We start from the raw sequence: 288,358 nt of genomic DNA, 5'->3' as shown, positions 1-288,358 counted from the left end.
TCAGGGGAGGGGGAGGGAGAACATCAGGATAAATAGCTAATGCATGCAGGACTTACTATCTAGGTGATAGGTGCAGCAAAACACCATGGCACAAGTCCTGCACATGTATCCAGGAACTTAAAATGAAATAAAAAATAGAAAAGAACAAAGATCTAAAGTCAATCATGTAAGCATCCACTTCAGGAAACTAGAAAAAGAAGAGAAATTAAATCCAAAGTAAGCAGAATAAAAAAAAATCACAAAATTAGAGCAGAAATCAATGAAACTGAAAACAGAAAAGTAATGAAAAATTGAACAAAATTGAAAGCTAGTTCTTTGAAAAGATCAGTGAAATATGTAAGCCCATATCATGTAAGAAAACAAAGAGAGAAACACAAATTAATATCAGAAATGGAAGACGGGAAATCACTACAGATCCCATAGATAGTAAAAGGCTAATAAAATAATACTATAAACAACTCTAAGTACATAAATTGGATAACTGGGTAAAATAAGTCAATTATTTAAAGATACAAACTTCCAGAACTCACACAAGAAGATAGACAATTTCACTAAGACTACATCTATTAGAGTTAGTGAATGAATAATGAATAATGTTCCAAAGCAGAAAGTAGCAAACTCAGATGGGCTTACTGGTAAATTCCACCAAACGTTTAAAGAAAAAAATTATACCAATTCACTACAATATCTTTCAGAAGACAGAAGCAGAGGAAATACTCCCTAAGTCATTTTATGAAGCCAGCATTATCCTAATATGAAAACCAGATAAAGACACAAAAGAAAGAAAAACTACAGACCAATCTTTCTCATAAACATGCCAAAATACTCAAAATATTAGCAAATCAAATTCCACAATGTATAAAAAGGATTATTATGCAACATGAGTAACAGACATTTATTCTAGGTTTGCAAGGCTAGTTCAACATTCAAAAATCAATTAATGTAATCTATCACATCAACAATAAATAAAATTTACATGATCATATTAATAGGTATAGAAAAAGCACTTGACAAAATATAACACACATTATGACAAAAACTCTGTCAAACTATGAATAAAGGAAAATTTCCCTTACTCTCTAGAGAACTTTTACCAAATAACCTGGAGTTAGCATTATACTTAATGGTGAGAAACCAAAAGCTTTCCCTCCAAGATCAGGAACAAGGCAAGGACATCCCGTCTCATAAGTGCTTTTCAACATTATATTGGAAGTCCTAGCTAATGCAATAAGATAAGAAAATGAAATAAATATATACAGATTTGGAAGGAGGAACTAAAACTCTGTTTGTTCATAGACAACATGATTGTCTATGTAGAAAGTCTAAAAGAATCATCATCAACAACAACAGAACACTCCTGGAAAAAAACATTATAAGGTTTTCAGATATAAGACTAATAGGTTAATATGCAAAATTCAATTGCTTTCCTATATATCACCAAAGAACATTTGAAATTAGAAACAAAATGCCATTTATATTAGCACCCAAATAAACATTTAGGTATAAATCTAACAAAATATATACAAAATCTATATGCGAAAAGCTATAAAGTCTAATGAAATAAATTTAAAAAGGACTAAATAAATGGGTGACACTTCTCTCAGACTTAGAATATTTTGTGTTCATGGACAGGACTCAATATTATCAAGATGTCATCTTTTCCCAAATTTATCTATAACTACAGATTTAATGTAATCCCATCATTTTTGTTATAATGCCGAACTGATTCTAAAGTTTACATGTGGTTGAAAAAGATAAGCCAACACAACTTTAACAGAAAAGAAGAAAGTTGAGGATTCTTACCACTTGACTTTATTTTAAGACTTACCTTAAACTATAGTAATCAAGACAGTGTGCTATTGGCAAAAGAATAGACAAATAGATCAATGAAACAGAACAGAGAGCCAAGAAATAGACAAAGATTATATAAATATATTCTACTCATCATGGACAAAGAGGCAAAGGCAATACAATGAAGCAAAAATAGTATTATCAGCAAAATGTGTTGGAAGAACTGGATATCTACATGCAAATAATAATAATAATCTAGACATGGACCTTACAACCTTTCCCAAAATTAAGTAAAAATGGATCATAGATCTAAATATAAAACTCATAACTGTAAAACCTCTAGAAGATAACATAGGAGAAAACCTAGATGTCCTTGGATATTGTGATAGCTTTTTAGATACAACATCAAAGGCATAATTCATTACAAAATTAATTGATAAGCTGGAGTTCATTAAAATGTAAAACTTTTGTACCCCTAATGGCAATGTCAAAAGAAAAAAAAGACAAGTCACAGACTGGAAGAAAATATTTGCGAAAACAAATTCTAATAAAGAAATTGTAACCAAAATATGCAAAGAACACTTAAAATTCAACTATAAGAAAACAAACAACACAATTTAAAAGATGAGCCAAAGACCTAGCAAGAAACTCACCAAAGATGATATACAAATTGTAAACATGCATATGAAAAGATGTTCCATATCATTTGTCATTAGAGAAATGCAAATCAAAACAATAATGAGATACAACTGCACAGCTATTAGAATGGCCAAAATCCTCAACATTGACAACACTAAATGCTGGTAGGGTGTGCAACAACAGAAAGTCATTTATTGTGGAAATGCAAAATGCTATAGCTACTTTGGAAGACAGTCTGGTAGTTTCTTACAAAACTTATATACTCTTACCATATCATACAGCAATCACACTCCTTGGTATTTACTTAAAGGGGTTGAAAATGTGTCCAAAGAAAAACCTGCACACAAATCTTCATAGCAGCTTTAGCTGCCAAAATTTGAAAGCAACTAAGAGTTCTTCTGTAGATAAAAGAATCCAGAGAATGAAATACCATTCAGCCCTAAAAAGAAATGAGCTATCAGGACATCAAAAGACATAGAACATTAAACAGATATTACTAAGTGAAAGAAGTCCATCTGAAAAGGCCACATACTGTATAATTCCAACTATATGACATCCTTGAAAAGGTAAAACCATAAAGTCACTGAAAAGCTCAGTGATGCTTATGGGGTGAGGGAACAGCAGAGCACAGAGGATTTCTAGGGCAGTGAAACTGTTTATGATACTGTAATGGTAGATATATGTCATTATACATTTGCCCAAACCCGTAGAATATATAACATTAAGACTAGAACCTAATGTCTACTATGGACTTTGGGTAATAATGATGTCACTGTAGGTTCATCCATTGTAACAAATATACCACTCTGGTTCAAAATTGTGAAGTGGAGGAAGGCTGTGCTTGTGTGAGGCAAGGGGCTATATGGAAAATCTCTTTGCCTTTTGCTCAATTTTTCTGTAAATTTCTTTGAAAAATAAGACTATTTAACAAGGGGGAAATATGGTAAGCAATATTATAAGAGTGTTTACAATGATAAGATAATGTTTACCTTCAATTCTAGAAAGTTATGTACAAACTGCCAAGGAAACATCTTGGTGTGACTAATTCTACTTCACCAAGAAGATACTTTGTGAGGCAAGTCTCCATAGCTGAGTGGAATCTGCCACCCATTGAGGAGGACAGAAGACATTAAAAGGCCCCAAAACTGATTATTGAAATACCATTCCATGCTTAAGAGATCTGAAAAAAAATCACAGTGGCTGTGCCGGATTGTTAAGAGTTTTCAGGGAAAACTGACCCATTAGGCCCAGAATCACAGTGCCAAGGGCCCACGATACTTTTAGGGACCCACAAAATGCCTGATTTTTCTTTAACATTTGAAGAAAAGAAAGAGCTCTTAGGTCTATCAAAAATTTTTAATATATAATAACAATTTTATTTATAACAATGTAGTAGGATATTTTTAAACTATTTCTCTAGTCTTCATTTCATTTATTCTATTTCTAATCCATCACTGCCTAAAAACAGTGAGATAGTGAAGGATTTAAAGTGATATAAATATGTGAGCAATTTTCCTGATTTAAACTAACTTGTATCTAATTTATTAATCAGTAAACACCAACATGCTAACTGTGCCTAAGAGTTAAGATAAAAATCTAAATCAGTTGACATAAATATTTCACTTTACTTAACATGCAGAAAGCTGATAAAAGCCCAAGTTTATGTAACTTTCTTCTCTAATGAAAGCAAAGATTATACGTTTTTCTGTCGATCACACATGCCCTTAAGTTGTGGTTTGAAAATATTTACAGATTCAAAATCTAAGTGTGAAGTAAAGAATTTGCCATGTTGTTACAGGTTTCTGGGCTACCTTATGTATCTCAGTGTTCATTGTTTCTAAATAACTTTCCACACTTCCGTCAGACATAGAATCTATAGTAGAATCTCTACTTATCCTTATCTTTCAATAGCAAAACCAACATACTACCTCAGAAACTTTCTCTCTCTCTCTCTCCTCTGAGCATTAGGGCTGCAGAGCTTCACTGCTTTTGGCTAAGATATTGTCTCTAAAGAAAATGAAAATACTACTCTAAGGGGAAAATACTTAGCCTCAAATTTTGTACTCCTTACAGTGAGGAAAGAATGTAGAGAGATTGAAGGCATTGGCTGGGGTGGTGGCTCATGCCTGTTAATACCACCAGGCAGGCAGATCACCTGAGGTCAGGAGTTTGAGAGCAGCCTGCCCAACATGGTGAAACACCATCTCTATTAAAAATACAAAAATTAGTCGAGTTTGGTGGCACACGTTTGTAATCCCTGTTACTTAAAAGGCTGAGGCAGGAGGATTGCTTGAACCCAGGAGGCAGAGGTTGCATTGAGCTGAGATTGCACCACTGCATTCCAGCCTGGGTGACAGAGTGAGACTCCATCTTAAACAAATAAAGGAGAGAGAGAGATTGAAAGCATCAGATAATGGACATATTTAATGTAAAAAAAGCTGAAAAATATAAAAGCAGAGTAACAGGCTTTAATCTTGTTCAAAGTTTCTTTCATTGACCCTATGACAATGTTAAACAATGTCTTAATCCATTCAGACTGCTGAAAAAAAAAATACGATACATGGAGTAGCTTATAAACAAAGAAATGTATTTCTTTTATTTCTGGAGAGCGGGAAATTCAAGATCAAACTGCTGGCAGATTTGGTGGCTGGCGAGGACATGTTTCCTGGTTCATAGATAAAGCCTTCTTACTGTATCCTCCTCACACAGTGAGAGTGACAAACATGCTCCCTCAGGCTTATTTTAAAACAGCCTCAGGCTTCTTTTGTTAGCCCTCATGATCTTCTCACCTCCCAAAGGCGCCATTTCTTAATACTATCAAACTGGGGATTAGGTTTCAACAGGCAAATTTTGGGTGGACTTAAAAATTCACACCATAGCATTTATAAACATGTATATACATATGTACATACATGTATGCCATGAACATATGTATATAAATATGCATATATTACATGCATTTTATCATGCATTATGTATATATACAACAGAACCAAGTCTAATCACACAAACAATTGCTGTCTGGAATGTGACTGCGCTTCCAATGCTCTGCCATATTATTAAGTAGAAAGCAGTAAGTAACACAAAAGAAAAGATCTTGGAGCCAGCAGAGGTTTGCGTTCCGCCCAGACCCCTCCTGATTCTCCACTTTGCATGGTGGTTGTTCTTTTTACTGTTCTTTTTACCACTCATGAACACTCCTATCTAAAGCAAGTACAGATTGTGTCCAAGACTTGCATTAACCTCAACATCTCCCAATTTTTTTGTGTCCTTTCCTATCTTGATAACAATTCAAAATCTCATTTGTCTCTGAAAAATCTGTTGGGAAAATCATGCCTGTATCTCAGAGTCTCATTTCTAAAACTGGACCATCAGCATTAAACCTTCCATTGCAGTGGAGGAGAGGGAGAGGAGATTTGATTTCTGGGGAAAGCCTCATGTAGACTAGCAGAAAAGAGACACTATTGAGGCTTTACACTTTCCCACATCAGAGACATCCTTCATATTCCCTAAACAACTGTGTGCATTATTAAGCATTGATCCTATGCAATGATCACTGCACTTTATCTATCTTCATTCATAGGATTTGAAGTCATTTATGCAAGCCTTAATATCTTTAATGAATAAGTAATGAATTCACATTTATCTAGGGTTGAAATTGAGTTTCTGCAATCTTTTACCATTTGACAATCATTTATTCTCTGGTGGCTCACTTTTAAAATTTTCTTGGCCCACTCAGCCTCCAGATAGAAAAAAGAAGTCTGAAAAAAGGATGACTTTTCTGCTCTCCTGACAGTGTAAGTGTATGAGAACATTAGAGGAGCAAGCAAAATGACATCATTCCCATTTTCTTATCTAGAACGTCTCAAATGTGGCTGATCATTTGAATCATTCTATTGCTATTGCTATTAGGGCTGACCCCCAGAATCCCCAAAACAGATACCACCAAAGCTAATGAATTATAACCTCTAGGGGATGAGCCCGGACTTCCTGCATTTTGTTTTGTTTTGATTTTTAACAAGTATTTCCGGTGATTATTTAATCAGGCAAAACTTGGAAACTGATCTAGTCCAAAGGAGGGAAGACTATTTAAACTTCTCACATGTCATAGACCATTTTGAATGTATTGTATACATGTTTTTAACTAATCCAGAGCTAACAAATTCAGTTCTAATTGCATTTCTAACTTTTTAGGGAGTTAGCTATATCTAGGACTATTGATGAAATTCAAGTACCTGAACCCCATGAGCAAACACATGGGGAAAAAGTGAGCTCTTCTCTTGATGCCCAAGTTTAGACAGTGCCAGAAAGCAGTGATGGACTCCATATATCATGTTCTGTAAAGAGCTCCTTCAGAGAACAAGAGATCACCCTGCACCAAAATTGGACGGAAGACTCATAAGGAATGTGGCATTTGTTGTGCTCCTAGACTCATTGCTTAATCTATAGTACTTTGGGGAAATTAAAGAATTTTCGTGAAAGGCAAATATTTAAAAATAGCCTGCCTTTGAAAAAGCTGGAGCTGCCTTTGTGAGACACTGAACTGTGCTGATTTAATGTAGCCAGAAGCGCTTTATGAGGAGAGAAGCAATCCTGGATGGACACCAGGATCGCCATACGTTTTTTACTAGGAATTTCTTGGAGCTGTCACCATTATCAGCACAGGATATTCCAAGAAACTACTACCAATAGAAGTGAGATAAAATGCTGAGAGGAGCCCCCTGGGATGCTGGGCAACCGCCAACTGCCAAGGGGTGGTATCTAGAAGCTTCCAATGTGTTGCAACTCTGAGCCATTGGTGGTAACCTCTGTAGAATGGAGCAGCCATTGGAAGGTGTACAAAAAAATCAGACCATAAGCGTATTCACTTTGTCATATTATCTAGTCTCACCCATATCATCCCAAGTAATTCTTTTTTTGTTTTGTTTTTTGAGACGAAGTCTCTCTCTGTCATCCAGGCTGGAGTGCAGTGGCACAGCCTCAGCTCACTGCAGCCTCTGTCTCCCAGGTTAAAGAGAATCTTCTGCCTCAGCCTCCCGAGCAGCTGGGACTACAGGCACGCACCACCACACCAAGCTAATTTTTGTATTTTTAGTAGAGACAGGGTTTCACCATCTTGGCCAGGCTGGTCTGGAACTCCTGACCTCAGGTAATCCGCCTGCCTCATTCTCCCAAAGTGCATTATAGATGTGAGCCACCATGCCCAGCCCCAAGTAGTTCTTGATATCCTGGAGAAAATTAGATTCAAGATAAACCTTACATACTACATACATTCAACCATACATCCATTTTCATTCATTGAATATGTATAGATCCCTTAGTAGATATTGCTAGATCATTTTCTGGGTGCTGGAAAGAGTGGCATGAAGTAAGTGGATGGCTGCCTTTATTTATTTATTTTTTTAACCAAAGTTGGGCTTCTTCCAGACAAGTGTAGCAGGGTGGAGGGTGATTGTAAGTATGGACTATGTACCCTGAGTGGACAAGGAAAAAAGGTATGAACCGTGGGTGTAAAACATGACTAGAAAAAAAAAAAAAACAGTTTTAGGAGCAATAACTCGAAGGCCTTGTGGAACTAGATAGAGATGAATGGGGGAAGGTGGTGGTCAGTGAGTGAGATCCTTGAAATCAAGGTCTGGAAGTTATGAATTATTGTGATGACCACGGATATGACCACAGTTGAGGCAGGTGGAATGTAGAATGAAGAATTTACAGAAACTAAGGAAGTCAAGGAATAAAAACACCAAGTCCTGGATATATTGTTCATGTGGGTACTACATAGGCTTTAATTAAGCAACTTGAGTAGGTCTGAAGTTACTGGAACTCTTGTTTACAGTCCTGAACTAGGTCTCAAATACCTGAATTCCTAATAATGGATATGGAAACAAGCACACATCTAGAAACCATAAGCAACAATCTAGAAAGTGTTATAAGGTTAGTAAATATACCTGTTAGAAATGTACAAATCCCTGCCTATTTCAATGTCTTTCACCTATCTAAAGAAGCACCTGCAATTCTGACCATTGAGTTTCTTCTTCAGATAAAGACATTGTCTCCCACAGCCTTGCTTTTTAGATTGGTGCAAAAGTAACTGTGGTTTTCCCATTACCTTTAGTAGCAAAACCCCAATTACTTTTGCACCAACCTATGCAAAGTAAATATATCTAGCATAAGAAGCAAATGGTAGGATAACAACATTTACAGAACAGCAACCCATGGCAGTTTAAGTGATTAACTGGTTGTCACCACCTAGTCTGGAGCAAAACTCTAGAAAATGAGGCAACTGGAAAACAATGAGGAGAAGGCAAGGAAGGCTATCTAGGAATGACAGCTTAGCCAGGGAGTCCTCATTTCCCTAATACAGAATAGCAGAAAGCTCTGGGAAACAGCAAAGTGTAATTGGGAGTACATGGCTCAGGTGTAAAATGGAGATAATATTTCTTTTGGGGTATGAAGTTTAAATAAAATAGCACACGTTAAATATCTGGTACTCATTAGATGGTCCATATATATCAGCCTTCTTCCTCACCTGCTCTTCTTAAATAGAATATATATTTGTATTTCAAGATGATTTTACCTACAGCAATACACACACAAATATTACTCTGAAACCTACAGACAAAAGAAATCATATCTTCCTATTTCTGTGCACCTTTTCTTGAATCATTTATTTGACTGGGTATTTAGAGTTAAATTAATCAGTCTTTTGGCTTCCTTATGAAAGCTATCCTGTCTTCAAATAAGATGTTTTTCAACAGCATATTGAATGAAAGAAGCCTTACCTGAATGAGAAAATAGTGCAGGATTCCGTTTATACAAAATTCTAAAACAGGCTAAACTTATTTTTGATGAAAAAATATCAGAACAGAGGCCACTTTTGGAATAGGAGTGGAGGATGTGTGGAAAAGAGCACAAGAGAACTATCCAGATGATGGTAATGTGACAGCAACGTTCTATAGCTTGACAGGGGTTAGCGTTGCAAAACTCAGTCAATACACATTTCAGATTTGTCCATTTCATATATAAATCAAAAGAAAAACCATAAACAAATATTGACCTGTAATTAGTCATATACATACTAAAGTATTTGGGAGAAAACTGATGTAGGTAAATTACTTTTTTGTGCTTTCAAAAAACAAGATAAACTGATGAATGTGTAGAAGGATGTATAAGTATGTAATAAAACACTTAAAATAAAAATCCATTGTTAAAATCTAGGTGGTGGCTATACAGGTTTCTACTGGAAAATTCTTTCAATTTTCAATGTTTAACTGAAACATTTTCATAATAAAATACTAGAAAAAATGAGATATTTTCTCCCTCATCTTTTCCCGGTTCATATTCCAATTCTTGATGAAAATGTTGACATTCTTTATAGTTCTTACCAATGAACATTTAAAAAATGGCTACATCCAAGGGTGAAACAAATGCGTTTTCATCAATAGAGAAACATATGTTCAGCCCTTAGGTAGTGCCTGTGGAAAACATTTAATATTGCGGGGCTTCTTGTCATTTCTCAATAGTTGTCAGATTGTCAACTCCACATCCCAGGTTCTCAGCAAACTGTAATTTCCAGAGCTCTCTGGCAGAGGGCATATAGATCTATCCAGCTGACCTCACATAAATATTGTAGAAATCTGTCTTCCATGAAAAGGGAGAAAAAACTAAAAGGATCTGAAATTGCCAATATTTTAGTTGCTCAGGTGTTCAGGTTTCATGGCTCCCTCAAATGCAATACATTTTTACAAATATAGAAACTCTTTCTCCCTGACCTAGCTTATGGACTAAGGAGCCTTGGGTTTCAAATATTCAAAATATTTTAGGTGATAATCTCAGTTCCCAAAAGATATTTTTAATAGAGCCACTCTAACTTTTAAAGATCAAAGAGGAAGGAAATGACATGTGACACCATTATAGAATGTATCATTCCTTCCTCCTTGAAACAATATTCACACTACCTTTCTTATTTCTCATCCTTATTTCTCCTTGTCTCTTATTTCTGGGGTGCTCCTAGTCTCAGTTTAGGGGCCTCTTCCTTTTCCTATTTGCATTCACACTTAAGCTGATCATAGTTACCTAGTTTCGTAACATTTTAAATATCATCTATGTGCTCATGATCAATATATATCATTTAATCCCAAACTTCTTCTCTGATTTCCAGTCATGTATGCTCAACTGTCTACTCAGTATGTCCAATTGCATGTCTATTAGGCACTGCCAACTTAATATGTTGAAAACTAAGCTCTTGAGCTTCCCCCAAGATCTGATTCTCCTAAAGTTTCCTCCTTATTTACATAACAGCAATTCCAACCTTGCATGTGCTCTGACAACAGCTTTTGGAGTCATCTTTAGCTCCTTTCGCTCTTGCACAGACCACATCTAAACTGTCAACCCATCCTCACAACTTTGCCCTCTAAATATACATAGTGTCCAACCTTTTCTCACACCCTCCATTGCTCCTTGGTCTGGGCCACCATGATCATGATTTTCCAGGTGAACCACTACAGACTCCTAGACTAATCTCCCTGCTTCTGCCCTTACCCCCCTTCCATCTATTTATTCACAATCTAACAACCAGAATGCCCTTGTTAAATATGAATGGAAATAGCTCACTCCTCTGCCCAAAATAATCTAGTAGGTTCCCTTTTCATGCAAAATAAAATCCAAAATCATCAAAAGCATCTACAAGTTTCCACACAATTTGGTCCCCCATCTCCACCTAATCTCCTATGACCCTTCCCCTCTCACTCAGCTCCAGCTATACAGGACTTGCTACTGAGATTCCTCATCTGTGCCTTCACTGCACACAAGCTATTTCTTCTTGGAACACCCCTCATTCACAAAGCTTGTTCTCTCACGTTCATCAGACTTCTGTTCAAATGTCAGTGTAGCAGTTAGGTCTTCCCTGACTATTCTGCTTAAAACTACGTGCAGCTACCCCTTCCCACAAAACTCCCTACCTTCTCTCTTTGCTTTATTTTTCTCTGTAACACTCATCACCATCTAACATATTAGGTATGCATGTACATAAGTATGTATGTATGTTTTGCCTTCATAGCCATATTAAAGTACATGGTCAATGAGGTCAGGAATTTTTGTCTGTTTTATTAATTTCTGATCCCTAGACCTTAGAAAAGTACACAACATATATTTTTAAATACATGAATGGAGAACTTAACTTCGCAAATATATCATTTAAATTAATCAAGAATAATTAAGAAATGAAGAATAACATAGAAGGCCACAATATCTCTATTTCAGCCTGCTCAGATCTATTACAACAACCTCATTGGGTCCCACCCTACCCTGAATGAGTCAGGAAAAAGGATACTCACATTAATTCTTTAATGTATATCTTTCTTTATCTTCTTTTTATATCATTGACAGCAGCTTATCTTATTTATCTACCCAAGGAAAGATCTAGCATCTATTTCCCTTGATTCTAATCTCAAGTGGTCATATGCGTCTCTGAATTCTCCAGGTAATGTATTTGATTTTGTCACTGTCTTAAACTGACTTAACCCATTTTGATGGTCAGAACCTTCGGTAAATATTATTAGCCTTCAGTGGCTGTACTTCACAGCAATATGCCTCACTCTCATATCATTGCTGTAAGATGGTGTTTGACAATGAAAGCAAGTCTTGTGCAAAATAATCACACTAAATTAGTAACAGCACTAATCTAAAGCCCTTTATTAGCAAATAGCCACAGTGCTGCAGGCTATTTGCAGTTCAGAAAAGGTCTTCTTCATTGTTCTCTGATGTAACTAACACCTTCTATGAAAGCTGGTTCAAAACGCGCACCACCAAGTTCTTTAGGCAAGCTGAGCAAGCCGTTTAATTAAGTGGGAAAGGAAATAGGGTCATTCCAGAAGCGGAAACGTACAGCACCACACACCACACCAAATGTACATCATGCCACCTGTCTTTAATGTTTAAAGAAAGTTGTGGCGTGATCTTTTAGGAGTTAAACAACAAATCAACTGCTCTCAGATGAATACTGTGCAAAACAAGTTCTTGACCTCAAGGACTGAACTAACAGAACAGAGTAAGGACTGTTGAACTTGGTGGGTTTTGCACAGTATTCATTTGAGGGCGGTAGATCTGTTGTTTAACTCCTAAAAGATCATGCCACCTGTCTTTAAACATAATTCTATAAATCAACAAAATAGGCTACATTTTTAATACAGATTATGGTTAATTTTTCCATATATTTACACATCATATTACTTACCTAGAATATTTTAAATGAGTCAGCACAACACAACACTCAGAACAGATGTATTTCAGAATTTAATCAAGCTTGATAAAATGTCACAATTTAAATTATTTCTTCTAAATTTTTAACTCTCACAACTTGATTTATACCAAAGGCACCCAAAAGTGTACTTGTCACCATAAAGTGAATTTTGATAAAGGATGAAGATTAAGGTAAAAGCATGGACATAGAGACATTTTAGAATTGAAGAAAATCTAAAGACAATCCTCTTCAGACCATTTTAATTATAGCTGAGGAAATAGACCAAAGATGTTAAGAAATTTGTCTTAACTCACAAAATGACTCAAAGAAGAATAAGATCCACAATCCAGTGCAGTGATTCTAAGTCTCCAATTAACTTTCTCTAAAATCTTATTAGAACTTGATGTGTTTTCAGAGGTACTGGGAAAACCCCTCAGTCAGTCACTCCAAAAATAAATCTATTCATTCTGCTTCTCATTAATTTATTTTTGAACAGTCACACATCCATTCCACCTTTGAAGACTTGCAAAATGCCTGCCTCTGTGTTATACAGTTGATCAAGCATATTAAAATAAAGAAGGATCCCACTCATTACTAAAGAAGAGACAATAAGTACTCCCTGAAAAGTGAACGTTCCATATCACTTACTCAGTGCTAAGATTTTCTTTCCTTTATTTTCCACACTTATGGACACTTAGGGGCCAAGAAATGGAGGAAAACCAACCATTCCATTAGTGTGCAAACGCCAGCCTAACCACGGTGTAAATTTACCTTCAGATACTTGGATGTGCAGGGACTGCAAATAAGCTGCAGACTAAATTTGGCCTCAGAAATCTCTTTGCCAGACCAGCACAGTATCAAAAAATGTAAAAAGTGAAAGCACCCATTTTCTATTGACTTGTACTGGTTATTTCAGTTATTTGTCTTATCAACAGGCCGTTGCAGGCATTTGAGTATGTGGCTTCTGTGTGCCACATAGTAATGATAAATATGTACCTAGAATGATGGATTAGAATCTAAACCCCTCCAAGGGCTATTGTTGTTACCTTGAGCAAGTTCTTAACCTCTCGCTGGCCTGGTTTCCTCACTGATAATATGGGGAGGATGACAATAGTACCTAACTCACTGTATTGCTGAGGATACATGAGATAAAGCACTTAGAGTGTTCTTGACTACGCTAATATCTCTTGGGCTTTTACTTTGTGCCCAGCATGGTATGAAGCAATTTATATGCATTGTCTCATTTATGAGGTATATATTATTATCTCCATTATGCACATAAGGAAACTGAGTCTTAAAATTCATATTACAGTAGTTTCCCCCTTATCTGAGGGGAATATGCACCAAGATCCCCAGTGGATGCATGAAACAACAGATACGACTAAACCCTATATATGTCTTTTCCTATACATACATATCTATGTTAAAGTTTATAAATTAGGCACAGCAAGAGGTTATTAACAATAAATAATATAATGGAACAATTATAACAATGTACTACAATAAAAGTTACACGACTGTGTTCTGTTTCTCTCTTACTCTCTATGTCTCTCTCTCTTAAAATATCTTATTGTACTACCCCCATGCTGCTTCTTTGGATGATATGAGGTGATGTATTGCCTATGTGACGAGAGGAAGTGAAGTGAATGACAGGTATTGTGACATAGTATTAGGCTACTATTGACCTTCTGTATTCCTGAATCAGTGTAACCATCCTTTGCTTGCAGTAAATGGCTTGGCGTCACTTGTTTCAGGGGATCCTTTGCTAAAGTTTCCATAAAGGCTCGATGCTTTCTGGTGCAACACATTGCCATCAATTGAGATTTTTGTCTGTTCATGTCTTCTACCCACAAATAGAATCCCTTTTTCATCTTAACTACTTATTGCTTACTTTGGCCACAAGTTTTGCAGTTTGAGGTGTGACAGCAAAACTAGCACAAATTTCTTTTCGTTCTTCACAATATTATTGATAGACGATTTGTTCTTATTATAGATCTTAGCAACTTCAGCATATAACTTTTTCTCTTTATTGAGAACTCACCTTTGTACTTAGAGGAACACTTTACGGCTTCTCCTTGGCATATCCGATTTGCCAGCATCACCACTCTTGCACTTTGGAACCATTATGAAGTAAAATGAGAGTTACTTTAACACAAGCACCGTGATACTCTACAAAATCTGATAACCCAGAAGACTACCAAGTGACTGACAGGAGGCGTGCAACTATGGTGTGGATATACTGGAGGAAGGAATGATTTGCGTCCTGGGTAAGACAGAGCAAGATAGTATGAGATTTCATCATAATACTCAGAATGGAATGTAATTTAAAACTTAGAAAATGTTTCTTTATAGAATTTTCTAGTTAATATTTTAGGACCATGCTGATTGCAGGTAACTGAAACCATGGAAAGCTAAACCTCAGATAAAAGGATGACTACACTATTTTACCAAAGATTCTATAATTAATAAATAGTGGAATAAGGATTTGAGTGAAAGCAATCTGACATCACAGCCCAATTCTTAGCACTGTGTGCTGAACACTCAGTTAATTTCACTTAGCAACACACTTCCATGCCACTATATCCCTTCTATATTTACAAAACATTTGGATTTGATTTTGTAATATGTCTCTCTGATATGCAATAGCTGCATTCTTATATGAGTCAAATGGCAAATCTATTATTTTTCTCTCACCCTTTGCTCCATTTACAACAGCTGATGACCAATAACCATTCATTTCACTCTCAAAAGTCATCTTTTTTTTTTTTTTTTTCTGCACGATTTCTCTCTTCAAGAACTACTTGCGGCTGGGCACGGTGGCTCACAACTGTAATTCCAGCACTTTGGGAGGCCAAAGCATGAGGAACACCTGAGGTCAGGAGTTCCAGACCAGCCTGGCCAACATGGTGAAAACTCGTCTCTACCAAAAATATAAAAATTAGCTGGGCGTGGTGCCATGTGCCTGTAATCCCAGCTACTCGAAAGGCTGAGGCAGGAGAATTGCTTCAACCTGGGAGGCGGAGGAATGCAGTGAACTGAGATAGTGCCACTGCACTCCAGCCTGGGCAACAGAGCAAGACTCTGTCTCAAAAAAAAAAAAAAAACTACTTGGATAATGGGAAAATATGTGCATTTTGTTGCATTCAGGTGTAAGGAACACATGAAGGCACACTATTTTCATTAATTTTCATTATGGTCTTCAGATTTATAAAGGTTTGGTCCACAGAACATATCAACTAGCTCTTTTGCAAGTCACCTAAATAAAGATACAAGGAACTAATCATACTGGATCATACAGAATTTGAGCCCAATAGCAGAACAAAAATCTTGCTAAGAAAAAATTTTATTAGGCAAAAGTCTGAAATTTTATTCAATAGCAGCAACACTGAGGGTGTGCAGGAAATTTTGAAATAAGATGAATATTACAACCTGAACAAGCTCTAAAATTTATCAATTCGTACTTCATAATGCTTTATGAAGTTTTTTCTAGCTCATAGATTCTATTATCTAATTATTAAAGGAATTTAAAGTTATCTTTGTCATCTTCAAATTTTTAAAAGAATCTTATATTAAATAAATAAAATGTTTACCAAGGTTTATAGCTGTGTAATAATTATCTATTTGAAAGGACAAAAATTTTATATTTTATTCATAAACTTGATCATTTATAAATCTGAGCTTCTCACATTGTAGTTCTTTCTAAGACTGGAGAAGAGTGTTTTCCATCTAATTTATAATTGTGGAACCTGCCTCATAATGTATCTTTTGCTTTCCAATGGCAACTTCAGAGTTTTCTTGGTAGAATCCATCTGTAAGGCTTATTTCATCATCTTCTCTGCTTGTAGATTATGGACTGGCATGTCATAAACCCAACTTGAAGTAGAAATTCTTACTGTATTGTAAAATAGCTTTTCATGTGATTTTTGTTTTTTCCAGCACCTGGGTTCCTAGGCATTTTCTGGGAACCAAAAAGATGGCATAGAGATCTCTCTTCCACATATAAAATACTTTGGACTTGGTTACTCACAGACATGAAAGATAACCCAAAGACAAAACAAAGGAAGGTGTACAGCAGATGTTCCATGCTTTCGAAGTTAGGAAATGTCTAATCCTTCAGACTAGGAAAATGAGAGCAAAACGATAGAATCACAGAGCAAAACAACAAAGACACCTCGAGGGATTATCTGGGGGGTTGCCTTTCAGGTAACCAAAACAGTTCCCTTGAAACCTTAACCGTCCTGCTTAAGGTTATACGGGCAGTACAGCCAAGGAAAATTTGACCCTGCATCCCAGGCTATTAACACAGAATTCTTTTCACTCTCTACACTGTGCCCAGTTGACAGATTTAACATAGCTTTAGCACATGGGCTTTTCAAAGTGATATAAATTAATCTCTTGTAGTCGTACCTATGTGAGTAACATCATCATATCCTTGACTCAGGCACTTTTTCTGTCTTTAATTGGCAATAAGTTCCAACTGTTTATTGACGCTTATAAGAAAAGTCATCCAATTGCTGCTTCACAAAATAGCATATACTTAAAGTATATTTTGTTAATAAAACATTTGTGAAGTTGCCAACATTTTAAAAATAATTTTAGAGCATTTGGGAGACAAAACACCACGATTCATGTGGAAAGGCTTTCAAAGCCCATGAAGTTCCTTAAATAGCTATGAGACCTCCTACTGTTTATGTTTTATTTGTGATCTTGTAGACAGATTTGTTGCTTCACTTCAGCCTTGTTGTTATTTGTGTTCACAACAATGTACAGGCTATATAAACTTAAATCTACCTCCCCAGCAAAATATGTATTGGAGGTACGTACTTATAAAATTTTTCAATGTATAATTTTCGTCAAGGGTTTTTATTATTGTTATTATCATTGTTTGGGGGGACTTTGTAACTAGTAACAGATTACACATAAAATCGCAAAGAAACCAAGAATTTAAAAAATGAGAGAGATTTTTATATTTTCTAAAATGAAGTATTTTACTGTTAGACAAAGTACCTTGGGCCAGGTTTGTACATTTTTTGCTTTGTTCTTTTATGTGTATTATTTATTTTTTAGATGTAACCTAAGTTGCTTCTTTATTTTTAAAATCTGTAGGCTATAAAAGATTTCCATTTAGGTTTACTTTTTTGTTGAGCATGTAAAATTTATGCCATCTACTTTAATTTTCTATATAGAAGCATATTCATGAAAGAATTTCCTGTATATTATTTGTTGCTTTAAATATTTCTCCTATTTATCTTAGCTTTTGATATATTGTTAATATTTGACTCAAAATATTTGGTATTCTGCTTTGACCTTGCTCTTTATGAGTTCAAATATGTGATTATTCTATTTTTATAAGTATGTTTTACACTATCCAGAATAAAATGCAATTATAATGATAAAAGTATTGAACTTTCACTTCAATTTGATAGTCAAAATCTCTCTTGTGACATCTGAACACATTTGAACAAATAAAGGTTAAAAATACCGGCCTATACCCAACAGTAACCTCCCATACTTTATAGGAAAATGAAGCATTCGAGCCTTGGAGTCAAGAAACCTGTGCTCCAGTCATTGTCGGGGTTTTATATTATTATAACATTTTTTCTGAAAATCTCAAAACCACTTGTGATTTCCATTTTTTAATCTATTAGATGTTGATGATAATACCTCTGCTATCCCCTTACCGAATTTGTATATGTAATTATTAAGTACCTCTTATATTCCTAATATTTACCTGATGCTGCCTTTTTTTTTTTTTTTTTTTTTTGAGATGGAGTCTCGCTTTGTCGCCCAGGCTGGAGTGCAGTGGTGCGATCTCGGCTCACTGCAAGCTCCGCCTGCCTGGTTCACGCCATTCTCCTGCCTCAGCCTCCCAAGTAGCTGGGACTACAGGCGCCCGCCACCATGCCCGGCTAATTTTTTGTATTTTTACTAGAGAAGGGGTTTCACCGTGTTAGCCAGGATTGTCTCTATCTCCTGACCTCGTGATCCGCCCACCTTTTAATCTTCATCTGAATGTATATTAATCACAAGCAGGTTTTCTTATCTCTAGATCATAGAGGAAGAAACAAAGGTTCAGAGAAGTTAAATAGTCTTATTTTTAAGTGGCAGAATTGGAGTTTACCTCAACTGCCTAATGACAGGCCCTCATCTAGTGTATAAGTTGGAGGAAGAGAAAACACAAGTGGTTTTCAGTTTTATTTCTTTTTTTAAATTTAATCTATATGTTATCAAAAAATAAAGTCTCCTGAATATTTATAAGAATTTTCCAAAAGTATTCCTCATACACTGAAATACATTGGCCCATATTTTAACATCAGTATGCATTTCTTATACAGTTTGATGCTCCTGCATTTCAAAGCACAAGATTATGATCTTTTGATTTTAAAAGATGAAATTCTGCCATGCATTCTGTTGATTATTTCCTTTGCCATGCATAAACTTTCTAGTATGATGTAGTCCTGCTTATTTTGGTTGTGTTGTCTGTGCTTTTGTTGTCATATCTATGACATTATTGCCAAGACCAATGTCACAGCGTGTTTCTCTGGCTTTTCTTGTAGAGGTTTTACATTTAAGTCTTCAATCCATTTTGAGTTAGTTTTTGTGTATGGTGTAAGATAAGAATCAAATTTCATTCTTCTGCGTGTGGATATCCAGTTTTCCTAACACCATTTGTTGAAGAGACTATTCTTTCTCCATTGCGTATTCTTGGCATCCTTGTTGAAGATCAGTTCACCATATAAATGTGGGTTTATTTCTGCACTCTTTATCCTGTTCCATTGGTCCATACGTCCATCTCTATGCTAGTATCACAATGTTTTGATTACTATAGATTTCTATTATAGTTTGAAATCAGGAAGTGTAATTCCTTCAGGTTTGTCCTTGCTTCTCAAGCTTGATTTAGCTATTTGCAAAATAATCAAGAGATTGAAAAAGCAACCTACAGAATGGGAGAAAATATTTGAAAACTATGTATCTGATAAGGGGTTAATCTTTGAAATATATAAGAAATTCCCATAATATCAATAATAAAGTTAATAACTCAATTAAAAATGGGCTAAAGACATATATAGACATTTTTCTAAAGACATACTAATGGCCAGGAGACAAATGAAAAACACTGTTAGTCATCATGGAAATGCAAATTGAAAACACAATGAGATATTACTTCACACATGTCAGAATGGCTGTTATCAAAAAAAGAGAAAAAAAGTGTTGACAAGAATGTACAAAAATTAGAATCCTTGGACACCGTTGGTGGGAATACAAAATAGTGCAGCCCCTGTGGAAAATAATATGGATGTTTCTCAAAAAAATTAAAAATAGAGCTACCATATGATCCGGCAATCTTACTTATTTGCATCTATCTAAAAGTATTAAAACCAAGATCTTAATTGATCTTGCAGCAGTATTTATTGCAGCAGTATTTATTGCAGCAGTATTTACCATAGCCAAGATGTATAAAAAACCATACATGGATAAATTGGTAAAGAAAATGTTGTATATAAACATAAGGAAATACTATTTAGTCTTACAAAAAGAGTTCTGAAATAATAACAGCATGATGAACCTTGAGGACATGCTAAACGAAATAAGCTTGCCACAGAAGGACAAACTGCATGATTCCTCTTACGGGAATTATCATATATAGTCAAATTCATAGAATCAAAGTGTGGAATGGTAGTTGCCAAGGGCTAGAGGGGGAAATGAGGACTTATTAATTAATGGGCACAAAGTTTTAGTTAAGCAAGATAAATAAGCTCTAGAGATCTGCTGTAGATCATTGTACCTATTGTTAACAATAGTGTATCATGAACTTAACTTCTTGGAGAGTAGATCTTATGTTAAATGTTCTTACCACAATGAAATAAAATTTTAAAAGAAAGAGAAAATACAATGTAATCTCTCTCTACCCCAAAAGAAAATAATTCTACGCAACAATCAAATGGGCAGAGCAAAACACAGGTCTTCCCAAAGAAGAACTTCTCCTCAATATCTATTCATTATTTACTAAACATCTACTTAATACCTATGATTTGCAATGCATTCTGGAGCTACATAAAATATGGTCATAAAATATAAAATTTGGAAATTGAAATGTTCTTTAGGGATCATTTAGCACAACTGTTTCATTCAACAAATGAAAAACTTATTTTATTTTTGAGATGGAGTTTCGCTCTTGTTGCCCAGGCTGGAGTGCAGTGGTGCATCTCGGCTCAAAGCAATCTCTGCCTCCCGGGTTCAAGTGATTCTCCTGTCTCAGCCTCCTGAGTAGCTGGGATTACAGGCACCCGCCACTATGCCCAACTAACTTTTTGGTATTTTTCGTAGAGACGGGGTTTCACCATGTTGGCCAGGCTGGTCTCGAACTTCTGACCTCAAGTGATTCACCCGCCTCGGCCTCCCAAAGTGCTGGGATTGCAGGCATGAGCCACCACACCTGGCCAAAAAACTTATTTGAAAAAACAGGCATTCAAAATTACCTATGCTCTAAGTCTCTTACATCTAAATCAATAGTGCTGCCACAGCAGTTTTCAAAACATTTGTTGCTTAATACTTCTTTATAACATATAATGCCAGCAGGCCATCACACCACACATTCAATTTAGAGATAAAAAATCCTATCCCAGCCAGATGATTTTTCATGCATGAATGTGACAGAGAGGTATTTTCAGACACTCAAGAATAGAATGAACATTTTTATTCTTTTTTTTTTTTTTTTTTGAGACAGAGTCTTCCTCTGTCGCCCAGGCTCAAGTGCAGTGGCGTGATCTCGGCTCACTGCAAGCTCCACCTCCCAGGTTCACGCCATTCTCCTGCCTCAGCCTCCCGAGTAGCTGGGACTACAGGTGCCCGCCACCATGCCCGGCTAATTTTTTGTAATTTTAGTAGAGGCTAATTTTTTGTATTTTTAGTAGCGATGGTGTTTCACCATGTTAGCCAGGATGATCTCGATCTCCTGACCTCGTGATCCACCCGCCTTGGCCTCCCAAAGTGCTGGGACTACAGGCGTGAGCCACTGCACCCGGCCTGAACATTTTTCTTGAAACATAACTTGCTTGATGCAAGTACGTTATAATACTAGTAAATCTAAGAATATGCAAATGACCACTCTACTTTTATATTTTTTAAAAGACTAATGGTAATCAAATAATAAAAGCAGAAATAAAAATTTAAAAGTAGAGTGGTTTTATATATAAATCACTTGTGATTTGTATCTTTAAAAGACTAATAGTAATAAAATAATAAAGGCAGAAATAAATAAAAATTTCAATCATGGGTGCTTTCAATTCCCCGTGCTTCACAAGGAGACATGCTGTTTATTGAAACACACTAATTACACATTGCTGAGCTGATCTCATACACTAGCCCTGTGCATCAGGAATTCACCCCATGGGCTATGCATCCGGATGGAAACTACCTTAAATGTTCACCAAGCCTAGTGTCATGTTCTTATCAAACGTCACAAAACACATGACATAATGTCCACAAATCATGAGGTGTCCTCTTATTGCCAAAGATACATAGGAAATAAAATTAATTTTTGGTCAAATAGAAAAGCTTCTTTCACAGACTTATTGCTGCAATATCAAACTTCTGTGAAAAAGATAAACTATTATCTGGGAAAAGTTTTCATGTTATTTGAAAGTTAAATTAAAATCTTTAAAAATGGAAGATAAACTATCACAATTTACTTTTGTTTTCCCTTTGAGTTTGTTTTTGTATCTTAAGCATTTAAAGACGGCATCCAACAAATTAGAACTCACTTTGAAAAACACACTTTCATTCCTTTATTTTTAGCATTTTACTTACTGCCCATCAAGTTCTGCTTCCACTATGCTTTATATTTACATATATATGCCTCTATTTGAGCATGGCAATTTCATTCCTTGAAATGCAGAACTCCATGTATTAGATAGCTTCCTTTTTAAAGAAATGAGACATTCTGGAATAATTAAATTACTTCTTAAAACTTAAAAAAATTGTTACTGACAATGCTCAGATCGGACCAAATTCTCTTGCTTACATATTAATATTCTACCTGTTCATGGACTGATCTAAAATTTCCACTCAATTTTAAATCTTCTTTTTTGCAGAAAATTTTATTTGGATCATTATCTTTGTCTTATCTTTGTTATCAAGGATTCTGACTGTCTTGGGGAATTGGAAAGTTTAAGTATAATTTTCAGGAAAAAAAATCATATCTCTCACACAAATACAAAATGATCACATGTAAAAAAATTTATTTGACTCATCATTGATGGAGAGCAGTAAGATGTTATGACTGGTTCAAAGTGTGTTTTAGAAGCTTGAGTATTTATGGAGTGATGAGATTCCTGGGTTAGATACAAAATTAGCACATACCCCACAAAGCCATAAATGTTTGGGCTGACTTTCTAGACAATCCTTCACTCCCACGTGACATTTAATTACATGCCACTCACCCTTTTGTTTAGGTTCATCTTTGACATAATTTTTCTGCCAGAGGTAATTTAAAAACTATGCAACTATCATCAAAATTCAAGAACAGATTTTTTTTCATATGGTCAAAAATATGTAGTTTTCTCACTGAAATCAATGCTATGCATATGTAGCTCAGAGTCCCCATCCTTTTCAGCAATTCCTCTCAGAATCTATACAAATATGAAGAGCAAATGGAAAAAAGGTAGTTATTAGATTTCACAGGAATGTTATTGAAATTAACTTTGAAATACATGCAACTGATAAATCACATATTCCCTTTCAAATATTAAGAAGAACAGACAAGTAGTGAAAGGGTTTGTGTCTGTGAAGAGGGAGGAATAGTTCCTTCAGGAAGTCCACAGGAAGAGTAGCAGTCAGAACTAAATATGAATACTTCAGACGGGGATTAAGTTTCCTTAAAGGCCATGAGATAGTTGAAGCCTATATATAATCATTTGTACTTCTCTGATAAAACTCAATTCCAAGAAAACTTAGACATAATTGCTCCCACATTTGAAATTTGCGTAATGAATTGCTGATTGAAATTCCATGACTTTCAAAAGTCTGATTTTTTCCCATGTCAGTTTCTTTGAAGATGTATTGATGTTGAGAAAATGATTCAACGCTTTGAATGCAATTCAACATAGTATATGCAATTTTCAGTTCATTGAAGCAGAATTGAGCTCAAATATGTGGATTGGTATTTATATCTATAGGGAGGGGAATGTCTTTCCTTCTCTTTTAGGTTCTGATGTACAAAGCATTTTGATGACTTAGATACATTTCTTTTAATCAACTTTGAAGACAAATCAGAAATATTTGCTAAAATTATTGGAAACTTTTTTTTAACCTACTTCTGAAAAAGAACTTGACTCTTGAATGGACATTCCCATAGTAGTAAAGAATAGCAGTATTACTTGGCGAAAATGTGGAAACTAGATTTTCATACAACCACTCCTAATCATTTTAAATATATACAAAAATATGTATCTGGAAATATAAGAAAGAGTTGTATTACTAGGAACAGCAGTCTAGAAGAAAACTCTATTTTTTTTTGTAATCTTACAAAAACATTCTAATGAGTAGTTGGACAGGGGAGACATGAATAATATACCATAAAACCTCATTGAAAATCCCAGCCCCATGGCTGCCCTTGCCACATGGAGGGTGGTTATTCCCCAGAACTCTAATTATCTCACAGCCACATCCCACCTCTGAAACTCTCCAAAGCCCTCATCTACACCAGCTGCTTTCCCGTTTGTTACTTCTCCAAGCTTCCTGGATCTTGATTTCACTCTCTTACCAGTTCTCACCACCTTGGTTACTGCCCTCTGTTACATAATGAGGGTAGAACCAGGAGAAAGGGGGAATTTCAAGTGGGGAATGTCAGGATACTCCTCAGAGAGAGGAGAAGGGGTAAGGTTGTTTTATTATTTTTATTGTCGTATATTATAATATATTTTTCTCCCTGTTACCCATGGAACCATTTCAGGTTGGGTGGTTTTGTGGATTTTTTTGTTTTTTTTCTTCATGGTCATCAAGATGGAGGAAACAGAACATTGTAACCAATTTATTTTCTGATTCATGTTTTAGTGATCATGAATTATCTTTCATTCCTGCCATGCTGCAGATTATTCCATGGCCATCTTCTTTACTCACAGTTTCTTGTGCCTAGAAAATCTTTTCACTTTTTCTTTTCACCTTGCTAACTCAAACTCCTTAAAGTCTCTACAAAGTCACTTCCCAAAGGCTGCTCTGTTCCCAACCCGTGCTGAGCGCCCATCTGGATGTTCCCATTGCACCCCACATGCTCTCTGATTATAACAGTGGCTGCATTATATTACCATGACCCGTCGAGGCATATTAGAGGGAAGCTTCTGAGTTTGTTTTTGTGTGTTGTATTCCCAGTGCTCCCTGCAGAGTGGGCTGGGGTGCATAGTAGGGGCTCAATGCAATTACGTTGATCAGAATTGAACTGAACTGAAATGAAAAGGAATAAAAGAATAGAAGGTAGAAAATGGTCTGGTCATCCAGGACTGAAGACAGAACAGGAACAGTCTCCCACATGAGCACTGAGACTCGGGTGGGGAACACTATAGACTGTTTCTGTGGCTTGCTTTGGCCAATAAAAAAAGGCAGAGTGACAATATGTTATTGGGGCGTTGATCGCAGTGGCCTTGTTTGCTTTCTTCTGTTCTATTTTGCTTCTGTTACTGCCATGAGTAGACCATGCCTTGGTGTATAGAGAGAAAAAGCAAACAGTTTCCCCTCCTATATGTTCAACATTCACTGCAGAATACTTCTGTGGCCATATGTGTGGGGATTTTTCTCCACATCAAATAATTTTGAGATACCAACTGGGTGTCCCAGTTTGATTCAATTCCAACACTAATCTGAGTTGTGCAGACACCCACAGGTTAAAGGCTCAATCTCATATGACTGCCCCTCTGCCACAATTTCAACTACAAATCACAAGAAGTAGGTTCCCTGCTTACCCACAACTCTGCCTCACTTGTATAACAAATCAGAGGTTTCGTGACCCCATTCTTGGGTTCAGTTAATTTGTTAGAGCAGCTCACAGAACTCACTTGTTTTTTTTGTTTTTGTTTTTGTTTTTACCAGTTTTTTATCTTAGTAAAGGACATGATAAAGGATACAATTTGCTATGGTTCGAATATTTGACACATCCATATCTCATGTTAAAATTTGATTCCTGGCCAGGCGCAGTGGCTCATCTCTCTGATCCCAGTGCTTTGGGAGGCAAAGGTGGACGGGTCACTTGAGGCCAGGAGTTTGAGACCAGCCTGGGAAACATGCAAAACCCCGTTTCTACAAAAAAACTATAAAACAGCAAGGTATGGTAGCATGCACCTGTAGTTCCAGCTAATTGGGGGGCTGAGGCAGGAAGATCACTTGAGCCCAGGAGGTCAGGGCTACAATGAGCTGTGTTTACACCAGTGCACTCCAGCCTGGGTGACAGTGTGAGACTCTGTCTCTGAGAAGAATAATAAAAAATAAATAAATTAGCTGGGCATGGGGGTGTGCTTCTGTAGTCCTAGCTGCTCTGGAGGCTGAAGTGGGAGGATTGTTTGAGCCTAGCAGTTTGAGGTTACAGTGAGCTGTCATCCCACCACTGAACTCCAGCCTGAGAGACAAAGCAAGATGCTCTCTGTAAAAATAAATTTAAGGGAAAAAAAATCCTAATGTTAGAAATGGTGCCTAATAGGTAGGAAGAATCAATATGGTGAAAATGGTCATACTGCCCAAGGTAATTTATAGATTCAATGCCTTCCCCATCAAGCTACCGATGACTTTCTTCACAGAATTGGAAAAAACTACTTTAAAGTTCATATGGAACCAAAAAAGAGCCCGCACCGCCAAGTCGATCCTAAGCAAAAAGAACAAAGCTGGGGGCATCACACTACCTGACTTCAAACTATACTACAAGGCTACAGTAACCAAAACAGCATGGTACTGGTACCAAAACAGAGATATAGACCAATGGAACAGAACAGAGCCCTCAGAAATAATGCCACATATCTACAACTATCTGATTTTTGACAAACCTGACAAAAGCAAGAAATGGGGAAAGGTTTCCCTATTTAATAAATGGTGCTGGGAAAACTGGCTAGCCATATGTAGAAAGCTGAAACTGGATCCCTTCCTTACACCTTATACAAAAATTAATTCAAGGTGGATTAAAGACTTAAATGTTAGACCTAAAACCATAAAATCCCTAGAAGAAAACCTAGGCAATACCATTCAGGACATAGGCATAGGCAAGGACTTCATGTTTAAAACACCAAAAGCAATGGCAACAAAAGCCAAAATTGACAAATGGGATCTAATTAAAGAGCTTCTGCACAGCAAAAGAAACTACCATCAGAGTGAACAGGCAACCTACAGAATGGGAGAAAATTTTTGCAACCTACTCATCTGACAAAGGGCTAATATCCAGAATCTACAATGAACTCGAACAAATTTACAAGAAAAAAACAAACAACCCCATCAAAAAGTGGGTGAAAGATATGAACAGACACTTCTCAAAAGAAGACATTTATGCAGCCAAAAGACACATGAAAAAATGCTCATCATCACTGGCCATCAGAGAAATGCAAATCAAAACCACAATGAGATACCATCTCACACCAGTTAGAATGGCCATCATTAAAACTCAGGAAACAACAGGTGCTGGACAGGATGTGGAGAAATAGGAACACTTTTACACTGTTGGTAGGACTGTAAACTAGTTCAACCATTGTGGAAATCAGTTTGGTGATTCCTCAGGGATCTAGAACTAGAAATACCATTTGACCCAGCAATCCCATTACTGGGTATATACCCAAAGGAATATAAATCATGCTGCTATAAAGACACATGCACACATATGTTTATTGCGGCACTATTCACAATAGCAAAGACTTGGAACCAACCCAAATGTCCAACAATGATAGACTGGATTAAGAAAATGTGGCACATATACACCATGGAATACTATGCAGCCATAAAAAGGATGAGTTCATGTCCTTTGTAGGGACATGGATGAAGCTGGAAACCATCATTCTCAGCAAACTGTCACAAGGACCAAAAACCAAACACCACATGTTCTCACTCATAGGTGGGAATTGAACAATAAGAACACATGGACACAGGAAGGGGAAGGAACATCACACACCAGGGACTGTTTTGGGGTAGGGGGAGGGGGGAGGGATAGAATTAGAAGATATACCTAATGCTAAATGACAAGTTGCTGGGTGCAGCACACTAACATGGCACATGTATACATATGTAACAAACCTACACGTTGTGCACATGTACCCTAAAACTTAAAGTATAATAATAATAAAATGAAAGAAAAGATCTATCTAAGGTTCTATTGATTAAAAAAAAAAAAAAAAAAGAAAGAAATGGTGCCCAATAGGGTGTGTGAATGATGGTGGGGGGCCAGATCCCTCATGAACAGATTAATGCCCTCCCTTGGTGGGATAGGGAGGCAGTGAATGAGTTCTTGCTCTATAAGTTTCCCCAAAAGCTGGTTGTTAATAAGACTTTGGCACCACCCTCCCCTCTCTTTTGCTTTCTCTCTCTTCTGCCATGTGACCTCTGCACATGCTGGCTCCGCTTCGCCTTTCACCATGAGTGGAAGCTTCTTGAGGCCCTCATCAGAAGCAAATATTGGGGCTGTGTTTTTTGTACAGCCTACAGAACTGTAAACCAAATAAATCTCTTTTCTTTGTACATTATCCAGCTCATGTATTCCTTTACAGTACCATAAACGTTCTAAGACATGGATGAACATTCGGATAAAGAGATATGTTAGGGTGAGGTCTGGAAGGGTCCTGAGTGCAGGAGCTTCTGTCTCCATGGAATTGGGGTGCATCACCCTCCCAGCATAGGAGTGTATTTGCCACATGGATGTGCTCTGAACCTTGTACCTTTGAGATTTTTATGGCATTTCATCACATAGATATGATTGATTATTAACTCAGTTGCCAGTCCTCTCCTGTCTCTAGAGAATGGGGGCTGGGGCTGAAAGTTCTAAGCCTCCAGTCTTGGCTTGGTCTTTCTGGCAACCAGCTCCCATCCAGGAGCCCACCAGGAGTCACCTCATTAGAACATAAGATACTCGCATCACCCAGGAAATACCAAGGGATTTAGTGGTTCTGTGTCAGGAATTGGGATCAAAGACCAAATATTAGAAGAAAAGATTCTCCTTCCATCTCTATAGCCCAGGAAATTACAAGGGCTTTAGAAGCTCTGTGCCAGGATCTGGGGAAAGAGACCAATATAAAAAATACTTCTTATTTCACACCTATCCAGTTCCCCAGGCTAAGGAGGATGAGACACATGAGACAGATTTACCGGACCCAGTGCCAACCAACCCACCGTCCTGCAGAGGAAAGCAGGAGTGTTCCATGGCCATGGTCCAAAACAAAGCACACAACCAGGTCCAGCCTACACACACTCAACCCCAGCCAACCCACAGATTCATGAGCAATAAGAAAAGCCTGTGGTTTTAAGCTGCTGAGATTTGGGGCCATTTTTTACACAGAAAAAAAAGGATGCAGATATCAACAAGCAAGTTATTAAGGGGGAATGATAAACGGTCAACAGGTTTTTTTTTAAACATAAAAATATATTCCACTTTGTTAGTTACAAAAACTGTGAAAATCAATGCAATTTAAACAGGCTATACTTACTCTGAGCACATGGAGACAGACGAACCCCAGCTCTGCCACCTGCTAGTTTCAAGATCTTGAACATGTTACCTGCCAACACTGAGCCTCAATTTCCTTATCTGTAAAATGAGAAAATAAGAGCATTTACCTGAAAGGTCATTGCAAATAATACACAGAATACATGTAAAAAGCTTAAAACAATGCTTATCAAGCATTATCCAGGAAATACATATGAATCATTATTTATAAACATGTAAGATGACAAAGGTAGTTAATGCCATTGTTGGCTAAGAGTATGCTGAGTGGTTTTTTTTAAAAATAGCCTTTCAAAAAATAATAACAATGAGAATACCACATACCTGTAATTAAAAGTTATGACCAAAGTTTTTTTTAAAAGTACATACATTCTGAACATTATACAAAGTAAAAACCAAAAGAAATAAGATGGAGAAGAGAACAGGGACCATATAGGTGTGAGAACAGGGACTAAGTGTCAACTTGATTGGATTGAAGGATGCAAAGTATTGTTCCTGGGTGTGTCTGTGAGGGTGTTGCCAAAGGAGATTAACATTGGAGTCAGTGGGCTGGGAAAGGCAAACCCACCCTTAATCTGGGTGGGCACCATCTAATCAGCTGCCAGCATGGCTAGAATTTAAAGCAGGCAGAAAAACTGTGAAAAGACCAGACTGGCCTAGCCTCCCAGCCTACATCTATCTCCCGTGCTGGATGCTTTCTGCCCTCAAACATCGAACTCCAAGTTCTTCAATTTTGGGACTCGAACTGGCTCTCCTCGCTTCTCGTCTTGCAGACAGCCTATTGTGGGACCTTGTGATTGTGTAAGTTAACCCTATATATATATAGGGTTTCATCACATAGGTATGATTATTAACTCCGTTGCCAGTCCTCTCCTGTCTGTATATGTATCCTGTTAGTTCTGTCCCTCTAGAGAACCTTGACTAATACAATGGGCTTTAGGTTTAGTCCTGACTTCCTCTCTCAGTTCCACAGCTCCATTACTTGCAAACTACATGATGTTAAACAGCATATTAGATATCACTCCAGTTTTTTCAACTTTTAAATAGGGAAAATAGCACACATCTTATATAGTTGCCATAAAGAGTAAATGTGATGCTGCCTATAAAGCAATTGGCTCATTTCCTCACACATGCTGGGTGTAAAATAAATGATTGCCTCCTCCCTGATACTCTGAGTGTAGGAGACCATTTTCCTTTTGGTCTTTTATTTCTTCTATGGTTGCATATATTGTACTAAAGTAATGGTTCCATTTAGGCAAATAATTTCCCAATTAAGATTTTTAAAAACCACATCTGTGATTTGTCATTGTATAGAGAAAAGCCTCGTTGTCATACCAAATGTTTTCCTTTTCCAGCCATGTGTACATTATTATGTGGCCATCTTTACTGTGAAACTAAGGTGGTTATTATTGACCACAGTTATACATATACATCTTCTACAAGATGCTAAAATAACAAAAGCAAAAATAGTATTGTTTTCTGAGGGACTTATTTTCCATAAAAATATGGATTGGGTTTTCTGTCTGCATCTTGTCATCTGCAATTGCCTTTATTGCTGCCCAGAGTGCCCTCAGCAGTCCCCATGGTGCCATACCATTTCCTCGCTGGCCCACACAAGGGAACTTTATTTCTGAATCATTCATTGAGGAGTTAACTAAATAAAAACCAATGTGCTTGTGACACTTCGAAGTAAATGTTTATTCTGTTATATGCCAGCTGTCCAAGCAGATATTTGACTCAAATTGATTTCAATGACAATGTTAGGTTTGGATTTATGTTAATTTTACTGGAATTTACTTATGTAATTCAATATTTATTAGCATGCAAAGTAAGTAGAGTGAACAAATTGTTTCTCTTTCTTACGGAACTTTGTCTCCTTCAAAAATAAAACATGTTCTCACTTATTTTTCTGTAAATATTTTAATTTAAATTTTTATTGGCAAGAATATTTTCCAAGCATTTTTTTGGTTAATGCATTAATAAACATACTTCTGACAGATGGAGCTTTTCTTGGAATTGATGTTATTTTTGCCTAAAAATAAGATCAAGTCTTCTCTATTTTCAAAACAACACTGTTATTGTTGCTGATTCAGGCTAAAATCCCTTGACTTTTATCCCCAGATTTCTTACATGAGTGGCCTCCAACCCCTGCTTTGGCCTTGGGTCTGATCTTAAGGCTGCAGATGTTTTACCTTTAATTGAGTTAGCTGTTTTGTGGCCCCAGAAGAATTTGAGCATTAAGAAAACAAAAACTTTTAATTGTTTTACAAATAAAACTCTACAACAATAATATATTTCAAGTAGAGATAAGTGTATGGCTCTACTGTCTACTATAGAAAATCCCTGCCCTGAGTTAGTACTTCACACCATACTTTGTACAAATGTAACACAGAAGGGCTTCTGCAAGGCTCTCACAGCAGCAGTGAGTACCAAATCAATGACGATAAATGTACTGTTTTCTTACAGCATTCTATTTTTCATTATGAAGTATTCTAAGCATACAGAAAATATAGACAAAATAAGCACCCAAGTGCTTACAATCAAGATTTATTAAATCAACATTTTTTATACTTTTTTCCTCTTTTGTAAGGAAATAGTGCATGTCAGATATACATGAAGCCTAGTAATGTGTAAAGACAAAAATATACAAATTTAGTATTCCCATTCTCTTGTTGCTGGAGATTTTAATAACTTCAGATTTGTTATACTAACAATTCTTTACACATGTTTCCATGTATATCGTATGTGAGAATTTCTCTGGGTTATATTCCTAGGAAAGAAAGTGTTCCCATACATTACCAGATTTCACTCCACTTCCTTACCCTTCTAGAGGTGATCTGGTTCCTAAATTTGGCTAGTATCTTTGCTTTCCTGTTTTGTGTGTATATAAACATAAACATACATATTTAAGCCTTAAATAAGGTTTAAAACCTAGTATAAATTGTTTGATTTTATAGGTATTCTCTCGCAACTTGATGGATTTTTTTTCTTTTCTTAGCATTAGATATGTTTTTTAAAATTTTTCCACATAGCTCATATTAAACACTATAAGAGTTTGTAGCATGAATACACAAATTTAGTATTCCCATTCTCTTGTTGCTGGAGATTTTAGTAACTTCAGATTTCTGTCATATTAAAAATTCTGTATCCATGTTTCCATGTGTACAGTATGTGAGAATTTCTCTGGGTTATAGTCCTAGAAAAAAAGGTGTTACCATAAATTATGCACAACTACAGGTTCCAACTACTAGAGAATTATTTAAAGCAGTTGTGTAAATCTCCCTGCTCCCAGCAGTGTTTGATTTCTTCTTCAATCACGTGTATGATTGTCAGATTTCTTCTAAGTTTTTCACTTTTACACTTATGATCTGGTAGTTAATTGTATTTGTAATGATCACTTCTCTGATTTGTAATGATGTTTGGCATTTTATAATTAACTGAGTTGGATTTCTTTTCTTTTTTTTTTTTTTGAGACAGAGTTTCACTCTTGTTGCCCAGGCTGGAGTGCAATGGCCCGATCTCAGCTCACCACCACCACTGCCTCCCGGGTCAAGTGATTCTATTGCCTCAGCCTCCTGAGTAGCTGGGATTACAGGCATGTGCCACCACGCCCAGCTAATTTTGTATTTTTAGTAGAGACAGGGTTTCTCCATATTGGTCAGGCTGGCCTCGAACTCCTGACCTCAGGTGATGTGCCTCCCTCGGCCTCCCAAAGTGCTGGGATTACAGGCGTGAACCCCTGCACCCAGCCCTGGATTTCTTTTCAATTCCTTATTATACCTTTATCTACTTTTCTGTAAGATTTTTAAAATTTGATTTCAGGAATTCTTGATATGTTCTGCATGCTGATTTTAGTCTAAGTCCTGACTTTTTTTTTTTTTCCTTTTACCTTTGGGGAAGCTACCACTATTGGGAATGTCAACAGAAATAGTACATTTTGTCCTATTTCCCCTGTTCCTCTTTACTTTTTCTGCTATGTGCTTTTTAAAGAGAAGTGGGCAGATATAGGACAGAAGATGATTAGAATTAAGTCATTGATATGTATTTGCTACCTTTCCTTCCTTTTGACTCATGAAAATTAAGAATACTTCCAAGGCCCATGTACCAGCCTTTTGGCTGAAGGTAATGATTAAAAATTACTGAGATATAAGCCTGGCAGAGAAAGCAAATACTTTATGGTCTCACTTATATGTGGGGAATCTAAAAGTCAAACTTAAAGAAGTAGAAAGTAGAATGGTGATTATCAGAGGCTGGAAGAAAGGGAGGCAGGGAATAGGAAGATGTTGATCAAAGGGTACAAAGTTTAGTTAGACAAGACAAATAAGTTTCAGAGATCTGTTACACAGCATGGTGACTACAGTTAATATTAATGTATTATATATTTCAGAATTGTCAAACAGGTAGATTTTAAATGATTTCATGACAAAAAACGATAAGCATGAAGTGATGGATAAGTTAAGTAAGCTGATATAATTATTCCACAATGTATACATATATTGAAACATCTCATTGTATCCCTTAAATATATACACTTATTTTTCACATAAAATAAGGTAAGTTATCCTAGTTAAAAGAAAGTGACTAAGAATCTTCCAGAAGCACAAATTCTATTTCCCCCACTACTTCACAGAATCAGGAAATAATATTGCAAGGAAGGACCTCTGAGTTCATTTAGACTGAACATTCCATTTTATAAGTGACCTCCAAAGTTTTAGACTTGAGTTTGTTTCAATAAGACAGATTTTTTATCTGCCTCCATCCTTTACTCTTCACCACTTTTCTATGTTTTCTTTTGTAATGCTTACAGCTGTAATTATCTAATATTTACTAATTTTTTAAATATTTGTTAAATTACATATTGAGCTACTGTCTGCCTCCCATGACGTCAAGTAAGCTTCAGGAGGACAAGGACACTGTCTCCCTTTGTGCCGAATTCCCCATCACCAAGAATATTAGAAAGTGCTCATTACATAATTATATAATGTCCTGAGTGCCTACTGTGTGACAGCTACTACGTTAGAATTTGAGAATAAATAAATTCATAAGAAAAAGTTCCCACCTGTATTAATCCATTTTCATGCTACTGATAAAGACATGCCTGAGACTGGGTAATTTATAAAGGAAAAGAGGTTTAATGGACTTACAGTTCCATGTGGCTGGGGAGTCCTCACAATCATGGCAGAAGACAAAAGGCACATCTTACATGGTGGCAGACAAGAGAATGAGAGCCAAGCAAAAGGGGTTTCCCCTTATAAATCCATCAGATCTTGTGAGACTTATACACTACCACAAGAACTGTATGGGGGAAACCACCCCCATCATTCAATTATCTTCCACCAGTTCTCTCCCACAACAGATGGGAATTATGGGAGCTACAATTCAAGATGAGATTTGGGTGGGGACACAGCCAAACCATATCATTCCACTACTGGCCCCTCCCAAATATCCTCACATTTGAAATATGTCCTCACATTTCAAAACCTATCATGCCATCCCAACAGTCCCCCAAAGTCTTAACTCATTTCGGCATTAACTCAAAAGTCCACATTCCAAAGTCTCATTTGAGACAAGGCAGGTCCCTTCTGTCAATAAACCTGTAAAACAAAAGCAAGTTAGTTACTTCCTAGATACGATGGGGTTACAGGTATTAGATACATACACCCATTCCAAATAGGAGAAATTGGCCAAAACAAAGGAGGTAAAGGCCCCATGCAAGTCCAGTGGGGCAGTTAAAGCTTTTCTAAGCACACAGTACAAGCTGTCGCTGGATCTACCATTCTGGGGTCTGGAGGACAGTGGACCTCTTCTCCCAGCTCCACTAGGCAATGCCCCAGTAGGGACTCTGTGTGAGAGTTCTAACCCAACACCCAACCATTTCCCTTCCACACTGCCCTAGCAGAGGTTCTCTATGTGATAGAGAACCTGCCCCCCTCCCACCTGCAGCAAACCTCTGCCTAGACATCCAGGCATTTCCATACATCCTCTGAAATCTAGGCAGAGGTTCTCAAACCTCAGTTCTTGATTTCTGTGTACTGATAGGCTCAACACCATGTGGGAGCTGCCAAGGCCTGGGGCTTGTACCTTCTGAAGTCATGGCCCAAGCCGTACCTTGGCCACATTTTACCCATGGCTAGAGCAGCTGGGACATAGGGCACCAAGTCTTTAGGCTGCACAGAGCAGGGAGGCCCTGGGCCCAGCCCACAAAACCACTTTTTCCTCCTAGGCCTCTGGGCCTGTGATGGGAGGGGCTGCCTCAAAGGTCTCTGACATGCCCTGGAGACATTTTCCCCATTGTCTTGGCAATTAACATTTGGCTCCTTGTTACTTATGCAAATTTCTGTAGCCAGCTTGAATTTCTCCTCAGAAAATGGGGTTTTCTTTTCTATCACATCGTCAGGCTATGAATTTTCTGAACTTTTATGCTCTGTTTCCCTTTTAAAACGGAAGGCTTTTAACAGCACCCACATCACATCTTGAGTGCTTTGCTGCTCAGTAATTTCTTCTGCCAAATACCTGAAATTATCTCCTTCAAGTTCAAAGTTTCACAAATCTCTAGGGCAGGGGCAAAATGCCAACAGTCTCTTTGCTAAAACATAGCAAGAGTCACCTTTACTCCAGTTCCAAACAAGTTTCTCATCTCCATCAGAGAACACCTCAGCCAGGATTTCATTGTCCGTATCGTTATCAATATTTTGGTTAAAGCCGTTCAACAAGTCTCTGGGAAGTTCCAAGCTTTCTCACATTTTTCTGTCTTTTTCTGAGACCTCCGAATTGTTCCAACTTCTGCCTATTACCCAGTTCCAGTTTTTGGGTTTCTTTACAGTAGCACCTCACTACCCAGTACCAATTTACTGTATTAGTCTGTTTTCACACTGCCAATAAAGACATACCTGAGACTGGGCAATTTATAAAGAAAAGTTTAATTGACTCAAAATTCCATGTGGCTGGGGAGGCCTCACAATCATGGTGGAAGACAAAAGGCATGTCTTATATGGTGGCGGACAAGAGAATGAGAGCCAAGGGAAAGTGGTTTCCCCTTATAAAACCATCAAATCTCGTGAGACTTATTCACTATTGTGAGAACAGTATGGGGGAAACTGCCCCCCATGATTCAATTATCTCTCACCAGGTCCCTCCCACAACACGTGGGAATTATGGGAGCCACAATTCAAGATGAGATTTGGGTGGGGACACAACCAAACTAGATCACCAACTTAGAAACTGTTAGTAACTTGTCAAATTTCACACAGTTAACTAGTTTAGGGACAGTAGTTGTGTTTTCCTACCTCCAGGTCAGGTGCACATATCCAAATTTAAGAGAACTGCCAGAATAGAGAAGCAAAGCCAAGGATTTATAAACAGCTGGGATCTAAGGCAGTAGGTGATAGTTTGTAAGTTTATTTAGAAAATAAATTGAGACATTCTAGATCAAAATTTATGGATTGGATTAGTCAAGATAATGTAGGAGGAGATTTACATGTAGCTCATGGAGCTTAAGCTCTGAAGCCCCTCACCTACATGTTTACCTACCAAAGCCCCCAGGGGAAAGCCCAAATGATGAATTTACATGGTCATTTGTTAATCTGCCAAAGTCATCAGTTTATACCAATGCCTCTTCCCAAATTTCATCTCTGTCACACATTTCGTCATGTTGAGTAAATTGGTAATAGCCACAGGAATTTTTGGAATCTACTATGAGATTATTGAGTTCTGGATTTTTTATTTTGGAATATATGCAATATTTTCATATGGTTTGCAGCCACTTTTGTTTCTGGTTAGATGATTGCTAGTTGCTTCAGGATAATAGGAAAAACTTCCAAGAACACAGCTACCTGTGCTACCTGTGTAGACTCTGCTGGCATCATGACCTGATGTGCGGCACCCACAATGGAACTTGTCACATGCCCTACAATCAGAATGTCCTGGAGTCTCATCATTTCAACTTATTTAAAATTGGTCCTTGAACAAGAGAGCCTGAAATGCCTTGAAATCTTCCTGCTTATATCTGAAAAAACATGGTAGATATTTTCCTAAATGTAATATCAATTCTAAAAATTTATGTGTCAATACCAGTGTGAAACTAAAACTTTTTCATGCTATCAAAAATAAAGTGTTTTTAAAAAATCAATTATTCTACAAAAAAAAATCTTAAGGACCTTTCCATTCTCTCTATAGAAAATGATACCAGAACAGCATTGTCATATGAAGTCACAAATACCTCTAAGCCTAAAAAATATAGAAAAAAATGCTTTGAGTGTTTAAGAGATATAAATAGAAATAATATATAATGCTGATTTTCTGGTTTTATGATGTTTGTTACACTCAGGGTTTTTTTCTTAGTATCTTGATATATGGAAGTCTAATAGTTAGACAGAGGCAGAGGTAAGGAAAATAATGACTCTGAGTGGCTGTTTTATAAAAATTTTTCAACTACTGTCCCTAAAACACAAAGGATATTATGAAACTTTCTCCACATTCTGACTTCACCATGTTACCTGCTCTGGCATATACTGTCAATGCTCTATTTATATCTGCATGCATCCACAAGGAAAGAGAACTCCTGAACAGCACTGTGGACCACTCAGACCTAAGGGATGCCTGTGACACACTCCATCCAACCCACAATTTTTGTAAGTGGGCATGGGACATTCTCTAGGAAAAAACACATACTAGGCCATAACACAAGTCTCAAGACATGTGTTAAAATCTTACAAAGGGGGTGTGGAGCAAGATGGCTAAATAGAAGCCCAAACTACTGTTTGTCCCCCTGCACATCCCACCACAGGGACACCACATTTTAACAACTAACTCTACACCAAAAGTACCATCCCAAGAACCAAAAACCAGGTAAGCAATCACAGTACATGGTTTTAAATTCCTATCACTTAAAGAGACATTGAGGAGGGTAGGATGCTTCCCTGTCACAATGGAAAGCAGAACCTTGCTATACTCAGCTGACGTTCACCCACAGAGGGATCATTTGGACCAATTCTAGCCAGAGGGACTCTTTTGTCTAGGCCACAAGGACTGCAATTCTTAGTGAAGTCCTAGTGTGAGTTGGGTACAGAGCCAGTAGACTGTTGAGGAGTAGGGACACGACCTACTAAGAAACCAGTCAGGGTGGCTAAGGGTGTGCTTATGCATCCCCTCACCTACTCACTGGCAGCAGCTACATAGCTTGGGAGAAATCTGTGTGCTTGGGAGAGGAAGACCGCAGTGACTGGTGTACATTGCGTTGTACTCTGATAGGATGCCGTTTCGCAGTGGATACCTGGCAGGATTCATCACCTGCTGACTTAAGTGTCCCTGGGACATGAATAACCCAACAGTGATACCGAGGGAATATGCTGTGGACCTTGGACTCTGAGACATGCTAGCTTCAGGTGCTACCCAGTACATTCACAGCTGTGGTGGCTACAACGAAAGTCTCCTTCTGTTGTAGAAAAGCAGGGGGAAAAGTGAAAGAGATTCTATCTTGTACCTTAGGTACCATCTTGGCCATAGTGGGTAGAGCACCAAGCAGGCACTGAGGGGTGGGGATGGGGGGCATTCTTGAGTCCAGACCTGAGCTCTTGGTCAGCTCTTCTAGACCCACCCCGGGCCAGAGAAGAGACCACTGCCCTGCAGGGTAAGCCAGTCACAAAAAGACTAATAGAATATAATTCCACTTATAAGAAGTATCCAGAGTAGTCAAATTCATAGAGAAAGGAGGTAGAATGGTTGTTGCCATGAGCTGGGAATAGGTAGAAATGGGCAGTTGTTGTTTAATGGGTATGGAGGTTAAATTTTACAAGATGAAAAAGTACTGGAGATTGGTTACACAGTAGCATGAATGTACTTGACACTATTAACTGTACACATAAAAATGGTCAAGATGCTGACATAAAAATGGGCAGATCACGAGGTGAGGAGATCGAGACCATCCTGGCTAACACCGTAAAACCCCGTCTCTACTAAAAATACAAAAAAAGTTAGCCGAGTGTGGTGGCGGGCGCTTGTAGTCCCAGCTACTCGGGAGGCTGAGGCAGGAGAATGGCGTAAACCCGGGAGGCGGAGCTTGCAGTGAGCTGAGATCGCGCCACTGCACTCCAGCCTGGGCAACGAGCAAGACTCCGTCTCAAAAAAAAAAAAAAAAAAAAAAAAAAAAAAAAAAAAAGGTCAAGATGGTAAATGTTATGTGTATTTTACCACAATTCAAAACAACATGTATTGAAGTTAAATAATATGTTAATAATAAAAGAGAAATGTGTTAGGCCCACATGCAGGGAAGTCATAAGATGTCAGATTCCTTAGAGCACTTCTCAACCATTATGAATATGATCCAGTTGATCACAGGGACAAACAGTTCAGCCAATCATTTATGAAGTAGATAAGGAACCCAAAGGGTTGTGTCTAGCCTTGTCATAGGTAAACAAAGGAGGTATCTTGAGTCTATCTAAGTCCTATGGGAGTGTGATTTCTTGCACTAAGTGGGTTCCTGAACAACAGGAATTGTTAAATAAATAACAGCTTCCTATCCTTTGTGTGGACCAAATCAGAGGCATGTTCACGCTGTCCCCCAGCAACCTCCAGGAGCGTGAATCCCTGGTTTCTTCTGTGTAAGTTGCTCACTAATGCAGCCTAGATGGGCTTCCTTCCCATAGCTTCCCGTCACGCTCCCCCACTTCCTTCCTGGTGCTCCCTTGAATACCTCCCAAATAAATGAGTTGCACATCAATCTTTGTCTCAGAGTCGGCTTCTGAGGGGACCTAACCTAAGACATCTTTAGTACCACATTTCCTATTTTCTCTTTTGTCAAGCTTGACTTTTCCTTTGTAACAATCACACCGCATTCAGTTTAGAGAGATAAAACTGTGGGAGTGAAGAAACCCCAAACTGGATTTGAGGCCACAAATTCAAAACTTTTAGCAAGTCAGTTTGAATGTGTACATGTCATTGTCATATTAAAAAAAAAAAAGCAAATCTAAATTTAAGTAAGGAGAGATTTTATCTTACAGGATGACTGAGAGAGGGAAGGGACTATTGCAATAGTGGGAGGGAAACTATTGCAATGAGGAGGGCACCTCAACCATGTGATCTGCATGTGTCTCAAAGGTTAGGCAGAAAAGAGCTTTTCTTTTATAAGGAGAAGGAACCAAAGCTAAAAATAACCAGTGAGAGGAAGTAGAATACACCAGATGAAAAGTGGATCAAGCTGACAGTAGAACAGAGAATGTTTTACCCCAGAGTCAGCCTCCTCCTTATATGGGCCCTGCAGGAGGGGCTGCCCATGCCCACTCGGGGAAAGCTCAGGAACCTGGGGGGAAGAAAGAAGATTTGCCAAAAATTAATTAGCAAACTTTTGCTCCAGTGGATCAGAAGAACAAAACAGTTCAGCCAATCATGTATAAAGTAAATAAGGAATCTAGAGGGTTTGTGTCTAGCCTTGTCATAGGTAAACAAGGAAGGCATCTTGAGTCTTATCTAAATCACATGGGGAGTGGTGGTTTCTTGCATGAAGTAGGTTCTTGAACACAAAAGGCTAAGATTTCTTAACCTTCAGTTTTCCATGATCACAGGGCTCAAGTAAAGTTCAACATTGTCTTCATTTAATCTGCTCTCGGCTTTAGTTTATTTGCTTGCAAAAAAAAAAAAAAAAAAAAAAAAAAAAAGCAGCTAACTGGCAGTTTCCAAACTTTTTTTTTTCTGGAAGGAAAACTCCTTTTAAAAGAAAGCTTACAGGAAATTGAGTATGCAAAACAGTTACAATTGGAAACCTGTTCTGCTGGAAGAAGCTTACTGGCTGGCTAGCACTATGCTTCCTGGCCCCCAGTGTCAGGCTTCTGAGCCCAAGCTAAGCCATCATATCCCCTGTGACCTGCACGTATACATCCAGATGGCCTGAAGCAACTGAAGAACCACAGAAGAAGTGAAAATAGCCAATTCCTGCCTTAACTGATGACATTCCACCACTGTGATTTGTTCCTGTCCCACCCTAATTGATCAATTGACCTTGTGATATTCCTTCTCCTGGACAATGAGTCTCAGGAGCTCCCCACAGAGTACCTTGTGACCCCTGCCCCTGCCCGCAAGAGAACAACCCCCTTTAACTCTAATTTTCTATTACCTACCCAAATCCTATAAAACTGCCCCACCCTTATCTCCCTTTGCTGACTCCTTTTTCAGACTCAGTCCACCTGCACCCAGGTGATTAAAAAGCTTTATGGCTCACACAAAGCCTGTTTTGTGGTCTCTTCACACGGACGCGCATTAACACTCAGCACCCACATCCTTGTAAGGACCCGAGCTCCTACAGCATATCTAGCAACTGATGAGGCAGACTTAAAGTTCCTTTCAGCTTCCCTGAACTTTAGAAAGGCTTCTTCCTGATTCTAGGCCTTGATTTCCCTTTCCTTAGAGCATTTACCTTAGAAAACTTGGAATTGCAAGTTCTTTCTCTGCCTCTTTAAAATATTCTCAAAGTCTCTTGGCAGTTTTGCAATCTGGAAATATCTTTCTCAAGGACCTGGGAGTTATCCCTATCTCCCAGTCTCTGTGGCGGGATAAGACTCTAAATTTGTTGTCAATAAGCACCAACTAGCAAGTTCAGTTAGCCTAATCTTTTTGATCAACCAACCCCCTATTGTCCTCAAGTACTTTTCCAAAAGTTCCCTTCACATCTTAAAACCCTTCTTGCCTTTTGTTTCGGCAGAGTTAAGGTCAGTCTCCCTCCCCTACTGCAATAGACTTGAATAAAGTCTTCCTTGCCTGCTTAACTCTGTCCAGGGCAATTTTTCTTTGATACAACTTCTAGGCTAAATTATTTGCATGTTCCCTTGTTACTCCAACATTCTACAAAACTTAAGAAATCAGTGATGAGGTATAAGCTTTTAATTCAAACAAACTTGGAAATAAAGACTCTAAATTAGTCTTGCTCATTATTCAAAAAACAAAAACAAAAGATGACTAGAATTGAATGAAGAGGTGTTAACATAACCAGATATTCTCCTCCCTTGTTTTACTTCTGAAATTCCTAGAATCTTGTCAATTTATTGTGGTTTCTCTCACAATTTCTGCTTGTGAAGTCTCTTGGTTCTGTTTGTGTCTTGCTACCCTAAATTGAAACAGGAAGGCTGAGGTGGTCACTGTTATGTTCTGTCCCCATGTTTAAGGTAAAGGTTAGAAAATTCTTCTTGAAAATTGCTTTTAAAATGGGAGCATTCACTAAGCAGTTACTCTTTTCATTTATCCTCAGAAAAGTATGTTCACTAGGATATTAGCACCAAAAAAAAAAAAAAAATTCCTCTTTTAACAGCATAGTGTGGCAAATCTGGTCTCTGAAACCAAAAGTGAATGAAAAAATGAATAAATAAATAAAAAAAAAGAAATAAACAGATCCAATCAACTAGCAGCTGCAGAAAAAGGCCCACTGAATTTCCAGAAGAAAAAAAAAAAAAGCCTTTTAAAGTCTATTTAAAATAATGCTCTTTCTTTATTATTCATTCCTTTTTGCCCAGTGCGTCCCCAGTCCCCTTCGCCACCTTTCAGCAGATTTGCATATAAATGGCATTCTTTTTATTTCTTCTGAGTTCATCAGCCCCTTGTTGCTTATTCCCCACCTGAAGTCTAATCCTTGCTTTGCAACTTCACAATTGGTTGCTGTGGAAATGATTATGTTGTCACAAACAGAGGATTAGAACTTCAGGTGGAGAATAAACAGCAGGAGCAGATGAACTCTTAATAATAAGGATGCTGGTATCATGCAAATGCACCTAAACAGAAGAAAGAGAATTGTCACGGGAGGGGAAGGGGAGAAAAACGAGAAAAGTCAAAACATGATTGCTACACAGGTCTGAAGTGGAAAATTACTAGAATTTAAAAGTGAAAAACCATTCTGCCATGAAAGTACTACTCAGGGGTTAAAACAAAAACACTCTATGCATTAGTAGGATGAGAGGAAAGTTTTTTGGATTCAAGGACTTGAAATATAAATGGAAGAGGTAGCAAGAAAAAAAAAAAGAAATCGAGACTAATACACAGGAATGTTAGCAATCTTGATCCCCACAATAATTTACAATAGCAAAGAAAATGGCATAAGCTTCAAATTTGTCACTGTCACTTAAAAATATTATCTGGAAAGGTCACTGCCAAGGTCAAGGAGCAACTCATCACAAAATAATTGCAGTGCATTTATACAGCTTTAGAGTTGCACTTCTACTAGTGAAAATATAGAAAGTGAGAGTTTATTAACGAGATCAACCAACCAGAGAAACTTGAGGGGAAAGCACTGTGGAGCTTGATTGGCTGGTGAATGGGATAAGGTCAACCAAAGGAGTCCGCTTAAGAATTGTCAACCTATACTTGCCCTCAATCTCTACAGGAGGTCACAGCAAAGTTCTTGAAGAGACTGAAGGCAGCATATAGCATTTGGAGTTTGCTTTTCTTTTCTCTATTACTTTCCTAAACAGTGATGCCTTCTCTTATTTTCCGCTAAGTTTATAAAGAGGATAAATACCTGCATTGTATAATTGCTTTTGTACCTTTATGTGGGAGTCCTTCTGAGGGAATGGTGCTATTTGCACTTTATTCCTCAGTGGGTACAATCATCCCTCCTGTGCACATTTCCCCATAACTGTTTGCCTGGAATATTCATCTCTTTCTATAAAGCCAGTGTAAAATGACTCTTGTTTTCTCCCATTTAAATAAAACTATAACACTGTCATCCATTCAAAGATAAATTGTCAATACTTACTAGAATGTTCAAAAGCATCAGTGAAGCTCTATCTAAAGCTACAAAATGCTATTTGAAGCCATCTGAAGATATTGGCAATCAGAGATCCAAGGAATAGAAAATTACTGTAATTATTAGCCCTTGTGCTTGAAAACATCAATTTTTTTTCTTATCTAAAATTGTGTGATCTCTTTAGTTTTGAGATTTGTAGGATGCATTAAAGAGAAGGTTCTTTGTTCATAATCAGATAATAGTATTTTTTTAAAGAGTGGGAGAGGGGATGAGAGAATGAGGAAATATACCTTTGCTCTTTGCAATGCCACTGGTGTACTTTGTGCCTTCCAAGCGGGCACCTTAGCAAAACTGGGAGCTGGACAGCGAGAAAGCTGTGTGCCTTGACCTTTGATTCTGGCACCAGAAGCTAATGTTTTCAGGCTTGGGCTTCTGGCACCTTCTCCAGGGTCAGGTCTGAGCGTGGGGGAGAGGAAGCTGTCAGTCACACTGCTACATGCTGGGCTGGAACAAGAGAAGGACGGAGAGCTGAGGGTACAAAGGACCCTACCTAATATCCACTCCTGCCCCTGGAATGGTGATCTGCTTCAGAAGATGCCTTGCCTTCATAGAGGTGTTTCCATGTGGTTTCCCAACAATCCGAATATGTTATTGCCCTTTTCAACCAGATAACCTTTCCCAAGAACCCTGAGAGTAGTTATGCCCTGGGCAAATAGACAAAAGCAGTTGGAAAGCAGGCTCGGCCTTTCCATTTCTCAAAAAAAATTAAAGGGTTTTTAAAGAGAAGACAAGGACCTTGGCAATGAGCTAAAGGTAAAGTGAGGAAGAAGGACCTGGGTTTGGTTCCATCACTGTGGTGTGTTTCTCAGGAAAGGGAGAAGTCTTTCCTGAAGTTGTATGAAATCAGGGGCAAAAAAGCAATGGAGCTGCCCGACACAGAAGATGAAGAGCTACTCAAGGCAGCATAGATGACAGAAAACTGACAGTTTCCATCCATGTGAAAAAGCAAGTTAAACTCATTTGCAAGGGTCAGTCTGCTCCTTTTCAAACCCATTTAGGAACTGTACCAAGGACTCAAGTTACTCAGCTGGCTGGTTAGCATTTTTAGCAGGGAATGTCAGTCAAATCAGCAGTGGGGCTTTTTGTCTTCATGCTTTTCTCTTTGTGTCCTTTCTGCCAAAAATGAGCTTGAAACCTAGGGCTCTGTCAATAAGAAACTTCAAAAGCATCAGTTTAAAGTGTAGCTCCAAAATTAGTTTCTTCTTTAGATGTTTAGAATACAAAACACTTCACTGGGGAAGCTGAACAATCAACAATAGGTACTGATGCCCTTCATTCCTTCAACAAACACTGTGAGAGAGCTGACCGGCAGCTGGGCACTGTGCCGGGTGCTGGCGGAATAGAAGCGAAGAAAACAGAAAGCCTTCCTTTGTGGATCTTCATTTGTTCAGAACGCAGATGACAACAAGCACACACATATGTAGTCAGTAAATGTTGAGCCATAGGAAAGCCTCATGCATTAACTGGGGACTAGCAATTGGCATCATTCAAGTCCCAGGTCCTCCTAAAGACTAGAGCACACCCAACTAGAATGCAGATCTGGAAATATCACCCACTGTCCTGAGCCCCATGGTCCTGATTGCTACAATCCAGCAGCATAGCCTATGGGTAAGAGCTCAGACCTCAGATCCAGACTCCAGAATTCAAAGGCTGATTTTGCTACTTAGTATCTCTGTGATGTTGAACAAGATGTTTAGATCCCTAGGCCTCTTTTTTCATCTGTGAAATAGGTACAATAAACTCTCCTTCTCCCATACAAAATTGAAGGAGTTATGATAAGAACTTCACTCAGCACATGGTAGCTTCTACATATGTTCATTATTGTGACAATGGACCACTAAGTTCAAGGTGCAAATCCAGTGTCCCAAGGGATCAAGATACAATTCTTCTATTTCTTATGCTTTCTACCACCTCACCCTTCCACCCCACTTCTCCATAATCAACCCACTTCTTCAGGCCATTATTTGTCTCAAGAACTACCTCACTTCTCTTTTTCTTAGCTCTATGTAGTTTAACACTTGGTGCTTTTCTGCAAGATAAAGAAAAATTTTTTAACTAAATTAATTTGACTTTACAATTCCACTGAAGCTCTGAAATAGTTTAGGATGCTTGCGTGATTAATGGGAACTGCTGTAGACTTCAATCCCATAAAGTCCTATGCACTCCAGAAAATGAAAGTGATCGCATATCACCCTGTGTTCCTGAAGGTCTCTCCAAATGAATTATAATCCAAGGACAGGTGTGATTGCATTCTTTGGGAACAGAAGGTGGGAGGAAACCTTCCAGAGAAAAATAAAGCATATCTCAAGTGGTTTCATACTGTTTTGCTTCATTGAATGCTTGTCAGTGACGGTTAACTGTGTCTTCCTGTCACTTGTCACCCATATTATGATGAAGCTGTCCCCCAGATGTAATCATATGCCACCACTTGTGTTAAAGGAGATGAACATTTCTGGTGGTAGAGCACCCTATCCTGCACCCACAGATAAGCAGCTAGGAGCTCGGCAACTTTTCCTGCAGAGCCCCAGGTGACTCTTGAGCTGAGACGTCCACCACCATCTGCACCATTCATACATTTCTGCAGATTAATCTGCTCATATTAGGCATGTATTTGTCAGTCCCTGTTTCCCTCTTCAGACCAAAAAGAAAGATTGTTTTTGGGACATGCCCTTTATTCTCCTGATTCAAAAAATTGATGATGCCCCATCATTTCTACGATGTAATTGTCCCTCCTTAAAACAAGGCGGGATGTTATTGTGCTGCAGGATAGTGTTGAAGGCACCAGTGTGTGTTTAAAATATGTGTTTGTTTGGTTGAGTAATCTCCTTACACATTCACACCAGGATAGATTTCATTCGTAATCATCTCTTTACAAAGAACTTAAGAAACAAGGACAAGAGATACCCAGAAAAAAAAAATCCACTTGGGAAAAAAAAATTTACAACACTATTTCTTTTGTTCTTTATAATTGAAGGCATTAACATGAAAACTGGATCTTTCTTTCTCTGTTCATCTGCTCCAACTTTGTTCTGTACATGGACTAACTATTGTCTATTTGCCACTTTGCCTTCCCAACTGAAATCTGCATGGAGTGGCTCTTTGTCTTTGCATTTTGCAATGCTCCTTTCAGCATGATGACCCAAAGGGCACCAGCCCTTAAGGATTCTGCAAATTTCAGGGACATGCCAAGTAGTCAGAAGAAGCTCAATGAGCAGGCTCGCTCACCCTGAGTTACCACAAAATTCTGCAAGTCTCCCAGCAAAATCCACACTGGGAATAAATTTTCTTAGCTATTGCTCCATGTTGACAGGGCAGGTACCAGCTCACTTCTGAAATGCAAAGGAGTTGGCTTCAGTGACATCAGTCACTGCATGACCCTGGGGTGCCATTCACATAGACTAGCGTGTATACCACAGTCTGTGGGAGCTCTGCCAGCCCAGTCTCTCCTTTTCCACTCTGAGCTCCATAAAATGTGTCACATAGCCCACACTCCTGGCTGCTGTCTCTCCTTCCCTTTTGATGACATTTGTTTTTGAGAAAGGATCTGATATTAGCAATTTTACTACAGTGAAAATGTAAACTGATGTTAAATTATTCAGAGACATTTTTAAAGCCCTCTAATCATAGACTATGAGCTGTCATTTGCTCAATAAACATTATTGCATTCCTCTTAAGTGTCAGGTACTATGCCCTATTCTAGAATTAGGAAAACTATATTTGTAGAGTGCTTTGCAATTTACCAAAACCTTTTCATGGTTGAGTTCAGAACTCTGAGTTGCAACCTAATAGAAATGAAGTCCTTGCTTTTTTTCTTTCATAATTTGAGCCCAATGATTCCTCTATATTTCACAAGAGACTTTAAAATCACAATGTTGCCTCAACCAGATTTCCAGTGCAAGTAAACTTTAAATGGACAAAAATAAATATTCCAACTTAACAGTAATTCTTTGAACTAAAAACCATAATCAAATCAACAGTCCTCTAATAAGTGAAGGGAGTGAGAAAGAAATTGGTGTTATCCAGCAGAATAAAAAGTGCTGAATTTTATGTGAAAGGTCCTTTGCAAATGGCAATCTTACATAAAATCTTATATTAAATGTGGTCCTTCAAGAAAAAAATTTTATCTACTATTTTCCAAGCACTGAGATTAGTATGAAGAATGACAACATAAGAAAGTCATTATCCTAGGCCAGGCACAGTGGCTCATGCCTGTAATCCTAGCACTTTGAAAGACTAAGGCTGTGGCAGAGACACAACAAAAAGAAAGATAATTTTAGACCAATATCCCTGATGAACATCTACACAAAAATCCTCAATAAAATACTGGCAAACCGAATCCAGCAGCACATCAAAAAGCTTATCCACCATGATCAAATGGGCTTCATCCCTGGGATGCAAGGCTGGTTCAACATAGGCAAATCAATAAATGTAATCCAGCATATAAACAGAATCAACGACAAAAACCATATTATTATCTCAATAGATGCAGAAAAGGCCTTTGACAAAATTCAACAACACTTTATGTTAAAAACTCTCAATAAATTAGGTATTGATGAGACGTATCTCGAAATGATAACAGCTATCTATGACAAACCCACAGCCAATATCATACTGAATGGGCAAAAACTGGAAGCATTCCCTTTGAAAACTGGCACAAGACAGGGATGCCCTCTCTCACCACTCCTATTCACCATAGTGTTGGAAGTTCTGGCCAGGGCAATCAGGCAGGAGAAGGAAATAAATGGTATTCAATTAGGAAAAGAAGTCGAATTGTCCCTGTTTGCAGATGACAGAATTGTATATCGAGAAAACCCCATCGTCTCAGCCCAAAATCTCCTTAAGCTGATAGGCAACTTCAGCAAAGTCTCAGGATACAAAATCAACGTGCAAAAATCACAAGCATTCTTATACACCAATAACAGACAAACAGAGAGCCAAATCATGAGTGAACTCCCATTCACAATTGCTTCAAAGAGAGTAAAATACCTAGGAATCCAACTTACAAGGGATGTGAAGGACCTCTTCAAGGAGAACTACAAACCACTGCTCAATGAAATAAAAGAGGATACAAACAAATGGAAGAACATTCCATGCTCATGGGTAGCAAGAATCAATATCATGAAAATGGCCATACTGCCTAAGGTAATTTATAGATTCAATGCCATCCCCATCAAGCTACCAATGACTTTCTTCACAGAATTGGAAAAAACCACTTTAAAGTTCATGTGGAACCAAAAAGGAGCCCGCATTGCCAAGTCAATCCTAAGGCAAAAGAACAAAGCTGGAGGCATCACACTACCTGACTTCAAACTATACTACAAGGCTACAGTAACCAAAACAGCATAGTACTGGTACCAAAACAGAGATATAGATCAATGGAACAGAACAGAGCCCTCAGAAATAATGCCACATATCTACAAGTATCTTATCTTTGACAAACCTGACAAAAACAAGAAATGGGGAAACGATTCCCTATTTAATAAATGGTGCTGGGAAAACTGGCTAGCCATATGTAGAAAGCTGAAACTGGATCCCTTCCTTACACCTTATACAAAAATTAATTCAAGATGAATTAAAGACTTAAATGTTGGACCTAAAACCATAAAAACCCTAGAAGGAAACCTAGGCAATACCATTCAGGACATAGGCATGGGCAAGGACTTCATGTTTAAAACACCAAAAGCAATGGCAACAAAAGCCAAAGTAGACAAATGGGATGTAATTAAACTAAAGAGCTTCTGCACAGCAAAAGAAACTACCATCAGAGTGAACAGGCAACCTACAAAGTAGGAGAAAATTTTTGCAACCTACTCATCTGACAAAGGGCTAATATCCAGAATCTACAATTAACTCAAACAAATTTACAAGAAAAAAACAAACAACCCCATCAAAAAGTGGGCGAAGGATATGAACAGACACTTCTCAAAAGAAGACATATATGCGGCCAAAAGACACATGAAAAAATGCTCATCATCACTGGCCATCAGAGAAATGCAAATCAAAACCACAATGAGATACCATCTCACACCAGTTAGAATGGCAATCATTAAAAAGTCAGGAAACAACAGGTGCTGGAGAGGATGTGGAGAAACAGGAACACTTTTACACTGTTGGTGGTACTGTAAACTAATTCAACCATTGTGGATGTCAGTGTGGCGATTCCTCAGGGACCTTGAACTAGAAATACCATTTGACCCAGCAATCCCATTACTGGGTATATACCCAAAGGATTGTAAATCATGCTGCTATAAAGACACATGCACACATGTTTATTGCGGCACTATTCACAATAGCAAAGACTTGGAACCAACCCAAATGTCCAACAATGATAGACTGGATTAAGAAAATGTGGCACATATACACCATGGAACACTATGCAGCCATAAAAAATGATGAGTTCATGTCCTTTGTAGGGACATGGATGACGCTGGAAACCATCATTGTCAGCAAACTATCTCAAGGACAAAAAACCAAACACCACATATTCTCATTCACAGGTGGGAATTGAACAATGAGAACACATGGACACAGGAAGGGGAACATCACACACTGGGGCCTGTTGTGGGGTAGGGGGAGGGGGGAGGGATAGCATTAGGAGATATACCTAATATTAAATGACGAGTTAATGGGTGCAGCACACCAACATGACACATGTATACATATGTAACTAACCTGCACATTGTGCACATGTACCCTAGAACTTAAAGTATAATTAAAAAAAAAAAAAGAAGACTAAGGCTAGAGGATCACTTGAGTCCAGAAGTTCAAGACCAGCCTGGGCAACGTAGTGAGACCCGTTTCTGCAAAAAACACCAAAATTAGCTGGGCATGGTGGTGCATGCCTGTAGTCCCAGCTACTCGGGAGGCTGAGATGGGAGGATCGCTTAAGCCCAGGAGTTCAAGGTAGCAGTGAGTTGTGTCGTTCCACTGCACTCCAGCCTGGGAGACAGAGCAAGACCTTGTGAAAGAAAAGCAAAGCAAAGCAAGGAGAGGAGAGGAAAGGGAAAAGTAAATCAAATAATAAAGAAAAGAAGAGAGAGAGAGAGAGAGAAATAAATTATCCTAGGTTTTGAGAGAAATGGCATGTGTTTTTTATTTGGTTTTGCAATAACACACAATGTTAAGCCCCAAAATATCACCAGATAGCCTTAATTTAGGAGTGAGGAGGAACACCATTGACAGGGTCTTAGGGGTGTCTTACAAGGGAAAAGTCCAATTGGGATTGTTATGGGGCTTTGAAATCTGTGCTCGGGTCATTTCAAGGCAGGTCTTTCAAAGCAAGGAACTGTTTGGGTGGGCAAAATTTGTGATATAATAATTTAAGATAAGTGGATGCAACAAGAACAAGGAAGCCAGTGTTGACAAGTAAACTGTTAGATAAGCAAGCTGTTTGCCCAGGTGAAGAGTACTGTCTCCAATAAATTGATCTGTAGGAATTTCCCAAAGTGAATAATGAAGATATTTGCTGGTGTATTCTTATCTTTCCTAGGCAAAAGTTCCCTAAAGAAGAAGTCATATTGATCAAGGTGTTTTACAATTTCATCTACTTTATGTTGACACAGGTGTTCTCAGTTCATAGGTGTCTTTTGCTTTCCAAGATAAAGCTGTTAAAGTAGCAGGCATTCTTTTTTGTAACATATTTACTAATACCTTCGAAAGTCATTATCTTCTCTTTGTGAAACTCACTGTGGTCTGTAATTTAGGGAATGCGAAGGTGAATAATAAAAAGGCCCTAGCAATGAGAAGCTTAGAGAATAAATATCAATTAGATAAAATGTTCATAAAAATGTAGTACCACAAAAGGAAAGAAATGAATTCCTAAGGGCGGAAGTTTCTGAAGAGAGAAGATATTATTGAGAGATCGGGAGATAGTTTTGTAAAAGAGTTAATGACTTTTGAAAGCTGTAAGATTGGATCATGTAGAGATGAAGAGATGGGCATCTCCAATGAATGAATGAGACTGAACAAAGAAATGGACATTTGTGAAAAGTGCAAAAAATTTGCTTAGTGCAAAAAATGAGTAGAAAATAAAGTCATAGACAGATATGGGAATTATAATGGAGGAATTAGAAAGCTAGGTAAATTTTAAAATACTTTTTTTTAGCAATTACAAAACAAATGATAGTTTAATACATGATTTTATACAGGCCTATGTTCCAGAAAGGTTAATCTGGGAGCTGTATGAAAGATGAAACTGTCTTCAGTTTCTGGAAATATTGCATATTAATCTGCAAACTTTTCTACTGCAAAATACCTAACCATGTTGAATAAAATATAACAAACTTTCTCTCAAGTACCCAGCTTGCAGAAAAGTAAGGGAAATCTACAGAGGCCAAAAATTGATGAAGCTGAATCAGCACCTACTACCAAGGACGTCTGATCCACCACAGCTGTACAGGGGCCCAGATGAAGCATTGCAATCCCTGAAAGATAACAAGTTAGATCTAAGACACCTTCTACACACATCTATGCAGAGAATGCTTGGAAATCTGTGGGCTAATCTTCCAGCGCAAGGGCAGAGCAGTAAAGAAAATCTAACAGCAAAGGAAGAAAATGACAAACAGAACTGAGAACTGATAAAGCATAACTGTACCTACATAAAACCTTGTCATTTAATTGAACTGGAATTGCATGTCTTAAGATCTTCACTTATATTTGTAAAATTTATATTTTAAACTAGATTTTTATATATACACAGATATATATATGATCATTAAATTAGCATTTTTACCTGTTTGTATGTGTAAGTTTTAATTACAAAAAGTAAACATATTAAAAGTAGAGGGAATAATACGATAAACTCTCATAGAGCAGTCAACAAATTTTAACAATAATCAACAAGTGGTAAATCTTGCTTCTAAAATCACACTCACTGTCTCCTAACCCAGATTATTTTGAGGCAAATCTCAGATACCTTTTAATTTTATTCCACAAACGATTCAGTGTGTATCTCTAAAGGGCAAAGACTTTAAAAATGTCCACATTGTCATTATAACACACACAAATAATGATTTTTTGATATTATCAAATATCCAATCAATGTTCAAAATTCAACTTTTTTTTTCTTTTTTTTTTTTTTTTTTTTTTGCTTAGAGTTTGATTGACACAGAATGCATTTGGTTGAGATGCCTCTTAAATTTTAAATCTATGGTTTCTGCTACTCTTTTTTCTCTCTTTCCTTGAATTTTGCCTGCTGAGAAAAGTGGACGTTTTTCCTCTCAAGTTTCTCATTTTAAATTTTGCTGATCACATTGCTGTCATGTCATTTCAGGTGTGCTTGTTTGCTTTAGAAGGAATATTCCATAAGTAGTATTGTTTACTTCCTTGAATCACATCTAGAGGTACATACATAACCAAACACATGGCTGTCTTTTGTTAAGATTAATCAGTTGGTTTAGGAATTGTCAGCTTGATTTATGTACTAAGAAAATCCCCATTGGCTTTTTACTTTGTTAATCATTGCTTGGTCTCATTTTTCCATTAATATTCTAATAGCCAGCCTATCTTTAAAAAAATAACTTTTCCAGAAAAATTTTTTATTATTCTGAGATACAGTACATACAGGAAGATTGAATTATTGCTTGTTTTTTTCCCTTTATTTACAAGTTTTCAGAATAAGGAGTTGGTTTTCTAGGACCTTCCAAAGATTACCAAAGAGATTTTTTGAAGTATCATGTGTCTCATTTGAGTATATGATTACAACAGTTTTTATTGTGTTTCAATCCATTCTCATTGGAGTCCTTCTGATTTTGTCTTTGACAACATTCTTATTTGTTGGTACAGTAAAATATGCTAGGCTCATCTGGTACATTTCATGTCTAAGATCTGAAGTCAGTCGCTTTTCTAGGGAGTCGAGAGACCACATTCTGGATAGTAGCAATGACTGGCTCCTGGACCTGTCATTGTTTTTTGGCTTGTTCAGTGGGCAGAGTTCGCAAATACAAACATTTTTAAAACAGAAAATATAAGTTCATACTGATATTTTCAATTCAAATTTACAATTCCAGCGGTTTTACACCACTTCTTCCTTTTGCGTTGCATTTTTTCTGATGCTAAAACTCCTAGTTACTAATAAATGTTTGGAATTGTATATAAACAAGTACACACAAATATACAGAAAGGTGAATAAAGGAGAAAGTCCATAGACTGAAAAACCATTGAGAATACTGTTCCTTAAATGTTTCCCAGAGAATTGTATGGCCCATGCCTCAGTTTGACAAGGATAAACATTTCCTGTTTTTCTTTTACTATATTAAGATTTTTGAAATAAATTGTTTATTTTGGTCAAAAAATTCAAGATGTTATTTAATAAATAATTATTTTAAATGTAACACAGTATATGTTTTAATTATGTGTACTAACCTAAGCAATGAATTTGCTTACCTGGGGAAGTTTTCCTGTCTCTGTTGGTGACGGATCCTTGTCTCCAGACTTTTTTTTTATTATGCATACTTTCAGCAGAAAGTTTAAAGTATGCCTTTAATATATTTACTTAATTTATACTATACTATTTAAGCATAGGATTTAAAGATGAAATTAAAATGAACAATATTTCAAACATGTATTTATTACGTTTTTGATGGTACAATAAACTCTTCTGCTTTCAGTGTGCATACACACACACATAATTAATCCTGTAATTTAGACTCAGTTTTTGTATGTTTTACTAATTATGACAGCTACATGCTATCTTTAGCTAATACCTTAAGGCACAATATACACTTAGGGCAAATTTCGTCTTCACTGAAAATAGAAACATAGCCATATTTCAAATAGTCTTCTCGTTAATTTAGATGTTTGAGGTCTATTCCTTGTCAGATCTGGTTAAATTATCATTATGTCCTGTTGCAACGTGAGTGACAAAAAACTTATACTAGAAATAGAAGTATCAGTTCTGCCATTTCTTTTGTTTCCTTGTGCTTATTTATATTGCCTTCTAATTTTACTAGAATGTGTTAACATTTTATTTTTTTATTTTTTTTAAAGCTTGATAAATAATCTGTAAATTCATTTATGTGTTTCCCTAACCTGAAACATAACACACTACGTGGCTAACACGGGAGCAAGCAGTGGTGCTGCTGTCCATCCCCCGGGTTTGAGGAGCTCCACACTTCCTATTCATTGTCTGGGAACATAGGAGCAGGGCAGAGGGCCGGTGTCAAGACCTACATTAGATATTAATAAAGCTGATATTCTTTTTTCTATTTTGTTTCTGAAAACAGGATAAGTATAAAGGGAAAACAAAATCTAAAATGTTCTTTCTCCGTGTGGATCATCTCCCTGGGTTGTGTGTATCCCTAGATTCTGTAGGAAAACAACGCATGAGTCATTTTCATGGCCAAGCCTCATAAAGCACCTTGTCTGCACATTACAAATACCTCCATTCCCTGCCAATATCTTGATAGGACTTCCTAATGGGACATGCTTTGCCCACCCCACTCTCCCGCCTCACCTTCTGCTGAAGCTCACACTTGAAAATCACTGAATGGGAGGCTGGTGGCAAACATCCAGGAGGCAAATAAAAAAATGAAAGCATTGAAAAGAGGGTAGAATAAGAGGAATGTATATGGCAGCCTAATGGACTTAGCCTGGCAACTGATCCCATATGTGGAATAAAGGGTGAAAATGTTGAAGTTTCACAACCAGGTGCCTAGAAAATTGGGGTGGGATGGTAACCTAGACAGAAATAGAGGAAATTAAGTAGGAGTGATTTAGGAGTGGAAAATCAATTCATTTTTTGGCACCAAGCCTTATATCTGGAGGTTCACCTGAGTATTTGTTTGGGGAAGTGAAACTGGAATTTGGTGGGTGGCTAGGCCTGCAGATAAATATTTTAGGATTGGTTGACAGATTTGCAATAATGGAGGCACATGATAACCAAAATAAATGATGTAGACATTGAAGAAAATAATGAAAACAAAGAAAAATAAGTCCTATAGGGAATTATATTTAAAGGTTGAAAGAAGGATGATAATACACAGAGTTATTATTATTCTTTTAATCAGGAAGATAGAATGTCATCAAGGCAAAACAAGGAGAGTTCCCATGACAGGGTACTCATTAATGTGCAATGTAGAAGGGAAGTTGCAAAAGGGTGAGAACTAATGATCCATTATATTTGGTAAGTTTAATATTATTGCTTTGTTTATTTTTCTTCTTTGAGAGAAAAAGAAATTCCCAGATAGCTGTATGAGTTTCAAGGTAATAAGCAGGAACGGAAAGAGCAGATGCAGATTTCTCTTTAAAGCAGTTTGGTGGTGATAGGAAGAAAGGAAAGGCAGACAGGTTTGATTTTCACTTGATAACAGATGCAACAGGATGAGGCTTCAGTCAGATTTTAGACTTAAGAAAGACCTTGCAGTATACATAAATTAAAGACACAAAAAATGTAGAAAGTATTATTGATAGAGCACTGATATCCTCTACATACGTGTCAAATCTGCATTCATATTTTCACATGAGATTCCGTCTGAGAAGGAAAAATACTGCTAATACTCAGAGTTTTAACACACCCTAAGGGCTTTACAATGACAACAGCTATATGTTTACATTCGACTTCATCTTTAAGTGCTAGAAATAGTAGACAAGCTGAGAAAGTGGTTTCTTCAAGTTCCAGGGAAAGCAAGCAGGTCTTTAGTTCCTTGTCACTTATCTACTCCTCCTCTCTCTGGTAATCAGCAGCATGCATCAAGGCAAGCATGTAGCCACCCTCTGGGGCCTTGAGACCTAGGTTAGGCACGGGATGCCCTGCAGGCCTGGACTGATCCACCAGGAGAACTTCAGTGCATCATGGGTCCTGCTATTGCTCAATCTCTTCCCTGGAAATGTGCGGATTCACAGGATGGCAAACATCTTTCCCTGGAACAGAGCCTTGAGGATGGTAAGCATCTTTCCCTGGAACAGAGCCTTGAGTGGCATGGTTTATTCCTCACAAAATCGGTGCTTGAATGACTGCTGGTGTATTGTGTACCCTGCAGCTTATTTACATGGAATTGCTATAAGGCTTTTAAAATGATTAAAGAAAATAGACATTCCAGGTATTTGTTAACAAAATTTACTATCTTTTCTTGTTTTTACTTTCCAGTGTTTAAAAACTACACATTTATATCAGCCCAGAAAAAGCACATTAAAAAAAAAAATCTTAAATGCAAGTCCTAACAAAAGAGGCCCCAAAGATAGAGGCTTGGAAATTTGAATAGCAAAAGAGAGACACTAATTAAACCATTGGCATTATGGACCCAAAATAAGAATCAAATCTTAATCATAAAAGTTATTCCTGTACAGAAAATATTAATGGAATGTGGGCTGAAGAAAATGATGCAAAGAATTATGAATAGGAGTTGATATTTTTATATGAGATATAGAGAAACAAGCAAATACAGGTATTTAGAAAATGGAATATATAACAACCTGGTGATAAGACGACTTAATTGGGAATAAATTAAATCTAGATGTAATAAACCATACACAGGCATATTTTAAAAAGGATAATAATTTTGTGTGCTAGGAGTCTGCCTTTTCTCCCTAACTATAGTAATTTTCACTGTTTTCCCAGAGCTCCATACTCAGGCAGCATGCATCTGCAACAGGCCTTTCCAGGGTGCAAGCATCAAACCTTGCAAAAATAAAAATCCTGCAAGTACATGTTCTATTGATTGTAAGAGCTGGAAAGCCAGTCCACTTTAAATAAAAGGGTACTTTATTAAGGAATTTCGCATGATATGCTGAGAAGGTCTTCTTAGAAACTCACAGAGCATTATCAGTTCCCTCTTACTCCCTTCTTTCTCACTCTCTGTTGTTCTCTTCCTCTCTCGCTTTCTCTCTGCTTTTGATTCTGTTCCCCTCCATATGTTGAACTCATTCAGTTCCCACTAAGAAGCATCTCTTTTCCTCCTTGTTGGAGGCAAGGTAAGAGACACAGACGTAGCCCACTCTATGTGTATATAAACCTGTCCTGTAGAAGCCAGATAAACTGTGATCATCCTGATGTATCATGACCACCCGTGGACCAATCAATCACTGAGATCAGGTGGATGGCATCTATATTGACCGGAAGATTAAAAAATAAAGATGTCCACTGAATATATTTTAATTTTTCTGATACTTTAAGCTCCTATTAGTTAGCAATTTTGGAAGAAGTAGCTCACTCATCACTTCTGAGTAGTGGCATTTGCTATTGTGTTTTGGTAGCCTGGTAAGGTTGAGAGTGCTGGTATATTTTAAGGAATTATCTACTGTACAAGTAGTAGAAATTTGCCTTCTTGTCCTCTTGCAGCTATGGTGCAGTATGATGACCACCATCCCAGTCTGCCAAGGAATGAGTAACTTCCTGAAATTTAGGACTTTCAGCCCTAAAACCAGTACAGTCCTGGACACACTAAGATGGTTGGTCACCCTAGGAGAATGGAGATCTGGCGGCTACCACTCACATATACTCGTAGAACATTGATTGCAAGGTAACTTACTGGCTGAAGCAGGTGATGCATTGCTTCGGTGGGGCTGATGTCAAAAACCTTCAGCTTCCCAAGACAACACTGATCAGGCCTCCAGGAGCGTTTCTCCTGCCCAGTGTCACAGGCATGAGACATGAGTCATCTTCTCTGGAGTGGTTCTTCAGTGTAATTTGGAAAATGTTCTGGCTACCTAGTTATAAAGCTTAAATCTACAGCCACCCCAGGTAGTGCATGAATTATAAAATGTCCTTACATTTATTTCCTTCCTAATAATGAAATGAGTTATGATTTTTGCAACAAAGAATCATGACTGATACACTGTGAAAGTTGGAAAATCAGTTTATCTGACTCTCAATTTCATCATCTGCAAGATGAGAATAATAATGCCCTCCCCAGCTACCTTGGAAAGTTGCTATGAATCTCAAAAGGGATGATATATGTGAAAATACAATACCTGTACAATTCTGTAAATATGTTAGATAATTATTAAATAATCCACTAGACATGATGGAAAGGTCTTTAGCCTGAAAAATAAACTTTCTAACTTTTCGCAAAATTGATCTTGAAAATAGTCTCAGGTTGCCTAGGTAACACATTTTATCCTGATAAATAGGTTTTGGTATTTTTTTATAAACTTATCCCCAAATAACATATACTGAGGGAACAAAAGGGAAAAGTATGTTGCCTTTTACCAAAGCATCTGAAATAATCCCTATCTATGATTTAAAAAAAAGCAATGTGTGTCATCATTTTATTATGAGATGATGATGTAAGGACTGCCAATTATCATGGTATTAAAAAATTAACTAGTTTTTTATCTGTTGCTTATATAAGATAATGTTGTGAAATAGCAAAATCAAAACAAGAATTTCATTGCCGTGCAGAAATCCATTTTAATTAATATCAGTACGACTTATACCGGCAAGCCCTTTTATAAAGCCAGACCCTTAAGAAATGTTTATGGCCATATCTGTGATTCAGACTCTATTGACCACTCTATCTGCCTTCTCCCTTCCATTTTTATGGGTAATCCTGTGATTCAAGTCTGGAAGCTCTGTCCCAAAGGGTTTTTTAATGGAAGGACAATATATGTAGTGACTACCAATAGAATGGTTTGCCCCATGCACCCCCTCTTTTGGTAGAAACTAGCCTTGTTTCCATCTACATATTTATTTGAAGAAGACTCCTTATTAACTAGGTGTGACCAAAGTGTTCATCTCGTATCATAGCATACTCTCTTGCTTAGAGTTCATTGGTCTGGAGATGAATACTACATCTAGGTTATGTGATTATCATTCTTTCTACACAAGATTTTCTCTTCCCTAATACCAGAACAGTTTTAGTGACATAGAGTTTTTTTTTTTTAAAAAAAAAGATTTTTTGAAAGATGTTATCTGTTAAATTTCTCTAATGGATGACAAAGTTAGATGTGAAAATTTTGGTGTTGCTGGTAGCTATGATTACTGACTATTTAAGAAAGTTGGTCTTCAATGCAAAAAAAAAAGGCTCTGACATGTAGAAAGCAGTAAAAGCAACCTGGTAGTGCCCCAGGCATTGGTCCTTAATGTTCCAGAAGTCCCTAACGCTCCACTCACACCTGGTTCTTCCTACGGATTGGCTGCAGCATAAGGCCACTGGCAATCAAGTCTTCCTTAACCCAGTTGTCTTTAGAGTCAGAGAGCCTGAGATTCCAGCATTGTGCTTGTTCCTCCTGACCATCTGACCATTCAGTCTCCAAGACCTAGTCTCCTCATCTGTACAACTGAGTCAATATGTTGTCATTAGATTATTGCTAGGACTAAAAATGTGATGTGACTAAAATATCTAGTGTAGTGCTGTTCCCTAACAGGTACTTAACAAATGTTTGTTTTCTTTTCATCAGAATTATTTCAACTGCTTCTTAACTTGGCTTCTTACCATTGGCATTTCCTCTCTCCCTTCTACCTTTCACACCTCAACCAGATCAGTCCTCTTAAACCAGCTCTGAGCATGCCATTCACTGGATGAAATATACATAGCACTCCTCTGTATTCCAAATAAAATAAAAAAGATGGCACAATTTTCCTTTCCAGCCTGCTCACCAGCTACCCCCAACATCATACGCTGTGTTCCAACTAAAACCAATGACTGGATAATAAACATATATCATTCTTCATGCCATAATTTGCACTTCATTTCCCTAAAATCTTATCCCCCTGTCAAAATTTGCCATTTTCTCAAAGAAAGTCTAAAGACCAGCAAACATGCAAAGATCACTGGGCAGTCCACCAAGTAGGGGTCAACTCTCCTCTGCAGTCTCACAGACCTTAGTTTATTTTTCTTTTTATCTATAGTTATGTGTGCATGTGGCTTCATTCTCTAACTAGTGTGTGAGCACCATCCAATTAAACTTTAGGCCGTATAATGTATTGATCAATATTAGTAGCTTTGGAATCAGATGCTCCAAGGTATAAGTCATGATTTTGCTAATTTCTACCTAAGTCACCTTGGAAAAAATTTCAATTATTCTGAGACTCTCTTTTCTTAAGTTTACAATGGGGTAATTATTTTTATTTCATAAACTTCATATGAGAGGTACATTCGATAAAATGTTAGTGTAATTGCTGAAGGTAAACTGTTTCACGTTAAAAAGAATAACTTTATTTTTGGCAGGGGATGGTGGCTCATGCCTGTAATCCCAGCATATTGGGAGGCCGAGATGGGAGAATTACTTGAGCCCAGGAGCTCGAGGCCAGCCTGGGCAACATGGGGAGATCCTGTTTCTGTAAAAAAATAACAACAAAAAAATTAGCCAGGTATGGTGGCATGTGCCTGTAGTCCCAGCTACTCAGGAGGCTGAGGTGGGAGGATCATTTGAACCCAGGTCAAGGCTGCCGTGAACCATGTTCATACCACTGCACTCCAGCCTGGGCAACAGAGCTAAGACGCTGTCTCAAAAAAAAAAAAAAAAGAATAGATTTTTAAAAAGGTGCTTTAATCAAATAATTAGGTCATATCCATCTTACTAGAGCATGGCAGCTTTTGGAAGGTTTTTCATAATGGCCAGCTACAGACAGAGCCAGATGCTGGAAGAACATTTGCATAGCTAGCATTTGTTCATTCATTCCTTTACTCCTGCATTCTTTAAACAGCCACTTGTTTGTGGAAACCAGCGGCCAGCCAGGCATAATGTTAGAAGTTAATCAAAACTGCACTTTAAAAAATAGAAAATTTTCTGCCAGAAATGAGGAGTGCAACTCAGAAACTGGTTATTCCTCAGTGTGGACTGTCTCCCTGGGTTTAGAAAGAATGAGTAGAGAGAGAAAGGAAATGTGGTAAAAGTTATCAACAGGTATAATAGAATTGCTTTGTATATATTATCTTCATTTATTGCTACAACAGGTCTGAAGGTTAGTATAAATATCTTTATTTTACAAATGATGAAATTGGGGATTGGAATTTCAATAACCTGTGCAATGTTACTGAGTTAACCAGTAAGCTGAGATTTGATGATGAAACTCTTGGCTCTAAGGAAGGGCTCCTTCCTCTCTTCTGTGTGGGTTTTCAATGTGTGTCACAGTTTCACAAAAAAGATCCCAGGAATTTAAAAATGTCACCTCATTTTATATAATGAGAAAAATAAGTTCCAATAAAACCAATAGAGTTGCCCGACATCTCTAGCTAGCCATTAAAATTCCATAATGATGCTGCCATTCTGTGTAGAATAATTGCGTGGGCATATGATATCTGAAGAATAGTTTTGATCTTTAGATTGGGTTATACTCTCTCTAATTAATAAGCTGATTGTTGACCTCATTGTTTATATGTGCACATAAGCCATTGTCAGCAGTCTTCATGCACGAAGGAAGAAGCAAAGGAGCTTCCTCTTGTATAAAACCCATGAGCCTCTCAGCCTCAGTCTGCACTAAAGACATCACACCTGCAAGCCTTTCTGAAAGGCAAGGGCAGGATCTGTCTGCACCTGACAAAGCTTTAAGTGGCCTGACCTTTATAAAGTGGAGCTTAACTTTCTCTTTCAACCTTTCCCTAAGAGGCCTTTTCTCTGGACTGGGAAGAATTATTCATTTGAAGGCTTAAGACTCCTATGGCCTCAACAGTAGTTAGGTTTTGAAATGTTTAAATATGAGCAAGAGGGACAGAGTGCTACTGGAATAGTCAGTCATTTGATGTTTGAAAAGGATACTGGAAGTTGTTTCTGGTCATGCTCCCCAGCTGCTAGTGTAACACTAGGCCAGCTCATCAGAGTACCTCTCCACTTAACTGGGCAATGACAGGGAGCCACTTTATCCGTAGGGATCAAGTCGTGCTGTGTTCCTCCCTTCCGCCCCGAATGGAGAATTGCAACCCAGAAACTGGTTCTCCTGCAATGCAGACCATTTGGCTGGGTCTAAAGGGATGATTAGATAGCAAATATCCTATAATTTTGCAGTTACTGGCAAATTTCTTATTTGGAGAGTGTGATCAGAGTTAAGGACACCTAGCAAAGCAGCTGACACAGTTTCCCAAACTAGAATACTCATGAACAGATACTTCAACCAAAGACAGTGAACTCTACTGAAGCCTACCCACGCGTTTATTTCCTTTCAAAAAGGAAATTTAGCCACTCAGTTGCAAAAGGTTTTCTTAGGTATCTCGTTTTGACTTGTTAGATACTTGCAGTGGTTTTTCAAGAAAAAAAGTAATGGTCTCAGAGATGAACAGCTGCTCAGAGCTCTGAAATAGCCATTTTCTTAGTTTCTACCCATAAAGGTTTAAAACAAAAATTAGACATAAGGCACCCTATTAGAATTGAATGAAAGCTAACTGTCTGACTAGTGAGTAATTGGTAGAAACGGGTTGGGGCAGCAACCATAAACCTTATTGCAAGATTTTGATTGTTTCCACTGTTTTTAAAATGCAATTTAAAACAATATATTGAGAAGGAGTGATTTTGCATATGCCCATGAACTGTAGAGCAATATTATACATCAAGGTACTAATTCACTTAACCAGCAAATGTTTTGCAGTATCCTACATAGCATGGCATCACGAGCATGGATTCTGGAGCCAAGCCCCCTATGATGGGTTCTTGGTCCTGCCACTGTAACCCTGGACATGTTGCTTTGCATTGTTGCCACTTGGCCTCCTTACCTGTTATATGGGAAAGGAACAGGACCATAATCACGTGGGCTATAATAAAGATTAACTCGGTGTCCTAAGTCTCCTAGAGCTGCTGCAAAAAGGTGCCACAGACCGGGTGGCTTAGAAAAACACAAATGTATTCTCTCACAGTTATGAGGGTAGAAATCAGAAATCAAGTGGTTGGCAAGGCCATGCTCCCTCCAAGCCCTCCGGGGGAGGATCATACCCTGCCTCTTCCAGCTTCAGTGGTCCCAGGCATTCCTTGGCTTAGGAACGCATCACTCCAGTCTCTGCCTCCATCTTCCCTTGGTGTTTGCCCCTGTGTCTGTGTCTTCTCTTGGTCATTCACTCTGAGTCTCTGTCTTATAAAGACACTAATCATTTTGAATTAAGGGCATACCTTATTCCAATATGACCCCGTCTTAAGTGATTACATTCACAACAACCATGTTTTCAAATAAGATTGCATCCTGAAGTTCAGGGGTTAAAACTCTAACAGATCTAATAGATCTTTTTAGGGGATATAATTCAACCCCTGTTTGTTAATATATGTACCTAATTACTAGCATGGTAAGCAGTCAATGACTGCTAGATACAACTGCTATGGTTATGCCTTGGACCCTTAGTTTAGGCAGTGCAAGTGTAGAAAGAGATGGTATGCAACTCTCAACCTAAGAAGTTTACATCACAGGACACATAATTAGGCTTTGTCTGCTAATTTCACAAAGGAGAGGGAAAAATCTATAAAATGAAGAAAAAGAGTAAATTATCATCTCTTAGCTCTTATCATTATCAGGCATTACAAAAACATACACTTGTATTTTTGGATACTAATTAGAAGTGTTCTGAATTCCTTTCTCTTTGATTTCAGCCCCAGGGCTCCTTGGACTGCTTTTGATCTGGGGCAGATCCTTTCTATATATGAGCCTGGTCCTCATTTCTGGGGCCCTCTTCAATTCCTTCCAATGTTCTATGCACTAGTATAACTTGTAGTGTGCATATATATATATGTGTGTGTGTTGTATATTTCCAAGCTTTCTACGACTTGTTAATGCTTTTGCCTGATCTTGTTTTCCTTACTATTTCTGTTCAAAACTTCCTTAAACTGCATTTAAGCAATTATAACCTACCCATATTTTCAATCTCGGTAAAAGTATTCCGGTACTAATGTTTGTTTCTTGATGACTTCTATGAAAACAAATACCCTTTGAAAATAATTGTTTTTCTCTATTTACATAAATCCTAGCAGAGCAATTATAAGGCTGTTTTCAGTAAAAAAAGAAAAAATAGGTATAAAACTGGAAACCTCTAGTGTGATTTTTTCCTGCATTCTTATAAGACAGATGCTATCTAAAGAACTGTGATTTCTACTTATGTGAATAAAATAATGCATTTTCTTTGAGATATATGCTTGCATTTTATATCTCTTAGCTCAAAGGATACAACATTTCTATTTGAAAATCCTTAAAATGAAAACATAAATTGAGGAATCCAGCAAGATTGTTCTAAAGGCAAAATCAAAATGATGTGACTAAATTATTGCAGAAATAGAAAGTTTCTATGATTCTCTATGTGGCAATTTAAAATTTACGTTACTTGGTTTTTCATCCAGGCACTTGCTTCTACCTTTTCCCTCCTTTTTATTTCCTTTTAAAAATATGCTAGAAAAAAGCAATATGTTTGGAATGTCATTCCTTTTCTAAGAACTTATCAAGTGTTATTTTGTATTATTTAAACAACTCTGGAAATTCACCTTCTCCAAAAAAGTGTCCTTAATTGAGTTAAATTTAATTGGTATTATTAACTACTTGCTATATTCCCGGAGCAAGCTGGGACACTGAAGATACAAAGAAGTGTAATATATGTCATAGTCTGTCCAGGCTGAAAGGAAAAAAAAAAAAAAAACAAAGAGAAATAATAACAGCTTTACTGACCTACTGCCCTGCTACATTGTGTTATATGTAAAACTTCTCTGCATTGTCCAATGCCTTAGACTCTTACTTAGTGTCTTTTAAGTGTTAGGATCCAGAGAAACCAAGAAGTAAATGATACTTCCACAGTTATTAAGGATGAGCTATTTCTATACATAGACAATGAATGACAAAATAAGAGGCCACTTTTCAAGTCCCTGAGAGGCACTACACACAGAAAATATGGCAGAATTTCAGAGATGAGAGGTGTCAGAGAGCCATTAAGAGAGCAGAGCCTCGAAGGTCAAATTCTAGTCGGGGTACCATAGAAATTAGGAACTGGATACGTCTTGGAACAAGAGTATTTAGTAAGGGGAAAAGGGTAGCACAGGTGCAACGTGGGAGAAACCCACAGGGAGCAATGGAGATTCTAGTTTGGCTCAGGCTGGAAGTTCATAACTAGGAGACAAGGTTTGAACTCCTGTGGGAGAAAACATAGATGAGGTATTGAACAGAAAAGAAGATCTGGTGATTTCTCACAATTCGTGATCTCTTTATATCAGTAAGAATGAGTTCAATGACATCTATCTGTTAAATATTTACTAAGCACTACATATATATAATACATATATAATTATATATATTTGTGTATAAATACACAGCTAATGTAAAACTGCACTTTCTTAAAAACATTTCTAAACAGAGAATATGGTCAGTGAAAATAAATGGACTTTTAGGATTGACAAGAATCGGTTCTAATCCTGGTTCAACCACTTTCTAGGTGTGTGATATTTGTGAAATTATCTAATGTTTCAAATACTACTTTCATTTTCTGTTAAACAGGGAAGAGTTACTTCTCAATGAGTTACTGCCATTTGTGTAACTACTGGATCAGAGGGATGAGACATTACCCAAATACCCCCCCAACAGTGAAACCCATGATTGCTATAAAAAATTCCATTGAGGAAAAAATATTTTAAAAGATTTGCAAGAAAAAATAAAGTTAAAATCACACACAATCACATTTAGAAGCCAACACTGTAATACTTTGTCCAAATTTTTTCCTAACTCTATAATAAAATATGTTTTAAATGCTGCAGTGGAAGTTCATGGATTGATGGAACATCCAGAGGTAAACTGTAAATTCCTGAGAGGGTAGATGATAAAAGAAGTCTGTGTGTCTGCATCAGCAAAATAAGTGGCAGCCAGAGGCCAGACAATACAAGGAAGGCTGAAAGAAGAAACCAATAAGAAGAACACAAAGAAAGCAGAATCCACATGTAGAATAGAGTTTGTGTAAAACACCAGAGGAAGAATCATGGCACAGAAATGAGGAAAACAAGCAATAGTTGGGGCGATAACAGAGGCGGCTTCATTAACCATATTCAGTTGTTGTTTGAATCAGAAACCTAGCTTGTATTACTGAGACCTAAGCAGAAGACAACTTGATTTGGGGGCCTAGAAGGTAGAAAAATATGGAGTAGCAGGAAGAATAATCATTCAGAAAGAGCAGTTGTAGTGGTGTGTACCTGCAATCCCAGCGACTCGGAGGCTGAGGTGGGAAGATCGCTTGAGCCCAGAAGATCAAGGCCAGTTTGGGCAACATAGTGAGACCCCTGTCTCTAAAAAATAAAAATAATAATAAAATAAAAAAATACGCCAGAGAGAAGGGCCCATGAACAAAAGTAAGGGTGATGGAGTGAGTAGAAACAGTGTACAGTGTTTTCAGCCACACTGCATAATATAGATTAAGCATTTGGAACATCTCAACCCCTCATCATTAACCCTTCTTACTATTTAGGAAAAAAAAAAGTGCAGCTCGATGCCAACATTTATTTTTACATAAACAACTCAAACTCTTTGGGGTTAAAGCACATCTGACTGATTTTCAACGTGAAAATAAGATATAAAAACTGTTCTTGGAGCTATTTCTAAACAGAATTAACATCAGAATCGTTTGAATCATCAGAATCATCTATTCTGGAAAAATTGGATTCATCAAGAGAATCTTCGGCCAACAACTCTTCCAGAACGATGTTAACATCATGCGTAGGAATGGTGTTTTCTAGAATACGACATTTTCAGCAATTGAGAATTACTATATTTTGTAAGTGGAAATACCACTACTAAAAACAGAATCGTATAAATAGAATGATGTCTTTTGTTTACAACGTTGATATACTAGAGCAATGCGAAAATGATAATAAAAGTGAGATATTTCTGGCAAAGTTGTCTTGGGGTAAACGCTGTAGCCTCAAGTGCCATCAGAGAGTATTCTTGGGGCAAATGAGAAAATGGTTAATATTCCCGAATTTCCTCACACTGTACAACTGCATAGTCGCATACTTGCAGTGGACAGAGAGAGAGGGAGAGAGTGTTTCAGGCAGATAGTAATACTTATTGAGTAACTGTTATGTTCTAGGCACCTGACATAGTATACAGCAGTGCCTGGGTTGAATTATGTGCCTCCAAGAGATATGTTCAATTCCTAAACCCTTGATGAAGTTAAGGTGAAGTCATGTTGGGTTGGGGTGAGTCCCAAATCCAATGACTGATGTTACTATAAGGAGCAAGAGATTTGGAGACCAATAGACAGGGAAGGCTGTGGGAAGACAGAAGCAGAGACTGGGGTGGTGAAGCTGCAAGCCACGGGGTGCCAAGGATCCCCAGATGCTAGAAAGAGGCAAGAAAGCATTCTTCCTTGGAGCCTTCTGAGGGAGCATGGTTTGCTGACACCCGGATTTCTGACTTCAAGCCTCCAGAACTATGAAAGAATAAATTTCTGTTGTTTTAAGCCACCCAGTTTGTGGTCCTTTGTAATGGTAACTCTAGTAGAGCTTGGATTTAATTGGTGGAGAAAGGGGCTTATTATTCCTAATAAGCCTATAAATGCTAAATACGCTATATAACTTACTTCTAGCAGTGGTGAATGTTTTGAAGAATAGTGTCACAAAGGTCTACCTGTATGCTTTGATAGATCGTCCTGGGATAGCATGTCTGACAGGCAAGCAACTGTCAGATGAACAAGTTTTCTAAAGGAAAGAATAAGTTCAAAGACGGAGAGCCTTGGAAAAGAAAGAGAAAGAATGAGGTTGGTGCATCTGTGGATCAAAAGATCAGTGTAGCTGGAGTGTGGTAAGGGAAGGTAGATGGAGATGGAGTTAGAAAGGAAATCTGGACCAGGCCACCGAGATCATGAAAAGGAGTTTGGAATCTGTATTAATTGCAATAGAATGGCATGGAAATGAGGAAGCAGAGAGATTTATGCCCTAGCAGATCATTTGGACTGTAATGTGGACAGTGTAATCAGGAGAACAAAAGAAAAACAGGAGGTCCGTGCAGAGCTATTGCAGTGGTGTAGGTGAGAAACTGTGGTGCTTGGTCTGGGACCGGTTTAGATGTGCCAATTGTGTTAGGCCATCCAGTGGGGATGTCCGTGGGTACTTACCCATATATGCCTAAGCTCGAGAAAGAAGGGGAAGAATTGGAGAAAAAAAAATTGAGAGTCAGTGATGTAGGGTTTATATTTAAGCCATGAGACCAGATGAGATTGTCAACTTCAGAACTTTCTTGTCTTTCAATTAGCAATTTACACATTCGTGCTAATAGCATGCAGGGAGAAGAGAAGAAGAGTATGAATAGAATCAGGGCTTTCCCACCATGGCCTAGTAAATCAAGAAGAGTTAGAAAATGTGGCTGAGAAAGAGCCGGTAAGAACACAAGGAAAACAAACAAGGAGAGTGTAGGGGCAGGAATGGAAAGGAGTACTCCATATAGGAGGCAGTGGTAATCACATAAAATGCTGCTGAAAAGTTGGGTGCTATTTCTGACCTTGGGAAGAGCAATTTACATAGTCTGGGGCTGTGAGTGCCTGACTGAAGGGACTGGAGAAAAGGAAGGGAGGTAAAGAAGGGGGAACCAGTGGAAAGGCCTAAACTCAGGGACCTCATTCTAAAAACAGACTTTGGGAAGCTTTTGGAGAGGATAAATAACTGGTCAGAACTGCAAGATCAATTCTGGTGTGTCACTGGTTACACAGCTAGGGCCTGAGATGGGAACTGCTCTGTTGACTAATTTTTCCCCTTGTCTCTCAGTATTTGAGTAGTAACATGACAAGTCTGCTTGTTCTTACTGACTAAGCAAAGCCACTCAAGAACAACCTAACCTTTTACTTTATATTTCCCTACTTGATATAAGATTTATGTAACTGTAGATTTTGTTCATTCTATTAAGATTGGCTACAGGGACAAACCCCTTTATGCAATGAGTACCTGGATCAGTGGTCTTGGGCAAATGCCGTGATTCAAAAATGCCACCAGCTCATGAAAAAGATGAAGATTCTCACAAATACAAAATTATTTGAATTAGGAACAAAGTTTGCAGTGATGACAACCTCTCACACCTCTCCTTATCCTCCCCCTGCTATTGTCAAGGAGGTGGTATCCTCTCATGACTGTACGGAGCAAAGAAGGGGAGGATGATAAAATATTGCAGAAGGAGAGAAGATTTTCATAATTCACGTGGCCCTCCACGACATGGACATCCTTGTGATGTTGTGTTGCTTGTTCCCAAGTTTCCCTTAGGTTTGCTAGGGATAAGAAGGTTCAAATCACTGCAAACTAGTTTGGCCACCAGAACTTCAGTAACCATGGCCATGCAGAAAGGTCCAATCTGGACACCAACAACATTTACTTTCTGATTATAAAAGGATTAGATCTTCATTACAGAAAACCAATAGAAAGCAGAAAACATGTATTGCTATTTCCATGGACAAGTCACTGTTCTGACTGCTCTGTGTCTAATAATTTCAACAGCTCTGTGAGATAGGTGCTATGATAATCACCATTTACAGGTACAAGAAGGGAGACATAGGAGTTAAATCATTTACCTGCAATGGTTAATTCTGTGGATCAACTTGGCTGGGCTAAGGTTCCCAGATATGAGGTCAAACTTTATTTCTCTGAGTGTGCTTTTAGATGAGGTTAACATTTAAATGGGCGAAATTTAAGTAAAGCAAATTGTGCTCCATAATATGAGTGGGCCTCATCCAATCAGTTGAGGCTTGAAAAAAAAAAAATCCCTGGAGGAGGAAAGAATTCTGCCAGCACATTGCTTTCAGACTCAAACTGCATCATTGGCTCCTACCTGTGTCTCCAGCCTACTGGTCCACCCTGCAAATTGTGGACTTGGCAGCCTCCATAATTGTATGAGCCAAGTTCCTAAAATAAATCTTTCTATATATATACACAGACATCCTATTGGCTCTGTTCCTCTGGAGAACAGTGACTCAAGGTCATTGCTCAAGGTCACACAGCTAGAAAGGTAGTCTCTCTCTCTCCACCCCCCCCTCCCCGTCCCCTCTCTGTCTCTATCTCTCTGTCTCTATATATCTCTCTCTCTGTCACATACACACGCACACACACTACCCCAATTTTCCTTTGGGGGTCTACCCTTCCTTTTGTGTGCAGCTTTAGAGATTCTTGCCCTACTCTAGCTGAGAGTTTTCTTAGGATGCAATTTAAGCAAAAAAAGCCTTCTTCCTGGAATGAATAAGGATGCAAATTGGTTGGAAGTGATTCATTCTGACAGTGCCAGACTTCAGACGTCCATTGCCTCCTCCTCTTGAGACCTCTTCAGTGGTTCTGTTCCTGCTGTCCCTGAAGTTTTCCTTAAATTACATAAGCTGCTCTATATTTCACCAATAAATTTATTTCTGCTTAAGTTTTATCAGAATATTCTATTCTTTTGTTGTTGTTACAACTAGGGAGCCATACATGACACAGGAATATGTTAAGATTATTCTACATAATAAAGGATTCCCTGTAAACACGATTTGATAGCTTATTTAGCCAGTTTCCTAGCACTGGTTATTTATGTTTCCACATTTTCCAACCTTATACACCCCTCTCCAAACATCACTAAGCATACAAATGACACATGAGGAGGATTACATTAATTTCCAGCAGTTTTTTTTCTCCCGCCCATTTATGCTTATGCAAGTTAACCCACTCCCTGAAATCCACCTCCTTCTTAATCCTGTGTTGTTACATGTGTTTTCAAAGCAGCCTGTCCTGGTCACATGCAGCATCTCCTGTGTCCCTCTCTCTACACTCTGGCTCCACCATGAGGAGGATCTCCTCTTAGGAAGCCCTGCTATCCCCACTGTAGACGGTGCCTACTCTCAAAGCACCATTGTATACCACAAGTGTGTTAAATCTTCATGATCTCAAAGCCATCAGTTTGTGACCAATCTGTTAGAGTAATCATGGTGTCCAAGCTGGAGTGAACACGCGGCACAAGTCTTGAAATGAAGATGCCCCATTTGCAATGCTTGGGTTCAGAGTCTCCTAAAGTTGAGCATGAACAGGATTCTTTTGTTTTTTGCCTATGACTCAGTTATTCTCAAGCTGAGGAGGGCATAATCTTAATAGAAAAGCTGCTTAAAATCTACAGTGGAAGTTTGAGCTATTTGCTTTATGAAAAATTGGTGTTGCATCACTCCAAAGCCATCTCCATCCAACTCAACTCCAACTAAGGGAAATGCCAGCCAACATCTGCCATGCCATGTCATCTGCTCCCCCAGAACCAATCCCTTTCTCTTCCTCAAAATAAAGTTTATATTCCTATCAACACATTCAAAGAGATGCCAAAAGGTCAGACTTACAAGACTAGGAAAGAGCTAAACTTTGAGAAAATAAGAAGAGCAGTAAATTTTAAAATTTGTTATATTATATCCCAAAACTACCTGTACATAATTTAAATAGCCAAAGAGTGCAAATACAATTATAAAACAATAAGTGAAAATCACCTTTCACTTATTCATCACCTAGAAAGACAGCCAATTTTAATACCTTTTTTGGTATTTTTCTAGAGTTTCTTCATGCAAATACAAGTAAAATTATGTCTTTTCTCCACTTTTTTAATACAAAAAAGAGGACATTCCACGTGGTACTTACCTCTTTGATTTTTAACTTAATAATCTATCTTGAAGATCTTGCATATCAGTACATATTTTTATAGCTACATATCATTCCACTAAATATATTAACTTTGTCATTGTTTATATGTGTATTTCCCTTGTCATTTTTTTGTGGTTTCAAATCTTGTACCAGTATGCAAGTATATCTGAAACATACATTGCCATTGAATCAATAAGTAATAGGTTACAGTGTATTTTTAAATCTAACTTTGATACAATAGTCCATATATTATGGTTGTGCCGATTATAATTATATGCTAATCAAATTTATATAAGGATCTGTTTCCCAATGACTTTGCCAAATTGAGTTATCAATGTTTTATATTTTTGCCAATCTTTCTATACATATATATAATTATATATGTAGATGTCATAAATCTTACATATGTATATATATATACACAAACATATATACATATAATTTAAATCTTAATTTGCATCTCATGAATGAGGCTAAAACTTTTTTCATATTTTAAGTACTATTTATATTTCCTCTTCTGTAACCTAACTGCTGAGACACTTTGGTTTATTAGATGTGGGCTTCTGCTTTTGTATTTCTAAGAGTTCTTCACTTATTAAGAATGTAAGTTCTTTGTGATGGTAACTGCAAATAGTATTTTCCAGTTTGTCTTTACCTTTAACTTGGCCTATAGTATTTTTATTTTACTTAAATCCTTTTTTTTTTTTTTTTTTTTTTTTTGCTTGTGTGTTTGCTTTTACTGTTATTGTTTTTTAATGGCCATTGATTATTTTCACATATTTTGAAATTTTGTGATTATAAATATTGCTATGTATCCTTTAAAATTTATTTTACTAGCATTTGGAAAGCCCCTTCTATCAGAAATAAACGTCCTTCAGTCTCAAAAATTTTGCTTGTATAATGTGTTAAAAATTTTTCATTTCTCCTATTTTCTTTCTAGAACTTCTGTAATTCAAAAGAATATTTGCTGGGGAGATGACAGAAGAGATCCCCTAAATGCAGTGAGGGTGGGCTCCCAGGAGACAAAGTACTTAGACCAACATCTAAACCAACTCCTCGTTTTCAGCCCCTACCTGCCTCCCTGCATTTTATGGTGTGTGGCAACTCTAATTCCTGAGCCTTCTCAGGATTCTGCAGGTTAAACAGACTTGCAGTCCACCAGTATCACCCTGTATAGTCATTTAGGTTTCATCTTCCTAACATCTCACTAAGTCATTTACTGTTTCATCATCATCAACTTTCTCTCTTCACATACTATGTGTATCTGTAAAATACATGAATTGGGGTTGCAGGTATCTCTAGGATTCATAGAATATGGGGTCTTTGTTTCAATTTCTTGATTTCTTCATTGTTTCTCAGTGAGTTTTAGGAGGAGAAGGGAAAAGAAAGAGATCTCATTCCATGACAGTTGTTTTCTGCATGTCTGTTTAAGATATTCTTCCACTCTCAGAGAGAATTACATCAACTCTGGGGCAGTTTCCTTTTATGATGAACTGGTTTTAAACTTAGCTGTTAATATCCAAAGCTCTTAAGAGAGCTTGTGTTTAAAATGCTAGCAGTAGATTTTAGTCAAAAAACTAATTTCCTCAAAGGAAAGTAGTCTCAATCATGTTACATTCTTTTACAACTGAATGTGGAAAGATAGCCAATGTTCCCAAACAGGCATAGTAAAATAAGTTCCACGTACACAACAGCACTGAGGTGAGAAATTAAGTTGCATATGCATGATGGAAACTTCTCTCTCCTGTTGCCACTGAAGAAGAAATGAAAAAAGATTTTTGTCTTAGAGTTTAAAAATCTTGGTCATAATTTTCTTTTTGGAATCAAGTAGTTTATTCCCAAGGAAATTATGTCTACCTTGTAATAAGTATCATGCAAAGTAACTTGTATGAATGTCTAATGTACTTCATTGGATAGCATATAAAAATTAAAACTAAGCCCCATAAACCACAAAATTAGCAGCAATAATCACTAATGTGTGGCTCATTGTTGCTGCTTACACAAACTGCTTTCAGTTGTAAAATTAATACTGCACATCTAAATTTGGCTTTTTTTCCAGTTTTATATTGTTCAGTTCTATTAATAAAGAGAATTTTATCAGTCCTATTTGGAATTGTTTTGAAGATGACAACAGAGACACTTTTGAGGTTGAACAGAATATTTTACGTCAATTCCCAAATACCACTAATAAGTAATTTGCTTGCTCGAGGGTGCATACACTGAGACTGAATTATTCATTTGCACAAAGCGTAAAATAAGTAGCCCATTAAGGGGTTTGACTCAGGTAAATTCAGAGCCTAATACATACATTAACCAATTCACCCTTCCCTAATAGATGTTACATTACTTAACAAACTGTAAGGTTTATTCACCCGTTAACACTGATGGACCGTACATGCGTAATTCCCTGTAGCATTTATAGAAGCTGTTCAGGATAATCCCCCACACCAGCAGTGAGAATAACAGAGTTTGAAATATGCTAAACTAAAAGTTCACATGAGTATTTAATCTGTAATCCTCCTCCTAGCTCATCACATTTTCCTGCCCACTTTCAGGTAAGAGATCTTGTGACTGAAGTGGGTGGGTATAATAAAGTGAAGAGAAGTTAGAAAATGTACAAGAATGGGATTTCAAAGCAACATTTCCCAGTTTAAATAAGGTAGGGATTAAGACGGCAACAAATTGTTTTGTGCAATTTGAATACTACTCGACCTCATACATCTACTTTGGGGGAAGATTTGAAGGTGACAGACTAAGGACAGACAATGTTTTTCTGTGTGAGTTTAAAGAATGCTTGATGGCTGCTAACTCCAGCCGTGTTTAAGCTCAGAATTGGTCTATTTGGGGGCTGGAATCAAACTGGAATGAAAAGCCAGGCAGCTTAGTGTAGTCATCAAAACTGACCAGACAGTTTCAGAATTGTGAACGATAGGGTCTTGATCTGATGACCCAGATCACATGAGAAAGGAGTCAGATGGATGTCTAAGGGATATTTTGTTGTTGTTGTTGTTGTTTTGGAATAGGAAGGCAACGGTCTAGGACTATGAGCTAAATGGTATCCAGTGGTACGTCTGAATTCTAATTTATAATTTTTAGTCATTTTCTGGCAGTTCTTATAACAATGGTAATAATCACATTCTAAGGATTAAATTTGATTAGATTTTGGAGAGGACAGGTATTTTTCAATCTAGTACAACTTTTTGCTCTTAACAATGATAAAGCTCCCTGAGTGTAAGGCAGACAGGAAGGTAATAAGAAAAGTAGAAACTTCACTAGAAATAGTCTGATAAGAATGTAGACAGGCAGCAGCATCCAGTAATTGTCCTAGTGGTCAAGACCTTATCAAAACTTGTAACAGTGCGCAAGAGAAGGTTTAAAAATAACATTTATGGGCAGAGCAAGGGCTGTCAGCTCTGTGAGAAGAAAGGGCAGCTACATCTGGAAAGACGTCTGGATCTGGAAAGGACAGTGCTTGAGGGAAAATGAGAGAGGAAGAGAGAGGGGTGGGGGGGTTTCAAGTTTCAGTTCTCTCATGGAACATTGTCAGCCCACAGTGAAAACCACTGCAAATAACATTAATTATTGTGAAAGGTTGCAAGCCTCCTCAAATATGGATATAAGATAGTCTAGAATGTAAACTAACTTTGTGAAAATAGTGTACATGCTATAGCATTCCACAGAACAGTCAAACTAACTTAAGAAAGTCACCTCAAGTCTAAACAAATATATTTGGAAATCAAATCATCTAATATACTTCATAACACCTCCTCAATCTTCAGTAGCATAACCTTACTTATAAAATTTAGAATTCATATACATGTATGTTCATGTATTCTAGTTTATATCCATTATAAGATACAGATAGGTAGGTAGATTCTATCCTACATCTGACTATCTCTGTATTCTATTGTGTGTATATGTATGTGTGTGCTCTTGTTCTAGCCTCAGAAAAAGAGATGACTTTTCCTCATAAAATAACACTTAAGGCAGTTTGTTAATACAGTTATTAAAATATAATGTGTGTAGGACTTTTTTCAGGACAAATAAGTTTATTTTATCAAATTGCTCCTATGTTTTATTTGTTAAGTATCTTCCTAGTTTTCTATCTTCATACATTCTCTCAAATTTTCCTAAGGCCTGCCTATGCTACTCTATCACTGGAAAGTAATTACAAAATAATAAATAGATTAATTATTGTATGAATAATACATATAATAAATTATAAAAATAAACTGAAAGAATATTCTAAAATTTAAAATACCACTTTTTGCCTGGGAATAGATATTTTAAAATACAGAAATAAATATAAATCCCTAATAAACAAGAGTTCTTCCACAGGGACAAGTAACTATTAATTAATGGTTCAGTATTTGAACTCCACATCAGACATAAGTGAGAACATTCCAGTCTCATGTCTAAATGTCTCTAATGAAATATGTATTTATAATATACATTTACATACCTCAATATATTTTTGAAAAGTTTTCAAATATTTCACCATCTTTAATCTTCAGAACAACCCCATTATGCAGGAAGGAAAATCATTACTGTCTCAAATTTTACGGGTGATAAATCAGAGGTCAGAGAGGTTAAATGATTTGCTAAAGGTTACAAAGTGAGTCTGTGGAAAGAATGGGTATAATAATTAGTGTCTCCTGAGTCCCTGCTTTCTAAATGTGAATGTCACTCTCTCATTAATAAAGAAAGCTTGTGTTCCAAAATTGCTATATTCACACAGAATACATTTAATTTTCTGTGAGGCTAATTTACATTCAGCTAGCCATTTTACTTGTGTATCCTACTTGATTTATAGTTGTGCAGAAGGCATTATTTTCATTTTATAATTTGGGAGACTGAGGTCCAAGGAAGTTGAATGTTTCATGAAAATCTTGCAAATAGAGCATATAGCACATAATATTTACTTTCTTTTTTGTTAGAAAGAAATAAAAACACCATATAGGCAGAGATATATAATTACTAAAATTGAGCTATTGTTCCCAAAGTTAATAATAGATTCTTCGCATCCTCCTGTTCTATCATCTTTGGTATTTCCTTTATTCCTTACACTTGTTACCTCATGATCTGACAGTGGTGGCTGCTGCTCCAAGCATCATGGCAGAATTTGAAGGCAGGAAATGGAGAAGGGGGTTGGTGAAGAAGGCTGGCAGGGGCGTCGAAAATCAGAGCTCCCTCATGTTGCTCAGGAAGAAAGTAAATATTTTCTAGAAACTTCCATAAGACATCTACTAAGATCTGTTTGGCCAGAAAATCATCTCGAGACCACTTCCTACTGCAATGGAGGTGTGAAAGGTGAATATCTTAGTCTGTTTGTGCTACTATAACAGACTCTCCAAGATTAGGTATTTTTTTAGGTTGGTACAAAAATGATTGCAGTTTTTGCCATTAAAAGTAATGGCAAAAAAAAAAAACTTTTAATGGCAAAAACTGTGATTACTTTTGCACAAACCTAATATAAAAAAGAGAAATTTATTTTCTCACAGTTCTGGAAGGTAGGAAGTCAAAGACCAAGGCATTAGCAGGTTCCGTTGTCTGATGGGGTTGCAGTCTCTGTTTCCAAGATGCCACTTTGAAAGCTACATCCTCCAGAGGAGAGGAACACTATCCCTCACATGGCAGAAGGCAGAAGGACAAACATGAATGAACTCCCTTGTCAAGCCCTTTTATAAGGGAGTTAATTCATTCATGAGGTCATGACTTAAATATTTCTCATTAGAGTCCATCTCTCAACAATTTTGCATTGAAGATTAAGTTCCCAACACATGAATTTTTGGGGACACATCAGACCCTAAAAGTGTCCCATTTTTGTCCCCAATTTCATATTAGCAGATAAGCAAGGAAAATGAGGTTGGGAATGGTGTCTGGGTTAGGCATTCACTCTCCCTTTTCTCATCCCTCACATTTGTCCTGAGTGATTTCCTAGCAAGACGTGCCTCGGTTCTTTAGAAAATATTTCCTTCCTTTACACAGTCTCAGACTTCATTGGCTAAAACTCTTCTCCATTTGACAGACTGCAGTACTCCCTGTCAGTGAGATACCACCACGCCACCAAGGACAAGAGGCCCCCAAGTTTTCCTCCCAGACACTTTACAGAGGGCACAGAGATTCTCATCCAAATTAACTTCCCACAGTATGCAATATGGACTGTTAATGGAGATGCCTAAAGGGATTATGAAAAAGGCCCTTGAGCTCCATAAGGAATTCAAATGCAGCCACCATCCATTGTAGCTGTCATGGACCTAGTGCATTGAGGCACAAACATCACAGCAGTGCCAAAGAGCAAAGCTGAAGTCAGCAGGGTGCTCTAACACTCTAAAATAGAAAATACTAGTCAATAATGTCTTCCCAGTTGGGGACACCCTTTCTCCCTGAACTGAATTTATTCTGAGAGTTAGCTCTTTCAGTCTTATAGTAGACTATAAATGTCCCTTCACCACCCCACCACGGATCATTGCCTGTGCAAGAGAGACTGAGAAAACCAGAGATTAGTGAGAGCTACAGCAGACCATATAAAAGAAGACATTTCCAGAATAATAAGCAGTGGATATTTGCCAAAGTACTTAGAAGTGAAATAGACCTCTTTGATCTCATTATTCAATTAACAATTATTTAGTGCTTTCTATCTGCCAGGGAGTGATTCATAATTGAATTATACATAATCTCTGCACTTAAAAAGGTTAGTCTGATAGGAAAGATACATACATACATAAAAAATACTCTTATTTGATCCTCACAATGATCTTCAACCCTGAGATTTGAGAAGGTGATGTTTGGGTAGACTGAGTAAAAGCTGAGAATACAAAACCAACCCTTGGGCTTCCTTTGCCAGTGGAGCAGGCTGAACTGGTAAGTCTTCCAAACACCAGCTTCCCCTTATTTGAAGACACTGTAATAACCTCTTTTGGGCCATCATCTTGCAGGTGGATGCTTAATCTTCTTAAGACACACATGTCCACCCCATTTTGGAACCATATTTGGGATTAAATTTCAGAAGCTTCAGCAGAGGAAGTTCAAATACTTATCTGGGAAAAATAGATTATATAGCAAGAGAATTGCAAACTTTTATTAATTTACATTATTTTATTAATATTGGTATAAGCCCAGGATATATGGATGGAAATGAATCCCAGGGGCAATTAGAAACAGAAGGACAGAATATTTACTGGTCAAATTTGTTTGACTTATCAGACCACTTATCAGAGTTTCTGGATTTAACGTTTTGGCAGATGGAGCTGTTTGTGGCAGATCGATTAGTTGGTTGAATAAAACTTTGACTTATCAGTGGGTTAAATTTAATGGGGTTGAGATGCCAGATCATTCCTGGCATAATATAGATAGAGGAGGAAATCTAAAGGTTTAGGGAGAGAGGAATGTAGGAGTAGATATATTATGCCAATTCACCCCTGCTTACATACACACATACAATTCCTAGAGGGCCCAGAGTACACTCCCTTCATCAATGAATTGGGAAACATATTAGTAAAGGAACACAAGCATTTCTGGGATGCCTGTTCTCTGCAGGCCAGGTGTGATGGTGACAGCTAAGCTAAGAGTAATTTTGCTAGTGAGATTGCTCTCTGAATAGCAGAGAACAAGAAACAGAGCTTATCCAAAGATAAGATGGATATACCAGGGACAAAACGGTGTTTATAATGATTTGACATGTAAGAATTGTTGATGCCAGCTAACTGATCAGAAGCCCTAGAAATAAAGTGGATGAAGAACCTACTAAATGCTGATATATAAATCAAGCCTGGTAGCCATAAAACTGAATGTGTAAATACTTACTGAATAACAAGCAGACTTGTTTTCATTTCAGCTCTGCCATCTGTTGTTGGTGGTAGTATCTCTGGTGGCAGAGCGAAAATGAGAACTCAGGTCTGATTGTCAGTGGTATTACCCTGGACAAGTCATTTAGCTTGAAAGTTGGGAGTTTAACTAGATACTACCCAGCTCGAAATTCTCTGCTTCATGTGTCTCTATGTGAAATAAAATGCCTTTCATTCCTGTGCTTTATGCCCACATATTCAGTCACTCCTTAGAAGGCACTTACCCATTAATGTTTGTTAGTTTAGTTGTTTTTAGGCCAATCACTAGCAATCTTCCCTCCCACTCCAGTCCTGTGCTTGATAGGCACGTTTAGAACCATGCTTTTTTACTGTCTTAACCTCAGGTAGGTGATAGAGTTTGAATATTTGTCCCCTTCATATTTCATATTGAAATTTGATCCCCAGTGTTAGGCGTGCGGCCTGGTGGGAGGTGTTTGGGTCATGAGGGTGGGTTCCTCACAAACAGTTTCGTGCTGATCTTGTGGTAATGGATGAGTTCTCCCTCTATTAATTCCCGAGAGAGTGATAGTTAAAAACAGCCTTGGGTGGGGTGCGGTGGCTCATGCCTGTAATCCCAGCACTTTGAGAGGCTGAGGCAGGTGGATCACGAGGTCAGGAGATCGAGACCATCCTGGCCAACACAGTGAAACCCTGTCTGTACTAAAAATACAAAAAATTAGCCTGGCGTGGTGGCAGGCACCTGTAGTCCCAGCTACTCGGAAGGCTGAGGCAGGAGAATGGCATGAACCCGGGAGGCAGAGCTTGCATTGAGCCGAGATTGGGCCACTGTACTCCAGCCTGGGTGACAGAGCAAGACTCCATCTCAAAAAAATAAAAATAAAAATAAACAAACAGCCTTGGCACCACCTCCCTGGCCTTCCTCCCTCATCATATAATATACCAGCTCCTCTCTGAATTCCACCACGAATGGAAAACAGAAGCTTCCTGAGCCCCTCACAGAGCAGATGCTGAAACCATACTTCTTGTACAGCCTGCAGACCTGCAAGGCAAATAAACCTCTTTTCTTTGTAAATTACCCAGCCTCAGGTATTCCTTTATAGCAACAGATAACAGACTAAGACAGTAGTTATGCATGGTGGTTTGTTCTTTTTGTCAATCTCATCATGACCCCTGTGATCACATTCTTGGCTGACTTTTCCTGAGTGCAAACTTGCTTCGGGAATGACTCAGGGTCATGGTGGCTGCGCCTCCTCAACCAGTTCTCCTTCCCAGTTCCCCTTGAAACTGCAATGACCTGTGGTTTCTCTGACTAGTATTTCCATTCAGTGTCTAAATCTTTGCTCCTAACACTATAAAAGTATGTTCTACTAGCGTTGCATGGGTTAGTATTATAATAATTTACAATTTTGCCCTGCTTTCAAATGATGTATGGAGGATTTCCTGAATGAACAGTGACTGTAATTGCTGAGGATATTGAGCTTTATCAGCCAATTACTGAGCACAGATGATTGCTCTCAACTATTCCTCACAGCATACTTGAAATAAAAAGCAACTGGCCCAGTTATGTCAGTGAATTTCACTGCTTCCTCCCATGGGCTTGAGGGGAGAGGCGGCAAAAAGCCTTTGCACTGGAGAAGATAAATTCAGCACGAACAGCCTCTGCCTTCTAATTCCTATTCCCTATGACCAGCATTTTCACAGAACCTCCGGGGCTGGTGCTTTCTGCTCTGTTATAATCCATTTCTTTAATGGCAATGTCAGGCAAAGGTCTTAGTAAGGAAGCCTTTAGCTTGAGCTCTTTAAAAGGGCAAAAACAACAAAACAGTTTTCAGAAAAAGAAGAAAATAATCTCATTTTCATTCTTTTTTGTTGTTGTTGTTCTCAGTTTTATTTCCTTCTCTTTATTCCTATAGTAAGAATAATTTGAAAGTGGCTTTTTCCCCCTTTAATACCAGGTCTTGACAGTTGAATAATTCCTCATGTTTGCTGTAGAGCTTTCTCTTGTGCTGTTGATGTAGTTAATCATTCATCTATAGTCTGGTTGTAACTCCTATAAGCATAGCAACTGAAATCAGTAGATCTTGTATTTTATTACTGTCTAGACATGTATCATGCTCAGTCAGCTTATCCTCTGATCTTAGAACATCCTGGAAAATATGAAACTAGAGGAGGCAATAGGAGAGATGAATGAGGAAATATGTCCTTAAAAAGGAGTTCATTAATCAAAATCCAGTCATCTAAAGGCTGGATATTGTAAGCAAAACCTCATCTTTGGGGAGGAAACAGCAGATAACAACCCAAGTTAGATGCTCAGATGTCTAGAAGGCCTGTCTATAAGCGGGAGCTAAAATTCACAGTAAGTGTAATTAGATGAGAATAATATATTTACCAGGGACTCTCAAGAAGATGACTCTGGGTTGTTGGAAAGAATGTTCTAGAGGCACTTGAGATGGAGGTAAGATCCTCAAGATACATGCTGAAGTTATTTTCAAATCCGCAATTACTTTTGCACCAATCTAATAACAGTTGAGGTTTAGCAAACTGTTTTGAAGAGAGTATGATCAGCAATTCCCTCCCTCAAAGTGGGCATGCAAAATTTGGGGCCAGAGACAAACTTCTGATAAAATAGAAGAAAGCACTGTCACCAGAAGACTTCCTTTTCTCTAGCTTCCCTTCAACTCTGTTAGAGATCTTCATAAAACATATGTTGAAAAATACAGAAAGATGGTAACTATTGGAAGGTGGAGGCTGGGAAGAGAGGATCAAGAAAAATAACTAATGGGTACTGGGCTTAATACCTGGGTGACAAAGTAATCTGTACAACAAACCCCCATGACACAAGTTTATCTATGTAACAAACCTGCACATGTACCCCTGAACTTAAAAGTTGAAACAAAATAAAAAACAATATAGAAAAATACAGAAAGAATATAAACTTGAAGAGAACCAAACTGCCAGCCTACCAGTAGCTCTGCTGGTTTAGCCTTCAATCATTTTCACTGATTGAAGGAAAATCTATATTTCAACATAGGGCCAATAAGAACGGTTCCATTTTAAAAGAATAGTTTAAAGGAAAATAAGAAGTCTATTTCTGATGTGTAAACCTTTTGATTATGTGTGTTTACATCATCACAGCCTTGCACGTTCCATCAATGCACAGATCTCCCATTTTCCCTTTGAAGTCAAGCTTTTTTAAAGAGCTGTGTCTGGTAGCTATTCCTGCATCCGCTCCTCCTATTTACTCCTTAGTTAATCCAGGTAAGAGGCTTTCATCCCATTAATCTTTTGAAACTCTCTGGAAAGAGTCATCAGTCATCTTCAAATTGCCAAATGCAAAGGATATTTTCCTAATCACATGCAGCACCCTTAGCAGTAGCTTAATATTTATCAGATTATTAAAGAACACATAGAAGATCACGAATTCCAGCAATGTAAGTTTATTCAAGAATCCGCTATTGCCAATAAAATGAACTTTGTCCTGAACTGGACAACAGGGTTTATCTTTTCATCAAGACATGGCCTTTACTCAACTTCAGGATGTCAACAAGTACATAGCACCTCACCTTGAATACGACAGGGGGAGTCATTTCTCCTGCCAACAAGGAGAATCAATTTCAAATCTGGCATTAGAAATTCAAATAACAGGAATAGGAGCCAAGATGGCCAAATAGGAACAGCTCCAGTCTATAGCTCCCAGCATGAGCAACGCAGAAGACGGGTGATTTCTGCATTTCCAACTGAGGTACCAGGTTCATCTCACTGGGGAGTGTCAGACAGTGAGTGCAGGACAGTGGGTGCAGCGCACCAAGCGTGAGCCGAAGCAGGGTGAGGCATTGCCTCACCTGGGTAGCGCAAGGGGTCAGGGAATTCCCTTTCCTAGCCAAAGAAAGGGGTGACAGATGGCGCCTGGAAAATCGGGTCACTCCCATCCTAATACCATGCTTTTCCAATGGTCTTAGCACACGGCACACCAGGAGATTATATCCCGTGCATGGCTTGGAGGGTCCTATGCCCACAGAGCCTCACTCATTGCTAGCAAAGCAGTCTGAGATCAAACTGCAAGGCGGCAGCAAGGCTGGGGGAGGGGCGCCCACTATTGCCGAGGCTTGAGTAGGTAAACAAAGCAGCCGGGAAGCTCGAACTGGGTGGAGGCCACGACAGCTCAAGAAGGCCTGCCTGCCTCTGTAGACTCCACCTCTGGGGGCAGGGCATTGCCAAACAAAAGGCAGCAGAATCCTCTGCAGACTTAAATGTCCCTGTTTGACAGCTTTGAAGAGAGTAGTGGTTCTCCCAGCATGCAGCTGGAGATCTGAGAATGGACAGACTGCCTCCTCAACTGGGTACCTGATGCCTGAGTAGCCTAACTGGGAGGCAACCCCCAGTAGGGGCAGACTGACACCTCGCACAGCCGGGTACTCCTCTTAGGCAAAACTTCCAGAGGAACGATAGGCAGCAACATTTGCTGTTCACCAATATCCGCTGTTCTGCAGCCTCCACTGCTGATACCCAGGCAAACAGGGTCTGGAGTGGACCTCCAGCAAACTCCAACAGACCTGCAGCTGAGGTTCCTTACTCTTAGAAGGAAACTAACAAACAGAAAGGACATCCACACCAAAACCCCATCTGTACATCACCATCATCAAAGACCAAAGGTAGATAAAACAACAAAGATGGGGAAAAAGCAGAGCAGAAAAACTGGAAACTCTAAAATTCAGAGTGCCTCTCCTCCTCCAAAGGAACGCAGCTCCTCACCAGCAACAAAACAAAGCTGGACAGAGAATGACTTTGACAAGTTGAGAGAAGAAGGCTTCAGATGATCAAATTACTCTGAGCTAAAGGAAGAAGTTCGAACCCATGGCAAAGAAGTTAAAAACCTTGAAAAAAAATTAAACAAATGGCTGACTAGAATAACCAATGCAGAGAAGTCCTTAAAGGACCCGATGGAGCTGAAAACCAAGGCACGAGACTACGTGACGAACACACAAGCCTCAGTAGCCGATGTGATCAACTGGAAGAAAGGTATCAGTGATGGAAGACAAATGAATGAAATGAAGTGAGAAGAGAAGTTTAGAGAAAAAAGAATAAAAAGAAATGAACAAAGCCTCCAAGAAATATGGGACTATGTGAAAAGACCAAATGTACATCTGATTGGTATACCTGAAAGTGACAGGGAAAATGGAACCAAGTTAGTCCTGGATATTATCCGGGAGAACTTCCCCAATCTAGCAAGGCGGGCCAACATTCAGATTCAGGAAATACAGAGAACGCCACAAAGATACTCCTCGAGAAGGGCAACTCCAAGACACATAATTGTCAGATTCACCAAAGTTGAAATGAAGGAAAAAATGTTAAGGGCAGCCAGAGAGAAAGGTCGGGTTACCCACAAAGGGAAGCCCATCAGACTAACAGCTGATCTCTCGGCAGAAACTCTACAAGCCAGAATACAGTGGGGGCCAATATTCAACAGTCTTAAAGAAAAGAATTTTCAACCCAGAATTTCATATCCAGCCAAACTAAGCTTCATAAGTGAAGGAGAAATAAAATACCTTACAGACAAGCAAATGCTGAGAGGTTTTGTCACCACCAGGTCTGCCCTAAAAGAGCTCCTGAAGGAAGCACTAAACGTGGAAAGGTACACTGCAAAAACATGCCAAATTGTAAAGACCTTTGAGGCTAGGAAGAAACTGCATCAACTAATGAGAAAAATTACCAGCTAACATCATAATGACAGGATCAAATTCACACATAACAATATTAACCTTAAATGTAAATGGGCTAAATGTTCCAATTAAAAGACACAGACTGGCAAATTGGATAAAGAGTCAAGACCCATCACTGTGCTGTATTCAGGAAACCCATCTCACATGCAGAGACACACATAGGCTCAAAATAAAGGGATGGAGGAAGATCTACCAAGCAAATGGAAAACAAAAAAAGGCAGGGGTTGCAATCCTAGTCTCTGATAAAAGAGACTTTAAACCAACAAAGATCAAAAGAGACAAAAGAAGGTCATACGTAACGGTAAAGGGATCAATTCAACAAGAAGAGCTAACTATCCTAAATGTATATGCACCCAATACAGGAGCACACAGATTCATACTGCAAGTCCTTAGAGACCTAGAAAGAGACTTATACTCCCACACAATAATAATGGGAGACTTTAACACTCCACTGTCAACATTAGACAGATCAACGAGACAGAAAGTTAACAAGGATATCCAGGAATTAACTCAGCTCTGCACCAACGGGACCTAATAGACATGTACAGAACTCTCCACCCCAAATCAACAGAATATACATTCTTCTCAGCACCACACCACACTTATCCAAAATTGACCACATAGTTGGAAGTAAAGCACTCCTCAGCAAATGTAAAAGAACAGAAATTATAACGAACTGTCTCTCAGACCACAGTGCAATCAAACTAGAACTCAGGATTAAGAATCTCACTCAAAACCGCTCAACTGCATGGAAACTGAACAACCTGCTCCTGAATGACTACTGGGTATATAATGAAATGAAGGCAGAAATAAAGATGTTCTTTGAAACCAATGAGAACAAAGACACAACATACCAGCATCTCTGGGACACATTCAAAGCAGTGTGTAGAGGGAAATTTAGAGCACTAAATGCCCACAAGAGAAAGCAGGAAAGATCTAAAACTGACACCCTAACATCACAATTAAAAGAACTAGAGAAGCAAGAGCAAACACATTCAAAAGCTAGCAGAAGGCAAGAAATAACTAAGATCAGAGCAGAACTGAAGGAAATAGAGACACAAAAAACCCTTCAAAAAAATCAATGAATCCAGGAGCTGGTTTTTTGAAAAGATCAACAAAATTGATAGACCGCTAGCAAGACTAATAAAGAAGAAAAGAGAGAAGAATCAAATAGACGCAATAAAAAATGATAAAGGGGATATCACCACCGATCCCACAGAAATACAAACTAGCATCAGAGAGTACTATAAACACCTCTACACAAATAAACTAGAAAATCTAGAAGAAATGGATAAATTCCTTGACACATACACCCTCCCAAGACTAAACCAGGAAGAAGTTGAATCTCTGAATAGACCAATAACAGGCTCTGAAATTGAGGCAATAATTAATAGCTTACCAACCCAAAAAAGTCCAGGACCAGATGGATTCACAGCCGAATTCTACCAGAGGTACAAGGAGGAGCTGGTACCATTCCTTCTGAAACTATTCCAATCAATAGAAAAAGAGGGAATCCTCCCTAACTCATTTTATGAGGCCAGCATCATCCTGATAACCAAAGTCTGGCAGAGACACAACCAAAAAAGAGAATTTTAGACCAATATCCCTGATGAACATCGATGCAAAAATCCTCAATACAATACTGGCAAACTGAATCCAGCAGCACATTAAAAAGCTTATCCACCATGATCAAGTGGGCTTCATCCCTGGGATGCAAGGCTGGTTCAACATATGCAAATCAATAAACATACTCCAGCACATAAACAGAACCAATGACAAAAACCATATGATTACCTCAATAGATGCAGAAAAGGCCTTTGACAAAATTCAACAACTCTTCATGCTAAAAACTCTCAGTAAATTAGGTATTGATGGGACGTATCTCAAAATAATAAGAGCTATCTATGACAAACCCACAGCCAATATCATACTGAATGAGCAAAAACTGGAAGCATTCCCTTTGAAAACTGGCACAAGACAGGGATGCCCTCTCTCACCACTCCTATTCACCATAGTGTTGGAAGTTCTGGCCAGGGCAATCAGGCAGGAGAAGGAAATAAAGGGTATTCAATTAGGAAAAGAGGAAGTCAAATTGTCCCTGTTTGCAGATGACATGATTGTATATCTAGAAAACCCCATCGTCTCAGCCCAAAATCTCCTTAAGCTGATAGGCAACTTCAGCAAAGTCTCAGGATACAAAATCAATATGCAAAAATCACAAGCATTCTTATACACCAATAACAGACAAACACAGAGCCAAATTATGAGTGAACTCCCATTCACAATTGCTTCAAAGAGAATAAAGTACCTAGGAATCCAACTTATAAGGGACGTGAAGGACCTCTTCAAGAAGAACTACAAACCACTACTCAATGAAATAAAAGAGGATACAAACAAATGGAAGAACATTCCATGCTCATGGGTAAGAAGAATCAATATCGTGAAAATGGCCATACAGCCCAAGGTAATTGATAGATTCAATGCCATCCCCATCAAGCTACCGATGACTTTCTTCACAGAATTGGAAAAAACTACTTTGAAGTTCATATGGAACCAAAAAAGAGCCCGCATTGCCAAGTCCCTCCTAAGCAAAAAGAACAAAGCTGGAGGCATCACACTACCTGACTTCAAACTATACTACAAGGCTACAGTAACCAAAACAGCATGGTACTGGTACCAAAACAGAGATATAGATCAATGGAACAGAACAGAGCCCTCAGAAATAATGCCGCATATCTACACCTATCTGATCTTTGACAAACCTGACAAAAACAAGAAATGGGGAGACGATTTCCCTATTTAATAAATGGTGCTGGGAAAACTGGCTAGCCATATGTAGAAAGCTGAAACTGGATCCCTTCCTTACACCTTACACAAAAACTAATTCAAGATGGATTAAAGACTTAAATGTTAGACCTAAAACCATAAAAACCCTAGAAGAAAACCTAGGCAATACCATTCAGGACATAGGCATGGGCAAGGACTTCATGTCTAAAACACCAAAAGCAATGGCAACAAAAGCTAGAACTGACAAATGGGATCTCATTAAACTAAAGAGCTTCTGCACAGCAAAAGAAACTACCATCAGAGTGAACAGGCAACCTACAAAATGGGAGAAAATTTTTGCAATCTACCCATCTGACAAAGGGCTAATATCCAGAATCTACAATGAACTCAAACAAATTTACAAGAAAAAAACAAACAACCTCATCAAAAAGTGGGCGAAGGATATGAACAGACACTTCTCAAAAGAAGACATTTATGCAGCCAAAAGACACATGAAAAAATGCTCATCATCACTGGCCATCAGAGAAATGCAAATCAAAACCACAATGAGACACCATCTCACACCAGTTAGAATGGCAATCATTAAAAAGTCAGGAAACAACAGGTGCTGGAGAGGATGTGGAGAAATAGGAACACTTTTACACTGTTGGGGGGACTGTAAACTAATTCAACCTTTGTGGAAGTCAGTGTGGCGATTCCTCAGGGATCTAGAACTAGAAATACCATTTGACCCAGCCATCCCATTACTGGGTATATACCTGAAGGATTATAAATCATGCTGCTATAAAGACACATGCACACATATGTTTATTGTGGCACTATTCACAATAGCAAAGACTTGGAACCAAGCCAAATGTCCAATAATGATAGACTGGATTAAGAAAATGTGGCACATATACACCATGGAATACTATGCAGCCATAAAAAATGATGAGTTCATGTCCTTTGTAGGGACATGGATGAAGCTGGAAACCATCATTCTCAGCAAACTATCTCAAGGACAAAAAACCAAACACCGCATGTTCTCACTCATAGGTGGGAATTGAACAATGAGAACACATGGACACAGGAAGGGAAACATCACACACCGGGGACTGTTGTGGGGTGGGGGGAGGGGGGAGGGATAGCATTTGGAAATATACCTAATGTTAAATGACGAGTTGCTGGGTGCAGCACACCAACATGGCACATGTATACGTATGTAACTAACCTGCACGTTGTGCACAAGTACCCTAAAACTTAAAGTATAATAAAAAAATAAAAATTCAAATAACATTTACATCCTCCTCTGCATATACAAATATCATCCTAAGACCAATTCACTTTCCACACTGCTTACATAGGTTTGTTCTTAAATACATAGGGCTTTATAGGATAGCACATCTCTCTTAAGGCCAGCAGCATGCATATATATTTGCTCCTTAGCAATACTGAGATTATATCAATTCCTGGCTTTCCTTGCAGTGTAGAATAACAGCTCAGCATGTTTGAGCTTCTCTAAAGTATTTTCTGCCCATCTCTGCAGCCCCATTTTTGTAACCACCATTTTCTTTCTATTTCTACTTCTTCACTTTAGTGAACAATTTCTTTGCATTTGTCATGATACACCTTCCCCAGGAGGCAAGCCACACCTGGCTGAGGCCCCCAAATCTATCTCTCAAGTTTGTTTTATTCCTTCCCTCACCCTCCCTTATTGAGCTAGGGATTCTTCTGAAAATCAATTTCTTTTCCATGAAATTTTTTAACCAATGGCTTTCACATTTCCCTCTCTGGTAAATCGTCTCCATCTTGTTTGTCCATTCTATTTCGATTCCCTCCATGCCTCTCTCTTCCTCATCCCTTTCCTTAAGTCCTAACTTGCACAGAAGCCTGCCACATTCAAACCCAAATAACATTTGTTTTCAGTTATAGAATCAAAAATTGACATTTTTCCAATTACAAAAATAATCATTATAACAAATGAATTATTAGTTCATTATAACAAATAGAAAATATAGAAAAAGACAAAGCATGAATTCAAACAGTTTTCTATTGTCTAAGGGTGATGCCCATAAATATAGAACCACACACCATCTTTCATATAAATATAGCATCACCTATACTCTGATATAGCAGTATATCATGTGCTCATTGAATATCCATAATCCTCCCACATTTTTCAACCTCCTTGCCGATATGTGAGACGATATGATTATTCATATGACGTATGTCACCTCTGGGCTGAAGCATAAGACGTAGGTCATGACTCTCCAGTTTTTTATTCATTTGCAGATGGTGCAGCTTCCATCAGCCTGGGTTTCTGAGTAACTATGTGAAGCAAAGGTGCTCCACTCCATCCCTTCCACCACTGACCTACATTGCATAGATGAGATTGGAATTCAGTAAGATGTTTTGTTGGGGCATAAACTTTGGAGACTTGTCAGAATATAGATGTTGTCTTGGATGAAATTAGGGATAGTAAGCATAAAGAGTGAAAAGAAGAAGACCAAGGACCCTGGAGGATACAAACATTAGAAGTCAGGAAAAGGCTACAGGAACCAGAAAAGACGAATTAGACACAGTGATGGTTGAGTAGGAAGAAAATCAAGAAAGCACAGTGTCCTGAAATCCAAATGAGGAAGATGTATCAGGAAAGAAGGAATGAACACTGGTGTGAAATGGGGCTGATGCATCAGGAAAAATGAAAGACAGGAAGAGTCCATTAGAGTCAGCAATGTGGAAGTCATTCATTCCCTTGCCAAGAGCAGTTTCTTGTGAGTTGGTAGTTCAAAAGCCTGACTGGAGGGCAGTCAAAAGAGAAAAAGGGGCAAGGCTTTAGAGAAAAAAAAATACAGAATGGGCTCTTTTGTTAAGTTTTACTGCAAAGAGAAGAAATAACTTTTTTCTTTCAAGATGGAAGAAACAGTAATATGATTTCATGCTGGTATGAATCACCCATTAAAGAGTAAAAAATATATGAAGGAGAAAGACAGAAGAAAATTGTTAGAATGACATCTGTGAGTGGGCAAGAGAAGATGGGGACTATTGGATAAACAAGGAATTCACTGAAGATATGGCCAGATTGGGAATCTGGAGTAATTGGCAATAAGACAGCAGATATGGGAACCCATAAGAGCTTATGGGTTCAAAAAGCAAGGGGAAAGAAGGAACATGTTAAATAGTGACATGGATAATACTAAAATAATTTAAATCAAACCTCTAGCGATGCAAACTATAATGTCTGAGATGAAAAATACACTGGGATTAAAGGCAGAAAAGATGCTGCAGAAAAAAAAAATTCATGAATTTGAAGGCATAGCAATGGAAATGGTCTAAGATAAAACAAAGAAAACTAACTGGGAAAAAGAAGGACCACATGAGTAAGCTGTGGCACAACTTTAAGAGGCTTCATAAAAATGTATTTGAAATCAAACAGGATGGAGGAAGGGATGGGAGAAAAAATATTTGAAAATGTAATTGCTAAAATATTTCCAAATTTGCTGAAAACTATAAATTCACATATCTGTGAAGGCCAAGCACAAAAACATGAAGCAAAGTGTACCAAGGCACAGCATAATCAAAATACTGAAACAGGCCAGGTCTGGGCTGACACCTGTAATCCCAGCACTTTGGGAGGCCAAGACTTGGAGGAGTGCTTGAGTCTAAGAGTTCCAGACCAGCCTAGGCAATCTGGTGAAACCCCATCTCTAAAATAAAATAAAATAAAGCTGAAACATAAGGATAAAATCTCACAAGCAACCATTTAAAAAAGCAAGTCTTTGGTACAGAAGAACTGATATAAGAATGAGAGCAATTTTATCAGAAACAATGTAAATCCAGTAAAAACATCTCTCAAAAATAAAGGCAAATTAAAATTTTTAAAAATTTACAGAAGCTGAAAGAATTCATCACTACCTTATACGCATTCTAAGAAAAGTTAAGAGGTCATTTGAAAAGGAAAATGAAACTATGGAAATTTGGATCTACAAAAAGAAATAAGGAACATTGACTACAAGAGCAGATAAAGATTTCCTTTAAAAGATAATTGATTACTAAAGGCATAAATAATAATGCATATTATTTTATAATATGGTTTATAATATGTAGAAATAAAACATATGGCACCAGTAACATGAAATCCATGAGCGAAGAGATGAACATACATACACTGCTGCAGGGTCTTTTACTATACATTATGTGGTATAATACCTTTCGAAGGCATACTTTATAAATACAAGATGCATACCGTAAACTTTTAAACGCTAAAAAATGCAACAGAAATATGATTATTAAGCCAATAAAGAAAATAAATTGGAATTATGTTATATATTGAAATCATTCAAAAGAAAGCCAAAAAAAGAGAAAATAAAAATGGGTGAAAAAATAGCAAATAAAAATATCGTAGACTTACAACCATGTAAAAATCACATTCAATATTAATCATTTATAAATCTCAATCAAAAGCAGAGGTTGTCAGATTAGATAAACAAGCAAGACCCACTTACACAATGCCTAAAAACTCAATTTAAATATAAAGGCCCAAAATGGTCTTTACATTCATATAGGTATTTATGTTTATATAGGCACTTAACACATTTTTCCTCTAAGTACTCCTTTAGACTTCACACATTTTTATATATTTTCATTTTCATTAAGTTTAAAATACTTTCTAATTTCCCTTTGGATTTCTTCTTCTAGCCCAAAAAGTTTACAAGTCAAACAACAGAAAAAAAAAAAAAATATATATATATATATATAATGCTATCATTAATCAAAAAAGGCTACAATACATGTATTAGGATCAGAAAAGTCAATTGCATAGCAAAAGTTCATACCAGAGCTAAAGCTGGTCTTTTCAAATGGATAAAGGAGTCAAATCATCAAGAACATGTAAAAGTCATTAACTTTATATACCTAATAACAGAGCTTCAAAATACATGAAGCAAAAACTGATAGAACTGCAAGAATAAATAGAAAAATTAATTATAATCAAAGACTTCAGCACCCCTCTTTCAAACATTGATAGAACAAGTGAATAGCAAATCGGTAAAAATATGGAAGACTTAACATCATGACCTAATTGACACTAACCGACCATTCCACTAAGCAACAATAGAATATACATTCTTTTAAAGAGCTTAGAGAATATTTACCAAGATAAACCATATTTTTTTTTTTTTTGAGAGGCAGTCTCCCTCTGTCGCCCAGGCTAGAATGCAGTGGCCCAATCTCAGCTCACTGCAAGTTCCGCCTCCTGGGTTCACACCATTCTCCTGCCTCAGCCTCCTGAGTAGCTGGGACTACAGGCGCCCACCACCGTGACCAGCTAATTTTTTGTATTTTTAGTAGAGACGAGGTTTCACCGTGTTAGCCAGGATGATCTCGATCTCCTGACCTCGTGATCCACCTGCCTCGGCCTCCCAAAGTGCTGGGATTACAGGCGTGAGCCACCGCACCTGGCCTAAAATAACTTTTTTATTTATTTTTTGTTGTTGTTGAGACAGAGTTTCACTCTTGTTGCTCAGGCTGGAGTGCAGTGGCACCATCTCGGCTCACCGCAACTTCCAGCTCCCTGGTTCACGCCATTCTCCTGCCTCAGCCTCCCAAGTAGCTGGGATTACAGGCATGCGCCACCACACCTGGCTAATTTTGTATTTTCAGTAGAGATGGGGTGTCTCCACGTTGGTCAGGCTGGTCTCGAACTCCCAACCTCAGGTGATCCACCCGCCTCAGCCTCCCAAAGTGCTGGGATTACAGGCGTCAGCCATAGTGCCCAGCCCATAAAATAACTTTTAATAAATTTAGAAGGATTCAACTCATACAAAGTATGTTCTTTGACACTAATGGAATTGAATTAGAAATTCAATTGGATATGCATAATATAAAAACATCTGGTAAATTCCCAGATATTTTGAAACAAATAACCTGTGGGTCAAAGTGAAAAGCTGAAAAGAAACTAGAAAGTGCTTCGAGCCTAATAAAAATGAAAACATAGCTTATCAAAATGTGTAGAACAACACTAAAGCAGGACTTAGAGGGAAATTCATTAGGTTCTTATATTAGAAGAAAAGAAAAGATCTCAAATCAAAGACCACCTTAAGAAACCAGAATAAGAAGAATAAATAAAACCCAAAGCATACAACTGGATTTAGCCCAGGAATGCAATGCTGATTTAACATCCAAAAATCAATCAGTGTAACTCATCATATTTAACAAAACTAAAAAAGAAAATCTCATGATCTATATAGATGTAGCAAAAGAATTTAACAGAAATCCAACATCTGTACTTTACAAAACTCTCAGTAAACTAGGAATAGAAGGGAACTTTCTCAACTTGATAAAGAACATTTACAAAAGTCTGTCAGCTAACATAACACTTAATGGCAGAAGACTGAATGCTTTCCTCCTAAGATCAGTAACAAGGCAAGGATGCCCAGGTGGCCCTTCCATCCAACATTTTACAGAGCTAGGGAGAGAGGCTGAGGATTAAGTAAAGCACCTCTGTCTCATTTCAGAGCAATGTCTTTCCCACAGAGCAAAAGTAGAGTGTGTGGTTTGACGTAAAAAGTAGACATTCTTTTCTCAACCCAGTTCCTTATAAGAACAGAAAATTCCTTTCAGAATTTAGCGCTTGGTTTGTATCTATCTCGGCTTTAGGCTGAGTTTGCATCCTTTTCTGTGTCCTTGCAGACCTTTTACTGAAAAGCTGGGGTTGGCTGCCTCTGGGCCAGCTGAACAGACACATTTTGACTCACAGTTCACTCATCACTAATTCGAAATAATCTGATCAAATTTATGTTTCATCCCAAAAAGATTGTAACAATGTCGAGACAGGAACTATGTGTTATTCGTCTATTGATGTCATTAGCACCCAGCACACTGCCTGGCACATAGTAGGTACTTAAGTTTTTGTGGGGTTTTTCATGTGGTTTTTGTTTTGTTTTGTTTTGTTTTATGAGACGGAGTCTCGCTCTGTCGCCCAGGCTGGAGTGCAGTGGCCCAATCTCGGCTCCCTGCAAGCTCCGCCTCCCGGGTTCACACCATTCTCCTGCCTCAGCCTCCCTAGTAGCTGGGACTACAGGCGCCCGCCACCACGCCCAGCTAATCTTTTGTATTTTTAGTAGAGACGGGGTTTCACCATTGTAGCCAGGATGATCTCGATTTCCTGACCTCGTGACCCACCTGCCTCAGCCTCCCAAAGTGCTGGGATTACAGGCGTGAGCCACCGCGCCTGGCCTATGATTTTTTTTTTTTTTTAAAGGAACTGGATTATTTTGTCCATGTCAGGCAACAGTATAGTAAGGGATATAAACGAGTTGAAACACTAGAGCCAATTGAAGCTGAAAAGTCCAACCAAAAAACAAAAGAAAAAGCATGACTTCTCTAAAGTTTGGCAGAAAGCAAAAAACTTATCTACTTCTCATAGCTTGAAATAAAACCAAGAGCCTGCTTGCGATATTTGACCAGGAGCAAATGTGACCCTTTGGTAGGAGAAAACTAAGAGCCCCCAAGAGCCATTTTTGAACATATTTCTGTGGCCTTACTCACTAGATTGGTGACAGATTGACCACACAGCTCAGTAACTCGACCACAGATTGGCCATTTGAGCGATCATTTAGCCAATAATCGAAACGCATGGGGGAAGGAGCCCCATGACATTCTCTGTTGCATAAGAAGTGAGGCCACAGCTAATCAGACGAGACAATACCCAGGCTGCCTGACTCTTGAGTACTAGCCTGGGGTAGACAAGAGAGAAATGAGTTTATTCCTTAATGCAGCTAAGTCTTACCTTTACGGGCATAAACCAAAGAGGAATAGAAAATAAATAGCACATAATTTTGCATTTTTATAATAAGTTTGAAACTAAACACTAGGAAACCTTGTCAGCCCCTGCTAAGCTGATTCCAATTAAGGCTTCTGGCAGTGTTCCAGCTGTTTTACTCCTCAAATAGCACAGAGCATAACAAGGTTTATGAAGCATTCAAAAGTCAAATACCCTATTAACATAAACATGTAGCGAAATCAACTCTTCTACCAATTTTAAGCTTGCTTGCTTTCTTTCATTTAGGGTGGGCTGATAGAAGATGATATCTATTTCCTTGGTGAAGGCTTCCGTATGTTTGCTACAATGCAAAGAAAACGTTCCCTTTTGAACAGTAACTCGATGCACCTACTCACAGGGAACTTTTATTATAAAAAATTCCTTCCAATACTAATTTCGATACCAAGGGCTTGGGTTTTTATTTTCTGTAACAGTGTTGAATCTAAAAACAAGAAAAATAAAAGTCAGTGGTTCAGCCTCACACGTTTATTGTTTTGATTCATGCCCCCCCTCCTGATCTGCTTGGAAATGGATTTGTTAACTTGGATTGCTATGGCCAAGATTTAACGTAAGAAAGGGTCATTTCCTTGGCCGTGGAAGTCAAATAAACCCCAAATTGAAGGATATAAGCAGGTAAAATGTGTAACGTGAAAGAAAAAAAAAAACAAGCAAAATATTGAAGCAGTAAATTGTTATAGAGGTTGAATTTAAGAAATAAGGAAAAAGGCTATTTTGTCAAAAGCCAGCACCCTCTTTGGCAACCCCCTCAAAACATGGTAAGTTAAAAGGAACTAGGTCTCGCTCGGACAGCATACCAGATATTTCTTCTTCTTACCATCAACACAATTCAATAATTTAGAAGAGGAACTAACTTGGTAAACTGTTTTTGGGGCTTTTTTGTTTTGTTTTGTTTTTTTACAGTGATCTATAGGTAATTCTTTCCTATAGAATGTGAAAATGGCTTTGCTAATGACAATAAAAGATACAGGTATGTCTTTATAAAATGAACAGAAATGAATACATGTATGTGAGTGTGTAATATGTATTATGAATGATTATAAACATCAAAATATTATGATTAAATATTAATCCCTTTGATTAAGAAAAATAAAATGAAAGCACAATTCTAGATCTTTAATTCACTACTGTAATGTCTACATTGACATATATTTCCCTGAAAAATACTCAAATAAATACACAGGAGTAGCTTATATACTTTTGCTTCATCATTTATCATTCTTATTGAAATATGAATAAAACAAAGGAATTTAAAGGTCTTTTTTTCCTCCTCCCAGCGTTTCTATTCTGAAATTTCCTATACATCAGTTTTTTAGACCTAAGTATACATCCTAATAAAATCTACATTCTATAGTCTCATGAGTAATTTATTAAATGTTTTTAACTCCTATTCTATACTGGGTCTTTGCTAGGAAATACGGATTCTGTAGGACCTCAAAAACATTGCTTGGGGAAGGAGACATCCATCAATCCACAAATGCAACAATGAAGTTACATACAAGGCACAGTAAAAGCACAATCCTGAAGGAGAGGAGAGCCACGGAGCAGCAAAGCTTCTTGTTAGACACACAGACTGTGGTTCTACAGCCAGGTCCCATTCTCCATTCTTCATTTACTAATTGTGTGACCCTGGCTAAATGTCTTTACTTCTAGGTACCTGAGTTCCCTCATTGATAAGATGAGGATCGTACTTACCTCATTGGGTATCATGAGAGTTCAAGTACTTGGTGCTTGTGAAACCTTTAGAATGCTCTGTGGCATCAGTAAACACTAGTAGTTGTTATTGGGTTAGTGGTAGTGGAACACTTCACAGAGACGGTTGTGTTTATGAGTCTTAAAGTAGCAGCAGGAGTCACGGTCAACAAAAGGAGGATCATGGAATGAAAACAAAAAGCAATACTCACCCAAAGGGCAAAAAAGAATAAGACATATTTGCAAAATGTGGAATAATCTGGATTTGTGTAACGCTGTGGGAAATTGCTAAGCCTCGATTACCACCCAGATAAGGAAACAACGTCCAGATTGTTCCCCATCTCTAAAAACAAAATATCATGAAAAAAGCTCTGGCATTGTTTTCATTAATAAAATTTAGTCTTTGATAGGGTGGACTATTTCCAGGCCAAAGCCACATGCATTTTGTAGCTTTTTTTTTTATCATTTGTAAAAATTCCTTTATTAATTTATCTTAACTGTTTTTTAGAGGAATCTGTATGAAGTGATACTCCCCTAGTATATTGACTTTTTATATTTTTATGCAATTAGGATAAAAGTGTCCAAAGAATTACATAATGGACACTTATTTACCCACCCATCCCAGTATAAGAAACAAATTGCATTCTACATTGAAGTCCTCTTTGTTCTTTTTGCCATTCCCAGCCTCCTTCTAGCCTCTCCACCTTATGCAGGAAAAGATTAACTGGACAGGCCTGAATTCAAACCCTGTACACTCTCAAGAAAGACTTGTCTTCACGTCTGGCCCTTAGTAAGCTCCTTGGAAGGTAAGGTCTGAGCCCTTGGCATATTCTTCCTCGTAAGGGTGTTTTTTTAATTCCTGAGGCCTTGAGCCAGGTGTACCAGTAAGATCAGATAGTTGATGCTAACAATATGACTTATAGTAAGAACTTGTTTTTCACCTGGGGAGCTGGAATCTGAGTAGCTGAGGTCATCACTACAGGGGCTCATGCACTTACTAAGGCTCAAGTGAACTTCCCTGTTGACAGCACTCCACATGTGTTGTCGTACATTACAGCCGGGAAAATTAAGCACATCTACATGACTCCACTGGAAGAGGACACCTGGGGGCCTGTGCCTAGTTTCTCCTGGACATCTCCTCATAAGCCTTTACTCTTTGCTCATTTTTATCTGTATCCTTTCTGTGTAATAAACCATAAGTGTAAAAACTGAGTTCTGAGTTCTAGCAAATCGTCAAGTTTGAGGATGATCTCAGGGTCCTCTCACATAAGCAGTAACCAATCTCCTGATTTTAGGTTTGTCATGCATTTATAATAAATATGTTGGTGTTCATATAAAATATAGTACAATAAGCATATTTTAAATATGCATGTAAATATTATTCTTTACATATTCTTGATTTGCTTTTATCACTTGGAGTTATTCTGTGGGATTTACCTTCAATAATGCATATACCTCTAGTTCATTCATTTTAACTTCTGCATAGTGTTCCTAGGCTTGATGTTCCATTATTTAATTATTCATTCTCCTATCGATAGGCCTTTAGGTTGTTTCCCACATTTTGCTTTTATGATGAAATAAAAGTTTTTTATAGGTCTACGTACAGATATAAGCAAGAGTATCTCTAGCATTACATTTGGCCAAATTTCTTCCCAAATGGGCCGTCTGTACGATTTATCTTTATACCAGCAATGTATGAGAGTTCACATATACCACATTTTAAGCAATATCTCTATGGTCAAACTGGCTTTACCAAACTAATAGTTATGAAATGCCATCTTACTGTAGTTTTAGCTTTCATTTGCCCAATAATGAGTGAAGTTGAGAATGCTTTATGTATTTGTTGGCATTTTTGTGAGTTTATTTTCTGTAAATCACCTGTTCATCTTTTTTCTCCTTTTTTTATAGAAAGGTTTTTGTTATTGTTGCTACTGTTATAAGTTGAAGAAATCTTTATATATTTTGCATTTTAATGCTAGCTAGTAATAAGCAATACGTATTAGTCAGCTCAGGTTGCTATAACAAAATATCATAGATTGTAGGGCTTAAAAAACAGGCATTTATTTCTCACAGTTCTGAAGTCTAAAATCAAGGTACTAGCAGATTTGGTTCTTGTGAGGACCCACTTCCTGACTTGCAGAGGAACACCTCTTCCCTGTTTCCTCACATGGCAGAGAGGGAAAAGTTCTGGAGTCTCCTTTTCTCATAAGGGCACTAATCCCATCAAGGGGCCCCAAACCTCATCAAAACCCAGTTACTCCTCAAAGACCCCACCTCCAAATACCATTATATTTGGGGTTAGGGCTTCGACATATGAATTTTGTAGAAGGGGACAAAACTGTTTTATTCAGTGGACATGTTTGTCCTTTCTTTTTGCATTTTATCATTTGATATACTCAAGTTTGTTTATTTATGTGTTTTAATTTGAAGGCTGCTCATTTTTTCTACTTCCGGTTTAGGATGTGTCTTTTCGTGTGTTAAGAAATCTTCTGCAACTCAGTTCACTCATACACTTTTCTTTATTCCCTCTAACTTAGAGTGCTGACTTTTTTTCATTTTGCAAGTCCTAATATCAAGAGAGTTAATTTTTATGTGTGGGATAAAGTAAGGACAAATTCATTTTTTTCCATACGCATAACAGGTTGTCCCAATACAGTTTATTAAAGAGTCCATCTTGCCCCACACTTTATCATTTCACTTTTTTATTTCTTATAAAAGTTTTGTTTTATTTGTGTGTGTGTGTGTTTGTGTGTGGGAAGTGGGTGTGCTGAGACCTGATGTAAAATATATTTCTCACTATGGGCCTGTAGGGCCTATTAAAAAAATAGTTGAGAGCCATCACACCACACTATACGGCTAAAATACAGACTCGCAAAAAATATGTAGTCATATTTATTACTTCTCTAATGGACTCATTGGAAAGACATTACCAGATAAAATACATTTTTATTAATTTTTACTTTATTTTACTGAAACTATGTTCTAAGAATAAACTGCATTTTATATGTATGCAGTGAAAGATGAATGCAGTCATGAAAAGCTTTATCAGAATCATATTCTTAATAGTTTTACAGGAGTAAAGAACTATCTTCTGTTTACCATTGCAGTGCCACTGCAGAGCACAATTCCTGGGGCACATCGGACATTCAATAAATATGCTTATTGAATGAATAAAACATAACACAGTAAGTAATTCATCTTAAAGTCAACTATTTACATTACTTTTTATCCCTGAATACCCTTCCTCTACCTGTCAATTCAGCAGTCCAAGAGAAAAACCAGCTTGGTCAACATTAAATTTGGAGCTCCCACATCATATATTTTCATAGAACTAAACTAAGACATAGTTTAAAGAGAAAATGTTTCACTCCTCACGTGACCATATTCTCTTTGGACTGGCTTTTCCCCTTCCATTCCATATCTCTAAGTCCAGTTTATCCTTTGAGTCCTGACTCACTCAAGCTTCTTCTCCCCACTTCCTTCCTTGACCACTTGTTAAGTGTTTGCACCAGTGGTCTAGAAGTATAAAGGCATACACCTCATTATCACTACACACTGTTTCATAGGTAAGTCTTAATTTCAAATTAGTTCCTAACTCCCTGTTGACAATGACTATGACCAAGATTTTAATCCTCCTTTAGGGTCTAAAACAGTACTGTGCATGTCAGAGGCATTCATTACATGCTTGTGAATTGACCAGAATAAATGATCGAATTGAAGTCTGATTTTGGTCAATTCACCAGACAAAGGGCCACGGAAGCATTGCATCCTTTCATGACAGAATTAGGGCATGATTCCATTTCTATATGAAATACTAGCTGTGTGTTGTTATTAAAATTATTTTCTGGCCCCACTGAGAGTTGCAAGAAAAGTTGAAATTTAAAGGATTCCTTCTATTCATCATTTTTAAGAAATTTCATTTTTAGTTATGAGGCAGTGTAAGGCATATTACCATTTTATTTGGACACTTATTTAGACCAGATTGCAAATTTTCTGTTAATTGAGTGCTGAATTGGCCAACACACCATTGTAGATGTACTCCATAGCTTCTGCACATGGAATTTATTACAAACTTTTCATCCACATCTGCTCCTTTACTTTGCTTAATATACTATAGTATTTCTCTTAGATACAGGGGAAGACAAAGAATATCAAATGACAAGTGAAGAAAAATTAACTTAGAAATATTCACAGTTAAATTGTATCTATACTCAGGTTATCTAATAAAATATTAAATAAACTATGTATCTTTTTTGTTGTCCTGTTATATACTTTCCATGTTTCTCATTACACAAATACACATTTAGAAAGCTGAAAATATGTAGATAAGCAAATACGAGGTTACCTAAAATCCTATCATCCAGAGATGATAACTATTGACATTCTGCTATATATACTTCTAAACATTTTCTTGTAAAACATAATTTTTAAATAGATTATATTCATATTTTTGAGGAAAATATTTTTCAGTTAACAAGTTACTATTCCAAAATTAACATTGTAAATTCCTTTCTATGACAGTCAATACACATGTATATTTCATGTGAAATAGTTGTAGCAACTTTTACTGTATAAACCCATGTAACATATTTAGCAAATCAATACATATTGTAGGAAACTTAGTTTCCAATTCTCAATGTTAAAGATTTTGACAAAGAATATTTTTGTGTAAACATTTTTATAAGTATATAATGCTTCCTGAGGATAAATTCTAAAAAGAGGTCTTACTAAGCCAATATATATTTTTTCCTATAATTTTGACACAATTTGCCAATTTGCCCTTCAAAAAACATATACCCATTTATACCCTGTTTCACCCTTCCTAAAAAGTACTAGTTATCATCCTTCACTTTTCATGTTTAGAATCCGTTAGGTGAAAAATAGCATTTCCATTTACTATTTTTTATTATTTTCAACTACTGTTGAGGTTAAATATCTATGTGGTTTTGGGCCAATTTTATTTTTCTCCTAGAATGATAATCTTTTATTAGTTTTTCAGACTATTACCTTTATTCCTGAGTCTGACATATCAAAGTTTTTAATCCAATAAATAAAATATCATTTTAATAAAGTTATTTCTTGACTTTAGTACCACCCCAAAAAAATGTTTCCTGAAAGGTTCCAATTAGACACTCTTGACTGAATTCCCTTCTTTCCTCACCTCACTTTCTGTTGTATTCTTTAAGGGCATAGAATGAGAACCATGTAACTCGTGTTAGTCTCAAGATTAATAGACTCAAGGTGCAAGAGATGCAATATTCCGAGCATGAAGAATTATTAACTAGCAACAACGTTTTGAGAAATGTTCTTGCATTTCAAATGCTTCATTGCTTCAATGAATAGTGAACACAGGAAGTCACTTGAAGACAGATGCTGCACTTGCACATATTACAAATGCAAACAGCCCAAAGTGAACAGGGAAGAATAAAAAGAAAACCAGAAATTCCCTGATGAAGAGGAAAAAAATCATTGCCCTGAATTTGAAAAATAAACTCTGACTAAAAGGTATCCTCTCAATCTAAGGCCATTGTGCAGTAAACATGTCTTATATGATGAAATGAGGACTTAAAAAAGCAAAATAATTGTGTCCATTTCCGATGGTAGTCAGTACTAGGTATCCTCTCAATCTAAGGCCATTGTGCAGTAAACATGTCTTATATGATGAAATGAGGACTTAAAAAAGCAAAATAATTGTGTCCATTTCTGATGGTAGTCAGTACTAGAGTCTGACTACTATTAGAAGACTAATTTAATATGCACTATGTTATTCCAATAGAACTGGTAAATCTCACTTAATACTATAATGCCCATTAAATTATATATTAAATTTTGATTCACAAGTAGATAAGTGCATTTTTCTGGGGAGAGGTCTCTGTTTTTAATCAGATTTTTAAAATGGACAATGAACTCCCAAAATAGGATATAGCCCAAACGTGCTATTTCCTGCCATCCTCCTAATATTTGCAAATATTCCACTTTCTCTCTGGAATGACCTTTCTTTTCTTTCTTCCTACTGCAAAATAATATTCTTCCTCAAATTTCAAGTCAAAGATTACCTTGTTAATAAGTCATTTTCAACTCAATCAGAATTATCCCTTTTCTGGATATAAACAACACTGTTTCTGCCTCTGTTAAAACAGCAATAAAGTTACAGTATAGCTGATCATTTTGCATGTTGGTCTCACTGGCAAAGTGAGGACAGAGGCATATTTTATTCTTCACTGTCTCTTCCACACCCCCATAACTTTGTTTGGGGACAAAGTGCTGGTACTGAGAGCAAATACTATCTTTATGCATGGATGACTAAAAGATCATATAGACAGGTGATTTTGCATATGACTGAAACTTCACTTCATAGTGCCTTTTACTTTTTGAGAATCTGCACCCTCACTCAAAACACATTGCCTAAGGCTGCACTCTGGGTTTTAAGTTTGCTAGCATATTTTCTCCCCAGATTCCATGTTATCTCAGTGTTGGGGCCTCTGCGACATTTCCATATAAGGTTCTTTATATTTTTCTTTATCATTGTCTTATGCCTCCTTGAGCTGACTGTGTGACCAATTGAGTCTATTCTCTTCACTAGTGCACACCAGGGACCCTGAGTTGCTATGAGAGAATACCTTGCATTTGAGGTACAAGCATTGTCACATTTGAAAATATATATTCTGATTTTTTTCCCCTCAAACTGGCATTTAACCCAAGTTGGGCTTTCCCTGGAAAATTGAGTGTTGCTTTTCAAGAATGTATAGATCATCAAATGAATTATTATCACTCCTAGGATCAGAAAGAACCTGTGGGGGTTCTATTGGCTTATTATTAAATTGGGATTACAATGTAAACAAGGCAAAGGCCCCACTTCAGGGATTTAAATCCAAACCTTGCAAATTATCTCAAATATATATATGTTTAAATCCTGTGTCAATGGCTGGATGATACTGTTGTGTCTCATCTATTTTTTAGTTTCACCTGTGATGTGTAAGGAAAATGCATGACTAAAGGATAAACTTGACATTTCATTGTATTATTCTTTATAGTAGAGAAATATTGCAGGGCACCTTTTATTTTCCGTGTTTAATGATGATATTATTTGGTAGCAAGCAGGGCAAAAGAGTCAGGGCTAAACCTGTTATCAGCCTTTTCTACTTATCTTAATGATCTCAGGAAAGTTGTCCAAAGTTCCTAATTCTCAGTTTCCTTGTCTGTACAACAGGGTTATTCCATCACCTCACGGTATCTTTTATGAGGATAAAATGTGAACATGTTATATAATTTAAAAGAATAGAAGAGTGTTTGCAGTTGCCAATTAGGACTAATATAATCAACTGTCTGTCTGCAAATACTCACTAGGCTTTTTCTCTTTAGGGTGATGTCGTCTACCTGAACCCTAAATATTTGAGAAGTCTAGGAATATAGAGTTCATGAGGTAAGACATTAGACAGCAGGTGCTTCCCTAGTGTTCTGACAAGCCCAGCCAATAACTATCACTTGCTGTGTAGAGGGACTCAGTCTGTGGCAGATTAACCTTTGACTTCACATCTCTGTGCCGCTTCTGAAATCAAATTTGCCACACTAAATGGAATCATCACAGTGGTGATAGCCTTTTTTTTATTTCCCAGGCTGTTTAATTTATTCTGCATAACTAGTCACTTTATCCCTCAGGGGAAATTCATGAAAGAGCTGAAGCCTCTGGTCTTCCCTGTGAAAGGGGACAGAGCTGATAAGTCACAGCCAGGGCGCTCAACAGGGCTACATGCACGGGACCTACAGAAAACCTGATTTAAGGATTAACAGAACACAGCATCTACACTTCACGTTCCTGAATTCTAATGAAAATAATACATCATGCATTCGTTTCAAATTTTATTTTGGTGTGAAATCTTGGTCTTTGTCCTATTTCTTTTTTTTTCATCCCTGTACTGCCCTGGGTCACATCATGCTTTAAGAAAATAAAAAGGCTTCGTTAGTCAGACAGTATCCGTAACAGATGCCAGTTCAAACTGAGCACCCTAAAGAGAAGCAAACTACACCCTTGGCAGCCAGAAATGAATACATCCTGAATCCAACAAGACAAACATGTCCAAAGGGCTATTCTAACAGATTTGACTTCACATTGTAAAGTGCTTGAGTGGATGTGGCAATAAAGGGTAGATGTATATTTCAACACCCTAGGAGTTCATTTCTGTCAATCAATGGCTGGAATTTACTTTGAGGATATTACCTAAAGGTGTTTTTGAATCACTGGACATTTGGGAGCCTGGTTTGAAGCATGCATTTAAATGGAAGAGGAATGTTTTAAAAGCTTTCTAACCATTTGAAGCTGTTATTCTGAAAATAACATTTCAGAGCAATATTGCAATGCATTCGATTTTCAGAGGGGGAGCTTAAACTTAGCGAGGTTGAGTGAATTGTTCCATAAATGTGTATAAGCAGGGAAGTAACAGAACACAAGTCAGAATCCTCTAACCCTGGCTGTTTTGTGTTCTGCAAGTATGTGATACTTGAGAGTGAAGGAATGGCACTTTCAAGTTTAGAAAGGTGTCAAAAAAATCTGAAAGAAAAGAATGAAAACACTAGGGAAACTTTTGTTTGTTTAGGATATAGGCATGAAGTTGAGAGCAGAAAGGAAAATTGAAACTATTTTCTTTTTCTTTGAATTTTTACCATCTCAAAAAAAGTGGGGTACAGATGAAAAGGAAGCTATCAGCCAGGCTTTAGCCACAAGTAGGAACAACAGAAACGTGAGGCTTACAAGAAAATACAGTGGGGGGAAAAAAATCCTGAATTGAGAACACTGGGATCAGATTCCAGCACTTACTTCATGACTGCAGGAGGTCAAAATCTCTGAAATCCATGGTTCCTCCGTGTGTGCAATAGGGAATTTTATTAGACTTCTATGCTGAACTTAATAATTTTATTTTTACAGTTCTAATTTACATAATTTCCACAGAAAGCTTATGATATTCTAATTCAGTAATGCCCATGAAGTAGCATTATTTATAAACTATAAAATACTATGCACATGTTAATGCTGTTATTACTTTTGGAAATGTACCTATTACATTCAGACCAGGGAGCTCTATTATCAGGCTCAGGTGTGCACAGGAAATATGCTGATGCTATTCTGGAACATCTACTACATGCTTAACATATACTACCTCTCATTTTCCCCACAAACTTCAAGTTAGGCATTATGGTATTAACTTCCTGTTACTGCTACAAATTATTGTAACAAATTATCGTTAGCCGCTGAACGTACCTGAGTCACACAGCACCAAAATATGTTAGCGGTGGAAAATCCGTATCAGGTCTGCAGCAACCTCAATTCTTGCCTCCTCAGAAGAAGGAGGCATTTGCTTGAGGGGTATCAGGCAGGAAAGACTGAGGCAAGTTTTACAGCAGGAATGAAAGGAAGGTGCACTTGGAAGACAGCAAAGCAGAAAACTTGAAAGACAAATGCACGGCTTGACCTTTTGACTTGGGGTTTTATACGTTGGCCTTCTTCCAGGGGCTTGCGTCACTTCTCGCAACACCTGAGATCTTATCCAGAAGCGGTTAATCACCTGTTTCAGGTGTTTTCTATCTATTAGGGGCGGGCCTTTCCCTGGTACCAGCTGTGACTAATTATTACTTTAGAGAGACAGTTAACAACCTCCTGACCATCACCTGATGGTCGCCCGACACTCCCGGTGTGTGGGGGTGGGGGATGGGGGTGGTGCCGTTTCCTGCCCGCTCATAAAGGACTAGCTACCTACTGTAACATTATCACAAACTCAGTGGTGCACAACACAAATGTGTTATATCTATGGAGGTCAGGAGTCCCAGTTCACCGTATCAACTGGGCTACGTTCATTTCTGGAGGCTCTGGGGGAGAATCTGTTTCCTTGCCTTTCCTGGCTTCTAGAGACCGCCTGCACTCCTGGGCTCATGGCCTCTTCCTTGTATCCCTGAGACCTCTGCTCCTGTCATCCCATCTCCTCCTCTCACTCCCACTCTTCTGTCTTTCCTTTTCTTTATAAAAACCCTTGTGATCACAGTGGGCTCCACAAGCAAAACCAGGTTGATCTCCTTATCTCAAGATCCTCAATTTAACTACATCGGGAAAGCCTCTTTTTCCATATAAGGTAACATACTCATAGGTGCTAGGGATTAGAATGGGGAGATCTTTGGGGTTGGGCATTATTCTGTCTACCGCAGCATTATTTATTCCATTTTGAGATAAGGAAACTGAAAGTGAAAGTAGTGAAATAATTTGACTATGAATAGTTCGTAAAGGAACAACACCACCTCATGCAATTTGGTGTTAAATCTCAATGCAGAGGCAAAAGGTGCTTACGGTAGAAACCTCCTCGTCTGTCAACCATCTGCCTGCCTCAGTGTTGTGCCTTTAGCTATGAAGTGAATTAGGGAAGGGACAATTGTGAATAAATCTAAATCTAAGCTCACTTCTGGAAAAATAACTTTCAAGACTATATACTTCACCCAGTGAGAAAATAGACATTTCTGGACAAAACATCCAAAAAGGAAAAGGCTTCTATGCCCAAATTAAAATAGCTCAAGTGGCAAGGACATTCACTTTTTATTCTGTGCATGCCCAAAAGTCTGCAAGTGACAGGGTGCACATCTGGCCTCACTGAAGTGATGTAAAAATCTGTATCCCTATTTCTCCACGTCTATGTCCATGCCTATAAACATTGAGATGTGGCATCCACGGTTCAAGCGTAATGCTTTTGTTTCCCAAAAGGTCTCCTGGCTCGTTCACTTCAGCCTGTGAGGTGGAAGCAGCAGTGATTACAGGAACACACTAAGCTGGACCATGGAGAAATATAACTACATGTAATATGGAAAGAGAAATAAAACAGTTATGATTTATTCCACGGTCTGTGTGCCGGGAACTGTATTAGGTACTTTATGTGCACAGACTCATCAAATCTTAGATCAAAGGAATTCCTTCCTTTGAAATAAGAAGGAATATTATAAGTACATTACAAATGAAGAACCTGGGGCTCAGGCCAAGGTCACACAGCCAGTTGGGCCGAGAGTGGGACCTCACAGGCAGGCGGTCTGCCCCCAGAACCTACCTGCTGGCTATGCCAAGTGGCCCTCACCTCATATGAAAGAGCATGATGGTAGGAGAGGGGCTGGGAGTCTCTAGTGGCCAGGGTCCCACACCTTTGTGTAATGTTGTGTGAGGGTGAGAGGTACTGAGAATAGGCTCTGTGGGGTAAGGAGAGCTTGACCTACAGGGTCAGCAGGAATAAAAGGCTTAGAGCTGTTAAACCTGTTCCTGTGTTTGATTGCTCCAGATACAGCCTCCAAGGCACTGTGGGAGAGGGACTGAACTGTGGGTGGGCTGGTCTAAGGCCAGCTACTGTTAGGGTCTGAGCTACTGGGACAGCATAACCCTGAGCCCCACTCAACAGACACAGAGCCATGGGAGCAAAACCCCCTCCTAACCCACCAGGACAAAATGAGGATATGGCCAGTAGCTGAGCCAATCCGAACTTGCTGAACCAAGCAGACTCAAGAAATCAACCCCAGTTATCCTCAAACACATATCTGAAAGAGACAAAATTATTAATTGTATTTATGACATTTGTGAGTAAATAAAATGCATTAATATTTCGTTAGCACTATTAAGATCAGCTAGAAGAGTATATGTTATGCCAGTTACAATTAGGTTACTGGAAGATTTTTAACTTGCAACTTGGAAATGATGTTTGCCTGCAAATAATTGAGACCTACACAAGGAAACAAAGCACAGGTGCTGGTGAGGTTGGGGTACAAAATGTAGAAGTAAGCTAGATGGATTGAGTGGGTGAGATATGGAATAAGTGGTGGGAAGTCAAATGCAAAATCAATTCAGTTTGTCAATACTGATTCTCTATTCTAGCCTGGCATGGTTGTTCCTCGTCTCTCTCTCACACACACACACACACACACACACACACACACACACACAGAGCATAAGATTACTCAGAAGCTGCTACTGGTATGAAAATGTTATGTTATTAAGTTAGTAATCCCCATTATTCACCAGATTTCATATTTCAGAGTCTCTGTAACAGAACATTGTATCAAAAAACAGAAAACAAGTCTCACTTAAGAAAATATTTGATTTTTCTATGCTTTTGTGCTCTACTCTTTTCATGAATAACAAAGAATAATGATACTGTAATATTAAGAAGAGATTTGTTCACTTAAAACTCAGACATTTCCCATGAGTGAGTTCATTGAATTTGTTGGCTATCTAAAGTACTAGACACTCCAGTACCTCCAGAAGGAAAAAGCAATGAGAGATTGAACGTTCCCCACAAGGAGACTGAATTATTGTTGGATATTCAAAATACATACAAGAGAGAAAAAAGGTCTTAAGAATGTTTACAGAGCAGTTTTCATTTTAGTATAAATTATTATAATGCAAATTGCATTTTAATATTGTCTAACTTAAATCTTAAGAGAGAAATAGACTAGGTACACACTGCCCATTTCATAACTGAGACGATTAAAATTCTGAGTGAGAAATTGGTAGAGTCAAGAGTGAAACTCAGATCCTTTGTATCTAAATCCTATGGTCCTTCTACAACACCCCATGGCATCCTTATTTACATTTTTTATTGATAATCAGGGAACAGATCACCATTGAACAGATATAATTTAACCTGAGTTTTGAAAAAAGAAAATGAAGAAGGCATTCAGTGTTAGCAAGTGGTATGTGCAAAGCTGTAAAGTGGAGTAGTCTTCTGAGAACAAAACAATCCTGGGCTCATCTTAAAGTTTAACAATAAGCCCTGGGAGAATTGAGCTGATCTGCCATAAATGAAGGACCTGCCAGAGCACAAAACAAAACTCTTTAAAAGAAGAAACAAAATCCAGACTAGGCTCCAGTGTGCAGCAGACAATCAAAAATTACAAATGAGCGAAGAAGCAAAACAATATGATACACAGGAGATGGGTTAATGGTGGGAAACTCTCAACAGAGTCAAAAAAACAAACCAGACAGGATAGAGGTGTTGGCATTAGCAGACAAGGACTTTAATACAGTTCAATAAGCTGATTTTTAGAGACTTCCAGGTCTAATACTCTATGGAAAATGTACACAGTCCTTCTTTAATTTGGGAAGAGTAGTTGCTTCATTGTGATTCAGCAAATTATCAAGCACTTCAAAATGTGTGAGGCACTGTGAATAACAAAATAAACAAGAATAAAATGACCCTGTACCTTCGTGTAACCTGGAATCTGGTGGGGGGATGGGAATTAAACATGTAATGTTCACTCACTACTATGAGTGCTAGGTTGGAGAGAGTACAGCACTAAGGCAGAAGGAATCTGACTTGCTGGAAGGTAAAAGCAAATTGGAAGTGGTGAAGTAACTAAAACTTTCTGGAAAGCTACTGACAAAATTCTGTACCCCATGTTTTAACGCTGCTTGGCACAGTCTTTGAGTTTGTGCTCCAAAATTCCTCAGAGAGGCTGGGTGCAGTGGCTCACGCCTGTAATTCCAGTACTTTGGGAGGCTGAGGCAGGTGGATCACCTGCAGTCAGGAGTTCGAGACCAGCCTGGCCAACATGATGAAACCCTGTCTCTACTAAAAACACAAAAAATTAGCCGGACGTGGTGGCGGGTGCCTGTAGTCCCAGCTACTCAGGAGGCTGAGGCAGGAGAATTGCTTGAACCTGGGAGGCAGAGGTTGCAGTGAGCTGAAATCGTGCCACTGCATTTCAGCCTAGGCAAAAAGAGCAAAACTCCATCTCAAAAAGAATATATATTTTTAAAAAATTCCTTCAGAGAGGTAAACCAATTCCTTATACTCTAAGTGGATATTTGTTTTGTTTTGTTTAAATTTTTGTGGGTAAATGATAGGTATATATATTTGTGGGGTACATGAGATGTTTTGATATAGGCATACAATGTGAAATGAGCACATCGTGGAGAATGGGTTATCCATTCACTCAACCCTTTATCCTTTGAGTTACAAACAATCCAGTTACATTAAGTGGATATTGAGATGTACTGTTTCTTAATGCAGAAATGGAAGTGAAAGATAATGAGAAGGATAGTGCTGCATTCTGAAATTGTCACCTGAGGAAGCAAGCCCTGAGCTCTGAAAAGAATGTGATGTAGGCAGAATTGGTAATATGGAAATAGAATAGTGTAAGCCACCTCTTTGAGGGAGGAAATCAGAAATCAGAAACATAGGTCTCCTCTTAAGAAGAAAATTATCTTTAATTGAAGAGAAACTATAAAAGAATAACTGAGATATAATATACTTGGTTCATTCAGGAAATGCTTTGTAAATTGCCTTCTCTGTGCTGATGAGAAAGCTGAAAGATATCAAATATTTATCTAACTAAACAATTTGCCTAGTCCCTGACTAATCAACGTGAGGTAAAGACAACAAATACGATTAAGTTAAACTGTGTTCTCTCGTCTATCGCAAGTTACAAATCTCTGCTGAGTTTTCTGAATTTGATGGAAGGAAGTAAAGACCCTTGTTCCAAGTTATTTGACTGCAGCATTTCTCTTTTTCTTTTTGTAATATAGCTCTTTAAACACTCTGTTTGTATAGACTTAAAATGTTATGAAAGTTTTAAAAAAACTTTTTTACTCAAGCATAGCATCCATAAGGAAATTTTGAAACTTTTGGTAATTTCCAGTCATAAAACACATTGTAGGAGGTAGTGATGATTTTCACCTGCACCTGCTGTTAATCAGTTCCAGAGTAAATTAACACACAGTCCGCTGGTTTTTCGCTTCCTTTTGCTTTTATACCTAGAACCAGCTGCTTTGTTTCACATCCAATATATACTTCATGGAACCTCTGGTATATGAAATTGCAGCTTTTTTGTTTTTGCTCTGCATGGGTTAAGTGGAGTTATGCTCCAAAGCCAATGTTTTTGATTCCGTGAAAAGAATCCTGTGACCTTGTGGAATTCTATCCTCCAAAGTCCTGGGCTGATTTACAAACCATCATTGCTTAACGGGATAAGGGGCCACATCTAGACCTTTCTTAGCACAGATAAATTTTTCTATTCTCTTCTCCCCAGTACTTCCTGAAACACCTCTGCTCCACAAAAATTTCCATTCTTCTTTGCCTTGCGCAATGCTGTGTGGGCTGCTTGGGTGGTTCGTCATCACAGAAATCTTTTTTTTTTTTCCGTCACAAGAAAGAGAACAACCTTTCAGGGGCTCATTTTGTTTCCTGCTCACTTCTCTGACAAGCGAAGTACAGATATGCATGTGGCAGAGTGAAAGAAGTCTGCCCCGGGAAGCCTCAAGACCTGGTCTGCACTTGTGCCTTTTTCAGGAATTATACTTACAAACAGCTCTATAGTGCTCATGGCTGAGCTCCTGTAAGCAGAAGAGGTTTGGAAACAGGCAGGACCCAGAGAACTCTGAATTGTTTCTATTATTTAGGGTCTCCACCACTTTGTTTGCCAGCAATGGCTAAAAACCAAACCTCTGAAGGGCTCAAATTTTCAGGAAAAACACCCTCAGTACATTAATAGTACATTTTCATCTTCTTCAGTGTCTGTCTCATGCACACTTCTTAGGAGAGATAAAAATATTACCTAGTGTAAGGTGTCCACCCACCTTTTGCCCTCAGACTTCTGTACTTAGAACAAGGTTTGCAGAAAAGTTAGCAGGAATATCATCCGTCTCTGAAGCCTCCCTAACAAACTCAAAGAAAGGCACCTTAGGGCCTCAACGTAGAAATTATTTTAAAGCATGTTGAAACCACAAATGGCATGCAAATAGATGCTACAGAAAAACAAAGCACTGTGAGAACTAATGACCTCAGAGCTTGCAGTTCTCAAGTAACCTCTGTAAAAGGTCAATATAAGAGGCAAGATTAAGAAACAGGAGCGGAAGCAGCCTCTTCACAGACGAGCAGGAGGAAAGAGGCTAACGGGCCTCACTTTCTCATGGCACCCATGCAAGCTCATTCATGATGCAAACCAGGCAGCTGGTGCCAGAATTCGTGTCTTTGTAAACATCTCTGCTTTCTAAAAGAGAACATAATTCTCCTCCCCTGGTGTATTTCTTCACTTATAGCTGTCTGAATTGAAAAGGCAGATGTTTTATTTAGGGAATTGACTGCAAAGGTGATTGCTTTCAGGTGAAACAGTTAATAAATTAAAATTTAGGGAACAAGTAAGTCTACTTAGGGAATAGAACTCTACCAGCTAAATGTGGAGAGAAAAGAGCTCAGCCTAGTTGTTCTTGGAATAGCTCTGTGGATAATTACATAATTAGGAGAGCAGGGTGGGGGGGGCACAGTCGTATTGATTAGCTGTCTAGAAATTGCCCTATTGCTAAACCTGGAGGCAGACATTTTGTTACCGAAATAAAACCTGTTGTACAAGACTCAAGTCTCATACAAATGCAAGTGTTATAAGCAATGCAGTGTACTTTACAGTGCCCCAAACCCTTGGGATCTCAGCTTCTTTTGAACAAAGTCAAACCTACCCCCTTTTAAAAACTTTCTGCCTTAATCCCAACTCCCATTCCAGCCACTTCAGTATCTTCCTGTAAACCTTCACTGAAAAAATCCTCAAGAGTAAACTCTACCCACCAGTTCCAGGCCCTCATTCACCATTGCTCACTTTTTAATTCACTCCAACCTCATTTCTGCCTGTGCCATTTCTTGGGACCTCTCCTGCCAGAGACCTAATCATTTCCCTCCTCTGAGCCACTGAGGACACTTCAATCTGCATATTCTGAGACTGCATGACAATGTCTCTGCTGACCACTTTGTCCTTCTGAAAGCCCATCTTCCCCTGGTTACCAGGAGCCCACAACCTCGCAGTGTTCCTCCTATATCTCATATTTTTATATATATTTTTTGCCATGCCATCTCATAAGCTCACAGAATGGTTTTGAATAAATATTTGTTCCATAAATAAGAAATGTAAAAGAAAAGTGAAAGAATAAATTCGACTTCTGAAGAAACATGAAGTGAGGTGTGGTGCTCCACAGTCATTGTTTCCTGAAATTAAGCTTCTTCAGGTGCAGTGTCTTGATCATGCTCATTCCTAACATTTGCACCTGGGACAAGGGTGCAAACAAAAGCCTGGGATCCATAGAACTTCCATTTTCTCTTCTCGCTGTCAACTCTGGCCTGAACCAAGAGGGGCCAGGTATGTGGGCCAGTGGACAATGCACGGTAACTTGCAAGCTTCTTCCACCACCATCTAGTAGCTGCCACAGTAGCCACCCTTCGGCTATTCCTCAGAACAAAAGATAAGCAAACAGCAGCTCAGCCCGCTCTCTGAATGACAGGCAGGGGAGAGGCCTCTGCAAGCTATGGAAACCAGCTTGGAGACGTTGCATCCAGAATTTGGAGGTCTGGACCGTAGTCTAACAGGAGAGAATGGAGTAGGTTCTGGGAAGGCATATCCCCTTGATCTGCAGGAAGAGCACAGTAGGAAGAGAGCCAGAAAGGCCCCTTCTACAAAATACCTGGCCCAGGGCAGGGGCCTGGGCAGGTGTTCTGCTTGTGAGACTGGTCTCCATCATCTTTTGGCATTTTAGTTGAGAAGCCTGAGGCTCTCCTTTGGTTGTCCTTAAGAAGAATCAGAGTCAGGTTCAGAAGCCCAGAAAAGCTTCTCATTCATTCTTGGGGCATGTGTCTTAACCTGGGGTGCTCTAGAAGGGTCCATGTCACTATCATCACAGTTTCTATACATTCTATGTACTCTACACATCCTATACTTATTTTATGGAATTGCACTTGTGATATTTTTTACATTATATTTTTGGCAAAAGGTAATAGAAGATATGCACAAGAAAGATATCAGGGGATAATCAAACAATACTGCTTTTCACCCTTCTTGGAGGCTGCTAAGGACCAAATGAAAAAAACTATAAGCAAAAGGTTGTAGAAAAGAGATGGATAACTTAATCAGACAGAGGCTTAATTAAAAACTAATGAAGTGAAGACACTGGGCTTACCCAGGATGCAAATTATTTCATTGTATGTTACCCTGTTCGCTCATTTTCTAAGCTAGTATTTTCAACTTACTCATATGCATCTAGAGAAAAATAATACTTTATTTACCAAAATTCATCATGTATATTACCAACCCGTATCTGTTTATACCCATGCATTCAATCATTTCACATGACAGAAGAGCAAAATTTGGGGAAACTGTATGTGTTGCATGTGATTGATGTTGCTAAATATGAGTATTTATAAAGGAAATGCAAAGAAAGAAAAAATACCAGTATGTTAAACTTGAAATGATCCATAGACTAAAAAATCACATCATTTCTGGTCTGGACAGAAACACTTGAAACTGCAAAAACCCTTTCCCTCTTTTTTTCTGTCTCCTACCACACAACTATGGAGCTGTAAGTTCTCCTTTGAATACATCAGGCACTTCTACTTATCTGTGCTTTTGCTCATACTGGTCTGCACAACCTTAAAAAGTCTTTCTCCCTTTATCATTGGATAAGACTGTTATCATTCTTCAAAGCAGAGATCAAATACTCCTCACTTGTGAAACCTCCCTCCTCCCCTATGCTACTAGTCAGAATCAACCATTTCCCGTTGTTGCTACGGAGTGTGATGAGACTTAAGACTCTGGGTTCAGGTATTGGTTCTGCCACTGACTAGCTGTGTGATTTTGGCTAATTTTGGTCACTCACCTTCTTTATCTTCTTTATCTATAAAATAGGGACAATAATAGTATATACCTCATGAGGTTCTTCTGAGTTTTAAATGAGCTAAGAAAAAAAATACACATTAAGGATTCAGAAAGAAGGTCTGAGACACTGTAAGTACCTAAGAATGTTTGCTATTATTATAGCATGACTTCATTATTATACATCATATGAATGGTGACATGACCCATTTGCCTATTCAGTTTGCCTATTCAGTAGCTTATCAGAACTTTGAATTTTTGTTATTATACTTTAAGTTTTGGGATACATGGGCAGAACCGTGCAGGTTTGTTACATAGGTATGCATGTGCCATGATGGTTTGCTGCCCCCATCAACCCGTCATCTACATTAGGTATTTCTCCACATGCTATCCCTCCCCTAGTCCACCACCCCCCAACAGGCCCTAGTGTGTGATGTTCCCCTCCTTGTGTCCATGTGTTCTCATTGATCAACTCCCACTTATGAGTGAGAACATGCCGTGTTTGGTTTTCTGTTCCTGTATCAGTTTGCTGAGAATGATGGTTTCCAGCGGAACTTAAACAAATTTATAAGAAAAAAACAAACAACCCATCAAAAAGTGGGTGAAGGATATGAATAGACACTTCTGAAAAGAAGACATTTATGCAGCCAACAAACATGAAAAAAAGCTGATCATCACTGGTCATTAGAGAAATACAAATCAAAACTACAATGAGATACCACCTCACACCAGTTAGAATGATGATCATTAAGAAGCCAGGAAACAACAGATGCTGGAGAGGATGTGGAGAAATACAAATGCTTTTAAACTGTTGGTGGGAGTGTAAATTAGTTCAACCATTGTAGAAGACAGGGTGGCAATTCCTCAAGGATCTAGAACCAGAACTTTGAGTTTTTATTCCCAATTCCACAGTATTTATACATAATAAGTTTTGGATAACCCTTTGTTGAAGTGGACTACAGTGTCCCTAAAGTTATTTATTTATTTATTTATTTATTTATTGAGAGAGGGCCTGGCTCTGCCACCCAGGCTAGAGTGCAATGGCACAATCTCAGCTCATTGCAACCTCCACCTCCCAGGTTCAAGCAATTCTCCTGCATCAGCCTCCTGAGTAGTTGGGATTACAGCCACATGCCACCACACTCAGCTAATTTTTGTATTTTTAGTAGAGATGGGGTTTCACCATTTTGGCCAGGCTGGTTTTGAACTCCTGACCTCAAGTGATCCGCCTACCTTAGCCTCCCAAAGTGCTGAGATTACAGGCATGAGCCACCACGCCCTGCCCAGTGTCCCTAAACTTTTATAAAAATATCTAAACTGTTACAGTGAAATGAATTATCTCTTTATATGAATTGTTTCTTTGACAAAGAAATCACAAATAGATAATTTTACCAAAATTTAAAAATAAGTATTCACAACTCAAGGGCTTGGAGAAATGGCCTTAATTAATAGTTTCCATTGTACACTTGTTTTGTTAAAGAAGAATAATGTATCCATTCAACAAGCGATTATCAGCAGTTCAGTGAATTATGTACTATATGGGATAAACCAAAATTGTTCATTTTTCACAAATGTTTTCTGTTGTTATCATTTATATTGGTCATACCTTACAATATTTTATTTTTTATCATTATTTATTTTATTTTATTTTGTTTTATTTATTTATTTTGCAACAGGGTCTCACTCTGTTGCCCAGGCTGGAGTGCAGTGGCCTGATCATAGCTCACTACAGCCTCAACTTCCTGGATTCAAGCAGTCTTCCAATCTCAGCCTCCCAAGTAGCTGGGTTCACATGCCACTATGCCAGACTCATTTTTTTATTTTTCTGTAGAGACGAGGTCTCGCTGTGTTGCTCAGGCTGGTCTCAAACTCCTGGGCTCAAGCGATCCTCCCACTTTGGCCTTGGGAAGTGTTGGGATCAGAACAGGAACAGGCCACGGCCCCCAGCCCTTACAACATTTTTAAAGAAATTATTTCAACCAAATTATCCTTGAACATATACATTATGAAAGTTTTCTCTTTTTTGTTTTGTTTTGTTTTTTTTTTTTGAGACGGAGTCTCGCTCTGTCGCCCAGGCTGGAGTGCAGTGGCGCGATCTCGGCTCACTGCAAGCTCCGCCTCCCGGCTTCACGCCATTCTCCTGCCTCAGCCTCCCGAGTAACTGGGACTACAGGCGCCCGCCACCACGCCCGGCTAATTTTTTGTATTTTCAGTAGAGACTGGGTTTCACCATGTTAGCCAGGATGGTCTCGATCTCCTGACCTCCTGATCCGCCCTCCTGGGCTTCCCAAAGTGCTGGGATTACAGAAAGTTTTCTCATTTTCATAACACAGTAAAAGATCTGGCAGTGAGATCCTCCAAATTAGCAAACTAACAAGTCACAAAGGCACAGCATCGTTTGTTGGTGGAAGTTTGTTATTTTGTAAAAATAGACTGATAGTGTGAATGACTTATTTAGAAATTTTCTAGGTAATTTAGCAATAAGTAATTTAGACACTACAAATCCTGTTTATATTGAAACTTCTGGTACATAGATAGAGCCAAGTAGGACAAAAACATTTATTTATTTATACATGTAACACATAAATAGAAAAACATTCACTATCTTCATATAGCAGAATGAATGGCAAGGGTGTCCCAGTGTTTTAGTAGAGAGAAAGAAGACACTATCCAGAGTTATCACTAATGAGTAGGAGTGATACAGGAATTTAAAATTAAGCCCACATCATGCAACAATATTTGGCATCATAAGCACAATTCTGCTACTCTCTGAGATGCTTCCATGTCGTGCCTGGTCCAAAATGTGCTCCTAATGACGGAGCCACCTAAAGAGCATCATGTTACCTACTGCCTCCTCTCCACCCAGTAACCACTGCCGTACTTCAAAGACGAGGAGGGCTATGTATTTTGCATTCATTGTGAAGTCACTCACTCAAATCTCCATCTGCTGAAATGATGGCAACTTCCTCAGTCAGGGCAGAACCCCAGTTTGACAACAAGGCGTGTGTATCCATAGATCTCTCTCTCTGTGCTACCGAATGAGGGTTCTACACTGAGGCCATCAATTTGTTGTCCAAACATTCCCAGAGGTAGGTGAAGAAATGAATAGTGTTTTACTCTGCCTGAAATCATATTTGTAAAAACTTTTGAAATGTAAAGAAATGGAGAAAGCTGGTCTCTCAGTAGCAGGTGAGTGACTTCTTACAGTGAGAGGAACGCCTTAGTTGGGGGAGATGTTGAAAAAACTGCTGAGATGCACGCTCTGTCAACACATTTTTGGAGAAGGACTCAGATAATCCTGCAGAAAAGTGGAATTTCTTAATTCCTTTCTTTTCTTTCTTTCCTTTCTTTCTTATTTATTCATTTAACTCATCTTATTTTTTTTTGTCTTTTTTTTTTTTTTAAGAGACAGTTTCGCTCTGTTGCCCAGGCTGGAGGGCAGTGGCATAATCATAACTATCTTTTTTTCTTTTCTTTTCTTCTATCTTCCTTCCTTCCTTCCTTCTTTCCTTCCTTTCCTTCCTTCCTTCCTTCCTTCTTTCCTTCCTTCCTTTCCTTCTTTCTCTTTCTTTCCTTTCTTTTTTTTTTTATTTTTTATTTTTTTATTTTTTATTTTTTATTATACTTTAAGTTTTAGGGTACATGTGCACATTGGGCAGGTTAGTTACATATGTATACATGTGCCATGCTGGTGCGCTGCACCCACCAACCCGTCATCTAGCATTAGGTATATCTCCCAATGCTATCCCTCCCCCCTCCCCCCTCCCCACCACAGTCCCCAGAGTATGAGATTCCCCTTCCTGTGTCCATGTGATCTCATTGTTCAATTCCCACCTATGAGTGAGAATATGCGGTGTTTGGTTTTTTGTTCTTGCGATAGTTTACTGAGAATGATGGTTTCCAATTTCATCCATGTCCCTACAAAGGATATGAACTCATCATTTTTTATGGCTGCATAGTATTCCATGGTGTATATGTGCCACATTTTCTTAATCCAGTCTATCATTGTTGGACATTTGGGTTGGTTCCAAGTCTTTGCTATTGTGAATAATGCCGCAATAAACATACGTGTGCATGTGTCTTTATAGCAGCATGATTTATAGTCATTTGGGTATATACCCAGTAATGGGATGGCTGGGTCAAATGGTATTTCTAGTTCTAGATCCCTGAGGAATCGCCACACTGACTTCCACAATGGTCTTTCCTTTCTTTCTTTCTGTCTCTCCCCCTACCCCGGCTTTCTTTCTTTTCTTTACCTTTCATTCTTTCCTTTCTTTCTTTCTTTTGGAAAGAAGTGGAAGGAGATAGAGAAAGGGAGTTAAAGATGGAAGATGGAGAGGGAAAAGTCAAAAACATAAATGATGTGAATCCCACTAATCCTCAGGGAAGCATAAAACCCATAAATGCTCGGGATAAGATAGTTTTTAGCAGAGGTGCAGAAACCAGTGACGAGGCTGTCACCTTCTGGGGACATGGAAAAAACATAAATAGTATGTTCAGTCTCAAGATGTGGCAACAGAGATGTTCCTAAGAAAGTAGCTTCTCAAGAATTTGCAAAAACTGTGGGGGTGACTTGGGGCTGTCACAAACGTGGACCTGGCCTCTCACTCCATATAATTTAAATCTCTGAAGTCCGGGGAGTTCCCACCTGGCATCAGAGCCAATGTGTGCTGTTGAACGGGAGGCCAGGTCTGAATGTCAGGAAGCAGTGTCTTCTCAGGAAAGTTAACTAACATGGTCATAATAGGACATTGTTTAAATTAAAGGCTAGGCTTAATGCTCATTAAAGTGTTAGTTTAAAATTCTAGGCTTAAAACGATGCAACTTCTGAATTTATTGAAGGGCAGAGCTAGTGATTCCTGAATGGTTTGGCTTGTATTTTTCTTGTCTCCTAAGTTTTCTACACATATGTGATATGATTTAAGTTCTCTGTGCAAACATCCTTTTTCATGAAATCCACTTTTATAACTGCCTATCTGTAAAACTACTACAAAGAAAATTGGCTTTCCACCATATTCATTCCTTAATGGTCTTAAAACAATTATGTACTGCTATTAAAAGGCATGTCAACATGAAGGATTTTATACTTTGGTACATAGTTCCTATTAAAAGCTATCATGATAAGCAAAGAATTCATTACTTTGTGATATTGAACTTGACATTTCTCTTAGCAACATTAAAAAGATGCAGTTCATTGAAGGAAATGCCTAGGTTTCAAATCAACAGGAGGCTATAAGAAAGCTTTACATTAAACTCCATCTCAATATAGAGCATCAGAACTTTCATTGCCTCATTCCATTTATGGTCTGGTACAAATCAGATTCAGAAAGGCATAGACTATTTCAGGACATTAAATGGTAGCAAGTCCACCGCTCATTGTGTTTTAACAGGTTATCAATTGCATCAGAATAAGCAGTGCAAAGTCCGCAGTAATCCCAGTGTTGATGAATCAGTCTAAAATAATGGCTTATTTCTATGCTGCTTTTATTTGCGCTAAGGGAAGACCATGTTCTCAAGGAGGGCACCCCATGCTCCCTGGCAGATGTTTTGCAACAAGGATGGCTAGCAAAGTGGTCCCTGGACAGAGGCCTGCACAGGAAGATGTCTTCCAATCAACTGTGGAGAAGCCGCAGAGTGTGAATCTGTTTTATCTAAAATAAAACCCAGCCTTCAGGGCCTTCCTCAATGTGAGGTGTCCCTGGGTGCCCTATATTTGTTCTGAATTAATCAGGCCTTCCAGGCTCCTCCAGGCTACTATTCCCACATCAGTGGAATCCGTCCCGGCTTCTCACCATGATCTTAGTCTTCACTATGCCACACATACTTAACTGTTTGTTTTTTATAATTACACTCTGCCTTGATCCGAGGAGGAACGGTAAATAAAAGATGTTTTAATTAAGATAATTGTAAAAATAAATAAAACAATTAACAATAAGTCAAACAAAGCAGAGGAAAGAAAACACCATGTAAGCAAAGCAGGACCTCTTAGGCGTCCCAGAATGACTAAATTAGCAGCAAACTGTAGGCATTCACTTTTTCAACTGTATTTACATGCTGTTTTGCATTTTTTTCTGCACCGACGAACAGCATATTTTAGTAGACTCCCCGTTAGAATTTATGTGATTCTTTCTCCAAACAATGTTGTTATTTCTTATGCAAACTGTATCTGTTTAAAAAATTATTTGCCTTCTTCTATTAGAAACTATCAACTCAAAATGTCTTATAACCTTGACAATGGTAAATTGCTCTTTTCTTCTCTAACTGGAAACAGATATGTCATTTTAGAGATTATGGTTTTATTCATTTAACTCATCTCATTTGTTATTGACTTTTCTTTTTTTTAAGAGACAGGGTCTTACTCTGTCACCCAGTCAGGAATACAGTGAAAAAATCATAACTCATTGCTGATTCAAACTCCTGGGCTCAAGAGATCTTCCTGCTTCAGCCTCCCAAGTACTTGGGACTGCAGGCACACACCACCATACCTGGCTCATTTTAAAATTTTTTGTGGGGACAGGGTCTTGCTATGTTGCCCAGGCTGGTTTCAAACTCCTGGCCTTAAGGGATCCTCCCACCTCAGCCTCCCAAGGTGTGGGGATTACTGGCATGAGTCACCATGCCCAGCCCCACATTTGGAACTGTTGAACATGCTTTTCCTCACTGAAACTCTTTTCCTTGGCCTACATCATTATTTTCCTTGCCCTTTTCTCCTACTTTCTGACCGCTCCAGTTGGACTGAAGGAAATACGTGTGTGAAACAGTCTTGAAGACAAAGCAACCAGCCAGAGGGTGTGGCATGCAACAGACCTGCAATAACTGTTTTAGAAGCCGGGCACAGTGGCTCGTGCCTGTAATCCCAGCACTTTGGGAGGTGAGGCAGGCAGATCATTTGACGTCAGGAGTTCAAGACCAGCCTGGCCGACATGGTGAAACCCCGTCTCTACTACAAATACAAAAATTAGCTGGGTGTGGTGACAGGCACCTGTAATCCCAGCTACTCGGGAGGCTGAAGCATGACAATTGCTTGAACCCAGGAGGCAGAGGTTGCAGTGAGCCAAGGTCACATCACTGCACTCTAGCCTGGACAATAGAGCAAGACTCAGTCTCAAAATAATAATAGTAATAATAATAATCACTGTTTTAGAAAGAAAGAATGAATGAATGAACGCATTGAGGCACTCACCTATTTCAGAAGCTAGAAGGCACTTATATAAATTCAGCTTATAAAGGATCCAAGGGAGTTGAATCTGGATTTGTGAGAATTGGACAGATTTATTTGGCCTCGTCTTTTATTTACTATTTTGTGAGATGTGCTAGTTATTGAGTTATTTCTCCTGGGCTCTGAACCCTTCCTTCTGCACTTTGCTTTTTGATGCTTTGATTGGGAATTCTCCAACCCCATTTCTCCTTTGCCATTGGTTCCCAACAGGTGGCACAAAGACGGACTGAAAGGCTAGAGTAGGAAGAAGGGGCATTGCTTCTTCCAGTCTGCTCACTGTTCTTCCAGAATTACTGTAGCCACGGTGGTTTGTGCCAGAAGCACAGTTGGCCCATGTTCAGGTTTTTTTCCCCACATTCTCAGAAGCAGCCTCAGAGACACCAGGCATGGCCCATCAGCACCCTCCTCAGAGACCTGAGTTCAGCATTGTGGGAGCCCCTCCAAGCTCCTGAGACACCAGCACCATCTGGCAAACACTCCGTTTCAGATGTCTGGGTCTTACCTCTCAGGTAGGTTTTAAAACTCCCACTTCTTTCATTTTCCCCTCTGCCAGGGGGGAGGTAGCACATTCTACAGTTATTCACTCTGTGTTAATTCCATATTCCCCTTTGCTTTTTCAGGTTCGCATTACTTATTTAAGCAAGCCCTTAGGGTAAACTCTCAGCTAAAATAGTTGGTGTGTATTCTGCCCTCTATCACAACACAGTGTAAAGTGAGCTTGACTGCCTCTGTATCTTGCAGTGCAGTTCACTGCATTGTTGACATCATGTTAATGAAGCAAAGTGAGCAAACTCTCTGGGTCTCTGTGTTTGCTAGAAGATACACCAGAGGATAAAAGACAGACCTTTAAAGAATCCTGGGCCTGCTACATTAATGAGAATTTTAGGGTTCAGTGATTGGGGGCATGTCCAAGGATAAGGGAAATTAATTACAGTATACCTATTACCGTTAAGAGTCACATTGCTTGGTAACTATCTTTAGATTTTGAAGACAAGATACATTACTTAGGCACAGAGCTCTGACTCATGTGTTGGAGGACTCAGAAGGCTGCAAATTTTGAGCAGGATCCAGACCAAGAAAGGATTCCTAATAGGTTCATACTGTGGCACCAGCATGGCCACATGTGGCCCTCCAGCATGAGTTATGGGATGTGGCAGAGTCAATGGTTCAAGAAGAATCTATGATAGACAAGGACACTAGGTGGGGTTTTTTGTCAAGACCCACAACAAAAGTTGTAATGTAGAACTCCAGGGCTCCAGGGCAAGCCCACGCTTTCTGCAGCACAGAACTATTCACTATGCACAAATGTCTCCATAGCATGTGCCACCAGGTTCTGACAGACTCAGATGGAAACATGGGGCACTACGAGACTGTACACTAGGACATGCTTGTCATGAGATAGGACCTGTTGTAGCCACAGAATCACAAGACAAAGCAGGTGTACCAGTATGTCACAGACAATAGAAATTTCTAAATTTGGGCCATGCAGGTTCACAGAGTACAAACATTAAACCAGTGTCCCAAATCAAATATTATCTACTTCTTTTAAACTGACATTTTTCTCTTAGTTTACTTCAATGACCTCAGGTGGAAAAAAAAAAACAAACAACGGGGGGGGGGAGGGGAGGGTGTTCTACAGCTATCTGATAGAAAGAGGAAAAGCACTCTGAACCTTATTCACAGAAGGGTGAGCTTGAAATACTGTATCAGACCAATAGTGCAGAGTTGTGAAACTACAAGTCCACTGGTAACTCTGAACCACACTGGCGAGGGGAAACTGGCCCTGTGGGCAGAGTCTGGAGGAGTACTCTTAGCATCAACTTTGGATAGAGGAAGAAATGGTCTGAGGTAAGGATCTATACAAACTCCTGGCCAAAAGCAAACATTTTGGGAAGTGAGAGGCATCATCAAAGGAGGCATATTGTAAGAGCAAGGACAAGGATGCCTGTGGAAGAGGCCATTGAATGGACCCATGGGGTTTGGTGCAAAGTGTGTAGATCTTAAGGTCTCACATCAATGTCCAGAGAACACTTAGCACAAATGAAAACTGAACAATCAGAAAACACAAAGTTATCCATCCAGTGACATCAGCTGACCTCTATCCTCAGTCACTCCAGGACCCAGGGATGGAATCGTCATAGGGGCAGTGTGGAGGCTATGTATGGCTTGATGGAGATGAGCTGTCTGTCTCCAAAGCCTCTGCCACTGATGAATATTTGACCTGTAATCAGCAGAGACTAATTTTGAGTCCTCAAGGAGACCAATCAGCCACTTGGTAGCAAATTGATTACAAGAGCCCCTTCCACCCTGGAGGGGATGCTGATGCATTCTTGCTAGGGTTTTTGTCCTCCCGCCCCCCAAGTCTGCAGTGTCTCTGCAAGGGCTCAAAAACTATGTGATTTCTTGATATCAGATACTGCAAATTATACCCTAAGACAAAGAGCCCACTTTATACCAAAGAAGTGATAATGGCCACATGAACATGTGATCCTTTAGTTTTCTTATGCACTGTAATGTGGTTTGGCTGTGTCCCCACCCAAATCTCATCTTGAATTGTAGCTCCCATAAACCCCACGTGTTGTGGGAGGAACCTGGTGGGTGGTAACGGAATCATGGGTAGGTCCTTCCCGTGCTATTCTCATGATAGTGAATAAGTCTCACAAGATCCGATGGTTTTATAAAGGGCAATTCCCCTGCACAAGCTCTCTTGCCTGCCACCAGGTAAGATGTGCCTTTGCCCCTCCTTTGCCTCCTGCCATGATTGTGAGGCATCCCCAGCCATGTGGAACTGTGAGTCCATTAAACCTCTTTCCGTTATAAATTACCCAGTCTCGGGTATGTCCTTATAGCAGCATGAGAATGGACTAATACACACTGTATTATGCCGAAGCTGCTGGTCTCTAAAAACATTGGAATGGCCTCTCACAGCTCAGCTCAATAGTTAATACCCTGAGGGGTTGAGATGCTACAGTTTAAGACATAGTATAGATTAAATAAACCATATTATACTGACTCCATATCCCTCAAAAGTTAAAATATAGAGGATCAACAAACAAGGAGAAAAATTATGAGGGGGGCCCTCTCATCATCATTTTTATTGACTCACTTGGAGGGATTTGTGCTTCCTGTACCCACAATTAGATGCCAGTCTTTGTATTCCACAATCCACTGCTAGAAACAGGGAACAAGAAGCAGGATAAACCTAGGATCGTTTTCAAAGCAAAATGAATGTGTGTTCTTCTTTTATTAACCTTATTTAATGCTTTAGTACAAATGTGTGGTTGTTTGCATATAACCCATGAGCATATGTCTGCACATGCATATGTAAAATATAAGGAATATCCTAGATTTTAGGCTCTGTAGATAATGCCTGCAGCTCAGTAAACTGCCTCTTAGCCACATAAAAACTATAACTGTGTTTTTACAGGGCAGCCCCTTAGTAAATGTTTGTTGAAGTAAATTTCCCTTTTCCTAAACTGAACATTGGGCTTCCAGGTGAGGGAGAAAGAAGAAAGCAAAGAGAAGCTAGGCTTCTTAGAGCTCAGCAGTGGCTGCACATGACACATGGGCCCCTCTCTAGGGTTCTCGATTTTCCACTATTTTCCTCAGTGATTCTTTCCAACAAACAGTACACTCTTCTTAGTGGTGCTTCCTCAATTGAGCTGCCTATCTGTCACAAGTTAAGAAAAAAAAAAAAAGGTATCATTTGACTTACCATAAAATAGAATAGAAATCATTGAAATAATGTTCAACAATTCATGTGCAATTTAAGCAAAATAACCTCACCCTGGAAAAGAAACAATACCTAAGACATTTGTGCCTACATTATTTCACAATTTTTTAAAATTATTTCACCAAAAGAAAGAAGTCTGTATATAAAATGATACTTACTCCATGTGAATTGTGGGATTTCTATGCATCTAAGTCTCCAGCAGTCTCAGCCCATCATATTGTTTTGATATCTTAAATTCACAAAGAGATTATTAGTGCATTTACCCAAAATCATCCGGGCTACATAGATTTTTAAAAACACACACGACCTTGTGATCTCCTTCCTTACAGCATTTTTTCCTGTCTCTTAGATACTACTTGCTGATTTTGACAACTTGATTTGGAAATAAAAGCACCACTAGTTATTGCACATCACAGTTAATTCCCAGAATTTTCAAATACACTGTCAGACCAGGTACAATATGGCAGAAAATATTGCCGTTTGTTGTGCTAAACTTAGGATGTTGCAAAAATTGGATTCTTGCCCCCCTTTTTGGCCACCAAAGAAAGGGTGATGACAATCACTTAAAATATCTAAAAATGATAGGGAATCTGAAAGAGAAGCACAGATATAATCTGTTACCAGTGTGAAATAGGTCCTTCTTAGACAGACATCATGCTAAATAGAGTAGCTTGACAAGCAGAAAGTAGGACACACTGAACAATGAAATCACTCGGTCAGGAAATGTCAGGTGGTATGTGGGAAAGTTTATATGCTACAGTGAGCAGGTGATGGTGTGTCTAACACATTTAAAATATATATTTAAGATTGAGGAACACTTTGATCATACACTGAAATGTCAGCTGTGTACAGTTCTTCCTAACCTTTTAAAAATGCAGGTATAGAGGTCTTAAATTCTCTCTAGTGCAATAGAAATCGGAGTTGTAATTTTGCCTTGTCTGGAAATAATAAAAGTTTAATACACTAGGGATTCCTTGCTCTAGCCTCTTTTATCTTTAATACAAAAAAAAAAAGAACTTGGGGTATAAAGTTACAATTTTAGGGAAAGTAATCTAGCTTAGTTCTTTCATTAGGTATACATGATTCTAAACTATTAAATGGTGAAGAAATGGTCATTTCTTCTTAATATTCAGCTTTCCTTCTATTAAGGAAATAACATTGGCAGAATGAAACACACACACACACACACACACACAAGAAAGAGAAGTAGAAAAAAAGGAAAGAAAAGAACGATGGAGCACTATTCAGCCATGTGAGATTTTGGGGGTTTTTTTGTTTTTTTTGAAGCAAATGTAATCACATTTCCATGTTGGGCTGACATAAATGCATCTTAGCTTGCCAGAGAGAAAGTAGGTAGTTGTATTAAGATATTAAAAATACAATGTTAAAACTTTCTATTAACTCAATAGAAGAGTATTAATGACCCTTTTTTAAATTACCAAAACTAGGTAAGGCTACCAAAAAATAATTTGATCTGTAAGTTATAAGTTCTCTTTACTCATATTCACATATCAAAGATGTTGTCCTTTCAAACCCTATTTTAATCTTTCAACTCATACCTCCCCTTCATATACTCAGCCTGCTTCTCCACTACAGTCTCCAATAGATCCCATTCTTTTCTCTCTCTGCTCTCCATACATTAAACATGCATTGTCCGTAACACTACCTGTGAAAAAGGCCAGCAGACGGCTGCCTACGACTAGTATCTCTTCTTTGGGAAAGGATGATTAGGATATATCACTCAATGAGTTAGGAAGGGGTGTGGGCAGCGAGGTGCTGTGGAAGTTTCAGGTAGTTTCGGTCCCAGGCAGCACTTTCTACCTAAAGGGGAAGAAATGCTGGTCTTACTGCAGGACAGCCTCTTCACAGGGTCTTCAGACTTCATGTACTCCATTGCTTTCTCCTTGTGTGCCCTTCTGCCTCTTTCTATTCCCTTTTCCTCCCCTCCCATGCAATTTTCCCTTTTTCCTTCCGTGGCTCTGGAGGGACGAGGGAGCCATCGGCCTTCCAGCCCTCTGCCATTCTCCCTGAGTTTCCACGGGGTTTAGAAGCTGCCTGAGGCCTCTGGGCACAATATTAGGTCAGAGGGTAATTCAGATGTTTACTTTTATCCCCCACTGATATCAAATATAAAGGAAAAGTCAAAGAGCTGCAGCAATAGACTGTGAGCTAAAACTGCAAATAAATAAATAAAATAAAAATAAAAAGTAAGTTTGCACCACAGGAGGAAAGATTTGCATTAGATATTAGAAAAAAATGCTCGAGTGAACCAACACCAAAGAAGGTTGTGGGGGCTCCATTATAGAGGGATTTGAAAGAAGAAGGAGAAGTTTAGACTGCAATCAGTCTCAATTTAAGCACTTAAAAGCAGAGGGCTAGTCTGGATGACTTCTGACATCTCCTCTCCTTAGTATTCTATTTTTAGGAGCCATCAATCAATGCCTCACAGAAAAATATGAAACACTCGTATCTAGAGTCCTCAAAGTTCACTGTAAAATTTGTCTAAGTTGTCAAAAATACATCATGGAGTGTGTAGAAACTAATACTTTAAACCAGCAAAATAGTAGTTTGTATTTACAGCAACAATGCTTCTATCAATATAAAATTCGTACACTCTAGCCCCTACATATACCAGCTATAATCATGGAAACATAGATTGCCTTTAAAGTAAAAATAGTAAATATATTTCTGTATATTATATATACACATATGTATACTTTCCACATTCTCATATATATACACATTATAAAAATATATACATATATAGTATATATTATAAAATATATACATATATTATTTAAAAATATATACAAATATATACTTTCCATATATTATAAGATATATTTCCATTAATTGTCAACCAGAGACCACAGGTGAGAATAAAAGGAGGTATGGTTGCAAAACATCCCTCATTCCATAATCTTCACAACAGTTCCTGAAGGTGCTGTTTTAGCAAAGCAGCTGTTACAGTCCTGCTGCTCCAGCCCTCTGAATATCCACCACTGGGTCCTATTACAGAGTCTTGGGGTGATTCCAAGAGTTTGTATTTTGAGTGAATATTAGAGTTTATGGAACACCAAATAGGAGTATTTCTCCCTCTCCTTGTAGATGAACGGGTGCCCAAACTATTCCCACTGTGTAAGCAACAGATCATTTGTTTCTTGCCTGAAAACTGTGAGTCACAGAACCGGCAGAGCACATGCTCCAATCTAGATGCATCAGGGAGTGAGGGCAGGGCCTGGGAAGATGGAGAGTAGAGAGCAAATGCTAAGAGAGTGCTTAATTTAGGTAAAGAAAACCTAGAAAAGGCAGAGAGGCTCAAAGTCCTCAAAAGTAGCTCCCAAGAGAGCTGAATAATATAAGACCCCAGAAGCAAGGGCTTGGCCTCTCAGTGTTAGAAAAGTAAACCCCACCCAGGAGAGAGGGGACAAACATCTCATCACCAGCGAAGCAGGGCTGATCACACAGAGGAAGAGCAAATGTAGCCAGCCCAGAAGAGAACAGGCACTCACTGTATTGAGGCACAAATACATTTATTTTTGTTTTTCTCTCCTCTTCATCCCAATCAAATGGCTGTGACAGAGAAGAGAATTCCACATTACCACCTTCCAACAGCTGTCAGCAAGATCCACAAATCTGACCTCTGCAGAGAAAGGACAAAAGCTTTGAGTTTAAAGTTTTTAAAGGAATGGATGTAAATATTCATGGCCAAGATACACTGTATTTATTTATTTATTTTTACCTTTTTTTTTGAGACGTAGTTCACTCTGTCGCCAGGTTGGAGTGCAGTGGCGCAATCTTGGCTCATTGCAACCTTTGCCTCCCAGGTTCAAGTGATTCTCATGCCTCAGCCTCTCGAGTAGCTGGGATTACAGGCGCCCACCACCATGCCTGGCTAATTTTTGTATTTTCAGTAGAGACGGGATTTCGCCATGTTGGCCAGCCTGGTTTCGAACTCCCAACCTGAAGTGATCCGCCCACCTCAGCCTCCCAAAATGCTGGGATTACAGATGTGAGCCACTGTGCTGGGCCGATACACTGTTTTTATAATTAAGAGTCACTGAAAAGTCAAGAAACTACACAGGGATATCTGAGAAACACATTATCAAAGGCAAAAAGGGTTTCAACATAATGTGAGCAGATGTGATGACCTGAACTGAGCAACCCCCAACCCTCTCCCCACCCATGATGAACAAGAAGGAAGTGTCATTAAAGAATGACTGTTTCCACCACCATTTATTCCTGACAGCAAGAGAATGCCTGGGCCCCGGCCACCTAATTCAATAGATTAGCCTATTGTGCTTACTTTAACAGGTGGTATGGACTGAATGTGTGTGTCTTTCCAAAAGGCCTGTGTTGAAGCTCTCCCCTCAATGTGATTTGGAAGTGGTGCCTTCGGAAAGGAATTCATTTCGGATGAGCTCGTGAGGTTGGGGCCGCCACGATGGGATTAATGTTCATGTAAGGAGAAGAAAAAACTAGAGTTTGCTCTCTCTCCCTCATATGAGGACACAGTGAGAATGTGGCTGGCCATCTAAAGCCACAGAGTGCCCTCACCAAAAACTGACCATGTTGGTGCCTTGATCTCTGACTTCCCAGCCTCTAAGACTTGTGAGAAATAAATTCCTGTGGGTTAAGCCACCCAGCCTATGGCTATTTTGTTAAAACAGCCTGAACTCACTAAGACAATAGGTCAACAGTTATTCTATTTTTGCAAAGCACGTGCACTATAAATCAACACTTTGTTCCTCCCATTAACCCAGCCATTGAACTCCTACCTAAGAATTCAAGGTTCCTGCTAAATAAGATAAACGGAGTCTAGTGCTGCAAGCGTACTTTTTCTGCTTTCCTTCCCTCCTCAGTACTAGCTAAAGTTTTTGTTAGTAGACTTTCTCCATGAGCTTCTGTCAATTGTTTTTCCTTTTTTTTCTCCTCACGATTAGGCAAGTAACTCCTCCTTAGAATCACAAAGCACTACAGATTTACAGCTTCCTCTGTGATGAAGGTCACAAGGATCTCTGGGTCTGAGACCTATTAAGTTGAACTAAACTTTATTTCTGCACAGGCTTCGAAGTTGTCGAGAACAACTTAGACGTTCTCGGTTTGGTTTATGTTTATAGGAACTTGCCTTGTCTTTGTTTATACATTTAATACTTTTACTTTCCTCAAACTTCAAGTCTTCCAGCGTCTCCTTACCTCAATAAGTTACCTTCCCCATTGTTTCCTGTAGATTCCAACACTTGCTTTTTTGTTTTCTTTGGAGCTGAACTTTTGAGTGAATTATACTTGACATTTAACATATGCACACACTGAATATTCAGATTTCAAAGAATGCCTAGGAACAGACTGCTCTGCCGTCTATTGTTTAGACAGGCACATACTCCCCATTATCTTCATTTCTCATTGTCAGCTGACTTGTCACTGAGTCAGGGAATGAGTGCTTCTTTGCTGGGGCAAAGGGAGGCTCACCAACCCATTTGTCTATTCAAATCAGCGCTCAATCACAACATGGTCTTTGTTTTCTAGGAAACTATAAGCTAAATTCAGACTCTCTAAAGGCTGGAAGTAATGAGATTGGGCTGCTTCACATTATTTTACAAAGAAAGTCAGGTGAGGGATGAACTGATAAATCCATGGACCCTTTGAGATGAGCTTGGCAGGATGTAGAGTGCGTTCCTAAGGGAAACTGAAGGTGCACTAAGCGAGAAGGGCAGGAGGATGGTAAGCAGAGAGGAAAGCACAACCACTCCCAGGGAAAGGAGAAACTAAAGATATATTCCTTCCTCACAAAACCAACAGGCATTTAAGGAAGCAGATCAAGAACTCAAATTAAATGGATGACTATTGACCAATACAGCCTTAATAGTCCTTCACCTTGAATAAATTTTAGACAGGTTTCTTCCTGACTATAGGACCCCGACCCTTCTTTTCTTACATAATTTACTTTAGGAAACGTATAGTTGCAAATTCTTTCTCTGTCTCTGAAATCTTCTCCCAGTCTCTTGTCAGAATGTCTTTCTCAAGGACCTGGGAAGCAGCTTTTTTAAATGTAAACATCAAGAAAGATAGCTTCTCTATCTCTACTACTAGCTACTCTAGTTTTAGTTCAATGGCATGGCATGAAATCAATCAGAAAGAGAGAAAAAGCAGAAGAAGGAAAAGAGAGGGAAAAGCAGGTTCCATGAGGACTGGGTCTTTGTCTTATGACCAATGACAATGTGATCATTGACAAAGGCTAGAAAGATACTTGGTACACACTAGGTACACCCAAATAATGAAAGAAATATAGTGAAGAAGAAAGGAAAAGAAAGAAAGCGGCAGAGAGGAGGAGGGAGGAAGAGTGAAAGGGAGAGAGAAGGAGGGAGAGGCAGAGGGAGGAAGGGAGGAGGGAGGGATAGAGGTTACTGAGAAAATAAAGGAAGAACAAAAAGAATCAGAGACTCTGTTTAGATACCAGAGTTTCCCAAAGCTGGGGATCACACTCTGTATTTCTTGAAAGGCTTTTGAACAGGTTATGACATTTACCCTATAAGCATGCTTCAGGTTTTCTAGCATCTCTACCACTTTATCCCAAGAGGTGGGAATGAAAAACCATGTTTACACTGAATTTGTATTGCAAACACCATTGCCTTTGCTTCCTCTTAGCACATTAAATTATTTATCTTTAAAGCTTAACAATTGTTACCTCTTCATGCTAAAGATAGAGTGCTGGTCTTTCTGTTGAATTGCTTTTGACAGTTCAGCCCAGGCTAAATCCAAGTAGCATAAACAAGGATGTGCATGGAAATACTTATAAAGTCAAGAAAATGCGAGATAAAATTTCCTGTGCAAGTACTGAGCATCTGAATAAACATGAGTCTTGACTATCCTTCTGAGATGTATGCAAGGATCATTTTAGATGTTGCTACTTGACTGGCCACCAAAGCAGTGATTCATAGTGTGATACGAGTCCATGAGCCTTAAGGCACCTTTCTCTTAGTGCAGTGGAGAAAAGATGGTTCTAGAATTCAGGATGATTTCAAAGGCCTGAGAGCAAGTTTGCATGATATCCATAAAGCAGATTGGAAGGTTCCCCAGGGAGTATCAGTTGGTATGACTTTTCAGACTCGGTGCACAACTGAATTCTGCACAGAGGCATGTTGCTGTGAGCACAGAATCTGATGGATGTTGATGTGAATTGCAAAGTGTTAGCTCACCCACCAAAAGACCTAGTTACCACCCCACTTCTTCAGCACAGTTGTAGCTTATCCAAAAATCTTACAAAGTCATCCAAGCATGTTTACCCACCAAAATAGGCCTGACAGCAAAGTCAAAGGTTAAAATGATGGGAAGGATGTGGATTTCAACACACTGAGAGAATATAATTTTTTTAAAAATGACTTTTGCACAGGAGTAGACATACTTTTTAGGTGGCACCCAACTATGGAAGTAGTACTTACCTTGGAAGTAGTTTCCCTTAGGCAAACACAATGTGATCTATATAATTCTACCTATTGTTATTTCAGAAAACAGAGCGACCTCAGGGCAAGGGACCACGAGAAATGAAGACATTCCCTAGGTATCTGAGAGCTGGCAATCAAAAGCTGATGGAGGATGCTTCAGTATTTCAACTATATGCAAGAACTGATCAAGACGCCATAAAGTGCAACTTGGAGCAACTGCAGACCATGAAATAGAATATTTTCTACAAATAACAATAAAGAAATGAAATATAGCATGCGGAAGGGTGTAGGAACGTAAAACTGCACGGACAAAGAAGAGAATCCGTGGATCACGCAGAAACAATATAAGAGACAAAAGTGGAACTTCTGCAGCCCCAGCTACTCAGAAGGCTGACGCAGGAGGATCGCTTGAGCCCAGGAGTTTGAGCCTACAGCGAGCTATGTTCATACCACTGCACCCCAGCCTGGGTGGCAGAGTAAAACCCTGTCTCTAAAAAAGAAAAAAAAAAGTAGAACCCATAGGAAGCAGGTCAAAGGAATAAAGGAATTCCCATATTATTATTTGTTGTTGTTGTTAAAAACATATTGAGTGAATGAAAGCAGACACACATAACCATATACTGATTGATTCTATTTATATGAAGTTCATAAATCAACAAAGCAAATCTATAGTTATAGAACTGAGAAAGGGTTTAGGTATGGGAAGTGGGAGGAAGTGGCAGGAAAAGGGCATAAGACAACTTATATGGTGATAAATACTCTCCCGGTCTTCACTGGATGTGGTTACTCAGGTGCATATACGCATGTAAAAGCCACAGAGCTGTACATTTAAGATCTATGCCTTTATAAAGAAATGGGGATACCTGATTTTGGTGGATGCTATGACTACTATCAGCCTTTGATTAGGCTCAGTCAAATGTCCTTATAGAATAATGTCTGCTGAGACATGTTCCTAACCAGTGACGCATACATTTCACTCCTGCTTCCTGGGAATTAAACAAAATGAAGTCATCCTTGAACATTTACTCTTATCAGCCCCATTTGGTACTTAACACATTGTGAGTCTCCATAAATATTAAACAGGCACTCCCAGCTATAGCACTAAGTTAGATTCAAAAGCACATCAGGGAATGAAGAGTGTTCACTAGGCACTGGTATTAGAATACCACTGGTATGTTAAACAAAGCTTATATTTAAGACATGTTTTGCAAAGTACTTTGGAAAATACAGAGTCAGTTTTCTGCTCGGCTGTTTAAACACATCAAACTACACACAAACACACAGGAAGAGCCACCATTTCTAAAGCTTATTAGTACACGATCATCTCTCAATAACTCTGGTCTCTGGGTACTGTTCATAAATCTCAGGGGATAGAAAGAAAGAATTCCAGCTTTCCAGTTTCATAGGCTTTAATTCTCCATCTGTTGCTTGATTAATGGAGTAGGTTTGGCACCACTCTGCCCTGCAGTCAATGGTAAAGCACACTAATGATGACCAATTGGTAGAGGAGGAAAATTCAGAAGAGGAGAGTTCATGATACTTAGGTGAAGAGCTGAACATCATCCATCTCTTTTAACTCAAAGTAAGACTGCAGAGAGAAAAAAGGTTTTGATTTCTCTCTTTGTTCACAGCTGAGAACTCATAGAAAATTTCTGGCTTTGATCCGTTATCTCATACATTTTAGGAAAGAAAAATGAGACTTTGGAACATGTATACCATGTAGGGATGTGGGGCATGTGTATACATGTGTGTATGCAAGCAGGCATGTGTGTGGGTCTAGGGGAGCTGGGGAAATACTCCCCTGTGTGTGTGGCTGGCTCGGAGCTATCCAGGGACTTTCACTGCCACTCTCCTTCCCTGCTTCATTCATTCTTAGTTGCTTGCTTTTGAGCTAACATCCTCAGTGACTACAATAAAAATAACCCAAAGTGACAGCTCGAGACCAGCAAGAAAGCTGGTCTGTGCCCATAAAAACAATTTATATTTCAGGCAAACTTGTCCCAGGGTACTTTTTGTCAGTTTTCTTTGTTCAAATCCCTGTTATTTTTGCTGCAACCACTCATGTCGTAACCATATTTTAAAAATGAAATCTAAGATGAAATGGGTTTGGTGGGGGTGGGAAGAAGGAAAAGGATGTCAGAAGTAAAAGGAGCCTGACAAATGAGGCTTGAATTTTTTTTCCAGTCTGTCAGAGCTTGCCCCTGCTGCTGATGGGGAGTATAATGTGTTGGCTGGTGGCTCTGTCTATTTTACCTACGTAAGTCTCTTAGATTGAATATCCGATGACCAACACATGATGAGCAAGCTGAGTCTACACTGGGTTGTAGCTTTTCTTGCTGTGGCTGTAGCCAGAAAAATTTTATCTCCATGATATAGAGCACCTGCTACCCTTTTTCTAGGGTTGTTCCAAGAAAGATGGCCAATAAGCAGCAATCCTACTGATATATTTAGAATTAGTGCACACTTAAGGAGACCCACCTTCATTAAGCTTGGGGCAAGGCCATTTCCAGGGCCACCACATCCTAATTCACGTGTAGTGTAACTGCCCAGTGGGTTCACCTTGCCTGCTGCCTAGGCAGAGGTAATTTCTCAAGATAGGGGAATTGCAATAGAGAAAGAGTAATTCACACAGAGCTGACTGTGTGGGAGACCAAAGTTTTATTATTACTCAAATTATTCAAGTAATTATTTTATTATTACTTGAATTATTTGAGTAATTATTTTATTATTACTCGGATTATTTGAGTATTTTATTGTTGCTCGAATTATTTGAGTAATTATTTTATTGTTACTCGAATTATTTGAGTAATTATTTTATTATTACTCGAATTATTTGAGTAATTATTTTATTATTACTCGAATTATTTGAGTAATTATTTTATTATTACTCGAATTATTTGAGTAATTATTTTATTATTTATTTATTTTATTATTACTTATTTAATTAATAATTATTTGATTATTATTCAAATTGAGTAATTATTTTATTATTACTTGAATTATTACCCAAGCATTTGGGGATCAGAGCTTTTAAGGACAACTTGGTGTGTAGGGGGAAGCCAGTGAGCCTGGTATGCTGATTGGTCAGGTCAGAGATGAAATCGTAGAAAGCTGAAGCTGTCTTCTTGTGCTGAGTCAGTTCCTGGGTGGGAGCTACAAGATCAGATGAGCCAGTTTATCAGTCTGGGCAGTGCCAGCTGATCCATCAAGTGCAGTGTCTGCAAAATATCTCAAGCACTGATCTTAGGAGCAGTTTCAGGAGGGTCAGAATCTTGTAGCCTCGAGCTATGGTTAGAAACCATAATTTCTAATGTTGTGGCTAATTTGTTAATCTTACAAAGGCACTCCAGTCTCAAGGCAAGGTTTGTTTTGGCAAAGGGCTATCTTTTTTTAAACTATAAACTGAGTTCCTCCCAAAGTTAATTCACCCTATGTCAAGGAATGAACAAGAACAATTTGGAGGTTATAAGCAAGATGGCCGGGTGCAGTGGCTCACACCTGTAATCCCAACACTTTGGGAGGCCAAGGCGGGTGGATCACCTGAGGTCAGGAGTTCAAGACCAGCCTGGCCAACATGGTGAAACCCCCCTCTACTAATAATACACAAATTAGCTGGGCGTGGTGTCGCGTGCCTGTAATCCCAGCTACTCAGTAGGCTGAGGCAAGAGAATCGCTGGAACCTGGGAGGCGGAGGTTGCAGTGAGCCGAGATTGAGCCACTGCACTCCAGCCCAGGCGACAGAGCGAGACTCTGTCTAAAAAAATAAATAAATAAAATAAAACAGAAGCAAGATGGAGTTGGTTAGATCTGATCTCTTCGACTGTCTCAGTTATAATTTGCAATGGTGGTTTCAGTAGCTTGATGACAAAGAAGATGAAGAAGGGAAATTATGTTAGTTTAGGTGCCAACTGGAGGCGTGAAGCCAACCCAATGGATACTGGTGTATTTATCTTTAGAAAATTAAGGGCAACAATGCACTAAGGGATGAAATCCCAGCAAGCCATCCTGCTTCCAGTGAAATAAGTGTTTGTTTTTCCCCTTTGCCCTGGAGCAAAATGTGTATGTGTTCAGTTTGAACGGGCTCTTTAACATCCACCTGTTTCTCCATGACAAATGTTAAGGACAGTATGTGAAAAGGGAATGGGAAGAGAAAGCAGTGGCATCCAGATATATTTAAACCTACATAAAATCAGTTTTCTTATCAGTAGAAGAGGATTCTTCAAATTATCTATAATTGGGAAAGTTATTCCTTGCAGATTTTTTTTATTGGTACAAATATGCTATGGATTAAAAAATATTTCCCAAGATCTAACTCCATACACAAAAAAAGATAAATATGAAGTTATTAACTTATATTAGCTTGATCAGCATTTTCCTTTTCCCGCAAAATGGAATTTAAAAAAAAAACTTCATAGTTTAGGCTGTGTGTGGGGGCTCACGCCTGTAATCCCAGCACTTTGGGAGGCTGAGGTGGGCAGATCACTTGAGGTCAGGAGTTCCAGACCAGCCTGGGCAACATGGTGAAACCCTGTCTCTACTAAAAATACAAAACTTAGCCTGGCATGGTGGCGGGCACCTGTAATCCCAGAGAGGAGGCTGAGGCAGGAGAATACCTGGAGCCCCAGAGGCAGAGGTTGTAGTGAGCTGAGATTGAGCCACACTGCACTCCAGCCTGGGTGACAGAGTGAAATTCCATCTCAAAAAATAAAATAAAATAATAAATAAATATATAAATAAAACTTAATGGCTTCAAATACTTTTACCTTTAAAAGTAATCCCCTAACTTACTTAGGCAAGCTCTGTGCTAAGAGCTGTGTAAAGAAAACTTGATAGATCCACCTCTTTAGGAACACGTAATTTTACAAAGACACATTGAGTCCGATATAAAAACGATAAAAATAAAAGCACAAACTTTAAAGGTATAGGTGTATATGATCATTTAGTGAACAGGCAATAGGCCTACACAACTAAACAGAAGGCATCAACATATTGTACAATAGGCCAGGCACGGTAGCTCACGCCTGTAATCCCAGCACTTTGGGAGGCCAAGACTGGTGGATCACGACGTCAGGAGATTGAGACCATCCTGGCTAACACAGTGAAACCCCGTCTCTACTAAAAATACAAAAAATTAGCCGGGCTTGGTGGTGGGCACCTGTAATCCCAGCTACTTGGGAGGCTGAGGCAGGAGAATGGCATGATCCCAGCAGGTGGAGCTTGCAGTGAGCCGAGATCGCACCACTGCACTCCAGCCTGGGCAACAGAGCGAGATTCCATCTCAAAAAAAAAAAAAAAAAAATTGTACAATAATAAAATAACTGATATCCAAAATGTCAATTTTGACTCTTCAAGGAAATATTGAATTATTATGTTCAGGATGTTTCATTTAAGAAAGTAGAGACGTGTATCATTTACGATAGAAAAATTTCATTACTGCAGAAAATGCTTCACCTAAGACTTTAATTTTTCAATGTTATAACACACACGTAAAAAACTGATTATATGGGGGGAAATTTACATATATATTTAATTGCTTCAGTTTCGTGGGCCAGTGAGATGATTATAGCCATTAGGTATATCTCAAATCCATTGCTGACACCCTGTAGTCCTATCAAGTACACGATCACCTGATTCTAATGCTTTGATGACTCCCTGCAGAGGAGGAAAACTACACAGATATAATAGTTAAGTTTTGATTTGCAAGTCTGAGAACTAAACAGATGTCATTATCAACTGCTTTGAGTAAGAGCAGTTGATAAGATTAATAGAGGCAAACAGAATATATTTAATAGGACACAGTCAGTATTTGGAAATAGGGGATGAGCGGGAGAGGAGAGGGGTCTCCCAGGCTCCTCTCTGGAGCAATCACGTGCATTTACTGGTAAGTAGCACCTTAAGGGACAGCAGATTCCTGGCCAGGGCATGCTGGGGCACACAGTGGTGGGAGGACATATGTTTCTTTTTAGATTTACTCAGTTTGTAATGTTATAGGAGTTATTAAGAAATTATTTTAGGCAGATAAAAAGGAAAAGGAGTCCTTGGGACGTTTTTGTTGTTTTTAAAGCAGCCCCAGAAACGTTTCTTGTCTAGCAGGAAAGCCCCAGCTCTTAGAGCAGGGCAGGCAAGCTTTGATATGCAAATACAAGCCATTAGAAACTGGCTCCACCCAAACATGGCAATTCCAGCCTTCTTCTTCCTTGCCCACGCATGTGCCTGGCAACATGGCTTCCCCCACATATCCCACCTGTGTAGAACATCATGGCGCCCTGCATTTGCATATTAAAAAGCTAGGGTGGGAGGGCCAGTTTTTTCGTGGGCTACGTGAATGACATTCCTGGTCAACCAATCCCCTGAGCCCTATGCAATCAGACACCATCTCCTCCAGCCTCCTCATATAAGCAGCCACTTTTCTTCTGAACACCAGGTTTCATCTCTAGGGTTTAGAGCCCCCTCCCTCTGTCTCTATATGGGGCGCTTCTTCCTTCTTTCTCACCTATTAAACTCTCTGCTCCTTAAAAACACTCCACATGTGCCCATGTCATTGTACCCAATTCGACACAAGACTACGGACCCTGGTGTTCCTTCACTCATCGGAGCCGTGTCATTTATGCAGACTTCAAACATCCAGGGTGAGGTGTAAAGTCAGGAGCATCAGTAACTCAGAAGATAGATCTTGGCTGAAGATATACATTTAAGGATAATTATCACAGTATTGGCAGGGTAAGGGTAGAGAGAAAGAGAGAGGGAGTCCAGAAAGAAGACAGAGCATCATCATTTAAAGGTCCAACAGAGGATGCCAGTTATTTTCCCAAATAGTAAGAGGGAAGAGTAGAAAATAAATTTAGTATTTTGTCTCTGCTAATAAGATTTATACTATTCAATAACTAAAAAACACTCCCACTCTACCACTTTAGAAGGAAATGCAATGTAATAAAAATTTGAGTACAAAATACTAGAAAACATGAAGATACAGTAATCTGAGAAGATTTGGGAGAAAGCTGAAATTTGTAGTATATGATGCAAGTGATTTAATGGAGGAAAAGTGGAGGAAAATCTAGAAGAGCAGGATGCCGTGGCAAAGATCCAGTTCAACATCTTCATTTTAAAAACTTTTCTAACTCCCTGTATTGTTCACCACAGCACTCTATATAAACTTCCCTAAAATACTTATCACATTTATTAAACTTGTTGATATGTCTGTCTCTCTTACTTTATGTGAGTTCCCGTAGGCCATGGGTCTTATCTTATACAACTCCAGGTCCCTCATTTAAAAGACAGCAAATCACAGATGGTCAAGGCTCACATACAGCCAGTATTCTGTAAATGTCAGCAGAGCAAAGATTGTATAAGTTAGCCTACACACTGGTTTAATTACAGCTGAGCATCTGACAAAGAAATAATTGCTATGAGAAGGTGGTAGATCAGCTGAGGGGTTTAAATGAGAGTGCTTTTATGTGTATTGGCATACATGAACACAAGTTTCAGTGTTAGGCAGGGCAAGAATTACTCCTAGTTTGTAGATAAAGAAACAGATGTGGATGTGGATGCTACCAAAAGCCACAAGTGAGTAAGTAGTAGAATCAGGCAGAACTTTATCCAAGGTCTTCTGACTGAATTGGATCAAACTAAGGATAGCAGGCTTTGTGAATATTGATAAGAGGTCTCAAAATTGGAAACATTCACAGTTATCAATGCATGAAAAAAAAAGACAGAAAAAAAACTGCTACAATATTAGCTATGAAGGGCTTACACTGAAAAAATGTACAGTGTACATTGCTTGGTATGGACAAAGAGAGAATAGCTGAAACTCTCTTCTGGACTATGTAATCCCCAAGAAAATACAACCTATACATTTGCTTCCCTAATTATTATACCGAGATATCCCCATGCAGCCCAACTTCACTTAAGAAGTACCTGCGGGCATACCTCATTTTATTGTGCTTCACTTCACTGCACTTCTCAGACATTGTGCTTTTTACAATTAAATTGAATTGAAAGTTTGTGGCAACACTGTGTTGGGCAAGTCCATCAGCACCATTTTTCCAACAACGTGCTCACCTTGTGTCTGTGTGTCACACTTCGTTAATTCTCATGATATTTCAGACTTTGTCATTATTGTTATGTCTGTGACCAACGACCTTCGCTGTTACTATTATAATTGTTTTGGAATGTCACAAACCTTGTCCGTACAAGATGGCAAACTTAATAAGTGTGTGTGTTCTGACTGCTTTGCCGACCAGCCATTTCCTCATTTCTCTCCTCCTCCTTGGGCCTCCCTATTCCCTGAGACACAAAAATATTAAAATTAGGCCAATTACTAGCCCTACAATGGCCTCTAAGCGTTCAAGGGAAAGGAAGAGTGTCACATCTCTCACTTTAAATCAAAATCTAGAGTGATTAAACTTAGTAAGGAAAGCATGTCAAAAGCTAAGACAGGCCAAAAGCTAGGCCTCTTGTGCCAAACAGTTAGCCAAGTTGTGAATGCAAAGGAAAAGGTCTTGAAAAACAATTGAAAGTGCCACTCCAGTAAATGCACAGAAAAAGTAAAACAGCCTGATTGCCATATGGAGAACCTTTTAGTGGTTTAGACAATAAAGCAAGCCACAACATCCTCTTAAGTTGAAGCCCAATCTAGGGCAAGGTTCTCAATATCTTCAGTTCTATAAAGGCTGAAAGGGGCGAGGAAGTTGCAAGAAAAAAATGGGAAGCCAGCAAAGGTTGTTTCATGAGGTTGAAGGAGAGAAGTCATCTTTATAACATAAAAATACAACGTGAAGCAGCAAGGGCTGATGTAAAAGATGCAGCAAGTTATCCCCAGAAGATCTAGCTAAGATCACTGATGAAGGTGGCTACACTTAACAACAGATTTTCAGTGTAGGCAAAACAGCCTTATATTGGAAGAAGATGCCATCTCGAACTTTCATAGCTAGAGAGAAGTCAATGCCTGGTTTCTAAATTTCAAAGGACAGGCTGACTAGTTAGGGGATAATGTGGCTGGTGACTTTAATTTGAAGCCAGTGCTCACTTACCATTTCAAAAATCCTAAGGTCCTTAAGAATGATGCTAAATCTACTTTGCCTATGCTTTCTAAAGGGAACAACTAAGTCTAGATGACAACACATCGGTTTACACAATGATTTACTGAAAATTTTATGCCCACTTTTGAGATCTACTGTTTAGAAGAAAAGATTCCTTTCAAAACATTACTACTCATTAACAATGTAACTGACCAAGAGCTCTGATGGAGATGTACAAGGAGATTAATGTCATATTCATGCCTGCTAACACAACATCTATTCTTCAGCCATTGGATCGAGGAGTGATTTCAACTTTCAAGTTTTATTGATTAAGAAATATATTTTGTAAGGCTATAGCTGCCATAGGGAGTAATTCCTCTGATGGATGTCGGCAAAGTAAACTGAAAACCATCTGGAGAGGATTTACCATTTTATATTCCATTAAGAACATTCACGATTCATGGGAGGAGGTAGCAGTGTCTTAAGATGGAATATACACCTCCTAATGAAGATGCTATGAACATTGTTAAGACGATAACAAATGATTTTAGAATATTGCATAAATTAAGTTAATAAAGGAGTGGCAGGGTTGAGAGTATTGACTCCAATTTTGAAAGAGGTTCTATGGATAAGATGCTATCAAACAGCATCACATGCTGTTTTCTGCAGAAGATTTTCTATGGAAAAAAAGAGTCAAGTGATGTGGCAAACTTCATTGTTGTCTTATTTTAAGAAATTGCCACAGCAACTCCAAACTTTAGCAACCACCGCCACAATCAGTCAGCAGCCATCAACATCTTGCCATCGTGGTGGCAAGATCTCCCACCAACAGAAAGATTACAACTAGCTGAAGGCTCAGATGATTATTAGCATCTTTTAGCAATAAAATATTTTTAAATTGAGGTACATATATTGCATGTGTACACTTCATAAAGTATCATATAAACATAACTTATATGTACTAGGAAACCAAAAATGTGTGACTCACTTTATTGCAATGTTCACTTTATTGCAATGGTCTGGAACTGAATGTGCAATGTCTCCAAAGTATATCTACATTGAGGTCTTACTGTGAATATGATGCTATGATTCTTACCACAAAAATGAGAGGACACAGCTCTGATGAACAATAGTTATATCAAAACATGTACACATAACTATGTTGCAAAGTAAAATAAATTCTTAAATTAAAAAAATAGAAAAGTACCATAGAGTTTTGAAGAAAAGAGAGCATACCAAGTTGCAGAGGATGAAAAGTGGTTTCATATAGGTAGGTGACAGTTAAAAGAAACTTTTAGAAATTATCTCTTAACTGTATATGTTTTGTGATATATTTTCTAAAGTACTTTTTTTCACTTAGTTTGTCTGTTAACTAATAAAGAATTTAGTATTAATGGGATAAGAATAAGTTAACTCATGAAGGGAGAAAGCACAGGCATGCTTATGCAAGTTGTCCAGCTTCTTGGAAAGCAGAGGGCATATAGAGCAGTATTGGTAACTAAGACTATAACATTAAAGCACAATCCATAGTATAATAAGCTTTGACTGTCAACGTGAAGAATTGGTAGGTGACTGTGAATTATGGAAGTCATTCAAGTAGGAGAATGATGTTTTCAATTTTTTTGTGGCATTGAATTGACTCCAGGATTTTTCAACTTAGAGAAACTGGAAGTTCAATGATAGCAAATCAAATGTTCTTTGAATTTGAAAATTAAGTTTAGCGTATAGGGAAAATGATATAAATGTAGACTATACATGGGGGTACCAATGACAATTTCCAGATAGGCAACTGGAGATGATTTGCTAGGCATCCACCATAAGTAGATAGTAAAACTGAGCAAATCCATCCCTATGGAGTAAAGGTGGAAGCAGGAAGTGTGTAAATAATCACAAGACACGTTTCCACTGAGTTTTATAATTTACAAAATATCTCACATATTTTATAGTGTTGGACCCTCACGATTGTGAGGCAGGCAGGAAAAACAGTCTTATTCCTATTTTAGAGATGAGAAATAGGATTAACATAGGTGGCCTCTTCAAAGCAACAAAAATAAATGCAATATAGTTAGATTAATTTAAAAGGTCATCTGGATTCAAATTCAAGATACCAGTAGAAAAATACAATGTTCAATTAATAAATGCCAAGTATTTACTCAATAAATATTTTTGAATGAATGAAGGAAGAAATAATAAGAGTTATAATGAAAGAACAAAGCCAGATTAAAAGGAATTAGGGAGGGAATAATGATCACTACTATTAATAGATAACATCATTGAGTGCTTATTCTGTGCTAAACCCTGTTTTAGAAGCTTTACATGTAGTTTTTTTTTTTTTTTTTTTTTTTTTTTTTTTTTTTTTTTACCTTCACAACAACCACATGAGCTGAGCTATGGTTATTCCCTTTTTACAGGTAAAGAGACTGAGGTACACAGAGTAATTTATGGAAGTTGTCCTGCTAGTAAGTGGTGGTGCTGTTACACAGGCACCCTGTCCACAAAACTTAATAGCCCTGCAGCTGGCTTTTATTTGCATGAAAACATTTATAGATAGACAAAAAATATATTAAAGATAGATAAATACATAGATAAATGGGTGGATGATGCGACGGTTAATTTCATGTGTCAATAGACTGTGCTACAGAGTGCCCAGATTAAACATCATTTCTGGGTGTGTCTGTGAGGGTGTTTCTGGTTGAGATCAGCATTTTAATTGGTGACCTTCTCAATATAGGTGGTCATCATCCAATTCATTGAGAACCTGAATAGAGCAAAAAACTGAAGAAGGACGGATTTGTGTTCTTTCTGCCTGACTGCCTGAGTTGGGACATCCATTTCTCCTGCCCTTGAACTGGGATTTACACCATCAGCTCTCCTGGTTCTCAGGCCTTCAGATTCTGACTGAAACAACACCACCAGCTTTCCTAGGTCTCCAGCTTGCAGAGGACAGGTCATGAGACTTCTCAGCCTCTATAATCATGTGAATAAATTCCTCATAATAAATTAATATCTCTCTCTGTCTCTGTCTCTGTCTCTCTCTCTCTCTCTCTTATTGGTTCTGTTTCTCTAGAGAACCTTGCCTAATACTGATGGGTAGGTGGATGAATGGATGAATAGATGGATGGATGGATGGATGGATGGATGGATAAATGATAGATGAGTGAATAGATTTACAGATTGATAGATGTATGGAAGAATGGATGGATAGATGGACAGAGGAATAAGTGAATGGATAAATAGTAGACGGCTGGATGAATAGATGGGTAGATCAATGGATGGAAGGATTGATAAAAGGAGAAACAGAGGGATTATGAGACAGCAAGAGAGAGGGGTAGATAGTAGAGCGCACTGGTACTGGAAACTGATGCAGTGCTCTTGTCTGTTGCACAGAATCCTTCATATGTATTTTTCAAAGCACAGTACCATAGGCACTTGAATTAATTCTAATTCTTCATTACATACCATTTAATTTGTTTCTGATTCACACAAATACTCCCCACATCCTGTTTCTCATTTAAAATGTAGGTTTTTTGTTTGAGGAATATTAAATTTCTTTCAAAAAGAGAAATTTTATTTTAAAAGAAAGGGAAAAATTTATGAGGTTTTATGAAACATCAATTCAGGCTTTTATTTCTAAAGTGTCTATAGATTTAGTAAAATATTGACTAAAAGCTATTACATGTAATCTTGTCAAAGGCTACTAAAATGACTTTATGTCTCACTTTATAACTTTTTTTTTCTAATAGAGATGTGGTACAAAACATTTAGCTTCATAGATCAAGATCTGAGAGTTATAATCACATCCCTTTAAGTATAACCAAAATAGTTCAGAATGGAAACATGTTCATCTAAGATAGTGAATTCAAATGACATTTCAAATACACACACACACACACACACACACACACACACACACATTCCAGTTTCCAAAGCAACTTAATGTTATATTGCTATTTCTCTCAGGGTGAATTTGATCAATCATTTGCATCTATTCTGGGTGAAAAGGGACAGTTAGGAGGCAACATAACACATTGGGTTAAAAATAATCAAATTCCCTTGTATTTACATAACCTGCTGATTCCAAGGAGCTTTAAGTACCTTACGGATATTATCTCATTAATCCCTACAACATCAGTATGAGATGGATGGCAAATAGTATGCTCTACTAGGTGCAGAATAGATAGAGACAATGATTATAATAATACATTGTGTTTGTAGAACATCTTGTGCTGAGGTGTTCAGAACATTTCAGATGCTATCGAAGGAATTGCTTGATCTTCCTAAGGGATTGATACTGGGCAAATATCAGCTTCTTTCAGATTAATGTGGAAAACTAAAGCATACACAGTGACATATTCAATTTTACTGGTTGTGACATTGTTCAAAGGACATTTTTTCTTCTAACTATATACTTGGTGTTCTGAAAACTTGACCATTATTGTTTTTGCTTGATATTAAAAGTAGACAGTTGATTGATAGACCAAAGATAGATGGTAGGTAGGTAAGTAGGGAAAGAGAGAGAGAGAGATGATAGACAGATAGCAAACCTCAAATTTCAGTCCTGGCCTAAACATGGTGGTAGTTATCATATCATGGTGCCGTGCCTACAGACCCAGAGCTGCTAATGAAAGAAAAGATAAAGTCTCTACATTTAACACATTTTCTGAAATTCCAATGGACTTAATTTATAAAACCTAATCCAAAACCTTTTTGAAGTAGGCATAGGAGATGATAGAAATAGCAATGAATTTAAACTTTCAAATAATGTTCCTATCATAAAATAAATTTTTGAATGCTAAAAAGGCATAAAATTCAAATGACTGCAATGATTTTATTTAAGGGGACAAAATAATTTTTTGAATGACTGCATGGGCTTCCTGGTATAATAATTAAAGTTGGATTAAAAGCAACCTTTTACTGTAACCTGGTGGATTTTGCTGTTCCTCTACACTGCTTTCACCAAATGAAGCTCATAAAAAGTAGCTGTTGTCCTATAGCACAAAGAGACCTGGATAAGTAAGAGTTTGGTGCTTTGATGAAACATTCAGCTGACCCTGTGACTGAGTAGAGAGGCATAAAATCAGATGAGAGTAGTGGGACCTCTCAGGAACCAGGTTATAAAGGGCTTTGGAGGTCTTGAAAGGAAATGTATATATTTTTAAGTACAATGGAAGCAACTGGAGGGCTTGGAGCAGAACTTTGATGTGATCTGATTTGCATTTAAATATCACTCCTAATGCTTTGAGGACAATGAATTGCGGGAACTCAAGACTGGCAACAGGGAGACCAGTCCAGAGGCTGTTGCAGTAGTCAGAGATGACAGAACCTCTAGAAGATTTTAACCTGGAGATTAAAAAGAATTTAAAATTTTATGTCAACTGTGTGAGTTTATTAACCTGGAGATCTCATTGTCTAACTATGGTAGACCCCAGTGGTCATAAATTAAATGACATAACATTTAATTTGCTACAATTGCAAATATTTTTAAGAAGCCACAATAAAAATTAATAAACATCAACTTTGTTATAATGGTTAGAGAAATAAAAAAAGTTGAGTTTCTTCCTTTCTTATTATTTCTGTTCTTTGCTGAAAGAGTTGAAACCTGATTTAGTGTGATTTGCTTCATACACAACAGAAAATCAATCATAACAAAAACCTTACAACAATAGCTGATTTATCTTAACTTCCCTGGACCATAACAAAAGCAAAAACACATAAAAAATAGATAAATGACAAGAAAGAAATAGGCAGTACCCTATTATAAGCTATTTCCTTGCTTTTTCAAATAAAGATAGAACCATTGAGCCTGTTGTTTTGGTGTTCACATCATTTATTGTGCTTTTCTCATTAGCTATTGGTTAATTTTAGCCATTTGAAAGTGAGAATGTAAAGCATTTCTGCTTTAAGCTCAATATTCTTTACAAATAGAGGTATGCACAAGAAATCAGAAAGCTATTGTTATATTTTTGACACTGAGGCTGGCTTTCTCGCCTAGACCAAGTTATCTGTTAGCCTGTACTTGATTCATACCACAACCCCAACCCTCAACTTAACTAACCTTTAAAGCAACTAAGTTATCTCCAGTAGAACATGGTGTACATAAGTGTGTTGAAATGCATGTAATTAATGTCATTATTTCATTATAGTATTATTTTCAATTTTATTACAAACAGTAGTTAATATATTTAAAGCAAAATTAAGAAGAATGTCTTAGTCTTCTTAGAAGTTAGAAATTCTAATGATCTAAAGTTAGAAAATTTAAACGTGACTAAATAAAATAGAAAACTTCTGTTATAGTACAAGTGTAAAAGTAAAGTTTGCTGAAATAAATAAATAACATGGTTTAAAATCTGTAGTATCAATTGCAACATCCGACATAGCATCAGATTTGCAAAGTACAAGTTTAATATTTAAAGTATCATATATTAAAATGAAGCCAAATTTATTTAATTATCAAAAAGTATCCAAATTATTTTAATTTAAAGAAAGGAGTGCTCTTATTTTCAAATACACTTCTGTGCACCATTAATTTTCTAACTGTATAACCCTAGTGTATCACAGACATAATCCCTCAAGACAGAGCAAGTCCTTTCCTAGGACTGCAGAGGAAGAGTTTACAATGCTCTGTATTAAAAGCTACAGAATAAAGCAAGGGAAGGGGGAGGGTTTTTTAAAAAATACGTGAACATCACCCTTCTTTCCTTAATGTATTTTCCCATGGTGCTGAACAATCTATTACTCAGCATTAGTAAGGCCTTGCCTCAGCAGGAGGTGTCGAGTGGTTTATGGATTTGAATGTCGAGGCAATCTGTAAGCAGTTAGGGGAAAAAAAAACTACAATTCTAGATTGGTTAATGCTTTCTCTTTGGCTTGCCAAATATGCATTTTATTTACAATCTAATGAATTACTTACCTCAGTTGAAATAATCCATTCTTATTAAGGCACATCTGGTGATAATTATGAAATGTGTAAACAATGAAAACATGTATTTTCCAACCAGTAAACAGAAATTCATCAATATTGGTAACAGCTAAGTTGAAACTGCATCCCCTTTCTTTATCCATAACTGGAATACCTAAAACACATCTTATTATCTTGACACATGATTAATATACAGAATAAAGGGTCTCTTAATAGTCATATTTAACTCACCATTCTTATTAAAATCTAATTAAAGCTCCCCCAGTGGAGAACAGTCTGGATTTAGTGAGTAGGTTTATATAACCACTGAAATCTCATTATTACTAATGGGCTAAACAAAATATTTTGGAGATATCAAATGATTTAAATTTATATCTAGACACCAATTATATATTACATACAAAATTTCTTTAAAAGGAAAAAGTGACAGTTTTACAGAGAAAATTATAATTATTTCTTACACAAAGCTTTTATTATTTTGGTAATATATTTATTTTTTCCATTGGTCTTGAGTATAATTTTTAAGCTACGAGAGACTAGCACTGAGACATTGAAGGAATAGCAGGAATAAAACAGCTGTTTTCCCCTAAAGAGTAAAATAAAAAATTTAAGTGGATCTTATATTTTTTCTTATAGCCTGATGTTGATTTTTACCAGAAATAAATTTATTTTAAGTTTTTTAATCAACCACCACAGCATAATTCAGTTGTCCTTTATATGTTCCCATGGGACCTACACTTTTTAATGCCAGCAGCAAATGTTAACACTGAGTGCTTACCATGTGCCTTGCCCTGTGCCAGAAGCTTAAGACCCAAAACAGCAAAACCAGATGAGGGTGCTGTCCTGCTGCAACTGAGGATCTAGAGGCATTGCTGTTACTAATCCCTAGTAGGTATTCCGAGGGTTTCAGCTACCTGCTTACAACAGTATGGGGATTACCTCACATCAGAAGACTTTGCTGGGTAGTCGGTATGACTGTGTCCCCTCCTTGGCACACCTTGCTTTATTCATCCTTGTTTCTGAAGCTCAAACAAAATGCAGAGCTTGTCATGGAGGAATGAACCTAGTTGGGTTCAAACGTGGTCTTCACTTTGTCCATTTCCTCAGTACAGGAGCCAGTGCTTACCACCTCTTACCCCTTGGTGTGCTCAAGCCCTCTGCTCAGAGTTCTGTTAGAGCACTGGTCCAACTGCGCTGCAATTATCAGTTAATATCAATGTTTGATTCTTAAGGAGGGCCACGGTCACATGCCCCCAGAGTGATAAACCAGAAACCCTTGGGTCATGCATTGTGAGAGATTTGTGTTAGTTTAGCTTGTTTTCAAAAGAAAGTATGATTTTCAAGGTTGGAAAATCATTAACATATATAGAGAGAAGAATATATACAGAGGAACATATATATAGAGAGAGAGAGAGAGGAATATATAGAGAAAGAAATATATATATATGGAATTACATGTAGGAATATATACCTATAGGAATATATATATATTCTTTTTATATATATAAAATATAATATATACACATATGTATATATGTATGTGTGTGTGTGTGTTTATGTGTGTGTGTGTATATATATATATATATATATTATTTTCTCCTTTCACTAGTTGGTCTATGAACACCTCTCAGCCCCCTGGCCATCATCTTCTTCAACTCCTCTTCTCCAGACCTAGCATTTTGCCTCACACATCAGCTGGCTCTGTATAGCCATCTGTCTGCCTCTCTGCCTATCTTTACTCCTCTAAGTCATAAAGTTTCACAGGAATGTGGCAGGAACCCCACCGCTAACTGTTCAGACACCTTGTCTCTCATCTCAGTGGAGATCATAAGGCTTATTTCAATATATCTCCAGCAATTGTCTACCCAACAGCAATTTCTCTGCATTTCTGAAGTGTAAAAGGTGTCCTTCCTGCTACTGCTGATGTAGTATTCCAGGAGAATGTGGACTTTTGCAGACATAAGGTACCCTTACTATCTACCATATATTTGATTATTTTTTCCTTTGTCCTGGGAAAAAAGGATTAAAATTATATTGTCCTCAAGGAAGTGACACTACGATGTTTATAAATCTTTGCAGAACAACAAATTTCATTCTATCATGACATCATACCAAATATGGAAATTTGAGAAGTTCCGCCAAAAAAGTCTGATAAAGTTTTTCAACCTTTTTTTTTTTTTTTTTTTTTTTTGAGACAAGGTCTTGCTCTGTCATCCAGGCTGGAGTACAGTGGCCCAATCTCGCTGCCTTACTGTAACCTCTGCCTCGTGAGGTCCAGCTATTCTCAGGCCTCCCCCTCCCAAGTATCTGGAATTAAAGGTGCACACAACCACGCCTGGATAATTTTTTGTATTTTTAGTAGAGACAGGGTTTCGCCACGTTGGCCAGACTTTGTATCAACCTTTTGTTTAATGTTATAACCAGCAAACAAGGGCCCATAAGCCTTGTGGCAATGAAGTGATGGAGTTATGATTTGATATCATCAAGCTAATCATTTCAGTCCTGAGACTGCATAATAAATGGGTTGAAATTCCTTTATTCTTTGGAACAGATGCTAGTTACTTTTTTAAATCCCATATTTATCACTGAAAAAGCTGTGAGGTGAGGGTCTCCAAAAATTTTGTTTTACAAAGCAAGGGCTAAAACTGTGTAAACAAAAAGCGGAGGCCACCACGGTGCTATCTGCTTTTTTTGCACAATACTGCTTTTAAGCAGAGATGAAGGCAGTAATGTAACCTTTGACTTGTCTTCAGGGCTTGGTTATGCTGAAATTTCTGCATTGTTTTTATTTTAAAATAATTTAAAATTAGGTCTGACTCGGGGAAACAAGTCCCTCTAATTTGAGCAAGCATTTTTCCATAAGTTTCTTTGGTCAAATTTCAAGAATCCTAAATAGTGGGAAGAGAATTAAATGCCTGTAAACTCAATATTTTTCCTACTTGTCCTATTCCTTGGGTTCATTAATTATTTCAATCATTTAACAAATATTTAGGCATTAACTAATCCTGTGTGTATCTAGAGATTCAAGAATCAATAGGATACATACTCTTCCTGCCTCATGGAACTTAGAGTCCAGTGGAGGAAACAGAAAAAGGGGCAAGAAATAACAAAAAGAAGTTGAGAAATGTCATACTTAGTGCAACTTCAGTTCTTAATTCAGAAAAGTAAACCAGGTTTTTTTTTAACAAGTCTTCATTTTCGCCAGTTTAGTTGACTGGGACATTTTCTCCCAGGAATACAATATCCTATTAGTTCTTCAAAAATACCTTCACTGATGCTTTAAAAAAGAGGACTGAGAAATGCAAAAACTTTGAGAAGTCATTTATGAGTTATATTGTGGGGAGTGGAGATTGAGGGGAGCGGTGGTAAGGAGAAAATCTCTGGAGAGCTCTTGAAACGGTTGCAGTTAATGTGAAACTATAAAGACACCTCTAATAGGATTCCAAACCCCAAGGACTGACAGGGTAGCTCACCTGAATACTCAGGGCTCTCTTTTCTTCTATTTTAATGCAAGATAATTCAGGGTGAGCACATTTCTGAGGGAAGAATGGAGATTAGTTATTCTGTAACCTCCCCAGCAATTTTCCTTCTAGCCAAGTAAGTTTCTAGCTAAAGGGAAGAATCCTGCATTTGGTTTCCCAAAAGCCTTTTGTGACAAATGACAGCTATATTAACCTGGTGGATAGGTGTGCCGAAATAGAGAATTATTGCATCTACATTGTATTGGATTCTGATTTCATTCACCCTCGGTAACTCCAGGGCTGCTTCCTTTGAAATTTTTGTGAGCAAATTGCATCAGGAGAAGACTTTTTTTCCCCCTGATTAAGTAGTCTATGGCTCGGTCATGATTAACTGCTATGGTAGCTGCCTTCTTTCCAAATTATAGGGAGAGAATGAGCTAAAGTGTGTTTCAAGCTAAAGAAGACATATTAAAACTAACCCTTCCCTACAGAAGATACAGCATTGATCATAGGAATCCTCCCATCAAAGAAGCATTTGCCTAAAAAACTTTCAGGTCATGCCTATTTTCTCCAGTAGTGTCTATAATGATATTCAATCTAGCACATTCACAGATTTCTGAGAATCCTTGCTTTCAGTATCCATGTGATTATGTATAAATCAATTGATGGAACTGCTTTGTTATAAGCTGTCAGTCTTTATCAAATATAGTATGCCTGATCAACATTATATTTCTATTGACAGAATGTTAACTTTAGGAAGGTGTATCCTCTACCTCTCCTCCAGGAGTTTTCAAAGTTATTTTGACTGCTTCAAAGTCATTAGATATCTAGTTCAGTGTAACACCACGGCTTAAGACTGATGTGCCTTTCTTCATACTCAGATCTGCAAATGCACCACGCTACAAATGGCAGCGTGGGACAAACATGTTTATATCATACTATTGTATTTTGGTCCAATTGTAAAATAAATATAAATATTGTCGAATATTTATGAAAATAATCCAGCCAATTTCAATGTTTTTAGTTAACGCTATAATCTTCAGATGTCAAAATAGAATCTTTGTGCTGTCTATCCCAAATAATTGTTCCAACTTTTTATTCTCTCTGAAAAACCATAGCCAGAAGAACATGGCTCAACTATTAAGTGGAAAGGGAAAGAGGGAAAGAACACGGACATGGTTTGGCATACTTGATGCACTGAGATATGTATTCTTACAGGCCAGTGGTTTATGGACAAAAATACTTTTGAAACAATTTTGGAGTAGGATGGGAAATTTGCATTCTTCTGGCAGCAAGATCTTAGGTAACTTTGGCTGTTCATCCGGAGTTAAGCATGTGAAATACCTTGTAGAGATGCATTAAGTAAAACCTAGAGATTTCATTCAGGTTGTCTATAAATAGGCTGGTCAGAGCTAGCACAAGGTTTCTTTTTCATGAAAAAAGAAACGTATCTTTTTCATGAAACCTCAGCACTTGACTCCGAAAAATGTTAAAAGCTCATCTAATTATATAATACTTGTGCATCTGGTATCACATATATATTTTTATAGTTCCATTTGGAAACAACTGGAATGTGATTTCTCATTCATAAGAAATTCTATACGGGTGAATTGCAGGCTGTTCCTTAACTGCACACTTCAGAAGGGGCCAACAATACTGCCTACCTAAGGAGTAACTCCAACACTATTCTTCATTATTGATATTGTTAGGCTTTGTGTCCCCACCCAAATCTCATCATGAATTATTATCCCCATAATCCCCACATATCTAGGGAGAGACCTGATGGGAGGTGATTGAATCATGGGGTGGTTTCCTCGATGCTGTTCTTGTGATAGTGAGTGAGTTCTCATGAGATCTGATGGTTTCACAAGAGGCTCTTGCCCCTTCGCTCCTCACTCTTCTCTCTCCTGCCTCCATATGAAGAAGGTTCTTGTTTCCCCTTTGCCTTCAGCCATGATTGTAAGTTTCCTGAGGCCTCCCCCAGCCATGTGGAACTGTGAGTCAATTAAAGCTCTTTCCTTTATAAATGACCCAGTCTCAGGTATTTCTTTATAGCAGTGTGCACAGACTAATACAATTATAAAGAAACAAAGCAGTAGTTCTTCAGTTTCTTATATTCTAAACAAAATATATTTTTAAAATTTATCATGTTATGATAAAGCACATGAATTTCCTCACTTTAACTTTTGAAATCAAAACATTAGTGCTATGTAGGAGAAAAGTAACTTGTAAAGCTGCAAAATAATGCAAAAATGTTTTGTTACTTGCCTGATTTATATACAATTTAGGCAATTTACCCAAGTGATTAAAATGATTGTTTTTAACTCTAGGGGAAATATTGGTATCTTAAATCAAAATATAGAAACTTTATCATTAAATTATCAGTTTCATATCAGGATTGCATTTAATTTAAAATTAGTGATCAACAGTATTCAGATCATCTTTGCAACAAATTTTCTAGCACCTAATCTATATTTGATTTATTCTATTTCTTTTAGTTCTATTTCCTTTCAAAAGCCGATCCAATTCATCTCTTCACAAAATACCTAAAATTAACCACCAAGGGAATCTCTCTTTCTGTAATATTTTTAATTCCCTCTTCTCTCCTGAAAAACAAACAGTATGGGAGATAAAAACTGAACCAAATCATATAACAAAACTATAAATGCTTGTTTCTTAAAGGCACTACCTCAGCACCTGATTCTCAAAAAATAAAAAATAAATAAATACTTATGCAGCCGTGGTGGGAGTTTCCAGGGTATCTTTTATGCATGAGAAGAAATGTTCAGTGTACTAGGCTCCAAAACAAAAGAAAACTTGAGGATTCATAGGAAAGTATAACCATTTAAAATCTAGGATAGGGAGTGAGAGGAGAGATGGGGGCTGCACGAAAGAGGAGTGAAGATTACACCTGGCAGTCAAAAACGCATTATCCTGAAACAGAGCGCATGAACTCTGTGCTGTAATGTCCTGTGTCCCTCTCTGCCCTGCTGGCGCCTACATCTCTGGCATGTGGACACAGTAAGCTACATTTATTACCCAGGACAGCAAAAGGCGGGGCCTTGACTCTTCATCCATCAGACCCAGAACAGAGTGCATATTGGGAGATGGGTCAGGTCTCTCACAAATAAGCCAATGAAATCAAGATTTCTGGTGCTACCATAAAAGAAGTATTGGAAGTGAGGCAGGAGATCTTTATTTCTTCTAAAGGCACCATAACAGGAGCTGTAGCAAATCTCTTTCAAGTAATGAGTTCCACGGCCAACAAATGGCTTGTCAAGGCCAGAGATGAACTGTGGCCACTTCAGACCAGAGCCTTAAGTTCTGAGTTTTCAGTTTTGAAGCCATACGCAGGATTGTTCATTCCATCATCTGGAAATGTGAGGAAGTTTTAGGATTGATTACAAGCCAGGTAGAACAGGACAAATATTGAAACACTGAGTGTGAGAACTGAAGGGACCATTAAAGTACTGCTTTACTTTTCAAATTGAACAACTGCATCGAAGCCCAGATGAGTACGGACGTGTTGTGCATCCATTCAGCACCAGAAATGTGGCATAGCCAGTGGGGGTCATCAGAAAGCAGTGAGGTCACTTGAACAGGAGCTGTCAGTAAAGAGAATGGGGTCCTTTTGATCAGTTGTCCAAATATGCGGTAGGAATAATTAGACCATAAATTCCTACAAATGGGGATAAAACTATAACATTATACTGGAAGAGACTGGTATTCACATATATATCTTTTTGACCATATTCATACATAACAGCAGAAACACTATTATTAAGGTCAATCCTCTTGAATTTCCAAAGTAGGAGCTGCCTACTACATAGTTCAACTTTAAGGACACTAACAGATACATGTGCCAAAAATACCTGCTCCATCTGGTAGCCAAGTGACCCTAGTGTCAGCATGAGATCCACTCTTTCACATTAACAAATGATCTAAGGAATTTCTCTATTAAAATTCAGTTGTATCATCTCAGAGGGATAGCAGATAATCTGATTAGCACCCAATATCACCTTCACTTGGATTCATTTATAAAGCTAGCAAGCTGTCACCCAGCAGAACCAGGGCACTCAGGGAATGGTTTTTAGACAGATGTTTAAAAACAAAAAAAATGACAAAAACAAAAGCCGTCAGAAAAGTTCCTAGACACAGGGCATGCCACGCAGTGCCTGTGGGGGGTACCGAGTCACTCCCGATCTGAGTCTCAGCTCCCATTTAGCCATCTAGCAGCCACCTAACTCCACATTGACTTACTGAGATTCACTTTTCTGTTAGTTAAAGTCAATAAGTCACAACTCACAGTATTTATGAGAGAATTTAATACAACAAGAAGTAGCTGATCCAAAGTCACAAGAGAATTAGTGGAAATTTCAAGGTACATTAACTAATGTCTATTTGCCTATTGGGTCATAATTTGGTACTAAGAAGAACTCAAAGCAAAAACAAAAGCAAAATGAGCTCTGCTTCCATTTCCTTCTCAATTTCTCCAACGTGGCTCAATGTGGTTTACATTAGAACTTTGCCACTGGAAAACGACCTGTGCTTTATCAAAGATAAATGTAAGAACAGCTGACCACCTCCCACCCTCCCTCTTTCCCAAAACCTGGAGCAAAGAGTTTTCCTTCAATAAATGAAGACAACTTTTTAATGAATATTTAAAATGTGAACTTCAGCTGGAGAAGCCCCTCTTCCCAAAGATTTTCCAAAAGAAAAGCAGTTTCAAAAATATCCAGAATTATAGTCAGTTTTCACTATTTTTTGAATATCCTAAAATGTAGAGCATGTTTCTTTGTAGGTTGATCAGGGAATCTTTGAGAATGGTTTGAGAGGCCCCAGTCTGCCCTCTAGGTTTTGACCTTTCCTTCCCCACAATTATTAATAATCCAAAAGTGCAGGAGATGATGGAGACATTTTGTGTCATTTCACAAAAAAACAATGTGAGAAGCAGAGCACAGGAAAAGCTAACTGACTTGACAGAATATGGAAGAGGAATGCAGGGATATTTGATCACAAAGAAACAGCCCAATTTAACTCTGAAGTCACTTAAAGTATAAGCATTCTGGATTCTCTGGGAATAGGTGTTGTCACTTGTTCTGTATACATGATCAATAGAGTCACTTCAATGAACCAGCTGATAATCAGGTTTCTAGAAGCAGTCTGGTTGTGAGAACAATCATAGCAGGTCATGCTTCGTTCATACGTGTTAAGGCATCTTTGCTATTAATCCTAGATAGACAAGGTTTTATTATAGAAACAACACGTACACAGTTTGATAGACATAATTACTCACATGCAAAGTTTTAGCAAAATGAGGTACAGAACAACTTTTTCTAACTCTTGAATAGGAAGATGACTGTGGAGGAAGGTAGATTATTCATTCTTTAAGAAAATGTGTAGGCATGAATGATTTGCCAATTATTCTACTTCATTGTATTTAAATAGTATTCAGTTCTTTCAAAATGTAATTTTGAATATTTACCGAGACTAAGAATGCTCAGAACTTTGAATTCTAGAATATAGCTAGCCCCATCCCCACCAGATGTTAAGAGCTGACAATTTTAAGTCTCAGTTTATTTTCAATGTTTCCTTACATTTGAGAAACATTTATTAATGTAGTTAATAAAGACAACACCAGGTAGGTGACAATATCTATCTTACTGGCTCAATCTCTCAAACCATATTTTCAGCTGTTTTATTTTAAAAGGGTGTTTGCATTTAGAGAAACTTTTCTGAAAGTTCAATCTAGAATCAACTGGTGTGATTTCAGAACCCAAAGAAGAAAAAGAAAAAGAAAAAAACCTCTCAGTACAGTGTACAAAAATAGTAATTCCTATTTAAATGACACCTTCTACTTAATAAATTATCTGAACAGAGGTTTGAAAATAAACTTAATCTGTAATCATTCAGAAATATTTAACTCTTCTAAAGAAATGCAGTTATAATTGTAATAGTTTGAGCATTCATTTAAATTCACAATTGGTCCTATTTTCCTTCTTTGCAATTTGACTTGTTTTAAGGGGAAAAAAATCCATTTTTTAATCTGTCCCTTATGGGAAATGAGATTATTCATTTTAGTTATTTATGAATTCACATTCTGGACCTTTTCTCCATAGAGTAGACAATCTTTCACAAGTAATATTTTCCTATTTTAATCAACTATAACTTCTAACAATGTTCTGAGGAACTGTGTCTGTACCTTGTTTTTTATTCAGCCTTCCACTTTTTGTATTCTGTGCAACCTGGAAAATGGAAATAGGAAAGTCAGAAGAGTTCCACACTCGGACACCTAAAAGGCAGAGCAGAGCACCAAATCTGAGATGCACCGAAACCAGGATGGAGAGAAGAGGATGAGATAGGCTGGAAGACAGCCAGGCCTGTTCACAAGATAAATATTGGTGACAAGTGTCCCTAATACTATAGACTAATCTGACTAACACAAATACTTGTCTAACTACCATGTGGGGTGCAGGAGGGAAAAGTACACATGATGATTTTTACAAATGAATTCATTGCATCCATTTAGAAATAGAAAACCTCGGGCTGGGCACAGTGGCTCATGCCTGTAATCCCAGCACTTTGGGAGGCCAAAGTGGGTGGAACACCTGAGGTCAGGAGTTCAAGACTAGCCTGGCCAACACGGTGAAACCCCATCTCTGCTAAAAAAATACAAAAATTAGCCGGGCATGGTGGCGCATGGCTGTAATCCCAGCTGCTCGGGAGGCTTAGGAAGGAGAATCGCTTGAACCTGGGAGGGGGAGGTTGCAGTGAGCTGAGACTGTATCATTGCACTCCACCCTGGGTGATAAGAGCAAAACTCCATCTCAGGAAAAAAAAAAAAAAAGATAGAAAACCTAGTATTTTCTTGAGAATGAAAGAAAGATAAAGCAGAATTTCATTCCCTGTTGTTTAAATCTTCTTTCTTTCATGAAAAACACATGGCAAAGAACCTTATACTTCGAGTTATTTTCTTTTTCTCTCCCCTCTTTGTTCAACTGGCATTTAATGAACATTTAGCATGTGCTCAGCACTGAGCCTGATGAATATAAAAATGAATAAGACATAGTCCTTGCTCTTGAGAGGTTTTGCCTATAAAGAAAGATGGGCATTTCAATAGATGATTTGCATGTACCACGAAGTCCTGGTGTGGACTTACCCAGATATGTGAAAAGTCTTCAAAGAGAGATAATATGTTGTATGGGAAAGCAATGTAGAGAAAGCATTCCAGTAAGATAGAAGAGAAAAATTCTAGACATCCCAAAGATACAACATGATATGTGCAAAAAACACAAGCTGATTGGCACGTCTTAAACAGCGTATTCAAAAATACAGGTAACACATCAACTTTAACCCCCACATAACACCCAACCCCCAGGGATATTGACCAGTACTGTCCATCCTTAATATTACATCGCACATTCAGTCGCTCATTGGACATAGCACGTTTCAGTCAAATCCGCCCTCGTCACCACGGATACCCTCCTCCATACTTGGTCTCTTATCCACCATCCTCCAAGAAATAAATATCCTGCACAAGCGCCCTACCCCCCTCACTCCGGTCCCACAACACTTGGGTTGAGAGTCATGAAGATAGAGGGGAAGGAAGGGGGTGAAAATGACTAGAGGGTTTTCTGGAGAGTAGAGGCCAGTGAGGCCAGGGCTGCCTGTTCAGGTAATGTGAACCCACTCTGTCCAACACCAGAGTCTCTATTCTCAACCGCTAAACTCTTTAGGATAGATATAATTAGAATACCAAGTGTTAATTTCTGAGATAGAAGAAACAAAGTTCTTTGTGCTCACTTATGGAAGAAGTATTCAGCACAGCATTGGCTCATCAGTGGTGAGTTTCTGAGGGAGGTGCCCACTCTGGTGAGATTTGAAGTACATTTAGAACTAGATAGGTGAGAAGGAAGAGTGGAGAGAAGAGATGCATTCTCTGCTCCAGATTCAAGAGAGAACACTTTTCTAGGAACCAGGAAAGGTCAAAGATCAAGGTAGGGAGAGAGAAGGATTAAGCAGGGATTGTATCATGGACCCCTTGGAAATCAAACAAAGGAGTTCAGATTTTATCCTGAAAGCAATGGTAAGCCAATGAAATAGTTTAAGCTACACGAAAACATCAATAAGTTTGCATTATAGAGAGATTACTCTGGTTAAGTTTTAAGGAATTGGCTGGAGAAAGTATAACTGTGGGCAAGAAACATAAGGTTATTTCAGCAGTATAGAGGAGAGGTGATGGAGACCTAAACTACGTTAGGAACAGTGAGGCTGGAGAGGTGAGCCACTGTCAGAAATACATAAGAGATATAAAAACAGGATTTAATGAAATGCACATTAGATTTGAAAGAGAAAGAAAATGAAGTTGTAAACTTTTAAATTTATTCAACAAGTATTTAATGAGAATCTGCTACATGCTCTCCAAGCTTCTAGAGCCTAAAAATAAAATGGTGAAGAAGTTAGGCAAAATTCCTGTTATTACGTAGTTTATGTACTAGTGGAAGATGGGCTTGGTGAGAAGCAGATACTAACTGCATAAACAAATCAGTGAATTAGATTATTTCAGAAGGTAGCCAGGGCTAGGAATAAAATGAGCAGTAGAATGATGTAATAAATAGCTGGAAAGGATTGCAAAGCCTCCTTAGATTGGTAGGTCAGGCATATGTTTCTGAAAACAGGACATTTGAGTGAAGATTTGAATGGTGTGAAAAGGTCATGCAAGTCTCTAGAAAAGAGTGTTCTGGGATCAGTAAAAGCTTATGCCAAGTCCCTGAGGTCAGAAAAAGCATAACCTATTCAAGAGTGAGAACAAAGGTAAATGAGAAGAGTAAACAAGTGGGAAGGGAGAGTGAGTAGGCAGAAGCCAGAGCCATAGATTTTTAGGTCCTGGTAATGAATTTATATTGTAACCTAATTTTAATGAGCAGCAATTTGAGGATTTTAAGCAATAAAATGATAGAAGTTGATATTTTCTTTTCAAAAAATCTCTTTAGCCTCTCTGTGCATTTTATTGGCAGAATTGGGAATAAGAGTAGAATCAGGAGGTCAAATCAAGGGATCACTACAGTAATCCAGGTAAAAACAAATGACTTAGAGTAGAAGCAGGAGACATGATAAGAAGTGGTTTGGTTTAGAATTCAGGCTATGCAACGCTGATATGATGGGCTGATAGAATGAGTATGAGAAGTAAGAACAAGAGGTATCAAGTTGGACTCCTCTGTTTTGAGCCAGAGACATGGGAGGATGGTACCATTAACCAAGATGGGAAGGAGTAATGGCGGAGTAGTATTAAAGAATATCAAAATGGTAAGTATGATTTGCCCACCAAGTAGAGGTGTTAAGCAGAGAGTTATGTATGAAAGAGTTCCAGGCTGGAGGTAGGGGTTTTGGAGCTATCAGCACTTAGATAATATTTAGAACCATAGGGACAAGAGGTGATTGCCCAGGGAATTACTGTAGCTGAAGTAAAAAGAAGACTGGGTATGGGTCTGCATATGTTGACCTGGGCAAGTGGGTGGTTGATAATGCTAACTCTACCACAGGAAATACTTGAACAGAAAGAAAAGTGGGATTGGGGACAAAGCGGGGAGCTCAATTTGGGCCATGTTGTATTTGGAATTCCAGTCATAGGCACAGCTGCATTTCAGCAAAGACATTTGTACTAAAGATAATTCAGATCCATGAGCGTGTAAATGGCAGCTGCACAAAAGCCTGCATGTGCAGTCTGAGAAGTCATTCAGGCCATCAGCCTACACAGATTTACAGGTGGGCTGCAATGAGGACCAATCACTTGAAGGAGAGGGGCGTGGACTAGGGACCAAGAAAGAATGAGAAACTGCTACTAGTTTTATGAGGAGGAAATCAGACTATGCTGTCCTAATTAATGAGACACAATAACATCTTAAAAAGGAACACAGTGCAGTGGAATGGAGATTATACTATGGAAAAGAATAAGTAACCAAATTTGGTGACTTCTGCAGTGTGCAGCTGTGGAGAGGACACTCTGTGTAGTGTGTGGAGGAGATTATGTAAGAGTGACTTTGAAGGTATGGAGACCTAAGAGATTTTTACAATATCCAGGAATGAGTCCACGTGGCCCAAGCTAAAACCATGGTAATAGTGTGGAGATGGGAAATGCATCCAAGAAACCCTCAGGAAGTAAAAGCAGCAAGTCCTATTCATTGCCTGGATGTGGGACAGTGAGAGATTAGCAGTCTGGAAAGATAAGTTGTTATTTTCTTAACATGGAGAACTGGGTAAATGTCAGCACCACTGATTGGGAGCACAGAGGCTATGAGAAGAGCAGGAGGCAAGTAAAGATCCCAGAATAGGGACAAGGAAATATTGACTGCAGTTGTGGACATGTGAGTCTGAGGTTTGCTTATTCAAATATATCAACCTGGTAGCGAGATGGACATGTGAATATGTATAGCATAGTAGAGAGTCAGGGTCAGAGACATAATATAGAGAATCATCTGCATATACTGAGTAATTAAATCATGAGGATACTGGAAATGCTTAGAGAGGCTCCTTTTATAGCAGAGAAAGGTTTCGAAAATGTTTTTGTAAAATATAATGAATGAATTAAATTTTTGTACCCAAATAAGTCAGTCTTCTTGTTTCCTGTGGACTTGTAAGAGGCTTAGAAGTCATCACTCTATCCCAACAAGCAAAATGCTGAACAAACTAAACAATTAACAACCTTCTTAGATCTGTCAGAAAAGTGAGGTCACAAGGCAAGCCACAGTCCCCAAAATTTCAGACTGACAAGCAGATATACAGAATCATAGCTTACCAGAGCAGAAACCCATGCACGAAACCACCATAGACACCAAACCCAAATTGTAACTGACAAATTGCTGGAGGCTTGGTGTGGACAAGGCTGAGAGTCAAAAACTCCAGGGGAGCCCAAATATAGAAGCGGCGGGGTGGGGGGTGGCGGGGGCGGTTCACAGTTTTATAAATTTTACCTCTGGGAGCTCCTCTAGGTCCTTACAATGAAAATCCAAGAAAATCCTATTCATGCTTCTGGCAGGGAGAGGGGAAAGATAATCATTTTTAAATATTGCAGAGCATTCTGTTCTTCTTAACAAGGCCTGCCCGCAAGAGAAACTATTTCACCAGACCTTAAACTACTGAAGTTTTAACCAGACCCTAACTGACCTGGGAAATGGGAAGTACCCAATTCTACCTCCCACTGTTGGAAAAGGGGAAAAAACAATTCCAGCCCACTCAAGCCATCCTGTCCCACCTAAAGTGGTAGGAGTGGAGGAGGGGGACTGAGAAGCACTTGTGAAGTTCACAGCCCAGGGCACAAGTGGAGATGTAATTATAAGACTATAGAATGTCCCACCCCCAACACACACCCACAGGCACCTTCCCACCACATCGTGAAAGGCTTATTTGGTTCTTTTACCCCATCCATCATGTTGGCTTTCAACTCAGCAACAAAAAGTCACAAGGTATACTAAAAAGCAAACAAACAAACAAACAAACCCTGAAGCTGGAAACCATCATTCTCAGCAAACTAACATAGGAACAGAAAACTAAACACCACATGTTCTCACTCATAAGTGGGAGATGAACAATGAGAACACATGGACACAGGGAGGGGAACATCACACACCAGGGCGTGTCAGGGGGTGGGGGGCTAGGGGAGGGATAACATCAGGAGAAATACCTAATGTCGATGACTGGTTGATGGGGGCAGCAAACCACCATAGCATGTGTATACCTATGTAACAAACCTGCACATTCTGCACATGTATCCCAGAACTTAAAGTATAATAATAATAATAATAATAAACCATCCTAAAGAGACAGTGCAAGCATCAGGACTAGAATCCCATCAGGCAGGGATGTTGGAATTATGAGATTGTGAATTTAAAACAATTAGGATTAATATGCTAGAGATTCTAATGGAAAAGTAGACAACTTGCAGGAACAGATGGGGACAATTAAACAGAGAGATGGAAATTCCAAAAAAAAAAAAATCAAGAAGGAATGCTAGAAATCAAAAATGCTGTAAGAGAGAGATGGAAAAGCCTCTTTTTTTTCAAAACCTCTTCAGGATTAATTGAGTTGCATCAGTTGGGGTGGTAGATGAAGGGATCCGTAGCAGGCCTGTTAAGCAAAGTCTGGTCCTTCTGACCAGGACAGAAAGCTCCGCACCGGAGATCCTCCGGTCCCTGCACCACCTGCTGTGTGCCTTCATTAGGCTCTGCTACCTGGAAAACTGATGGGAGGGAGGCATTGATTACAAGAGCTCTGCTCGGTGAAGCATTTCAGAACTGCTGCTTGCACACTGTCCAGGCATATTACACCATCAACTGTGCGAGCTCCCACTTATTGCCACTAATTGCTGCAGAGAGAACGATGCTGACCACGGCAGAGCAGCTACTAAACCAAGGAAGGTAAGGCCAGGAGCGCTTAATGGCTTATTGGGACCGTCGGGAAATTCTGTGAAGAGAATCAATTTCCCTGTAAGTATCAGCCTGCTAACAGCAAAAGGCACTCAGGTTTTTAATAGTAAATAAAGGCCTCCTGAGGACGAATCGTTAATTCCTCACTGAAACTTGCCCTTTACAGTAAGTTATTTATCATAAGCCACGCTCATCCTCACGCACACACTTCTTGGCTCACAAATGAATTTCCAAAGCTGGACACCCTATAAGGAATGTCCGTGATTTAAAGATATTCTCCATTCTTTGCTTATTGGTAGTAACTGTCCTTATGAGAGTGTTCACAAAACACCCAAGACAAGACTTTGTTCTCTCTTGTTGTTGTTGGTTATTGTTATTCTCTTTTAAGTGGACATTTTTATATGAGTTTTATCACAAAAGGGATTCCTGAAAATAGAAATGAACTTTGTGATCACTGACATTGCTCTGTTTGACTGGAATTTCTGGGAAAGAGAAAAGGGTTATGCAGCAAGCTTTATGTTACTTGTTAGTAAAACATTTCCATTCATCTAATGGCCCTTGATATTTTGCAGTGAGGGACTCTTTTGAGAATCGGCTGAAAGCCCCAGAATCTCTCCTGAGAAAATGCACAGAGGCACACACACACATGGTTGCGTGAGAAATCACCCTGGCTGCCATCGATGGTTTCCCCAGAAGTTCAATGACTTCAGATAAAGGCTCCCTGCTCTAAGGCGTGAATTGGGTGCTCGCTTTTTCACAAGTGGTGTCTTTAGTGGATGGCTCTTTCCATCCCATGGTGAGAAATTCATTCCTGCCACTCCCCAAGAGATTATGGAAACATTTTACAAGGCACTCAACTCATGGATTCCTTCCACCAGTGGCCATGAAGGGGAGTATGGTTGATATATTTTGTTAGCTGATGTAGCTATCTGCACTATGTTCCTTTAACTTCTCAGAACATTCCTGCCCCTTCAGTTCAACAGCCATCTGAAGCCCACCTGCGAGCTGGTCCAGGAAATGATGGACTCTGATTTCCACACCTCTTTCCTGTGAACTTGTCTCCAATTTAGTCTGTCAAGGTCCCTTTCTTGTGAGTTAATTTCTCCCTAGTGCTACTTCTCAGATTGGCCAGTGACTCACAGAGTGGCACAAGTACAAATCCAGCCTGACTTGCATCCAACTCAGATTCCAGGACCACTGAAACCAGCTGAGGCATCCTGAAAGCCTAAGATTGACCACACCAGAGGAACCAGACTGCCATTCACAAGGTACTTGTAAAAAGACTCTCTCCCTACTTATAACTTTGAAGAAAAAGAAAGTAAAACACATCAACCAACAGCCACCTTATGGCCACTGTATGTAGAAAACCTCAAGTGTGGCTCTAAGAAAAAGAATAGCCAAGAAAGATAAAGATATTTTTCCTTCCAACTTTTTAGAAAGAGCCTAAATCTGGAGATAACCCCCCATCTTGCTTTCCTTCCCCACTTCTTTGGAGACAGCCTAGAGAAAGGGAACCTTGTTCCCCTTTGGAGGCCTCATTAGACATCATTAAATTTCCTTATAAGACAGTGAGTTGCAAGCCTGGCTTGCTTAAGGGTATGTGGGATGATTATATAACAAGCAAAAAAAATGCATTTTTCTTATTAGGAGCAAAGCTTACACATCTGAACATAGTTTTACAGTTAGTCCTAGTGAAAAGACATAAAGATATCTGAGATAAGGGAAGTTTGCACCCCAGAGGAAGAAATTTCTTCTGGTCACTATAGGTTCAGATGCTGAGGCATGAAAGAGAGAGAGAGAGAGACATGAGGTTAGACTTTACACTCCTCTCTCCCCTCTGAACTGAATCTCAGAAGAGAGACTGCAATAAAGACTTCCAGAAACATTTGAGGTTGGGTGGAGATCCTAGATGGGAAGCTTCTTTCTTACTTCCCTGGACACAACCTGGAAGATCCCTTGTCCCTTGAAAGACCTGGAAAACCCATGTCTCCTAGGGGCCCCGTGGTCAGCACAGCATCTAAGAACGTACATCCGAGATGGTTCCCTATGATGTTACCAGATGTCCCAGAAAGAATGTGTACTATTGTGAATGGTGTTCACTGGTCACCAAGTGTAGGGACAAAAGGACTTCATTGTAAAAGGCCAAAACCAGCTGCACCAACCTGGGCAAGATGCAGGCTGAATTCACACAGGAGACTTGGTCCTTGACCAATATGAGAAAACCAATTATGAATTATGACAGCTGTAGTCACTTAAGCAGCTACCTCCCCCAGACTCCCTCTACCTATCAATCCACATCATCATATTCTGTAGATTTCCCTTTGCATCCCAGTGCAATGTGGGAGAAAGGGCGAGAACAACTAAAATACTGAGTAATTAACTCAAGCTGACACGTTTTAATTCAAGAGAGACTGAGATGGACTTTGTCCATCCTTGGTGGACAAAGCCAGACATTTCCAGCCAGAATAGGGGTGAACAAGATGAAATGAGTTACAAGAAATATAGTTAAGTATTTGTATATCAGTTGTACAAATCAGTAAATTTTGAGTCCAATTTACTCACAATGTTAAAAACAGAAGATAGAGCAGATATAGCATTGTGGAGTTTCTTAGAGAAAGTGTTACATGCATGCAAATTTATGTAAATGTCTTCAATACTTTAACTCACATAAACTCGTTCAATATACTTCATCCACCTTCAACATTACTGTAGAATAGTGCTAGTTTGATGGCTAAAATTATTATGTTGCCACATAAAAATACCACACCCATTTGCTATAATCTTTATAAGGTATCCAATTAGTTTAAAGATATCTATGAGTTTTCATTTTCTGAAGGGAATGAATAAGGCTGAGATTGTACTACCATGGCAACCACATAATGCTTAAATATTCCAAAGTTTTCATGTGGCATTGGGGAAGGTGTTCAAAATTACTGGACCTCAAGTAAATTCTATGATTCTTTTACACTAAATACACAGCTTTCCATTATGCAATTTGTATGTGTACTTTTTGAAGAAGAAAAAGTTGGGAAAGTAGTGTGAGAAAATAATTCTGTTAAAAAAAGAAACATTCTGAAAAACATACAAATTGACTTGCTAATATGTGAAGCTGAACTAAAACCATCCCCTTTAGTTTTCAGCAGGAGATCCACTACTTATTAACAGTGGTTCAATATAATAAACACACACACACACTTAAACCTCCCCTCTTACCCTAGGTCCTAGTCTGCTAGAGAAATTCTCAGCACTTCCATTACTCCAGTTCCCCACAGCATGTGTTAAAACATGTCTCTGCTTAAATACAGCATTCTACTTTCTAGTGTCTGGAAAGATGTAGGCATCTTAATGCTTTCCAATTCTTCTCCATTAGTGGATACTTTAACAGAAACTTAAGAAAGGTCAATTAAATCTTTCTTTGCCCACAGAAGCCCCGCTGGTGGGAGCTGGTCAGGTGTTCTGTGATGTATGCTGGTTATGTCTGGCTGTCTCACTTGGGGATGACTGTTGGGGCACCAGGTCGATCAAATCTCTCACATCTCTATTTTTCTGGTTGCCACAACATCCTGGTATTCAACCTAGAAGGAATGCTGGTCACTTAAGCTACTTCTTACAACCACATTCACTGGTCATAAGCTTTCATTGCATATTTACACACACACATACAAAGTCCAACTACATAAAATACGGTTACAGTTTTAAAAATTCATAATGGGAGCTGTTTCTTGGGATGGTCACACTGTCATCTTTGGACATTCCATTCTCTAAACAAATTAGCTTTCTTTATAAACAATCTGTGCTATGGTGGACATATTTGTCTAACACTACTATTCTAAAGAAGCTTTCTTAATCCAGGCACCAACCATAACTTATTTTGACCACTAGATAATCTTGAAAACAATTAACTCAGTGCTGAATAAAACTTTGAAATTAACTTAAAATAAAAAGTTAATTGTCTTTCAGAGTTTTTTAATTACTAAGATAGCCTGTGGTTTGTTCTTTCCATGAAATATTAATATTTCACTTTTTTTCTTCTTTTTGGAATGACTAATAAGTACCCCACATTTTTCTAACAGCTTTGTCTGCAGTCTATCTTGTGAGTCCAAAAATTAATGATTTTCAAAAATAAGTGGACCCTACAAAAAGAGAAATGTTGTCAATAGGTACTGCTAACCTAACTTTGAGGGTATATCATTATATAGGCATATGATTATGCCTGTATAACAACAAAAACCCAGAGACTTCATTAATTTTCTTCCAATGCTGTAAGTTACCACAAACTTAGTGGCTTAGAGCAACACAGTTTTGATAATGTACAGTTCTGGCCAGATGCGGTGGCTCATGCCTGTAATCCCAGCACTTTGGGAGGCTAAGGCAGGTGGATCACCTGAGGTCAGGAGCTTGAGACCAGCCTGGCCAACATGTTGAAACCCTGTCTCCACTAAAACTACAAACAAATATTATCTGGGTTATTGTGGGATCTGGCCAGCAGCCCGCAATGCAATTGGGCTCTCTCTTTGTTCCCAGGCGGATCGGCAGGTTGAGAAATAATAGACACACACAAGATAGTGAAAGCTGGGTCCGGGGGGTCACTGCTTTCTGGTCCCACAGTGCCAACAATGCACTGGATATACCAGCATTTATTATTAAGTTTAGTCAGGGCGGGGGTAGGTTAGTGAGGGATTTAGGGTCATTTGATTATGAGGTGAGATGGTCACATGGGGATGAAGTAATTCTTTAACATAACATTTGTATGTAGAAGTACAGTACATTTGTAGGTAGAAGTACAGTATACAGAGATAAGAATTTACAACATAGTGTGTGCATCAGTAATTTCTAACAGAGCCTTAAAACAGAAACACAGTCTTTCCATAATCTATGATTAGCAAGATATGAATCAGCAGTAACAATTGCAACAAAAGCTGGTTACAAACAATTCATGGAAACAGGACGTGAAGCTAGACAACAGGTTAGACAAGAAATTCTCAGAAGGGAGTATGCCTTAACCCTAAAGAGGCCTAGAAAAGCCCTGGCAAGATGAGGGCGTTTGTAGCCCTATCTTATCCATAAGGATGGGTGACCCCCATGTGTCCATTTATAGGCTCTCCATGAGGGTCACATTCCATTCCCAGAGCTATGAACATCTGCTTTTCTGGGATAGGAATCTTGGTGATGTGAAACCTCCCTGACTGCACGTCCATTCATAGGCCCTCTGCAGGGGGAAGCACATCCCGCGCTGCTGGCTCGTTCTGGCAGTCCAACCTGGCATTGTCTTTACACAATCCTGCATGCAATTTTGTATTTACAATAATCAGGAGCATTTCATCTTTTATTCCATAGCAGTAGTTTCAGGGGGTCTCCCTACACTGTGTGTGGTGGCAGGCACCTGTAATCCCAGCTACTCAGGAGGCTGAGGCAGGAGAATCACTTGAACCTTGGAGGCAGAGGTTGCAATGAGCTGAGATCAGACCATTGCACTCCAGCCTGGGCAACAAAAGCAAAATTCCGTCTCAAAAAAAAAAATTAATCATTAATAATGTACAGTTCTGTAAATTACATGTCTGATACAGGTCTCACTGGGCAAAAAATAAGGTTTCAGTAACACTGCATTCTCTTGTGGAGGTTCCAGGGGAAAGTGCATTTTCCTGCTTTTTCCTTAATTCCATCTTCTTAATGCCCCTACTCTCCTTTGTCATGTAAAGTAGCATATTCACAGGTTCCAGAGATTAGGATGTGAACATCTTTAAGGGCCATTATTCTGCCTACCTCAGAAAGTAACACAAATAAGGCGATTGGCAACAAAACCTAATTCTATAGAGCATAAATAATTCACCAACTCCAGTCAACTTCCTTTGCAAGAATCTCTTTATGGGACAGAAAAAAAATAAGCAAGGTAGATATTAATAGAAGGCCAGTTTCTTCTTTTGCAATCAATGCTGGCCTCAAGAAGCCAAACAGGGCATAAAAAGAATTTGATAAAGAGGCAAATCTTCCTTCTATAATTAGCAAACACTGTATGTAATTCACAAAGACGAGAGATTTGTGGTGTTTCAGGAAACAGAATACTTCTTACCTTTTAAATTCACCTGTATTTGTAAAAATTCTCCAAATTTCTGGCATGTTTGAATTAAGAATTATCTGTGTGTGTGTATATACATGTATACATATATGTATGTATGTATACATATATAAGAATTATCTCTGTATATATGTACACATATATGTATACATACATACATATATGTACACATATAATGTGTACATATATGTATGCATATATACACATGTATACATATGTACATATATGTACACATAATATGTATATTGATGGTATACATATATATATACACACACAGACCATCAATGCTTTTCAGATACTAGGCCATCTACTACTATATAAGGAAATCAAGACTGCCAGCTAGATATCAACAGGTATTTAGTGTCATCTTGGTGCTTTCTTAATCTTATGTTTACCTCTTACAATCCATCCAGATTTGGCAAGCTAATGGAGGGAATCATAATTAGACAAAATAAGGACAAGTAGATCATTTTTAAATAAAGGACTAAATTATATTATAACCACATAACCCAAGGCTAGATACATTTCTTCAGCTCCAATTTTACTGGTTGGTTTCATAATGCTGACGTCACTGTTTACTCTTACATCTTTAACTCCCACTCTCTTCCCCTTCCCCTCATGGCACCCACTTTGCTTGTGCTTTGGTATGTTTGATCCTTTAAAATATGCAATGATTTTATCTCCATTAATGATAATGAATTGTAGTTTCTATTCTGTTTCTAACTTTTCAAATTGAACACTATTTTAAAAGTTCATCTATGTTGCAGTATGTTCATATAACCCATTGTTTCTGAGTGATTGGCGTTATTCTATGGCATGCATCCATCTCGTTTTACTTATTCATTCTCCTAGTTTTCAACACTAAGTTGCTTTCAACTACTCTCTACTACATGGAGAAGGGTCCTGGGGTTATATACAAGGTTCCTGGGGTTATATACAAGGAGTGGAATAGGGCGCGGGTGGCCATGGTGTATATACAAGGAGTGGAATAGGGCGCGGGTGGCCATGGTGTAAGACGCAGATTTTGTTTCACCAAGTCTTGTGTATCATGCTCCATGAGGGCTGCTCTGAGATGTGCTCCCACCAGCAGTGCCTGGGGGTCCCTGCAACACTAATTCATGCTTGTATTTGGTCTCCAGAGACTCATCAAGCACCAGAGTCCCATTTAGAAGTGGTGGGGATAACTGCCTCTTTGACTTTGTATCACTTTGTTACTTGCTTGTGCCAAGAGGCTCACAATCCTCTGGTAAATACAATTCCAACAGCATTGGACCCTCATTCCTCACTTACCCTGGATCCACCAGGCCAGGCAGGAAGGAGATGCTAGCCAGCCACTCCACTGCATCCATCTATCCCTCTCCAGGTAAAAGAGAATCTACATTCTTTTTCAACAACAACTTTTTAAAAAGCCTATTCAATTTCATAACATTTTATAACCTAGTCTCCATACCCAGACAGACTACATTCTCTTCTTCCAGTTATGAAATGAAAGCCCCATGCTAAAACACGTATCCACATTGTTGGGGAAAATGTTGAGCCACCCCAACTCGCCACTCACCAGCGCACATAGACAGCAGCGTCTGAGCTGCAGCTCAGCCAGCAAAATGCCATTTCTTATGCTAGTTCCTACACAACTATGAATATAGGAGAAAATTTCATTCCAAGACCTTTATAGCTCAATAATGTACATCCCATTTTAGCTTAGAAACTGTGAAATGATCATGTTTTCAAGATCGTAAGATTAATCAGCCTTAAACATGCCATAAATATTTTGAGCTAGCTTCTCATTTTCACATAATCATGAAGTGAGAATATTCTCATTTAAAGTATGCATATTATGCTAAAGTACATTGTTTCATATGCGTGAGTATCATACCAAAGCGTTTTGAGAAAAGTTGCACTTCTGAAAAATCAACATCTCAGAATTATCAGAATTGAATCGAAGAACTCTTCTAAGGACAATAGTTCCAGTACATACAAGAGAGTTGAGTTATCATATTTAATAACTTATAGTTTATGACTTTTTTACCACATACACAGTCTTTTTGTTTCTTTACCATTCTTGGGAGGTAGATACTATCATTATCTCAACTTTGGGTGACTTGCATATGGTCACTTGGCCTGCGAATGATGGAATTGAGACTTAAACATTAACCAACAACTTTTTCCCCCTTTTTTATTTTCACTTTTTTCTACGACGATTATCTTTTAAGTAAAAGAGAATTCATGCTCTTTTTCAACAGCAATCTTTTTTAAAAACCTATTCAATTTCACAGCTTTTGAGTGTATGTCTTATGTACATACACCCTTACTTTGTACTTCTCCATCTAATAGCAGATAGCTTAAGAAATCATTTGGTTCTTTCTGGATATCAAATCTGAAAACCCAAAATATACCTTAGGTGATTTATTTTATGCTTTATTATTTTTTTCTTTATTCGTCCATACTCAAAACAACATAAACTTATTATCTCACAGTTTTTATAGGTTAAAGGTGTGGTGGGCTCAGTTGAGTCGCTGCTTAAAGTTTCACAGGCCAAAAATCAGAGTGTCCACAGGCTGCACTCTTCTTCAGGCTCCAGGGAAGAATCATTTTTTTTTTTTTTTTAAATCATTCAGGCTGATTATCGGCAGAATTTGGTTCCTTGAGGCGCTAGGTCTGAGGTTCCCATCGCCTTGCTGGCTGACAGCTGAGGGCCACTCTCCGCTTCCAAAGTACACCCAGCTGATGCCTCTCCTTCCTCCCCTGCAAAGCCAGCAACACTGCATCTCTCCGTGTCTTTCTTCCCTGGTCACATCTCTCTCCATGAACTCTCCTACCTCCCTCTTCTATTTTTGAGAAAATGAAGCCCATTTGATTATATCAGGCACACCCAGATAATAAAAAATAATCTCCTCAAGGTCAGATGATTAGCAACCTTAATGCCATCTGCAAAGTCTCTCTTGCCATATCGCATAACATAACCATGGCAGTAACACCAAAATCCTGTTGACCACGTGGATGTCTCAGGCTCTGCTCTAAGCAGTAGGATCAAGAAGTCAACAAAACAAAGCTCTTGTCCTCAAGGGGCGTTCATTTTAGTGGGGGAGATGGAGAGGAAACGACTTAGACGGTCTCTACCATGTAGGGAAAAGTACTGTAAAGAAAATCAGGCTGGGTGCGGTGGCTCACACCTGTAATCCCAGCACTTCGGGAGGCCAACGCTGGTGGATCACCTGAGGTCACGTGTTCGAGACCAGCCTGGCCAACATGGTGAAACCCTGTCTCAACTAAAAACACAAAAATTAGCCAGGCATGGTGGCAGGTGCCTGTAATCCCAGCTACTTGGGAGGCTGAGGCAGGAGAATCACTTGAACCAGGGAGGCAGAGGTTGCAGTGAGCTGACATCACACTACTGCACTCCAGCCTGGGTGACAGAGTGAGACTCTGTCTCAAAAAAAAAGAAAGTAAGAAAATCAAAGCAGAGAGTAAAGAGGAGGAGGAACGCAAGGTAATTCCGATTGGATAGTCAGAGAAGGCCTCTCTGATACATGAGCAGAGTCACAGAAAGTGGGAATTGGGAAAAGGGGCAGCTTGCTTGTCTGTGGGCCACACATCCTGAGTCGAGGGAATAGCAGATACAAGGTCTCCGAGGTGGGAGCAGTCTTTGTGTGTTTAAAGAAGAACAAGGTCAGTGTCATTGGAACAGCATGAAAGAGGGCAAGAGGGAGGATGGAGGCTTTGGGTCATGATGTGAGGGTCATCCTAAGGCCTTTAGCTATATTCTGAGTAAGACGGGTTGCTATTGGAAGGTTGGGAAGAAAGGATCCACATGCTATAACATGTTCAAAAGGATTGCCTCAAGATTCTTGGAAGTTGTTTCTAGGAAGTTAAAAGGACAACTTCTAGACCTGCGACCGCTTCCTGCCATCCTGCACCCATCCATCCTGATAGAGAAGGGACTGGTTATAAACAGCAGATCTACACTGGATGCCTGTGCCTTACCTATTGCTTGCTTTATTGGTTTTTGTCTTCATTTACCATTTAATATTTCTTTGACAGTGATTTTTCAAGATTAAAATACACACACAAGTACATTGTTTTTTTCCAGGGGGAGACTCCTGAACTTGCCTGACCCAAAGATATGATGCACGCTTCAGACAATGCTGAACTGATGTGCTCAATTAAACAAATGCACCACTAAAATGCTGCATGTAAAAAGAGTAAACTGCCAGGGTTGCTCTGCTGTATCTAACCACAAACCAGGAGCACCAAAGTGGCTCTCCTAGGGATATTATCAGGCTATACCTAGTACCCGTTTCCTACAGATTACAGGCATGACTTCATTTGAATGTATCCTCACCTAGCATCACTTTGTCCTTAATTATGTGAATAGGCACAGCAGTGTGATTTGAGGAAAGAAAGTAAAGATAACCTTGTTTAGAGGCTGCTGCTCTGAATGTATTTTCACTAAAGATCTGGTTCCTTGATTTTCAGGAGATTAAGAATTGAGCTGTTTGCTAAAAAGTATTTCAGACTTGATTTGGAATTTCAGTTTTTGATTGGAGGTGGAGTGCACACAGAGGAAGAATGTTTGGAGGCTGTTAAAAGCAGTGTCATTGGAAAGAAACTGTTCCCTGCAAAAGTTCTATTATGAGGAGTTGCCTGTGGCAGTTCTGGGTGTTTTTACTGGGGAGCTGACAGTTTTTACTGATACCGTCTGCATGCACTGGTTATCGGCTGTGCCCCGCACATACTCTTTGATTCATTTGGATAGGATCATTTATTGCAAGCTTATTCAAGTCGTTCCAGGCGCACAACCAACATTATCTTCAAAAAACAATAAGTGGTGGTTGAGTTTTACATACTAAGAAAACACAGAGAGTAAAATAGAAGCTGACAAGCATCAGAAAAGATTCTGTCCAAAATTAAGTACTAAGTATGCCATGGCCAAGGGTTAGAAAATAACCACAAAAGCACCAAACACGCTGCTGAATAAAAAATAGGCCCCCCAAAATGATAAAAACGGTAAAGGAAAACAACCCGGAGTAGAACTAAAGCTGCTCTGCATTTTCACATGCCAAAAAAATCTCATCAGAAAAGAAACTGCAAACCAACAGTCAGATTGTTATGGACTGTGAAGAAATACACAGAAACTTGAGAAAGGGCTGTCAACTATTCTATAAGCTGTAACGCAGCAAAACCAGGGTGTGATGTAAACAACATTTCCATAATAAGGTGCTTGACTTTTTACTTCTCACTTGTGTCCACTGACCTGAACTCAGGATTTATCATCAACTTTAAAACATTTTAAACAAAGACAATATTATTCTTTGGTGAATCAAATTCAAATAATAGTAGGCAGACAGAAAGACTACAGCACAATTCTGGACTTTTTTATTTTTTTCCTTTTTGGTGGGGAAAAAAAGAGGTAATGAGAAAGCAGCCCAGATCTTTCTTACTGATCAATTTTCCATTTCTTTCCTCATTCCCAGAATGCAACCATTTCCCTCACTTATGTAACCTGCAAACTGACTGCCTTCTCCATAGCTAATAATAGCATCCTGGATTCTGTTATCTACTTGATCTGCTGATCTGCAAACTGCTTCTCTGACAGCAATCTTGTTTTGTTTTCCCAGGGAAAGCCCAATAGCATTGACATTTGGAGAGGCAATCTGAAGAACTTCAGTTGAGGAAATTAATATTTCTCATCCAAATCCGGCAATACTCTAAAACAAAGAAAACTTTAAGGAGTTTAGTTCCTAAAAAGGGTGGTGGTGGTTGATAGAAGGAAAACTAGTGATTTATATTGTGTGTGTGTGTGTGTGTGTGTGTATTATTTAATGGCTTGTGTTTAACTCTCAGATAAATTTCTTTTTAGTAAATTCATATAGGTGTTCCTCTCTAAACGTTGTATAACTGATCTTAACAATGAAAGTTTAGGATTTCTGACAACTCATAGATATAAAATAGGAATTCTCTGAGTGTGACATAGCAGGACCCCAAAGACAGCTTTGCAAAGGAGAATCACTCCTCACCAACCCCAACTTCGGAATTTTAATTATGGATTTGAGTTGTTTAAAAGTGGTGCAACACTTTACTTTTGAAACAAGTCGTGAGCCTCTGACATATGGTATCTGTGTCCACATATGTGCTCATAATTTAAAACATTTTGAAGAAAATATTATTCGTTGGTGAATCAAATTCAAATAATAGTAGACAGACAGAAAGACTATAGCTCATAACTGAAGTGCCACATCTGTTGCAATTTCCCAGGGTTGTCCTAACAAAGTGCCACAAACTGGGCGGCTTAAAATAACAGAAATGTGTTCTCTCACAGTTCTGGAGGCTAGAAGTCAAAAACGAAGGTGCTGGCAGGGCCATGCTCCATCCAAAGGCTGTAGCAAAAGATGCTTCTTTGCCTCTTCCAGCTTCTGGTGGTTGCCAGCAGTGCTTGCTGTCCCCTGGACTGTGGCTGCCTCACTCCAGTTTCCTCCTCGGCATCACATGGTGCTCTTGCTGTGTCTGTGTGTCCAGATTCCCCTATCCTCTCCCTTAGAAAGACACCAGTCACTAATTAAGACTCATGAGAATCCAATAGGATTGCATTTTAACTTGATTACATCTATAAAGACCCTATCTCCAAATAAGTCACATTATAGGTTCCACGTAGACATGGATTTGGGGAGGGGTGCAGGTGGACGCTAGGCAACCCAGTGCAATGGCAAATCAAGTGAGCACCAAACAGCACCACTATCCTTCATCCTCATGTCTTACGTAAGCTTTGATCAAGCCAGCATGTCCTTCAGTCCAGCGTGCCCTACACCTGTGTCCTGGACCACCTCTCAGGCTGTGTTACTTCCCTTCCTGAGGCACAACAGGGCCTAGAATCTAAGGACTTGCGCCACACACAAGCCAGGCTCCTAAGCTCCCACCTTGTAATTTCCTTCTTCGTATTGTCTCTTCTGACAGCCCCACCATCTACTCTGTGTTCCACAGACTATTACTTAATTTCCACTCATTTCAGCCTTCACAGCTGATAGGGTTTGGCTCAGTGTCCCCACCCAAATCTCACCTTGAATTGTAATAATCCGCAGGTGTCAAGGGTGGGACCAGGTGGAGATAACTGAATTATGGGAGTGGTTTGCCCCATGCTGTTCTCACGATAGTGAGTGAGTTCTCATGAGATCTGATGGTCTTATAAGGGGCTTCTCCCTTCTCTCCACTCTCATTCTCTCTTCTGCCGCCCTGTGAAGAGGTGCCTTCTGCCATGATTATAAGTTTCCTGAGGCCTCCCCAGCCATATGGAACTGTGAGTCCATTAAACCTCTTTCCTTTATAAACTACCCAGTTTCAAGTTTTCTTCATGGCAGCATGAGAGCAGAGTAATACAACAAGTCAAGATTTTTCCAGTGTGGAAAACCCTCATCTGTACTTGGAAGGCAGATACCTAAACAAGTCCTGTATCATACACGCGCAATCAGTAAGGACGAAAACACATTTTTAACTAGTGTTACTACAGTTAAAGCCTATGGAACTGCCTACCTCCTAAAACACCATCCTCCTGGGAAAGAGCAGGTGGAGGCACAACTGCCACATTCTTCCCTGAGGCCCCTCCAGAAGGGGTAGTCTGGGTAAGCACCTGGTCGGAGCTGGGCCATTAGATTCAAGCCCTGCTAATTATTCAAACTTGAATGAAGTCCTCCACGTCCGTCCCTCCCCATGCCCACCCTCAGAAGAATTGTAAGATGCCAGCAGTCTTTTGTTATGTGGGAAACCAATCTATAATTAAAGAAAATAGGCCAGGCACAGTGGCTCATGCCTTTAATCTCAGCACTTTGGGAAGCTGAGGCAGGCCTGGAGGTCAGGAGTGCCAGAACAACATGGCCAACATGGTGAAACCTGTCTCTACTAAAAATATAAAAAATTGCCAGGCATGGTGGTGGCAGCCTGTAATCCCAGCTACTCGGGAGGCTGAGGCAGGAGAATCACTAGAACCCGGGAGGTGGAGGCTGCAGTGAGCTGAGATCCTACCACTGCACTCCAGCCTGGGCAACAGAGTGAGACTCTGTCTCAAAATAAAAAGGAAAATAAAGGTGAAACAAAGCAAAGTGGAACAAATGGAGAAAGCACGCTGCCAACATTGAAGGGCCTGAGCTGCATCTCTGTCATTCCCTGTTCCTGGATTGTGCCAACAAATTCCTCCCTTTATGCCAAAACCATGTACATTTGTGTTTCTGTCCCTAAAAACCTCAGGGTTACTGACTGGCACATATATAGCCTTAACAAAATGTTCAAGCTGAAAAGAAAGAAGTCAGATGTCATTATGGGTTAAACTGTGCCCGCCTCCCAAAACCATATGCTGGAGTCCTAATGTCTGGAGCCTTAGGATGTTACCTTATTTTGGAGACAGGGTTTTCACAAAGCTGTTCATGTTAAAAATGAGGTCATTAGGGTGGGCCCTAATCCAATATGACCGGTGTCCTTATAAAAAGGGGTAATTTGGACAAAGACACAGACACACAAAGAGAACACGTTGTGAAAAGACACAAGGACAAGACAGCCACAGACGAACCAGAGACAGGCCTGGAACACGGTTCCCCACAGTGGTCAAAAGGAACGGATACTGCTGATGCCTTGATTTCGGACTTCCAGTTTCCAGAACCATGAGACAATAAACTTTGGTTGTTCAAGTTCCCCAACTTGTGGTACTTTATTACAGCAGCTCAAGCAAACGAATGCAGACATTATCTGTTAACTCCTTCATGACAAGTAAGGAAACAGGCCCAGAGAGCTTAGCCTGATTGTTTCAATTCCTGTTGTAAGAGCTAGAATCAAAATGTAGACCTCATAATTTATAACTCGATGCTGATTTTCATAATTTTACCGTAATTCATAGTCCAAAAGTTTTCCTGAAAACTTCACATGTACACTTTTGTTTTGGGAAAATATTACAATGATAATAATAAATCTGACAAGTAAATAAATTGTGAGAAAGAAAATGACATAACTTGGACCCCCCTATTTTATAACAGCTGTCATAATATCCAGATCAGATCTTTTGGTTAAACATTCTCATTTAAAAACAATTTAGATAAATAATGATGAGTCATTTCACAAAGAAACAGCTTGGGGCAAAATAAACAAGATTGACTAAAAGGTAGGTATGCAGAGCATGTCAGACCTCATGCTGAGCTTGAGCGTTTTCCTACCATTGCTCCAGAAAAAAAACAAAAGCATTTTCTTCTCCAGCTAGGGAAGCAGAGAAGTCATATTTTCTCAATAAAGAAAAACAAATCTTGATCAGTTCAAGAAAATTTGTTTATATAAATACTGGACATAATTATGAAACTGTGATTTGCCTGCTGTTTTCCTGCTAATAAGAACTTTTTTCCCTCCCCAAATAACATTCACCAGCTGTAGACAACTTCCTTGTTTTCCTGCTATTCTTGTTTGCCAGGGTTTCCATATATGAATGCCCTAAAAGTGACGAATTTACCTTGGTGATTTTGAGTGATATTTTTCTTACAGTATCACAGGATGCTTGATATATTTATATTGAAATAATCTTCCATAATTTAAGAGTCTAGCGTGGTACAAAAGAAATTAAAAATCTTTTTGTCTGAAGCCCCTCCGATGTTTAATACCTTAAAAACTATATTTCTCAAATATTTATTATGCATGTCTACTTTTTAAAAAACACTATAATAAATGTTATGTTATTCAAGTATTTACTATTTTATATGAAGCTGGTTTCATCTAGGGTAAAGTTCTACTTTGACATTTAGGAAAAGGGAAAACTGAATGTTTTCAGCCAGAAAAGAACGATAATAGATTTGGATTTTGAAAGATTAAGTTATAAACCATGAAAATGACATGTTGAAAGACGTTTTTTGTTGTTGTATGAAATGGGAAAATCAGGAAGAGTTTCCAAGGCAGGTGTGATTTAAGCTGCTCCTGAAGAAGTAAGTAGGATTTTTACCATGGAGTATGTAAGGGAAAAAACATCACTGGCTCTAGAAATAGGACTGTGCAAGACAAACAAAGTAAAGGCAAGATGCTCACTTAGGACACTCCATGTCTGTGGTTGGAAGTCAGAGTAGAAAGATAGAAAGGAATTCGTTTTTGGGAGCCTATCTGTGGCCTCCTCACAGCTGGGGTTTTATTCTGTAGGTGACTTTAATGAGGAGTCACTTATGACTTACATTTTAAAAACATCATTCTGGCCTCAGGGTGGAAGATGGATTAGAGAGGAGTAAGTCTGGAGGTAGAGTCTTTCTCTCAGCTCTTAAAACTCAAAATTTATTTAGGACTCTAAACAGCCACCCAAATCTGACTGCTCTTCTCCATCCACCTCTGGTCTGGGTACTTGTTGTAATTCACTTAGAGTCAATTAATGCAATAGATTCCTCCCCAAACTATATGTCCTCTCTTCTCTGTCCCTTACATTGGCCCGTGTAGCACACAGCCAGAAATGTTAGCAGATGGCTTAAAATCCTCCACTGGCACCTCATCTCCTATGCAACCAGCGCCAACCTCTGAGACTGCTCTGAGACTTCCCTCTGAGGCTTCTCAGGTAATGAGCAAAGGGATGTAAACAACCCAAAATTGGCAACAGTGACAACAGGAGGCTCTTCTGGCTGAGCTTCTGCCATATCGTGTCTGAAGTCCCAGCTGTTCCCCTGGAACCATGTGGAGGAATCACTAATTCTCTGGACTTTGCTTGTCAGCACAGCTGGCCACACAGCCAGGCCCTCCATCTTTCCTGACTTTATCCTGGTTGTGAAGTCATGCTGGGATGGTGTCACCCTCAAAAGACTAAGGCAGAAGCCACCCAGAGAGTCCTCAGCACTTCCTGGGCATGACACCTCAGCCATTTTTCCAGCACTGCTATGCCCACAGCAAACACCCCTTGTCCTCTGGTAGGAACCAAGACCTTCTCTTCTCTGCTCTTCCCAGCTCCAGAGAGGTCAGGTTGGGCCCAGGAGAATCATGGAGCTGTGGCTAAACTCATACACTATGGAGCCAGGCTACACTGCATACTAATTCAGAATGTGCCACTCAGTGGGAATGTGGTCTAAAGTTAACTTTACTAAGCTCTGTATTTTGTGTTTTGTTTTTCTTATAAAGGGTGAATACAATTATGGTATCCATGAGTTACTGGGGGGGAGTGGAAATTATCTAAGGTTTATACAAGGTGACGTATGTACGGAATTCGGCAGAGCACCTGAAACAGATCATTATTGAATACGTGCAAATAATTAATATAATGAGGCACCCCTTTTTATCATCACACACGTATAGACATAAGGAACCAAGAGAAAATAAAGTAATTCTCAAGCGTTTAAAATTAATTATCTCTTAATCTATTTAACAATAGAGCTACTGCTAATTGCTTTGCTCATGCAAATGCCCTAGAATAATTCTGCCTGTCTGTCTTTTGGAGAAATCACTTAAAATGATGTTTTTCTTTCCTAAGGCTTTCATTGATTCCTACCAAATATAGGTAAATTATAAGGCAGTCTCTCAACTTCCTTCAGTTTTTATGTAAATAAATGCAACAATTATTTACATTGAGCTAAAAATTTACATTTTACTTAAAATTGGCATTATACTTTTATTATAAAATAAAATAAAAATACTTTCTATTGCAACTACATCAAGTAATGGAAAAGTAAAGAACACCCTTGAATCCAGGGGACAAAGAAGCAGGCTACAAAAATTAGAGACTTTTTTCAATTTGGGGAAGATAATTTACTTCTTCCATGTTTATTTCAAATAGTGCAAGAATGTGAGCCATCTTGGCATTATCCAGTCCCCATTTCTGATGACACTTCTGGAGCTATCTTCACGTAGCACATTGCCTTCCACAATTCAACAACCTACAGGAGACTTGTTCTTGGGTTTGCCTGCTTGTTGCACCAAATCCCTAACGAGTGATGCTACAACATTTCTAGTACTTTGCTAGCAATCACCGCCATCTCTTCATCTATAAATTACCATCATAGGCTATCCCTTATTCCACTGAAATATTGTGAGAAACCATTATATAAATGCTGTTTGAGCCCTTCATGGACAGATGCTATATATAAGAAAAAAATTGTTGGCTTTGTATTTCAAATCTGAACTACATGACACAGCAACAATACAGAAGCAGGCACTTTCCTCTGACATAAATGGATGATTTATCATTTCTCTCCTGCAGCTGCCCAATTCACTTCCTTTCAATTTTCCTACATAGATTTAGCTTTTCCTATCTGAATGATCTCTGTCAATGGGTAATTTAAATTTCTCAGCAGATGTCACATAAGCCAAGCGTGAATACTTTTTAGGTACAAGTCAAATTTGCAGCATAGTGTATAGAAGTCAAGGTTTCCATTATAATCTAAAATGATAAAGAAATGAATACCGCATTTTTAAAATAAATGGTAGCATGTAGTTCCAACGTTTAGTCATGAATATTATTCAAGTTGTTTAAAAAGAAACTCTTTTAGTAACACATATCAATTGATGAACGTATTATTTCTATCTTTTAACCTGTAAGATCTCACATTTTTGTAGCAGGGCTTCTACATAATAGCACAACACAGGAGTCTACGAGTTAGATAAGCTGCAAAGAAAGATCTAAGTGAGATGCCTCCCCCTTTTCATTGGTCTGTGAACATCAACACAAGTTGACAGTTGAAATTTAAATCCATGGCCAACCACCTCTGTTAGCTGTCCTTTACCTACAGACTAAAGCTCCATTTCATAGGATGGTATGAAAGGTCTTTCACAATAGCGTCTCCCCTACCTCTCCAAGTTTATCTACCATATCTCCTTCCTATGCAACATGAACATCTCAATCTTTCTTAAACAAGCAATTATTGAACAAGGTGGTTCAATAATCTGGAATGTCATTGCCCTTTCCACTTCTGTCTACCAGGAAACTCATATTAATATTTTCAACTGAATTCATCAATTATAGCACAAATATCAACCCTTCTGTGAAGATTGTACTGAATTTCTTAGTACAGAGCTGATGAATCCCTCCTCTCTGTTTCCATAGACCTTTTTCAAACTTTTATTTCAGTTAGTCCATTATGTAAAAAAAATTTACTTATCGATCTTTTAATGCATAAGGTAAGTAAAATTTATTGGGAAAAAAATGTTTTCTTTTGCTATGTATTTTTTTGGAAATGTGTTTGGCACACAGTAAGTAATATATTATTGATTGATTGGGTAACTGAAAAGGTAGAACAGGTGGATGATAATGATTATTCTTTTGATTGGCAGAATGGCAGAACTTAAAATAAGAGATTTAAAACACACAGAAATTGTAAGAAGAAGGGACCTAATTATTCTCCAATGTGCTAAGCACATAATACATAAAATTGAGTAAACAATCACTGAGCACATATTATGTATAAAGCCTTGAACTAAGAATGAGAAGCACAAAAATAAAAGCATAGTATCTCCAAATTTATGAAATGCACAAACTACTGAAGGTACATAGAATGCATTAAAGTAAGTTTTGTATTTATTTTGGCTTATCATCCATGGTATATAGGGTAAAAGAGAGTGTTGTAGGAGATATACCTAATGTAAATGATGAGTTAATGGGTGCAGCACACCAACATGGCACATGTATACATATGTAACAAACCTGCACATTGTGCACATGTACCCTAGAACTTAAAGTATAATTAAAAAAAAAAAAAGAAAATGACATGCACAGACAATTGAAAACTGGCATATACTCCAAGCAGTCTTCTCAACATTTAACTTTAAGCCCCTTTTTCTTTTTCTAGTTAATTTGTTTTGCAAAATGAGTGTTTTGAATTTAACCTCTTTCTGCCTTTACCAATTCTACAAAATAAACACGTTCGTGTGAAATGGCTACAAGGAAGCTACGAAAAAGAAGCAATTGGAAAGATTGCAATTGTCCACGAACTAAGTAAATATCACATAAGGCAAAATGTAAAATAAGAATAATATTATAATGGATATTTTCAGATTTCCTTTTCTCATATCTAACCAGGTCAACTTTAAAGGTTTGCAAACCTCAGCAGAAGATTCCTGAATAGGAAACATGGACAATTAAATGGATTTTTAATATTTATTCAAATCTATTTTTATTTTAATAATAAGAAATGTCAGTTCTAACTTCAGAGGAATAACAGCAAAAGTATGGAAGTTGTTCAGTAGAACACTGTGAAGCATTGGGTCATCCCTGCAGCTCTTGGTACCCAAGGCCCTTAGCACAGCCAAGAACAGAACATGCTCCATTTAGGTATGATTTTTTAAAAACCTATCCCCATACCCCCAATTTTTTAATGCAACTTCTAACATTAAATCATATTAAAAAGAATACAATTTTAATATTAGCAAATCAGTCATTTAAGAGGAAAGACAGACACATCAAATAGCTTGCATAATTTTATTGTTCAACTAGGTGTTAATTTTAGTACTAGAATTCCAGAAAGACAAAGTAAAAAGAAAACTACATTGCAATGTATTCCTTCTACCTAATTAGAAGAAACAAGAGACTTTTAGTTTTTGTCTTCCTTGGAAAGTAAATTACATTCCCAGAATAAGGCACTCTTGAAGAAATTTAAAAATGTATCGCATGAATTCTGTAATAAGAGACAATGGACTCATAATAGACAATATCTTCCACTGAAGTTTTATAAAAGATCCAAAGCAACCAATAAAAAAGTATTTTTTCAATTGATCCTGTGTAAAAGCCAGCCCACTAAGGTTCTCCACTCCTTATTTCAGGGGCAATATTTAAAATATTTAACAACAGAATGGCAGAAGCCTCAGTATTGGTGCAGAGTTCCAGAAGAATCTTGCTGTGTCAGGGTTATTTCTTTTATTTGCTGGATTGTGGGAATCTCCTGGGATCCTGAGGGAGGGTCTTTGACCAGAAGGGAGTTACTTAGGAGGCTGAATGCAGTGACTATTTATCAACTGGCATAGAAGTATTTTAATATTTTAACAATTGGAATGGCCATGCCCATACACGCAGCTGTATATGTAAGTCTAGAGTGGGATATGAAATACTACCTGTGACCAGAAGAGCAAATAAATCATAAATTCAGAGAATTTCTCCCAGCACTCCACCCCAATAATTTTAAGGTGATGGCTGGCTGTGATTTTCATTTCAGTGCTCCCAGGTAAATCAAAGGCAGCTGCCAGTCATGTTTGAACACGCCCACCAAGACTGTAGTTGTGAAGCTTTAAATAAAATAACATCTTGCAGTAGGTAAAGGTTTTTCAACTTCCTTTTCAGTTTGTGTTAAGAGCAGTTCAAGATTGTGACCTGGAGGTGACAGGTGGCAGGTGATGGTGTCACAGACTAAGAATTTATATCTTTTCCATTCACCTCATTTGGGTCAAATAAGTCAAGCTGGTGAATAACTAGGCTCTTTCTACATTGCACAAGTAGCTCAGAAATCTTGCAAAGATCACTCTTCCAGAGAATCACCTTTTCTATTTAAATCTTTAGAAAGTCAAGCTACATTGAATGTAAGTGACTTGGGTTGTTCATTTTGCAAAACAATTAGACAGACACCATTATTTGATTTAATCTGACACTTTACATTAGTCTCATGCAGTGACATTGGATGTCATTGATAGCAACCTTAAAAAAGAAAAAAAACCCAAAAGAAGGAAAAGATTTCTTACTGGAGTAACCTAGTTCTACCTTGAGAGCTCAGCATGTAAAACTGAAATCAACCTCCCTCCTCCCAAAATTAGCTCAGTTACAAAAACCCAAACTTCCTCATTCCTAGCACGTTCGGGGCCCTCTACATGAGAATAAAATTTAGAAAAGAGAGTAATCCACGAGAGAAATTCAGCCCTATTATTTAAGGATGTTGGATGAGAATAGCAATGCAGAAACACACATGGGAAAACATGGGTTACTAATGACAACCATCCCACATAGCAGGTAGAAGTTCGAACAGAGATTGGGTCCATTGGGCTGGCTTCCAGGGACTTGATAAAGGGGTTGCTTCCTTGGTTATCTTACCATGACCTGAGGCTGATTCCAGGCATACTGTGTGAAAATAGGCACTCTCTGTTCACACACATCTCTGGACAGAACAGATATAAACCAGGTTTTTCAGGATGAAACCAGGCTGATGATTCATTAAGCTACAAGGAGGCATGAGACCATTTGGACTGAGACATGGGCATTGGCAAGGACTTGGCCATTGAGATTTTAGCCTTCAGTGTCAATTTCACTTACCAGTGGTGTGGCCTTGGCACCGTACCTCACGTCCCTGAAAGCTTCAGAGTTTCATCTGCAAGATAAGGATAATGAAATTACCTCATGTTATTATTGTGAGAAGTTAATAAGTGATACATGTAAAATGTTTACCACGGGGCTAAGCCACAAAGCACATGTTCAGAACCTGAGAAAGCAGGTATTAAAGAAAGCAGAACTATAGAAAGTATATTATAATACCTGTAATATAGCAGTGACAAGGGACCCTAAATATTGAGATGAGGGAGCAAAAATTAAGGATAAATTATTGTTTATTTATGATGTTATTTTGGACACCTAACATGTTATTTGGTTTCAAAATTGGTTACTTGGCAGGTGGCGAGGAGGAAGGTTACTCTTCCATTGATCGGTAACTGGGATATATGTAGTTAAGATTTAAAAAATTTTCTAGACCATGTAACAAACATGCACATGTACCACCGAATCTAAAATAAAAGTTGGAAAAAAATTTTCCCGAAATCAAAAGTGCTTAATGTCTGAAATATTTTCCTTACCTGATTAGAGACAATGAGGTTTAAGTAATTCTATGAATATTATAATTTTTGGCAATTTAATACAGTGGACTGATAAAAATCCTAAATCAAGAGTAGTTATTTGGAGAGATCTCCTGAGTGCTTAACACTATACTTGGGGCTGAGAGATGTAAAGATGAAAAGTCTGTAAGCAACATGAAACTACAGCTGGACATGCTTTGATCACCACTCAATCACTCAATCTCAAGCATTAATTTGATCATTAAGATGCATCTCACAAACATTTGTGGAATGAATGAGCCAGTCTCAGAATTCCCATACTAAGAAGGGAAGGAGATGAATGAATAAATTATTAAGGGCAGCTCTGAGCAATCCTATATCTCAGTGAACAGCTCCTTGTTCATAGAGGCTGAGCGAGAGTCTATGTTGGTCAGCATGTCTAACTGAATGGCCGAGAAGGGGCCTAATAATGCCTATTTCAATTTTAGAGAAAAAAATAGTAGTCCCTTGGCGTATCTTATAAAATAGCTGCTATTGTTCTTTTTCTTGTGAAAAAAATATAATTACTGTAATTTTTTTAAGAAAGTATGTTCATTGCAGAAAATTTTTTAAATATAGAAAATAATAAAGGAATTGAAATCACTTATAATGCTATCATCTAGAAATGATCCTTATGAAGAAGGTTTTAGTATAATTACTTCAACTGTATGAATGATAATTGGAACAGAGGGAAAATTCAAGAAGGAGAGGCCATATGAGAAGCTATCATCACCATCTAATTGCAAGATAGCTCAGTCTACTTGTGCTGTGGTAACAAAATATCACAGACTGGGTAAATTATAATGAACCAAAATTTATTTGTTCATGGTTCTGGAGGCTGAGAAGCCCAAGATCAAGGAAATAGTGTCCAGGAAGGATTTTCTTTCTGTGTGATCTCACAGTAGAGGGACAAAAGAGAGTGAGACAGAGAAAAGAACCAAACTCTCCCTTTTATAATTACTGCAATAACAAACCCACTCCCCCTGATAATGGCATTAATCCATTCACGCCTAATCACCTCCCATTAGGCCCCAGCTCCCAACACTGTTGCATTGGGCATTAAGTTTTCAATGCATGGTTTTGGGGCAACACATTCAAACCATAGCACAAGGTAATAAGTATCAGACTCACTGTAAAAGGATTGAGGAAAGGAGGATAACAGGACAAATTTAAGAGACAGAAAGATAGATAGGTTTAAGACATATGGATGGATTTAAGATACACATGTATGTATATATTTTCCTTTTTAAGTAAAAAAAATTGCGATATACTTAATGTATCTCATTAAACATATTGCAATGATAATTAGTTCAAAAGATTAGCCATGTAATGCTACTGGTATAATTAAGGGATAAATATTTGAGAATATGAATTAAGATAAGAGTAATAATCTTCAGGGATTTTTTTCTTATTTAATTGTGAAAGAAAGGCCAGTATCTATTTTAGAGACTTGGAACTGAAATGTGGGTGAGAAATTAAGATGAGGGGAAAAGATACTGGGAGCACTGGGGTATGAGTGGTAGCAGATGCCCAGGGAATCACTGAGTCACTGAGAAGCTGAGTGCTGAAGGCAGGGTGAAGGGGGAACAGACTTTTACAAGTTGTCCTCAGCTAGAAAACCAGGACAAGGCAAATGAAAAACTAGAAGCAGGAAATAAATAGTTTAAGTGTGGAGGCAACAATTTCATGTCTTAGCAAGAAGATTTCAAGGATGAATGTTGGTGGTAAGACAGTTATTTACATGCTTTTGATTGAAAATATTCTACAACTCACTGTGAGCAGTGTCAGAGTACTAGTAATTAATGGAAAGGATGGATGGTTAGGAAAATAAAACAATGAATATATACCATAGGTTCATCAGATCAAAAAGTGCTTTCATTGAAATTAATTCAGAGCAAAAAGGTATTGAATTTGGTGTTAGACTTCCTAGGTTAGAAGCCTGGTCATTCCACTGATGAGATGCAGGATTCTAGACAGTTTATTTAATCTCTCTGTGCTTCTGTTTTCTTCTAAAAATCAGGAAAAATAAGACAACCACCTCACAAAGGTAGATGTGAGGATTAAATAAGCACCTATAAAGCACTTAATTCAGTGCCTGATACATAGTGACTGCTATGTAATTGTTTGGCAGTATCATCATCATCATTATTATTAAATGATTAATAAGATTTTATTAGAGATCAAGAGCTCAAATTTAATACAACAAACATTTTCTTAGCATTTTATAAATGCAATTACTAGGAAGAGCGATTGGGACATATTAAGTCTTGTGTTTGGCCTCAATTCATTTTTTAAAAAATTTAATCAGTTTGGCAACAAGCTTTTACTGAGTGTCTAGATATGCCAGGTGTTCTACCTGGCAGAGCATGGAGACAATAACATGGTGTGATTTTAGCACAGGGTGATTAGTGCCATGACAGAGGCACACACAGGTGCTATAGGACCACAGAATAGTGATCTTTTAGTCAGGAAGATGTCTGTGAACTCTTCCTTAAGGACATGAGGAAAACCAGTTGAGAGAGATACAGAACTGCAGGCTGGCCATTCAGCCATTACATTCAACCAGCTAGGTTCTGATCCATGGACGACCATGCCATGCAGAGCTTAAATATTGTGACTGTCATTCCTGGAGAAGTACAAGACTAATCTGAGGTGTGTGGATAAGTGAGGAGCAAGGGGAATATCTCAGAAGGCTTTTGGGAAGAGGTAGTTCTTAGAGTTGCTATAACAGAGTGCCTGAGACTGGGTAGTTTATAAGGAAAATAAGTTTATTTAACTCATGATTCTGGTGACTGGAAAGTTCAAGACTGGGTACCTGCATCTGGTAAGGGCCTCACCTCCAAAAGCAGAAGGGAGCCAGTGTGTGCCAAGAGATTATGTGGTGAGAGATGGGCGGGTTCCTATGGGGACAGAGGAAGTGGAGGAGGGTGCTGTCAGGATCTTTTTAACAGCCAGCTCTCAAGTAACAAATACAGCAAGAACTCCCTCACTCTTGACAGAGGGCATTAATCTTTTCATAATAAATCCACCCACATGACCCAAATACCTCCCACCAGGCCCCGCCTTCCAACATTGCCACCTTGGGAATCAAATTGGAACATGAGGTTTGAAGAGGACAAACATCCAAATCATAGCACATGGACCCTGAATGATAATGCATTAATGTATAGAAACGTGAAAGGAAAGAGCGTTCTTAAAAAAAAATAAAATAGGATAAGCCAAAGGAGAAGGTTGGGGTAAGTGAGAAGAAAAGCATGTAGAATATGTATTGAGGTACTGCTGCTATGTGAATTTATTAGCAGAGAAAGGGGTACAGTGTGATTTTTTAAAAAAAAGACTGGGCATTTTCAGAGGGCCTGGTGGTATAGGAAGGCCATTTTTGGATTAAGTAGTCTGATTTGATTCTGAAATTTATGAGTCTTAAATATTCCTAAAAAAGAATTGCATTATCAGAAGATAATTCCAAGTTCATTATGAAGGAGCTAGTGGAAGTAGAGTGGCATATTTGGCTATGACTACAATCCAGATGAAAAGAGAAGAGATAAACTAGGGAAGTTGCTTAGGAAGACCAAGAAGAGGTAACCGCTTTCACCACTTCTATTCAACATAGTACTAAAAATCCTAGCCAGATAAACCAGGCAAGGAAAAGAAATTAAAGGCATCCAAACTGGAAAAAAGGAAGTCAAGTTATTCCTGTTCACTGATTATATAATCTTACATCTAGAAAAACTAAAGACTCCACCAAAAATCTCTAGATTTGATAAATGAATTCAGCAGGATGCAAAATCAGTGTACAAAAATCAGTATTAATTCTATATACCAATTACAATCTAACTGAGAACCAAATCAAGAAGACAATCCCATTTACAATAGCTACAAAAAATAATGAAATATCTAGGTATATATTTAACTAAGAAGGTAAAATATTTCTACAAGGAAAAAGAGAAAATGCTCATGAAAGAAATCATAGATAAAACAAACAAATGGAAAAACGTCTCCTGCTCATGGATTGGAAGAATTAATATTGATATCATTAAAATGACAATCCTGCTCAAGGCAATCTACAGAGTTAATGTAATCTCTATCAAAATACCAACATCATTTTTCACAGAATTAGAAAAACAATCATAATATTCATACGGAACAAGAAAAGAGCCCAAATTGCCAAACCAATCCTAAGCAAAAAGAACAAAGCTGAAGGCATCATATTACCTGATTTCATATTTTACTACAAGTCAATAGTAACAAAAACAGTATGGTACTGGTATAAAAATAGACACATAGATTGGTGGAACAAAATAAACATCCCAGGAATAAAGCCACATTTTTATAGCCAACTGATGTTTGACAAAATAGACAAGAACATACACTAGAGAAAGGACAACCTTTTCAATAAATAGTCTGGGAAAATTGGATCATCATATGCAGAAAAGTGAAACTGAACCCCTATCTTTCACTGTATACAAAAATCAACTTAAGATGAATCAAAGACATAAACATAAGACCTAAAACTATATAAAAAGCACTAGAAGAAAACCTAGGAAAAACTCTTCTGGACATTGGTCTAGGTAAAGAATTCATGACTAAGACCCCCAAAGCAACAGCAACAAAAACAAAAATAGACAAATGAGACTTAAACTAAAAAGCTTCTGCACAACAAAAGAAATAATCAGTAGAGTGAACAGACAATCTACAGAATGGGAGAAAATATTTGCGAACTATTCATCTGACAGAGGATTCATATCTAGAAACTACAAGAAGCTCAAACAACTCAACAAAAAATCAAAGAAATAATCCCATTAAAAAGTGGACAAAAGACATTAATAGACATTTCTTAAAAGAAGACATAAAAATGGCCAACAGACATGAAAAATGCTCAACATCACTAATTATTAAAGAAGTTCGAAGTAAAACTACAATATCATCTTAACACTAGTCAGAATGGCTATTATTGAAAAGATAAACTATAACAAATATTGGTGAGTTTGTGGAGAAAAGGGAACTCTTATACACTGTTCCTGGGAACGTAAATTAGTACAACCTCTATGGAAAACAGCATGGTGATTTCTCAAAAACTAAAAACAGAACTACTATTCTATCCAGCAATCCCGTTATTGGGTGTCTATGCACAGGAAAAGAAATCATTGTATCAAAAAATACCTGTGCCCGTATGTTTATTGCAGCACTAGTCACAATAGCAAAGATACAGAATCAACCTTAGTGTTTATCAACAAATGACTGGATAAAGAAAATGTGGCATATATACCCAATGGGATACTATTCAGCCATAAAAAGAATGAAATCATGTTTTTTGCAGCACAATGGATGGAATTAGAGGCCATTATCTTAAGTGAAGCAAGTCAGACACAGAAAGACGAATACCATATATTCTTACTTATAAGTGGGAGCTAAATAGTGAGTACACAAAGGTGTAGAGTGTCAAATGATAGACAATGAAGACTCAAAAAGGTAAGGGGGCAAAGGGGGGTGGATGACGGAGGTTTTGGAGTACAGCGTATGTTATTTGGGTGATGGATACTCTAAAAGCCCTGACTTCACCACTACGCAAGCTATGCATGTAACAAAATTACACATATGTCCCATAAATTTATACAAATTTAAAAAAGAAGAGGTGATCAGCAATGTCATGCCTAATGTTTAGTGATTTGCTTTGTTTAAAATGATCACACACAGCTATTCAAAGTAATTTTTGTGTATAACGTAAATGTTCCATGTACCATTTTTAAACTGGAGGGGAATAGATGATTCATTGCCTTAGAGAATATTGCTTTCTTTATAATATACTTTTAAAGTAAAATAAAAAAAATTTAAAGTTTACCAAATTTTTGAGCACATGCCTATGAGTAATCTTAAAGTCTAACACACTCCTAGCAATTTAGAAGAAAGTTTCTGTGGAAACACATTTTCCAGTAGTCTATAATCATCTACAGTCTGCTTTGTACCGTGCACAGAAATATTTAAGTGTGTTGATGATATTCATTTTCACTTGCAATCTGGTTTAACTGGCAACTGGCAAAACCAGTTAAAATTAAGAAGATGGATATTTTGAGCTAAACTACAAACAATTCTGCTGGAAATAGAACGTGATAACTAAATTGCTATCATTCATGCCTTGCTCTCTAGAATCTGGCTAATGGAGGATTGAAGAGGCTACAACTTTCCTACATTGAACATAACAAAACAGACCAATAAACTGGCTCTCCTTGAGCATCTGAAATTTCCTCCAGACATCTCACAAATGCAAAGAGAAAGTTAGTGCCAAAACAAATATTATACTCAACAATTTCGACGACTAATATGTTAAGCAGGAATTTCTCTCTAAACGCTATAGAACTAAAAAAAAAAATACCCTAGTTTAAGGGCAGGTTTAATCCACCACTGTGTGCATACCACACAGGGATAAGGAGATCATTAATCTGAACCAACTTTAGCAGTTAATTAAAATATGTGCTGTGTCACTCAGAGTGTTTCTCTAAACTTAACTATTATTGAGATTTAGAATCTCCTTAAACTAACAAAAAAAGAAGAGCCATCTTAGAGAGAGGATGGAAGAAGAGCATCTGTTCTGCAAAACTTCCCACAGCAATTGGCTTGGTTTCTCTGCTAATTATGCTCCACATCAGGCTGGGAAATTTAACAGGTAAGCTTTTATTATTTACTCTGGTCTCTTTGTTGGAAGATGCCCCCTCTGGTGGCCATAAATCTATTTTTAAAGAAAAATAATTAGTTACAAGTGCTTCTCAAAAATTGATGGTGAGAGAAGGAAATCAAAATACTTTAGACCCAAAACTTATTTTGTTTTTTTTTGTGGCATTGGCTGTTCGTTCTCTCCAAACTTTTAGTTACTTCATACACATGGACAAGAAGCATCACTGTCAACTTTAATATCTATCTAACAGACTGCATGAGAATACCCAAAAGCAAAAGCAAAATTGTGTCCCAAGACTCTCATAAGAGAAAGATGCCACAGAGAAAAGAAGATCTGAGCAGATCAGTCTTGAGGTAGAACAATCCGGATTTTCGGTTTCTTGCCAACTGCCAAAGAATTTCAAGAAAACCCATCTCACCACTGCAAGAGGAGACCATAGAGGTCTTTGGGAAAACACATGGGAGAGGTACTTCTCCTCCCATTCCTTCACTATAAGGAATCATATAATAGTAATTTTCAATCAAAATAAAGCGTGAAAAAGCATTGTTGACAAATTTTATGTCACTATGGCAGAAAGTCTATAATAACTGAAGTTCTAGCAGTTATGAGACCTTCTTTAGTAAAAACACCAGTGTCTATTTCATCTCATTGTTCTAGTCCTATAACATTAAGCCTAGTGAAACTCAATACGCAATTAATTAGATATAACTTTAATTGCAGTGAATCAATACATTATTTAACAAATATGCTAAGTTAAAAATCAATCTAGTCTCCAACCTAAACTTCGCAAAGCTCTCAGAATTTCTATTTAATCACTTCTAAATGATTCTCCACCAGAATCAGCCAGCTTCCGCCTTTACTCAGTCAGTCCATCAGCTTGGAATGACCTGCTTCCTTCTGTTCTTCCTCTAAGTTCCAATCAGTGCTCACTGAAAATCCCATCTCCCCTAAGAATTCTGTACCCGCAGGAGTCTACATCTTTCCCTGAATTCTACTGGAGTCACATGTATTGTCTTTTTTCATTTACCTATTTGTAAGTGATTCGTAGCTCTTCAGCTAAACTGTGTAGTCTTGAAAATCAGGATATGTAATTCTTTTTTTTGTATACTTGTATATGATTCTTTTTTTGTATACTTGCACAAAAGTAGTATTCATTAAATATTGCTGTACAAGTCAGTGAGTTAAGTATATTTAAAGAAAAACAAATCAATCATCAAACAACACATATTTATCAAGACCCTACTTTGTATGAAGTGTAATCCTATGGACAAAGGATGACATATGTACACACACACACACACACACACACACACACCCCCCCAGGGTCTTGATCAAGTAGGCTTATTTTATACTTAGGAAAATAAGACCTAGAGTGGTGCAAGATAGCCAATGATGCATAGATAATAAGTATAAAATGGGCAATTAAAACTTATGAGCATAATTTTTAATTTATATATGTATATAATTTATGTACATTTGAGTATAAGTGGAATGTTGAAAGCAGATGGAGCCAGCATTCCACGCAGAATGTGTCACCACGTAAAGCTTTATCCCCACCGCAAACACAGTGTCAGGGGTAGTCCAAGTGTTTGGAGTTATGTCCTATTAAAGTCTTGGTTGATTTTATCAGCACTCATACAAAAAAGTTATAATGATTTTATATCCATATAATGTATATATTTTTAAGTTAGAGACATTAAAAATAATTAAAATTAATCTCTTCATGGCACTTCTTTGGGAAAATAGACACAACCTTATTATAAAACAAAAGAGTAGATACTACCTCAAGCAAGTTAAATACTGTTTGCCTTCGTAGACTGTATGTATATCTACATTACAGAACATTTATTATTGAGGATTTTGAGAAAGACTCTTAGCCTAACTGAACTCAGTTTCATAATATCACATAATTGTGCATGTTCTTCATCTTTAAAATAAGAGCATTAAACAAAGCGATAGCTGAGCTTCCTTTAAGCTTGCTTTATTTGTCCAAAACAAATACCAGAGACACCCCCTGACTAGAATGAAATGCCTCCTAGCTGTTCACACTAAGTAATTACTTTTATATAATGCATTCAGCCTGGAGAACTCAAGGATCTCTGAGATTCTACTCTATCTTATTATTAGAAAATCTCCATAAGATGGCTGTTATTGTCACCACTCTTTAAGAAGTTAAATGAAGGCTTAGAGAAACGAAGTTGCTTGTTTACGGAAGGTCAAAGAAAAGAAAAGCAGGCAGAGCTAGGAATACATCTGACATCGTGGATCGTTTCCTTTGCCATACCCTAGAAGCATCTCAAGAACAGATTGACGGTAAATATCACTTTTCTGGGTTTAGAAAACAAATGTGTGGAAACATGGAGGCAAAGGCTGGATCTGCTCACTGGAGAGGCAGAGAGTTGTTCTCTAGTTGGACCAAGTGATCTGTACCATTAGATGCTCTTGAGTGAACCAGTGGGGTAAAAGGTTTTAAGTGTCTCAAAAAAGAGAACTGTTTCTACGGCCTTCATTGAAAAGTCTGGATTCTGCACACTTCTCTGGGTCCAAGACATTCTCTTTCAGGACTACATCTCTGAGAATTCCAAGCTGGAAATGTAACTTACACATCAATTATCATTCTGTCAATTTTACAGGTAAGAAAATAGCACAAGGCATATAAAATTCACGGATTTTGAAGCCACCTGAAATGAATTTTGAAATAGAGATCTGCCAACTTTTTTACTTGTGAAATCTGGAGTATGATGAGTAACCTCTCTATCCTATCTTATCTGCAAAGCAGAGATAACAATACATTACTCCTATGAGTGTTTCAGGCATTAGATTATTATGCAAAGAAGCTATCATGGTGGGGTCACTTAGTTGCTGTCTAATTATTGCTAACCTGGAAGGCTTTGGGGATGGTAATTTAACTAAGTCACAAAGTTCCATAAGGAAAGTGTTCAGGGCTTTGTCTAGTTGTCTCATTTCCCTATAAAACAGGGCCTCTACAGAAGAACCACAGTTAGCATTTTGTTACTAACTCTAAAAAAGCACTAAGCTTTGTCTTTAGCCACTGGATTTATTAGAGTGAGCAAGGACTAGGGGCCTGAGGCGAATCACTATGGGGAATAAATTAGGCAGAGTGAAGAATGAAACTCATTGTTATGCAAACACAGGTTAAAAATGCAGTTGTGTGAATTTTGTTTGGCTTTGTTTTAATGAAGGAGTGAGGTTTGTGGTTTTAGCACGCTCCCTCAGAAGGGGACCATTTCCACCCCAGGACTCATTTCCATGGAAGGCCCGTGGTAAACCTAAGGCAGCTGGTAAGTTTAGCACTTTTTGTTGTCCAAGAAAGTGTGTAAGAAACAAGGGCCAGCATTTTCATTGGACTGTCAGAGCAAAGATTGCAATAATTTTGTAAAATTTTGCAAAAAAATGACAACTCTGTGAAGTGAAGGCAATGTTAATTAGCTTGATCATGGCAATCCTCTCACAATGTCTGCATGTGTCAAAGCATCATCACATAGTACACTATGAATATATACAATGTTTGTCAATTATACCAAAATAAAGCTGGAAAAAAAGGAAAAGAAAAGAAACATGAAAAGAAAGTGACAATTGATATATATGTTGTGTAACATCAAATAAAACTGCATGTGAACTAACATCATGTTTGCAGAAACAGAGGAACTCAACGATTAATGTCAATCTTATGAAATAAATATTCTTAAGATGTTTATATAGGAGTATAGTTTATGCAATTAATATGTTCTTAAAACATTAGGAGCAAACATAACATAATTTTTACAAATTAAAACTTTTTGTCATGCTAGGAGGAAAAACATTTGAAAGGACATTCTCTGGTCAATATTTCTATAAAAGTTACTTATCTCATTTTAATGTTAATTCTGTATGTTGTAAACTGATTCATCCTGAGACCCACTTTTTGTTACTGAATTCTTATCAAAAAGCAAATTCCTTTGGGGCTCAAAAAAATTGCAGCACACATAGTCACATAGGCAAGGAAGACTTTAAGGATGTCGCAATAATGGAAAGGGCACCAGAACTCAGTCTTAACTCCACTGCTAAAAATTGGCTGGAGAGCTTTTAAGAGCTAGGACTGGGGATGGAGGAGGGATTTTAGGGCATCTGTTGGCTTATTGGCCTTACCCAATGGAAAAGTACATTTTCTCCTATCTTCAGGACAGGAGGCAGTTTTACAACTTGGAAAATGTTAGGCTCCTATCCTCCCGTAGAAACTGGGAGATAGAGATGCTATCTTTTTTGATTATTTCTTTTCAAAGAGATGACTCCCAGATCCTTGAGAAAGACAGTTCTGAGTTGCGAAACTGGCAAGAAGCTTTTAATGAGATTTTCAACTCAAAGATGTAAAGGAAGAATTTAAAATTGCAATTTTTTAAAAGTAAATACTTATTTAAAAAAAGGAAGGCAAGGATCCTAGAGGCATGAAGAACCATCTAAAGTTTAGAAAAGCTGAGAGGAACATTGAGGCCTCCTTGAACAGACTCATCATAAAGAAGTTTTAAAGAGAGAACCTGGGCTCCCTCACACTTCAAAATGTTCTATAATATCTTAGTACATGAAATGTGTCTTTGTGTTCTCATTCCACTGTCCCATCTGACACCCTCACGTTCCCCCTCCTACCTTACCCCCATAGGCAGCCTCCCCACACACAAATGCACCTGCAAATCATTCCTACCTCATTTTCCTCCTTCTTTGCAAAGTCCTCAGGCTGGAAAACCTAATTTTGTTCCTCAGTGAGGCTTCCTTGCCTCATGCACCTCACCTGTGTTCTCAGTGGGTTGCCTGATGCCATAAACTCTGTGTTCATGCCCTAATGGAAGGCTCATGGTAGATTACTGTGTCATCCTTCTAAGGATGCCTGCGTATGTACAGTGGACATTTGGGAACACAATATCTAACTCACTAGACAGGCCCTCTAGAAATTAGTGCTAATGAAATGTGAACAAGGCAGACTATTTGGGTTGAAGATAAGGTGGAGATGAGGGTAGTCTTCAGAGCCTCCCCTAAATTTCAGCACACGGCTTTCCCTTTCCCTGGTGTGTTCTTTCAAAACCAATGGTGGCAGTAAAGCATCCCAGAGGGCTGACAACAAACGGGTGTATCACCCCAGCCCTGCATGGAGGAGGGTGGGAAGAGAAGGGAGAAGGGTGTGTAGAAGCTCTCAGAAAGTTTTCAGGCTTTTTACCTCTTTATGTATATTTTCTTTTATGATCATCACAACACTCCCTATCTTTACGCACAAGCTCATTTTCAAAAAAACATAAAATAGGCCAGGAGCAATGGCTCCTGCCTGTAATCCCAGCACTTTGGGAGGCCGAGGCAGGTGGATCATCTGAGGTCAGGAGTTCGAGACCAGCCTGGCCAACATGGCAAAACTCCATCTCTACTAAAAATACAAAAATTAGCTGGGTGTGGTGGCATGCACCTGTAATCTCAGCTACTCTGGAGGCTAAGGCAGGAGAATCACTTGAACCCAGGAGGCAGAGGTTGAAGTGAGCCAAGATCGCGGCCTTGCACTCTAGCCTGGGTGATAGAGGGAGACTCCATCTCAAACAAACAAACAAACAAAACCCATAAAATAAATGAATATTTTTATGAATAAGTACCAAAGGAGATATCAGAAAGTTCCAGTATAGACGTAGAGTGTAAATGTCATCAATCAAACCAGAATCCTCCTGACTCATAGCACACCCGGAATGTCCATTTAGTCCCATTCAGCAATCCTCTGGTTAAGGGCTTGGAAAAAGGAATTGAGGCACCCGTCTCCTCCCCCAAAGTAGAATTCAGAAGACATTCCTAAATATACAGACAGGGAGAACCTCTTTGGAAAGTTTGCACTTTAGAACCCTGAACGTTATATTTTCTGTCGCCCAGGCTGGAGTACAGTGGCGCAATCTCGGCTCACTGCAAGCTCCGCCTCCCTGGTTCACGCCATTCTCCTGCCTCAGCCTCCCGAGTAGCTGGGACTGCAGGTGCCCGCCACCACGCCCGGCTAATTTTTTTGTATTTTCAGTAGAGACGGGGTTTCACCGAGTTAGCCAGGATCGTCTCGATCTCCTGACCTTGTGATCTGCCCACCTCGGTCTCCCAAAGGGCTGGGATTACAGGCGTGAGCCACCGCGCCCAGCCATTTTCTTTCATTTTTATGTGCTTCCCATAAATTTCATGAAACTCTGCTTAAGATTTCATAAATAATTATTTGTGAATATACCAGTAGAAATGGATATTTGAGAGAATTACAAGTTTCAGTGTGCTTTAGAAAGTCTACAGAGTCAGCCTCCAAAGAAACATTAGGGAAAAAAGCAGCCTCTTCGTATCTATGACTGGGTGGTCTCCCAGCAGCAAAGATCAAGGTTATTGATCTCTTCTCTATACATCGGCCCTACACATTTGGGTCTACTGCTGAGGTTGAGTATTACTGGCCATCCTTTCCCTGCAGGTGAAACAAGGTCTTTCGGGTAATATAGCCCAAATACAGCACTTACGCCTTTCCCTGAAACTGGGAAGACAGCAGAAAGCGTGTCTCCTCACTCTCATGGGCAGTGTAACTAACTTAGAGGTCTAAGCCTGTGGGTCTTGTAAGTCTTATAAGTGCTTCCCTTCCATCATGTGCAAGCCACCTGGGGAAAGGTGCAAGGGGCAGGAACTTGGAGGGCAGAAATTTTGAACTTGAAAGAAATAGTCAAATCAAGGAAAATAATTAAATAATTTATAGCTCTTTTCCAGGATAAATATGCAACTACTCTTCTTGGGGTAATAATGATAATAATCTCTTTTTTCTGCTTTTTACTCAGACGTAAGCATTGTGCTACATTATCTGCTGGGTTTTTATTTTAAATTGGAAAGCTAAGTATCATTTTCACTAGAAAACTAAGTAAATTGCTAAGGCAGTAAGTGGCAGAGTGAAATGTAGTTCCCTGGTCCCTCTGACTGTAGCCCACGCTTGTGATGTCTCTGCCTAGTGTAGGGAGTAGTTAATTCTAGAATACCGTGCAAGAACGGAAAGACCAGGAGTTTGAGTGTCAGAATAACATGGCTTTCTTTGAATGCAAACTCTGCAATATACTCAATGTATAACCTCAGAAAAGTTGTTTAACACCTCTTACTGTCAGTTTCCAACCTATAAAATATAAGAAATTGTCATGATAGCTCTCAGTAGAAGGCTCAGGATATAGGAATAGGTTCACAGTAACTATTACTTCTTTTCCTCCCTGGAGTATGGGGGGTGGGGAGAACTATTGTTTTCTTAACAAGGGATTGAGAAAAACCCAGAAAAGTTGCTGGCATCTCAGTAGGGGGAATAATGTGCCCAAATGAAAAACCAAAAGTCATTGATTATGAAGTAAAATAGAAAAGATTCTTTCTGGAAAGAGAGATCAATGATTAGAGAAAGACACCCAGGTTAGAGCAGGTTGAAGATAGGCAAGATTTGTAATAAATATTTATAAAACAATGAAGAAAGAGGGGAAATGAAAGAATTAATAGCCAGTCTGATAAAATGCTGGCCAATCCATAAGTATAGAATCTTGCTTATCAAGATCAACAAAATCATACCACTAAATTGTATTACATTATTGTCCTCTGTTCTCAATAAAAATAAACACCAGAAATAGTGTTTATCTTTGAGGAAAATGCATAGGCTAATCTTAAATCAAGTCCACATATTTTCTTCCAACGGAAATATGAATATTTTCCTGGTAAATCTGCCTTAACATCCTATGATAGATGTTCCCATTGTTCTTCAGGAACAAACAAGGTAGGATTTTTTTTTTTTTTTTTGAGCAATGTGCAAAATGGAAACGTTTGAAAAATAGTTTCTTAAATCGCAGTGTGTAGTCGCTAATGGGCTATGACAAGCTATTTTTCCAGTCTTCCATTTTCAATCCATATTTCTGAATAGCTTTGTGAGATTTTGCATTAGTTTCACAGATTTCCCCAAATGATTATGCCGCAGTAATAGAATAAGGAGCATCTGTGGCAGGCTGATTGTATCACACAGTGTTTACTGAGAATGAAGGACTGTCACACGCATGCTGATCCGAGAAATAAGCTTGAAGATTACTATTATTAAACAACCAACTGTTAAAAGATCCACACGACATATTAAGGGGAAATATAGAATAAATTGGTTTTGTTGCTTAAGCCAAATATTTTGGAATTCATCCACATTAAGCTCTCACTTTTTCTCACCATGGTCCTTGATTTTGTGATAAGTTTGCATACATTACTGTTCCCGGAGGTACATTTAGTTTAATTAAATTTTACTATTAAAAAGTATTAAAGCCAGCTTCTCATAATCCTTAGGAAACCTGGCGTGGAAACACATTGCTTCCCTAACACTTTCCTGAAGGAGCTTGGACGACTTGACTCAGGCAGGTTGAGAGACCAGAAAGCCATCCAGAGAGGGCAGGGACCCAGCCATCCACCACCTGGTTCTACTCCCACCCTAAGGTTTGCCTCCTCCAGGCAGCATCACACAGCAACAGGGCTAGAGTTTAAGACACTTGTGTTCTACTTTGGAATCTGCCAGCTGACTTAGTCTTTTCATATTCTGTTTTAAAATATTATGATTATGTATTTTCCTTACTATTCTATAAACAAGAATTCACATTTGAAAAACCAAAAATGACAGGGTATCAGGGAGCTTATTTTCCATTTGAGCTGCATTCAGAAGCTTCTGCTGTCCTCATGCTCTCCCCCAGTGTTGGCTGAGAACCTACTGTGTGCCACGTATTAGGCTGGAATCTGGGCGTACAGAGGTGAGGAAGGTCAAATCCTCTCCGCCAAGAGATTTACAGTCTCATCATGAAAATGCCCTGCCTTAATCCCTATCTCACACTGACAGCTGGTCTTGAAGGAGGAAGAGCTGCAAGTTCTGTTAGTCATTCTGAAGGGAGGAAATGGAAAAAACATGGTATGTCACAATAAGGCAACCATCCTGATGAAATAAATGTTAAAGTATGCAAACTATATATTTGAAGGTAGTTTGTCATCTATTTTTTTCTCACAGTCTTTCCTCTGATGGATTACTGAGTGCTTATTTGATCCATGATTGTCAATCATCCATCCTTGCAACATTTAACAAAATACAGACCCACTCTGTTCTCAGAAAGCACCACACAGAGATTCTGAGGCACTAATCAGGATGTAGAAAAACACCCCAGTCACCCTGCATTGGAAACGGAGAAGTGCTTTCGGAGCCATACTTCCTGCTGCGAGGTCATTAGCAGTGCGTCCGTCCACAGCAAAGTGTTTTGCCACAGGTAACAATGGCTTAGTTTTTCCTAATGTTTTCCAAGTGTAGCATGAATGAACCAGCCAGTGTTTCTGTCAGGCCAAACCAAAGGCTCTTTTGTTGTTTATTTTATTCTGCATTTCTTACTTAGCAGCAGAGATCTTTTTAAACTTCTAAATAACTCGTGCAAAAAAAATTATCTAAAATATGGACACAGATACAGGTAAATGTCTAGACAAGGCTAAGTCACTTCCAAAAAGAAGGTCCCCAAGTCCTCTGTGCCAGTATCTTTGTAGGTCACCATAAAAAAACCTCAAGCATTTCTTCTTCAAAAAATGTCCCATTTATACCCCCAAAGTCTTTCCAATTTACCTTTCTATGCTACTATTCCTCTGTAGTACTGTCAGTCTAGTAGAACCCAGTAAGCTGGTTACATTGTTCAAACTGTTTTACTATCATCCAGTTGTAGAGACAGAAACAGATAGGCTTATACTCCAGCTGAACTGAATGTGCAATACCAGCTTAAGGTATGTTACTGTTCCAAGCCTCAGTTTTCTCAGTAAAATGCAACTAATAAGCAGATATTCTTTGCAGAGTGAGGAGAGGTAAGGTTATGCTACGATAACAAACAATCCTTCACTCAGTGGCTTTACACAATAAAATTTTATTTCTTATTCATACAAAGTCTTCTGTGGGACCAGAAGGCCTCTCAGGGATCCAAGCTACCGAATAATTTTGACTCTACTATCTCAATACAAAGCTTCCTTTTAGATGTCCAGGAGAAGATGGAGTAGAACAGGGGTGTCCAATCTTTTGGCTTCCATGGGCCACATTGGAAGCAGAAGAATTGTCTTGGGCCACACATAAAATACACTAACAATAAATGATGAGCTTAAAAAAAATTGCAGAAAAAAACTCATAATGATTTAAGAAAGTTTACAATTTTGTGTTGGGCTGCATTCAAAGCTATCCTGGGCCACGTGCGGCCCACAGGCCACAGGTTGGATAAGCTTGGAGTGGAGAGTCTTGCACTGGCAATTAATTGAGTGCTTTAGCCTGAAGGTGGTGCACATCAATCCTCTTCCATGTCCAACGGCCGGAACAAAGTAAATGGCTACATCCAACCACAGGGAGTCTAGGAATTGCAGTCTTCCATGTGACAGGAAAAAAAAAAACAAGATATTTCTGAGCATTAGTTATGTCTACCAGAGTTGTTGTTAAGATTAATGAAGTAATAGATAAAAATCTTCCCAGCATACCCAGTATACTTTCAAAACTGGTAGACGCTGAATACATAGAAGGCATGATCATGATGACGACGATGAGGCCGATGATGACAATGAATAAATGGCTCAATATGTAAATAAGTAAATTAGAAGTGTTTCATTTAATTACTCAAATATTCACATGCTTTATCACATGAAACACAAATTTGTTGTTAGTTCCAATTGTAACTCCTATTTCTACTACTAATGAGACAGGTGCCTTCTGACCAAAGCTGTCCTGATCAGTAAGAATCATGGTCTTTTCCACTTAATTTCTCCAACCTTTCACACCATCTTGCATTACAGGCAGTTCCTAACATGACAAGCTATCATACTCTTTCACTAATGGGAACCCTCTTGAGTTCTGTTTCCTGTGCACTGACCCCAATTAAACAACTTTGTATTGGTGTCCCTGTTTCAAGACCCTGTTAGCCTACTCACTAATGTTAGTCTCTTAAATTACTCATCAGAGTACCTCCCATAGGATCAAATACATTTTTCTCAAATCCTAAATGAAATATTACTGTTCTACAAATCCATTTCACACATCTACAGCAGTGATTTTTCAAATGTGGGGGTAAGGGAGATTGATGTGATGCAACATATTCTAGATGAGCTTTAGGCAGAGCTTTCTCCCTCTCCACATAAATGGGAAAAGAAATAAAAGTTAATTTTTAATCCCCTGAATGGGGAAAATAGCACTAGATGTATTATGTTTCTTTCTTTTTCTCCAGGTTCCATCCTCCATTGTATAAATACTTCGCAGTCTTTGCCAAGGCTCTACCCTATATATTTTTACACAGATGGATAGGTGAAAAAAATATATAATCAAAGTATGTATTGGGGCCAACTGTACACTTGTTTGGGGCTGGTTCCTCAGTGACAGTGTCTACTACACACCTAACACTATCAGATTGTGGATGTGACTTTCTTGACCTCCACCCTAGGGGCTGTATATGTAAGCACAGATAAGGGTTGTTTCTCAATTCTTGTTTGTTTCACCCTTTATTTTCTTATCACCTCACATTTGTTCATCTGGTTCTAATTTATTAGTCCTGGGAGACAACTCTAAGAGGCCTTCTGTGACCAAGGAATGGGAATATACTGTCCTTGGCTCCAAAACAGCAGTAGCAGTTATGGTTAGATTGAACTAGCATAGTTACCTACTTCTCTGACCTGAGTTTTCATCTTTCCTTCTCTCTGTGCACCCACCTGAGGAGGGCGAATGGACCACAGTCAACTTATCACGCTAACCCATAATACTCATGTGTTGCACTTCTTTCTTTTATGATTCCCCTTCTCTCTCATTTTCCAAGCACCCCAAGCCATCCTTAGCTTCCTTTATAGATTTAAGCAAGTTCTTAGCATGCTGGCAATTTTCCAGGAAAATCTTACCCTTCCTTCGACTTTAACAAAGAGGGTATGTTGCTTCTTCAATTTGTAGAGTTGGATTATTATCCAGAAATCAGCAACCCCATTTTTTTTCTTAAGGCCAGTGGTCTCTCAACCTGGGTCTGAGGCTCTGCCATAAGTAATAGAAACCTGGATGTATAATTCTGTGCCTTTACCTTAATCAGTAGCACACCAATCACCAATTGTAGATTTTTAGAGGTTGTTTGCCTGCCTTGTCTCAGCTCCCCTGCTTGTGCTCATTCTCTCCATAGTTACAGCAGAATAATTGGTAAAGCCACCTTTAATGGCCTGAGCCTGTTCTAGAGAACCCTGCTCATGGAGATGTAGAACCAGCCTATTGTCATTCCCATGGCCTTGGATATTATGGACAGGTCTCAGGTGGTAGGGCCTCACCGACCTTTAATCCTCCCTCTGGAAGGTGGATTTCAGTCCTCTGACTCTACCCTATAAGATACATTGACCACATGCCTCTTCTTCTGGCCAAATTAACACAAACATGAGAATCCAAAGTTCTTTTGTATCTCCGATGTCACGAAGAATGAGTATATTTCTGTACTTGGGCAAGCCTGGTTTCTATTCTCTAAACCCTCCACCACCATGTCTCCTGGAACACATGTGCAGAGGACTTTTGTCCATTCATTTTCATCAGTCAGAAATGCAGTAGGCAAAAGCCAATGCTTCCTCCGTGCGCATCTATCCCAATGCCTTCTGTACGCAGCCATCATCACTCCAGCATCTGAAGCTTGAAGGATTTCAGAGAGTTCCCTTCAGTTTTTCTCTTTCCTCGACACTATGCTGATTCACCAGTATTTATCACCTTTATGGGAAACACATATCATAGGTCACAGTCCTCCCCCTTACTCCTTCACATTCTGTCTCCTGCAGATGTCCCCAGTGTTTCGTAGCACATGGCCTCTACCAAGCATTCTATTACTTGTCTGTTTCTCTGACCCAGAATATGAGCCCAGAACAGTCGAGGTTAGTCACTTCTAATCCAGGTCCATTTGCAATGAATCTGTCTTCACCTCCACCAAAGACTATTATTTTCAGTGATGATTCAAGGATCTGAGCTCTTTTCTCCATGGGGCTCCACCATTTTGAATGTCTTCTCTTTCTGCCATGCAGAGATGAGAAAATGAGATTGAGAAGAGGATTTTGAAAAATATGTTATGGGCCAGGCCCGGAATTGGTGCACATCAATTATAACCTATTTCTTAGCCAAAATGTCACTATCTGTAAACAGCAATTTTCTCACTAGCTTTCAAGATTTTTTCTTCATGTATCATCCTCCAAGGTAACCAGGAGCCTTCATTTCTTCTGTGAGTACATAAACAATGCAGTTGGCAAGTTTGCCACCTGAGCCACAATCAGGAACACAAAGAATGAAACAAAGTTGTGTTTCATTTTTCTTTTCTTATTCTGCTTGCTGATCTAATTCCAGTTGTTCCTGCGTCATTTTTCTGCTCCTTGACTCACTGGAAGCATCATGATCATACTTGGGTCCGTGTGTTCTCATTCCAGAGACACACACGTGGGATGCCAGCCCATGGGTTAATTATCACAACACTGACAAGGCAGCATTGATTCAAATGACAAATTAGTGTTATTTATATATTGAGGCAGCAGAGGCATTTTGCAAGTGTCATGATAGAACCCAGAAACTCCAGATGACAATGGAGGAAGGGGGTATAAATGACAGAAAGAGGAATGGGCAGAGGGAGAGGGCATCTTCGAACATTTGTTATTAGAACCAGAAGCTTCTAGGTGGTGACAAAATAGATCTAAGTTTGTAAAGGTGGAAATGAGTGAAATAGCCAGGAGCAGGTGTGGAGTAAAGACGTCATTGCCAGGAAAGCCAGAGCGTAGGCACGATCTCAGCCAACCTATGTCCAGGCTTCCAGGCATAGCACACATGCCCAGGTTTACAGAAACATGCTGGGAGATGCTAACCTCAAGAGCAAGGGGATTCAGAGGCTAAGCAGAGGTGAGCAATGGATCACTGGAGAAAATATACACAACACTTCCAAATTGAAGGGTAACCTGAAAATGCTGAGGTTCTGTAGCATTAAATAAACCTTCTAAAGTTCAGGTGCCAATCAGGGCTTCAGTTTGTAGAAGTAGAAATCTCAAAGGCTAACTCTGTTGACAAATTGCTAGTATTCCCTTCCTTCCCTTAAGCCAGAATGTCATCGGAAACAATGTTACATGCATTCCTGCAAAGGGTAGCACCCAGGTATGGCCAATTGCAGGACATGAGAAAGCACAGGGATAAAAGCCTTTCTAATTATATCTCTCCATTTTCACTCATAACTGCTATTTCTCCTTAATTTGGTTGATGTAAAAGTAACTGTGAGTTACTGGAAATTGTGATGCTTCTCTCACCTACTAACCAGGTTCTCCCTGTGTCATTTCAGAGATAATTATTGTAGTATTGATATTATTGGATCAGGTGTGGCCTCCTTAAGAAAATGAATTGAGCAACCACATGGATCAAAATTTCATTTTAATGCAAATGTTGGGGGATAAGTGCACCATTGCCACCCTATCCCATACCATTACCATAGTGTAAATATAAGGCATCATTTCTTTGAACACATGTACTCTACACACACGTACACACACGTGCGCGTACACACATACACACCACCCACAGAAATAATATATAATGTTTATATAATTTGAGGGGTTTTTTAAATTTAATGATCAATTTCACTAGATAACTTTCTTTGTTTGTTTGTTTGTTTTGTGACGGAATCTCACTCTGTCACCCAGGCTGGAGTGCAGTGGTACAATCAGTTCACTGTAACCTCTGTCTCCCAGGTTCAAGAGATCCTCCCACCTCAGCCTCCCTAGTAGCTGGGACTACAGGTGTGTGTCACCAAGTCCGGCTAATTTTTGTATTTTTGGTAGAGATGAGGTTTCACCATGTTAGCCAGGCTGGTCTCAAACTCCTGACCTCGGGTGATCCGCCCACCTCAGCCTCCCTAAGTGCTGGGATTACAGCCGTGAGACACCACACCCGGCCTAGAAAACATTTTTTATATGCACTGTGATACCTCAGGGAAGCTACATGGCAGGTTGAAGCAGAAAAATAAAAAACTGTCCTTTTTTTTCTGACTCTTTTGCTCTGAGGTCTTAGAGCACCCAAAGGGTTTGTGGAGGAGGTAAAGAGAGGGGAGCTGGGGGGTGGGTGCTGAAGTAGTAAAGAAGGAGATCAAGAACAGCATGCTGGAGAAGCAGGGGGAGAGTGAGTGGTGTTACACCTTCCAGCCCCCACCACCGAGAATAGAACAATTCCACAGGGCCTGGAGGAGGAAGGGTAGAGAGGCCTCCGGGTCCCAGGAGGCAGCCTGGGCCAGATTTCCTGGCAGATTTCAGGAGAAACGGACATAAGGTGAGTGTCCAGACCGGTCCCTGGGCAGCCTCAAAGAAAATTTTGTTTGTCCTGGGGAAGTGAAGAAGCAGCAGAGAACTGCCACTCCTGAAGGAGGCTCCCAAGCATAACACTTCCTAATTTCCCCAGGAGGATTTGCCCCTTCAAGGTAGGTAGAGTCCTTGCTACTTCTCTCCCAGCAAAAGAAAACAAAATCTGCTGTACAATAAATCCCAGTCAGGGAACCCAATCACACCTCTTCTATGACATCCCCTGTCATTGTCAAAATCTGAACCAAAGCTGCTGACATGCCAGCACGTGAAGGCAAGAATGGTAATTGATTAAGGTGCAGGTTGGGTTCTCAGGAGGAGGAATCTTCTTTCTATGGATGCTTACATTTCAGACACATAAATGAACACTCCCTTGTCTCTGCCTCAAAATTAAGCTGAAGTCTGCCTTCCTCTGTAATATACAATATGTCTACATTTCTTTATACAACTTTCTAGAGGAAATAGAAAGCAGAGAAGATGCAGACTTCAGAAACCCACTTATTATCCAAGGAGGATGAGGAAGACTCCAAGTGGTTATCCCATACCTGCTCCCCACAATATGCATCTAGAATCTTCTTTCTCAGAAGAGCCCGCCACCTGCCACTCACAGTGGAAACTTCACTATGAACTTTGCTACCCATTCTTTGTGGTATTAGACAATGTGTTCCCATGTAGGTACCACCTATATCCATAGGTCCTTGCAAAAGACTCAACACTATGAGGATAGAATCTTTCTTTCTGTCAAGAAATAAAACCTACACCAGATTCCATTGTGACATATGCAAGTCATGGATTGACATAAGAAATACATTTTTAAATAACCATATACATATGTAAATATTTGCCTATTTGAAAACTTCACAATGCTTTCTGTGCCTGTAACTGTGACCCTGTCCATGTCCACAGATCATTCTACATTTTTTGAGGCTAAAATTAACATCACCACTGACTCTAGTATCTAAGCAACACCAAAAGAGTAGTTATAGATAAACACAGCATGGTCAATAACTCAAAAAGAACAAATTAGGAATCTCCCCTTGGTGTAGGGTAAGCATATTTGTCTTAAAACATACAATGCTGGTTATCAGCCGTGGAGGTAAGAATTAAAAATTCAAACACATTTGGCAGGAGTTCCTGAGCTGAGAAGAGAGAAAGTAGGGTAAGTATAATATTCTACAAGAAAATGACTAAGATAAAGACATGCATTTTTAAGAAATGTATGAAAGAAACAAAGCCCTTGGACAGAATATGAAATCAAAATCAAACACATTTTAGACCCAGTTTAGTGAAACTGGAGAGTGCTGAAGACAACGAGAAAACAACCAGGACGAGAAGTGCCACAAAAGGAAGATAATTAAGAGGCTTTTCATTAGTAACAAGAGAGACTGTGAATAAGAAATGCTATCCTCAGGCTGCTTAGGAAAAAATAATTGTCTACCCACACTCATTTGAACTTTCAGTTCAACAGTGGAATCAAGAAATCTACACACAAATGAAGACTGAGAGACTACTATTTGAGAAAGACAGGAATTGATGAGGACAGAGGAGATTAGTAGCAACATGGAGCAGGGAAAATGGCAGACACACGTGGACAAATGTACATACTACAATTTTAAGTTTCTGTTTGTGTTTTATATCTTCTGATTCAGGAAGCTAGAAATAGAATGTGACCAAGAAGGTATGTCAATAAGAAAAAACAATCAAATGAGAAGGAATTAAGAGCTGCTTCAGGTGTTAGGAATCATGAGAACTAATCCACTACAGAGCATGCTCGTCCTGCCTGCCAAACATAAGTTGATCACTGGCTCACTGATATGGGGTGGATCTGTGTCCCCATCCAAATCTCACGTTCAGTTGCAATCTCCAATGTTGGAGGTGGGGCCTAATGGGAGGTGACTGGATCATGGGGTCAGAGTTTTCATAAATGGCTTAGCAACGTCCCTCCTTGATACTGTATTGTGAGTGAGTTCTTGTGAGATCTGGTAGTTAAAATATGTGTGGTATCTCCCCACTCTCTCTCTTTCTCCTGCTCTGACTGTAAGACAAGCCTGCTTCCCCTTTGCCCTCCGTCATGATTCTAAGTTTCCTGAGGTCTCCCTAGAAGCAGAAGCTACTATACTTCCTATATAGCCTGCAGAACCATGAGCCAATCAAATCTCTTTCTTTATAAGTTACCCAGTGTCAGGTACTTCTTTATGGCAATGAAAGAATGGCCTAATATACCCACCTATCCTGATTTTTAGCATTTTGGTCATTTCTGGCATTTGGGTATGTCTCTTCAGTTCTTTATTTAAAATGCCATTATATTTTACCCTTTATACTTATGTTCCCAATATAAAACAGGGGACTTGTAACCACAGAGTACGTATTGCTGGAAGCTGACATTCTAAATGTCTACTTATAATGAATCCAAAAAGTTGCTATGAAACTCTAGGGAAAGGTAGGAGATTAAAATGCTAAGTTCTATTATTGTTTTTTAGCCCTTGAGTATCAGTTAATATGTCTTACCTCACTAGATCATGGAAAGCAATGCTGAATGAGCATAGCAAAGGGAGAATAACTGACAGACCTTTAGGCTTCTCTCATGAAAGCATTTTGTCCAGTTGCTGCTGAGGGCTTTGTGCTTGTGTATGTTTATGGGACAAGTGAGGATAAATTTCAAATGTTACTGATATGAACAGTGGTCACTGGGGGCATCGGAACACAGGACGATGTTGTCGGTTTGTGAAATTGACTTAGTTGTCAGGACTTGGGAAGGCACATGTTCTAGTGTGGAGTTACACTGAGCACTTCAGGAAATGTCTGGGGAATCTATTTTGCACTATAAAAATATGACTGGAAAAATTTTAAGTAGTAGCCCAAAAGAGTCAGCCACATTCAAGCAGCCATATTCATTTGTAGGCTACAACCTACCATGTGGAAAACTCTGGCTATGCAGTCACAGCGTACTGAAGATGGATTTCCATTTGAGTAACTGATCCTGTAAATTTGGTTTTGCTTTTCTGTGAGGCTGCTGCAAGGAAATGAAGATGCCATAGAAAAATGCAGTGAGTTAAACAGTGTTCCCCAAAAACTTCTTCCAGAAGAAGCTTTCCACCCACAGCCTCAGAATGTGACTTGATTTTAAAAAGGTCTTATTAAACGTAATCTGTTAAGATGAAGTCATCGTGGATTAGGGTGGGACATAATCCAATGACTGGTGTCCTTGTAAGAAGGAAACTTGGACACACACACATACATAGAGGGAAGACAATGTGAAGACAGAGACACAGAGAAAATACCATGTGACAATGGGGGCAGAGATTGGAGTGATGTGGCTACAAACCAAAGAAAGCTAAAAATTGCCAGCAACCACCAGAAGCTAGCAACCATTTTTCCCAAAAGCCCTCAGAGCATGCCCCTCTCAACAACTCAATTTTCTGCTGTTTTAAGCCACCAGCTTCTGGAACTCTGTGACATCAACTCAAGGAAACCAATACAGAGGGCATTGTTCCTATATGAGCACTGTCATCTTTACCCTAAGGTGGGTGTCACATTCTTGTTCCTCGATGCCGAGTTAATGATTATTGCTCAGGTTCATTTCATTCTGAAAATACAGCTTCTCAATCCCCTGTCCTGAACTGAGGTGATCATAAAAAGGGGTTATCAAATACAAACCCACCATGAGATTCAAATTCTAATGGAGATAAACAGCACTTTGCAACGGTAGAGACGGGGTTGCTCAGATCATCTGCAAAGATGTCCAACTTTGTGCTCCTGAGGATCCAAGGGTCTTTCAAACCATTTGGAATTTTCACAGGAGGTTTTCACGGAGGAATCCTAGAAAGGTCCCTGGAAAGCAAGCACTCTGTTTTCTCCATAAAATAAATGAGGATACAAACACACTCTATTGCAACAGAACAGTCACGACACTCTTCACCAGCAGCCTTCCATGGGACATTCATTCATGGCTCTCCCACTCAAAAAGCCCTGAATCTGAACATAGCGGGCAACTGCCTCATGTGACAAAACAGGAAGCCATATATGGACACACAGGTGCACGAGTCTCTCAAGTGCTGATTTTCAAATGCTGTAAATCCCAGGAGAAATACACAGCTATAACTGCATAGGAGGCAATCTGCCAGAGAAAAAAGAGAACATTTATTTTTGATTTCAAGTAAAAAGAGAAAATCAATTCATTCAAAGACTTTATGAGTCATTTCAGTTATTTGCACTCACTTGCCTAGGGATGTGGGTAAAAGTAGGGTAAATTGGGCTTCCACAAATAACCAGTGAAGAAGATGGACTGATTTCACAATCCTGGCCCTGACTGCTTCGAGTTGTACTGGGAAGCCCCTTGAAGAAAAGAAAGGCCCAGCACCGGGACAGTCCTGAGGTTGTGGTGAACACACAAGCCCTCCTGTGACGTTCTTTCTTCATACTTTCAAGAAGTTTCATGTAGCGGAGAGCTCCAATTGACTTTTTGTGTATTTAATTAAATGAAATATCATGCTTGAGTAGCTTTGAGGGGGTGTTAAAGAATCACACAGAGCAAACTACTTTGGTCTACAGCTAATTACTTTATCTGTTACACGAGGCTTTTTATAAGGCAAAAGAATCCTGTCATAACAACCATCTCCCCTGAAGAAAAAAAAAAACAATATTTAATGGAAAATTTAAACTTCTTGGAGTTAGCCAGCCAGCTTTCTTGTAAAAATAATTGGATATTAAGTCTTTCTTTAAAAATATATGTGCTATGTCGAAGTACGGTTGCATTATAAATAGAGACTGCTACTAATTCAGTTGCAAACTGTAACTAGCTTTCACTTTATATTAATGCCCAGGGCAACACGGAACACCTTACAGCTTTGCACAACTTTGAACTTATTTGTGTTCCGAAAAGCTGTATGTATGTTAACAAGGAACCTCAGAACACACCATTTTTTGTGCCGTTTGACTGGCAGACTTTGCCATGTAGAACATATCAAGTATTCAGGAAAGGGCAACTCACAACTTGAAGGATGTAAACATTACAAAATCCACCATCTGCAATGAGAAACGAGGATCCCAGTACCTAGTAAAACCAAGGGGCTGGATTTTATTCTCCCTGATGGTCAAAACCAACTGTTTGCACTCAGTTCCGAGTTCTTACCATTACACGTTAAATCCTCTGTGAAATCCTACTACAGGAAAAAGACAAGGTAAACTAAATGAATTCAGGTGACCAGCTAGCAAAAAAGATTTTTATTTTCAGGAGTGAGATCATTTCAAAGCTTAAGACCAACTATATCACTGTCGGTGCCTCTTCCATCTCTGGGTCCAACCCTGCCTCAGCAGCACCTTGCATCTTAACCACTGAAACCTGTACTTAGTTCTCAGCAGGTTTTAAACATCTGCTGACCTCTCTGATTCCCCTATGAGGCTATGAGTTTCTACGACTGTGCCTCATTCATCTTTTCACCCATCACCACCTCACCCAATGTTTGGCACAAGATCAGTGATTAATAAATAGGGCTTTTAAATAAATGTTTAAAATCACAAATTTAGAGAGTACACATGTATGAAATGTGACCATATTTAGGGACCATAGAATACAGAAACAAAACATTAAAATAATGTTTCCAGGTATATAGCATTTAATATATTATTATAAGGAATATCTGCTTTTTAAATTACAATATTTGCACCTCTTCAGACAGTAAAAGTAAATGAATGATTGGTGATAAGAAGGAGAAGGTCAACAGGAATAGAGGCAGGATATCTTCTCCTCTTACTGATTTGAATAATATCCCTCTATATACTCTCTGCTCAAACATCCCACTTTCCTTCTGTTCATGGGATGACTGAGGTTCCTTCTCCCTCAGGTCTTTCTCCTTCCTTACATTGTATGAAACTTCAATGCTCCTTGTCACTTGGCTTAGTGCCTTGACCCTACCCAATGTTTTTGTCAAATTTCAGCCAACCGCACACATAACTTCAGAAAGAGGCTTGGGGTCAACTAAACCAGGCTGGGTGCAAATAGAGGACACGTCTAAGGCTGTTCAGGTCCAGGCTTTAGAGGAGCACTGATTCACACAGAAGAATGGGGGACTTTTACACTCCCAGGGTTACTCACTTTCATTGTGTTTTGCAGCATTCACTGAAAACAACAATTTATGTTCTTTTTTCACTTGCAGGATGGAAATTATCTGGTCCCACCCCTGGATATGATCAACCTTCATAGACTGTGCATTATACATGGTGAGTAACCATTTCAAATTCTTTCTTTAAAGTAACAAACCTAAGAAAAAAATTAACCCTATTTATAGAGTTTGTCATAATTTGTTTTCCAAATTAGAATGTTACTTATGAGTACATGAACTCACTTCAAATTTTCTACTTCTGTTTCAAGATGTAAAGCCACTAATTGAATGTGGAACTGGTGTGTGATCCACGCCAATTAAAAAAGAATTATCCTCCTTATTGTTGCATTCTGCACTCTAGGTTACACTTCTAACTGCCATGATTTTTATAATAACAGAACTCACTCCTGGGTCTTCATTTTCTGCCGTACCTATAAACACGGTCAGGTTTATGAATCGCTTACGAAGGCACTAGGAACTGAAATACTAGTTTTTAAAATCTGAATATTGACACAGAAAAAGTCTTCAGATTAGATGGATAGTTTCAACTTTTATATTTCTAGTATTATCTTTAATGGACAATGTTGGTCAGAGAACTTTGCCTCTGTACCTTTATTCAATAATAGGTAATAAATCTTTAATTTTGTTGTTGGTTAGTTGTTGCCACCTTGCTCTCCACTCTCCTGTCCCTTATCTCAGTAGCCATCTCTGCGACCTGCAAAGATGAAAAGGGAAAGCAGGAGATGGAAACTGGTCAGCAGCCTTCTGGTTTATCAGCCACACTTACAAAGGTCAAATGTGCAAAGCGTCAGAAGACAGTGGTTAGAGTGAGATTCTACATGCTCTCAATGAAGAATAAAGGTAAGTTCAATATTTCATGAAACAAAGAGTTTTTTAAGTTATTATAAAGGAATGTTTCCATAGCTACTTTTTTATTAGTATTCAATATGAGGACTTGAAATAATATTACTTCTGATAATAGAGTGCTTAAAATTTTACTTTTTTTGCAATCTAAAAGCTCCCTCTTCTGACCACGCGGAGTAGTTCTTTATAGGCTCTTTTAAAAAATGTTCTTTATATTTTTTCTTTATTTTATATATATTCTACTTTAAAAACTTTCATAAGTCTTAATAATAAGAACAAGCAAATCTGAAATTATATAAAAGACACCTTGTGCTCAAACCTTGGACTGGAAACATAGCAATTACAAGTTTTACATTATTGTTTCCCTCCAAAGTTACAGTAAGTTGTATTTCTAAGACAATAAGAATCCATTGTCTTGAGTAGTAATTATAAGCTGCTTTTTGTGGCAAATATTGTGTTACTGAATCACCAGTGGTGGGGCAGACTCTTTGGTTTTTACAAAATAACATAATTGTATAAAATATAAATCAAATACAAAATATAAATAGATGTAATTCACAGCAATTAATTCAGCTATTAGCATCTTTAAAAATACATCTTTCATGGCTGCATAATATTCTATGATAAACACATATTACAACTTTCTTAAATAATCACATATAGATAGTTATATCCAGTTATAATGATGGAAATATCATTACACTAACATAACTTTAGAAAGTCCCTTCCAGAAGCATTATGCAAACTTACAATTCTGTAGACTGTACATGAGTTCTCACCATGTCCTCCAGAATTCTTAGCATTTTAAATATTTACTAAATTTATTAATTTTAAAAATGCTATTTAAAAATTAAAGTTTTATTATAGTCATATAAAAATATTATTCTTCTAGTTATTTTGGCCATTGTTATTATTATTGTACTTCTCTGTAAACTAACTTTGTGTTCATTAAACATTTTTCTAAGAGAGCATTCAAGATTTACTTGGGAATCTCAGTAGTTCCTCGTATGTTCATTAAATATTTTATTATTGTGTTCTTTAACTTACTACGTTTTGTAATACAAAGAAGATTTTAATATGTCATATAGTCAAATCCACATTCCTGAATGGAAATATTTATTCCCATATTATATTCATTAATTTTTGGTATGATTGTTTATAGTTGGTGGTGTAATTCATCTAGAATTAACTTTGTCGTATACTGTAAAGATACAAATAGCATTACATTTTCCTGATAGTTAACGCTCGACATTTAATAAATAATTCATATTTATTCAATGGATTTTAATACCAACAGGATTATACACTACAAACTTCTGTGTATGTACCTATTTCTGGTTTTACTATTTTCATTTATTGATTTCTCTATCTAGTCAGCTATGTTAAGCATTTTAACAGTCTAGTTAAGTCACTTTTTATTATCCCTGTTTTTCAAAATATTTTTGCTGTTTCGGACATTGATAATTTTACATTTTAGAACCATTTTGCCAAGTTTTTAAAAACTTCTAAGATTTTTAAGATTTTTGTTGGAATTGCATTAAATTTGGGAAAAATTGATATGCATACAATCCTGAGTCTTTGTATCTAAGAGTAAGGACTAAATCTTCATTTCTTCATATCACTGTATCAAGTTTTATGTTATTATGCATAAAGATTCTTATGTATATAGGCACTTACTTCTTAAGTCTATTTGAGTCATCTTATATTATCTATGAACTCTACCCTTAATAAACTCTTTTAAGTAGCATATAGGAAAGTTTTATTCATTTTTTAATATTTATTTTTTTATCAGGACCATTACAGAACTCCGTGAGAATTCTTCTAGCATTTTTCCCATTTTATTGTTGAAATTCCAAATATTCATGGGGAAAATTGAAATTTTTGTTTCTTTTCATAACATTTCCCATGTTTCATAAATTTTTCCAGATACTCATTGATCTCTTTTATATGAAGCTTGTGTATTTCTTCAGCTCATAAAATTCCTTATTTCATATCTTCAAATAGTTCCATTTGTTTTAGTCTTTTATTCAGAAACATTGATTATGTATATATCGAAACTCCAAATGTATTCTATCTGCTATTTCTCTCTGATCTGTTTCTTTTCTCCACCCACTTTCTTTGTGTTCTGTTAGGATCCTCAAGTGAGTTTTCTAGCCAGTAAGTAAAAATTCTGTAGTGTTGGTTCTGTTCTTTAATGATGAAATGCAGTTGTAAATTCCAAAATTGCATTTTTAATTTTCTTAAATTATTTCACTTCTTTTAGATTCCTTTTGGTGTGTTTTTAGTTTTCAGATAGCTCCTGTTTCACCTCAGTCTCATAGGATTCCATGTCATCTTTCACTTCTTCCATTGAAAAAAAAAAACTCCTCTTGTCTTATATTTTAGTGAGATCATAAAGCAGGTATTGCCCAAATATAATTTATCTTCTGCAATAAATCTCTTCAAAACTAGCTCCTTTCCTGGATGTTGAGTACTGTGTCCCTCTCCTTATTTTGAGCTGCAAAATCTTTTCACAGGCCTCCTGTTGGCTGTTTTCTATTTACACATCCTTGAGAGAGAAGAGGTCTCTCCTAGCCTCATGCTTGCCTGTAAATAGAGTAGGAGGATTGTCCCTGTGTCTCCTCACTATCCATCTGCTTGCTGTTAGAAATCGCCTCTCAAATTTTAAGCTCAAAAGGGGTATTTTTTGTCATCCTTGCTGTTTTAATTTAAAATTGCTTTGCCCTTTTAGTAAAGCCAGCAGCCTAAAAGAAATGGGGAAGAATCATAACCATGATCAGTCAAGGCTAATTCTGTTCAATCTCTTCTCTGTGTGGCTCAGAGGTCAGTTTTCTGTATCCAAATTTGTTTGTCCTGGTCTCTATGACAGGTACACAGATTGAGGCTTCTTGGGAGTCTGCTTGCCCAGAAAGAAATTCTTTTATTTTATTTTATTATTTATTTATTTATTTATTTATTTTTTGAGATGAAGTCTTGCTCTGTCCCTTAGGCTGGAGTACAGTGCAGCTCACTGCAAGCTCCACCTCCTGGATTCAAACGATTCTCCTGCCTCAGCCTCCCAAGTAGCTGGGATTACAGGCACCTGCCAACACACCTGGTTTATTTTTGTATTTTTAGTAGAGATGGGATTTTGGCATGTTGCCCAGGGTGGTCTTAAACTCCTGACTTCAGGTGATCTGCCCCCCTCAGCCTCCCAAAGTGCTGGGATTACAGGTGTGAGCTTGGCCCAGGAAGAAATTCTGCTTTACCAAGGGAAGGCTCACTGCTTAGGGGGATGCCTGGCTCACCACCAGCTCTCTGCCTGGTTCAGCCATGCTGGAAGCTCCAGACATCCTGGAGGATCTTCCCTGGGCTGATCCTTACTCTCCAGCAGCAGAAGTGCTTCTGAGGGTGTTGTGCTCTCTGCCCACAGTCGACCCTCACCCCTCCCTTCACCACTCCAAATAAGGGAATATCCATGGGGTGCTGCCAGGACTTGCTTTCCTTAATTTCCATGTTTGTATCATCTTCTCAGAAGGGGACCTTGTGAAACAGTCTTCAGTGTTTTCCTTCAATTGTCCTCCAATTGCTCTCTTCCAGCAGAAATTATTTGCACTTTCTCTCAGATGATTGACTCTTTTCGCTAGTTTTTAGTAATAACGTTCTTTTAGTTTGCTATCATTTTGGCCATTTCACAGGAGATCTAGGAGGAGACAAATGAAATGCCTGGACTCCATCAAGTTTCATCTTACCAAAATGCCATTCATTCAACTCTTCTCCCACAGACCCCAGGTATAGCAAGGGATTTGCATTCCCCGATCCAGAATCCCTTCAGCGGAAAACTATTTCCCTTTTTTTCGCAACTGATGGTACTTTTCTATTTCTCATATTTTGTGTGCACTTCTTTCCAATTAAACTGTAAGTTCTTTGAGTAAAGGTGGGGTGATCAATGCCTCCTGGTTTTCCTAGAACCTCTCATGTTTTGAAACTGAAAATCTCCTGTACCAGAAATCTTATAAACAGGGATGGGTGGCTATGCAGCTCAAGGTCAACATATGCTCTATCTTTAAGTCCCTTCCCAGCTCTCATCATTTAAAACTCTCTTGCCTATAGCAGAAGTTGATGACACATATATTAAATGAGTCACTTTTCCCCATGGCTACAACCCCTGTGACTACAAGCACATATTGACAGGGTAGGATTGGCTGCGTGCAGTGGCTCATGCCTGTGATCCCAGCACTTTGGGAGGCCGAGGCAGGTGGATCATTTGAGGTCAGGAATTCGAGACCAACCTGGCCAACATGGTGAAACACCATCTCTATAAAAACACAAAAATTAGCCGGGCTTGGTGGTACACACCTGTAATGCCAGCTACTGGGGAGGCTGAGGCAGGAGAATTGCTTGAACCCAGGAGGTAGAGCTTGCAGTGAGCCAAGATCGCACCACTGTACTCCAGCCTGGTGACACAGCGAGACTCTATCTCAAAAAAATAAATAAAATAAAAATAAAAATAGGTTAGGATTAGCCTACAACTGCTAACCAGAGCAGCTAAGTGAACTAACTGGCTGTCAGGTTTATTCATGTGGGGAAGTTGTGAACTTTTTGTAATAAAGTAGCCTGGTTGATTATCTCTAGATACTTACACATTTTAAAAAAGTCCTCATCGCTGGAGTGGTTTCAGGCATAATTGCTAAGAGTAAAGTATGGGTGGAATGATTCCTTTAAGGCTAATATTTTTATAGACTCGCTATGACGCCATTCAGTGGACATGCAAAATATATTTTCCAAAAGCATTGGTGCCTCGGGCTGTCCTCCACGGCCATTTAAAACATTATAATGAATTGCTTACTGGATGTGTGATAATATACTAAATGTGCTTTGAGATATGTTCTCTGTCCTAAAGAAGATTTTGTTCAGAAGGAGTGGTTAAGAGCTGTGACTCTTTACTGCTTCCCCACAGCCAACTCAAAATCACCCCAAGTACATCCTTAATGAAATGTATTCTGAGCAGCTTCTCATTTCTTAAATATTTTAAATGACTTTCCCTCTTTAAATAGGGAGAACAAGTCTTGCTCTCGGCATAATCACTGTACACAAGCCACAGAGAGTTCACGTGAGAGGAGAAAATTCACTGGGCCCTTGGGGAAGATCACCCCAGTATCATTCACACCTCACCTTTGTTGGAGGCGTCAAAGACCAGGGGAAAGGAAAACATCCCATCATCCTTAATTTGAAGAATCAGATTAGTCAGCAAATGTTTTTTGTTTGTTTGTTTGAGACAGAGTCTCACTCTGTCACTCAGACTAGAGTGCAGTGGTGCGATCTCGGCTCAATGCAACCTCCGCCTCCCGGGTTCAAGTGATTCTCCTGCCTCAGCCTCCTGAGTAGCTGGGACAACAGGCACCTGCCACCACACCAGGCTAATTTTTTGTATTTTTAGTAGAGACGGGGTTTCACCATGTTGGCCAGGATGGTCTCGATCTTCTGACCTTGTGATCTGTGCACCTCAGCCTCCCAGAGTGCTGGGATTACAGGCGTGAGCCGCCATGCCTGGCCTAGTCAGCAAATGTTTTACAAACCCTAACAATATGCGGGAGAAAAAGTAATGAAAGCAGCCATGCAGTTGCTGTTGAAAAGAACATGAAACTAGAAAAGGCACCCAGTAAGCACCAAGGAGAAATGAGGAGAAACAAAACCTGTGAGAAAAGCCAAAGGAGGTGACATAGGTGAAATTAACCTAAGGGAAATGTTGGTTTTTCAAACATATTTAAGTTTCCTAAGGGCAGAAATTGTGCCTTAGGAACTAATCCATTTTTATTCTCATACCTCAGTGCACCCAGTGCATAGGAGTGGTTTTGTGTGGAAATAAGAGATCAAGTTAAATAAATATCACTATCAGGGCAGATAGTCTCTACTTAAATAATTTTAAAAGCCTTTTCAATATAGCACAGATTATGCAAGCTTTTCTTCTGGAAAACTGTGTAGGTGTGTGTTTACATCCTTAACAGGACTTGGAAATTAATCACATATTGATTATGAGTGATTAATTAATCACCGAACCAAACTATCCACAACTATGTCATCTGCTTTCAGATATGTCTAAATATAGCAACAGGGGGGCCGAGTGTGGTGAAATGAAGAAGCAGATTTTATGTTAGCACCTGAGCTTTGCAGACCAATGGTCTGATTCAAATTCCAGGTCTGTCACTTTCCAGGTGAGTGGCCTTGAACATGACTTGACCTCTCTAAACCTCAGTTTCCTGATTTGCAAAATGAGGATAATAATAACTCCCTGGCCCAAGGATAGCTTTATGGACATGGGACCTGTGCCATCACACAGAAGGGCCCACACTTGATCTGAAGTTCTGCTGTACTCCTCCTGAAATTTTAAATAATGATCATCTTTGAACTTGTGTTTTGCACATGAAGTCCAACGAAACAATGGAGCATCATCCATGTGAGCAGAGAGAGACCCTTGCTGCCCCATTTGCATACTGTGTGGGCAATGCTCCATGAGCACAGAGCTCAGGTGAACACATGATGTTTGGGAGTTTAGAGAGATCCAAAGGAAAGAAAAGGAAAGCATATATTATGTCTATCAGTAAGCAGGCGACAGACAGCCCAGAGAGGTCGCACCTTCTATTTGAACCAGAACTTGCTTTCAATCCAGAAAAAGGTAATGATGTTCTAAGAAACATGAAAAACCAGGGAACACTAGCATGTTATTTGTTACTCATTTATTCCCCTGTATTAGTCACCCACTTAGTTGACAATGACCACATAGTAGAAAAGGGAAAGACAGGGCAGCACATACCTCCTTTTCTTGTCAGTCCTGCTTCATTCATAAGTAAGTCAATGGCAGAAAGTGTTGGTAAATGCTAATCAAGAGGTGAATTAAAGACAGTTGAGTTAGTTTTGTGCAGCACTTCCACTGGTCTGGTAGGAAAGAAATACATACACGTGTGTAAGCTATGAAACATAAATGGTGTCATGTCAGTGATTCCACACACAAGCTAAATGCTCTAATATTTGCATTTAAAACTGGCATTGTACAATATAAAGATGAATGATACAATTCAGGCAGATAATTTACATTTTTATTTTTTACTTATAACATCGAAAAGCAAATAAAAAATACCATGACACATAAAGAGAGACTGCAGAGGAAAGGAAGAAGTTTCCTATTTCAGTACCATTATCACATCACTTTCTGAATACTTGAGCAAGGGGCCCCACATTTTCATTCTGCACCAAGTCCTGCAAGTGATCGCTAGTGGCACATACTGATCAATTGAAAAAAGCAGGTATTTTTCTCACATAAACCCTTTCGGGTAAAATTTCCTCAATTTGCCTGATCATAAAAATCACCATTAGCACTATTGATAGTAGCACAGATTACAGAAACTCTTTTCTGGAGGACTGATATTGTAGGTGTGTGTCTGCATGCTTAACAGGAACACCAGGAGAATTTTATTATCAAGTAAGTTCAGAAAATGCCTCTTTAGAAGAATGAGGTTGTGAGAGATTATATCACAACTTTCTATTATTTGATTCTTAGAATTTTATTCTGTGCTTGGCAACTATTCTAATTTGCCTCTAGTGTCTATTGTAGCCATGATATTTTCATATTCTACTAAAAAGCTCACTTAATGCTTTTTGTTTCCAAACACTTAGTGATATTGACTATAAACTTTTCCACCTAGGTTTAAAGATAGCTCCAAAATTGGCCTCTCCCTGCCTATTGAAACATATGCCTCCATTCTCCCAAATGCACGTTTCCATCCATGTCTTTGAGCCCACTATTTGCCCCTTAAGTATTTTCCCCTCTGCCTATTGTGTGCCTGTCTGGAAACAGGCACTGATATGGTTTGGCTGTGTCCCCACCCAAATCTCGTCTTGAATTACCACAAGTTGTAAGAGGGACCTGGTGGGAGATAATTGAAACATGAGGGCAGATCTTTCCCATGCTGTTCTTGTAATAGTGAATAAGTCTCATGAGATCTGATGGTTTTATAAGGTGGAGTTTCCCTGCACAAGCTCTCTCTTTTTCCCTGCTGTCATCCATATAAGACGCGACTTGCTCCTCCTTGCCTTCCACCGTAATTGTGAGGCCTCCCCAGCCACATGGAACTGTAAGTCCACTAAACCTCTCTTTCTTTTGTAAATCATCCAGTCTTGGGTATGTCTTTATCAGCAATGTGAAAATGGACTAATACAGGCACAATCCAGGACAATTCATTTCCTGCCTTTTCCCCACTCCTTAATTCTGCAAATGACATTTCTCAGGCTACTTTGACAAGTGGCTTTCCCTTGGGTTTAGCCAACAGAGAGCCTAGAGAGCAGTGGAAGAAAGAAAAAACCAGCCTGTGTGTTTGCACTGTCTCTGTATTAGTCCATTTTCACATTGCTATATACTACCTGAGACTGGATAGTTTATAAAGGAAAGAGGCTTAATTGACTCACAGTTCAGCATGGCTGGGGAGGCCTCAGGAAACTTACGATCATGGCAGAAGGCAAAGTAGAAGCAAGCACCTTCTTCACAAGGTGGCAGCAGACAGAGAGGAGTGAGCATGGGAAACTGCCCTTTGTAAAACCATCAGATCTAATGAGACTTACCCACTATCATGAGAACAGCATGGGGAAAACCGCCCCCATGATCCAATCACCTCCCACCGGGTCCCTCTCTCTACCTCTGGGGATTAAAATTCAGATTATGATTCACGATGAGATTTGAGTGGGGACACAGAATCAAACCATACCAGTCTCTATCTCTGGAATTACCTGTATCTTCATGTCTCCTGCTTCTTCCTGACAGTCTATCCTTCTGTGATCATAGCTCACCACAGGTAGCTCTGTCTCTTTGGCTCTGGTAACCCCATATTCCCCTTGTGCCCCAGCCCTAAGGTTGGTCCCGTTTTCTGTTGATGCTGACTTTTGGTCACCTTCCTGTCCCTTTTTTTATCTGTTTAGCTTTTTCAAGACTTCTGCAGCTAATCCTCCCTATTAAATATCACCTCTCATTATACCTGGCACAGGCTCTTTTCTCCTGATGAGGTCTTCCACCATTGCAATCTTCAAAATGCAAGTTTTCCAAAAATTATGTAACATGTAGTTTCTGAGTATCTTAGGAGGGCATGACACTGAAGATAGAAAATGAGTAAGACATAGTTCAGTTGTCCTCAAGGAACTTACAGTCTCATGGGAGGCAGACAAACCCATGTATGATTACAATATGGTATTTTAGACAAACACATATGCTTTGGAAGCAAACCACATGGACATGAGTCCTGGCTCTACCACTTACTGACTCTGTGAACATGGACAAGGCAGGCACCCCTCAACAAGGATTTTGTGCGTTGCACTAAAGAGCTAGATTGAGAGGTGCTCTTTGTACACATGGGAAATATTTAGGAAGACTGCCCAAGCAAGAGCACTGAGATGCATGAAGAATTCCTGATCAGTTTCAGGGCCATTCTTTAGAACTGTACTTCCATATTTCAGGATGGTGGGAGGAGAAATAAGGAGATGGAAACAGAGGAATTATTTGGCCAGCAAGTTCATCTGAAATTATTGGTCAACTGGTGAGGGAAAAGAAAGAGTTGAGAAAAATCACAAATTTCTGGTTATTTAGCAAGTCTTCCATGACTGTTCCAGAGCTGCCTGATCTTGCTTCTCTCTGACTTTCTTTTTTTTTTTTTTTTTTTTTTTTTTCTGATACGGAGTCTCGCTCTGTCGCCCAGGCTGGAGTGCAGTGGTGCGATCTCGGCTCACTGCAAGCTCCGCCTCCCGGATTTACGCCATTCTCTCACCTCAGCCTCCCGGGTAGCTTGGACTACAGGCGCCCGTCACCACGCCTGGCTAATATTTGTTTTTTTTGTTTTTTTTTTTCTTTTTTTGTAGTTTTGGGAGAGCTGGGGTTTCACTGTATTAGCCAGGATGGTCTTGATCTCCTGACCTTGTGATCCACCCGCCTCGGCCTCCCAAAGTGCTGGGATTACAGGCATGAGCCAACACGCCTGGCTGCTTCTCTCTGAATTTCTCTTGAGTAATGGTTAGCACCAGACAATAACTCATTTCCTTATCTCTAATTCTTTTATGTATTCATCAGTGACCTCCCTCCACCCAGATCCAGAGATAGGTCCTTAAAGACAAAAGCAATAGTATATTTTTCTATACCCCAGAATGTTCCCTATATATTTTATATATAAAGGTATTTAACAGATTTCTTCGAGGAATCTAGGTTTTTAAAATATATTTCAAAAATGTTATATCACTATAAGCAAGATTAAGTAACAATGTCAAGAATTCAATAAGGTGACTCTAAATGTTTAGCTTTCCAAAATATCAACTTACTAAATATTAATTATCAAATGGAATAAAAAAATGCAATCTTACTTTCAAGTTTGAGCTTCTATGGTTTCAGTTTAATTTTACTAACCATCTTTAGTAATAAAGAGCTGCTAATGGCTTGATGATTCCAATTCAGAGAACCAATTTGATTGGATTTTCTGATTAAGTGGACTAATGTTAACTATGCAATATGATGCATAATAATCTATCAAACCCCATTTTTTAGCTCTTTTTTAATGGAGGGCTAACTGCATGATTAGAAAATGAAAAATACAGTTTTTCAGGATTCATTTACTGTAAGTTGACTGAAATTGAGTGGAATAAAACCCAAGTGTATTTGCCTTACGGATGCTATTTCCATGTGTATAATAATTATTTCCTAACATTGATTTGAGAAACTGTAATTTGCTTTCACATTTAATCAATGGAGAACAATATTTGGATCAGAATTCTTTTTGAGTAATATCATAATTGCCACATTATAGACCCTCTCTTTCCCTTCTCTTGCTAGCAATATTAGGTTTCTGTTTCCTACTAAACTGTTTAGCCTGTTTGGAATTCATGTGACATTTTACATGGAAAGAAGTGTGAAATGCCACTTGCCATACTGCTACCTTATAAATTATTCATCCCTGCTGTTTATCAGGCAGCTTCTGCTTATAGATAAGAAGTCACCTCTCGTTTGCTGCACACATCACATGGGCCTAAACAATCAAAAATGGTGTGTAGCCTCCTAACAGAGCAAGGGGAAAATCCAAGCAAGAATAGTTTGGAATGAGACTCTTCCATCCTGAAACAAGCCCCACCAATCTTCTTTGACATGCAATGATAATATTTAGCTTGCTAAAGTGCATAGTTGAAAGAAAGATGCACACTCTCAATAGAGGACAGACAACAGAAGGTAAACTTTCCCAATCCTGATGGGTAGCTTTAGTGAATCAAAGGTCAAATGAGCAGCTATTGTTACCCTTTCAAGCAACCTTAGAAATTTCCAAAGCTACAACTATCAAGAAATTCTGTATTTGTTTTTTTCAATTTTTGGAAAATATGACAGTGTTCCTATCCACATTATCTAATTATCCATATTGTTTTTCCTGTTACTTTGTAGTGTCCCCCACTGTGGTCAGATTTTGATATGACATATATTTTGATCTAGAATATCCATTTTTTTACCATCTTAACATAAATCTGTTGGCAAAAATGCAATAGCATCTTTATGCACTTCAAAGCTTAATGGATTATAATCAAGCCTATGAAAGGAATGGTTATATTTATTATGACTTTAAGTGATTATTAGTAATAAAAATATCACTGAACTAACTAGAACATTTTTGGGCCAGCTCAGTCTTCCCCATAGACAAACTTTCTGCACTTTATTCAATCCTAACTTTGCGTGCATTATAGGATTCGAGTTTATAAATCTCATTCCACATTTTACCAATCAACAAAAAGCATATATTAAGAACATATTCTGTGTGTAACAGTATGCTAAATGAAATGCTATGGACAACTGCAAAGAAATGTAAGCTATACAGCGGAGTGCCTTCTTAACCCCCTCAGTTTAAGAAAGGCAATTCCCATTTATAGATTAAAACAGCTTCCTCATTAGCTAATGGCAGAGTCAGCACCAAAAGTCAAATTTCCAGTCTTTAAAGCTAGAGTTATCCCCATGTCTTCTTTTATGACCCTGCATGCTGCCTGGGCAGATAAAAATGACACATACAACTGGGCGTGGTGGCTCACGCCTGTAATCCCAGCACTTTGGGAGGCAGAGGCGGGTGGATCACTTGAGGTTGGGAGTTCGAAACCAGCCTGGCCAACATAGCGAAACCCCGTCTCTACTAAAAATACAAAAATTAGCTGGGCATAGTTGTGCACCTGTAGTCCCAGCTACTTGGGAGGCTGAGGCAGGAGAATCTCTTGAACCCGGGAGGCAGAGGTTGCCGTGAGCCGAGATTGTGCCACTGCACTCCAGCCTGGGCAACAGAGCAAGACTCAGTCTCAAAAAAAAAAAAAAAGTGACAAATACATAGAGATTAGAGTAACACAACATACAGTTTATATGGAAATAGTATGCTGGAGATCCAAAGGGAAGTGGGACATTAACAAATCCATGGAAACATTTTAGCATGAAGTTCAAAGCAGACTTCCTATGGAAAATCGGTCTTGATCTGTGCCTTGAAGAATGGAGAAGAATGAGTAGGATTCAAGCAGGTATATAAGAATAGGAATAGGAATAGGAATACGAAATGCAATCTGTATGTGTTTGGCTTAATGAATAAGCAATGTAATGAAAGGGATGAAAGGGGCCTTCTTGATTAGGGAAGCTTAAGGAGTCAGTTTAACCAAGAGTCAGTGAAGTTGTTGTCAGTGGGCACAATATTAGAAGGCATTATGTGATCACAGTCAACTCTCCTTGAATGCACATCCACAATTTTTTTCGTAGAGCACTAGTCACTTATATTCCACACTATGTGTGGTTGATGACATCATTTGGCGCTGATTCCTCACACCTCCCTGTTCTCATACTCTTTTCCAAACAACTGCTCAGCCACATACCTGCTTTGATGGTCGTGATGCTCAGAGAGATGAAGCTTTGAAGAGTAGTGCTTGGGGATTATTCTCTTGCACATCTACAAGCATCATGAGAAGGCTGGCTTCTATCAGATGAAAGATATATGGGGCTGAGTTTCATCAGCCAAGTTTAGCCTAGACCATCTAAGCCTCAGCTGCCTAAGTGAGCACAGCCAAAATGAGCAGAGCCCTCCAGGCAAGCCCAGTTTGGATGCACGAACCCTGCAGATGCATGAGAAATGCATGTTTACTGTAGTATGCCACTGACATTTTGTGGTTGTTTATTGCAGAGCAAAGATTTATTGATAAACCATGAAAGATATTCAAATGATACTATTCACTGACTTTTATAATATGGAGTAAAATATCTAAAAATATGAAGGCTAAAGAAAAGAGGTCAGCAACATTGTTTTTTAACTTTTTTAACTTTTATTTCAAGTTCAGGGGTACATGTGCGGTATTGTTACCAGGGTAACATTTGCGGTATTGTTACCAGGGTAACATTTGTTACCTAGGTAAACTTGTGTCACAGGGGTTTGTTGTACAAACTATTTTGTCACCCAGGTATGAGGCCTACATTTTATGTACTCACTGCATACAGCTTAATGAATTGGATTCTTATGGGGTTAGAAAGGATAAAAAACATCACCCCTGTTCTCAGGAAGCTTAAAACTGAGTTGATACTATATGCCATATACATGAGAAAAGAGACAAGAAAATTTAGTCAGCTATTTAAATGTAGAAATTGCCTTTCTTGGATCACTGCGTATGAGACACTGCCAGGCAGATTAAGAAAAAAGGGAACTAGCTTCAAGGTGTGAGAACACAAGACATCTGGACGAGGAGAGTGTGTTTTCTGTGGGTGCTTCCACTAACAGCCTGCATGCAAACCACGGAGCTTCAGGGACTCTGGCCACCCCAGATTCCCATTTCTTTAGAGGTAAGAGAAGCCCAGCATGGGGATCCTCCCTACAGGAACTCTCCCTGGGGAACAAAGTGCATGTCTAAGAAAATGGGCTTTTCTTCTTAGGTAATGACATTCGAGTCAGATTCAAATTGCTAAATACAAATCCTAACAAATCAAGGTTACCATCAAGCAGGTTTATAATTGTCACTTTTAAAAAGCTGCTCTAAATAGATTCCCTTTGAGCATTATAATGAGAACCAGGAATTTAGGAAGAGCTCTAAGAGGTGCTAAAAATTAGGATCCACTCATGCTCTACTAGAAGAGAAATGACAGTTAACTTGGAGATAAGGGCATTAAAAGGGGCCCGTGCTCCTTTTCTCTGAGTTCCCATGTGCAGGTCAGCACCACTTGGTTCTTTACCAAGGGCAAGACTTGCCAGACAGGGCTAGTACATAAAGTTTCTGGTGTGATTATTAGTGCTGTCACATACTTTTTCTCTTGGCTGTTTGTCTCAAAGTTAATAGCACGTACAGTGTATTGAAGACTATAGAGTTTAAATGCGTATTGCCTAGGTAAAGACCACACGGTATGAGAACTTAGGAAGAAACACTATTCCCGGAAATCAGAAGTGTCAGCCACACTAATAGAATTATAGTCAGTGGGAACAATGGGGTATCACGGTGAGGTTTTTGAAGAGCCAGCCTTAAGTGGACCAGGAAATCCATTAGGGGAAAGCAAGGGGAAGCTGCAAAGACAGTGGTGGGAGAGCTCCTCCATAGCTCCTGTCTGGGGTGAGGAATGTCTGCATTTCTACCACTTCTTTGGCTAAACATTCTAAAGGTCATTTTAAAAATATTTATTAAAGGGGAGGGGAGTAAAAAATACAAAAAGAAAATTAAAGTAGGATGATTAAAGGAAGGTGAATGGCTAAAGAGACTAAATATAAGATTAAGGACAAGGTAAGGGACAATTTAATGGAGTAAAATTTTTAATACAATTTAAAACCCAATAATATTAAAAAGTTAAACTTTAAGAATCAAATCAAGCATGAATTAGAAAGTTCTAGATGTTTTATCTGGAGTTAAAATGGAATTTTTTTCAAATATTTTAGAAACAAGAATTTTAAAAGAAGAAAGATTAAAATGAAAGAAAAGAGAAGCAAGAAGTCTATAGAATGAACAGGTGAAGTTAACTGAAATGGAAACAGAAAATAAAGTAAAATAATCAGCATTTAGAAAGAGAACAGAAAGTTCTAAAACTGTGTTGAGAAACTAAAAAAACAGAGCATTAAAGAAACAAGATAATATAGTTAATGTGCAGGTGAAAGAGGGAACAAGACTGGAAAGGGGACTAGGCTGAGAGGATAGATACAGAATTCACACTGTCAGCAAGCCAGTGATGTGAATTCCTGGTTAAGCTTTGTGCAATCCATTTCTGTCTCTGCCACTGTAGCTGCCCAAAGGATTCTCCTTGCCCGCTGCCCAGAGAGAGCCTATTTATCTAGACACGGGAATTGCAACAGAGAAAGAATGCATTTCACGCAGGGCCAGCTAAATGAGAAACTGGAGTTTTGTTACTCAAATCAGTCTCCCCCCGAAAATGTGGAGACTGAGGTTTTTTAAGGATAATTTGTCAGGAGTGGGGAGTGCTGATTGGTTGGGCCATGGATGAAATCACTGGGGCTTTTGGTGGGTTCTCTCTGTTGTCTTCTGTCCCTGTTCTGTTGTCTTCTGTTCCTGATTGGGCCAGATTACCAGTCTAGGTGGTGCCATCTGGTGCTTCAGAATGGCAGGATCTGAAAAAAAAGTCTCGAGCACCAATCTTAGGTTTTACAATAGTGATGTTATCCCTAGGAGCAATTGGAGAAGTTTTATCTTGAGACCTTTGGCTGTATGACTCCTAAACCATAATTTCTAATCTTGTGGCCAATTTGTTAGTCTTACAAAGGCAATCTGGTCCCCAGAGGCAAAAAGGGGTTTTGTTTCAGGAAAGGGCTTTTATCACATTTGTTTCAAAGGACCAAATGTGATTTGGTTTAAAGGACCAAGATTAAAAGAGGCCCCTTTTCCCTCCACCTTCATCATAGCCATGCTGTTTTTTCATTTGTTTGTTTTTGGGTTTTTTCCCCAACTTGCCCAGAGAACAGGCTTGCGAAACCATGTGGTCATGTCCACCTGGAGGATGCAGCTTTCTCCACTGTGTACAAGGGCGTTATATGGGCTAGCTGTCGCCCCAGATGTTTTTTTAAATTGTTCACATCATCTCACATAATATTTTCACAGCTTGGGCTTTTCAAAATTGAACTTCTTAAGTACTTAACTACTCAAATTCTTTTAACTACTTAACTACTCAAATTCTTTTAACCCAATATTTATATGAATACCTGAAATAATCAAGAAATGAAATCAAACAAGTATGTTAAACAAAAGCCATTTAAGTTTAACAATAAATAGTTATTTTTATGTGCAGCACATAAATCCAGGGAATTACTAATGTTGGTATCTTTTGAGAACATTTTTTCCTTTGTGACTTTGGTTTATGCAAATAGCTATATCTTATGAGCTCATACCCTGAAGTTACAACTTGATGCCTGAGGATTGATTCTTGTATTCCCTTTAATCTTCCTCCAGTCTGACCTGGTACTTACATAGTTTAATCCTTGCATTAGTATTTTAATATAGATTTGATTTGGATTGAAATGAGCAAGAAGATTCACTGGAATCTGTCTAAAGAGATTACTTGTGTGATTTCATGTTGCCGCATTAGTAGTCTGTGATAGATATACTCTATTTGCAGAGTACATCTACCTTCAAATCAAGTGTCTTGCCAAAAGGCAATGTGACAGCTAAGCTTGAAGTTTATAAAAAAATAGCTATTTGGTTCAGGAAAAAATAAAACAACTCACAACTTTTCACTAAAACCAAGCCTGCTCTTCTTTTCCAGATGGATTATATTGGATAAATGTGTTTATTCCTATTTTCAATACTTAAACACACAGACACACACAGATAATTTGTATCTTGAGACCAATTTCTTTTATCTGTACAATAAAAAAATTGGACTAGATACTGTTGTTTTTAAAAAATAAAAATAGTTTTCTTTTTCTTTTATTAATAATTCATGGTTATGACAGAAAAGAAAAAGATTTAAAATAAGTGAAGGTGATTCTAGACTTACCAATAAAAAATATTGTTAATATCTTCATATACAGTCTTACAGACATGTTTTGCATATGTGTAAATATGCAATTATATATTTTAAATAATTTTGCACTACATATTGTTTGATAACATCTTTCACTTATCATTGTATTGTTTCTGTCAGAGATTATCTTTCAATTTTATACACCATAAATTACAAACCTAGCTCCAATTAATGTACTTAAAATTATTTTCTAGTTTCTGCTTTATGAGTAATTCTATGATAAAATCCTGGTATAGATAAATGAACATTTATTCAATTATTTTTAGAATCACTGCCTGCAAGTAGAATTTGTTTTTTAAAGTATGCATATTCTAAATTTAGGTATGTATGAATTTGGAATCATTTGATCAAGTTTAAACTCTTTCTCTACTGCAATAATGTGGATTACTTTTGTTTGTACAGCATGCAGGAAGAACCTTTCAAAAGGTTACAACCAGAGACCTGAAGGAAGCAAGGAAGAAAGCCACATGGTTGTCAAAGAGAAGAGGAAAGGAGATCACTAAGCTGGATGACGTTTTCTGTTTCTTTGAAAACAGAGAAGATGACAAGTTAGGGAGAGATCAGAGGTCATACTGTGAAGCACCTTTAGATAAACGGCAGGGACTTTGGATTTTCTTTTTGAATATAAGCATAATCCATTGAAAGGTCTCATGCAGGGAAGTGGCAAAACACTTTTAAAATTTTTCATCTTTTCTTTCTGAAGTAGAGTTCACTCTCCATTTATTTGTCTTCTTTGATATCTCTCAATAGAATGTTGCAGTTTTAGTATTCTCCTTTTAAACATTTGTTTAACTTTCTTGTTCTTCTAAATAATAATTTATTTTCCTTATTTTCATCATTAGTGTCCCTGAAATGCCAGAGTTTCAGACTAGGTCTACTACTCACCACACAAAAAGCCAATCACTGAGACACAAGTATTGTCAAGTAAGAAGGCTTTAATCAAGTGCTGCAGCCTAGTTGATGAGAGATTAGTCTCAAATCCACCTCCCTGATGGACTAAAATCAGGGGATTATGTAGTAGAGAAGAAATGTAACTACATGTGAGGAAATAGGAATCAGGGAGGGATAAGCAAGAGGAGTTGGTCAAAAAGACACGGGTGGTCAGTTAGGCCACCATGATGGGTGAGGGGTCTGGCATCCCATTGTCTAGATGCAGTGATCTGGTGAGTTTCAGCTCCTTGATACTATCTGGGAAGCCTGAGGGTTGGTTTCCTAAGAAACGACCTCAGATAAGAGAGAAATGTCGCTTTCTTAAGTTTCATGACTAGGAAGGTCAATTTCTATGTTTATTCAAAAAAACCCATAAATATCAGTTCTATGGGACAACTGCACCAGTTTCATCAGCACTTTAGCAAAAAACATCTTATTGGTTCCTTCAGTAGTTAATTCTTAGGTTCTATGAACACAGTGCTGTACCAATGATTCATAAGTAAGTCTTTGCAGATCCATTCAAGAACATAAACTTCTAGGGAGCTAGGGAGAATGGTTTGGGATTACCTTTACATCTGGTCCGCTCTAGTCACCTCAGAAGAGACAGGGGGACAGATTCAAGCACATTAAAATCAGATGAGCTGTACCTTCCTCTTAATTTTGCTATGAATCTAAAACTGCTCTAAAATAAATAGTCTTTTAAAAAATCAGATGAGTGCTTTCTAGGAAAACTGTGACCTCATCCGACAAACTCTTACAGTTCTCTGGCTCTGGTGGACTTTGGTTCCCAGGCCCTTAGATCTTTCCTAAATTAAATGCCTTAGATCAGCATCCCCCAAAATATATGTGGAGGCTCAGATCCTAAAGGTCTGGATTCTAACGCGCAACAAAATTTGGGAATAACTATTCAAGACTAACCTTTGATCTCCTACTTTTTTTTGGAAGATCCGGGATTCCCTATTACTGTACTAGCAGTAATCAGGCCAGGCCTTGGAAAGCAAGTAATCTGATTGGAGTTGCTCAACATGAAATTGCCATGAAGTCAAGTTTCCAATTCAGAGAAAAACAGATGAAGAGAAAATCAATATCAAATTTTATTTAGGCCTTCATTTATGTGAAAAAAAAATATGTATTTGTGGTCTAACAATTTTCTTTGTATCCTTACAGTTTTCTAGGAAACGCTCTGGGTAAAATTTAGAAAATGGTACAGATAGACCCAGAGCATATTGGAAAGACTATACCATGAGGTGATGCTTGGAAGGATAAGACCTTCTCAAGATGTAGAGAATAGCTTGCTTTAGTGAAACGAGAATGAGTTAGTATGTGAGAAGGCCTAGGTTCAAATCTCTAGCCACTTAACTTGATAAACCCTTAGTTTACTCAGCTGTAAAATGGAGAAATAGCAAATATGTCTTTTATAAGATTTTTGTGAAAATCAAATATGAAAATGCATGTTAAAGTAATCAATCAAAGGCTAAAAACATACAAACTACCAATCCACTTAAATTTCTAGAAAGTATACATCATTGGTTCATGTGTTAGGAGAGAGCACTCCTTCTCCATATACATCCCTGGGATGAAGTTTGCCAGACACTCAGTCCTTGGGTGAAAGAAACTTTAGGTTGAAATTGTTCCAAGTAATTTATTACCATAAAGCAAACATCTGCAAAGACTGAAATCTGTTTGAAATGTAGGCTAGATTTATTTTTTCACATACTACTATTGTCATATAAAAATAACATAAAAATAGTAAAAATTAAAATTAAAAACTCATTGGGAAATACCCAATTGCCCTTTTCATACTTGAAGTATAGGACTCCTAGGATGTTCACAATCTACAATATGAAGCTACTAGTCTTGTAACTCTTGCAAAAGACCACAGAGAAGGTACAGAGACTAGATGAAATAGGAAACCCAGTATTTTTATTGTATTTAACTTGTAGTTATCATCAAGCTGATCACATACTATGTGTAACATGCTATGTTAGGCACAGCAAGGAATACAGGGAAGCATTAACCATCAAAGAGCTTACAATGAGGGCGGGAAAACAAAACACACACCTGTGAATATTTAACTAAAAATATGACAGATGAAACAGCAGCAATATCAGAAGATATGAAAATAAAAGCAACAATTAATATGATTCAATATGTAACAACTACAGAAAAATACCACTCTGGTTTCTTAAAAGGATGACATTTAAGTGTCATTTATTAAAGGATAATTTTCAAGAATCAGGTAAAATCATGAGTCTCACATAGATTTAAAATGAATACGTGTTAAAGATTGTTTTAAACTCATTATTAGTGAGGAAAACAGTAAGCTGTTACGATCACTTTTAAAAATAAGTTAAAGGAGCAGAAAGTTATGTGTAGTAAAGGAATGTTCAAATGCATTTACAAATAGAGAGAGACCTGCTTTTTTCCCTGGAGGGAGGGAATTCAATTGAATCACCAAACAAAATTATTTTGCATGTCTATAGACAAGAATTATCGCATCTTGCTATCAGTTATCTACAACTTACACAGTTGTAAAATGGATCAAAGGCAATGCCAAGAGTCCCCATAGAATCAGAATCAGATAACCCAGAAGGGTATGCTCAAAGCACTTAGTTTTCCATTGAAGCACACAATTTTCCCTGCAAGGTTCAATCTAAATCTAAACTATCATTTCCCCACAAGTAGTTTCCAAAAGTCACATTTGTTATGAAGATATTACTAATGTGAGAAGATTTATCAACACTTATTATACATTTTCATCATGCAAAGTATTTTAAATGACTTTAATTAAAAAGTAAAAAGTAAAGCAATATATTTGTATCACAATATGATACGGTATAATATGAACTATATTAATTGAAATCACATATTACCATAACTGCCCAGTGGGTTCACATTGACTGCTGCCTAGACAGAGCTGATTTATCAAGACAGGGGAATTGCAATAGAGAAAGTGTAATTCACACAGAGCCAGTTGTGTGGGAGACTGAAGTTTTATTATTACTCAAATCAGTCTCCCGAAGCATTTGGGCATCAGAGGATTTAAGGATAATTTGGTGGGTGAGGGAAAGCCAGTGAGTTGAGAGTGCTGGGTGGTTGGGTGAGAGATGAAATCACAGGGAATTGAAGTTGTCCTCTTGTGCTGAGTCAGTTCTTGAGTGGGGGCCACAAGATCAGATGAGCCAGTTTATGATCTGGGTGGTGCCAGCTGATCCATCAACAGCAGAGGCTCCAAAATATCTCAAGCATTGATCTTAGGAGCAGTTTAGGGAGCATCAGAATCTTGTAGCCTCCAGCTGCAATAACTCCTAAGTCATAGTTTCTAAACTTGTGGCTAATCTGTTAGTCCTACAAAGGCAGTCTAGTCCCCCGGCAAGTAGGAGGTTTGTTTTGGGAAAGGGTCATTATCGTTTTTGTTTTAAACTATAAACTAAGTTCCTCCCAAAGTTAGTTCAGCCTACACCCAGGAATAAACAGGACAATTTGGAGGTTAGAAGCAAGATGAAGTTGGTTAGGTCAGCTCTTTTTCAATGTCTCAGTTACAATTTTGCAATGGCAGCTTCAATATGAAATTGAATATAAAACACTAACTTGTTAAGTAAAAAATTTGAGACACCTGTAAAATGATGTTCTCACACCCATCAATGGCTCCCCCACCAAAAAAATCAAAATGTTGGTTTCAGCAAAGTGTCAGTCAGTAAAATGTCATGATCAATTAAATTACTTGGGTTATATTATTTTGAAATTAACACAAGAGAAAATACATTCTTTCAGAAAATTCCCTTTTGGCTGCTTTAAGGAGCTTCTCTTTAAATTTTGTTTTCTGGCAAAATATACTACACCATTGATTTTATGCTCATTCCTTAAAATAAGTATGACTTCATCCAATGTTGGGGACCTTATAGTCATTCAAATCATTTTTTCCTCCCAAAATAACCATGGTGTGACATTCCTGAAGCAGAGATTGTATGTCCTACTGAGTCATATTTCTAGCTAGTCACCTTGTCTCCTGCTTCTCTTTTTGTCATTTAATTGCAAGACTAGGATCTACTAAATATAGTGTTTGGCTGTTTTTACCTCCTCTAGGGGTAATAGATGATTTATAGGATGACATTGATATGGGTTGGCTGATTCACAGGTACCCAGCATTCAGATTAATGCATTGGACTTTTCCCTGGGCTGTGAGTCCTAAAATTTGGTAGGATTGATTGCTTTAAGTGCAACTCCTGTGAGTTTCAGAATACTTTTTCCTCTTAATTTCCCCTAGATTTGAAACCATGTTCTAAGAAGGCATTAAATTCCAAATTTAATTATAAACTCAAGAATTGCAGAAGTGCTTCTGTATTAGAAGGTTAAGTAATAAAATAGTTAAGATCTAAAATTATATCATGCCATAAAAAATAGATGTTTTGCCTTCATTCTTTCCTCGACAGGTCTAACCAACTCTATCTCTACAGAAAAGGGTAGCCACAGTCAAACCAGAAACACAATGGGCAGACCCTTCATTTGCTTTGAAAGCTTGACAAGTACAGAGCTTGTTCCTATCTACAAAATACCAGGAGCATGCATTACTGGAAAAGCATCAGTGCCCCTCCATATAAATAACAAAAGAAGTGGGAAAGGTGACATGCATAATAACTTCTGTTTCATGAATTATCTATGTACAGTGATAAGATAAAGCAGTGTGGTATAGCAGACAGATGTGAGCATGGGAGTCAAGCTCACCTTCATTTTGATTTCAGCTCTACTGTTCATCTGCTCTCCAATCCTTTGAGCCTCACTTTGTTCATGTGTAAAACTAAATATAATCATGGCTACTTTATAATGCATTGCAATAAAAAATAACATATAGGCATTTAGTAAGTTTTAATAATTGAAATATGAGCACAAAGTCATAGGTGGAGGTTTTCTCCAATGGTTTTTTTTTTTTTTTTTTTGGAGTCTCCCTCTGTCGCCCAAGCTGGAGTGCAGTGGCATGATCTCACTCGCTGCAACCTCTGCCTCTCAGGTTCAAGTGATTCTCCTGCCTCAGCCTCCCGAATAGCTGGGAATACAGGCGCCCACCACCACAACCAGCTAATTTTTCATACTTTTAGTAGAGAAGGGGTTTTGCCATGTTGCCCAGGCTGGTTTTGAACTCCTGAGCTCAGGCAATCTGCCCACCTTGGCCTCCCAAAGTGCTGGGATTATAGGCACGAGCCACCACACCCAGCCTCCAGTGGTTCTTTAATTCTTCATCTAAAGTAGATTTAGGAGTCAGAGAGAAAATAGAGCTCATCGTATCCAGCTCAAGCACTGCCCATACTGACCCATGGGCTTGGATTGACCTTCAGGCTGACCTAGACTCTTTTCCCTTCTCATCATTCTCAGAAGCAGTGGCTGCTCCTTGCACTGAATATTCACCCATGGTGAGGAAGAGCCATAATAACCCAGAGTGACATCTGGTACAGAGAAAACAGCATTCACTTTGGAGTCAGCAAGACCCAAATTTAAATTCTGTCTCCTTTACTGTCTCTGTGATCATGTTGAGACTTTGCTTTTTCATCCTATGTAAAAAAAATAGCTTCCTTTAAAAACTCTTGTAAAAGTTAAATTCCATACGTGCTGTAAGCATTCTAGGCTTGGGGTATATTTTCATAACCCTTTCGCTTCCTGCCAGACGCTGCCAATTGTTTCCTAACAGCTGCCAACTATTACTTTAAAAACATGCCTATTTTGACAAAATAAAGTTCTATCAAGAAATAATGAGGGAGAGGGACAACAGGCTGAAAGAAGAGAAGCAGGAAATCTGGCCTTTGCCTTTGGCTACTGGAAGGTGATCTTCAGGCCCCTCGAGTGCCCTGCCTGATGAGAATGTATTTTCTGGGAGCTTTGTCCTTCAGGAAGTCTAGTTCATGTCCTTTGTAGGGACATGGATGAAATTGGAAACCATCATTCTCAGTAAACTATCGCAAGAACAAAAAACCAAACACCGCATATTCTCACTCATAGGTGGGAATTGAACAATGAGATCACATGGACACAGGAAGGGGAATATCACACTCTGGGGACTGTTGTGGGGTGGGGGGAGGGGGGAGGGATAGCATTGGGAGATATACCTAATGCTAGATGACGAGTTAGTGGGTGCAGTGCACCAGCATGGCACATGTATACATATGTAACTAACCTGCACAATGTGCACATGTACCCTAAAACTTAAAGTGTAATTAAAAAAAAAAAAGGAAGTCTAACAATGTGATTTGTAATGAAAACTTAGAGCAAGGCTATATCAGTTCTGACCTCCAAAGAACCTGATAATTAAAGATATTAGCTCAAACTCCAGGAAAGCTAGGGACTGAAGTTTAGCCACACAGGTAGTATGTTATTGACCTGAATAAAATTCTGGATACCAAAGGCTTGGGTGAGTTTTCACAGTTGGTAATTGTCTGTGTATATCATCACACACTGTGGCCAGGAGGAGGGAAGGCCACTCTTGAAGCCACAGGGAGAGGGCAACTAGAGCTCTATATTGAGCCCATCCTGGACTCTGCCCTATGCCTCTCTTTCCTTGGCTGATTTTAATTTGTATCTGAGCTATAATAAACTTTAACCATGAGTATAGGAGCTGTCAGTGAGTTATATGAGTCTTTCTAGAAAATTATCAAACCTGAGATGTTTACGGGAAACCCTTCAAACTTCCATTTGATATCAGCAGTGAGAGCAGTCTCATGGGAACTGTTCCCTCTAATTTTGTAGTTGTTCTCAATTTCTCACTCTTCCAAAGAGAGGAAAAACGTCAAAAGGGCAAGGAAATTTTAAAGGGACGCATAGAGATAGAAAAAAAAAAAGATAGAAAAAGGAAAGGACAAATAAACTAATAGAAAAGACAGGTGGAAAAAGGAGAAATGAATTTTTCTGAAAAGTTATGTGAGGACTAATAACGGATAGCAAGACAGCAGGACTGAAGAGGTAATTTAGGACAGTAAGCTGGGTTAGTTACATAAGAATGTATCAGCAAGCTGCTAAAAAATATAGTCTCTAGGATCACACCTCCAGAGATTTTGATTCAGTAGGTTCAGAATTTAGCTCAAATAATCTGTAATTGTTTTAAAGCACCATGGGTGATTCTGCCATGTTTGGGAATGACTAGTATACGGGAAAATCATAGAGGACTTTAAATGTCAAGCTGAAGTGAATAAACTTTTGGTGGTTGAAATATTTGTCTTTGTACTCTTACCTAACTGGGAATTTCACCGCAGCACCGTTGATGTCATCTGTGATATCATGAGGGTGGAAGCATCAACTCTGCAGCCGACAGACCACAGATTGGGCAGTCCCCAGGATCTCCTTATTGGTTCCACAGCGTTCTCTGCCACAGATCAGTAGTGACCTGTCAGGAAATGTTGACAATCTCATCAAAAGTGATATTCCCACAGTGTTTAGTGATTTTCTACTTTCTTCTGTCTCTTGGCAGATCGTTGAGGGCTTTGATAATCAGGGCAAAGGCAGAAGTTACCCATTCCCTCTGTTTCTGTCTGTTTTGAATGGTCAGTTTCACTATAATCTTTAGACCCTTCCAGTCTCCAGTTACTCTGATGATGTCATCAGCAACTTTTTCTGGAGACAGATCCAGAAGACTAATTTTGGGACCTCAGCAGATGTGGCATGAGTTTTCCACCAGTACACCTCAGGTATACATCTCTGATCTTCTTGGGGTTGAACTGAGGCAGAATAATAGAGGATGTTGGTGTGGGATGAACTTGGATGTGAGACAAATAAAGAAAGTTTCACCTTGGCTTTCTTCAAGCCAAAAACTGGAAGCTGAACAAGTTTTTCTAAGTGCTTGTCCCATAGATTATTTCTTCTAAGTTCTTTCATTTTATATACAAGAAACAGAATTGTTTATTAAAAGTTAACTTATGATGTCTAAGTATGCCACATTTAGCAATGCAGAAAGAGTGTCCTTCAATTTAGGACCACTTGAGGAGGCACAAAAGGTATGCTTCAAGCTCTGAATACTTGCTTTAGCATTGTTCTCATTCTTCCCAGAGAGGGCATCTCTATCAACACAAATTTAGTTGATCTAAAGTAGAAACCAGGGCAGCCCTACATGACATAGCAAAGCTCTTAAGTTTAGAGTGATCAATTTTCCCATTTCAATGGGATCTCAACTGTAGGATCTTCCAATAGCTAAGTATCCACAGTCTGGCTGTCCCATCTTGTCAATGAATGACTCAAAGTGTCACAGTGTTGTAATACCTGCCTCAGTCTTCAAAATTACATTTTACAGCCTAGTGGCAGTTGCAATTTTGAAAAGAAATGTATTAAATTTTATCACACTAAACTTGTATGACTTCAGAATGTTTTGTAAGGATTAATGGATTTTAGGCATTACTTTATAAGACTTCATAAAGTATACCAACTACTCCTACTTATATAAGCTATGGGAAGGAGGAGTAAGAGCCTTAGAGCAGAGCTTGGCAAACTTTGGTGGAAAGGGAAAAATAGTAAAATTTTAGACTTTTTGGGCCACTCACCGTCTCTGTCACAACTACTAAACTCTGCCATCATGGGGCAAAAGCAGCTACAGGCAACATGTAAACTTTATTTACAAAAACAGTTGTCAGGATGGATTTGGTACTAAAGCCAGAGCTGCCTGACCCCTGGCTTACAGAAATGAGGAAAACAGAAAAGTGTGAGAGAATCAATGGACAAATTATTAGAATTGATAAGAGATTTTAGTAAGCCTGCCAGATATTGAATCAATTACAAGAATAATAGTATTTCTACACAATAGCAATAACAATAAGAGACTGCAACTAAAAATAAGATACTATTTACATTAGTAACAAATATTATAGAGAATCTGGGAATTAATGAAGATTGCACAATACTACTCTGGGAAAAAGTATGAAACTGTCATACAGGATATAGCGATTGATCTCTCTAAAAAGAGAAGTAGGCCACCTTAAATTTTCCCTAAATTTTTCTGTAAATGCAAAGCAATTCTGGGATAGTTCAAATAATGGATTCTCAAAGATGCCCACATGATAATCCCCACAACCTGTGAATATGTCACCTTCCATGACAAAAAAAAAAAATCTGCAAATGTGATTAGGATTATCAACTTTGAGATAAGGAGATTATACTGGATTATCCAAGTGGGTAGATTTAATCATGAGGACATTTAAAAGCAGAGGGCCTTTCCCAGCTGGTCAGAAGGACATATGACAATGTCGCTGGCTCTGAAGATGGAAGAAGAAGGTCATGAGCTTAAGATATCCTCTAAAAGCTGAAAAAGGCAAGGAAATAGATTCACCCTTAAATCTTCCAGAAGAGAACGCAGCCCTGCAGGTGACTTATTTTTTATGCAAGTGAAATCATGTGGGATTTCTAACCTACAGAACTGTAAAACAATATATTTGTGTTATGTTTGTGGTAATTTATTATGGCAACAATAGAAAACTAATAGAGAATTTTTTTTTTTTTTTGAGACGGAGTCTCACTCTGTCGCCCAGGCTGTAGTGCAGTGGCGCAGTCTCGGCTCACTGAAAGCTCCGCCTCCCGGGTTCACACCATTCTCCTGCCTCAGCCTCCCAAGTAGCTGCCATTACAGGTGCCCGCCACCACACCTGGCTAATTTTTTGTATTTTTAGTAGAGACAGGGTTTCACTATGTTAACCAGAATGGTCTCACTCTCCTGAGCTCATGATCCACCCACCTCGGCCTCCCAAAGTGCTGGGATTACAGGCGTGAGCCACCACACCAGGCCACTAATACAGATTTTTATCAAAGCCCCAGTTGAAATTTTTTGAGGATTTTGTAATCTTAGTCTAAAATCTATAATGGCTACAAAAAATTAATTCAGCATTGAAAAAGAAGAGTGAAGAGGAGTCATTCATTACCTGTATTAACATAGTATAAAGCCATAGTAATAACTGTATGAAATGCATGTAAAAACAAATAGACCAATAAGATAGAGTGCTCAGAAATATACTCATTTATTTATACATGTAGGTAATATTTGATAAAGGTGTTCCACAAATCATCAGGAAAGCACAAGTTTTTAAAAATATATATATTTGCACCCTGTACCTGCCTACCACAACCAGTGACTGCATGCACCATCAGGAGGCCTGAGAACAGGTCCTCCCAGCCCAGCTCTGGCCCTCCCAGTACCTAAGCATGCCATCCAGGTTCCTGGGGATTGCCCAGCTCAGTCCACAACCATTGGCACCTGAGCACTCCTACTGGGATCTGAAGTTGGGCCCAACCAACCTACCACTACCTACACAGCTGGAAGGCACCCACATGCAGGCCTGGGGATTCACCCAGCCCACCCATCACAGCCACTGCCAACACCAGCGTGAACCACTTGGGTCCCAGAAGGTTGGCCAACTACTGCTACCACCATTGCCCATACCACACACACTACCCAAGGGCCAAGAACCCAACCACTCATCCAGCCCACCACTGTCATTTCCAGCACCCAAGCAAGCTACATGAAGGCCCGAGAATTTGCCTGCCTGAACCCACTAACACCAGTGCCAGCATATGCCACTCTGAAGCCCAAGGACAGGAACACTCAGCCCACTGTTGCCATGACTAGAGCTTGAAGACTGGCCCATGTAGCATCTCAGGGCTCAGCAAAACTTCACCAAGGAAATCACAGACATCACTGATGCTATTTACCATCAAAGAAATCATACAGAGACTACACTACTGCATATACCAAGAAACAAAGCCAATGCACCCTACACAATCAATACTATAGATACAGCTTCAGGAAGAAGTCCTCCCCCTGTGAAAGCAAATTTAAAAAGTTGGAAGAAGCAACTGTTATACCACATGTGCAAATATCAACATAAAGACACAGGAAACATGAAAAAACAAGGAACTATGAGATCTCCAAAGGAATATAATAATTTTCCAGCAATATATCTTGATTTTAAAATGAAATTTAAGAAATTATAGAAAAAAAGGAATTTAAAATATTGATACTAAAGAAGATCAGTGAGATACAAAAGAATTATGAAAAACAATAAAAAGAATTCAGAGAAAGAGAACAATGAATGAGAAATTTACCAAAGAGATAGATATCATAAAAAGGAACCAAACAGAAATTCTGGAACTGAAGAATTCATTGAATGCATACAAAATATGTTCAAAAGCTTCAACAGTAGACTAGATCAAGCAGAAGAAAGAATCTCAGAACTTGAAGACAGGTGTTTTAATGTAAGCCAGTTAGACAAAAATAAAGAATAAAGAGGCCGGGCACAGTGGCTCACACCTGTAATCTCAACACTTTGGGAGGCCAAGGCGTGTGGATCACCTGAGGTCGGGAGTTCAAGACCAGCCTGACCAACATGGAGAAACCCTATCTCTACTAAAAATAAAAAATCAGCTGGGTGTAGTGGAGCATGCCTGTAATCCCAGCTACTTGTGAGGCTGAGGCAGGAGAATCACTTGAACCTGGGAGGCAGAGGTTGCGGTGAGCTGAGATTGAACCATTGCATTCCAGCCTGGGCAAAAAGAGCAAAACTCCATCTCAAAAAAGAAAAAGAAAAAAGAATTTTTTTTTTTTAGTGAGCAAAGCCTACCTGACAGATGGGACACCATAAAATGACTGAATATTCAAATATTTGGTGTCCCAGAAGGTAAAGAAAAAATGAATTGATAATAAAACCTACTTAATGATATAATAGATGAAAACTTTCTGTATAGTAAGAGATTTACACATCCACAAATAGGAGGCTCAGAAATCCCCAAGCAGATGCAGTTAAAAAGCTCCTCACAACACATTATAGTCATATTGTCAGAAGTCAAAGACAAAGAAAGAATTCTAAAAACAGCAATAGAAAAGTGTCTAGTCACTTATAAGAGAACTCTCATCAGACTAAGAGTGGATTTCTCAGCAGAAACCTTACAGGCCAGAGAGAATGGGATAATACATTTAAAGTCCTGAAAGAAAAAACCTGCTAGCCAAGGATATTATACCAACAACGTTATTCTTCATACATGAAGGAGAACTGACGTCTTTCCCAAACAAACAAGCTGAGGGAATTCATCGCCACTAAATTGGCACTACAGAAACTCTTTAGTCCTATGCCTGGAAGCGAAAGAATAATATCTACCATCATTTAAAAAATATATATATATAAAAACCACTGGTCAAGCAAACACACAAGAGATAAAACACAAATATTACCAAGACAAAAAAACCACCAAACAACAATGACAAACAATGAGAGAAAGAAACAAAAGGTAAGTATAGAACCAGAAATCAATTAATAAAATGAGAGGAATATGCCCTCACTTATCAATAATAACCTTGAATGTAAATAAATTAAACCTGCCACTTAAAAGATACAGTCTGGCTGAATGAATTTTAAAAATGACCCAACTATATGCTACCTACAAGAATCTCATCTCACCTGTAAAGACACATATAGACAGAAAGTAAGGGAATGTAAAATAATATTCCATGCAAACAGAAACCAAAAGTGAGCAGGAGTAGCTATACCTATATCAGATAAAACAGACTTAGACCAAATGGACCTAACAGACATTTAAAGAGCGTTTCATACAACCACTACAGAATACACATTCTTCTCATCAGCACACAGAACATTGTCCAGAAGAGATCATATGTTAGGACACAAAACAAGTCTCAACAAATATTTAAAATTATAAATCATATCAATTATCTTTTCAGACCACAATCAATAAAACTGGAAGTCACTAACAAAAGAAACTTTGGAAAGTGTACAAATACATGGAAATTAAATAACATGTCCTGGGAGAAATTCAGGATGAAATTTAAAAATTAAATAACCTGCTCAAGGAAGAAATTAAGAAGGAAATCAAAAAATTTATTGAAACAAATGAAAATAAAAACACAACATACCAAAACCTATGGGATACAGCAAAAAACAGTGCTAAGAGGAAGGTTAAAGCAATAAACACCTACATCCAAAAAGTAGAAATATTTCTTAAAAAATCTAACCATGCACCTAAAGAAACTAGAAAAGCAAGAAAAAACCAAAACCAAAATAAGTAGATGGAATAAAATAAAGATCAGAGCAGAATTAAACAAAATAGAGACAAATAAAATAATACGAAGGGTGAACAAAAAAGTTTGTGTTTTGAAAAGATAAACAACATCAGTAAGCCACTTGCTGGAGTAATCAAGAACTCTTACACACTATTAGTGAAAATGTAAATTAGTATAGCCACTATGGAAAACAATGTGGAATTTCTCAAAAATCTAAAAATAAAACTACCATACATTCCAGCCATTTCACTGCTGGGTATTTATCCTAAAGAAAAGAAATCAGTATAACAAAGAGATACAAGCACTCCAATGTTTACTGTAGCACTATTCACAATAACATATATATGAAACCAAACTAAATGTTCAGCAATGGATGGATGAAGAAAATGTGTATAATGTATATATATATATACACAATATGTGTGTGTATATATATATGTATATATGTGTGTGTGTGTATATATACACACACACACAATGGAATACTATTCAGACATAAGAAGAATAAAATCATGTCATCTGCAGCAACATGGATGGAACTGGAAGTCATTATGTTAAGTATTAAGTTTAAAAAGCCAGGCATAGAAAGACAAATACTCATGTTCTCACTCACATGTGGGAGCTAAAAAAGTTGATTTCACGGAGGTAGAGAGTAAAATGATAGATACCAGAGGCCAGGAAGAGTATGTGAGTGGGAAGGGGGATGAAGAGAGGTTGGTTAATGGGTGCAAACATACAGTTAGATAGAAGATATAACTTCTAATGTTTGATAGTGAACTAGAATGACTAGAAATGACAATGACATATGGCATATAACAAAGTAGCTACAAGAGAGGACTTGAAATGTTCCCAAGTGATAGAAATGATAAATATTCAAGATGATGGATATCCCAAATACCCTGACTTGATCATTACACATTTTATGCATGAAACAAAATATCACATTACTCCATAAATATGTAAAATATTATGGATCAATAAAAAATAATGTATTTGAAAAACTAACTTCTTTAAAAAACAAAACTGAATCCCTACATTACACATAAAAAATTGATGAAAACTAAATGTGTAAGAGGAAAAAAGCTTTATATTAAAGTTAATAGAAATACAGGATTTATATGCATATATATATTTATAAACCATGACTTGGTAAAACTTCTAAAGTAAAAATAATAAGGCATATGCATGATAAATTTGGTTGTATCAAAATTAAAGATTTCTATTCAAAGACATATACTATGGATGGTTCTCATAGATGAAAAAAATGAGAGAAGATTCTTATATGTCTTGGCAAAAAAGTGAATAATATTCAGAAAATACAATGTCTAAATGTCTAGACATTGTTAATTGATAGGAAAATGACAGTAACTGCAATAGAACAATGGTCAAAGGGTCTGAATAAGAAACTGCAAACTTAGGAAGTATGGTCAGCTCTCTGTACCTATGGGTTCTACATCAGTGATTCAACCAACTGAGGATGGAAAATATTCACATATAAAAATGAATGGTTGTGTCTGTACTAAACATGCACAGACTTTTTTTCTTGTCATTATTCCCTAAACAATACAGTATAATCAATATTTACATAGAGTTTACATTGTATTAGGTATTATATGTAATCTAGGGATAATTTAAATCATATGGGATCATACGCATATGTTATATGCAAATACTACACCATTTTATAACAGGGACTTGAGCATCTGCATATTTTGGTATTTGCGAAAGGTTCTGGATCCAATCTCCCACGGACACCAAAAGACTAACTGTATATGAATACATAAAGAGACACTCAAACTTACTAGAAATCAGAGACATGCAAATCAAAGCAAAGCAACATCACTTGACACCTACTGGATTAACAAAAATTGGAAAGATGGATAACCGATGGGGTGTGGAGACATAGGGGCCCTCAAGCACTGCTAGTGGGATTGTAAACTGCAGCAGCCCCTGTGGAGAGCATCTGGTACATTTGACTAAACTTGGTATAATCCCACCTGCAGTGTGATTCAGCAATTCCACTACTAGTTAGATATGCCAATAAATTTCTCATGCAGACTTCTAAGACGACATGTGTAATATTTATTACAGCATTATTTGGGGGAAGTCTGGTGTTGGAGGTGAGATTTGGCAAGTTCATTGCAAGGAGAATGGATAGATAAAGGTTGATGGATGCCCTTCATAGGGTACTACAGAGTAAAAGGAAGCAATGGACTAGATGTACATGTAGCAACATGGATGAATCTTATAAACAGAATGGATGAATCTTATAAAATAATGCCAAGTAACAATATTTTTAAAAACATAATATCTTATATGTAAACTAATAGCATTTACATAAGTTGATAATGTACATATGCATTTTCCAAAAGCACTTATAAACAAAAAGACATGAGATGCTTATGTTGAGAAGGAAGAATACAAAATGGGTACTGGTGATTAAATGGAATGAATTAAAAGTATTGATTGAATGAATGAAGAGCGGGGATTTTACTGGATGAATGATGATTCAGGTATCATTACTGTACCTTCTGCATTTGAGCATAGAAAATAGGAACAGAAAATTTGAATGGAAAGCAAGGAATTATATGAGCTCTTCCTCCAAAATTTACATCACATAAGTTGAAAACTGGGTGAAGTATAAGCAGGGAGCATTTTTGCAATGTTTAAAGTCCTAATTCATAATTTTGAATTGTGTTTTTCTTAAATGGCTCCTTAAATATAAGACTATATTTTAGTGAAGCCAATAATGTTTTCATATTCCTATTGATGTGATCTACAAAGGCAAAAAACAATTTTAAAGACTAATTTCTAATCTTACTTTAATTCCTAAACTAGATTTTCAATGGATACTGTCTTTCCATGACATTAATTGCTACAAAAGAATACAGAAATTTCCCCATAAATAAATAAATCAAAAATTATTTTTGACCTTAGCTATTTTTACAGACTTTTGTCCAATTTGTTCTATTTTATATAAATTCACTTCTTACACAAATTTGTACATAAAAGAAAAAATAAGAAATTCTCCATATTTGACACTGATCCCTTCTGGTTGATTTTTTAATTTCTTGATGCAACTAGCAGTGGTGCAGTGCAATCATAGCTCACTGCAGCCTCAAATTCCCGGGCTCAAGCCATCCTCCTACTTCAGCATCTTAAATATCTGGGACTACAGGTGCGTACCACCATACCTGACATATATATATGCATACATATATATATATATAATATGTATAGTATATATATATTATATATATTGAATTATATATATTGCATTATATATAATGTATTCTATATTATATATAGCATTATATATAATGTATTCTATATTATATATAGCATTATATATAATGTATTCTATATTATATAGAGCATTATATATAATGTATTCTATATTATATAGAGCATTATATATAATGTATTCTATATTATATAGAGCATTATATATAATGTATTCTATATTATATATAGCATTGTATATAATGTATTCTATATTATATATAGCATTATATATAATGTATTCTATATTATATATAGCATTATATATAATGTATAATATGTTATATATAGCATTATATATAATGTATTATATGTTATATATAGCATTATATATAATGTATTATATGTTATATATAGCATTATATAATGTATTATATGTTATATATAGCATTATATATAATGGATTGTATATTATATATAGCATTATATAAAATGGATTATATATTATATATAGCATTATATATAATGGATTATATATTATATATAGCATTATATATAATGTATTATATATTATATATAGCATTATATATAATGTATTATATTATATATAGCATTATATATAATGTATTATATTATATATAGCATTATATAATGTATTATATATTATATATAGTATTATATATAATGTATTATATATAATATTATATGTATGTGTGTATATATATATTTGTACAGACAAGATTTGGCTATGTTGTCTGGGCTCATCTCAAATTCCTGGCATCAAGCAAACCCCCCACCTCAGTTTCCCAAATTGCTGAGATTAGAGGTACCAGCCACAATACTTGGCTTTGAGCACATTTCTTTGTTTGAGGTAAATCTTTCCCTTGAAAATATTTGATTTCAAACAAGTCAATTTCCTGATGATTTTTTTCCAGGAATTTATTTTTCACTGTTTCATTCATGTTTAATGCTGTTTTTAAAAATTCTAGTTATTTTCAGCCATTCTTATGAAAGATGAATTGCCACAGGGGTTCACCAAAAAGAAATGGAATGACATTTATCAAAGAGAATCACATTCATTAAAATTGGAGATACTGATTTTACAAAGGATGATGGCTTTAGTCCTTAAACATGACTATTTTTAATACTGACATATAGGCATTAGACTATAGGGAAAAAACATTTGTCAAAGAGTTTTGAAACTGCAATAATTCTGCTTTCTTCAATGAATATCTTGGCAGAATCCTCTGGGAACAAAATGTCTAAGAGTACAGATTCTATGACAAGGACAAATTCTCACACATACTCTGATTATTCTAACAAAATAATCAGAGAGAGAAGAAAAAGAAAGAAATATCTATTTCTTCCAAGCTTCAGTTCAGATCTATATTCCATGATTCTGACTACCGTTGCGGGGTAGGGGCCAGAGTGAGGGTGTTTAATCAAGTTTGATAATGAAGCAGTTGTCACTACCTAAAGTGTAAAATAATATATAAAATATTAGAATTCAGATTCTAAAGGTAAATCAAATATGCATTGCCTGATTATATAATGAGACCTTTTCCCTCCCTCTTTCTCTCCCTACCTGCCCCTTTTCCCGTCTTCCTTTTCTTCATAACACTTGCAGAATGATATCGTAGGAAAAGACCAAAATATTATCCTTAGATGAACCTGAACATATTGTGTGACTGTGAGGAAGTCACCAACCTTCATGGATTTAAATAACACAGTTTTGGTATATAGTGACATGACAAAATTAGACTAAAATTTCTTCTAAATAGGCAATGGGTACTTTTGTCACCCTTTGGAATCTGAAATACAAAATAAAAAGGAGGAAAACTTAGCCAGAGCAGTCAGGCAAGAGAAAGAAATAAAAGGCATTCAAATAGAAAAAAAAAAAAAAGGAAGTCAAATTATCTCTATTCAAGGATGATATTATTCTATCCCCAGAAAACCCCAAAAACACTGCCAAAAGTCTCCTGTAACTAAATTTCAGTAAAGTTTCAGGATACAAAATCAATGAACAAAAATCAGTAGTATTTCTATACACCAATAACATTCAAGCTGAGAATAAAATCAAGAATGCAATACCATTAAAAGAGCTGCAAAAAAAAAAAAAAAAAAAAAAAAGAAATACCTAGAAATACATCTAACCAAGGAGGTGAAACATCTCTACAGGAACCACAAAACACTGCTGAAAGAAATCATAGATGATACAAATAAAAAAAAAATTGATGCTCATGGTTTAGAAGAATCAATATTGTAAAAATGGCCAATACTGCCCAAAGCAATCTGAAGATTCAATGTTATTCCAATCACACTACCCATGTCACTTTTCACAGAACTGGGAGAAGCTATTGTAAAATTCATATGAAACCAAAAAAGAACCCCAAAATGCAAAGCAATGCTAAACAAAAAGAACAAAGCTGAAGGCATCATATTACCCATCTTCAAACTGTACTATAAGGCTACAGTAACCAAAACAGCATGGTACTGGTATGAAAAACAGGCACATAGGACAATGGAACAGAACAGAGAACCCAGAAATAAAGGTGCACACCTACAGCCATCTGATCTTTGACAAAGTCAACAACAACAAGCAATGGAGAAAGGACTCCCTAATCAATAAATGGTGCTGGGACAGCTAGCTGGCCTATGCAGAAGAATGAAATGACTCCTACCTTACACCATACACAAAAAATAACTCAAGATGGATTAAATATTTAAACATGAAATCTCAAACTATCGCGCCACTGCACTCCAGACTGGGCGACAGAGCGATACTCCGTCTCAAAAAAAAATTCCCAGAAGAAAACGTAGTAAACACCCTTCTGGACGTTGGCTTTGGGAATTAATATATGACTAAGTCCTCAAAAGCAACTGAAACAAAAACAAATATTAACAAGTGAAACCTAATTAACTAAAGAGCTTCTTCACCACAAAAGAAACTATCAACAGAGAAAAGAGACAACGTACAGAATGGCAGAAAATATTCACAAAGTATTCATCCAGCAAAGGCCTAATATCCAGAATTTATCAGGAACTTAAACAATTCAACAAGGAAAAACCAATGCCATTAAAAAGTCAGCAAAAAACCTGAACAGATGCTTCTCAACAGAAGACACACAAGGGGCCAAAAAACTATGAAAAAATGTTCAACATCACTAGCCACCAGAGAAAAGCAAATCAAAACTATAATGAGATTACATCTCACAGCAGTCAGAATGGCTATTATTAAAAAGTCAAAAAGCAATAGATGCTGGTGAGACTGCAGAGAAAAGGGGAAAAGGAAGGCTTATACACCATTGATGAGAATGTAAATTAGTTTAGCCATTGTGGAAAGCAGTTTAGAGATTTCTCACAGGAGTTAGAACTATTATTCAAACCAGAAATCCCATTACTGGGTATATATTTAAAAGAAAATAAATTTTCTACCATAAAGACAAACATGCACTTGTATGTTCATTGCAGCACTATTCACAATAGCAAAGACATGGAATCAACCTAGGTGCCCGTCAGTAGTGGATTGGATAAAGAAAATGTTGTGTGTATATATCATGGAATACTACGCACCCATAAAAAAGAATGAGATCATATCCTTTGCAGTAACATGGATGCAGCTGGAGGCCATTATCCTAAGCAAATTAACAGAGGAACAGGAAACTAAATACCACATGTTCTTACTTATAAGTGGGAGCTAAACATTGGGTACTCATAGACATAAAGATGGCAACAATAGACACTGGAACTACTAGATGGGGAAGAGAGGGCTGAAAAACAATCTATTGAGTACTATGCTCAGTACCTGGGTGATAAAATCAATTGTACTCCAAGTCTCAGCATCACACAATATACTCATGTAATGACCCTGCACATGTACACCTAAAATCTAAAATAAAAGCTGAAATTATTTTTAAAAATTAAATAAAAATAATAAAATTAAAATAATTATTTTCACTTCTAGTTCCTCCATTAACTTTTTGTATTTGAGAACTGGTTGTTTATGGTTGGGCATGGTGGCTCACAGCTGTGATCCCAGCACTTTGGGAGGCCAAGGTGGGTGGATCACCTAAGGTCAAGAATTCAAGACCAGCCTGGCCAACATGGTGAAACGCTGTCTCTACTAAAAATACAAAAATTACCCAGGCATAGTGGCACATGCCTGTGATTCCAGCTACTCAGGAGGCTGAGGCAGGAGAATCACTTGAACCTGGGAGGTGGAGTTTGCAGTGAGCTGAGATTGCATCACCGTACTCCATCCTGGGCAAGAGAGCGAGACTCCATCTCAAACAAACAAACAAACAAACAAAAAAGAACTGGTTGTTTCTTATCTTTAGTGTGATCGGAAAGTTAAGAGGGAAATTCTGGATCACCATTCCTGAAACAAAAGAATAACTCTCTAGAAATAAGGTTCTAGTCATTCGGCTGATGTCAGTTGGTGAAATTTTACAGCAAGAAGATTTTACTGGCACTCTTTAACACTGATTGCATACTCTATACTCTAAGAAATTAAAACTAGGGAAACTGAGGTCATTTATCTGGACAAAGGGGAAAAAAAGTCCAAGTTATTCGACTTAGAGAGAACAGGATGAATCCTGACATTAAAAACTTCATTAACAACTCACACTATCACACGCTTGTGTGTACTGAGACATGTAACACTAAGGCAAATCAATTGGAACGGGGATATGTAAACAGGGGTATGACCACTTGGGTCTCTGAGGACAAAACAGCATCATGTTATAAGAGTGCTCGTGGCTCACGCCTGTAGTCCCAGCACTTTGGGAGGCCGAGGCGGGCGGATCATGAGGTCAGGAGATCGAGACCATCCTGGCTAGCATGGGGAAACCCCGTCTCTATTAAAAATACAAAAAAAAAATAGCCGGGTATGGTAGCGGGGGCCTGTAGTCCCAGCTATTCAGGAGGCTGAGGCAGGAGAATGGCGTGAACCTGGGAGGCAGAGCTTGCAGTGAGCCGAGATCCCGCCACTGCACTCCAGCCTGGGGCGACAGAGCGAGACTCCGTCTCAAAAAAAAAAAAAAAAAAAAAGAGTGCTCTTGTTGGAAAAGAGCTGCTTGACCTGTGTGGGGACTGAATACTTACAGTGTATGAGGGTTCACAGCCCTCTCCCTATAGCCACCTATGATTGAACAAGCAATGGTTGGTGTTAGGCATCTTCCAGACATTTATATTGACTTCCCTTTACAAAAAATATACGAAAGGTACATGCACAGATTTTTAAAGGAAAAGCAATCAAAGAGATTGTGTGAAGGGGAAATGGGCTTTGTTGATATGTGGGATGTACAAGACGGCATGGAGGGAGAGGTGCTCAAGGAACCAAGATGGTGAAGGCTGTAGATGAGAGACATTGTGTATAAGGCAGGAGAATAAAAGGCCCCTGGAGGTTTGAAGGTACCAGAGAATAAGAAGGATCCAGCCTGGTTAGTACAATTGGCTGTGAGCTAAGCAATTGAAGTCTCTTACATGTTGTGAGTAAAAGTCTTAATTTTGGTTTCAACTATGCCTCTCCCAATATTATAGCTCCAAAACTAGACCATATACATTCCAGTTTGTAGGTATTACACATGGCATGAATTATTTGAAAAGGGATAATGTATTTAAAATGGTGACATCAAAGCAAAGGACTTTCAGAGAGTGGCTTTAAGTAGCACCTTCTCTCCCAACAACCCCATATACTTGCTCATCTGGTCCCACCCTACTCCAACAATTAAATGCCAAACAAAGGTATATGATCCCAAAGTGTCTTCCAAACTCCCCAGCTCAGTACTGTGGCACTTCAATGTTTTATATACATGGTGGGGAAATTTTAAAGCTTTAGAACTCCCATTGCAGAGAGGAGAGGAAAGACACCCTACTCTGCATTTGGTTAAAGGTAGCTCTTTTATAACATTGAGCTTCAACATTTGATCATGGGCTTACGTATTAGTCCATTCTCACGCTGCTATAAAGAACTGCCTGAGACTGTGTAATTTATAAAGGAAAGAGGTTTAATTGACTCACAGTTTCACAGGGATGGAGAGGCCTCAGGAAACTTACAATCATGGTGGAAGGGGAAGCAAACACGTCCTATTTCACATGACGGCGGGAAGGAGAAGTGCCGAGTAAAGCGGAGAAAGCCCCTTATAAAACCTTCAGATCTCATGAGAACTCACTATTATGAGAACAGCATGAGGGTAACCGCCCCCATGATTCAACCACCTCCCACCAGGTCTCTCTCACAACATGTGGGGATTATCAATTCAAGATGAGATTTGGGTGGGGACACAGTCAAACCATATCAGCCTATATTATTTTGTTTCCTGTGTTTTCTCTTTACCCTTTTCTCACTTGTGTGAATTTTTGGTTCTTCCCCACCAGGACTAAAACTGTGCTCTATAAACTGTAATTACTCAGCCTTATAAACATTAATGATGACACAGAAAAGAGAGGTGTCGAGTGAATAATTGGATGCTGAAGGTTAACCATTTACTGAGTTGAAAACATCGACCATTGGCCACTCCATAAGAAAGTATTTCCTTAAAGCTTATTTTATTAGCTAGGGAGGCTATATGCACTATGTTATTTTCTTTTCTCAAGGTCTGTATTTATCCCAAAACATTCAGTGTTAAAACTATATCAATGTTAGAGTTCAAATCTCAGCTCTACAAGATGTTGACTTTGGGGAAATCACTTAATTGGCTCCTCAGCTGTCAAAGGAGATAAGGACAGTCACCTCCTTGACGTATTATTGCAAGAATTTTGTGAGATGATATTTCTCTAGCAGTGTTCTTAACTAGGTCAAACTTGAAATTTGAATAAATCTGGCATGTACAGTTAAGTATTTATTATGGGCAAGGATTTACTCCAGAGAGAGAAGAGCTGAAGAATACCATGGGAAATAAATTTGAATTGTTTCATGATGGTAGTGCCCAGATTTCACCATAATGTATGAGAACAGACAGAGACATAGGACAAATTTGAAGTTTTTCTGCAGGACAACAGGGAAGGAAATTTGGCACCAGAAATCTGGGGGAATGGGTGCTAAAAATGTGTAAACTAGAAGAGTTGTCTCAGAACTTTTGGGATCCATCAGTTCTGCTGCAATGACACTTTCAATAAATGAAACACTGTGCAACAGAGGGGTGGATTCTTTCCTCACCAGTGCAACCAAAGTGCGCAGCTATGAGAACGGGATCATGAGAGCCTGGGAAACAACCCCTAAGAATTCTCATAGATAATAGAATAGAAGAAACCTTGAAAATGAGCCTGTGTTCCCATAGGCACATGAGATAGAAAAGGCATATATAGTAAGGTAACCTCATTTGTATGTTCACAGTCAGTGAAGGACTGGATGAATACAGGTCTCAAGTGAAATACACTAAGCACAAAGCCTGGTGTATAGTAGGTCCTCAATAATAAATGTTTGTTCTCTTTCCCTTGAAAGACAGACCTCTTAATTAAGACATCCTCGAAAGAGATTTCTCAACTTTTTCATTAGCATCCTCTGGATACCTTCACTCTCATTACCTTCAGCACTATGATTAGCTTCAAAAAGAATTCTTCATGTAAAGAGTCTGTAATTAGGATACCAGGGAGAGCTCAGCATCTGAAAAGGACTGCAGCACCTGCCTATTGTCTCAGTTGCTTTTTATCTCTCTAGGCCTGCAATATCAAAAGCACCCAGTACAAATTAAAGATGCAAAAACCTGGCTGGTCTCAAAGTTGGTTCATTTCCCGTTAGAAATACTGGCTGTGCATTTTTCTTGAAATTAGAACTTCAGAACAGCACATCCAGTAATTAGTGCACGATTTTCTTTTCACTTGAATGTTTTCTGCTTCTTTTTTACTATTGCAGCAATTGGGTATTTGAGAGAGAAAAATAATGTCTCAACGCATGCTTCATTTCCCAAAGCAGGGGGCAGAGTCCAGATTCTTGATGAAAGCTTCAACCTTTTAATTCAGATGAAGTGAAGCTCAATTTATTTTGTTGGAAAGTTTGAACTGGTCTGTGAGGCAGTTCAACAGTTCAGGCTTACTGTAATTAACTGTCAAATAAGAGTCCGGGACTAAGCAGAGAAACGCAAGTGGGTCAGCATCAGAAGGGTTTAAATTCTGATGAAATTTTACAAGAAGAATGGCCTTTCGTGGAAACATTCATCCCAGTCAATAGTTCACGGTATAAGCAGCAGCAAGTGTAGGTGGTTACCAAAAACACAGCTTGAACTCCCATTAGGCTTCCAGTGCCCTCCCTTTCTGGTTATCACTGATGCTCCTTTACTAGAAACATTAATTCAGGGTTTCTGGTAACCTTGCCTCTGATAAACTCTTCTACTGGAGCTTGTCTGCATAAAGAGAGCGAGCCTTTGAGGCTGCGGAAGTTTGAGGGGAATACCTAGAACACTCCTATTGCTATTATGCTAACCCACAGACTGCATTGAATGGCAAAATGCGTAAGAAAAATGTCCTTGGCCGAATGCAGTGGCTGACACCTGTAATCCCAGCACTTTGGGAGGCCTAGATAGACAGATCATTTGAGGACAGGAGTTCGAGACCAGCCTGGCCAACATGGTGAAACCCATCTCTACTAAAAATACAAAAAATTAGCCAGGCATGGTGGCACATGCCTGCAATGCTAGCTACTCGGGAGGCTGAGGCACAAGAATTGCTTGAACCAGCGGGGGTGGAGGTTGCATTGAGCCAAGATTGCACCACTGCACTCCAGCCTGGATGAAGGAGTGAGACTCTATCTCAAAAAAAAAAAAAAAAAAAAAAAGAAAGAAAAGAAAAGAAAAAGAAAAATGTCCTATATTGTTACCTATGTGGTTACCTTCCAGTGTCTTCATGTAAGTCCAGATTCCATTTAGTATTGCTTTCCTCCTGCTTGGAGGCCTTCCTTTCACATTTCTTGTACTGTAGGTCAGCTGGTGATAAATATTTTCAGTTTTTGTATGTCTGAAAAACTTTAAACAGAATATGGAAATGACAGACCACCAACACTGAGCAGAAAATATTAGAATTTAATGTAGGCAAATTTAATCTGCAACGCTTTCCAAGACCAAAGCCTTTCATTTAGAACCTTCATATTAAAGGAAAGCCATTTTGGGAGAAAGTAAATGGCATGACCTTTGTGACAATTTTCATAAAAATCAATTTTTAAGGTCTCCATTGAGCTAACATAAAACAAATCTGCTTTTGACCCATATACTGCATTAATAACATCCAAAAAAGCCTCTATATCTGAAGTAGTTTTCTGGGGTAAAAGAATGTATAAACAAAAAGAGACAACCTTTCAAAGAAGAACTCTAGATATGAAACAGGAAAAAACTGATGTATTTATCTGAAGCAGGCTTGTAATACTATGGCCCCAAGTCCACAGAAATCAACTCGGCCTCATGTCACCTTCCCAGTGAACCTGCAGGACTGAGCTTTCAGTTTTCTTAAACAAACTCACATGCACATGTACATATGTGTGCGCACATGCTCACACACACACCCCACACAGGCAGAATAATATTAATAGAGCTTTGCTTACAGATCCCCAGAAGAGAAAAATCAATTTCTATCTTATTTCTTACTTTTAAAAAGCTGACCTACATGGCTTTAACATTCCCCTCAGCTTGGCTAAACTTTAGACAGGTTTGTTCCTAACTATAGGTCCCTGACCTCTTTTTTTTTCATAGAACATTTGCTTTAGAAAACATGCATTGTAAGTCCTTTCTCTGCCCATTTGAGAAATAAATCTGATGTGGGAGCCATCCCTTTGAAATGTGATCATAAAGATAGTACCCCTATCTCCCAGTCTCTGTGGAAAGGTCAGAACCTAACTTCGATCAGTGACAATCAGCAAACACAGATGGCCTAATCACACTGACCAGCCTCTGCCTTACTATCCTGCAGTACTTTCTCACTAGCTCACCTCAGGGATTACAAGCTCTCCTGCCTTTTGTTTCAGTGCAGTTGAGTTCCATCTCTCTCCTTCATTGCAATAGTCCTGAATAAGTCGAATAAGTCTTCCTTGCCATTTTTCACAAGTATCCGGTGCAATTTCTCTTTGGCAAAGCCCATACATGTACTTTCCAGGAAAAAGATAATGTGAACCCAAGTACCTGACAGTTTCTATAATTTCCATCCTATTTCTTAGAAATCACTAAATTAAATGAAAAAAATGTGGAAACAATTAAAGTTCTTTGCAAATCTATCAGGTACTTTATCTAGATTCTGCTTGTCTTGCAAACTCTGACTACTTCTGTAAGTACATAAGAAAGACTTAAATCACACACTAGTTCCCTAGAGTGATGGGTATAATTTTATGGAGTATATAGAAGCTAGAAGGGACCTAGATGTTCATTTAATCCAGAATTCAAGAGCCAAAGTCATCTCAGAGATGTTTTGTTTGCTCATTACAATGTTAGAAGATGAAAAGAAGAAGAGGATTGAAATGCTTCTGGTGGGACACGCCGTCCAGTTTATCCCAGAAAATGCCCTATTTTCTTATACTTGGCTGCTGCCCAGACCATATTTACCACCTTTCCTTATCCATGAAAACCTTTGGGGTTGTTATGCTTAAACCCTCATTTTACTTTTTAAATGAAGTTATATGCTCACGGAAGTAAAATAATTTTGCTCCCAGTCTTGATAAGTAGAAACTGAATTCAGTATTCCAGAAGTACCAGTGCAATACTTCTCAACCTTGATTGGATATCAGAATCACCTGAAGAGCCTCTTGAAAATATCTACACCTGAGACTTACCCACAGCATTCTAAGTACACCGGTCTTGGATGGGGCCTTCGAATTGGCCATTTCCGGTGTGCAGCTAAGATGAAAACCCATTGATACAATATATTACCAGAGTGTCTTGGAGATTCTGTTTCAGAATGTAGACTGGGAGAAAGTTGCTCTCAATAAATAAATTTTTCATTATTTTGATAAATTTTTCATTACTATAGGTACTAAAGAGATTAAAACATTCAATGATTTTATTAAGAATTCTATGCCAATAAGTTCAGTTAGATAAAATTGACAAATTCCTCCAAAAAACAATATCAAAACATCACACAAAATTGTGAATATGAATAATCCTCTCATTAATAAAGAAATGAAATTTTTCATTAAAGCCTTTATGTGTGTGTGCACAGACCATAAACACCCTACATACTATAAAACTATACAATCTTGGAAAAATAATAAAATCCAATATTATTGATGGTTTTAAAAAATGATCTCCACTAACAATAGAAGGGAAGTACCTAAACCTGATAAAAAGTATCCTTAAAAAATATTGAAAGCTTTTTCTCTGTTACTGGGTGCAAAAAAACCAAAATGTTTACCTACATGCATCACTCAGGTTCAATAAGCACTGGAGATTCTATTCGGTTGGTACAAAACTAATTGCAGTTTTTGCCTTTTTTTTATGGCAAAAATCACAATTACTTTTGCACCAACCTAGTAAGTAACCCAGTAAGGCAAAATAAAACTGCATCAATAGCTATATATAAAACAAAAGTTTTAAAGATTTTTTTTTTTTTTTTTTTGAGACAGAGTCTCGCTCTGTCGCCCAGGCTGGAGTGCAGTGGCACAATCTCAGCTTACCGCAAGCTCCATCTCCCAGGTTCACGCCATTCTCCTGCCTCAGCCTCCTGAGTAGCTGGGACTACAGGCGCCCACCACCACGCCCGGCTAATTTTTTGTATTTTTAGTAGAGACGGGGTTTCACCGTGTTAGCCAGGATGGTCTGGATCTCCTGACCTCGTGATCCGCCCACCTCGGCCTCCCAAAGGGCTGGGATTACAGACGTGAGCCACCGCGCCCGGCCCAAAAGCTATAAAGATTTTCAAAGAAAATATTGAAATGAATTGTAGTTGTATATACCAGTAAGAAACAAAATGAAATTTTAGAACTACTTTCAAAAGCATTAAAAATACTAAATATAAAGGAATAAACCTAAAAAAAATGCAAGGCCTTTATGTAGGAACCTATGAAATGTTGCTAAGATAAATGAAAGAATATTTGAATAGAGATATTTATCAAGCCCATGCATTAAAAACTCAATATGTAATATGTCAATTGTAATATGTCAGTTCTCTACAAACTGAGCTATAGGGTCAAGGAATTCTAACCACAATCCCAATTAGAGAGTGAATTTGACAAGTGGATTATACAATTTATATGAATATTCAAAGGGCCAAGAATATTCATGACACCCTTGAAAAGGACAAGATGTCAAGATTTTATCTAGGTTATTACATCTTATAATAAAACTACAGTAATGAAGATATTGCAATATTAGCATAAGGATAGAGAATATGCCCATGGAGGAAGATAAGAGTATAAAAATATATGATGCATATATAAACATTTAATTTTTTAATAGGTGGCATTGCACACGCATGGGATAATAGTGGTCTTTATTAATAGTTCTGGGACATTTTTGGTATGCATCAGAAAAAAATAATGAAGCTAAACTCCTATATCACACTATTCATAAAAACTCCAATTAGATTATGGAAATATATGTGAAAAGCAAATCAAAATGTTTTCTTAGAAAATAATGCCAGAGAATATTCTCATGAATTTAGGATAAGGGCAGTTTATTTATAATTGAAATGCACAGAGCAATCATCATGAGCACATTAAAATTAAGAAATCATGCTTATCAAATAAATAGCATCAAGAACATGAAAAGGCAAGCCATACAAAGATAAAAGATGTTTGCTAAATATATGACCAGCAAAAGATTAGTGGGTGCCAGAGGTTAGAAAACCTTTTCTGTAAAAGGCCAGATAGTAAATAATTCAGACTTTGCAAGCCATACAGCTTCTGTCTCAACTACTAAACTCTGCCCTTGTAGCATGAAAGTAAGTGTGGCTGAGTTTCAATAACACTGCATTCACCAAAATATGGCAAATCAGATTTGGCCCATAGTCCAGAGTTTACCCATTATTGGTGTATAGAATATATAAAAGATTTCTTCAAAACAATTAAAAAACAATTAAAAGACTGGCGACCCAAAATAAAGAAGAAAGAAAGGAAGGAAGGCTCTTAAACAGTGTTAATCACCAGATAAATGTTAACTAAAATCATAGGAAATATTATTTTATACCCTCCCCATAACTAAAATTAGAATGAAAATACCAAGTGTTGCCAAGGATTTAGAGTAAGCAAGCAGAACTGATGAGTAACATACTGATGTTGAGAGTGTAAATTAGTACCACTACTTTAGAAAGTTCGTTGGCATTATTGACTAAGATACATAAACCTCACGACCCTTCAACTCCACACCTAGATATACCACAAAGAAATGAATGCATGCATGTTCCCGGGACATGGGTTCACAGCATCCTTGTTCATAGGAGCCCAAAGCAAAAGCAGCCCAAATGTCCATCAGTCGTGTAGATAAACAAACACTGGCATATCATTCAATGGAATGCTTCATCGTAATTAACACATTACAGCTATTTTGCAACAATGTACATTGATCTCACAAACATGATATTGGATAAAAGAAGCCAGTCGAAAATAATATTTGCTTTATGTTTCCATTTAAATACATTTCAAAACTAAATCAAATTTCAATCGTGTTTGGGAAGGCATACTTAGTACAGGTAGGAAGAAAACGTATGAAGACAAGCAAGGAAATGATTAGCATGGAAGTCAAGATAATGGTTAACTTTGAAGGGAAGGGAGGGATTTGGATTGGAAAGGGTGCACAGGGGGTTCTGGACACTGTCAACTCTATACTTCCTCATCTGCATGATACATACATGAGTCTCAGCTTTATAAGTCATTTATCTGTGACCTTACATTTTACACAGTTTCCTGTATACACTAAAAAGACAGTTTAGAATAAAGTTCATGTAGTATAATTTCTAATCGTGTAAATATATAAAGATAGAATGGTATTTATGGAGCATTAAAATGTCTATTAAAAACAGGTGCCAAAATATATTAACAGGGAGATTATTCATCAATAATAGGATTTGATGTAATTAAAAATAACTTATATTTGCTTATGTTTTTATGTTTTCTACTCTGATCTTGGATTGCTTAGATTACGTAAAACAATAATAATGAGAAAAATATTTCCCCAAGTGAAATGCACATATCTACCTTCTGCTTGAATAAAAGCTAGGTGGTATTGTAATTAACAGTATTTAAATAAAATTTCACCCAAAGGAGTCTTAAGTTCTGATCTTGTTTGCTTAGAAATCGAAATGTGAGGAAATGTGGGTAACCGTACTTATCCTTCCTCTACCTTCTCTAGGTCTTTCTTTTCTCTACAGCAAGCATAAAAATGCATATGTGGGTTGAACGAAATAAACTGGGTTTTCCCAGAGTGTGGCCCACTATATGTGAATATTTTAAGTCCTGTGCATATCACGCACACCCACGCGTGCGTGCACGCATGCACACACACAGAGTATGGTGCTTCAAAGAGCTAATGCACACATATTTCGTGTAGAATTTGCAGACATGTGATCTGAAGTGCACCCTCATGAATCCAATGCCCTCCTGAGGAATAATTTGAACAGAGGAAGAGTTTCTCTATACAGTAAGGTACTTGGACTTCCTATGAATTCAAATACACTGAGGTTGAAGTGACTTTGTAAAAAGTATCTGAGGCAACTCTTAGTGCCTCTGGGAAAACTCAGTCTAATAATACATGTTGAATATTTTTACATCTTTATACAGTTTATAATATCTTTGTTTTCCCCAGCCTTTATTATTACTTAGTATACTTCTCTATTCAATACTTACCAAACCCTGAGGCTACCCAATAATAGTGTAATGTTCTTCACTTCAGTCAATGAACTTTAACAGAAACCAATGCATTTTAACTGAATTTTTGTTTATCTCAAGGAGCAATTTTAATGAAATCAATACATTCTTGCTGAAAGCCACATGAATCCATTGGAAAGAATACATTGTTACCGAAACCAATATACACTTTTATAATGTCTGTATGTTTTAGCGTAAGCATAGCCATACATTTTAGCTGTAACCAATATATTTCTGCAGGACTGATACCGAGAAAGCCTTATTTCATAGTGAAGTCAATTCAGTCTTACAGAAACTAATACTGTATTCCATATTCCTGAGCCAGCAGGGTCAGGCTAAATGAAGACTATGATTTATATTGCTGAAAAATGTAAATATTTCCAGAAATGACTTTAAAATAAAAGTAGTTTTGAAAGTATATAAAGTATTTTAGTATCTTCATTAGAGTTACAAAAGCAGATGGAGAAAAGTTTTTGAATGGAAAAGTTAAGAGCCTTGTGTATAATGTGTGTTTCAGTTAAATATGCATAAATATATACACGAAAATATATTTATTATTATATTTAGGTGTTAGTTGCTGAATTTTCAAAAACTCCTGTTTATTTCATTGAATGCCCAGAAAAAGGATATCCTTCAAGAAAAATCAGATGTTAAAATATTGAGAGATTTCCTGTCCTAGAAATACCACGTCTTCATTCAACCTAAAAATGACACAAACTCTTAACAGTCTTCCTCTAATTCCCCTCATCCTTCAAAAATGTGAATAATAATAGAATTATTACTAGTCAAAAACTAATAGAGGAACACCGAAGGAAAAACATTCAAGCGATGACTCAACAATCAAATGGTCAAAGAAAAATGTTTAAAACAAGTCATACAGATTTGTGTATACGTGTGCATGTACGTATGCATGTTTGGTGAATTTGTACTTACCATTGCAAAAGTCTCTTGGCCTGAATTATGTAATACCATTTTCTACACTGAGATCGGCCTGCTACACTTTGTACTTAGCCCAGACAGAAATTCTAAAAGCATTACCTGTTAGAAAACTAATATTTTAAAATTCAAATGTGCTTGTATTTAGAAGTGACTGGTTATATCCCAAGACATTATCTAATTGGGAGAGTAACCTTGTTGTATAATTTATCCGGAGTTGGAAAAGCGAGGGCAGTCTGCTTCCCTAGACATCTTTATTTGCCTTTTTAGTTTGCTCTGCTAATGACATTTCCAGAGGATGAAGAAAATGAAGAAAAAAGTCATACAAGAGAAAGTATAATAAACCCAAAAATATTTTTAAAAGCATCTCTCAGGAAAGCATGAATCCTAGTTAAAATTAAAACATTTCTAATATATTTACTTGACATTCATATAAGCAATATAAAAACACACAAGCCATCTGCTTGACGTTTTTGATTAGGAAAAGTAGATAAAACACCAAAATTTAAAAGTAACAACATTATTCTTGCTAAATAAATAAATTAGTAAAGGAAAGGAAAAAATATGACACAGAGCAGATACTAAAGCAAAAAAAAATAGGACAGGAAACTTTTTTCTCTTACGAAAGCAATTCTTTAAATCACTCAAAGTTCCTTGGCTTCAAGGCTTCTGTGTAAACTTGCATCCTAGCTGTGTCTCTGTCACTGCAAAGATCCCAACTCCTAAGTAGCTCTTACTTTTCCCCGGGGTTTATTTTTCTTAAAGGGGTACAATTCAAATGCAGCATTCTGCTTTAAAGATCAGACTTGACAATAAATACTTATAACTTTCTAAATTGGGTGTGTGGACTCCAGAAATGAAGGCAGGCAGTGAGTCTCAAAAGCACTTTTAATACAAGAAACATCACAAAAATAAGTGCTATGTTCTCTTACTTCCCTTTTACAGATCCCTAGTTTTTGTTCAACTGAACAATATTCTGGCTGGGCATGATGGCTCACGCCTGTAATCCTAGCACTTTGGGAGGCTAAGGCTAGTGGATCACCTGAGGTCAGGAGTTCAAGACCAGCCTGACCAACATGGTGAAGCCCTGTCTATACTAAATACAAAAAATTAGCTTGGCATGGTGGCACATGATTGTAATCCCAACTACTTGGGAGGCTGAGGCAGGAGAATTGCTTGAACCCAGAAGGTGGAGGTTGCAGTGAGCTGAGACTGCACCATTGCACTCCAGCCTGGGCAACAAGAGTGAAACTCTATGTCAAAAAAAAATTAATATTCTGAAGTTTAATCATTTTAGCCTTTGATTCATGCACTTTGCTGTCAAGCTTGTCTGCTACTTGGATGCTGGCCTCACTGAAGCCATTTCTAGCATCATTTCATCGGGCCTCATAACTGTTAAACTGGGTTAAACTGGGCAACTCTGCCCTCTCCATGTGCCCCGAGCTATTCCACTCAAGCTCGGTCTCTTACCTTCTAGCTTTCAACTTCTGCATCTGCTGTTTATTCACCCACATTGAAGAAACTCCCATCATTCTTAATCATTGAGCACCACAACATTCCAATCATCAAAGAATGGCTTGAAATAGAACCTCCTTCACAAACCCTTCCCAAGGCATGTTACCTTTTTTGGGGGAATAAGCTGTAGGCACTTATTATATCCTGTCTTGCACTCACACATTGCTCTTCACATCCATCAAAGTCTCCTTTCTTTTCATTTCACACCCACTCTGTAATTGGCCTCCTCTGTCCTCACTTCACTGTGTCAAGCAGTCAAGCAGCCCTTAAGCAGTAGCAACAAACTGCTATAGCTGGTAGGTTGGTGCCCACACTTTCATAAGTTCAAGCAGAAAGGATGTAATGATTCCAAATGAATTTCAACAGTTTACTGCTCACAGCACAGAAGGCCTGGGTTTCTTGTTCACATGAGTTCCCCTAACTAGCTTTGCAAGTACCACAGGGGTGAGGTCAGTGCTGCACACACATGGATCTGTGTCACAGCTGAGGACTCCAAAATAAGGAGACCTGGATCTTATCTATGGGTCACTGGCCAACCTGCTAGTCCTCCCCTCCAGGGAGAAACAATTACCTTTATTATCTAGAATGCTCTAGTGACGGGAAGGAGACATTATTACGCTGGAATGATTCCAGGAAGAAAAAGATCTGCATCTCTCTGGACGGAAACATTGTCTACAACTTCCCAAGGTTGTCCAATATGCAAATAACCTTGAGCAAACATCCTTTGCTCAGAAGACACACGCAAATGCCAGACCATGGCGAATAATCTCCCTGCATACTTCCATACCCAGCCCAGATCTCACGGCTTATCATGTCAACACTTTTCTTGCCAATAGCTGCAGCTCCCCCTACACCCTGCCCTGCCACACACACCTTGCCAACACTGATTATCTAGCAGTTTTCCTAGTCACTTTTTCATGGATTTCCTGAGGCAAGGTTAGGAGAAAAACCTTCCCATAGCAAAGATTGATGGCATCTCAATTTAGTTATCTCCAAGTTCAGGTAGGCCCTCAAAACTTCTCCACAAGCCTTTTCTGGTCTTTGATCAGGTTGTTTTCCCCTCCCCACATTGGCTATTTCAAACCCTCATATCTCCTACAGGCCTTCACAACTCCCTCTAAATCGATGTGCCTCCAACCAAACAGAATTATCTACACCATAGACCCAACCTAAATGCTCAAGCCCTATGTTATCAGGCAGACTTGCTTCTTGTTTTGCCCTAGGTTTATGCTTTAATCTCCTATGTCCTATTGTGTCCGGAATTGGTGGGTTCTTGGTCTCACTGACTTCAAGAATGAAGCCATGGACCCTCACGGTGAGTGTTACAGTTCTTAAAGGCGGCGTGTCCGGAGTTTATTCCTTCTGATGTTTGGATGTGTTCCGAGCTTCTTCCTTCTGGTGGGTTCATGGTCTCACTGGCCTCAGGAGTGAAGCTGCAGACCTCTGAGGTGAGTGTTACAATTCATAAAGGCAGTGTGGACCCAAAGAGTGAGCAGCAGCAAGATTTATTGCAAACAGTGAAAGAACAAACCTTCCACAGTGTGGAATGTGACCCGGTTGCCACTGCTGCCTCGGGCAGCCTGCTTTTACTCCCTTATCTAGCCCCACCCACATCCTGCTGATTGGCCCATTTTACAGAGAGCTGATTGGTCTGTTTTACAGAGAGCTGATTGGTCCGTTTTGACAGGGTGCTGACAGGTGCATTTACAATCCCTGAGCTAGACACAAAAGTTTTCTAAGTCCCCACTAGATTAGCTAGACACAGAGCAGATTGGTGCGTTTACAAACCTTGAGCTAGACACAGGGTGCTGATTGGTGTGTTTACAATCCTTTAGCTAGACATAAAGGTTGTCCAAGTCCCACCAGATTAGCCAAATACAGAGTGCTGATTGGTGTGTTTACAAACCTTGAGCTAGACACAGAGTGCTGATTGGTGTATTTACAATCCCTTAGCTATACCTAAAGGTTCTCCAAGTCCCCACCCGATTAGCCAGATACAGAGTGCTGATTGGTGCATTCACAAACATTAAGCTAGACACAGAGGGCTGATTGGTGCATTTACAAACCTTGAGCTAGACACAGAGTGCTGATTGGTGTATCTACAATCCCTTGGCTAGACATAAAGTTTCTCCAAGTCCCCACTGGACTCAGAATCCCAGCTGGCTTCACCTAGTGGATCCTGCACCAGGCTGCAGGTGCAGGCAGAGCTGCCTGCCAGTCCCGTGCCATGCGCCCGCACTCCTCAGCCCTTGGGCAGTCTATGGGACCAGGCGCCACCGAGCGTGCTCCATGGCACTCGTTGGGGAGGCTCGGGCCGTGCAATAGCCCATGGGGAGGGGAGGGGGCAGGGGGAGGCTCGGGCACGGTGAGCTGCAGGTCCTGAGCCCTGCCCCACGGGGAGGCAGCTGAGGCCCGGTGAGAATTTGAGTGCAGTGCCAGCACTGCTGGGGGACCCGGCGCACCCTCCGCAGCTGCTGGCCCAGGTGCTAAGCCCCTCACTGCCCCAGGCCGGCAGCTACGGCTGGCAGCTCCAACTGCAGGGCCTGCCGAGCCCATGCCCACAGTGCCCACAAGCCTGTGCAGCACCAGTTCCCACCCATGCCTCTCCCTCCGCACCTCCCCACAAGCAGAGGGAGCCGGCTCTGGCCTCGGCCAGCCCAGAGAGGGGCTCCCACAGTGCAGTGGTGGGCTGAAGGGCTCTTCAAGCGCGGCCAGAGTGGGCGCCGAGGCTGAGGAGGCACCGAGAGTGAGCGAGGGCTGCCAGCACGCCATCGCCTCTCACTATGGCTGTGTCTCCACCCAAATCTCATCTTGAAGTATAGCTCCCATCATCCCCACATGTGGTGGGAGGGACCCAATGGGAGGTAATTGAATCACGGGGGCAGGTTTTTCTTATGCTGTTCTCATGATAGTAAATAAGTCCCATAAGATCTGGTGGTTTTATGAAAGGCAGCTCCCCTGCACGTGCTGTTTTGCCTGCCGTCATGTAAGACATGGCTTTGCTTCTCCTTTGCCTTCCACCATGACTGTGAGGTCTCCCCAGCCATGTGGAATTATGAATTCACTAAAACTCTTTTCTTTATAAATTACCCAGTCTCAGGTATGTCTTTATTAGCAGCATGAGAACAGACTAATACAATGTCATTCCTTTTCAAGACTTGCTCCATCAAATTTTCCTCTCCATCCTGCCTCTCCATCTTCTTTATTTCATATTTTCCCTGAAACTCAAGCTGGCTAAATTTCTTTTTATCTTAAAAATAATCAGTCTTAATTATGTCTCCTGTGCTCTTTATTGATCATCCCACCATCTGTCTTTCTTTCATAGCTAAATTCCTTGGCAAAAATAATATAAACTAACACTTACCTCTCTGCCCGCTGCTTTCACACCATACCAACCTGCTTTCCTACAGAAAAATGGCCATCCACTTAGTGGCTGCAATGGACAAAATGTTTTTGTCCCCCCACCAATTTCATATGTTAAAACCTTAATCCTAAGTGATGATTTTAGGACATGGGGCATTTGGGAGGTAATTCGTTTATGAAAACTGAACCCTCATGAATGGGATTAGTGTTCTTATAAGAAGCCTGGCCAGATCCAGTAGCTCACGCCTGTACTCCCAGCACTTTGGGAGGCTGAGGCAGGTGGATCACTTGAGGTCAGGAGTTCGAGGCCAAACTGGCCAACATGGGGAAATCCCATCTCTACTAAAAATACAAAAATTAGTTGGGCGTAGTGGTGAGCTCCTGTAATCCTAGCTACTCAGGAGGCTGAGGAAGAAGAATGACTTGAACCCAGGAGGCAGACCTTGCAGTGAACTAAGATTGCACCACTGCACTTCAACCTGGGCAACAGAGTGAGATTCCATCTCAAAAAGAAGAGGCCAGAGGACTAGCTAGTGCTCTTTTTACTGTGTGAGGATACAGGGAGGAGCCAGCATTCTGCAAACTGGAAGAAAGCTCCCACCAGAAGCCAACTATACTGGCATCCTAATCTCAGGCTTCCAGCTTCAAGAATCATGAGAAATAAATGTCTGTTTCTAAGCAACCCAGTCCGTAGTAATTTGTTGTAGAATTCTGAGCTAAGACAATGGCCAAATCAAACATACTTTTCAGTCCATTTCCTACATTTCCCTTCTGTGGTATGACATGCTGTTGATCTCCACGTCTTTGAAATCACTTCTCCACCACTACACTATAAGCTCCTTAAGAGAGAAACCATGTCTTCTTCATCTTTATGTACTCAGTGCCCCACAGAGTCAACGCACATAAAAATGGCTAAATAAATGATTTTTTTTGCACTGATTATCTCCCTTCGTATTGGCGCTTTCTCTTTTACTCCATTAGTTTACCATCCTTTACCTTCCCTTTAAAAGCTGGAGTTCACCCATGACCTCTCCTCTTCCTTGCTCTGAAGCCGGAAGACTGACTCCCTAACTAAATTGCTTATTATGCCACAAAACTTTTTCTCTTTTGCAGGCATCCATGGATTTCTGATCATTACTGGACTTACCAATCTATATGTAACATAACCCCTGACATTCAACATGTTTAAAATTCAACTCATTATTCCTACCCACCTTAAAACCTCCTCAATTCTTAGTGTTCCTAAACGTAGTAGTACCACCCTATGCTCAGTCATTCAAGCCAGAATTATGAGACACATGCGCCATATATGTACTTTCAGGGGGTCTCTTTTGATTTAATCTAGCCAGCAACCCTCCAGCCAGTCCCATTTCTACTGCACGTGACTGTCTTAGTTGAATCCCTTGTCATTTCTCGCCTAAAATATTGCAACTGCTCTTCCTGTTCTTACCTGTTCTCCCCTGTTCTCCACACGGCTACTAAAGTGATTATTTGGCAAGTCAAACCTAACTGGGTCAACACTCAGCTTTAACTTCTCCCCATTGCTTAGAGAATAAAGTGTAAGCTCCTTAGCAAGGCATACCCAGTCCTCCTCATGGCCTCAGTCTGCCTATTCTTCTAGCATTGTTCGCTGTTCATTCTACAAAGTCGTTCTGTGCAAAGGCTCATTAAAGCATGTGCTTGTTCTCTCATGCAAGGAACTTTTGCTCTCCTATTCTCTTCACTTGCAAGTCTCCCTACCCTTGACTGTACAGTGAACCCCTACTCATACGCCACCTCAAAATGAGCATCATCCTCTCCTCTGTGAATGGACCACAAGGCATTTAGAAGCTCCCTTCACCCTGATGGATATTATGGTGTAGATATCCCTGCATCACAGCAATCATTACATTGTTTTATAGCTATTAATATTTCTTCACATCCTTCATGATCTATGATCTTTGAAGGAAAGTGTATTTGTCTTTTATATCTTTGTATGAGAAGTAGTACCATACAGTGTAACATCTTTTGAGCCAAACACATCAGACATTGGCTGAATGTTCTGCAAATATATCTGAACGTTTGTATTAGAGATTTAATTTCTCTAGTCCTTTGTTTTTTAACTTAAAATGGAGGTAAAACAAAATGGAGAATGCTTGATACAGTACCAGGCACATAAAGGCTCTCAATAAATGATAGATGCTGTCATTAGTGGCATCACCATTACTATTATTATCATTATTATTATTACTAATGATTTCCACTGTTCTTCTCAAAGCCTGGTACTCCTCAGGTAATCATTAAGTGTTTTATGAATAAATAATTTATAATTATTAAATATATATATATGATTACCTTAAATGGTTATCTTGTTGACATTGACTCAGTTATTTTCTATTGTTCCTCCAATAACTTCTAAAGTGATCTTTTCAAGTAGATATTTATTAAATATTTATTGACTGAATTTCTCAGTGATCTTTTGCTTCTGTGGACAAAGAAAGAATAATTATTTCATTTCTTTTTTTTGTGTGTATATATATATGCTTTATGTACTACTGTCATTTACAATTTTATAGAAAATAATGAATGTATAGAGTCTATATTTGGATTCAACTAAAATTTGCTTGCTATTTAAAAGACTGTCAATAGAAATTAAAGTTAGGGGTTTTGAAAATAAGCCTGATTTAATATACTTAAGCCTCATGACCAGTTTTTAAAACTCTTGAGAAACAACTTGGAAATATCATATATTATGCACAGCCTAAGATTAAAGCACCCATGTTTCTCTCTCGAACTCTTCTGGAATATAAAGCATTCAAGATTTATTGATAAAAAAGTAAGTGGGGCCAGGTGTGGTGGCTCACACCTGTAATCCCAGTACTTTGGGAGACCGAGGAGGCTGGATCACTTGAGGTCAGGTGTTCAAGACCAACCAGCCAACATGGTGAAACCCCACCTCCACTAAAAATACAAAAACTTAGCCGGGTGTGGTGGTGCACAACTGTAATCCCAGTTACTTGGGAGATTGAGGCAGGAAAATCACTTAATCCCAGGAAGCAGAGGTTGCACTGAGCTGAGATTGCATCACTGCACTCCAACCTAGGTAACACAGCAAGACACCATCTCAAAAAAAAAAAAAAAAAAAAAAAGGAAGTGGCATGTTTGTAGATTTAGTTAATTAATGTTAATTAAGCAAAAGATTGTAAGAAACCCTAGTGTGGTAACATAGCTTTGCTTTTTGTAGATATCCTGATGTGACTATAATGCTGTCTAGGACACTGGAGAAACATCCTCCAAGTCAACATCCTCCTGTGGTCCTGTTGGCACCCTCCAGTGATGCTGGGTAGCCAGTGTTGTGTTGGCACTTGGTATGGCTGCTCTGGGTAATGATGATGATGACTTCATATATGAGTGTCAATTGCCTCATACTTCATATTGTCAGACATTTTGCAAAATGTTCTTTGTTAAACACATTACAAATGCCTATTTTGACCACAGAGTTTCTGAGTAAAGCCAATCAAAAAACTACCAAAAGACTCCTAACTTCAACAAAACGATTACAAACTTCAATGGCTGGAAAGACATTGAGACCAACAGTTTCAATCCCACCCTTTCCAAGGGAAACTTTTAAAGCCTTCATATCCTTCTAACTCATGAGACATCATCCCAGTAATGAACAAGAGTTAGAAACACAAACTTGACTGACTGCCTTTCACCAGAAAGAATATTCCAAAATTAGAGGAATATGACTATCAAAAACATTTACAAAATATATAGCTATTACTTGAAAGGTATATCTATATATTTTTTTTTCCTTATTTTACTATACATAAGAAAAAGACCCTTTATCTCTGTGGCTACTTTCTGACATATTTCTCACCGAACTATAACCTAAAAGACTCTTGAAAAGGAGATTTTTGCATGTGGCAGTAACACCAGTCCTGTGATAGGGAAAGAGCACCCCAGGCTTCTATTCCCTTGTCAGTCATCAGACCACTGTCCATTTCCATACCACATGGCCCATACTCTCATCTTTTCACCAAAATGAGCAGCATTCATAATTTCTAAATTTCAAAGATGTATTTTGTGAACCTTTACTGGTGTTGAGTGTTTTAGAAATAAGGCAAAAGAGTGCTATCGTCAGGGAATTCATCTCACCCTATTGATAAAGCTCAGATCCCACCTGTAGTGGGGGTTCTTGAGTTTAAACCATGGTGAAAATGTGTACACTGCTGACCTCTGGTGGAGATTTTTATTTTACTCTTTTTTGGTTAACTTGTCTTTGTGAAACAAGGGAATTTTACACCAATTACCTTCATAATAGCAAACACAAAAAATATTTTTGAAGTCAATTTAAATACTGTGTGGGACCTGTCAGATGCACAGATGAAATTGGGACAGATAACCTATCAATTTGCTCGTTGCTTACCTGCTAGTCACTCATTAACTTAAAAGTACTTTTACTGTCTCTTAACTCTGCTACAAAAAAGATTGGAAGATTGGATATTGATGTATGTCCAGTGTGGCCCATTTAAAACATCTGCCGTAACCATTTAAAAGCTGTTAATTCATGTCCATTTACCTATCCACACGTCAATTACAGCTAGTGAAATGCATTTGTCAGTTTTTTTCCCCCTTCCCTTCATCTCTGAAACATTCTAACACAAAACTGTGCTTGCTGGAAAAATCTGTGACTACTAAATTAATGTTTTATTTTTGTCTTAGCATATCTTTTGGAAAAGACACAGTCCTGATTGTCATATTCTTCATATGCTTAAGTGCAACAATTGGAACTTATGAATAGCCCCATGCTTTTCAGGATATGAAAAATAGTTTGAAGTCCAAAGTTCCACCCTCCATATCTAATGATGATCAGTGACTCCATTACAGAAAGTTTTCCCTCAGTAAACCCGGAAGAAGTGGGTACTTCTTATATTACAAAGATACAATGGCAATCTGTCTGCATGTGATTTTTTTAGAAAACATGGGACCTCTGGATTCTAATTTCTAAAGTTTGAGTAACTTTGGACAAGTCACTAAATGTCTGCAAATCTTAGCATAAGAGACACAAATTTCTTGGAAGTAAAGAGAGGTATTGTGTAGACAGGGACTATCTCTCTGATATATGGCCAGAGACAAAAAATGATGAAAAGCCCAGCCCTGGGAAGGTCTGAGGGAAAAACCAAGCAGAAAGAACAATACAGAACAAGCTCATTTCTTGGAAGATCAGCAGGTTAGTGGGCCCCAGAGCAGAGGGATGGAAATGATCAGATGGGACACTGAAGAAGTAAGCAGCTCAGACCACACAGTTCTTATAGACCATACAAAGAATTCGGATTTGATTCTAAGTTTAAAATGGGAGCCATTGGAAGGTTAGAAGCAGGAGAATCATGTGATTTGATTTCAACTTTTAAATTTTCACTCTGGAGGCAGGGAAGCTGGTCAGTAGACTATTGCAGTAGGACAATATTGCAGAACATGAAAGTGGCTTGGTCTTAGCTGCCGTGGCACAATGAATAACCAAGTATGAGGTGCACAGTTAAAAACAAATTTGAAATGTGTTTTGAAATGAAATGTGTTTTGAATTAAGTTGCATGCTATGACAAATATTATCATTTAATTCTCATTTTTTAGATTACAGAAGCTTAGCTTTTTTTTTTTTTTTTTAGACGGAGTCTCGCTCTGTCACCCAAGCTGGAGTGCAGTGGTGTGATCTCAGGTCACTGCAACCTGTGTCTTCCAGGTTCAAGTGATTCTCCTGCCTCAACCTCTCAAGTAGCTGAGACTACAGGTGCGAGCCCCCACACGCGGCTAATTTTTGTATTTTTATTAGAGACGGGGTTTCATCATGTTGGCCAGGCTGGTCTTGAACTCCTGACCTCAGGTGATCTGCTTGCCTCAGTCTCCCAAAGTGTTGGGATTACAGGCGTGAGCCACTGCACCCAGCCTGAAGCTTAGATATTAAGTGATTTGTCCAATGTCACATGACCATTTGGTTGCAGATTTAGAATACAAACCTAGTTGCCGTGGCTTCATATCTGTTATACCTGTTACTCTAGAATAACACTTAATAGCACCAACTTAACATTACTATGAGGCCATGGGCCACTTTTAAGAGTTACAGAATTTTTGAGTTGGTAGAAACTTCAAAGATTATCTCCTTCCACACTCTCACTTTACAGATAAGGAAACCAGGGAAGTTTTGTATGTTTGTTTTTTGTTTTGTTTTTGTTTTTTCCAAGTTAACTGACTTTCTAAAGCTTGCTCAACAAGTAACGGACAGGGATGGCAACAAGTTCAAGTATCTTGATTCTTAGAGGGATGTTATTTCCACAACAGCATAGCAAGTCCATTATTTGGTGCTTTCTATGACAGGAAATAAAGACATATTTTGAAAGTATGGAGAGAATTTTGCCTACTTCACAGTTATATCCAAATTTATCTTGTTCTTCAAAATAATGGCATTTGCGGCAACCTGGATGGAATTGGAGACTATCATTCTAAGTGAAGTAACTCAGTAATGGAAATCCAAACATATGTTCTCACTCATAAGCAGCTGCTAATCCATAAAGATGCAAAGACATAAAAATGATACAATGGGCTTTGGGGACTCGGGGGAAAGGGTGAGATGGGGGTAAGGGATAAAAGGCTACAAATTGGGTTACAGTGTATCCTGCTCGGGTGATGACTGCACCAAAATCTCACAAATTACCACTGAAGAACTTACTCATGTAACCAAACACCACCTGTTCCCCAAAAACCTATGGAAATAAATAATAAAATAAAACAGAGAAGTTGATTTGGCTCACAGAAAAAAACGGATATTTTACATGGTTTCTATGTATATAATTAGACATTTGTTCCTTAAAAAATAAAATAAAGATATTTAAGACACTAAAATACATAAATAAATTTATCTGGTTCTTTATTAAATATCTATTGAACATCTATTTTCGGGCAGTATAATAGATTATAAAGATTTCAAAATTAATGTTATAGCCCTCTAGGAGATTACAATCAAGTGGGAAAGACAAAAATAATGCAAAAATATATTTCAATATAACATGGTAAAAGCCAAAACACAGAAATAAAGAGAGTCATGAAAACACAGAGAATGGAGCGATAACTAATCGTATCTAGAAGAGTGAGGAAAGATCAAAAAGTGAAATTTTTTCCAAACCTTGGCCAATAAGCTAGGTGATGATTGGCTTTGATTTTACCCCACGAGTAATGGATGCTAGGCAGACAAGAATGAGATTTTCCCTCTTCTTGATATTTTCAAGATATAAAAAAGGGAGAAAGTATTTCCCAAAAATTAAGGAAGTAGAAGAACTGAGCTTGTCCGTGAAGGCTCTCCTCTCTGATCATATTGGAAGAAGGTCATAACAGCATTCTCAGGTTATGTGATGGTAGCTCATTCTAAATCTTTATCAAAAAATGCATTACATTTATGGTTCGCATCTCCAAAGCTGTGTCATTTCACAGCCGCTACATGCTTTCATGCTATGCATGGAAAAGAAACTCAAGGGTATCCATGGAGCAGCACTACTATTACTGTTTACTACTGTTTGGTTTCTTTTCTCCAACTACCTCCTCTCCCAGGATAAGCTCACCCTCCTCTCATTACTCCAACCACTATCTACATGGCTAAATCTCAAATTCATGTCTTCAGGCTAGACCTACCAGAGCAAGAAGGACAATTTCCATGTGGATGGTGTTGAGGGATGTCTCTTTTCCATGACTGCAATTTGCAAAGCAGATATCCAGAGCTGGTTCAGAAGAAAAACCTAGCGGCTGAGTCAGTGTTCAAAATTAAGAGATTAGATCAAAATAACAAAAAAAAAGTACTAAATGTAAAATAAAGAGCACTGATTACTTCTGCTATGTGGATCCCATTATACCACATACAGTCTTCTAATATAACACCAGCCATATTTTACTGTGTTTTCTATTTCACATATGTCTCTTTCTTGTTAGAAAATTAGCTCATTAAGAGGAAGGAATATCTCTTGCTCATTTTACATTTCTAGCGCTTAGACCAGGGCCTGGTACAGAAGCACTCGACAACAACAACAAAAAACTAAATGAATGAGTAAATAAATTAAAAACCATCCTGAGGTATTTGGGGCCTTCGTGGTATCTATTACATCTTAGCAGAATAATAGAATCTCTGAAGCATAGCAAGAGAGGGTTGTTAAAGCCCTCCAGGTGTAAACCCACTCATCAAACAACCCTCTTCTTATCTGTGTCATCTGAAGACTTAGGGTGATAGAAGACTCACTGTCTTCTAAGGCCATTTACTAATCTTTGAAAGGCTTAAATGAGAAAGTTGTTTGTTTTAACAAGCTGACATCTCTGGCTTCCTCCCACACATTCTAGCTGCATCCTTAGGGCTTTCAGTGAGTAAATACAATCCCTCAGAAGATGCTTTGCTATCGATTTGAGAGCCTTGTCTAGGCCATATTTGATTTCAGACTGAACTTGTTACAAGCATTAAGTCTTTTCATTCACAAATCCTAATAAAAGATTATTAAAAAACCAATTGAAATTGCTCAGCACAGCAATATCGAAGTGATGGGTTCTTTCTTGAGGTCTTACCTTCTTTTAATCAAGAAGAAAGAAAAGAACTACAGACTGTTGACAGTAACCATGTGTTATCTACTTTCCGCACACTTCTTTTCTTCATCTAATTTAATTCTCCTAATCAAATCATGGTATTATCATTTTCCTTTTACAGGAAAGCTAATAGGCATTGTTTAAAAAGCCAACTGTTCCTGGTTCAAAGATATAATGACCTACATTTGATGTTATGTTGATTCGACTGAAGGACTGTCATAAATTAATGTATGAATTTTAAAAATAAATACATTCTTTAAATTGCAGAGAAATTACCTCCCTCTAGGTAGGTACCATAGATTTTGGAATTAAAGGAATCATGGCTTTATTTCCTGGCTTTACTCCTTCATAGCTAAGTAACCTAAAGCAGGCCTCGTAACTTCTCTGGGATTCAGTGTTCTAATTTGTGAAATTATAGTAGTAACATAGACTATGTAAGGCTAAAGTGAGGATAAAATGGAATCACATATGTCAAGGTGGCAGCACTATGCCCAGCACATGACAATGGTGATGATGATGAAGAGAACATTGAGATTCAATTAAATTGAAAATATTGTTGCTGGGAGGACCTTTAACAGTTCCCTAATCAAACTCAAACTGACATCAGATCCAGAGGGAGCAAGGGTTTTATTCAAGGTCATAGAGCAAGTTAGCTTCCTGCCACCATTCCTAGGTCTACTCTCCTCTCTGCAGTCCAGACAAAGCCCTCCAGGTCTAGCATTTCCTCGACAGGATAGGACAGAAATGAGCAGCCCAGGCATCCTTGGTGTTCAGCTTTCCTCTAGCCCGTGTGAGGGGTGCAGGAGAGAGAGAGAGCACAGTCTAGTTCTCTGCACAGGCTCTTTCTCTGGGGTTTCTTCCCTTCACATTTAATTGCTAAGGACAGTCACATAAAAAATAAATAAATCTTCATTTCTGTGGGGTCCATCTGCTCCCACCACTCACCTGCACATGAAAGATGCCTGCTCGTGAATGCATCTCAATTTCAAATGAACAGTCAAAAAAAATGCTCGCGTCAAGGCTGCCTCACAGGGGTACAAGCCTCTGCAACAGCGCTCCTCCTGAGGCAGCAAGTTCATCCTGTCCATTAGTGAGGAGGATAAGAAGGGCCTGTCAGGGCTGCCTCCCCAGGACACAGGGCCCTTGGGCAGACAGATGCGCTGAGTGTGAAAATAAATTTTCAAAAGGCTTCCTCGCTCCCAGCCTGGGGCAGAGCAAACAGGGCTGGGACCATCAAAGCCAGCTGCTTGCCTCCAGGCTGACACCCCAGCTACTGGGGTTTAATTTCACATTCTTACTCTCTCCCGCTCCAGTTAGTTTTGGTGATTATTTTTATCGTGGTATATTTGTAAAATTATTTTTCTTGGATCTTCCCTCTAACACCCATGTGCTGTGGTGATACAGGATCAAAAAGATAGGTTCCTATCTAATCAGGAAAGAGTAAGGAATTATTAAAATTGTCAGGGGAGGGCTAGGGACACTGAATTCTATTTCTTAGATGTTTCCACTTTTCATGATCCCTCTGTCCAATTTTTCCAATCTAAAGAGCAGAGTGATGGGTGCAAATCATTTCTCTATCCTCCCCTCTTTCTTCCCTCAGAAGTGGAGGACAATAATAAGAGGTGGAGAGGGTGATGTAATTTTAGATTCAAAAGAGGGTGGTTTTTAAGTCTTCATAGCCAGTACTACACAGATTGCTGCCATATAATGGAATTCTCCCAAGTATTTTGGGAGGAATCAGCCTTCTGTTCACACATCAACACATATTTGATATTATCAAATTATTTTATAACTTTCAATGTGCTTCCATGTTTATCTCATTTTAAATCTTACAATGACAGCATCAGATGGGTGTAATTATTCGTTACTTGTTAACAACAGATAAGCCAGAGTATTCAGGGAAAAGGAAGGAGAACAGTTTGCATCGCTCCATTAAGCCTTGGGACATTGTCAGAATAATTGTCAAATAATTCTTTTCAACTAGATTCTCTGTCAAACTGCCTGATACCTGAGCCCAAGGGTGGGAGTGAGGGAGGGGAGTGCAGAGAAGGGAGGAGGAACAAGAACGTGCTAGTGGCCCCCAGCTCACAAAAATGAACTCAACTCCAGAGGAAGCTAAATGGCTTAATGTGATCCTTCTTAGAGCAATTATCACTCAGACCAAGGAGAGACCAGTGAGGAACTGGGGCTTCCAGAGAGTTGATGTCCCCAAGATCACGGCATAAACACTTATGTCGCCATCAAGATCTGATCTCATCAGCAACCCTAGCAGGTCTCCCTGTGAGCCAAATCTCCTCAACCTTTCTAGGAATCAGTTTTCTCATCTATAATAAGAGATGCATAGACCTCACTGTCTTTCAAATCCTTTTTGACACTAATGTTAAGTGGTTCTAGGACAAATCACAGCATCTACTCAGAATGTATTATTTTAGAGATTTAAATGGACACATAAGCTGTAAAGGGAGTTCTTCATGTTGCTTTTCACTAGTCACATTTTTGACTACCACTGGGGTTAATATCTCAGTTTTAACCTTTTTTGCACTCCAAGCAGAAAATGCCTTAGATTGGAGGAATGGGTATTATGAGGGGGACTGTCACTTTCCACCATCAGCAGCAGACCTGGGGAAGGAGTCACGCATTATTTGCAGAATAATGGACCTTTCTGATTCACACCCCCTCTAGTTAGCTGGTCTGCTCACCAGGGAAAGCAGATCAATGCAGATTTGGGAAATCAAGGAAAAACAAGATGGTGAAACTGGAAAGAAAATGAATAAATGACAAGTAAAAAGAGAAAAGAAAGGATATTCCAATATTGGCACCATGCTTCTCCACATATGTAATGCCTTCAGTGCACCCTCCAAGAAAGGTATGGATATCTCTCCTTTACACGTAAAAGAACTAAAGTTCAGAGAGTTTATGTCACCTGCCTAAGGCCATTCAGTGAATAAATGGGTGAAGTAGAACTTAAAACCAATCTGTCTGACTAAATCCAAAACATCACACTGTGTTCCTGTCAGTCATAGTCAGCTTTGTAAATTTGTGTTGTGTTGGATAAAATATATGTTAATGGTTATGCTTTGTTTTACACTGTAATTCATTAAAATACTTTGCAATTGAAATAAGCTAAAGACCTTAAAGTTTCAAAGCCTACTAAGTAACATCATTAACACGGAGGTAGGTGATAAAAATCTTTCCCAAGTTCCATTATAAAATAGACTTCCCTCCTAATCACAGGTAGCAAAAATGATCTTAAATCATGTTATACTTTATATTTGGGAGAGTTTTATTACTTTGTATTGAATATTTATGGGTTTTTTTAAATTTTCACTTGGGGAGGTGGGCAGTTCCCAGCATCCATTTCTCTTTGTTTTTCTTATTACACCTATGCCATTTCCAATCTTCAGTGTTACGGTGGACATGTCACCCATGTCCCACCTATCAGGACAGAGGATTCACCCGTCTATATAGATAGGTTTAGGGATTGGTGTTTGATTCAGTCACGAACAATTGGCTGCATATGGCTTTTTCTGAGACTATTGGAAAAGAAGCATGTTCTCAAATCTGTAGACTTTAACCTGTAAATACATGAGCCCAGAACTGTTAGGGGCCACCAGATAATATCTGAGAATAAAGCTACTCAATGTAAGGCAGAGCGAAAAAATGGAGAAGCACCCAACTCTGACAAAATCAATAGCAATGACTGAAACTATCAATTTTCCTTTTTGCCAGTGTCTGTTTTCTGTTATTAGTGAGTAAAAGAGAATTCACTGGTCCAATTTCATTGCATAGTCTAGATTAATAAAGATTTTTAGCAAAGCAGATTTAGTGTGAAGATAAATGAATGTTTTAGCACAAAACATCACAATTAAAACCTCATGGATTTTACTTCATCACATAATTTCGTCTCTTTGGTAAGCACCACACAAGAAAGAAAATGTCAGGAACAACATTATTTTCATTATTTTGCCACTGATATGTCTTAAGTAATACCAAGGTAGGAGACTGGCAGGACTTGTTTTCTGGTCACAACCCTGCTGACCAAAACAGGATCTGGTCCACCCAGGATGATGTGAAGAAACTGGCAGGAACCAGCAGATCGTGACAAAAGCCATCCCTAGCTGCCCTCACAGCTCATTAGTGTAAGATACTCTCACCAGCACCATAAGAGTTTACAAATGCCATGACAATGCCCCAAAAGTTACCACCGCTTTCCATGGCAATGGCCCAGAAGTTACTGACTGCTTTCCCAGAAAGTTCTACATAACCCACCCCTCAATTTGCATTAACCCACTCCTTAATTTGCATGTAATTAATTATAAGAGGGTATAAATGAGTATAAACACAGTTGCCAAGAGCCCATACATTGCCAACTCTGGGTGCACTGTGAGTTAGCCCTGCCCTGCAAGAAGCAGTACCATTCCAAAGAAGATTAGGCTTGCCCTTGAATTCTTTCCTGGGTGAAAACAAGAACCCTTCCAGGGTAATCTCCAATTTTGGGGCTCACCTGTCTTACAGCGGTACCACAAAGTGCCAACCTTTTTTACCAATTGGATTAAATTTTTCCTCAATTCCCTCTTTGTGAGAATGCCTTTCTTCACAGGAAATGGGGACCTTCTCTACATTTCCTCAAATCCAAAGCATCAGTTTGGCTGGTATCCGTCCAGGAAGGGAAAATGAAAAGTGTGTTCAGTGCCTGAGGATCCTGTGCTCATTGAAGCACATGCTGCTAGCAGTTTTTTCAGGTGTTAGAGTGACTGAAGACCTCACTATAATTTCTGGACTGGAAATGGTTTCTCTAGATGCTAGAGAGAAAGAGTGGCCTTTCTTCCTCAGTATGATGCTCAAATATTGTCACTACATGCCCAAATAGGCAGAGCTTCAAATGCCAAAGCATTCTAGAAGCTCAGTGTCCTTCACTTAGGCACACACAGCCATTCCTTGAGGCATGCCCAAGCTGCCAGGGTGACTGGGCTAGGGGGAATCTGACCATGAGCCACAGATTGTGTCCAGAGCTAAGCCTTCCCTATGACCATGGAAAGCCAGAGAGTGCAAGAGAAGGGGAGTTATTAAGGTAAAGAGGTCAGTTCCAGTTACCATCATTGATCAAAGACACAGCTGGGATTTTCCAGCGACCTGAGGCTGTGAGTGTGTGGGTGGGGGAAGGCTCAGAGGTGCTGAACAATCAAAAGACCCTCCTTCCCAGTAGTCCCTGATAGACTACCACACATTCTCGTACTAGTCTAACATATATATTTTTCTAAAGTAATAGGTTTTAGGACTAATTCAAGTTTTTCTTATAACATCCAGAGCAGGATCTATTTTCTGCATAGAGTTTGCTTTCTATTTCATTCTACTTTGGTTCTCCCCAGCATTAACCTCTGCATCTTGTACTACTTTGTTCTTGTCACCAATCACACTTCCCTGTTTTAGGACAGCATTAACATTTTGTGTGTGCACAGTGCATACAAGAGTACCTAACCCACTTTCTGCCCTGTGGTATCTCTGGAAATAATACATCTGCCAACCACTCTAAGATATTAATAGCACTCAAAAATGTTTCCCTGTATGCAACTCCAGCCTTGCTATTTATTGTCAGATAGGTATTCAAAATTTCACAGGCCACACAGTCTTTCCTCGCTGTCAGGGAAGGACTGGCCCGCCATGAATTGCTCTGATTCTGAATGAGAAGCAGTGAGACCCAAAGCACCAAGCCCCAGGAACAGGTGACCTTGATCAGAATAATAGCAAATCCACATGCTGTAGAATAGGGCAGGGAAAGCAACTCCTCCACACCAAGGTTCTATTGGGCCCCCAGACAAATGCCTCTGCTGTGACATGAACAGTTGTAAAGTATCATGCAGAACTTCTAGTTCCACATTTTGGGA

The 288,358-nt window shown here is 38.3% G+C and overlaps 1 protein-coding gene and 2 long non-coding RNA genes across 6 annotated transcripts; 2 read left to right on the top strand and 1 right to left on the bottom strand.

Moving 5' to 3' along the window:
* Positions 1 to 56,866: 56,866 nt before the first annotated feature.
* Positions 56,867 to 103,467, top strand: LOC134808624 (uncharacterized). Its single transcript, XR_010151982.1, has 3 exons — positions 56,867 to 57,007; positions 58,403 to 58,704; positions 101,504 to 103,467. It is a non-coding gene; the product is annotated as an uncharacterized LOC134808624 (long non-coding RNA).
* Positions 103,468 to 161,034: 57,567 nt separating this feature from the next.
* LOC104003183 (uncharacterized) lies at positions 161,035 to 271,090 on the bottom strand. Of its 2 annotated transcripts, XR_001711396.4 has the most exons (6): positions 270,622 to 271,090; positions 244,250 to 244,402; positions 228,095 to 228,208; positions 225,883 to 226,004; positions 189,544 to 189,598; positions 161,035 to 161,077 (listed from the first exon to the last, which is right to left on the bottom strand). It is a non-coding gene; the product is annotated as an uncharacterized LOC104003183 (long non-coding RNA). The 2 variants fall into 2 exon arrangements; XR_001711395.3 differs by lacking the exons at positions 161,035 to 161,077; positions 189,544 to 189,598 and adding an exon at positions 218,785 to 218,940.
* Positions 205,799 to 238,096, top strand: LOC129137822 (putative uncharacterized protein encoded by LINC00305). Of its 3 annotated transcripts, none has more exons than XM_063795821.1 (4): positions 205,799 to 206,051; positions 218,280 to 218,343; positions 218,925 to 219,086; positions 236,506 to 238,096. In XM_063795821.1, the coding sequence occupies exons 2-4, from the start codon at positions 218,310 to 218,312 to the stop codon at positions 236,604 to 236,606; spliced, it is 297 nt and encodes a 98-aa protein (XP_063651891.1). In that variant the 5' UTR covers positions 205,799 to 206,051; positions 218,280 to 218,309; the 3' UTR covers positions 236,607 to 238,096. The 3 variants fall into 3 exon arrangements, 2 of the variants coding, with proteins under 2 accessions (XP_063651891.1, XP_063651892.1); XM_063795822.1 differs by lacking the exon at positions 205,799 to 206,051 and adding an exon at positions 217,928 to 217,967; XR_010151981.1 differs by lacking the exons at positions 205,799 to 206,051; positions 218,280 to 218,343; positions 218,925 to 219,086 and adding an exon at positions 232,576 to 232,932 and having other exon boundaries at positions 236,506 to 236,591.
* Positions 271,091 to 288,358: the final 17,268 nt, after the last annotated feature.

This window comes from Pan troglodytes, chromosome 17 (assembly GCF_028858775.2).
Source record: "Pan troglodytes isolate AG18354 chromosome 17, NHGRI_mPanTro3-v2.0_pri, whole genome shotgun sequence".
Taxonomy (NCBI): domain Eukaryota; kingdom Metazoa; phylum Chordata; class Mammalia; order Primates; family Hominidae; genus Pan; species Pan troglodytes.
The sequence above is the reverse complement of the archived record's forward strand: the minus strand, read 5'-3'. Positions and strand labels throughout refer to the sequence as shown.

Coding starts and splice junctions, on each gene's coding strand:
- LOC129137822 (XM_063795821.1), top strand. CDS start 218,310: ATGATCAACCTTCATAGACTGTGCATTATACATG. Junction 218,344..218,924: donor TAGACTGTGCATTATACATG/GTGAGTAACCAT, acceptor CCCTTATCTCAG/TAGCCATCTCTGCGACCTGC. Junction 219,087..236,505: donor GCTCTCAATGAAGAATAAAG/GTAAGTTCAATA, acceptor TTGTTTGTACAG/CATGCAGGAAGAACCTTTCA.